General features: G+C 41.0%; 5 protein-coding genes and 2 long non-coding RNA genes across 15 annotated transcripts; 2 read left to right on the top strand and 5 right to left on the bottom strand.

Moving 5' to 3' along the window:
• Positions 1-3187: 3187 nt before the first annotated feature.
• REPS2 (RALBP1 associated Eps domain containing 2) lies at positions 3188-79180 on the bottom strand. The gene is made up of 20 exons (XM_079972682.1): positions 74816-79180; positions 51246-51369; positions 50206-50354; positions 48870-48996; positions 47110-47207; positions 45976-46114; positions 44466-44529; positions 43522-43664; positions 42207-42298; positions 41258-41329; positions 40255-40324; positions 39487-39561; positions 37745-37787; positions 35356-35492; positions 24032-24093; positions 22946-23023; positions 10872-10955; positions 8463-8608; positions 5817-5922; positions 3188-4541 (listed from the first exon to the last, which is right to left on the bottom strand). Exons 1-20 carry the CDS (start codon positions 75050-75052, stop codon positions 4473-4475), a joined length of 2115 nt encoding a protein of 704 aa, XP_079828808.1. The 5' UTR covers positions 75053-79180; the 3' UTR covers positions 3188-4472.
• A 3019-nt stretch (positions 79181-82199) lies between these two features.
• On the bottom strand, positions 82200-103922 carry TXLNG (taxilin gamma). 3 transcript variants are annotated; one of them, XM_079972783.1, is made up of 10 exons: positions 103744-103922; positions 98764-98908; positions 97399-97490; positions 95623-95793; positions 92795-92989; positions 90984-91103; positions 89243-89317; positions 87415-87507; positions 86412-86507; positions 82200-85604 (listed from the first exon to the last, which is right to left on the bottom strand). In XM_079972783.1, exons 1-10 carry the CDS (start codon positions 103876-103878, stop codon positions 85278-85280), a joined length of 1449 nt encoding a protein of 482 aa, XP_079828909.1. In that variant the 5' UTR covers positions 103879-103922; the 3' UTR covers positions 82200-85277. The 3 variants fall into 3 exon arrangements, with proteins under 3 accessions (XP_079828909.1, XP_079828907.1, XP_079828908.1); XM_079972781.1 differs by having other exon boundaries at positions 98593-98908; XM_079972782.1 differs by lacking the exon at positions 103744-103922 and adding an exon at positions 99522-99652 and having other exon boundaries at positions 98593-98908.
• A 201-nt stretch (positions 103923-104123) lies between these two features.
• CTPS2 (CTP synthase 2) lies at positions 104124-173181 on the top strand. 6 transcript variants are annotated; one of them, XM_079972718.1, is made up of 19 exons: positions 104124-104240; positions 120376-120581; positions 123630-123800; positions 124876-124976; positions 125348-125464; positions 126063-126146; positions 127277-127357; positions 129627-129778; positions 130543-130675; positions 132434-132522; positions 133673-133767; positions 137324-137386; positions 137762-137805; positions 158251-158347; positions 162148-162203; positions 164146-164242; positions 167378-167522; positions 171313-171418; positions 171646-173181. In XM_079972718.1, exons 1-18 carry the CDS (start codon positions 104173-104175, stop codon positions 171380-171382), a joined length of 1869 nt encoding a protein of 622 aa, XP_079828844.1. In that variant the 5' UTR covers positions 104124-104172; the 3' UTR covers positions 171383-171418; positions 171646-173181. The 6 variants fall into 6 exon arrangements, with proteins under 6 accessions (XP_079828844.1, XP_079828843.1, XP_079828848.1 ...); XM_079972717.1 differs by having other exon boundaries at positions 171658-173181; XM_079972719.1 differs by lacking the exon at positions 104124-104240 and adding an exon at positions 118722-118954 and having other exon boundaries at positions 171658-173181.
• SYAP1 (synapse associated protein 1) lies at positions 105275-116663 on the bottom strand. Of its 2 annotated transcripts, none has more exons than XM_079972953.1 (9): positions 116287-116663; positions 114204-114322; positions 112159-112225; positions 111585-111658; positions 111148-111287; positions 110307-110449; positions 108790-108848; positions 107596-107740; positions 105275-106681 (listed from the first exon to the last, which is right to left on the bottom strand). In XM_079972953.1, the coding sequence occupies exons 1-9, from the start codon at positions 116501-116503 to the stop codon at positions 106554-106556; spliced, it is 1092 nt and encodes a 363-aa protein (XP_079829079.1). In that variant the 5' UTR covers positions 116504-116663; the 3' UTR covers positions 105275-106553. The 2 variants fall into 2 exon arrangements, with proteins under 2 accessions (XP_079829079.1, XP_079829080.1); XM_079972954.1 differs by lacking the exon at positions 116287-116663 and adding an exon at positions 115147-115180.
• Positions 139076-143700, bottom strand: LOC307214321. The gene is made up of 3 exons (XR_013837909.1): positions 143558-143700; positions 143021-143168; positions 139076-139390 (listed from the first exon to the last, which is right to left on the bottom strand). It is a non-coding gene; the product is annotated as an uncharacterized lncRNA (long non-coding RNA).
• S100G (S100 calcium binding protein G) lies at positions 152135-156390 on the bottom strand. The gene is made up of 3 exons (XM_079973197.1): positions 156135-156390; positions 153581-153724; positions 152135-152655 (listed from the first exon to the last, which is right to left on the bottom strand). The coding sequence occupies exons 2-3, from the start codon at positions 153710-153712 to the stop codon at positions 152554-152556; spliced, it is 234 nt and encodes a 77-aa protein (XP_079829323.1). The 5' UTR covers positions 153713-153724; positions 156135-156390; the 3' UTR covers positions 152135-152553.
• A 3284-nt stretch (positions 173182-176465) lies between the features above and the next one.
• LOC307215358 lies at positions 176466-177230 on the top strand. The gene is made up of 2 exons (XR_013838482.1): positions 176466-176744; positions 176793-177230. It is a non-coding gene; the product is annotated as an uncharacterized lncRNA (long non-coding RNA).
• Positions 177231-266120: the final 88890 nt, after the last annotated feature.

The raw sequence follows: 266120 nt of genomic DNA on the forward strand, positions 1-266120 counted from the left end.
CAGAACAGTCCGATATAGAGATTAATTGCTGTATTGTGCATTTCCCAAATTTAATTAGTTTACAGTGGCAACAAAGCTATAAGAGCAAGGAGAGTTCACACTGAACTAATCTGGCGCAATTCTTCCTCAAACACTATTTATACTTTTATAGAATAATCTTCCTACTGAAGGTAAATGGACTGATGAGAGTCCGTTTTGGAGTAATGTGATTATTAAGGTTCTACCATTAACATCTGAAGGATGTAAATTCTGGATCTTATACAGAAAAGTTATGCAATAAGTACTATTGCCTTCCAATGTGAATAAGATAGTATCCAAAACAATATCTGATCGTGCCATTCTAGTTATCTGAAATATTTGCAAATACTGTAGTAGAAATAATCCACCCAAGAAGTGTTTCAAAATGTAATTTTTAAAACTAAAAATTGAATGCTAAAATCAGGATTCCAAAACATGTAGGAGACAATCATAGGAATATTTAAGGCGTCATAAAAGTTAACACTGTAAAATACTTGCCATTAGAATCTAATTTAATATTAAAACCAGACAACAAGAAAATTTATAATATTTAAACAACTTCCATTTTTTTCATCCAGCTGTTTACTCTAGCAATTGAGTAGGATACCTGAAATAATCTCCCAATAAGAGTAACTAATGAGACGACAGTAGCTGATTACCACCAAAAATGGAAGGGGTGGCTTCCAACCTCATTTTCTCACTGGTACTATCATTTTGCAGAGGATTATCATTTAGTTAAGAAACTAACGGTTTGATTCTTTTATACGTAAGGATCCCTGTTTCAACCAATGTTTTATAAATACTAGCAAAGATGTTTTATTTCTTGTTAACTTTAAGTATATTTGCATTGATGGCATTCATATTGTGCAGCTATTTTAAATTTTAAAGTAAACTGCAAGTAAATTATTTTCCTTTAATGTGTACACACTGTACAGCTGAGAAACCATTATAACCCAGTCTTTAAAGTTCTATTGTCATGCTGCATAGCATACTTCAATATCAAAATAGAAGGGTGGAGAAGCTAGCAAACTAGCCTGAAATCTGTCAGCATATGCTAAAACGTTTATAGGCAGCTTCCTAATACTAAGTCAGACCATCAAGCTCAGTTCTCTCTAAACTGGCAGCAGATCTCCAAAGTTTTATTTGCACACGGAGATGCCAGGAATTGAGCACGGGGCATTTTGCATAAACTGCAAGTGCTCTATCACTGAGCTGCAGCTGAGAATCTGTAGAAATGACTAAGATTTTTACTATTCATTTAAGTTATTTATATACTGCTTAATCACCAAGGTTTCTAAGTGGTATACATGAAGAATTTTGTTTTATGAAAACCAGAGCACAATGTATTGGAGCATATTCTTGTCTGTCTAGTTCTGGGATAGAGAATCTGCGCTGGCTGCCCTTGCCCCTTTCAGCTAGCATGGCCAATGGTTTAGTGATGATGCAGTACAACATCATCTGGGAGGGCCACCCTGGTCTGGGTGAAGTGGGCAGGGTTTTCTGTCGCCTGACATTATGCTTACTTTGCAAGGCTATGGAATATTTTCAGTGAATGGTGTGGGTCATATAATGCAGGAAGAGCCCTACCAGATCACAGCAACAGGCCATATAATTCCATATCCTATTTTTAATAGTAGCCAGGTAGGTCTGTGCAAAGCCCACAAAAAGGCCTCAACACAGTAGTCCTCTCCTTTTATTTTGAACCCAAATAACTGGTGCTCTCTGCCACACTGTCAGGAGAGGCTCCACATTGGTGCAATGGCCTAATAGCTGTTGATAGTCCTCTGCTCCAGGAATTTATCAAATCCTCTTTTAAAGAGATCCAGGCTAGAGGACATCATCACATCTCGTAGATGATGCAGTGAGTGTGTTATGTTAAGGGATGACTTTCAGAAACATGAAACTTAAGGGAGGAAAACGAAGTTACATAAATTTACAGTGGTAAAAATATTTCCCTACCTGCAGCTTCCCCCAAAAGATCACTCTCCCCGTTGCCAGTGCAATTCTAGAATGCAATTCAAGGAATACTTTCTATTAAAATTCAGTCTGGACAAGATTATATATGCTTATGAATGTGTACTGCCAAAGAGTCTTACTAGGTTAACAGGACTTCCTTGGAGTGAAGTGTATTAACTGAGTAGGATAGACGACCAAAACAATAATTGCCATAAGGAAACAAGATCCATTTATCCGAAATGGAGGAGAAACAGATATGTGAAATTCATTGATAACATCAACTCACCAGAATACAAAACAAATATAATTCTACCAAAAAAAAAACAAATAAGTGGAATTTTACCAAGACACATACAGTTAGCCAATGGATATTGCCCACTGCTAAGATATAATAAGCAGAACAAGTTAAGAAATAAGCAAAAACATCTAATTGCCAAAAGCAACGAATCTCTAAATTTTGCATTTAATTTTTTTCATCATTTGATAATAAGTTACCGTAAATACAAAAGGTGTAATATGAACAGACATGAGGCACAGTTCACAAATCCTATTGTGCTGACATACCATTGCTCCAGCATGTCTCGGCCTTGCATAGCATACAACTGTGAGTAAGTCTGCCCTGTATGAACTATGGCACATTCCTTGTACTTATCCATTCCAAGACATGTGGGTTTCATGCTGCAGCAGTAAGAAAAACTCACATAAATACTAGTGCCAAGGCACCCACAAGTCAGTTCAGGCAGACCACACACACCAAACCCCATGAACTAACACTACAGGGAGTTATATAACCCACACTGCCACATAGTCTGAGGGCAATACAGTACCCATCAATGCTGTTGAAATGATTGGAGTAGCTGGAAAGATTCCCAGTCGGGGAACATACCTCCATTCCTTCAACACCAGGTTTGGACCAATGGCAACTACTGGGGTATGCACTGCTATTTTGGGGGGGCCAAATAAAAAGGCAAATTGGGATGATGTGGGGGACTCCTCTACTCCCTGAGTCGAAGCAGGGTGTAATTCCCACCCCTTCAGTTTGATCAGGGCACCAACAAAGCCACAGAGCCTCTTTGTTTCTGTGCCAGTACAACTCTATCTTTTCCTGTATATCTCTATGCTTCTCTCGGTCCATGGGCTTTGCAAGAAGTGAAGGGGTTGAAAATGTTGTCTGCAAAGCACAGCATTGGGTATTTTTTTTTTTACAAATATATATATATATATATATAAGTAAAACATTTCATTTTAGGGTTTTTTTTAAGTGTACTTTGCTCTGCTTTAATAAGAACAAAATCAACAACCCAGAGCTCTTTAGAACTCTGCAAGCAGCATTCTAGGCTCAACATTGTAAAGTATATTAGAGACCTGTGCAGGTCTACTGGGAGGCCTATAAAGCCTGTTGGAGGTCACAAACAACCGTCAGGAGAAAGGCTGATGTGAAGCTGCGAAGGTTTTTTCTAATGTACATGCTAGTATATGCACCATTTGGCAACCTCTTAATTATTTTAAGGTAAGAAAAAGACAAGATCCCCTGGGGTTATGGAGAAAAGTACATTCTTTTTACTTCCCCACAAAAAGCACCTGGAATTTGTCTGCAATTTGGCAGGCCTAATTCACTCTGGAGGCACTTCCGTGCCTATAAACTTAATCCACTCTGTCCAAAAGGGAAACATTTTACCTGTTTTTAGATTCCCCATTATAGTGAATGGGGAACACAGACTTTCATTTTATACTGACTGGCTCAGGAGCCAAACTGCAGATTGTAGTGAAGAAGTACACAGTGTGATTCAGCCATGGTTCAGAATTTTGAAAACAGCAACACAGATAACAGATATCTTGGGACCTGTGCACAAACTCCAAGCAACTACTGCAGAGCGGCTGAGATGCAGGCTTCAGGAAACAGGCAGGGAGTCAACACCCAATGGTAGTTTGTAGAAGGAGATGTGTGTGGGTTGCAAAACCACAGTGGGTTGCAAAAGCACACTAGTGTTGCATCCAGAAATGGTCAGTAATCAGAGGGTTGATTTTTTAAAAAAAAAAACAGATAATGTACATAAGGAATACAGAGCTTCTTGAATGCTGCTTTCATTTATTCTAAAACTAGAAAGACTTTAAAGATCACAGATATGTAAAAAGTGATAATCCAGGATGAATGTAAATATAAGCAAATTTTCTAGACATATATACTATTTAAATATCCCACCCCAATGCATATAAATCAAGAATTATTGGAATAAATAAGTGTTAACAGTAAGAGAGAGATGGAATTTGACTGAGGCATTCTTGAAGGGTCGGTGGGAAAACAAGTTCAATTTCATAGGCATAAGGTTTGACATTCAGATTGTGTACCTTCTTCATCTGCAAGGTAAACTGGTGCAAGAAATGCAAAAGAAATATGGCAGTCACTTTTTCCAAATGATGTTGCCTTAGTGAAAAAAGCTTCTGCCAATATATTGTGCGGTTAAAGGTACTTGAAGCAAAAATTCTGTTACAGAATTTCATAAGACAGTGACAGGTCGGAGCTGCTCCAACTGAGTTTCCAGTGCAGTTCGTTCTTTGTGAACCTCCTAGACAATGCAAACAAACAAACAAACAAACAAACAAACAACAATCAGAATATAGCCCTTAAAGGCCTAAACGCATAAAAACAATATTGTCTTATGATGCAGACTTATAAAGTCCACTTTTGCAATCACTCCATAATTAATATACTTATAGCACTCACGCCCAAGTAAACCGATGTTACAACACTACAGACTTTACACTCAATTAGTGGCTTGGGTGCAGCAGTATTGCCTAAATGTCCCACTGACATTCCCCTATGCCCTGAATGCAGGGCCTGGAATCAGTTTAAATCTGGGTGCTTAAGGAATTAAACACAACAGTGTAATAAAGTACACAAAGCTTCCAGAAGATGGCTTATTTGAGATGCCACAAACATTAGGCTAGCTCTCGTCAACTGATTTGCCCAACATTATTCCGAACTCTGTTATAATACTAATGACTACAGCCAGCTGTAATGAGTTCAAGGGGCCACACCTCTACACAAGCAATCTTGGAGCAATGGCTATGAGAGACATCTAGTTAGTCAATCACTTGCCTTATTTTACTAACCACCATTAATTTGAATCTTTTTTCTTTCAACTCATACAAATATAAAATTCACTGACTGGAATATATTAGGCCAAGCACCTAACTGAGAACATTTTGTCACCACTTGGCAGAAAAGCCAGAACTATCTTTTCTGTTCCAAGATTACAAAGAAGGTGGAATGGGTGGGGAGGAGAAAGCTGGCTCCAGAGTTCTACAGCAGATTTCTACTCACAAATGGGGCAGTCTGGGATACTGGCTTCCCTTTCCCTCTGCAGTCCCCTAAAAATCTGATCTAGATGGTTGAGGGGGAACCCTGGAGCAGCATGGGGCTGCAGCGGAATGGTGGAGGGATTGGCTAAAATCTGTACTCTAGCTTCTGCTGGATCCAAGCTCCTTCCATTTGTGAAAGGGTGCTTTTGGGTCTAACTCGCAGCCCCTACAGTTTAGAGTGCAAGTGATCCTGCTGCTCTCATATTTCAAGATGGGAGAGAGGGTATTTGCCTCAGCAAGGTGCACACACTTTGGTTTGCTTCCTGTATTTAACAGTGTTGTTGTTGTTTAGTCGTTTAGTCGTATCCGACTCTTCGTGACTCCATGGACCAGAGCACGCCAGGCACTCCTGTCTTCCACTGCCTCCCGCAGTTTGGTCAGACTCATGCTGGTAGCTATTTAACAGTGTAGACAGAGGCATATGACATAGGCTTCAGAGAGCTTCATGGCACGTCTAACCATAGAAGTGTGCTCCTTACCTTCAGCTGTTGCTGGAGTTCACTGTTCAACCGAGCTAGGACCACGTTCGCTTCTTTATTTTTACGGATAGCTGTCTGAATAGCTTTCTTCTGTTTTGAAGACTGCCTGCCAGAGAGTAAAGACAAACCACTTTCAGAAAATGTATCACAGGGCCTTCCTGCTGTTTGGTAAAAAGGGATGCATTATGATACTTACACCTGAGACTAATTAAAATCAAAATGAGGTGGGGGGGGAGGAAATGCATTACAAAAGAGAGTTGCTATGCAGAAATAAATATTTATGAAATCAGGACATTCAATAAGAGATCCTGATCTTGTGGAAATCAGAAATGGAAGGAAGAAATTGTAGAGAATTGTAGAGTTGGAAGGGACCCTGAGGATCATCTAGTAAAACCCGCTGCGATGCAAGGATATGCAGCGGTACCATACGGGGATCGAACCCGCAACCTTGACGTTATCAGCACCGTACTGTAACCAACTGGCTATCCAGGCATTTTAATAGCCCTATCTGTAGGCCAGAATTCATTTACTATGTTAACCTGGCTCAATTTCCTCCTTAAAGCTTATTTCCCTATATACCACTGAACTAAGATCAGCTCAAATGGAGGGATTTCCAGTCTAACATTGCCAGCTTCATGGACAATTGCCCTCCTACCACATGACCTGACATGGACAATGGCACACTTTTATGGATCAACACAGCTGTTCCCTATATATTAAGGGGGAAACTCACCTTAATAGGTCTAAAGACAGCACCTGTGTTTAACTTTCAGTACCGTCAGTCATAAATGCGTTTTTCTGTTTAGTATAAGGAATGAGAAATATATTTTAAAATGTAAGAAGAGCCCTGTTGGATCAGATCAAAGGTCCATCTGGTCCAGCACTCTATCCCCACAGCTGCCAGTTAGATCAAAGAATCTAGTTCAACCTCCTGCAATGCAGGAATCTCAACTAAAGCATCCATGACAGGTGGTCATCCAACCTCTGCTTAAAAACCTCCAAGGAAGGAGAGCCCACAACCTCCCGAGGGAGTCCGTTCCACCGTTGAACAGCTCTTACTAGAAGCATCTTATTAGATGTTTGTGGGAAACCTAGAAGCAGGACCCTACTTTTCAAAGTACAATAATCTATTTGAAGTCCTCTGCTACTCGTGCTCACCAGAAATAAATAGCCATCATGACTACTGATATCATCTTTGATTTTTAAAAAGCAAGTTTTTTGTTTTTGTTTTACTAGCATATCTACACCTACTAGTATTTCCCTTATGGAAACCTTATTAAGAACATTTGAATACTGATATGTTTGCTGCCCCCTTTTATTAGTTAATATTTTCATGGTTTTTTTTCCACCTGAGCGATAGAGGTAGTTTGCATGTTACAAAGCAGTAGTAAAAGCATAAATAAAACTCATTTGTACTCCCCTGCTTCTTTGCAGCATGCAAGAGACCAAAGTTATGATGTCACAAGGTAAAACAGAATTTCCAGCATGAGTCTTTAGATTTTGTACATCCATCTGTTCTCCTTTTTTTTAAGTGAATATGTTAGCAATTTTCATCTTGAGAGAAAACCAAGAAACTGGAAACATGGGGGAAATATAGGCTAGATAAGCAGAATTGTTCCTGAGAGAAGCCTTTTATGATTTTCTGCAAGGTGTTAGCAGCTCTTAAATGACAACATGATCAAAGGCAGATACATTTGTTTTAAAAACAGCACAAAGTCCATGTGAAAAAAGTAGAGTTAGCTTTCCCACTCTCTAAAAAGAGAGGTGACAATTTGATCTTTGGAAGAGAATCCCAATGATTTTTTCAGAAAGTCTTCCCCGTGCTTCTTCACTGCCCTCCACCACATCCTTCAACACTCTAGCTGAGGAAAACAAAAATATGCTTATTTGACTGATAAGTAAACTTCAGTCATTTACTGTTCTCAAAATAGGACTAATTTGTTATGCCAGCAGCAAATGCATCTGTTTTGAAAGAGTCAATTAGGCTCTACAAACAACACTAATACTTTCAGATCACTTAAAAACTCTTAGGAAGAGTTCCAGCCTTCCACATTACTTGCCAGAAATGCATACTTCAGAAGGGTGTGACTTTATACCACCACTTTTCAGGTACTATATGGGATTAGAAAACTTTTTTAAAAAAATAAAAATTGGCTGCATGGATTCAGTGGCCAGGTAGTTATTCCTTCATTGTACTGGTTCCAAAACACATTTCAACAGCCCTCAAAATCATGGAACCAGAACACTAGAACAGGTATCAAAGTTCATCTATTCAGTCTCTTGCCATACACCAGGATTTTCCGCCTACATCTCTCCATAGATTAACTGTCCTTTTCCAGATTCCCACCCCTGCCCACCCCTAATCCACAGAAGAGTATTTCAGAAGGCTAGATGTCTTTTTCAGCGAGTCTGCATGCTCTAAGTACTAAGAAAAAACAAGTGAGTTGCATAAGCTGTGTCAGCATCTGGTGGTTGTGAATTGCCCAAACAAAATTATTTTCAAACTTCACATCTGGAAGACAGTAGAAGGAAGTGCAGCTCACTTGCACTTTTTCCACATTACTTTTTTTTTTTAGAATGCTTTATATCCCTCCATGTTGCCATAAAGCCCTCTCCCCAATTTCTCATAAAAGTCAGCCTTTTTACTTTGGGATTGTATGGTGGGATTTGATGGCAGGCAAGGAAGGGGCTACACTTTTCGTGGGGGAAAGTTCCTGGTTCTCTAGCGTCTGGCTTTCAGGCCGGAATTTCCTGCGAATCGGTTTTGATGGTGGTTGAGTAAGCAACACCTCCTGTGGGGGGAAAAAGAGAGCAAGGATTAAAATAACTATTGATGATTCATTAGGAAAACAACAAAGCCACCAGAATCTCATTAACATTTTTTTCGGACCCAAACGGTATTGTTTACTTTGGCTCTGTCTATCCTCATTCCCTAGACCAATTTAATTTATCTCTGTTATGGCATCATCTCTTAGGAACTAGTATCTTCATACCTGGAGTTCCTCAGGAATTAAAAGAAACCAAAAAATCAGTGCAGCTTGAAAGGTTCCATTCACTATGTTGATTCAAAATGGCATCCAAACTGTATCTAAACATACATACAGCTCCTTGGTTTCCGGAACCATCATGCAAAATTTAGCTGCAATTGGTGCAGTTCTGAAAATTTCAGTCTGCCATCTAGATTCAAAATGGCAGCTAATTGTAGCCATAATACACACAAACAACAACAACAACCCATCCTGCTTTTTGATCTCAGAAACCAGCATGTAAAATCTGGCTACAATATCTTAAAGAGTTGTCCAAACTATAGCAAACAGATAAACAACTTTCCATAATATATGGAAGTTTCCTGGGCAAATCCATTGCTAAGAATAAGAGTTGCCTAACTTCATAATTATGCTCTTAATTTTTGTTTATTTCAGTAGGACCACCACAATGAAGATTCTTCTGAATCAGTTTATTTTGGACCAAGACAATATTCCAAATGCAAACTGGAAAATTACATCAGAAGTAGTCACTAAGAGATTTTAAAAAGAGTGGTGGTAGAATGCATGGAAAGGAAAATTTGCATTATGAACCCATAAATTAACACATTCAATGGAAACATAGTTGATGACATAAAAACCCTAACTTTGTAAGTTGAAATTTAACTACTGTATTTTCTATATCAGTATATAGTGTAAACTGATACAGTATTTATGCATTGACAGTATATACAGTAGCCCATGCATTGACAACTAAAACAGACTTAGAGCTGGAAGAGAAGAAAAAAATACACCTTACAGTATAACATTGCGTATTTTCAGCTGATCAGGTTTTTATATGGTCAATCTGCATTGGTTGCCAATTTTCTGTATGTACTCCGGGTGCAATTCTCTGCCACTTTTGTGGCAACGATACCTCATTTTTCAAGCACTGGATGCACTTATATACCTGAGAGAACATTGTTATTTCTTCAGATAACTCTTACCTATTGCCGTTGCTACAAGGAAGGTGCCTTGATATTGCTATAGCACCCATAGGATACTACTTGAAATATGAATGGTCTCAGGCTACACATCACTTCCTTTTCCTCTATGCATGTATTTATGCTGTTGTGTGAATTTATTGCTACCTATCACCCACTTTTCTGAAGCAATCAATAAAGCAAGAACTATGATCCCAGCCGGAATCTTACTTCCTTCTTTCCTTCTCCTCTTCCAGTCCCTGCCTCTACCTTCACTCAGCACCAACTGTCAGAAAGCTAGTGTTCAGCCAGTTTCCAAAATATGTGGTGGGAAAGTCTGAATAACTTAGTACTCCAGTTAACCCCCCCTTTCCTTACAGCCCCCTTCCCTTTGTTCTAGTAAACCCCTCCCTTTAGGAAACAGAACCGTAGGAACCTCAGTCTTCAGCTCTCGTCAGCCCCTCTCTAACCAGTACTGTTCCAACTTGCTTCAGTTTTCATGGGATTCTTCCTGGGATACATTGCTCCAGCCTTACAGCCTCACTCCCCTATGTCCTTATCCTGACTACCTTTGTCACATTCCATTTCTCTTATCTGTGTTTCAGATTTAGCTAGGAATGTGAAGGAACACACAGCTGCCTGCTCCCTCTTTTAAGTTGCTCATATTTTTCCATTACTTTGAGAAGAACCCAAGATGCCTCGCTTAAGAAATGCAGAGTGTGGGGTTCAAGGGAACCAAAAAAAAGGCTGGCCTCCATTCAGCTTGCACCTTTTGCCTCCTGGGAAATGAAAACAATCCATAGCTTGTTTTCATGGAGGCACTGCGGACCACCACAACCATGTTTTCTCCCAAAGAACCATAGTATCCAGTAACCTTCTATGTGCAAAGCATGAACTTTACATATAAAAAGGACTCTATCAGTTTGTCTGTGGTAGGAAAAATATACAAGTTGCACTCATGTGGTGCCACAATAGATTGCTCCTTGTAGAAAAGTGCTGCTAGTGCTATTTCTTAGTGTCCTGATCTTCAAGAGAAGTCAGTACGTGGAACTATTTATCACCTTTAAGGGTTTGAAATGAAAAGAGAAAACTATATGCCTTGACCTTACCTTTTTTGCTGGGCTGCCTTCTTCAACTTGTGATGAGGACCTGTTCATTGGCAAATGCATTTCAATCTGAGATTCTTGTTCCATCTGTAACAATAGACAAGACACTGTAACACCAAAATTGCTAGCAGCTACCCATCAATCAAAACTAGTTTTCAACACTTGGTCACACTCCAGTGTGACCAACAAAAGACATACGAGCAGGCTTTGATTTTTAGAGGCTGGGAAGCTGGTTTAGCTGCTGCTGCAGTGATGTCTGTGAATGAACCCCATTCTCCTACAGAAGTTAATGGCTGCCATTCACTCTAATGAGAAAAACAAAAGTGTGCTACATTTGTGAGCATTATTACAGTACAAGTGAAATAAAATCTGCTCCCTATCCCTGACACTAGGTGGCCTGCTTTCCACCAACAAGAGATTCAGAGGTGCCTTGCCCCCAGCCAAGGATCCAGAAAACATACAAGTCCTACCCTCAACTGCAGTATACATAGTCGTACTGCTAACATACAGTATAATGAAAACAGATGCGATTCACCTAGCACTGCAGCTACACCACCTCCAGTCCTTTTAATGCTGTAGTCCTTACCTGGCAGCAAGCTCCACTGAACATAATGAGAGTTACATCTGAGTAAACATGCACCATAAAACAGTTTTCAGAGATCACAGAGTCTGAGGAGCAGCAGTGCTTGGTGAAAACAAACCCAGATTAGGAAATTAGTACAGCAATTTTAAATATGCGAGAGCATGGCGAAGGATCACATATGTGGTTTCCTCCGCTTAATACAATAAAAAACTTTCTTTACTTCCAGCAACAGTTTAATTTCTGACATGTGGTCTCCATTGGCTACATGGAAAGCAACGTTATGGAACTGTGCAATGGGACTTATTTCCAACTAATCCAAGAGAGTTTTAGGATTGCAACGCTAACACACAACAACAATTATATAATCAAATTATGTAATGAGGAACATTCTAAGGGGGAAAACAATGGTGTCTTATTTATATTAAAACAAATAGCTAGTTTTTAAGATCCTGCCCCTGACAAACATTCATCATGTAGCAAATGAAAATAAAGTTAAACTGAAACCAGCTAACCAATTTGATAGTCCTCTTTATGCAAAGACATAGTTTTAGCGAATCAATGAAGTGGCAGTTTATGAAGCCTGACAGCTTCCTGGAAACGCTTATTGGTGTACATAAGTAATGTAATATCTGCCTGCACTTATTTTACACACACTAAAATTTGGCATTTCTAACTTCTGCAACAATAAATGACCCAACTGCATACAGTGGAACCTCAGCTGTCGAATGTAATCCGTTCCAGAAGACCATTCAACTTCTGAAATGTTCAACAATCGAGGCGCAATTGCCAGTCAGCAAATTCATTTGAACAAAGGAAGAAACGCGTCTCAGAAGCCGTTCGACTTCCGAGGCACGTTCAAAATGGAAGCATTCACTTACAGGTTGTTGGCGTTTGGGTTCCGAATTGTTCGGCTTCCGAAACATTCAACAATCGATGTTCCACTGTATATTCAAGTTGCCATGTGAAGGTGCCAACTGGCTACAGTCAACTGTATCTGGCTCTGGACAAGTGCCTAGGTGGGAGGCCTTATTGGAACCCCCCCCCCCAAACAATGTACACTACCTTGGGTGCCATGATGGAAGAAATGTGGAATATAAATGTAAGAAAACGTATGAAAGTTAAAAATTAAATAAAACCAGTGACATTGACTATATTGTATCTCTGATTATAACACAGTAGTAGCTTGGAAAAGATTGCTGGCAGACAATGGAAGCTTACTCTCCTTTAGCAAGGTATACAAATGCAATTAAAATATACATCCAGGGCTGAGCCATGGAACTGATAACAGAGGCAAAATTAAACTCCAGCTTTGTCCAACTTTTCTGAAGAACCTGACATTTTCTAAGCACCTGGGATGAAAAGTCACTTTGCTTCTGACATTTAATTTGTGTGCCTGTGTATGCATATGCAGAGAGTCATAATCTTTGAGTCAAATCAAAGGATCCAGAATTCAGAACGTTGTAGATGCATGAAATGCATAGGCATACCAGGGGATTGGTGAAACTGGACCTTGTCAGGGGCGCAGGCTGCATGCACAAAAATTACCCCAGAGATGAGGGGCTCATTAGTTAATAAACTAGGTAATAACTTTCCCATGTTTACAAGGTTTTGTACTCTTATATTTGATTTGTTTTATTTCATCTACAGAAAATCACTGTTTAACCAGTCTAACATCAACGAAAAGAGAGACCGTTTAAAGAGGAGTAGGAATCAATGCGGCTTTTTGCTCCTTCCTTGGGTATGTGGGCTCCAGCAGATGAAATGGCTCAGTACCAAATTAAGGGGCAGAAGAGATGAAGAAAGCAGCAGAAGCACCAAATCTATAGGCCCAAATTTGGGGAGTGGGTGGAGGGTGACATTCAGTCCACAGGGAAGGGCAAGCAGCAGCAGCAGCAGCAGCTACTGTGGCTGGTGGAGCTGCAAAGCTGCCTTGCCCCTCCATCGAAAGAAGCCACCACCAGTGATGAGCAGGCAGGTCAAAGAGGGATGTCAGCTGAGCGCTCCCAAGCAAGGCCTCCCGGAGCATTGTGAGGCTTGGGCTCCCTCCCTGTACAATTCAGGGAGCAGCCTCAAACTCTCAGTTATTTTGCCCCTACAGATGACCAGTTTATTGAACATTCATTCTGATTTGCTTGCACAAAGCTCACACGTTAGATTACATCCGGCCATTATTGTGCTTTTAGATGACTGTGAGCATTTGCTCTGCATTCTTCCTGATTTGCTTATAGGGTGTTTAGATGGCTTCTCATTACTCATTCTTTCATCCCACACTTGTCAATGCATTTCCCTGACACTTTCCAAACTGCAAAGAATCCATATTCTTTTTTTCTTTTTTTTAAGTGGATTGGTTGTGCTAAAGTGACAGAATCCACTGTTAACTGCCCCTGTTGAGAGTCTGCCTACGTGGCACTATTCCTTCGGTCTTCTCAGTACAACCCTGAGATAAGAAAATGTCATTTGAAACACAATAAGCCTGCTCTTCTTTTCTGGCGGCCTTTATTTGTCTTGCCCTCTCTGGTGTTCACATCAGCCTCAGCACAGCGTATCTCTTGTTGGCATCTGTCTGTTTCAGGAGACAATGAAGGAGTGCACCTTTGGGGTTGGAGAGTTACAGCACTTGCTGTGGCTGTAGAGAGTGATACAGGAAATACATGTTTTGTTGCAGCTGGGGCAGATGAAGGTGCCTGGATGTGCAGTTTTAGATGCACCATTGCTTTTTTTCTCTCTGTGCTCATGCCAGTGGTCATTCCTCCTCTGGTCACTGCTGCAGATACACAACCTGACTGTCTCCAGGTACTGCAGTCTTCTGCAAGGGATTCCCACATGGCGGGGTTGATATTACCAGCCTGCATGTCTCATTTGCAGGGCGTCAACTGTCTATGTACAAACATGATCAGTATATCTAAATCTCCAGAGGCATACCTAGAGTCCCTTGTACCAGCAACGCACCGCTGCTATTGCAGCAAGATCAAACACAGGAGAAGTGATGGGGGTGGCACCGATATAACTCCTTGCCAAGGCCACCAGGGACCTGAGGTACACCTCTGATGAAATCTAGATAAATCTAGATTCAGTGGGCACCCTCTGTGCCAGCTTTTAAATGCCTGCTGAAAACTTCTCTATTCTGCCAGGAGACAGTTAGGAGTATATTCCCCACAATGGTCTACTGATGTTTGTTTTTTAATTCATTTTTGCTTTTTACTTGTTTTTTACTTTTTGTGATTTTATTGGTTTTATGTTTTTAAATTGCTGTAAACTGCTAATATATTTTTATGATACGGCAGTTTATAAATACTTTTATACATCATAAATAGATGAATGAAATCCACACAACCTGTCATTATATTCCTGGCTGCCCAAGTGCTGTATTCATTAGAACCATGATAAACTTCTTCCCCACATAAGAAGAACCCTACTGTATCGGACCAAAGGCTGATCAAGTCCTACAGCCTGTTCCCCAGTGGCCAACCAGGTGTTTCTGGAAAGTCCACAAGATAACATGAAAGCAATTAGCAATTTCCTGATGTTTTCTCCCCAGAACTGGCATTCAGAAGCATACTGCCTTAGTTACTAGAAGATGCATATATAACCTTCATGATGGGTAGACATCAATAGCCTCATCCTCTGCTGGCTTGTCTAATTTCCTTCCAAACACATATAAACTGGTGGCTGGTCACCATATCTTGGCAGCAAATCCCATAATTTAACTATGTGCCATGTGAATAAGTACCTCATAGAGACTGTCTTCACATCAGAAAAAGTATTGTGTGACATGGTCCCAATTTTGTAATATATTAGGAAAAGAGAAAAGTCAACAGTGCGGATGCTAAATATATCTGTAGCTCTAGATCACAGAATTATATAAAACCATTGTTTGTTCCACATTAAAGTTGGACAATAAGATGGTTCTGACAGAGATCGTGATGATTTAAGAACAGGATTAAGATACGTCCACCCATTTCACAATCTGTTAAAGGAACATAGTGTCTAAGTTTCCCTTCTACTTTTTCTTTTTGGCTGCTGCTACATATACAGATATGCTACTACTACTGTGAGCTTCCTGTACTCCCAACTGCATTATTTGCCAAACAAGGATAAAATATATTTTCTCTGGGAAGCTTCAACAAGAGCAGGAAGCCAGCTATGCATTCTGCTGTGTGTGTTGTGTGTAAATTCCCAAACTGTAATGGGTGCTAAAGTCCTATTACATGTGGACTATCAAGATCAGATGCAGAGAATGAGTGCACCAGCTCCATTAAAAAAAGCATCATGCCGACATGCCCCGTATGCATCTGATTAGAGAGAAACAAAGCAGTATGTAACAGCTCTGCACCAACATTGTACAGGCACCACAGCTGTATTCCTTCATGATACAGAACATGTGAGTCAGCTGTTCATTCAGTGATGAATCCATTGTGCAGTGTAAACTGAATGCATAATCGGCACGTTGTGGTTATGTAGTAGTGCAGATACATCCTCAGGGCAGCTCAACACTGTACATTTAAAGCATATTCAATGCACAGTTAAAGCACAAATAAATCTGGGAAGTGTAGTCTGTTAAGGATGCTAGAAATTATATCTCTGTGAAGGGGAAACTACAGGCTCCAGGATTCTTTGGGGGAAGTTGTGTGCTTTAAATCCATTAACATACCTTAAATGTCTAGTGCAGGGGTCGGCAACCTTTTTCAGCTGTGGGCCAGTCCACTGTCCCTCAGACCTTGTGGGGGGCTGGACTATATTTTTTTTTGGGGGGGGATGAACAAATTCCTATTCCCCACAAATAACCCAGAGATGCATTTTAAATAAAAGGACACATTCTACTCATGTAAAAACACGCTGATTCCCGGACCGTCCACAGGCCAGATTGAGAAGGCGACTGGGCCGCATCCGGCTCCTGGGCCTTAGGTTTCCTAACCCTGGCCTAGTGTGAATCTGCCCAAAGATAAATCATGGTACACGTAAAATATGAAAGGATGGCATTCAATTACTACATCCTGTCAGCATAAGGATTTCCACTTCTGCAATGGGACCCACCCCCCGTGTGTGCCCTGCACCCCTCAAACAGATTTCACTTTGCGAGAAATCTTTGTGCCACTGGAACTTTCATATAGCACAGCACTGAGTTTGGCTGATTAACTGAGAACCACCAATAATAGTGTTAGAGAATGCAATGGAGGCAAGTTATCTCACTCAAAATAAAGGTTTAAAAAAGAAGAAGAAAGGAAAATGGGATAAATGGTTCTAAAAAGTTATATTCCCCAGAGTTGCATTAGTTTCTGCCTCCAGATTCTGGCCAAGTTTAACAAGCTAACACTTTGCAGCTGCACACCTAGCACTCCTCCCCCCATTTCTATCTGTCCATCTTATTTGCTTTCAGCTAGTTGTTCGCCTCAGTGGGACTTCTAAAAAGCGCTCAGAACTTACGTAACACTGTTTCCTGAAAAGAACACAGTGTGACATGCAATTTAAAGGGCATCTGAAAGTGTCACTGCACTCATTACATAAAACTGAAAAAGCTGCTGAATGAAAAATTATAACTGCTCTCCTAATTAAAATACTATTTGAATAGTTGTAAAATATCAATTATTCCATAAATATATTCTACCTATAAGGCAGCAGTACTGTCATCCAACTCATTTCCTGAGATTTCATAGTGAATTGTTCAATTTTTTCTATCTCCATCAAATTCAAGTGTCTCCGTTTAAAGGTCCCTCCTTCTCAATCTCATATTCTAAATGAGACTAGAGTTATGCTACGAGACTTGAGGCTGTGTCAACCCCCCCCCCCCCCGTTACCTTAATCCTGGCTGACACTGAGGAAGCTGTACAAAAAGAAACATAAATATATCACCAGGCAAGGGAGTGGAGTGCTTGCCAGTAGAAAAACAAGCGGCAACATTAAATGATAGCTTTTATGGACTCCTTGCAGTTTTGACATCAAAATAATTGATGAGGCAGCATTTCTTACTGTTTTCTGGCTTTTTCTGTGCCATTGAGATAGGACAGGAACAACAATTAACCTTGGGTTTTTCCTTCTGGGCTAGTACAGTACTATGTGCTACCACAGAATCCAAGGACTGATAGGGACCAGCATAATCACTAGGCTAATATTGAAGGTATCAGCCTCCAGGCATTAAAATCATATCCACAGTGATATATTTTTTTTTATACCCCCACCAAACATTTCACAGACTTACATTTCCCAACCTTGATTACAAGGGGGTGGGGGTCTTTTCCAAAGATGCCCAATCAAGTTCATGGAACAACCTAGGAAAAACCAAGTTTCTGTTTAGGGGGGTAGCAAGGAGCACCAGGCTGTGAGCACCCTATTCCATTGTGGGATGCTCAACTCAAAATCTATACTACACTCAAGCTGCATGGAGAGGTCTGGTGCAACATAAATATATAAATATTATTTCAAGTAAGAAAATAACCAGGTATGAATATGAGGTTGACAGTCTAACTGGTTGTCATATCCTTAAAGTGCCACCTAGTGGAAACTGTCACAATAGTTCAATAAGAGTGAAACACACACTCACAAGGTCACTTGCTTGGCAAAAGCTGGCAGTTTCAAACATCTACAGGTGAAACACGTGAATTTAGTTACCGGTAACTCTGGAGCACATGTATGAGAGCATGAACTTAACTGAACTTTCTAGTTACTCTGACACCTTTCTTATCCACCACTATCTGGCAGCTGAAATGAAAATATGTAGATGCACCTGTGTTGTGCTAGGTAAAACAAAAACAAAAACAAAAACAGGCTCACAGCACAATAGATTTATGTTCACATGAAGATGAACATCAGATTCAACTTCTAATGTGCTTTACTTGTTCTGCTGCCACTGAGAGCGGCTTTATGAATGAACTAAATTCACCTATGTGGTCACCATGATTGGGCATGGCTTCCCAGTCTGTATGCAGCATAAATCAGCTTGCATGTGTAATGCAAATCCGTAGGAGAATCAAAATGAATTCTTCCCACAACTGAATTTAGTTGTGTACAACCCTAAAGAGCGATTCATATGACCATCTCTTTATGTACACTTTCTTCCTATGACTTTATTTTTCAGGTTGGCTACACACATAGGCATGTTTTTCCTAAACAAACATAAAAGAAGGGGAAAAAACCAGTCCATGTATACCATACCCACCATGCATGAAAACTGAGCAATCATCTTTTTCTCTGCATATACAGGCAACTCCCCATTTGCGTGGGGTTGCAATCTGGGTCATTGCGTGCATCAGCTGTCATGCATAAGCCCATGCTGTCCCCTTCCAAAACAGAAAATGACACACACGTCAGCGTTCATGTATCAATTGGACACACCATTGCATTAAGAATGGTTTATTTTCCCTTTAAAGTGTTGCTAATTTTAGGTCCTTAAATCTGTTTTTCCATCTCTTCCTCAGAAGCAGCTAGACTTTTTCGGTTCAATTTGTGAACCTACTATTTAGCACAGTGAAACATCAGATTCTTTCTTGCAGCTTGTTGTAGAAGCTGAAAGTGATAGCATAGGAAGAAAACCTATAGGGATGCAAATGCAACAAGCTGCCAAAATCTTGCTGAGCCAACTGCTTTTGCAGCCCTCTGCAATCCTCAAATTTTGATAAGCTGCTCTTTAAAAAAAGAAAAAAGAAGAAGCTGTCTGAGAGTCAGTGATAAGGTTTAGGGCAAAGGAAGTAACATATATAAATCACAAGAGTGCTCAGCGCTTTTAGAAGCAATGAATAGGACCTTGATGGAAATATTACCAATCTTTCATACTCCAGCTTCACAAAGCCAGATTAAAGTAAGATAGAAGGCGGTATGTGTACTCTTCTATGGCTGTATTAATAGGTTCATTGGTGTGGGTTTTTTGGTGGTTTTTTAAAAATACATATAATACAGAACGAAAGTATTATTATTATTTTTTGCAGTACCAGAATTCCTTAGGAAATATTTCATGTATTCAGCCAACAAGCTCTGTAGTACACAGAACTTCCTCTGCCTTTAAACCTATTTTATCATGCCACTGAGTATTTATGTTATTTTATAGAATAAATAAAATGAAATGGTATCAAGACTTGCACTTTAAATCCAACTGAATTGTACTCAGGTGATGGAGGATAGCATAAGTAATGCTATATAGCAATTTCTATCATTTCATTAAGGCAATGATTGCAATTAATATCAAATGTGCTGTTGACTAGAGCAAGCCCACAAATGTTATGGAAGGTAAGCTTCTCTTACACTCTGTAAGGTGCCATGCATACTGACGGCGATATATACAAAATAATACTATAATTTTTTTGTTATTAATTATATATCCATATATTGTTGGACACAGATAAGGGATTTGGCTGTCTGTTGAAGCATTTAAACAGTGCCTGCACCTATGCTCAACCAGTTTATTTGTAAATAAACTTACTTACTGCAAATACCAGAAGCTTCAAGTGAACTCCCTAAAAAGGTAGCTAAAATCAGTTAAGCACTGTGCCCCTCAAACTTTTCACCACTCTGGGAAGTTGGGGTGTACATAACATTACTGTTTTTTCTTATTATCTTGTGTTGTTAGCTGCTTTGGACTGTTTAACAGTTGTTAAGGAAACAACTGTTTTCCCTCTCAATAAACAATAAACAACCATTCCAGCTTGATACATAGACTATTTTCATTTTCTCTTTCTTTCTTTCTTTCTTTCTTTCTTTCTTTCTTTCTTTCTTTCTTTCTTTTTCCTGCCTTCCTTTCCCTTCCTTCTCTTTCTCTGTATCTACAGATATACACACACATGCATGCATGTACATATAGCAGACAAATACAGAATGCAGCTGCACTAGATAAGTGGTGCTTCACACACACACACACACACACACACACAGACACACCCCCGATGTCCCCAGTCCAAGAGATGACACCTGACTCCTGCTAGCACAACAAATGCTTAAGACATGAATAACTTTGCTAAGCAATACTCCTTGACACACTACAAACACCATCTCTGACATCATTACTGACACCCAATACACAATTCATATTTGTGCAGATATAGTACTTTTTCAAAAGGTTTCCTTGTGTGTGCATGCAAGAGAGTGAGAATGCTGTGCATATATATCCTCTGCAGCACAAAAGCCCTCATGTAGCCCTTTTGTAAGAAAAAATAAATGTGAGGCTACAATGTGACCTTTGCAGTAATGTCTTGCCAATATATGAACACTTTCCTTTTCCTTTGAAGGGCATATAAACCCTTTTCATAGCACCAGAATCTATACCCCCTGTGGGTTTTAAAAGAAGAATGATTTCCTATTCTACATGACATAATGTCAGAACTGTTGTGGGCAGATGATGAATAAAGCAGAGCGTTGCAAGTACTTTGGGTAGCAAAAATAAACCACTTCCTTAATTGAATGGCAAATATTACAAGGCTATAATATATGTGTATAGTCCCCTCCTTCTTTTGCAGGACTCTGAAGTTTCAAGATCTCTAGCATATGTTAGATTTATTCCACCTGAGTGTACCAGAGATGCAACTGAAGCTCATACTCCATCAACTCTGCTCAGACTCCACACTACTCACTGGGATACAAATTTGAACCCTGGACATAAGCAGCTCCAAGAAAACTATGTGCTAGACCTATACACTTCAGGGAGAGGGAGAATTCAACTTTAGGGACATCCGAATCTTGCCTTTCCACAGATAAATGGTTCATGTTGCGCAGAGATGCCACTTTCCTTGTCACTTTACTCTTGCCTGTCTTCTTCTTTGTTACCTAGGATTGCCCAATCAGTCTGAGGTGGGAAACTTGTGGTTGTTGTAACGGTGGTGACTCAGCAAATCTCTCTCTTACCTTGGAGTATTCCTTCTGTCCGGCCTCAGCCTCAACCTAATTGCCTTCTGTCTCAGGTGCCCTTTTGCCTCAGGCAGTCAAGTCTTTGACTATGTTGCCCCAAGAAGCCATTGGGGTTTGAGGCTGCTCCATACTTTTGCTCAGGTTTGTTTGACTTTGTGGTGCCTTAACAGGAGTGGATTGCCCTAGCTAGATCTCTTCCTTTGTCTCCTCTTCCCCATTCCCCTGCCTCTTTTCCATGTTTGTTGTTTTCTTCACGTTAGGAAGGAACCTCAAAGAGCGAAACCAGTGTAATGTTCTCCAGGTTTCTCTACAGAGCAGTGGTTCTCAAACTTTTTTCTCTGGGCCACACTTTCAGAATAAAAATATGCTCATGCCAGACCAATCTTTTATTGATAAGAAATACATTGGAAAACAAAAACAAACAACTCCTAAAAGTGCTTGTTATATAAGCTGTTGGTGCATGAAGGTGAATTTGGGTAGCCTGTGCATAATCTTGCAATAATTAACCATCTTGCCATTCTGTAACATTTATACTTGGCACTTCAAGCTACAAAACCATTTTACATATTGACCACCATTATGAACATTATATCTATATACATAAACAAACCAACTTATCTGAACCCAAATTGGGACTCAGTGGTTCTTGGTATTTCCCCACAAGTAATCGAACTGAAGAGAGGTACAGCGCAATGGCCCCCATGCTGTGCAACAAGCATCAGATTAAAGATCTCAAATATCATGCCTATATGGTTGCATGAGTTAACGCATTAATAAAATGCAAATAAGGACGCTTGTAAAATTGGTAGCAGCTGATTCATCCATTACAGATTGGCCCTGATATGTGCAAATAATTGCTCATTCAACTGTTCTATTTGTGTGAGCAATCGGCTGCCCAAGAAGCATGTGGGCATGGAGGATGCCAACAGAACCCTTTGATAGCAGGAAAGCTGCCACACAGGATGGTGTCCCAAATCTCTAGCATAACCCACATTTCTCTCAGCCACCTAATCTAAATTTGGAGTCTTTGAAAGAAAATGCTGCTCAACTACTGCATTCATATAAAAAGAGTGTGGTAATTCTTTGTAACCAAGTGATTGGAAGGAAAATATTTATTTATTTTGCACTGGTCTAGAAAACTAGTTACACACATACACATACCCCAATCACATAAAATTACATAATGCCAAGATTCTGCTTCTCTTTGAATCTTTTCCATCACCCCACTCCTCTGAAAACAAATCTCTTTCACTTCTAGTTATGTATGTTCTTTTCAGCCAAGGGCCCCATTAAGTAATGTAACCCATATGCTTCTAACAACTCCAGTTGCTCTACTTGAGCAACAGCAAAGTTAAATTACAATCTCCAACTAGTATGTATAATATTTTGACCACTTTAAGGCAGGTTTTTATTGCAAGACATATAAGGTGAGAGAAAGGAATGGTGCTTAACCACAGCCAAAATACCAGGATTATGTTTGTAATTTTTTTTGTAAAAAAAGATTGCATTATTTGATACAGAATGTTAATCTCTCCCAAACTGCAAGTGTATAGGGAATAAGTGTTTAACAGGCAACAGTGCTTATATTTTTTTAAAGGAGGAATCTTACCGTTGTTAGCCCAATTCGTACCCAAATCAATTCTACGCTTACAATTTAAAGGTGTACCTGTTCTTGAAGCCTGAAGTCTATGTAGCTTGATTTGAGTTGAGCATTTGTTTCAGCATTTGTGCCAGGATGAGAAACCTGCAGCACAGGACAAACTTTTAGTTGTGATATATTAGGTGGCAAGAATGTCCAGAATAATATTAATTAATTAGAGAAAATCTAGCCAACTCCACATCATATGATCCCAGGGTGGTTTATGACACAATAAAAAAAGTAAAACACTAGAATGAATCCAATTTGCCACAACTTATAAAAACAGGCAAAAATACAACATATCCTTAAGCATCATGGTCACCTCACTTGTGAGTGATGGAATTCTGAATGCAGTTTTAAGGCAGAAAATGGAGCTAAAATGATAAAACTAGAGAACTAGAACTTGCAGATCAAAAATCTACTCCGCAAAGTGAACAACTTGTACTACATTATATCACATTCAAAAGAACCTGCACAAGTTTATCACTGAGTTGATCTAAATCCCAAACTCCATACACACTACAAAACAAAATCCGGGTCAAGTAAGCCAAGAAGCTACTCTGAAGCCTGCTGTGATGCCATGTCTGCTTTCTGCAGGGATCAGCTGAGCTACTACTTGGTTGTGCAGGTGATCCAACAGGCTTGATATTACCATCTATCATTTGACAGGGGATAACTCCAAGCCTGCTTTCTGGAGGAACAGGCTGTATGACTGAATTCTTTGGCTGCACAGCTGATTCCTGAAGAAAGCAGGTACCGAGTTGCCACCTACTTGGGTGGTGACTCAAAGCCCACTGTCGTTTCCTATGCCCTGCTTCCCAACAAGCTAGCTCTGACACTGACTGCAAGCCTCTCATGCATAATTGGGGATGTACTTTAAGGCTCCTGGTTATTCACTGGCAGCTGTGTCTCTACCTGCCTCACACCTGGCATCATGTATGATGTCAGTGTGCAGCAGGCGGGATGGTTTGGGGGAAATGGTCCCAAGGCCCAAATTGAGACCTGTGCCAGGAAACATTGCTCTTTGCCTTTCTGGAGACTCTGCCAATGGCCACTGCTCCTTTTAAAGACAACACTAAGCCCAATATTCTCATGCTGAAATTTTATACGTACCTGTGTTACAAAAGGCCGAGGAGGTAGAGCAGGTGGTGGCGGTGGTAGCCAACCCGCCCGAACTGCAGAAACAAAAACACAAAACAGAAGGAGATAAACAAATGAATGAACGCAAGCTAGAACTAAACAAATCTATTAGCACTATTTGATTTTCTAAAAACTCAGATCAATTTAAGAAAACACACTTCAAGTGAACCTATCACCACTATCTTCTATGACCTCACAGAGACATCTCTATTCAGAATAAACATGACAAATACCGTCAATGCCGATGCAATTAACAAATTTCAGTGAAAAATACAGAGCTCGGTACATGAGAGTTAAACTCCCCTTGAGTTTTCTGTTCTTTGTCACAAACACTCTTGCCTTTAAAAAGTGAAGCAATATTCTAACATGGACATTAGAGAGCATTCAAAATAAAATGTGATGATGTGAAAAAGTGGAGTTGTACAGAAAACATCTGTGCATGGAATTAGATGTTCTGGCACTTGGATGAGCTAGTTGTAGCTTTTAAATATTTTTGGCAGAAGCTGAAGAGGGAAGAGACCAAACAAGTCAGTTTAGGGCTTTATGGTAACATAATATAATTCAGTCTTCTACTCTGAGCCAGAAATCTGAGATGCTAACACCCATGATGGGACCATCTATTATACTTCCCAATCTGGCTTCAGTTAAATCCATAAACCTTTAGAGGCCAGAACTGCAGAGAAGACGAGGCTTTGTGAAGCAATTATAATGACACATAGATTATACGTACACATGAAGCACGACTGAAGAATCTCTTGATAGTTAACCTTCTAGCAACCCCTTATAACTGCTGATCCTTTTTAGCAAACACAATTTGAAAAGATACTTAGCAACCTCTTTTGTGTTTGTTATTTGGACATTTAAAATTCTAGCACTAAAGTCACACCACGAGAATGCTACATAGATAAATGTATCCTAAGCTATGTATCTTATTGCACATGCATTTTTTTAAGTATACCAAATCTTAACCATGTTCTCATTTTTAAACTTATTTGGGCAGGAATATTTATAAAGCATATGGGAATAATAGAGACTTATGCATTTTAAGATTTATAGGAAAATAGTGAATGCTGGCCAAGGGTATGTGTAACAAACAAAGAAAGGGAATAAATGGGAATATTGAAGTCTGTTAATGTCTGGTGACATGCTGAAACCCAAACACCAAGGTAGTGAGCTATTAGAATTCAGGTAACGTTAACCATACAACCCACAAACACATCTGTAGGATGAAAAAAAGTCAAACTGCAGTCATCAAATGTAAGAAAAAACATGTATTATGTTAATGATATTTTCCCTTCCCCATTTAGCCAGTTTTTATTTTAATTTATCTAAAATATTTATATCTCACTTTTCCACATGTGTGTTTAAGGCCACTCATGTTTTTGGAGTGAAAAATCATATGAATGTTCAAACCAAAGGTTATGGCGAGAAATGTGTTCTCTGCTTAACATTACGGAAAAGAACAGTCCAGCTGGATCAGGCCAAATGCCCATCCAGTCCAACATCCTTTTCTCACAGCTTGATACCTATGAAAAGCCTGCACACAGGCTTCAATTAATGTATATATAGGAATCATTTTTCTGTTTAGCATTCCCATGACATTACCTTAATACTAGAATTTTAAATGTTGAAACAACAAACACTAGAATTTAAATGTTGCAACAGCAAATGCTAGAATTTTAAATGTTGAAACAACAAACACAAAAGGTTACTCAGTTCTGAAAGAGACTTCAGAATGGCATCATTCATTCATTTCATATACCACCCTCTGTCTGTAGATCTCAAGGCAGTTCACAGCATAAAAATACAAGATAAAAACACAAAATGCATAATAAAAACAAAACAAGCCAATAACCCCCTCCTCCTCCCACAAACACAATTAAAAGTATGTAAGATGTTAGTCAACCAAAAAGGCCTGGTTGAAGAGGAAGATTTTCACGTGGCACCTAAAGGTGTATCATGAAGGTGCAGATGAACTGCCAGGCAAACTCAATACTTGTTCAAGCTCAAGGGTATCACATCGGCCAGTTTTAAGTACAGTGGCACCTCCAGTTACAAATGCCTCAGGTTACAAACGCTTCAGGTTACAAACTCCTCTAACTTGTAAGAGTTACCTTGAGTTGAGAACTTTGCCCCAGGATGAGAATGGAAATTGTGTGCTGCCAGCGCAGCAGCAGCAAGAGGCCCCATTAGCGAAAGCACACCTCTAGTTAAGAACAGTTTCAGGTTAAGAACATACCTCCAGAACGAATTCAATTTGTAACTAGAGGTACCACTGTACATAAAACATTTAACTTGTTTCTGCAGAACATCAACCTAGGTACAACTTAGAATTTTCCAAGTGCACTACGAGGCAACCTTAGACGTCTCCAGTTAAAATAAACTCAGTCACTGATTCTTAGGGAATGGTCAGTGAGGTTTAGATTTCAACATTTGCAACTTTGTGCTACAAAGTTTGGATTGCTTTTCATATGAAAAGAGGCATTTTTGTAGCATTTCCAGCTTGAGAGACCGACATAACCATGCAATTAGCAATTGGATGGATAGCTTCTTAATAGTAAATAACTTGCTTACTTATCCCAATGAAAGTATCAAATGTGACTGCCCTAATTCAGGGTTTCTTGTATAAGATTTTTAAATTAAACTGATGGCTATGCAAGAAAGTAGATTTGCCCCTGAATTTCACTTCTGTGTTTCTTGTATCCCTTAAAGTGCATCCTTAGACCCCTACTAAATAGTTCCTCCCCCCCCCCCCCCCGGGTTGCAAGGGTTGTACATATTTGGGAATGACTGTTTTCACATTTTAATCTTTCCTCTATAGGAAAGCCTTTCCGATAATTCTTCACACTATTATCCAATTACTCCTGATACCAATTCCCCAGCGATAAAACCATTTTCTTACACATCACCACCCTTCTCTGCTGGAAAACCTTATTCCCACCCTTCTCTACACGCAGGTGGAACTGACAGCCACTAAGGAAAGCCTTTTAAATTTCAAGGCCAGCCTGATGTCGGTGGTGATGTTTATTTCTTTCAAAAGGTTGTGTGTGTGTTCCTCCTCATGCATGCTGAGGATTCCACAGATTAGTACTTTTATTAATACTTGTTTTATCTTTTGATGCTGCCTTTCATTTTGTATTGTGCATATTTTACAATTGTCAGTTGCTTTGAGATATTTTCTGCAGAAAGTGGAGGATAAATACAATAAATAATAATGCAGGGTACAGGACAGCAGCCCCTCCACAGGGACTCCTCTCCAGAGGATATCTGCCAGATATCTGCACAGGCCTAGCCCAGGTGCATGTTGCCAGGACAGAAGTGTGTGACCCTAATCATCATGTGAACCTTCTTCATGTATGTAATGTATGAAAAAGGGTCTTATATGCATCAGATATTCATTACAGACACCATGGGAAAACAGGCGTGATCAGCCTTCTCTTTGTAGCACCTTTGTATTTAATTTGTCAACTGGGAAAATTATTTGTTTATTAAATTTGTATCCCACCCTTTCTCCCAAAGGAGCCCAGGGTGGCAAACACAAAAGTGATAAAACAACAAATAAAAATAAAGAACAATTTAAGGACATATATAAAGCACTTAAAAAACGTGCAGCCACCAATCACATAACAGGGCACAATGATCAGAGCTGTGGAGAATGTCAGAAGAGCTCAGTAGGGGAAGCAGCATCACTATGGTCTCCTCTTACTTTATCACAGAAACAAAATTGTATTGGGTATACATATAGTTGTGGGTTATACCTGTATTTGGCTGGTGATTGGGAAGAAATGGGTGTGCTAAGAAAAAAAATCCAGCATATATTGTGCACATAGCTGGAGGTGAAAGGTAACTCTTTAAACAGCAACATAGAAACCCTGCCAATCTTGAATTAGCCAATCCCCAAATTCTTCTAGGTTGCATAAAGAGTGGAGTGGCAGAATATTTGATTAAAATAATAAAACTGGGTTCTAGTCCTGGAAAAGTTGGAGGCTACAGCATATGCAACCTGGGTATATATTGCAGTCATATCATGTTATCCTTACAGCTAGACAAAAAGTCAAAGGATGTATCACACATCAGATATCTCTTACACAGAGTTTCCAGAGTAGACTTGAGTCCATGGAAATGTAAGTAATAATGATATGGGTTAGTCTTTAGGTGACACAAGATTATTTGTTGCAAAACAGACATTCCTGTGCTGGAATTCACAAAGCCCATGTGTAGAGGAACATTTGGTCCTCCAGATGTTGCTGAACTACAACTCCCATCATCCCTGGCCATTATCCCACAGTTGCTGGGACTGATGGGAGTAATCACGAGTGTGTGTTAAGTCTGTGTTCATAAAATGTATATAGGTCAGGAAGTTCCCCAGATCTTCCTAGTGTGCATATATAGACTGAAAGTGAAGCAACATCACAAATGAATCCATCATGTTGCAATCTAAAAACAGGTTTCATAATCAGTCCTGCATTCTTTCAGTGAAGGTGCTCTGAAATGCATTTAGCAGCACCTAAATGAGAAACTAGTTACTTTGAACTATGTGTTGCCAATAATCCATAGTTTTTCTTTATATCTTGAATTCAATTTCTTCTGAAAACTCCATTTTTGACCACAACAGGATTACAAAAAATCTTTATTTGCTGTCCTTTTATTAAACTTGCTGTAAAGCCACTGCAAATATTTATTGTGTGTTCATGTCCTGACCCTTAACACTGCCATCTGTGGGGTCAGGTAAATCCCCAAGGAGAAATAGCAAATTGTATTAAAAGGAATTAATAAACTGGGGCTTCTTCCAAGCAAGGGTTTCATGTGCCGTATCTTTTCAGCACCGCCAAAGGTACAGAATGCAGTTCATTTCAGAACATTAAGTTGTTTCTCTCACAACAGGATATATATATATATATATATATATATATATATATATATATATGTGCTACATCTTGTTCAGCTTAGGAAAATATGCTGTATCTGGGCATTCAGCATTCTAGGCAAGCAAAATGCTCAGACCAGGCATGTTTGACCCAGTTTCCTGCTTTTTTTTAATCCTAAAATTCTAACTTAAGCTATTCATGAAATATTCATAAAATCCTGCTGTTTCAGAATATCTCTGACCTGTTTGAAAGTAGTATGCTTATGTGAGCACTATTCCCAGGCACAATCCAGAGTTCTTAGAACAGAGCATCAGCAAAAATCTCTTCCGAAGCAGGACAGCAGTGTGTGTGTGTGTGTGTGTGTGTATGAGTCAGAGAGAAAGAAAGCAAATATGCACATGCATGTGAATGTATTTCTATATATTATAATATATATGCAGTAGACAAGCAAGTATAGTGGCATGCTAGATTTGTCACTGTTGGGTTCTGCTTGTTAGAGACAGTAATGGCATGTGTGCATGCATTTAGGAACTGAACTCATTCTCAACTGAATAAAATATGAAAGTCAAACTCTAAAAATATTCAGAACAGAGGCTATGGCTTTCAATTTTTATGCAAATGAAAATACATCCCAAACAATGCAGATTGTACATTTTGTTTTATGGAGAAACTACTGTATTAGAGGAAGGGACGCAGGTGGCGCTGTGGGTAAAAGCCTCAGCGCCTAGGACTTGCCAATCGAAAGGTCGGCGGTTCGAATCCCCGCGGCGGGGTGCGCTCCTGTTGCTCGGTCCCAGCGCCTGCCAACCTAGCAGTTTGAAAGCACCCTCGGGTGCAAGTAGATAAATAGGGACCGCTTACTAGCGGGAAGGTAAACGGCGTTCCGTGTGCTGCGCTGGCTTGCCAGATGCAGCTTGTCACGCTGGCCACGTGATCCGGAAGTGTCTGCGGACAGCGCTGGCCCCCGGCCTCTTAAGCGAGATGGGCGCGCAACCCTAGAGTCTGTCAAGACTGGCCCGTACGGGCAGGGGTACCTTTACCTTTACTGTATTAGAACTCTTGCTTATTTATGCTCACTTGGGGCCACTTCCATGTGGATATCAAAGACGGGTATGTAATCCAGCGGCTTAAGTTCCACAAAAAAGATGTAATAAGCATAACAGACATTTCTGTTTCTATGAGAAGTGCCATGGAAGTAGGTGGACATCTTGAAGCATGCTAAATTTCTGGAAATGCTTGCTACATTTTTATGTAACTTTAGGGCTCTGTAGTCTAAGTGTAGTTAGCAATAAAAATTCCACAGTGCAGTATATAATCATCTTAAGTCCAAAGTGCTTTATATAAAGAACAGGAGGGGGAGAAGGGTCAAAAATGGAAAGAGCAATGGCGCAACACACCTGCAGCTGGTGCTAGAAAGTACTGATTCATAATTTCTATAAACAAGTTAAGATCTTCCTTTGATCTTACATAAATGCACACACTTAGAAACAATTCAGTTCAGCACTACACACAGAGAGAAGAGAGCACATCACAGCACATCCTGCCAATATAATCTAAACCCCATGGCCTTCATATCAAGATTGTGGAAAATAGATATTCAACAACAACCCAGAAATTGAGTCTGTTTTTTAAAATTATTATTTTTTGCATTGGGGGCTGTGAAGATCTCCAGGGGATTCCCTTAAAGGGACATGACTTCCCCTTTAATAAGTTCCCAATGCAACTCTACAGGGCAACTCAGTAGTACAGCCCATGACAGGGAGCCGCTGTTATCACCAAGGCCTAATGAAGAGCTCTTGGAGCTCATGGGCTTCAATAGCCCTGAGAGGATAAAGGCTGGCTTGCTGGAGAAGGAAAGAGAGAGCCAGAGACCCAAGGAATCTCCATCTCTTGGCTTCTTCCCCTGGCAGCAGGGAGGTACAGGGGGCACTGATAAGAGGCTTCCCTTACCACTCCAAGCTGGGGAGAGGATACTGTGAGACTGGGATACTGTGTGACCTTAGAATGCCCTAAGAAAATGCCAGCATAACTGCTGGAGCTACCATTGTTCAAATATAATAATAATAATAATAATAATAATAATAATAATAATAGTAATAATAATTTATTATTTATACCCAACAAAAGATTAAAAATACATTAAAACATCAGTCATTTAAAACTTCCCTAAACAGGGCTGCCTTCAGATGTTCTTCTAAAAGTCAGATAGTTGTTTATTTCTCAACATCTGCTGGGAGGGCGTTCCACAGGGCGAGTGTCACTACCGAGAAGGCCCTCTGCCTGCTTCCCTGTAACTTCGCTTCTCGCAGTGAGGGAACCGCCAGAAGGCCCTCGGCGCTGGACCTCAATGTCCGGGCTGAATGATGGGGGCCGCGACTGTTTAGGGCTTTAAAGGTCAGCACCAACATTTTGAATTGTGCTCAGAAATGTACGGGGAGACATTGTAAGAAAGCCAAAGAGTATTGGGAGATGATATACTCAGAATTAAAAAAGATGTTAAGGGGCTCGTTTCCCAAGAAACCAGAGATGTTCTTATTGAGTATAGTAGAGGGGGAAATACCCAAGAAAGTACTTAGTCTTTTCCTTTATGTAATAACAGCAGTGAGAATAATTTATGCCCCAAAGTGGAAGGACAAAAATAGATTGGAAGAACAAGCTAATAGGATACGCAGAGCTAGCAATGTTGACTGAAAAGATAATAAATCAGGATGAGTCCAATATAAAAGAAGCGTGGGAATACTTTTGGGAATATTTAAAGAAATATAACAATCAGATAAACTTCCAAGTGGGATTAGATATATGAGCAGCAGTTAAAAATAAGCAGAAGATGGGTGGCAATTAAGGAGATGCAGCTTAACAGGGACTAAATAAGACCCCACAGAGGGATGTGTGTGGAAGTCAAGTGTGTGGAATGTAAGATTAACGATGGCAATTGTATAATTGATGTACTAAGATATGTAAAATACATACCGTATCTTTCCGTCTATAAGATATCCCCCATGTATAAGACGCCCCTATTTTGGGGGACTCAGATTAAGAAAATGGGAGGAGATGTATAAGACGCTCCCTAATTTTTGACTTTTTTAAAGGGGAAAGACCTAGTCTTATACACAGAAAAATATGGTAATTATTAGTATTTTTTTTTAAAAAAAGCTTGCATTTCCCTGTCTTGTTTTCAATGGTGGCTCACATTTGAGCATATTCCTCCATGGACCAAGAAGCATTCAATGTGTCACTCCTTCAGGGGCTCTGCTAGGAAAGGGGCTATTAGATGAATATTAAAACCCAATATCTGCATGGAAACTTCCTGCAACGACCTTGGATTCTCGTGTTTATTATTTAATCTACACTTCTAGTACGTGAAATTACAAACTCCTTAATACTTGTTTAAATCAGGTCAATTTGAAAGGACACAATCTTTGTTAAAATTCCAGTATGCCAAGATTATCACTGAGGTACCCTTTCAATTTTGAATTACCCCTTCTGATTGGGAAAAAACTGGTAAGGCAAAATATTTTGCTTCTCTTTCATCAATGCCAGTCTATAAGTAAGTATTCTACTGTTTAAAGCTCTGCTTTACTATTTTCTTCAAGCATCCAGCTCCAAATACATAGTTTGTGACTGTGTTAAAAATTAATTACCTAGCTCCAGATTCTGAAGCAGGAGTGTACGGCTCTACTCATTTACTCAGGACTTGTACAAGTTCTTCAGGGGGAAAGGTGCCCTTTCATCCACAGCCTGCTGTCATAAAGCAACTTGAATAGAATAGTGCATTTAACATGAATAGGAATTCATGATTTACAGGTGGAACCTTTGTATGACTTTTCCCTGTAATTACAGAAGGCTAAGGAGAAACCCCAGATGCCTACTCAGTTCCTATTTCACATGCATTTGTGGGTTTTCTGAATAATACAACCCTAAATGCAGAGCTATATGACAGAAGACTACATGGCAATGTGTATAGGATCTAAATGCTCTGATTCTGCTTATATTTTACACAACCCATTTAATTTATGTGGCTTCATCACAGTTTGATGAAGACTTAAATTATACTAAGCATGCATAGCTGGCAGAAGATTGTACCAGTATCTTAAATTTAAGCAATACCTTAAGTGTTCTGTGGGTGGGCTTTGTTGGTTTTTATCCAGCCATATAAAACTTGAAAGACTAGTCTGAGTTGCCACCTTTCTTAATTTAATGTACTGATCAGACTATTAAACACAGCATGATTAAAAGGAACACAGCATAGGAAATGCAGCATGAGGCAAATTGCTGGCACACACCAGCTCTTCTGTTAAGGAATTAAGCAGCCATTTGCACAGTCTGTAGCAGAAGGAGCAGTACAAAGCTGGCCAGGTGGAAGAAGTCCTGGAACCAGAAATGTTCAGTATGCAAAGCAGAGACACAGAAGGCAGCATGATGAATTGTTGAGAGATGCTTTTTTGGGTCACTGCATCATAATGAAAACATATCACAGTGCTGCGGTCTCCACTATTACCAAAGATAGTTGGATGTGTATGCATCTATAAAATTATATATGCAAACATATAAATACACACACCAAACCTTTTGGATCATTTAGTCCAACCCCCTGAAATGAAGGAATTGTTCACCCAACATGGGGCTCAAACCCACAACCCTGAGAGTCTCATGCTCTACTGGCTGAGTTATCCCTTAGGCAATATTTGTATGTATGTATAAGAAGAGACATACATTTAATAAATTAATAAATAAATCTCCATCAATGGATAGTAAGCAAACAATGAAAAAGAACCCCTCCGAAACAAAAATTGTATGATTGGTTTTTCAGATGATTACAAATGGACAAAATCTCCATACGATGGAGGCACAGATTTTTTTCCTAGCCAAAGTCACCACCAACTTTGCAAAATGATGGCACTGCTGAGGTGAGAGCAAGCTTAAAGACATAAATGATGACAGTTTTGCCAGGCATCTAAAGTGGCAGCTTTGGCTTCACCTGAAGTTTGACAGTCATTTGAAAAAATGTTTAATTTAAAAAACCCAAGCAGCTGCCATGTGCTGTTTTCCAAGAGGAATATGCAAATAGCTAAGTAGTAATATATTAAACTTGGTCCATAAGCTACAGAATTTGCTTTATTTTTAACATAAAACTATCCTATTAGTTTTGAACCAAAGGAAGAGTCCCTCTTACTCATGAGCTTTAAACTGTGCTAACATGCAGTTGCGTTTTCTTAAGCCATATCTGGCATTGCACAACTGTCATATATAGTATTGCAGCCTATCAATTATCTGATAAATATATGCAAAAACCTAGGGTGTATCAAACACCAGTAAGACCATAATATTTGGCTAGCATGCTGCATATAATCCAGGAGGAGGAAATTTGACAAACTTGTCTGTTTACTAGAAGTTCTCTGGAAGCACTGGACATTTCAGAGCAAGGTTATATGCAGGAATGCACTGTTCAACCAGTAAACATGAAGGGCTAAAGACTGGTTCACCAATGCAAGTACATGGCTTCATTTCCCATTTTTTGTAAACTGCTTTGAGGGTTTTTACAATCAAGCAGTTTATAACTTTTATAAACTTTTATATATCCATCCCTGACAGATGACTCCTCACCTGAGAAGAATCTGCCTTAGGGTGATTTAGAGCCCACAGAAGCTCAGGAATGGCTCACAACAACAGTCAAGGAAGAAAAAGGGGGGCCTTTGGGTGAGACTGGCAGGCATACCACCCCCCAGAAAGGAAGCTCAGCTTCTGAAGCAGAGACAGAACCATCCCTGAAATCCTGGGAATGATGGCACCTCAAGAGGCAGACCAAGACCCGCACAGTCAAGTAGAATGCTTGAGTGCAGAAGAAGACTCCTCGTAAGCTGTGACTTAGGACTCCTCCTTATGAGAAGGATTCTCTGCTGATCTGCTACTGGAACTACATCTTGCTACTAGCACTGGGTCTTGTATCTGATCCTTGGCCTTGGCTTACCTGCACCTTGGAATGCCCCTCGACTTGCCTCTTGCCTGAGCCCTTGTTGGAACCTCTGATTGCCTGGAATTGGACTTTGGGCTGCCTGTTGCTGCTGTCTATGCCCACAACAGCCTTGGTTGTTTGGAAGATCCCCTGGGACACGACTGGGCAGGACACATTTCCTCATGACTCCCGGAAGAAGAGTAAGTCCAGCAACTCAACTGAGAGGCACTTTCAACTCGCACTGACAGTGAGTGAAAAGGAAGTTCTATCTGTGCCGACCCATTGAATATTCAAATTGTCATGTGATGTTGCAACATCAAGAAATGAAGGTGCATACGTGAAGCAGCTGTAAGTGCCTGTGCAAATAACTGGGAAATTGTTTGGCATGTAACTACTACAGTTGCCTTTAAAGCCTATTGCAGTATTAACAACCATTAACCAGCAGAGGCCGTATATAAAGGGTTGCGAAACTTTACCTTGTGTGTTTTGCTGGAACATCCTATTGAGATCTAAGGAGGATGCTCTGGAATGTGATTTCTGTGGCCTTGGTGGAGGAGTTGGTGGTTCTCCCCCCTTTTTCATCGCATCTTCTATAGATGTGCTTGAATAAGATCTTGGGTAAAAAAGACAAGATTAAAAGGGGAAAGCTACTGGGGTTTTTATGCCTACTGCAAAGGTTGTAAAAAGCAAACACTGGAAGAATGTATTCATTAAATATGACATACCCCCTGACTTTATGTTTAGGGACGGTGCTTTACAGCCACATGGTGGAGCCAGCTTGAGTCCACTCCACAATAATATTTAATGTGAACTGTGTGTTTCATACAGACAGAATTCTGATTCGTATTAAGCATTATTGTGGTGTTAGTGGAAAGGATGTAATTACCTACCATGTGAAACTTCTCTACCATATGAGGATTGTAACACCTCCGTCAAACACACATAAGTCATAGTACTGTGCCAGGATGTTCTTTGGGTAGAACTAGGATAAACTGCCTCATAGTTATCTGATGACTTGGCTCCTCGCCTTTAGCTATTATCGGCAGCAATCACACTTAAATGCACTTTATTTAAGGATAATATATGGTAAACCTATATATGGATGGAAATGTGTACATAAAACATCGGAAACAGGTCATTCCAGGGATTACATACTGAAGGCTTTTGAATATGGTACAGGCAGGTGTACACAACACATATAGTGTGTGCAATTCTTTATAGTAGGGAGTCTTACGTATAACTGACATTCTAAATACTGTGGCTTTTAGAGATGGGTAGTTTTTGAAAACTCCTTAGTTGTATATATTACATTGCGAGACCAAGGCATGGAATGCTGCAGAGCTAGACTTTTTTGTTTTTAACCTAAGGGCCACATTCCCTCATGAACAAACTTCTGGGGCCTTAATCCTAGGCTGGGCCAGACGCAAAAAGTGAGGAGCAACTGTTGTGACTCTTACCTTTGTACAACAGGCCCATGCAAGGGGGTAGGGGAGCAACTGGGTACCCTTGCCCTGGGCCTTGGAGGCCAAAGCAAAAAAATTAGGGACAGGCTGGGGGTTTTGTTTGAGTTTATTATTTATTAAATTTGTATACCGCCCTACACACAGGTCTCAGGGCGGTTCACAAGATAAAATCACAATATATAAACACAAAATACATAATCAAAATAACCCCCAAAGCACATTTTAAAAGGGCAATAAAATTATAACTTTATTCCAACAAGACTCTTGTCCCAGGCCTCTGATAAGCTCTGCACAAGCCTGATAGGCTACACTGAAGCTCTGCAAGTATCAAAGGTTTCTACACTACCTCTACTCACACGCAAGTATCCTCCATTCAGTTAAGAATGTAACAGCCTGTTGGATTAGGCCAAAGTTCTATCTACTCCAGCAAAAGGTCCTCACAGTGGCCAACCACTGCAAGCAGAACCTGAGCACAACAACGATCTCTCATCCACATGCACCTTGGGCAACTTTCCTAGCAACTGAGTGGTTGCAAATGAGGCACAGGGAAGTCTTGGGGATGTGCAGAACTCTACACATAGGTCTTTGGATCTAAGCCAATAACTGTTTTCAGTGCTGACTAGAATATAGTTGATGTTTGTGACCGTTTCATTAAAAATGGAAACAAAACACTAAGATCATTATGAATTTTCATGAGGGTTCTTAAACACTGCAGAGTTACACATGCTTAAACTTCTGTTTTAGGCATGCCTAAATCTGAGTTTTGGCCACATGACCTGGAAGCTGTACGCCGGCTCCCTCGGCCAATAAAGCGAGATGAGAGTTGTGACCCAGAGTCGGTCACAACTGCACCTAATGGTCAGGGGTCCCTTTACCTTTAAATCTGAGTTAGATTTAGGCATCATTGTGAGCCTTTACCCTTTATTTACATCTACTTTGCTCAATTCAAACCATTTCACTTCATCTAGATAAATTCCCCTACCTGTAGCTGTCTTTTTCACTGCCAAGGGATTCAGATGGATTTCCTGAACGTTTTCTAACAGGAATTTCCATTATTTTGCTCTGCACGATTAAAAAATCCATCTCTTCAATTTTAGTTCACTCTCCCATCATATGCGAATAGTTTATACATATTATGAGATTAAGCATACAAATGCACTAGCTATCACTTGTAGTTCTTACTTTTACCCTGCCAAGAATTGCTAACTGGTTTATGATTCATAGCAAGGAAGCCTCCATTTTTTATATAATGATAGTCTTTTTTCCTTTGCAAGGGGGGAGGGGAAATCATCAAGTTATTTTCACACCTGGATGCATAGACTGCGAACCTGTAGAAGGCAGCAGGCAAGAACAGGTGCACACAGAAAGAAATGAATTATTCTTTGTTCTTGCTTTTGCTTACCTGGATCTTGGTCTTGCTTTAAGTGTGTTAGATTCCTGAGCAACTGTAACAAAGGATCACTTGTTAGGAATATTTTCAGGAAGTCAGATTGCCTAATTATCAGTGATGCTTCAAGATGAATCACTGTAAACATGTGCTGCCTATGAACAGCGCTACTGAGCACTTGAATATAAGGCAGTTCACATTTTTAAAAAATCCTTGACTGTATTCTGAGGTCTGAACAAGCAGACTGCATTTGAACAATCACCTCTCAGTGTATTAAGATGAGATATGAACAAGCTTTGTGCTCCTGCATGTGAGCTAAGAAACAAGAAGGGAAGATTTTGGTTAATCCAAACTGGAAACCTCTGCTTACTGACTTCCAAACAAGCCAAGTTACTAAGCCATGGTAAAAAGTTGGCTTGCTAACCTGACTTGTTTGGAAGTCAGTAACCTTAGGTTCCCTGGTTCAGACATAATGAGAAACTATACTCTATTTATTTAGCAAAATGTATATACCACTTACTGGACAGAAAACCTGTTTGTTTGTTTGTTTGTTTGTTTGACACCCATCTGACTGGGTTTTCCCAGCCACTCTGAATGGACAGTTTGTTCCTGGCCCAATAAAACCATCATTTATTGAACTAAGATTTTTATGTCTGCACTGGGCCATTAGCAGTATGACACATGAACCTCTCATGTTACAGCAATAATCTACAAATTGGCCTGTGCAGCTATATTCTATACATTATTACACTGCTGCACCTGTTACAAGTTTTCATTGTATAACCACATAAAATTGCAGCCATGGGAGGAGAACTTGAAGATGGTTCAATTGGCCATGACAAGCAATGATCTATTGATTGTTCGAAAAACAAAGAACATGGAAAACTTACAGAAGAGGAAGATACCTAAGATATACTATTTCTTCCTGAGATGCTAACTTTTTATATATAGAGTGGTTTGGTTTTAACATGTAGGACCATTCAGACATATACATCTGCTTTCAAGTGGTACATTTTTCTGTATGTTTATATGAACTATAAGAAGGCAATATTATACTAAACGAAAGTGACAGTTAATAACGTTCAGGAAGAGAAGTAGATTTTACTAAGTGGCTCATCACTTTAGATCATGTGTAAGTTCAGGACTTTTTGCATAAGGAAAATGGGATAGTTATTAATCATTAATGACAATCCTCTTATGTTGGAGACAGAACTTCAGCAACAGGTGCTCAGCGACCCAATTTTGCTAGGTGTGTTTTGGATTATTTCTTTTTTGAAACATTTTTAAAAATGTAATAAGAGAGGTTTTATAGAGAGATCAAAGTAAAGTATATCTTTTTCTAACAACATGAGAAAAAACAAGTGCTATTAAATTCTAATGATTATGCATAAGATTGAAGTTTAAATGTAACAAGGAATAAGCTTCTTTTCATTTTTCTTCCTTCATTCACTAGACCAACAAATACACAAGTCTTACAAAAGCTTCTCTAATACTTCACACAGTGAAGAGGAAAAATATTCCAAGGTAGAGCCAATTAGTTATAACAGGCAGACAGCTATGTATGCACAAGATTCTGGTCAATACTTTATATATACTGGAAACCCATGAAGCCATTTTCTTTATACTGCCAATAGCTAATAACCCAATAATAAATATATTTTATGCTGAAACAAGCATAAATGCACCAATGTAAGTAAACTTAGAGATTCCACATTAAAACAAACCTGCTTCTGTGTTATATAGGAATTTTTCCATACCTGTTTTGACAGCCAAGTGCTGAGATGCTTTGACTTCCTTCTGTATTGTCTGGGAAGAAGCACTAACTTTCAGACCTTTAGTAAAAACAAAAACCGGAATGTTACTTGTTATTAATTATTCCACATAGGAAAAAAGGTTATTCCAGTTACCACTTCTAACTCTTATTTGTCCCTATAAATGTCCTTGTCACACACTAAGAAGAATTCAGCTCACACAGAGAGTTATCAGGGCTATCTAAGACCAATGCTGAAGTTACATAATATAGATAAGCTTCAAGATACATTTAACTTCAATAATGTTTGTTATTTCCTGCATAGACTTCCCAACAGTAAACTACCCTTATGAGTTTTTAGTTGAGATGTAAACCATTGGAAGCCCCGGATAAAGTATGCAGAAGCTTAGGAAAAACATTTAGTAGCTAAATGGATAAGAATAGTACATATATCATGCATAACTTTACCAGAGCTTAGCCTTAGTTCTTATAACATTACTATAATGTTGTTCCACAGATGGTTGTGTGAGAAATCAATACTGTCTGAGGCAGTTATGCAGAAGCATCAATCTTGATTACGAAATACAAGCACTGAGCTTTTTCAGTAGGTAAGAGGACGGGGGGGGGGGGGGAGCCCTCATTGACAGGAGCCACATGCCTTGCCAAAGATGCCCAGTTTCGTTTCGTTTCGTTTTCCTAACCAGGAGGAACTGTATAAATTATCCATTTCCAGCTGAAACCTAATTAATTAAAAGACAGCAGATTGCTATTGTACCTTGTTTGTTATCATTAACTGTGTCCTGTGTCAGGGCAACTTTATCAGACATCTCTTCAAGTGAAGTCTCCTTATAAAAGAGAGGAAAAGTAAGCTTGTAATTTAAAAAAGAAAAAGAAATAGAGAAGGGCAACCTGCAAATCATTTTAGAGGTTACAGGCTGACAGAAACCTGTAGGTCTGGAGAGACCTCAGGAGAAGATCTTAGAAGAAGAGTACAATCAGGACAAATTTAATTTCCTATATTATATAATCCAGTTTTGAAGCTAAACTATGTGTCACAAAGCAAGCTGGTGGGTTGAATTTGAAAGGAAGTGAAACAGCAAAGGAATTGTTTCACAAATGTGATATAAACTGCAATTCTACATACAGTTATTCAGTAGTAAGTTCCATTGTGTTCAGTGACTTATTTACAAGAAACTGTGTTCCATATTGCAGTCAAAGTCTTATTTTCTTCTTTTACTACATCTAACACAGTACACTGCAGCAAGAGTTCTGTCCACAGTGAAAACCTGAAACTTATGCTTGTAACCCAACAATCACATGATGACTGCCTTGTAATCACAATCAGCCTGTTGGTTCATCTCATATTTCAATCATTTTTCAGGGTCATGTGAACAGGTCCTATTGTATGAGAATTGTCCAAATGCAATTTGTTAACAGGTTATAGTTCCAGCATTGTATTTGCCAGGAAATTATCTAATGAAGTAAGCTCTCTTTCTCCTACTATTCCACAGTCATCTTTTTAAAATGCACATGCAGTAATACTTTTCCAGCAAGGATACCAAAGGGTATATAAGTAAAATCAAAACTGAGGGAGGTTACTGTTTTTTTCTGTTTGTTCGTTTGTTTTTGGTGTGCTATATCTTTTGTGTTTTCATTTTGTACTTTTATGCTGTAAATTGTGGATCTTTGGATGAAGGGCTGTTTATAAATTTAATTAATAAATAAATGCAATTCTACACAGCGACTAATGCAATAAATATAAAGAAATGGTCACCAACTGGGTCAGTGGAAGTTGCCTCAAAGAGAATCAATGGTTCCGAGTTGCTTGGATCTTCGCGAACAGTTTCAAGCTGGTTATTTTTAAAATTGAGGGATAAAATAAATGAGAGAGAGAAGCATAGATCATCCTCTGTAGTGTGAAAAAGCACATCAGTATAAATTCTAAGACTAGAAGCTTTCACAAACAGTTATATAGCAGTGACAATTGAATAATTCTTGTTCAGTTTTGAAAGAAACTTTTAACAACAAATCTATTGCTGAAGCCAGGCAACCAAAGTTTCCCAGTCTCGTATTTATTGTAGCTTATAGTGAGAAATTGTTTCTAGAGTAAGAATAAAATTATGTGTGGGCAGGCCATATATAGGTGGTATAAAGAATTGAAACATGGCCTCATACTAGAATTGAAGCTCCACCCTCATACTGAAGCTCAACCAGGTTGGGCATTGCCTGTGCGAATATTGGGGGCTCATTGGCAGCTCCATACTACTGGCTGTACAAAGTCTGGCACTGACCTTGTCTTTCTGGGTTTCTCCTTGTTATCTGTACTATCACTCAACACATTCTACAGCTGATCCCAGATGTGAGGAACCTTTGGCCCTCATCTCTGGTCATCAAATATGCTTGCTTTGGCTGATGGTAGTTGTAGTTCAGCAACATCTGGAGCACCAAAGGTTGCCCACACTACACGTTTCTCTATAACCACTTACAGTCCATTATGCATAGAAGGTCTAGCCAGGAGCACAGAGAGTAACCTGCTAAAAGTAAACTAAGCATGGAGTGTTGATTATCCAACGGTTAAATCAGTCTCATACAGGATACAAAGTCTCTCTCTCTCTCAACCGTTTGTTTTAAAAATTTAAAATTAAAGTTAAATTTAATTTAAAAGAAGTGACAAGCAAAACAGAGGTGCGTTTTTAAAAAACACACCAGCAGGTGAGTTTTTCTTACTTCAGTCCTACTGAAGTCCCTTGTTTGTTGACTTGCTGCCAATGATTCTGAATAAGAATTCAAGACACGATCACTTTTAGGCTGAAGAGGAGCTAAATCGAAGAAAAAGATAGAAAAACAAATAAGTCCTTGCATTAACCTTTATGTGAACTGTGAACACTTTCTGTGAACTGCACCACTGTATTAACGTTCTTCCTTAATATATTGTGTACTATTATCTGACAAGTACTTTTTATTTTAAAATGCTCTTTTATTCTATTCCAGGGCTATGGACATGCCATTTTTATGGAGGAAAAACTATTGATTTTTATTTGGGGCCACTGGGGGACCTGTGGTCCTCTGGATGTTTCTGAGCTCCAACTCCTAATATCCACTGGTCACACTTGCTGGGGCTGATGGGAGTTGGAGTCCAACAACTTTTGGAGGGCCACAGATTTCTTCACCCCACTATGTGCTGCTGGGGGGACAACTCCACTAAAGTTAGTTTCATATTCTAGGGTTCCCGGTTTGTTGTTATGTGCAAATAAAGGACTGTGTTCTTAGAACAAACTTTGGATGTTTAAACAGTGCCATTTCATAACTCACTGATTAGTTTTGAAATTGACTGGGAAATCTGGTTTCTATGTAATGCCAGAAATATTGGAAACTGAAAATAACTTTCTTCTCTCTCTGTCTCCCCGCCCCCCCTTTAGTTTTCCATTAGTATCTGCTGCTCTGGGCCTTAACTGGAGTCCAAGGGTTACACACATGTGAAGGTGGTGGATAGTTTGTGTTAAGGACTCTGAGTGAGAGGCAGGGAAGGGAAGACTTCCCAGGGTGAGAGCTGGGAGGGTCCACCACTTTCTGTGTGAGACAAGGGTTAAGAGCTACCTTCAAGAGAGGACTCTGCGTTTTATCTTCTCTGTCTCTGGTTTTGTTTGTGTTTAGAATAGTTTCTTTTCTCTTATTACATTATGAAAAAGTTTTAATAAAATTTTATTTCAAAAAAGAAAGAAAGAAATTAATTCTGGTGAAGATATCCTCCTTGTAGTGTAAGAGGAGGAGTGAGATGAGTGCTATGTTCATACACATAGCACTAAACCATGGTTTAGTGCACAATCATCAATGCATATCATCAATGTGTTAGTCAAGCCAAGCACATCTTTTATGCTGGTGTTAATTCTGCTAAGCTGGTTCCTTCAGCTCTGTCATTTAGATGCAATTTAGAGCCCATCTTTTCCCAGAATTGTACCTCAAAATAGACATTGGTTAAAATGCCATTTTAATCCACAGATTATTATTTTTTTAAAAAACCCCACAAATACTAAAGCTTCACCTGCTTGAAAACAGTCAGGCAGCAGAGTCTCTGGCAAGGTGTCCGGCAAAAGATAACCATTTTTCCGAGCAACAACAAGGTGAAAGGCGGCACAAAACTCTGGTAATGTCAGTGCTCCATCACAGTCTACATCACTTAGCTCCCTGTGAATAAGATAGCTGAGTGCATTATTGAAATAAAAATCTTTGTTTGCATGCACAATATATATAATTGTGGGGAACACTGTTTTTGAGTTATATATTTGTTTTATTTTGACATTTAAGATGTTTTTCTTTAAAATTTATTTCATTAAACCATTGTAATTTTTCTTTAATACATTCCTTTTCTGAATATTTTAATGTCTCTCTCTCTCTCTCTCTCTATATATATATATATATATGCCAATGCTCCTCCTTACAAGTTTAGAAATTTAATAGGATTCATATAAAACTGAAGTTGCAATGGGCCATATGCAATGTCAGCTAGATAGATTTCTTTAAAAAAAACAACAGGGTAAGGCCTCATTAGTAAAGTGTTGATGAATTATGCAGCAGTACTTTTTAGATAAGTTAGGTATTAATTAGGTTTCAACTGATAAGCACAGCTAGAACTGAAGCTTATGATGTTATCTTAACTATTCTGAATGTATGTTTATCTGAATCTATTTCACAAAAATATCTGTTGAATTATTGTGCTAATTATGTTCTTTAAGATATTCTTCTAGTGTGCATTGCTGTTCAAATCTCTCTAGTCCTGCTGAGAAGGGACAGTATCTCTACAAAGATAACAAGCATAAAATAAAGATCAACATACACCCTGCTGTGCCTGGACCTCAAAGTGATTTTGATGGGGGCAATTACTGTGATTTCTTTAGAGATAAATTGTAAGAAGTATGAAGAACTTTCAGCCACAGTAGTTTCTCTCACACACAATAAAATTAATCTGAATTACAAAACAGTACTTACCATATGTGCGAAAGCTCAGGGATTGGCAGCTTAGATTTTGTGAAGAAGTTCTTAGCCACAGAGCCTGTCAACAGAAATGGCTTGTCAAACAGTGAAATAATAAGCTACTGAACAACACATTTTCCAAAGCATTTCAATATAAAGAAATTACTCAAGAGTACTGTTTACTATGCAATGCTATTTAACACTAGACATGTTTGTTTGAAATATTTTGCTCCAATATCACTATTCTAATCAGAAGACATGAACATGTTGTTGGAGGAACTGGACATGGAGGAAGGGGTTAATTTCTTTTATAGGCGCAGATCACTTCATGTATGAGATAAAGCCAACATGAGAAATCTCATCTGCATGTGTGACTGGGGTTGCTTTTTTAGGTTTGTAAAATCCTGTTAAGTTTAAATTCTGGCCAAGGGTGAGAGGCATAATACAGTTTCAAATCTTCTGGAATATTCCAGAAATGCAACAACATGCCTAAAGAAAATCTCTTGGAATGGGACTAATCTTTAAAATTAATAGCACAGCACAAAAGCTCAGCTTCTTATTCAGCTGATATTTTTTGCTCTAAATTGAACTAAATTGCTCAGAATTGGGAGTGCTCAAACCACAATTTCCTAGTTCCAGCATCACAACGAACTGATTTTTTTTAAAAACAGGAAATATGCAATAAAATCAGGTGTGTGAAGTAGGGATGGAAAGGGAAACCCCTCAAGGGTGGGTTGTTGGAATGAAAATGCAATGTCTGAAACACATGCAAGGAGGGGAGGACAGGACGGAGACATGCACATACACACACAGAGAGAGAGAGAGAGAGAGAGAGAGAGAGACAGACAGACAGACAGACAGACAGACAGACTGCTGTTACTACTTGCTCATCCCTCAAGTTGCAACTTGTTTTTCTTGCCAGAAAAAAAGAAGACAAGACATAATTGTCTACTTCAGAGACAGCTTCGGAAATGGCCTAGAGATGCATGGTCACTATATTACTGTTTTCATGCAAGGAGATAAACTCCCTGAAGAAATTACAAGTTTAATGTGATGTGTAAAGTCCCAACTGAGTATTTTTTTTTAATCACAACTACATTTATAAGACATAATTAAAATGCAAGTTAGTCTAATAAGGCTACAATAGTGAATAATTTTAAACTCTTATTAAATAAAAACATACAAGGAGTAAAAAACCAAATGGCAATTGTACCATAACATATCTCATGTGAAAACATTCTTCACCTATGATTGAATCTCTTCTACTGAACGCAGTGGAATTTATAGCATTTAACTTTGTCTGGAACATGCACAGTATATTGTTAAAATATTTTTTTAAAAACAAACAAGAACACAGTAACTCACTTGTGACATTAAAAAACGGAAATAAGGGTCTATGCGCGTTACCATACATACAACACACCCAAAACACTTATAAAAAAATCCAAGAGGCTTGCACTTAGCCTGTGTCAGTTCCTTGCCCTTTTACTCTAGCCTTCCTTGCTGTGTATACAATGAACATTACCTGAAATGAAAGAGGTCAGGTCAGGTTGTAGGGACTTGAACTGATTGGTGTAATATTCTCGTTGCTCCTCAGTTATTCTCCAGGGGTCATCTGAGTAATTACTACTGCCGTCCTGTGGTTCTCTCTCTACTGAAAGAGACTTCAGGGGGAGAAAGGGCAAAGCATCATTTTGAAAGGTAGAGAAAATGCTGAGATGTCAGAAGTTTCAAAGTATTGAAGTTGCTTTGTTCTTACTGTGTAGTTCTTTTTAAAAGAAATGGATGGGGGAGGCCTGATTTCAATAACAGTCCTGTTGGGTTTACAATAAATGCCTTTATTCATAGGACTATAGGAAATCTTACATACATCAAACTAAATCTGTATGAATATAAACATTGGACTGACTCGAATGAAACACCAAACAATGGTTCAGTATTATGAGAATTAGCCTAGTTGTGCCTTGGATTCATGTGGTTCTGCCCTCTTCATTCAGCACAATCATAAGGAGACTGGATGCTTTTGCTTCCATTTTTGATTAGGAACAGCTTGCCTTGAACCCAAGAAACTGTGATTAATCATAAGTATGGTTGTTGAAATCAGACTTCTTCAAACTCATTAAATTCTAGTCCCATCAATACAATATGAAACTCAATCCATATATGGATTTCAATGCTGTATTTCATTAGTAAGAAGTCCTCACTTTACCTTTGATACATTGAAGTCACACATAAAAAACAGAATCTAGAGTTCACACATTTCATTGTGAGTTTGTTTCAACTGAGCCCCTTCTCTACCTTAAATACTTTCTAGGAGTCAAATTATTCTTTTCCCACAGGGAAAAAATGGCGCTGCCCATTATATTATAATATTGTGTATCCATTTGACTGATTTTATCATACGCTGCATGTGCCTTGAGAAAGGCAGCTAACAGGATGGCGAAACAAAGTACTGAAAGTTTAGTTTTACATCCATATTAGCCTGTGGTAGTTTTCTAGTGAATACCACAGTTTGAGCTATAGGGTAGATCTGTTTGTGGCGACATTCAAGATTATTTCAAACATTATTGATCATAAAATCATGTTGATTCTCAATAATTATTTCAAGCAACATTGCTGTTTTCATTTTAAACATCTTACATCCTAAGTAGTTCATTACCCGAATGAGAGATGAATGTGGTGGAACTGATTTAGACCCATAATTCCCTGCAGTTGGTCCATCTTGTTGGACAGCAGTATGTCTAACTTCGTATGAACCTATGGAAGATTAAGGGGAAAATAAAAACTGAATACTTGCTCTGAATACTTGCTAATGTTGTGCAAAATCAAAGATGACAAAACATATATCATCCTTCGGTCTCAAAAAAATAAAATAAAAACACAATCACACCTCCTATGAAAGGTCACTTTATCACCCAAATCCTTCACTTATGTTAAAGCCTGATTCTCAAAATGCTACTGCTCATGCTGTTGACTACTGACCAAATACTCACTTAACGTGTTGAAAGGTGATTTTTTTAATCCACACTAAAAGCATAACATCTGACTTTTTGCCTAAGTATCCTATTGCAAAGAAGGAAGCAAGTGCTCTTTCATGAGACATGCTAACATCAAGAAAAACATAAATTAACAAGGATTCATTGATGGCAGCATAAGAGTTTGATTCAAAACAACTAAATTCAGTGTTAGCCAAGAGTAAACACTGGTATTTGCCAACTAGGGAGAACTACACACCATTTTGGAGGCATCTTTCACTGAAACCACTAAAGCTTGCATCCAAATATTGATTCTGAACATTCAACAGTCTGTTATGTCTTATGCAAGTAAAGAATGAGACCTAGAATTTAAACGGAACTGTAGTTCATTAAATAACTTAAAACTGGAAACCTCTTGAATGGAATGGGCCCTTCAAGAGGAACAGGGCATTGAAAAGAATAGAAGTTCTGCTCATGGAAGGGGACTCTGGCTGATTTTCAGCCATTTCTGCTTTCCTCTCCACCCCACAGCCCAGAAAAGGTTTTGTAGTGGCTGAGATGCTGCTGGGGAGGGGATGTAGGGTTGTTACCTGCTGCCCATTCTTCAGGATCTGGATCCACCTTCCAGCCACTTATCTGGATTCTAGCTTGAATTCTACCAAGCTTTATCAAGACACCAACAAAAATAGGCAGAACAACTGGTGTGCATGTATGCAGAATCCATGACAGAGCAAGTGTCACATCTAATGCTGTGCCAGCCGGCTGAGGCCAAGTTACGAGGTGTGTGTGATGTGCCTCCGCACTTCTATTTCTTCTTCTTTTTTTAAAAAAAATCCGCATTCCACTGGAAGGCCATTACTACACCCGTAGTACTACATTACTACACTACTACACTACATAGACTGCACTCAGTGGTGAAGTTGTTCTCAATTCTATCCACCATAAGTTTTAAATGGGTTGATTTACTAAAGTATATAAAGAAACTGGCACATCCTTCCTCCCAATCCCTCCTCCTCCCTGAGATTTCTCATTACCTGTACTTAGGTAAGTATAAATCCCTTATTCATTTGGATGTTCACATAGTGTACCGTATCCTATATTTATCTTAACAGATTTACCCAAAGTTGTCCATGTGTTGCCAGCAGGACATTCATTATTTAACTTTTGAATAAATTCAATAAAGTACTGCTTTTGTTCAACAAAATCTATGGCTACAATAACCCCCACCACACCCTACATTGAAAAAGGTTGAGAATATAAATCTGTAAACAGATGCTTGTTCTAATTTAAACTGATTCTCAGGAAGAGGAAGACAAGACCGAATAATGAGAAAGCACACAAATCAAGTCAGTTTCTTTTAAAAGAGATGTAATTAATTTATGAAATTGTTGGGCTGCTTCCGTGCTTTTATGATTTGATTACTCCAAAGCAGACCTCATCTTACCTCCATGCTGCTGCTCAAGCCCACTTCTCAGGACACCATACCCATAACTCAAGGGAATCCTCTGGTAGGTTGATGGAGAAGCAGGAGGTGAATCAATGGGAGACATAGGGGGAGACTTTGCTTCTTGCTTCAAAATAATTTTTTAGAAAAGAATAAGGACTTTGAATGCTGGCTGTTCCATAGTCAAAGTGATTTCATCTAACCACAGTAGAATATTAAATTGTAAAAATAAATAAATATGCCCACATAAATCCTCCTCTGCAATTTTTGATATTGCTGAACACTCAAAATTTCATGTCAATATCTGAGATTCATTGTTACATGATTTCATGATCTGATATTTGACAGATGACCTACAACAGTATGATCATATCTGACTGTACTTGACACTTGACATGGAACAGTATTTATTACCTGATATGACTTGATAGCCAATAGGGCCTATCTATCAAGTGAAAAACTACTGACTATCAAAGAATGTCAGTTTCAAGCAGAGATAAAACTTTGAAATCATTAGTTTTTTAATTTGAAATTTGAGTGTATTGGACAGTCTCCTGTTTGGTTTTTGTTATCATATGAAATAAATTAACAAATACCACATAGGAGACTTTCTGAAGTACTTGTTTAAAATTTAAAATCTAAATTTTGATGATTTCAAAGTCTTCTTTCTTGTCTGTCTGAAATTGGCACATCACATATTCACTCTTGCCCAGTTCATAGTTCAAGAAAGCACAGGGATGACCATTAGCAAAATTAATGTGTTGAAAGACCTCAGCGTGGAAAGGTGTTGATACAGCTAGCCTACTTTTTATTTTTTATAAAAAAACCAATGGCCTGCTTTTTATCCATTAAAGGAGCTGGCAAAAATGGGATCAAGTGCTCTGTTCTGACTTCCCTTAGCCCTCATATGAGTAAGATATAAAAGGGGGTCGGGGGCGGAATACAGGGCAAGTAGTAACTTTCAATGGCAAATTTGCTAGGTGGCTACAGCTTTTGTGTCACTGTATTCCACTGGCCTTATAAGCAATTGGCAAAACACATACATTGGACCTGGAAGAAAAGTCTGTAGCATTGACATTCCATAGAATAAATTGTATTCCTTTCTAATGGCTGAGCAATTTCACTTTTTCGTCTCCATTAACACATCTGGACCATTAAATACTATCTGCAGTTCAAAGAGGCAGCAATCAATTGTAAAAGCCAAATAATCATGCTGATAAATAATAGTGTACTTTAATGAGAAATCTCAACAGTCAGTGTGTATAGAAAATAAAAATAATCTAGTGCCTTATAGTTAGTTGTGCACCAAAATTTCTACTTTGCAAAGGGCCTTTACCTGCTTTTCTCCTCCATCCAATCTTCTGAAGCAATTTTTTTCAAGTGTTGCATGTGGAATTTGAAATTTAGTTCCATGAGCTTCTGCTGGATGACTGTACCTTACATCACTATCAGTTTTCAGTGCCATAAATCGAGGCAAGGGCAATTCTTAAATAAATATCAGAAATAAAGACAAAATAAAATTTCATGGAACTATGTATATTGAAACAAAGCTCCCCACCACAAAGTCAATTTAACACTAAGCAGTGTTAAAAGAGAACAGAATTCCTATCCAAAAGTATACTCAGCCTCATTGACTGACCAGGAAACGTCTCTCACAATATAAGAATTTCTAATGGAGTACTTGTACATGATATATAAAAATGAAATTTGGTATACATGGCGATTCAGTGAGTAGAAAAGTGCAAAAGAGTGGACATTTTTGCATTTAGCAACTTAACGGAGGATTTCATGTTTGCCTAGAGACTGGTTTGTGGAGTACTACAACCCTTGTTGCCATGAAAAGGATTCTCCCTAGTAAGTGTGAGTAAATATGCATAGGGCTGCACTGTTAATCATGAAGTTAATCTATCTAGTGCAGGTATAACTCTCAGCAAGGTTAATGAAAACTATTGTTTGCAATCCTTTTCAAAGCATGGCTTTACAGCTGGGATAATAGTCCATATTTAAGCATAGTCTAGATATATGAGCATAACACTTAACAGTGGTTAAGTATAGGAGAACAGCTTTAAAATCATGTAGCATTTTCCCATTCATTATACAATACATCCTACACATTCACTGAATTTACACATTTTGTAATTTATAGTTACCATCTCAAATGGGGTTTTGGAATAAACACCAAGGAAGACAACTAGGGTTTGTAGTTCAGGGAAGTTTTTAATGTGTGACATCTTAGTGTATTTTTTGTCTTTGTGAAAGCCGCCCAGAGTGGCTGGGGAAACCCAGCCAGATGGGTGGGGTACAAATAAATTATTATTATTATTATTATTATTATTATTATTATTATTATTATTATTATTATTAGAAAACAGTTACCATTCTGAATGCTTTCGATCCGTACTGGGAGGCCAGACTGCGCAGCAGCGATTAGCTTCAGAGCAGCATAAAACTGAGCACGCCCAAAATAGCCAACACGTTTAGCACCACACAATTCTGTAATCTGAAAGGAGAGAAAGGGGTGAAGGGTGATGGGAGACAGAGTTCAAATAATTAAAACACTTAATGCTTTCAATGTAAAAATTAGTTAGAGATGAAACTGTAAAGATGCAAACTACTGAAGAAAAGCTGGAATTGTGTTTGCAAAGAAACAAACTTCTGGTGCAGGCATCTGACCTACATTTGACACCCCAAAAGGCTAACATTCCATTGCAGAGGCAGTTTCCCCATATCCTCCCATTCACCCATTACAAATATACCTTCCCTGACTAGAGACTGTGCTACACATAATCTATCTTCACACAACTTGGCTCTTTTGCCCATCGTTAGGGGGAACAGTAATCCTTGTGTGGAATACCTGAATATTGTATATAACCAGTGGGAAGCATGTAGAAAAGTTTCTTCTTTTTAAGGAAGAAAAACAGATGTTGAGCTACAGAAATTTCCCTCTCACTCAATTTAGTCAGGAAGACAATGTTTCCTCAAGAACAGGAAAAAATGTTTCATTAGATGATTTCAAAAAAAATACTGTCCCCCAGTATTAGGAGTCCTTTGACTGTCAAAATAGTGGGTCCAATCGTCAAGAAAGAGGTTTCTGCATGTGCTGTTGAGGGAAATGAGGGACAGATGGGGCTCATCAACCTGGGAAGGTAGCTCATCTAGGAAAAGTAAAACTCTGATGCCACTGCCTTTTGGCTACACTCATTAGTGAGAAAAGCTTCAGGAGTAAACCTTGAGGTACAACCCATACCTGTTGCCTTGTGCAACATTTTTAGGAAAAGAAAATGCTAAGGAGCAAACCCTGCACAAATCCAGAGTGGAGTCCCTAAGACAGTTGGATGGTGCCTTGTACGCTTCCTTCCAGCAACTCCTGCGGCCAAGCTGGTGCTAAATGTATTTCTCTGATTTCCTTTGGACAGCATCAGTGAGGCTGAAGGGGGGTATTGTCACCTGAGCAGCCCAGGACAAACATCCATATACACTGTCCAGGCTTCCACCATGGAGAGATCACTTTGGCGCTGCAAACACAGCAAAAATTAACATGGGATGCTGTCGAAGCGACTCCTCTTGAAGGAAGGGAACCTTTGGAAACAACCCATTATCTTCTAAAGCAGGGATTGCCAACATGGTGCATGTGGGTGCAATGATGACCTCTATGCCACTCGCCCCACTCACTATCTCGTTGGTCATGAGGTGTTATGGGGTGGTTACTTTTTTCTACTGTTAGAAGAGTTGACACTCTTTCCCACTTCCTTTTCCAGATCTATGCACTTTTCAAAGCTCAGATTAATTCTACTGGACAACACTTTTACCCTGATCCCTTGGGAAAGCAAAGTGTGTTTGTGCATGCACTTTATTTTTGTTTGTCTTGATGGGGGCAGGGCAACCTCTGTTCTGTCAAGTGCACAACTAGCAGCACCATAAAGGGGAACAGCTCCTCCTTAGATTCTTCAAGATTCCACCATTCAAAATTCATCAGAGTAAAAGCTGATGAATTCTGCCAATCCTAGCCAGATCAGACTGGCTAATCACGTAGGTGAGAGGAGCAAAAGCAACCATTTCCTGACATTATCGTTCTCAGTTTCTTTTAATAATAGTTTTTCATCAATTACAAGACAACTTAAAAACTCACTCTAATTTTTATTATACAGTCTCATGACTTAAAAAGTTAACACCTCCAACAGAATTTTTGCTATATCATCACTTTGCCATAAAGACTTCTAACCTTGCTGAGCGCAATAGAGCAACAACAGCTGTGGTGAAAAGATATAATCACAGAACAGGATAAATGCTTATATTTTTATAAAATAAAAAGGGTGTATGATCTCTACTCTAAAAGGCCAACATCTGATAAATACTTTCAGAAATGCAGTAAAACTTTTCCTGTTTGAGCTGGCAATCAACACTAATACAAAAACACATATCCAATTTTACTCTAATTGGGTATTGTGCTTTATTTTTAACTGTTACCCTTCCTGAGCACAGAAACAGAACTAAAACATTTTCAGGTGTGTCATAACTAGTTTCATCGTGGAATTTGTGGACCACTATGGAGAACAATCTTGTACAAGCTTTGACGCCTGTTGCTGTTGTCCTGTTTTTCGCTTGCTAGGAAACAAATGACAGAGTGAATTTGTTCACATCCAAAATGTTTTTGGCTTCTGCAGTATTTTTTTTTTTTTAAGCATGTACTAATCCTGTCACAAGTAGCAGAGTACTTCATTAACAAATGTACTTGGGATTTGGTAAGCAAGTTAAAGCATTCTTAAAACAACTACTTTGAAGAGAGAGAAAAAGCTAGTGGTCTTTTTCTTTAAGTTTTACAACTGCCAGTGTAAACACTCCTGCGATAAATAGTCCAAAGTGCTTTGTCCCAAAACACAAGGTTCCAATTCTGGTGCATCAGTCAAATTATTAACTTGACAATTCCAAGTGGGTTGACTGCTTTAAGGTCCCAAACAGAAAACAGGATGTGTTGCTGGGCTCTTGTGAGCCATTCTTTTTCATCTCACTAACCCTGCTTCAGCTACAACCTTGTCGAAAATAAACTCTGAAAATATTGTCACCTTTACATCTACAGAACTACTTGAGTGGCAGGTCAACAGAAACTGATGGGCTATTACTGCCTATATACACTAGTCTTGGAGGATTCTCTTTCTCTGCTAGGCCACTCTGGTGAGTCCAATCCAGAACCCTTCCTTTTCCCTCTAGAGCAGGGGTAGTCAACCTTTTTATATCTACCGCCCACTAATGCATCTTTCTGGATGGTAAAATTTCCTTACCGCCCACCAGTGCTCAATGGAAGGATTCAGCTTGTGCCGTAGAACCCCCTACCGCCCACCTAGAATCCTGAAACGCCCAGTAGTGGGTGGTAGGGACCAGGTTGACAGCCCCTGCTCTAGAGCTAGAGACACTTGGGGTGGGGAGATTGTTCAGGAATGTACAACATCAGAATGGAAGTGCTGGGCTGGCATGAGAAATAACTAGATCACAGATATGCTCTGAAAAAATCTTTCTATCAACCCTCAGGACCTTCTAAAAACAATATAAGAGCATTAGTCGAATCCTCTGCTGAGAACAGCATACATTTCAGATTGCTGCTGGAGATTAATGTGGTGTGATAATACCATGATACACATCTCATGGTATTTTCTACTAGAAAATATTTCAGACACATCATTTTCAAGTGGTAAAATATTTCCACTCTGACAGCATTTGAGTATTTTATTTTGACACCTAAGGGATTACTGTAGTCCTTTTTTAATGTATTTATATTTTTGTGCCAGTGTTATTCTTTCTGATGTGATACTGCATTTCATTGTTTGATTTGTGTTGTGCACCACCTAGAGGACTAGATAATTAATAAATGTAAACAAATGAAATATCACTGATAAGAGAAAGTGAGAACAGCTTAAAAAAAAGAAAAGCATTTGAAGCATCAGCTCACTAGGCAACTTTCACCACCACAGCCTGAAATTACACTGCATCCACAACAAGAGTGGTGAGTATCCTGTGGCCCTCCAGAGGTTGTTAAGACCCCAACTCCCATTATCCCTATCCATTTGCTACTGGGAATCCAATAATTTCTAGAGGGCCACAGGCCATCCACCCCTATCCTATAGTCTCCCAACCCCCAATAAATGTTCATACTGGTATCTGACTACACTGAACCACTTAACATCCTAGGAAAATGCACACTGTAAATGTCTAGAATTTAACATGATCTTAGAATGCAGGCTTGTGAATTTATCTTCCTGAGATAAACAAGAGGCTAACATGCAACCAGAAACTGTAATTAGGAGAGATTCAGCTGAGCTTGCTCTATTACTAGCCCAAGCCCAAGGGAGTGAAAGGAAGAGAAAGAAACTCTTGTTTTGGGAAAAACATTGTTAAGGCATCCTCCTCAATTTTCCTGTTTCATTTTTGTATTTGGCCAAGTAGCTCCTTCCTGTCTAACTTCTAAGAACACACCAAATATAAAGTAGATATTACATATATGTTCTTCAGATACATTTTGGTGTAGGATTGTAGGAAATGGAAACCAATGTACACATGAGAAGCAGCTTTTGGATAAGAAATAGCTTCTCTGTTGTTGTTGTTGTTGTTAGTTACCACTACTAGCTGGTGATTTGGCTGGGTTTGCTTTTAAAAGAAAAAAACACTCAGCCTTAACCTAAGGCTAATTGCATTTTTATAGACACAAACATTTAACTATATAACAGCACAATGTCAACATGTCAACTCACAATAACTTCCGTTGATTTCAGTGAGGCTTAGACTGCATAAGCATTACTAGATTAAAACACAGCTAGGTTGCTCTTTTTTCAATTTGGATCCATGCTGGTTTGGAAAAACACATCAAAGTAAAGCATTTCATTTTTTTTAAAAAGGAAACAGGATAGATGTAGATTGTGGTTAACGTTGTGTGTACACAACTTCATGAACCTGTGGTGGGAGTGCACTGGATGCAGAGTAAACAGGAGTGTGTGCACAGTATTAGCCATATAAATAGGTATAGTACTGCAGCCTAAGTGCTGACTGAACAGGACTGACTCACAAGTCACAGAACATATTAGCTCAAATGTCTTTGTGAAGCAGACATCCTCATCCCATTTCTCATCATGGCACAGTATCCAAGCAAATCTCCCCACTCCTGCTGACTGAAGTTTATGTGGGAGGAAAAGACAACAATATTCTTACTCTTTCGTATTTTCAAGGCATCCACTCAAGGAAATACTCATCAATACCTATCAAGTAAACGGAATGGGTGATAATATTTATGATCATAGGGGTCCAGTGCTTAGGTATTGCGTCCGATAAATGTATATATTTCAATCTGCATTCGATGTTGTTTCTTTATTTCCACCCCCACTAATTTCCCCTTACTCCACAGGATCTTGATAGGCTGTCTGGGGGCTAAGTGTTCTTTAAAATGGAGGGTGGGAATCTAGAAATGCAGTAGAAATAAGATATAGGTTTTTCAGAGCACATTTATGAGCCCTGTGGCTTAGTAAGAGCATGTTTTAAGTTGAGGATGAAAAGATACGTCATTAGCACACACTACAGTGGTACCTCAGGCTACGAACAACCTAGCCAACGAACTTTTTGGATTACGAACACTTCAAAATCGGAAATGAGTGTTCCGGTCTGCGTATTTATTTATTTTTTGGATTGCAAACGTACTCCGTTTGGGGCTGCACTTCCGCTTGCTCCGCTCCCTCAGCACGCTCCGCTCTCCCAGCCTCGAGAGGTGCACCTTCCCCCGCCGGGCACAAAGCACCAGCTTGGGAGCGAGCGTGGAGCTCAGCCTGGCAGCAGCGGTGAATGAGGGAGCCGCCTCCAGCCCAGAGCAGGGCACCACAAGCCCCACACTTCACCTACTGCTTCCTCCAGATCGCCCCGCTCCCCGCTCACTCTTTCCATAGCTATCTTCCCACTGGCAGAGCGATCCCCGACTCTCAGCAGAACAGAGGCGAGGAGAGGAGAGGCAAGCAGCGGTTGGCGCCAGCAAGGATGGCCCTCCAAGCGGCTGCCTCGCTCTCTGCTTCTGGGTCTCTCTGCCGTGGAAGCGCTGATTGCAGGCAAACGGAATGGCAGGCGTGAGGCTCTTTGGGCTCCCTGGCTCCGGCTGCCTGAGGCGGGTGAAGCAGGGTTCTCTCCTGCCTCCATCGCAGCCTGACGGAGAGAGAGATCGGGGAGGGCAAGCCTGACTGACCCTGGAGACAGGTGGAAAGGTGACCATGGGATGCGCAGGACGGCGTGAGCCGGATGCTGGTGCTGCCGCTGTGTCTCCGGACAGCGCTGGCCCCTGGCCTCTTAAGTGAGATGGGCGCACAACCCCAGAGTATGTCAAGACTGGCCCGTACGGGCAGGGGTACCTTTACCTTTTTACCTCTGGTTACATACTTAATTCATTCCGGAGGTCCGTTTTTAACCTGAAACTGTTCTTAACTTGAAGCACCACTTTAGCTAATGGGGCCTCCTGCTGTTGCTGCGCCACCGGAGCACGATTTCTATTCTCATCCTGAAGCAAAGTTCTTAACCCGAGGTACTATTTCTGGGTTAGCGGAGTCTGTAACCTGAAGCGTATGTAACCTGAAGCGTATGTAACCCGAGATACCACTGTACTGGATAGTAGATTGCAGCCTGGTCTAATGCTTTCGTTTTATGGATCAATGGCCTTGTTAGATAGTAAAATTCATGTTAAAATGTTTTAGGGGTTGTTTTTCATCATCTGGAACGGATTAATCCATTTTCCATTACTTTCTATGGGAAAGCACACCTTGGTTTAAGAACGCCTTGGTTTAAGAACACTTTGGTTTAAGAACAGACTTCCTGAACGGATTAAGTTTGTAAACCAAGGTACCACTGTACACTGCATTTGTTTAAAATCCCTCTTTCACAGGAAGGAGCAAGTCCAAAGACTCCATCCATGAGTAACTTTAACAGAGAATAGCCTGACAAACAGGTTGGGACATGATACATAGAAATATTTTAACTATGAGACTTGTTCCACCTGTTACTCCACATTTATGATGCTGTGTGACAAATCTTGAATACATTTTTTAAAGCTCTTCAATTTTTGCATGCATACACAAAACCAATTGTCAGATGAGAAATTGTTTTTTTAAATGTTTTTGCTTAATGAGTAACTTTGTCATTTATGAAGTACCCAGGTCTCATATGCATTTTTTTTTTTAAGTCAGCAACACTACAAACTGAGATATATGAATCATCAAAGTTATTAATTTAGCTGTTGTGTCCCCTTGGCTGCTGAAAGACCCCAAACAGTTCTGGGTACAACTATTCCCATACTGCTGGGCAGAAATACCTCAGCCGAATACCTTTTCAAAAGTATCCCATGCTCCTCACCCAAAGTCAGGAAATAAAATGGGAGGAACTATCTGCCCGCATCCCAAGACATATGTAGATTAAGTAAAGATCAGATCTTAGTAATGCAGTAGTTTATTTCCCACTGTAATAATGGTGCAAATTATAGAAGTGAAGTAATTGATATTGAACACACTGCTGCACTTTGAAAAGCTATTTGCAAGAATACTCCCTCACAAGCTATCTCCAATATCAACCTGCCCATGCTTTAAAATCAGCAGATGAGGCCCTCCTGGTGGTCCCCATGTAGGATGAGGTACATGGTGAATGTGCCAGGAAAACTGTGTTTTTTTTAAGTGGGTATAAGATTTGGGCCAGACTTTATATAAATTATTCTCAAAAATAAGTGTTTTAACTAAATTTTGAAATTTTGGAATAGAACGGATAGAAAATGAAGTGAATTATTTAAGTCCCAATCTCCTTCTAAAAGCAGAACTTGCAAAAGTGGAATGCCAACATTTCTTATCTTCCTTGTCTTGAGTGCATATAATTAGGAGAAGAAGAGAAGAAGAGTTTGGATTTGATATCCTGCCTTTCACTCCCTTTAAGGAGTCTCAAAGCGGCTAACATTCTCCTTTCCCTTCCTCCCCCACAACAAACACTCTGTGAGGTGAGTGGGGCTGAGAGACTTCAAAGAAGTGTGACTGGCCCAAGGTCACCCAGGAGCTGCATGTGGAGGAGCGGAGATGCGAACCCGGTTCCCCAGATTACGAGACTACCGCTCTTAACCACTACACCACACTGGCTCTCCATAATTTTAAAATCTTTAATTAGTAAATGGAATAGACAAGATGGCAGGAAAGCAGGGACAAGAGAGTCTGATCTTCTCTAGCAAAGATAAGAGTTCCTCACACATACAGTATGCCCCTCTAGATTTAATAGAATTCAACAGAACTGGATTTAATAGAACTTGTTACAGGATGATTCCAAGGTCTCCTTAAAGATTAAACCATTTGTGTGCAGCCTCATCAAAATGTGTCAAGATTTGTGAATCTCTGGTGATGCTGTGAGCTTTCCTGTTTTCCTTTTTATCTTCTTCTGCTGGCTTCATGATGAAGCATTTTTATATCTAATTGTTTTAACTTCTATTGTAAGCTGCACAGAGAACTTGTGCTAATGGGCAGCATATAAATGTACTTTAAAAAATAATTTAGTTATTTATTTGGGCCAAACCACATAACTTAAATACAACTCTTTAAGGTGAGTCAAGTTGCCTACTACTGGTTCTGCAGCAATGAAAAACACTGAAAAGCAAAAACTCCCTTATGTTTAAAATCACATTATATGATGTTAAGACCAAAGCTAGCAGATGTTAGCCTTTTTCACATTGTTTATAATTTATTCAGTATCAAGGTGTGTTATGCTTCAGCTCTTCTTAATTTTAAAATCCTGTTGGGTCTATTTGTGAAATGCTGCATTTTAGAGAGCTCAAAACCTTTGGTTCCAAAAGGACACTACAATGCAGGGGGTGAGGGAGAAGGAAAACATCCTATCCAACACAATGCATATCTCCCTCACATTTTCAGAGAAAACACACAGACACACAGTGCAACCCAGTTGGCTTCATTTTGGTCAGAAAGTCAAGAGCAAGAATGAATTTGCACCCCAGAAGACCTTATACCACCGCGAAAGTGCATTGGGAACATTTCCAAACCAAACTGACCTCAAAAACTTTGACACCATGCAGAGGAAATTGATTTTCTACAAAAGCTATGAAAAGGATTAGTCTCAGATTTAGGCCAGTAAGAGATTTATATTCCATTTGGGCCCAGATATATAACATGATGCAGAAATGAGGGCAGTATGGAGGAATATTTTCAATAGCTTTCAGCATATAAGAAATTAAACTCTTGAGAGCAGAGATTTATAAAATAAAATTGGTAATATAAAGCACAACAATATTATTGGGGCTTTCCTTTATAGTTATTCCTTTAAACATAACATGAAAATGTAATTTTCACAACCACAGTCCAATCTGCAGCTACAGAAAGCAACCTTTTCACAGGTGAGTTATATCATCCAATTAGTTTTTCAAAGTGACTGAGAAACTTCCACCCTTCAAAAATAAAGAGAATGGATTGGTACTCCATTCCATCATGGATGATTCCATTTCAGTGCACAATATCTCCAACTTTTTCTTTTTCTTTTACTATAGTTCTTTTAAACTTGGCCTATAATAATAAAGTCAGGAGTATTGCTTCTGGATGGCAGCCAAGGTTGGCTTTAGGGGCAAGCAGCATGTGACTACAGGAGAGAACGGCTGGAAACAGCCACGATCCTTTCCTCAATTGGGAAGAAAAACAAACCTGGAAACACTTACCAGATGTTCCATTGTTTTGTTGGAAATATGTGACATATTACAAGTTAAAATGTGAATAGGTTGAAGCCAAAGGATAGCATTATTTATTTTAAAATGTGAGGCGCTATACAGTACCTGGATATTGAGCACATATTTCTAAAGTTATGCAGCAACATCTTTTATATACTGTAACAATGAAGACAGACATAATATTTTAAGTCATGGTAGAGATTGCCCTGGAAACACATTCATTATTTTATCTTGGAGTAAGCTCTGTAGATAAATGTTTCGGCACATTTCCAAAGGGTTGTAGAAAAGTCAACTGAATATTGGCTAGCAACAGTATCAGCACACTGCCCTACAATTCCTGACCAGCTTTAATAACTGATTTTAAAAGAGTTTTATTTTAGTTTAGTAATATGAAGAATGAACTTACATGCTACTTTAACATGGCTTCTTGACAGGACCATCACCCACATGAAACAGGGAGATGCAAGACTAACAAGCTAAGCCAATGCATTGATTTAAAAAAAAAATAAATGTATGTAAGCTTAGGCATTTGATTGGTCCCCAAAAAATATTTTGATTACTCGACCAATAAAAATAATAGTCAGTTATTTTCTAAACATTCATACTGTAAAAACTAATAAGATAATCAAACACAAGTTTCATAATTATGCCAACTACAAAACAAAACAAATTAACTGTTGTTATGAAACAGTGGATTAGATCCAAAAATGACTTTCCAGTAGTGGAAAGGGATTTGATCCAGTGGAGACTCTGGCAAATGTCAGAAAGGAAGGGCAACATAATCCAAGAGCCTAGGACTGCAGATGCAGCCACAGGATTATCTCTTTATGGAAGGATGGCCAGACAATCAGATAGACAAGAGACTTCATCTGTTGTGGGTTGTCACCAGGAAATGACACAAAACATTGCAGCAACTCGGAAGGATAAGTAGAACTAATGTCTTCACAGCCCAGAAAGAATCACATTTTCTCCGCCCTGTCAGTAGGTCTTCTGTATTCACTCCAAAGTTACAGACAGAGAACAGTTGCTCCAGAAGGTAAATGTAATGATGTTATTTTGGAAAGTTATCCGTCCTGCAATAATCCTACAAAACGTTGTAACTTGTATAAGTATACAAGATACAGAGAAATAAGACTATAGTGTGGTGGTGTTTTTAAATCCCAAGTAATACCTGTACTACTTCCAACAATTTTAATGCAACTGATTTGTCTACCTTTGATATACAATTTTAATCTCAAAAATAAAAATTTGTGCTCCTCAAACAGATAAAGAGGGGGGGGGTTGTACGTGTGTGTGTGTGTGTGTGTGTGTGTGTGTGTGTACATACCCCTAACCATAGGGAAAACATAATTAACATTTAGTGGTCAGTGACTCTAATATAACTTGATTACCATATTTTTCGCCCTATAGGACGTACCAGCCCATAGGACGCACCTAGTTTTTTGGGGGGGAAATCAAGGGGGGGATTATTTCCCCCCGCCCCCCAGGTTTGCATTCGTCCCATAGGACGCACACACATTCCCCCTTCATTTTTGTAGGGGAAAATGTGTGTCCTGTAGGGCGAAAATACGGTATGTGTGTAAAGTCTTCTCAAGTATATACACATATATACGTATTCATTATTTAAATGGTCGTGGGTTAAAGCCTCAGCGCCTAGGGCTTGCTGATCGAAAGGTCGGCGGTTCGAATCCCTGCGGCGGGGTGAGCTCCCGCTGCTCGGTCCCAGCGCCTGCCAACCTAGCAGTTCGAAAGCACCTCCGGGTGCAAGTAGATAAATAGGGACCGCTTACCAGCGGGAAGGTAAACGGCGTTTCCGTGTGCGGCTCTGGCTCGCCAGAGCAGCGATGTCACGCTGGCCACGTGACCCGGAAGTGTCTCCGGACAGCGCTGGCCCCTGGCCTCTTAAGTGAGATGGGCGCACAACCCCAGAGTCTGTCAAGACTGGCCCGTACGGGCAGGGGTACCTTTACCTTTACCTTTACATCCTCGGTTTACTAGGATACATGAGAAATTTGGATTGTAGAAATATCTAATTTCTTTTGTGGCAGTACGTGAATCATAGTTACTCCTTAACCTTTTAGACATATAAACCCAATGAATAAAAAGTAAATAATACTTACGCCCTCTACATCTGTGTATGCAACAAACATTTGTAGAAGCAAAAGTCACTTGCTAGGTTTAATGCTGGGTCACTTATCAGGCCCATAAAGGCTAAATGAGCTTGCCTTGCATTACATCAGATCAGTTAAGAGCGCTGTGATTCTGGCAGGACTCCAAGCAACCTTTCCTTGTTGTTTATTTAACCCAGTGAAGAGGAAAATATACTGGTTCCTTTCAGATGTCACACGAGTTAATAGGAATGTGCCATGGGGCCACAGATTTCCTCCCTTCTCAATTCTGGTTCCCTTCTCTTTCCTGGCTTGCCTAACCATCGTTTGCTTACTTCAAACATAGCTGCAAACTATAGTTAAGACTGTCTCCAAATCATAGTTTTGATTTTAATTAAGATATGGTCAAAAGTTTGGCCACAGTTTCAGTTGTTGGGGAGCGGGTTGTTTTCACGCTGTGAAAAACAATAGATTTTGTTTATTTTTATTCTTTACTGCAAATTGTAAGACACTAGTCCTGAAAACGTGTGCTCCGCAACTACAGAGTACTTACTGTGAGATGGCAACAACTTTATCAGGGAGTCAGCTTGTGTGGCCAAGCCCCAGGCTGCTTTCTAAAGAATGAAAAGACCCTTTAGAATATAGAAGTCTGTTATACATATATAGTTCGTCTAAAATGCTGTAATCTGTTTAGCCTATATGTTTAGTCTATATATTATCGTAGTGCTCTAAAACTGTCATCATGAGCCAATAAAATGGTAGGAGTCATCCATTCAGTTGCAAGCATTTTGCAGGGTACAGCCGCAGATAAAGAACTTCCCTTACCAACCTGATACACATTTTTAGTCAATTAGGATAGATGACTTTATGATAAAGGCTGCTAGCAAAGAGCCAAATCAAAGGGAAATGGATCTTTACAGCACAAAATAAGACTAGAGGGGCTGAGCACAGCAAGGGTAAGGATGAGAAACAGCTGCACATCAGGCATGGCCAGCCCAATACATTTTGGCACCTGAGATGAACCATGTACCCTCGCCTAGCTGCCAGGGAAAAAGAGCTGAGTGAGGCTCTACAGTAGGAACAAGGCGGGAATAAAGATCTACATCAGGATCTGCTGCCCCTGTGGATCATGCTGCCTGAGGCAGTTGTCTCACCATGCCTTATGGGTGGGGTGGGCCATGTCATGGGAGGCCCTGACTCCCATAGAAAAGGGGGAAATGTAATGATTAGCTTAGCTGAGAGGATATCAGGTCATGGCTGTGAGAAAAAGAGGAATATCCATTTGGTTTGGTGACTACAAAGCAAGAAGAGTTAAAGAAGAACTGTCAAGTACAGGAATTTGAAAATCCAATGGAAAAGAATATATTTTAATGTTTCTCTGCAGGGGATGCGTGAACTGACTATTGAAAAGTTCTGTCTGTGCTATGTGACCTGTGATGCTCATTGAATCATATAAGTTACTGCTTGATGCTGTAGTCATCAAGGGAAGAACCACCCTTAATGGCAAAATGCCAGTCTTGAAAATAAATACTGCTGGTCACTCTTTCAGAGACGGATAATCTCACTAACCAAGTAAATAGCAACTTCTGTGTAACTGCAAAGGGACTGAACTATATTACTCATGCTGACCATTCCAACTTTAGGATCTTAGTTGGTAGAGCATGAGACTCTTAATCTCAGGGTTGTGGGTTCAGGCCTCGCCTTGGGTAAAAGATTCCTGTATTGCAGGGGGCTGGACTAGAAGACTCTCATGATCTCTTCCAACTCTAGGATTCTATAATTCTTCAAGTGTGCTGTAAATATGACATCTCTAGGTCTTAGTTTGTCAGAATTACCAGAAACTGTGTTTTGTGTGCAAGCTTGCCTATGGTTCAAGTGAAAATGTGCTTCTGCATATACAGTATGCAGAAAATCTCTTAGGGTCAAACCAGAGGTTTCATTTGTTGCATGAAAGCAACTACCATGCTTTTAACAAAGTAAACGGGAACACCTGTGCGGAAGCAGGACTGTAGTGTGTGGGAAATGAGTTAATACTGTACTTCTTCCCACCATGGTTCCAACAAACTCCCCTTCCCAGCTACTATTAGCACTATGATTTTATGAAAATGGGGCACGGAGGGAATGATAATTTAATCTCGCTCCCAGAAGCTACGTATTTGAGTTAAAAATAACAATATTATTTCACTTTACACAACCAAAATGCCTAAATGAACGAAACCTGAAAAGGAGACTCTGAGTTTGCATATTACTTAGTATACCCTATGAAAGTACTTCTCTTTTCCTAAGAACATGCAAGATGACTACTCTTCACGAAATAAAGCTCTTTCCTCAAATTTTTCCCCCACATTGAAAAAAGTTTCATACTTGTGCTTAATTAACTGGCAGCACAACCCTATCCTCAACTCATGCTGGCTGGCCAAATCCCAGTGGAGCCCAAAGATATGCCAGCATCAGGGAGACGACATAGCACCACACTTATAATGGCACAAGTGCAATGCTTACACAAACCCTAAAAGCAGGCAGCAACAGAGCCACAGTGGAGAAGGAATTGAATTTAGTCACAATCCTATGCTCACCTACAGATGGGTTTGACCACTGGTGACTATAACACAGCGTTGCCATATTTTAAAAAGCTTTTTGGGCAAAGTTGTTGAGCTTTTCCTTAGGAAAATTGGCAAAATCAACACTGCTGACATTGGTTGCCATACAGATTTTCCTGCGCATTTAGCTGATTTCCACCCAGACACTCTTTTCGGATACAATATTTCAGGTATGTCCGAGAAATTCCAGACATATGGCAATCCTATATAACATTATGTCATCAAAAGAGGTAGTAGAAGTTAAAAACAGTGCCATTATAGTGCAGAGACAAGAGTCATGGTTCAGATAAGGGCCATGCCCAGTCTAATCTGCAAATGCCAGAGACTGAATCTGGAGCCTTCTGCGTGGAAAGGAGGTGCTCTACTACTTAAAGTTGTTTTTTTTTAAAAAAAAAAATCTAATCTGCAATGTAGCAAATATAGACTTGGATATCATGAATATTTCCAATGTAGTTTTCAACACTTAAGCTGCTGACCACCTCTGTCATGACACACCTGCTTCCATCTGTTTGTGAACAACTAGATTGGAAATAATTAACTGGACAAGAAACTCAAGCTTTCAAAATGCTATAGCAGCTCACATTCAAGACTGACTTAAGAAAAGTGCGAGCGAAAGATCAAAAGATTGTGAGGGCAAAACTGAAAAATTTGAGAGACTGGTTTAAAAATATTTTAAATGAGAGCCAGAATTGCAAAACCTCAAAGCATATTCTGCCCTTTATGTTCTTATATGGCTTATTTCTCAATATAAATTGAATCTTCAATGCTCTGTCATATGTGCACTTGAGCTGAAAAACTATGAATTGAAGGGAAAATCCAGCCACTTGCTACAACAGATTACTGCTGCTAAAAGATATTGCTCTCAATATGGAGTGGGCCAGCTCTAAGTGAGGCACTGCATAGAAAATCTGGAGCTACTTAGGAAGAACAAGGGTTTTCGTGAACCCATCACCAATTTTTTTCCTTCTGAACAGCCAGTTACCATTCCAGGACAGACTGTGCTTTAAGTCCCTCTCCTACATTCCAGAAAATACTTTGCCCTGATTTTCATTTTGATCTTTGTGGAGTTTTGCCCCAGATTTTTTGTTCTGCACTTACCATCCTTATCAACCCCCAGATGTACAATATTTGCCAGCGGTTCCATTGAATAGGGTAAAACCTTATTGGAGCATACCGACATTAAACAAAACCAGAACACACACACTCACAGGTGGGCAAGCAGAATTACATTCATAGTTTTTGGAACAGAGCCTAGTTGCTGTTGCTATTCCTTCCACCTTTCTGCTACCATCTGTAAATATAAGCAGATGCCATTTTCTGGGGGCCACGTCAGCATTTTTCACAGATATGAACAAACATTGTGGCCCACTGCAGATGCTTTCAATGCTCATGTGATTAATGACTGTGATTGGACAAAGGCACAAATTCTATGTTCCAGCACCACCACGTGGGGCAGGGAAAGCATGCCCCCTTGCAATTTGCACAATTACAAGAGCTCAAAAACAGGTCCTTACAACTGCAACACTGTGTGCCTATTGACATTGTGAAGACATTATATCATACAGTTTAATTTATGCCCTTGCATATAGGTCTGTGTAGTTCATGATAAAAACAAGTTACATAATTGAACCCTGGGATATTTGAAAATTAAAAAATAAAAATTTAAAAAACATTGTCCTTAATAAAACACTTTCCTATGCATGAATAAAAGCTCTTTACTCTAAACATGGGGGAGTTTATGTTTATAAAAACAACAAGTACCATATTCTTTAAAAAAAATTAAATTTATATACCGCCCCTCATTCGAAGCTCTCAGTGTGGTTCACAAGATAGATAGCTAAAACTAAAGCAAAACATAACAATAACCCGCTCTCCCACAAACACATTTAAAAGGCTGTAGAATATTAATCAGCCAAAGGCCTGGTGCGCTACTTGAGGTTTAGTTTAGAATTATGTCTGAGCCTGGACTCATGGATTATCTTCCCCAGACCAAAAGCAAACTTTGATTACACCTTGTGGTTTGCCTTGACAAACAACAAGTTCAGGTTCAAATGCAATGCTAAGCCAAACTATCATTTAGCCCTTGGGTAGCACAGCACAGAAGGACAAAGGAGAAGTGCAGTGGCTGTGATCTTCATACGATTGCCCATTTGGCTTAGTGCGACAGGTAATCTGGGTCATGGAGTATGAATACAGAAAGCTGCCTTACCCAGAATCAACCTAGGCCATCTAGTACAGCATTGTTTAATTCTGAAAGAAAGTCAAAACTCCAAGGTCTTAGACAAGGATCTTTATCTGTCATGCTACTGGGAAACTGATAATCTGGGGCATCAAGGATTTGAGGTCTACTATTTGGCAATGGTCCTTCCCTTTGTTCAGCAAGATCACAAAGCAAAATCAGCCCCTGCATCCATTTCTCACAATATTATCAAGATGTTGGACTAGGTGTTGGACTATAAAACAATATCAAATGTTGGAAAAGGCATCTCTATCCACTGTATTAAGCCAATAGTTATTCACTATACAACATGCTGTATCCCCACAGAAAATAATGGTATAGGAGCATTTTCCATGACAACACTGTACAGTTTGGAATAAGGAAAATACCAGCAAACATCCCATCACAGCAATAACTATTCTGAGAATCTAGCATCAATTAGCAACCCAGTATTTCAAACATAGGGTTATAGCCAATGTTAGTCCTCCTCATAATAAAGCCTTTGAAACTGATGAACATAGCAATTCCAATTGCTCCTCCAAAGAAAACCTGGTTGGATATGATCCATTATTTTTACTTCTTGTTCCCCATATGAAGATTTTAAAAATTATTAATGTCTTTGCTAGAATAGTTTCAGCAGATGTTTCATAACACTGCAAACACAAAATTTGGGTAGGAATTATGCACGTGTCCTTCCAAGGCTATATTCCTGGATTATAGTATGACAACAGCAGATACACTACTTACTTGGAGTCCCTTTAAAGTCAGGTCACACATGATTGGCCATAAAAGAAAGTGATGTTGCTACAACAACAGTAGCCACCTATTGAGCAGCAATTTCGTATCAGCATCTCATTAAGTTCCAACAAGCATAAACCTGATAGTATCAAGTTGATGCAGGTGACAGACTTGTTCCACAGGTATACAGCTTTACAAAAATTCATAGTTCAGGTTTCCTGGAGAGGTTCCATCAGATCAAATTAGGTTAGCATTCCATCTAAAACACTACCTTCAGATGCTTCAGATGAAATTCTGAGACATGTACTGTGGGCGATAATAAAATAATGTATTTGCGATGTGCATTTTCTCCAGCATTCAGATCTGAATACTGTCTGGCTAAAAATGGTCTGTAGTAATTTTGCATTTCTAATTATAGCTACTAGCTATTAACTCATTGCTGCATGAGATTAATCACGTCCTAAACTTGTAAGTGTGATGTAACCTCATGGTAGACATTTGGACTTTTAGTTCAATATTGCTTCTTCCATAGAGCTTTGAGATAGCAACTTGATAAAATTAAAACCACTTTCATAGTGGTATTCAAAGCAATATAAAGCCTATTTCCTGTGGGTGTTATGCCTATGTGAAAAACAGGAATTCAGTTTTAAAATATGCTTGTATCAGATTTGTAAATAGACATACAGGAAGTACAGTAGATACATAATCTAATTTCACCTTTCCTGAACTGTACACCACCCACAAACAGATGGATTCTATGTGAAGCACAATTCCTTCACCCATCAATTTTTCCATACACGTTTGGGAATGGCCTTTTTTCACAGCTAACCTCACCTTCCTTAACTTTATTTATGTATGTATGTATGCATGTATGTATGTATGTATTTAGTATACCGCCCTATATCCGCAGGTCTCAGGGAAGTTCACAGGATAAAATCACAACATAAAAACACAGAATACATAATCAAAATAAAAACAAGAACAACCCAATCACACACAACCCAATTTTTTTTAAGGGCACTGAATGTCAGGAATTGAACGTCAGAAAAGTATGTCTTTGTACATTATTAGCAGATGTTTCCTTCCTTGGTTCATCTCTTTTTCTGTGAATGTGGATATCTCCAAAACTTCCATTTCCTTCCTCCATCTCCTTGCCCTTCTGTTTTCCAGTGAAATTGGCAAGGTCAAGAGAAAAACCTTGATTTTTATTTCTTATCACAGCACCATTGCACTTTTTTTAAAAGAAAAAGAAAAGCCGGCCATGTTTCCATAAAATTGACAAAACCTTCCCCCTAAACTTGTTAACCTCACTGAAGATTGGAGTGGCAATGGTGAAGGAAATGAAAGAAAAATCTAATGCAGAAAGATGCACATTATCAGAGTTACAGCCAAGGTTTTTTTTTTCAGGCAGAGGTCACCAGAGCTCAGCTCCAGTACCTCTCAGGTAGACACCATTTCCATTCTAAGAGAACAAGGGAGAAGTTCACGGTGAGCTCCAGGACCTCTTTTCCCAGAAAAATAGCATGGTTACAGCCACATAGTGACAGTAATCCTGCACTGTAAACTTACCAAAATCTTACAGTGTTCTGATGACAAAACATTGAAAGACCACCCGGCAAGACAACAGCAGAGACTTCAAACTAGATTACGTATTACCATAGTCTCTCAAAGATCACCTGTACTCCAAAATTAAGCCAGGGCATCTAAACATAGGTATCCTGCATGCAAATTTCAAACAGCTCTAAGATTTCTTCAGATGCTAGGTACTAATGAGGAAACATTTTAACACTCAGTAACTTCAACTGACAGATTTATTTCAAAATACATAAGCTATCTATTAAATGCAGTTGAAAGTCTTTTCCTGAAATGGGTGCTTCCTCCTGCCATCAGCAGCAAAGCTAACATACAAAATTGTCACCTCATATTCCTAGCACATTTTTAAAGCATTTATTTCCTAATGGTTAAAAAAGAAAGTTTTGTTTGTCTTAGAGCAAACTGATAAAAAGAAATGTTGAATAATGAAATCATATATAGCAGTTCATATGATTACCACATAAATTAACACACACACCCGAATTCTGTGGTATCAATGAATTACTTAATGCTATAGCTGAGCATTTTAAGCATAACTTATAAAATTAAGAACAAAAAACAGAAGACTGTAATGTTCTACACAGAAAAATAAAAACCTGAAAAGCTTTCTTATCACAAATATGTTTTTAAAGATGCATAAAAAGAACCTAATATGTTGCTGAGAAAGCCCAAGATGGTACTGTATTACACTAAGCAATGAACTACTACTAATTCACAAAAAGCCAAATACAACACAACCCAACACAACACAACACAATACTCCATGTTGGTCTATAAGGAAAAAATCTAACATCAACTGTCAGGCAATCTACACTATTAACAAAATAGTGGGCAAGCTTTCAAGTTTTTCAGAGCTATTCATCAGGCTGGATGTTTGGATGTTAAGCAAAGTGGTATGGCTGTGTGCATGAGAGAAAAGAAACCAGTTTGAAGTTGAAGCTACAAAGTCTGCATTTTTAGTCAAAGTCATATGATGGAGTGTAAGAGGAGATAGCAGGCTTAAAGGGATTAGTCTCTACCAGGTGCTATGCAGGCTTCAAATTACACCTATGAAACAGACGGTAGCTGATCCCCCATTTTTAATAATATAACATCCAGCAGCTCTGCCTCCAGCTTTAAGTGAAACAGACAGGTTCCTTGTTAGGTTGAGAACTCAAGCAAAACAAAGAACAAAAAATGGCAGTTTCTATATTACCAAAGCTGGAGCTTAACTTTATGTTGAGTACTAAGTAATAGGAGTCATTATTACCCAAACTGGGTAACGTTACCTACTGACTGTAGAATGCTACCCTCAAATACTCTACAAAATCACCCAACCAACAGAGACCAGCCTTGCTGTTCAGTTCCATAAGCACTGCTTTCATCAGGGCTAGCACAAGGATTCAGGGGGCCATCTGCATGTCCTGCTGATGCCTGCTGTCCGTCCCCTCTATAGGTCTATAGATAGGGTTTTAAGGATTATAATGTACCTCAAATGCAGGGCATTGCATTTGAGATACATTATGATAGTGGGCAGCCAACCACAGATGGAACCCAAGCTTCACTCATTCATAGCTGCTGGCCACTGAAACAGTTATGTAGGGGCCCAGTGGTGAAAGGAGTGATGACATGGCTTGCACAGGCTGGTAAGGAAGTCTTCTGAGCACCTAGAGCCCTTGGCCAGTACCTGACCTTGCTGACTACTGGTGCCAGGTCTAGCTTTGTGCTCTAGCTGCCTGAACTGCTACAACCTTTAAAAGGTAAAGGTAAAGGTACCCCTGCCCATACGGGCCAGTCTTGACAGACTCTGGGGTTGTGCGCCCATCTCACTTAAGAGGCCAGGGGCCAGCGCTGTCCGGAGACACTTCCGGGTCACGTGGCCAGCGTGACATCGCTGCTCTGGCCAGAGCCAGAGCCAGAGCCAGAGCCGCACACGGAAACGCCGTTTACCTTCCCGCTGGTAAGCGGTCCCTATTTATCTACTTGCACCCGGAGGTGCTTTCGAACTGCTAGGTTGGCAGGCGCTGGGACCGAGCAGCGGGAGCGCACCCGCCGCAGGGATTCGAACCGCCGACCTTTCGATCGGCAAGTCCTAGGCGCTGAGGCTTTAACCCACAGCGCCACCTGCTACAACCTTTAGGACTCATCTAACCTGGAGAACATTTGAGGCTTGAATTACAATAGTATTCAGTGTTCATCCAACTTTTACAAGTCTGCATACCTCAAATTTGACCTGCTTCCATCTGCACTACTAGAAGGATCATTACAATGTAAGGGTGACAACTTTTCCCCATAATGACATTCCTTCTTATCTCTCATTTTTTAAAAAGGACTTAGGACAAGCACTGTGCATTTTTGCAAGTGTCAAAAACTAATGAAGATTTTATGTACGGCTAGTTCAAACCATATTCTTTACCTAGGTCTGAGAAAGATTTTTTTAAATCTACCACTTCTGTATAGATAACATCAAGCAACAATGCAAGAACCAAAACTGGCATGTTCAAAGATAAGCTTTTCTTTACATCATAAACCACAGGAAGAGGTTTGCAAAGGAAAAATGTATTTCTGTGCACTGGATCAGGGCCACTATTCGCTCTCCTGAAAGGTGATTAGCACAATGCAGAGGAACAATGTTTGGTGGAATAATTTATAGATAACATTTTACGCAAATGATATCTCAGAATGACATCTCAAAAACTTAACACAGAACCACTTGAAAGAGTAACAAGTGCCCATATTGGTACAGCAGCAAGCAACAAACAACAGACAGTTTCTAGGGAAACAGGGGACAATTATTAGTGCCTTTAAGGCCTGGCTAGCTTTACCTGCATCCCAACCTAGATTTTAAAATACTTCTTGCTATATGATTTACAACAAGTGTTTTGAAGTTATATTCTTATATATGAACTACAGTCTGTGTGTTTCTCTACCTTTTCACATACTATTAGAAGCTTTGTGATAATGAATCAATACTGCATGGTTCCACAGGCAAAAAACAATAAAACCCCAGGGAGGTTGGTGCCCAAATTGTTGCAGATATGCAATCAGTTTAAAATACAGTTGTGTCTATTGAAATGGGTAGAAATGTAGATCCAGTTGAGAAATATCATTAATAAATCTGGGGGTATATCAGCCTTTCCAACCCCCACCCCTATCCCCAAGAACATTCTGTTCTAATCCACTAACAAAAATGAGAACAGGAACATATGACTATGTCCGGATCTGCACAGTATGGGCGCAGAAGGCAGCTGCTGTGGGGTGGGGGTGGGGTAGAGAACTATAGAATCCATTAACTGGCTTTTGTGTAAACTTTACTCTTTGGCTACAATCCTGAACTTACTTGATCAGAAATAAAACCAACTTCAATCAATAGAAGTTGTCTGTGTATGACTGATGCCAGAAGAACACTGTCTGTTGCATCCACTTTTTTATTTTATTTTTTTGATGTCTACTTATCCTCTTGGTTCAGTGGATTGGGAATGGGGAAATGAAATGCTGTTTGGGCACATTCCTTTTCTTCCTTTGACAGTTCTAATTATTTCCAAGTTAGGTTACAGTGGGCTGGAGGTCTCAAAATGTGGAAACAGCAGTGGATGTACAGTTCTCTACTGAATTTGGTGTTCTTTGAATCAAGCAAACAACTTGATTCTCAAAGGCAACTAAAAACTCAACTTCTTCTACTCTTGTAACTGGAGTGGTATGCATGAGTAACGTTTCATTTGTATCCCAAAGGATCTCAACCTTTAATTCATCCCAAAATAACACAAATGCATACCACAAGTGTCTATCTTCCACTACTAGCAAAAATATTAGCCCCTTGAAGGTGAAATAGCATCTATTGTTAGTGCAATATTTTTAAATTAATATTTAAAGTAACGATGTTAAACTCAGGAGCAAAATTTTCAGAGGCTACTACTTGCCAAAAAATATTTTTTTAAAAAAAAGCAACAGGAAATGTCTATTATATAAAGACAGCTGCAACATTTTTGCAGCTGGTAGAGGAGGAGGTATATATCAAACAATAACAAACTGTGTGCCTTTACAGCTGCAAGTTACTACAGTTTTCATTTGTTTTCACCTCCCTTTGTAGACTTGCAGAGGAAATAAAGGATGTGGGATGATGAGACAGCATAAAACTAAGGCTCCCTTCCATTGCAATCTACAATCTGACTCCCAGTGTGAAAAATTAGGAGTTACAATACATGTGAACTACATGACGGAATGAACAGCATTCTGGAATCAAACACCAAGTACCAATAGGTGCATTAGGTAACAAAATTCAAAAACAATTCGGAAGTGAGATAGGAGCTGTAATGAGATCTACTCTTGTGTGGGTTTTATTAGGATTACTTCTTGCAAAGATCAAACCAAGAATCTGTATACAGGGCAATGGGAACTAATGGGTGAATTTGCTTATTCTGTCCTCAAGATGTTCTTGAGTATAAAATAAACAGCAGTTCACTTTTACAAGCTAACAGCACCCATATTTTCTACAACTCTGTACTGAAAAGGTTTGTCTACCTATACTCTGCAATCTGACAGGAGCCACAGTTTAAACACCACTCCCTGTACTCAAAGCATGTGTGCACCTTACTAACGAAAGGAGACAGAAGAAACAGAACAAGAGCGTACAAAACACCAAAACAAAAAAAAAAAAAAACGTTGACACAGAGAAAGACAACAGAAATGTGTTCTTGCACCACATATCAAGGTTTGCAAAGGGGGTGCAGGAAAGAAGATCGCCTTCTTTTCCAAAACCGCACAACTGGACTCGTCATGAGGCTGGGGGCACATCAGACAGGCGAATCACACAACCTCGTGGGAGAAAGTCACAGCATCTCTCTATTTTTAGGCACAACCAGAGTGCAACTCTCCGACCTGGGGGAAAAAACCTCACCCGCTAATAGTTAGGATGAAGGCACTCTGCACATGCCCAGAAGACACTCTGCACGTGTGTGTGTGAGAGTGTTTGCGCGCCCCTCCTACTACTTTACCTGATGAAGCGTCTCGGCAGGCAGCTGCGACGCCCGGAACAACTCCGCCACTTTGCTCCCTTCGGCGGCGGCGGCGGCGGCGGCGGCTGGGGTCGCTCCCGCCGGTCCCCCCGCCTCGGGCGCAGCTTGGCCGCCGCCGCCGCAAAGCGAGAACAGCTCGGAGTAGCCCTGCTGCTCGCTCGCAGCCAGGAAGAGCGCCGCGGCTCCGGCGGCGGCTGCCGCTGCTCCAGGCTCCATGGCAGCGGGGAATCAGGCAGGGGGCGGCGCGACTCCCGAGGCCGGGAGAGAAACTCCTGGCGGCGGGCGAGAGGGGCGAGCGAGGAGCCTCTGCAGCAGCCCCGGCTGAACCTCGTCCTCCGTCCGGCGGCGGCGGCCTCCCCCGCCGCCGCCTCCTCCTCCCCAGTGCGGAGCGGAGCTGCCTCTGCAGTGCTGCCCGAGGGGGGAGGCGGAGGAGGAGGAGGCGGCGGCGGGAGACGGAGAGAAGCTTTCTTCTTCTTCGCGCCTTCTTCTTCTGCTTCCCTCAGAGGTTTTCCTCAGAAAGCCGAGAGCGGGAAGCAGCGGCGGCGGCGGCGGCAGCTGCTCGGGAAAGGGAAGGGGAGGGAAGGGGAAGAAAAAAAGCTTCCTCAGGGCACGTGCCCAAAACGGCGTTCCCGCTCCGCAGCCTCCACCTCCACACGCCGGGCTGGAGCAGGAGGCAACCGCCGCCGACGCCGCCTCCGTGGGGTGAGGGGGGTGAGAGCCACACTCTGAGGAGAAACGCTAGACGCCCACATGGCCACCTCAGGGACGGGCTTGCTTGACCCTGACGCCCTGCTCTTCGAAGAATGGCGCAGTAGGGCTGCGCATCTGAGCATGTGCAGAGAGCCCTCCCCCCCCCCATGAAAAAAGCAGCCCCACAGCGTTTAAATCTCTCTGGCATCTGGGCACCAAGGTGTGCCCAGCAGAGGCCACCTGGGGTTAGCTGTGGACTTTCCTCTCACCTGAAGACTTAACTCGAAGCCCAGTTCAGAGGGTGGGTGCAGGTGACCGTGGGGTAAAAGTCTTAGCAAAATGGATACTTCTTGGCCAGTGCTGTTTTTCTAGGGGGAGAAAGGGGGTGCCGGAACTCACCAGGGACACCTCTCTCTTAGAATAGCAATGGCACCCACTTGAGAGGTTATGGAACTGAGTTCCGGTGAGTACCCCTGAAAAAGCCCTGGTCTTGGCAAGGGTGCCCATTTGAATGAAATATTGGGGGGGGGGGTCCAAAGAGACCCCACGTCGCATAATCGATCACAAGATGCGGCGCACGCACACCATTTGAATGGCAATGCCTATCTATTTGGGGTGGGCACCCCCTCACATATTTTATTGGGAAGACCAGAGGGATATCAGCCCCCAGGAGTTTGGTCTTGGAGAACAACATGGTTTTCCAGAAGTAGTGCAAAAACCCTTGTGCTCAAGCTTTTATTTTGGTGGGCCAGGGAAAGGTGACCAACAGGGCAAGAAGATTTTGCAGTTAACATAACTACCTCAGGTACTTGGAGTGGGATATAAATAGACATGCAGTTTAAAACTGGTTTGATGACATTGGGTTGCTTTGAGTTTTTGGCTTGCTTTGAAAACTGCTTTAGAGAACCCTATCTTTAGAAAAGTGATTATTAAATAAATAACAGGGAAGAGAGAATGGCCTGCAGTGAAGTTTTCAGACAAACACCTGCTGTCTTCTCGGTTAAAACCTACTATGCTCCTGTTTGCCTTTTAAAAACAACCTGCTGGGTGTGCAGTGCATTCCACTGCAAAGATGGCAGATTTGCAGGGATAGACCATTTTCCCAGTATGTTATGTTATTTTGCCTTTACTACACGTAGACCTCAAATAACCCACCCTACTGACATAAGAAACCATTCAAGTTTAACAGATGGAGGATTATATTTTAATAGGAATTGTTTCTTGAACTACAGAAGAGTTATTAACAGACAGAAATAAAATGAAACATATTTTAATACTTGTTTATGCTTCGATTCTCCACATACCTGACAATCAGAATGGAGATGAGAAGAAAAAAGAAGATGTAAGGAGAAACAGTGTTTGGGTTAGTTTCAATGGTATAGAAAACTGAGGAAATGTTTAAGTTGATATTGCATCCTTTTATTAACCTTCTGTTGCAGGCATTTGTGCCTTAGGCCAAATGAAAACATACACAGCCAACTGCATATTTAAGTATGGCCACAGCTGTAGAAAGTTAAATATGTGCTTATGGCTCGAACCTCAGCTAATAAATGTGCATAAAAACAAAATAATCAGTCTTATTTGGCAATGAATCACATTTGGTGGAATACTATCATGCATAAATTAAACAGTTCTATCAGACCTTTCTTTAAGATCATAGTTGAGCAAATGTGTGAACCAGTATTGCCACCACACATGAATTTGAACAAGTTAATTTTTAGCTAGCCGTTCATCACCAAATTAGATCCTAAACAATCCAGAAACTATTCAGTCCAATTTCACAAAATGTAAGACTGGTAAATATGTCAATAATGATTGACAGGAAGTTGATAAACTCAGCACTCATATTAGCGATTTTGTTCCTTGTTAAATTGTCAGCTAATGTAAAGTCAATTTTAAAAACATTTTCTACTGTACTTTTCAGTGTTTTACATTTATTCTAACCACAACCTTTCTCAAGGCCACCACATATGTTCTATGAAGATACAAGCCTCGATTTAGTCAACAGGTTGTCATCCACTGCAGCATATTAGTCACCAGTTTTGAAATTGTCATACTTCGTCACCAGCAGTTAGTTGCCTTTCCAAATTACCCATTTCCAAATTATTACAACTATGACCATCAATTTCACATTTATAATAAAAATGAGTTTATTTCAAGTTTTAGATGACTTACGCTGAATAATGAAATGGCAAGGTAATATGCTATGCCAAGTATATTCAATGGCTTTGTTATTTTCTGCAATAATTCCTGCAGTTTCACACAGTGGAAATGGCATGATCTCAATCCCATACATTCACATTGTCCAAGCACATATTAGAAAAGGGGTACTATCCTAAGTTTCTTTTATAGGTCTATAAAAAGGTAAATAGTTAAGCAGGGGCAGGTACAGCAAAGACACCTGGTAATCCAGGCACAACAAAATCTAGGTTTGCAAGTAAAGCTCAATACAAATAGAAAATATGCAAGCAGTTCCTATGCAAATATTCATCCAAGGAGCATGTGAGTTTTATACTGGATTAGAGCCATATTGGTCCTGCTGATGTTAACAGAATGTCTTTATGGCTGCTTTATACAATTACTAGGAGGATAGCACACCAGTATATGGCAGCTGTGAATAATATGAATTCCATTTTTGTATCGTTAAGGAAGGAATCAAACAAACAAACATACAACTGCTAATATGCTATTACAGAAAATCTGGAAAGAGACTACACTTAGAATATTTTGTTCAGTTCTGGTCTCCACATCTCAAGAAGGATATTGTAGAGCTGGAACCCGTGCATTAAGGTCAACCAAAATGATCAAGGGGCTGTAGCAACTCCCTTACAAGGAATGGCTTTTGATCTTCCCGTAATCTTGAGTGTGCATGTCAAGATTATTTAGAGTGTTACTTAACACCTGTTTTTTCCTTTCATTGAAAAGGATACCGCCAGAAGGCCACCCAAGCTGTGTTTTATTTTAGTGGGTGTTCTGCAATTGCCTCTCCCAACTCTTACATTCAAGATGAATAGTTAAATGTCTTCTAAAGCTAAACAAAAACAGCTAGAAGTAGATGTAAAACTCAGGATGTGAAAGAGGGAGCAAAGACTTTGATTTAAAAATGTATTGCCTCCTGTAAGGATTTGTGAACACAAAAAGCAAACAAACTATTGAAGCTCTATCTAACCTTACTTTGCAAGCAATAAATATGTCATGGCAGAAATAATTTCCAGGGAACCAGATCTTGCAGAATATTTGACTTTGGAACAGCACCAGCCGATAAAGCAGCCGTACACAAATTCTTAAATTATTTAAACCACTTGGCTTCATTTCCATATTACCCTAGTCAAGTTTGAAAGGGAGGTTGGGAGCAGCAGTTCATATAACTTAAAAGTCTATACAGTAGTTGGTTCTGGATGGACAGCTTCCTGAGTGAAAGTGATTATAGCATCAACTGCCTTTGTTAATTCTTGGTGAATTTCCTGATGTGTAAGTGAATAATGCAAAGAATGTTACTGCATCTCTGGGAGGACACCTGACCCTTGCTTCCAAGGACGACCTATTATGAAGATATGAAAAACAATAAAAACAAGGAGGCAGGCTAAGGTACATTATGCCTCATTATGGTTCAAAGTATGCTTGGAATTTACTATACTTCTCATATATAAGAATTTAATAAGTAAACAGTGCCTGAGAACAAGAGACATTCCTTCATATTTGCTCCATTCTTCAAATCCCTTTCTGAATGGTCAGTGATATATATTTATGTAAGGCATAAAGCAGTTAATGAGCCTTGTGGAGCTTGTTTCACAACCTTCATGCTCTGCTCTAACATGGAAAGAGTGTGGATTTATTTTATCATATGTGTAAATCGGGTGGGAAACCTACAGCCCATGGGCCAATGTTGGCCTACCAGTGGATCCAATGCAGCCAGTGAGGCCATTTCCCCCAAACCTTGTCCATTGGCTGACATCACTGGGCAATTTGGTTGATGGGTGGAGTTCAATTCTGTGTTGGCTGCTCCTGCTGGTTCTGCAAAAGGAACTGGCATGTGCAGTCAAAGCAGCAGGATTTAACGCCTACTCACCAGCTGAAATATAACAACTGAATGCCCTCATATTTGTGCATACTATACCTAAATACTGATCAACATGCAGGCAAAGCAGAAGGAAGAAACTTTGTATATTTAAAGTTCTTCAGACAGTAATGTAAACCTGATAGCATTCTTCTCGCCTGAGACTTTAATACTGAGGTTTTCTGCCCCTTGAGAACCACTGAATATAAATCCACAAAAGGAGACTTTTCAAGTAGAGAAGTCATTTTTTAAAACAACCACCCAATTATTAAAAATGTCTCTCTAAAATATAGGTTATTAGTTAACAAATGTAATGTCTTTTTTAAAACGTGGCAATTTTTTTCTAGTGCTTTCAGTTCTATTAGAATGGCATTTTGAGAAAATAATTGAAGAAACAAAAGATAATGAATTAATCCAGTACAAAAAGAAACTTGTTTTTGTGCAATAGATTTGTTCATTTTAAAGAACTAGAGGAAACTGATGGATTAACAATAGAGATTAACAAAATTTAGCATTATAATCCTGGTTCAAGGGTACTTGAACTGCCCAATTCGTCTTCACTTAGCAAAACACTTATAGCAGAGCTAGGGAAATAGCTGAAATGCCTTCAAGTAAGAATATTTCGGATTCCAAAGCACCAGCAAGCTACTGAGTTAACTGACTGTTCTCCCATGCTCAACTCCTGTGCCTGGGGAAAAGACATAGGATCAAACCCATTTCCCCCTACGTAGCATAATTCTCTGGTCAGCCAGATCATCTATTTCAAGGTGTCAGCTTTGAACTTTGTATGTCAAAGAAAGCTTGGAGTCTAGCAAGCTAGAAATCCCCAAAGGGGCAACCTTCCCCACATAATCATTGTGGGTAATTTAACCATTTTGTACTAGCAGCATGCTATCATCCCCTTGATCAAAATGCTCAGGGAGATCTTGAAATGAAGAATGAAATTAAGGAAACACCCAAAAGAGGAGATATTAGAGTAATGGGTGAATTCAACTACCCTACATATGGCTTTAAGAGGATTAGACAAATTCATGGAGGTGAGGGCTATTGATGGCTACTCCGCAGTTGGAGGCAGTAATATCAGTTGCTACCACAGGAAGCTGGAGTGCTTTTGTGCTCAAATTCTGCTTGCAAACTTCCGACAGGCCTCTGGTCGGCCACTGTGAGAACAGGATGCTTGGCTAGATGGGTCATTGTCCTGATCCAGCAGCCTCTTATGTTTTTAACTATGAAAACCCAGTGCGTAGACCCCACAAGCCCAGAGAGATTACCTCGCACCTTTCATCATGAAAGGAAAACAGAAGACAACACACTTGACACTTTCTGGGTTTTCAATTGACGGAAGACACTATTTGCTAATGTTTCCATAGTCACCTTTGACTGGATTTAACTTTCCAGGGGTCATTTATCTTTACCTTACCATAGAATTTACCTTTTTTTCCCTTGAACTAGAACAATGTGAAGCAAGGTCATGCTTCTTGTGGAAGAGCTGTCCCTAACTGTCAAGACTTTGTAGCTCTTTCATGACACAGAATCTTAAGAGTTGTAAGGGACCCAAGGGTCATCTAGTCCAACCCCCAGCACTGCAGGAATCTTAGCTAAAACATCCATGACAGATGGCCATCCAACCTCTGCTTCCACTGCTGAACAGCTCTTACGGTCAGGAAGTTTTTTTCGAACATTTAGTCAGAAACTTGAAGCCATTGTTTCGAGTTCAGCCCTCCAGAGCAGGAGAAAACAAACATGTTCCCTCTTCCATGTGACAGCCCTTGGGATATTTGAAGATGGCTATCATATCTCCTCTCAGGCATGCCTAACAGTAGTGTGATTGGGATGCTTTCTCATAAGGTCACTTAGCAAAACAGGTATTTCCAAACCACCAGCTGCACATTAATGTAGAGAGAGAGAAATATTTTATTTTTCGTAATCGTGGAAAAAGCACCTGGCACAACTTGTGGGGGGGGGGGCCTGCAAAAATACACATTAGGCACCTTAATACGAAGACTGTTTGGTTCATTAAATCAAATTGCTCCCTGTAAAGGACAGAGGGAAAACTATTGGGCAAAATACTGCTTGTTCACACTGTAGCCAGTGACAGCGAGTGGTAAAACAAAAATGAATGTTAGAATGACATCTTGACACTTTCTATCCTTAACTTCTTCCTTTTCGATTTATAAAAAGAGAATTTTGCTTCAATTTATTAGTTGAGATGGAAGAAATAGTACAGACCACAAGTTTGATAGATAAAGGGATTGTTGTCCTCAGTTTTGTGTAAGACCCATAATAGGTGCTCGTTAAGACTCTGCCTTTTGCCACTAGATGGTGCTGGTAAACTCTTTTGATGCACTACTGACGGAAATTGAATGGAGTTTTCCCATCCCATTATTAAAGGAAAGTTTAAGACAGCTATGGTGTTTTAACATTTAGATACACTAATGGAAGGGCTTTGTTTTCAATTCTGAATCCTTAGGATAGCTATGGAAGTGCAAAACTGCATGTTTACAGTTCACTTAATAATACGTACAGTGAACACCACATATCTATGGACAAGACCTACAGCCAGAAAAGTGAAATTTAGTTGAGAACTCTAAAAAAAATAAGACACATAGCCTAGTATATTAAGCACACATATTTACTTAATTTATACAGAACTGAGTAGATAAAATTTCAGTTTCACATTAGTGAAAAATCTCTACAAAATGTTCTTGAAAAGCAAAAACAAGACTGGCTATTTTATTCAGCATTTCTTTTTCATGAAAGCAGGTATGGGTTGTAAAAATAAAGCAGAGTGTTCAGCACAAACTAAATATCTGCATCACTTTTCACAGTTATTTCCATCTACAGTCTGAAGAGGTAGATTTTCTGCAACACCTGAGAACTGAACGGTAACATAACCAGGTGTAATAGAGAGAGAATGGATTGGAAAGATACAGCCCCCAAGCATGTATGCAAATACACTTAAGAATTACAAATGAAAAAGAGTGTTGGCTTTGAGGGTCCTGTGTGAGAATAGTTGAAGATTCTAGGGCTTAATCGGCAGATTAACTGTGCATTTGAACCACTGGTTATGCAATAGGAAAAACAGTGCACTCCCCCCCCACACACTGTACGCATCATTGCAAAAGGTATAAAGAGATGGACGGTACAAGCAACAGCCTTAAATTTAGCACATGATTACTGGAATTTGCACATTAAAGCAGCTGCCAGTGGTAAGCATGGGTTGTACAGGGGGAAGTACACTGGAAAAAAGCTGGAGAACAGCAGTGCAATTCCAGATCAGACAAGGACTGGGCTTATCCCATGCTGGCCCTCTCACTGGTTAATGTATGGAATGTCATAAGATTTCAGGAAGCAAAATTTAGTTCTACACTTAGAAAAGACAGGAACCAGAAAGAATACTCAATGCAATTCAATAACTTTTAAGTATTAGTGGCCACAATCCTTAGGGTGTTTTTAGCTATAACGTGGAAGCAATTTTTAATGCACCGGGACCCAAAGTCTACTCTTCTCTAAAGAGAGCAAATGTTACACCAATCCTGGCTACAGGCAAGGCAACCACATACATTGGGTTGGTGGGGTGGGATGGTTCAGATACACTGCAGTTCGGTCCTTCAAAATTGCATTCAGTTTCAAATTACTTACTATGACATCTTTGCTTACACATATATGCTTTAAAGTATTGGACAAGGTTTTCTGTTTTGTTTTTTAAAGGAAACATCAGAAAATTTCTCTCCAGAATCAATTACAATCAAATGGTTATGACGGACAAAGCTCATTCTACCCTTCCTCACTATAAAACCTCCCACCAGCTTTGCTTTCTTTTACTGTACTTGAAATGCATACCAAAAAAGAAAAGAAAAAACTGCAAATGCACCTTATAAGGAATATTAACTGGCCAGTTTCCAAATTTGGTCACTGCAGATTTGATTTTGCTCAATGGTATTAGGTAACATTCAGTAGGTGTGATCCAACCTTTATTTCCTTTCAAGACATCTATCTCCATTCTGTACATTTCATCAGGAAAAGGGTAGTACATAGCAACATAGCCTGAACATTCAAGTAATCTGCAACTCAGAGAGAATGGGTAGGCAAGGAGAGAACCTGCCAACAATTATGTGCTTGAGTCAGAAATCCCTTAAAAATGAAAACCAAATTAAATACCAGAAATAGGAGTATTTGTATTTTTCAAAACAACCAGCAACTAGAAAGCTACTAACTGCAAGGCAGAGTTCAACAGCATCTTCTGACCTAGTAGCACTCTGCCTAACATTAACAAAGAAAACACTATTGGTCCCTGTCTTTTAAATAAATAAAAGAAACACAAGTCCAAATTATGGGGGTATCTGGGCTTTTCCAGATCAATCTACATTCACAACACTAACCACAAACGCAACAGAAATAAAGTGGAGCCTCGCTTGCTGTATATTAGTTAACTGATGTGCCAAATCTACCAGGTAACCTATAGATACCAGAAGGCACTTTTGCTTACAGGTGTGTTTTAATCTAGTCATACATTTTTATTTTACAAAAAGCAATAGTTGAGAAAACAGATCAGAGTATTCCCCCCTCCATCCCTAGACGACAAACTGTATTATCTATACTCTGACCTATCCTTGTTAAATAGGCAAGTAAGTTTTCATGGGAACATGTTTCCAGTCAAATATGTGCATTATGGTCTGCTGTACTGTCTATTAAAGGGACCAACAGATGGAGTGTTATTGGTCATTACACCCATTTTCAGTGATGAACACCTTTGTAGCTGTTCATTATTTCATGCTAATTAGGCACCAAACCTAGTGAAGAAATAATGGCAGAAAAAAGTACTTTTGCCTAGCACCCACAAACCAAAAACCCATTGCATTTTGTTTTATCAGACAAGCCACAACTACACACATGCATTTGTAGGCAGTAGGTTTTAACTATTAAGGTTTTATCTCCAGGATGACGCAAAAGTGTGCTCAAAATGCATCTGAGTTTTGGTCAGTGGTTAATTGGACAAACTTTTGAGCGGCTGTTTTCTTCCCTTGTTTCTTCACTTTTAACAGGTCAGGCAACAGTCACTCCGTCTATGAATTGACTGTGCAGGACAATCCTGAGAAATATATGAGTTGTACACCCTGTTTTCCAGTTGCAAAATTATATAGATTTCAAAGCTGTAGGCAAGACTGCAGCTACACTAAACCCTGTAAGAGTTTTTAGTTTTGTTCATATATGAATCCAGTAATGAGCTTCCACTGGCCATCACATCTCCAATTATAGTTCACTGTAGTATTTGGTCATTACAATTCAATACTAAGCCTTAATTCACTTAATAGAAGCAACGATTCCCTCCCCCTCCCCCAAACCCGAGTCTGTGACACTCTGGCCACAGTTGTTCCCCTGACATGATGTTAAATCTGTACACGAGTCTTAGATGACATGGTGATGTGTGCTATGGGGTCAGAAGGAAGGAATCTGCATGCATCCTTTATGAGTTCTGTTTTAAAAAACGAGGCAGATGTGCAACAGTTGTGGAAAATTTATAGATAAGCTATTCAATAGCCGCTACGCAGCTTCCTGTACCAGGCAAGTTCTGTTCTAAGAAAATACAGATATGGTAGAAAAAGTAAGAAAATTTTCACCACAAAACTAATAGTTACCACCACCAGTTAAAGTTATACACAAAATATATCTCTCAATACAGTGTTTACACTTTTAGTCAACAAAATCTGCAGTAGGAATGGAAGCCAGGCAAACAGTTTTTTCAGAGCCTTCATTTGCCACTGATGATTCAGGATCTGGCTGAATTCCTTCTTGCGCTCCATTGGCAGAACTCCCCAGTTCCTCATGCGAATTGAGTGTGCATGACTGCAACACATGCACAGCTAGATCAACATCTGTTTCTCTTAAAGAAACCTGTTCCTTAAGAACTTCCACCTTCTCATTCAGCTCATTCCTTTCTGTTTGAAGAGCCCTGCACAGCTTTTCCAAACGCTCCAGTTTTATTTGGAAGCCTTTGTATTCTTTGTCCTTCACTGTTTTCTGCAGAAAACAAGCAAGAGATTGCACATGATGACATTTGTGTGACCCGTATCTGATGATTCCTCTTGTTGCTGTGAATGCTGTAATATTATCTGCTCTTTTTATTTTAGAATTGCATGCTTGATTGGTTTTCATTTATATATTGTTGTACCCTGCATTACAATGAAGAACATGCTAGAAATACTTGAAATGTTCAGAAACAAGATAATAAATTATATGTTTAGAAACATTAAGCAGGGCCCTCCCTTGTTTACCCAGAAGATACTAATAAAAGTGATTTGTATAAAAATAACTGGTAACTATTTCACAAGAGAAAAAGAAAGACAACAGGCAGTACAGAACAAAGAGCTTCTGCTAGTGCAAGGACTTTTGGCTGTGAATCAGAACTTCGCCTTCCGCTGTGCACCCCCTAAATCTGTTCTGGGGTCCCACCAACCCTTTGGAGCAGATTTGGGAAGGGTGCAGGGGTTACATAAGGAAGGCAAGTTAAACTGCACTAGTGAAATCACTTAGCAGCATACACTGCCCAATGTATTTAGAATATGATTGAAGACATCTATTCAAAATAAATTTGTTCACTAAGACAGCTAAGTTATTTGTATGGATCATGACATCAACAAGCTAATCCACAGACATAAAAAAATCTAAAGTCTTTCTCAGCCGCTTTTGTATAGTCTGCTTTCCAATGACGGGTTGGAGACCTGGTGGTTTTGATTCAACTTCACATTCTACAAAGCTATACAAAACAGGCTACCTGCATAATATATAAGGCACATTGGATTTTTAATCATGAAACTTAATACTCACTTCTTCAGCCATTTGCAAGAGAGCTTTGTTGTTGTTTTCCCATTTTGTGCGCCAAACTATTATTTCTTTTTCCAGTTTTTTTATCTTCTTGGTCATCTGAAACGTTAAAGTTATTGATTTCTTTTAAGCAAAAACATTTCACTACTTAAAACCAGGATGACTAGTCTTTTGGTGATCACTAACTCCCAATGAGCCTCAGCCAGCTGGTGCCTGCGGCCTAAGATTGGCCAATCCTACCTTTTAATTCTCAGTGCCTCTTTATTCTCAAGTCACTCAAGCTCACTGTTTAAAATGAGATGTTAAATTGAAAAAAGACATTACAGGAGGAATTCAACACAGTGCTAAGGTGAATGTTCCATCAGTAGGAGGATTTTCCCTTGTGCAATGGAACTTTCTCCCCTCTCCTCCCCCAGTGCTCCCTAAATGTTTCATTTAAAGGTTTTTGTTTTTGTTTTAAGTGCACTATACTATCTCCCACAAGAAAAGCAAACCAAGATCACTCAGTTATTGGCATTTTAGTAATTAAAATAATTAATAACTTTTAACGGTGATGATTTCAATAATTAAGATGCGCACAGGCTAGCTAGGTCTCTTTCACAGTGCAATTCTCTATCTCTTTTATCAGAAGTTAAGTTTCACTGAGTTCAATGGGACTTACTCCTGGGTGAATGTATATAGGATTCAGCGACTGGGAGGGTGGACCGTAGCAAGAGTCTATGGCAGGTGGAACCAACTCATTCTAGTTTTGTGTCTATCCGCCTCCCTGCTGCACTCCACGAGGGCAAAACTGAGGCTAAGGTGGAGGATTCTGACAGGAAATGCCAACCCTGGAGGCAGGCAGGTAGCTGGGAGCTGGATAAGGGGAGAGTAAGGTTGGTGGGACACTGTCCCATTCACCCTAATGGACCAGCCTCCACTGAAAAGGCTGCAGTCTTACTACGATCTCCCCACTGTAGATGAATGAATGAGGCACATAAAAAAGTAATACATGTAAATAAAGTACCTTTTCCATCTCTTGCCTGAATGTTGTGAAAAGTTCGTTGCTCTTTGCCATTGTTGTCTGGAATTCTTCAAATTTATCCATGTAGAGAGAAAGCTGAAGGAGACAATGCTTAAGTCCTCTATACACGTGCAATATTTAGAGTTACACAAAAAATGCAGTAGCCACACACTGGAAATTCCACTATTTGGTAAACAGTGAAATATGTGATTTCAAAAGACTGAACTTCACTTATGTGACATCTAAGTATGAGGTGGCTTTCAAAGCAGAACAGCATGCTAAAGGAGTTAAAAATAATGAGAATAAAGGATTCTTTGTTTTGCTGGGTTGTAGTCAACTAGGTCCTACTCATGAGTAGTCCCACTGAAGTGAACTGCTTTGAGCCCATTTCCCCCTCTGAAGAACTTTTATCTAAGCTTTATTCACTCAAGTTTTAAACTCAACCACCACCTATGCACATGCCCTAGGAAAAATCTTGCAAACTAGCCATTCGTTCTCCCACTCCTCTCTTAGAACCAACAGATTAAAGATGCAATGTTGCACACAGGTACCTGGGAGAAAGTTGCACTGAACTTAATGGTGCTTTCTCCTGAGTAGACGTGTGTAGGATTGCACTGCAGGATACCTAACCCATATTAAAGTAATACAAATTCTTTTATTTGCAAAGTATGCAACAATGACGCAAAACCTGAGGTGAAAGGGAAAGTACTACAGGAATAACAAGTTCGTGAGTGGTTGGGCTGTCAAGGGTGAACATATCTCATCAGACCTCCACAAAACGTGAACTGTAAATCCATTACAAACCTTTCAGGACACCACACAAGACATGTTTTTGCCAAAATCATTCTAGAAACTAAATTCCCAATTGAACTGCTTATTTGTGCCGCTATTGACCAAGATCTATTTTACTTTAAGCTGCAGAATAAGGCATAGAAGAAAAAAGCCAAGCCACTGGGTGCACAAAAATGGTTTTAATATGGTTAAGTCATTGCCAATATTATAGGTTAGTATGCAATTTGTTTCAGCACTGAGTTTCTCAGGGGTACTTTCCCATGCACTATTAGTAAGCATTGGAAAAATGAAGTAAATCCAGAGCATTTAGATTTAGGCAGGGCACTACCAAACCAAGAACCAAGGCATTAGAACTTTTTGCCACAAGGTAGAACTTTTCCACGTGGAATCATGCAGTGGAGGTTCATATTAAAATATATTCTTGTTAGTGGGATCATCATACACTAGGAAAGTCTGATTTTTGAGACTTACCTAGCATGACATAAGAGCAGCCACTTAAAGTGATAAACCCACTCACAAGAATGGTTTCACAAGTACCTGCATTATGGCCCAAAAACAGCCACCTTGGGGAAAAATAATAGTCCTGTGAATTTGCCAGAGACCAGCCAAAACGTACCCAGCACCATCAGAACATAAAATGACCTAATATACTGTTTTATATCAATAACAATAATAATGGGCTCAAGCTAGTGCAAGGATTTCCCCTTGTGCAACAGAACTACTCTGGCTCATCTCATGTGCCCCTCCCCAAATCTAGCCGGAAAAGCTGAGGGGGGAACCAGAACAGATTTAGGGGGCTAAGTGAGCAGGAAGCTACTCATTATCTCAAGAGTTCACCAATCTTCCAAGGGGGGTGGAATTTCCCAACTGTTTTATCTTCCCTTTCCCAGGGGCTTCTTGTGGGTTTCCAACTTGTTTCACTGATTTGCTAGTTTCTGAAAATGTTTTAGAAATTCTAAGAGAACAAATAATTTTCTCAATTAAGTTTGTAACTAAGTGATTAACAGCCTTAATGCAGCAAATGTTTAAATTAGTTTACCTGCTGTTTTAATTGAGCTTCTTGCTGTTTCATCTGTTCACACTTGTGTCTAGACTCAGTAGCCTCTTTTAGCAGCTGAAGAGGAAGAAAAATTGTATTGTCTCTACATTACCTTTATACCAAAGAAAGCACATCATCTACATTTTGCTAAGCCTTTATTCTTCCTATTTTATGTAAGAGATTTTAAACAAAGTTATTTATTGGAAGAAGATGAAGAAACTTACCAGCCGGCATTCAAATTTAGTCATTTTTTCAAAGTGACTTAGAACAAATGTATTTGTTTTCTTAAGGTCAATTATAGTGGTGATACATGAGAGAGACCAATTTACAAATAAATTCAAAAATGTGAACATATTTAGCCAGTCTTACTGTATTTGGTTTTGTTTAGCAGTTCCTATTAACACTACTGCAGATTTCCACTCCTATGTAGGATATAGTATCACTGGTTACTATATCCTAACTACTGGAGATTCTACAACACTACTGCAAATTCTTCTCTGCAAAGGCAAAGGTTTGGTTTTGAATGAACATCACTGGAAAGATGTTCTGAGTTTAAGTGCACTGAAGAATTTAATGCACCATGGATCACACAATGTAATGATCTGGTGTTCGGCAACATACTTTAATTGTTCACTAAAAATACACAGCTTTTGTTGAGTAACTGCAGAATATCTGTTCAAAATATTTTGAATGTATGGAATTATAAATATGTTAATCTAAATATTTTCTTGTAGCAGTTTTTTTTAATGCTCTCATAAAACTGCTAGGCATCCCAGCCATCAAGAGTTAACACATCTGTATTTCTTCCGAGCAGAAGAAAAAATAATGGCATGTAGAAATGCATTACAGTGGTACCTTGGGTTACATATGCTTCAGGTTACATACACTTCAGGTTACAGACTCTGCTAACCCAGAAATAGTACCTCGGGTTAGGAACTTTGCTTCAGGATGAGAACAAAAAATGTGCTCTGGCGGCATGGTGGCAGCGGGAGGCCCCATTAGCTAAAGTGGTCTTCAGGTTAAGAACAGTTTCAGGTTAAGAACGGACCTCCGGAACAAATTAAGTAGTTAACCCGAGGTACCACTGTACTAAGCTGCTAAGAGGTAATGAGACCAGCAAGAAACCTGAAAGAGCATTTCCACCCTCATCATTCAGCCCGGAAAGATCCAGCACTGAGGGCCTTCTGGCAGTTCCCCCACTGCAAGAAGTGAAGCTACAGGGAACTAGGCAGAGGGCCTTCTCGGTAGTGGTGCCCACCCTGTGGAATGCCCTCCCATCAGATGTTAAGGAGATGAGTAATTATATAACATTTAGGAAACATCTGAAGGCAGCCCTGCACAGGGAAGCTTTTTAAGGTTTAAGGTCTTACTGTGTTTTTATATGTGCTGGAGGCTGCCCAGAGTGGCTGGGGCAACCCAGTCAGATGGGTGGGGTACAAATACATGCATACATAATTTTTATTATTTATATATTATACATTTTAGTGCTACAAATTTACTCCATGCCAGTGAACTGTGTAGAAGTTGCCAAACTGCCCATTCTAGAGGACTTATGACCTATACAGATTACTGATAAGTTTGCTAACATACAGTAAGCACGAGACAGAACATTCAAATGGAGCAGTTTACCATTTGTTCTAGTTATAGTTTCAGACCTAAAACACACTACTGTACCAAGTTACTACCCAGAGGGAAAATTTAGGCATATCCAAATACTTTTCATGCAATCAGAAATACTTACAAACTCCCTCTCTCTCTGATGCTTCTCTTCTGCTTCTTTTATTAGCTGAGTTGTCTGCTGAAGCTTGGCATCCACCAGCTGCTGTTGCAGTTCTTTATGCTTGAAGACTTTGTCCATGTGCTAGAAGAAAGATTGAATGTTGGTACCATCAACACCTAGTATACCTTTTCAAAAGATTCAAAACTGAATTTGCATTTCAGACCTTTTTTAAAAAAAAACTTTAAAGTTACTCTCATGTTCATCATGGCTCTTACCTGGTTTAACTAACTGGCCACCACCACATATGGAAAGCCATGCTTAACCTGGAAATACGTGCTAGCAGTTTCGACACCATCAAGAAACCCTTGAAATGGAGTGACCACCACCAACATATGACTGACGAAACACATGCAGGCTGCAATCCTATGCACACTTAGTAACCCCGCTTAACAGAGTAGGCTTACTTCTGAGTAAACATGCACAGGATTACACCATTAAGCAACAGGTGCTGCACATACACCCCACAAACATAAATTCTTATTCTAACACAGAATATAGTAATCTGCGACACTTCAAAAACAAGTAAGCAGAAGTGGGCTTGAGGAAATGTTTAATAGCTTGACTTATAGTAGAGGCTTTTTTATTTTATTAAGGAGCAGGATCAAAGACTGAGAAGTGCAGCCATCGAGATGAAACGTAAAAAACCAGAAGCTGATTTCAAACAATATTGTTTAGCAGCATTAACTCTGTAAAACACACTACACAGTGGATTATTCAATACTAAATAGAACAAACAGTAACTGAAGTTTGGAGAGGGTGGGAAAGAAAATAAAAATTATTATTATTATGCCATTCAGAGTTTATATTTAGTTAACTGGTGCAATTTAAAGAGTGTGGAATTTCAGTAAGAGAGTCTTATGGATCCCCGAAGGAATGCAACAGCATTTTTAAAATGTAAAATGGAGAACATCTATATGTGTTCACTCTTAAGGTAACTCTTGGACTGGTACTTTCTCTCAACCCAATTTACCATGTGTACCACCCCCTTGCTTCCAGGAGGAAGGGCAGGAAAAGAAGAGAGGGTTTGATTTAGAGCTGCACCGAGCAAAACATGGGACAATACTATGGAAGAAAGCAACATTTGTGAATTCTTCCTTCCCCTGATACCTGCTGAAAATCTGACTGGAGGGCAGGGTAATGGACCCTCCATCACAGAGTAAGAGATGACATGGGGTGCTGCAGGTGGAGTCAGTGAAAATAATGGCCCTCCTTGTTCCTTCAGCAGAGCTTCCACTGGAGCTCTGCCCTCTCTGTAAATTGAAGGAACTATTCCATTTGCTGAAAGGCAACTGTGGATACAACCCAGAGTGTCTGAAAGAGCCAGAACCTGTGGCCTTCCAGATATTGCTGGACTGCAACTCTCATCAGCCCCAGTCAGCATGACCAAGGGACAGGGATTATAGAGTCAAGAGCACAGGTGGAGGACCACAGGTTCCCCACATGGCTATACAGAAACATTGTATAGATCAAACATTTGCTCCTAAGTTGAGGTAAGCAGAATTTGTATTCCTTTCTGTATTTCTTTATAGTGTGCAAGTACTGCCTCTTATGAAGTCAAGCTTTAAACGGCATCTCCTTCCTTCTACGTGTAACCTATAATTACTTTGTCAAATGCATTTCCTGCAGTCAGAAGCCACTGCATCACATTCGAACCTAAGAGTAAATATGTTCATGTGAGATAATTTATCATCAAGCTGTAATATTCCAAAATGAAATGCTATTGAATAACAAAGCAATGTCTAGAACAGCAAAGGACTAATAAATGCACTTACTTCTTCTCGCAGTGTATATTGTTCTACAAGTTTCTTCAACTTCTCTCCTAATTCAATATTTTCCTGGCGAAGCTTTGCATTGTGTATGCCATGCTGTTCCAGCTGTGCCTGAATTTCATTTAGTGTGATCTGGAAGTGGGCAGTTGCTTCTTTACGTCTCTCTTCCTCTTCACGGGCTTGTTGCATGTTCTCTTCCTTTTACCAAGAGAGATTAAAGCAACATGTTTTTACTAATTATTTTGGACAACAATAAAAAATAAATAAATCAGGACAATGTCATATTAATGGTTTAGTCCCTTGGAATGGATGCTAGCTTCCACTTCTCTGGAACAATTTGCCCATAAGACACATGAACATGCACTGTTTTGCTCTCCAACCAGTATACAGAAGCTTCTCAGTAGGTTTTGTTGCTCTTGAACAGGAGAAGTGGTGGCTATGAGCTTGAATCAGCAAAAGAAAGCAGCTTATAAATAAATTCTTTTCCACATACCAGCAGCTACTAGTACCAGACAATTATTGTCACTTCATTTGCAAAATAGGCTGGTTTCTACTGAAGCAAGCAAGTCTATATTTTGGGGAAACAAGGAGCTATCAATTGTTTTCCACAGCAGGGCCTTTGCTGTTGTGCTTCCACACCTCTGCCTCATGAGAATCAATAGTCACCACAAGATCTACACCAACACCCAGCATGAGGTCTAACTTGCTGTTCTTGCTCCTGCCTTAAATATGCAGACAAGCTCCTGCCTCCACTGAAGTACATTGAAGTACAAGCGCACAGTATGCAAAATAACTCTTTTATCTAAAACCAGGCTGGTCAAACTTTGTGACTGACGGGTCTAGTAGGACACCCTAATTTTAACTTCTACTTAACTACAACTATCAACAAAAGTGAGTAGTAGCACATTTCTATGAATTAAGAGCTGATCTAACTGAAGAATCAGGTTGTTTTTTCCAGAACAGTTGCACGTCACTACAGCTACTTCCCAAAGTGCTAACATTATCATAGCTTTATCTTCAGGATGGAATAAGGGATAGAAATACTGGAAGGAAATTCAAAACTCTTATCAAAAATGTATAATCAACTATTAGAATGGGATACTAAGGACGAGGAAATAAAAGAAGTTATGGTGAAATGGGTGATAGATCTGGGATATAATTTGGAATACGATAGTTGGATTAAGCTCTGGAATAAAGATATGAAGTTCACTGCTTGTGTTGCCTTAAGAGAAAACATGGAAAAAATGATGTACAGATGGTACATCACCCCTGTAAAATTAGGAAAAATCTATAAGAATGGAGATAAAATGTGCTGGAGGTGTAAAAACAAGGAAGGTAGTTTTTACCACATGTGGTGGACTTGTGAAAAAATCAAGAACTTCTGGGAGCTCATTTATAATGAACTGAAAAAAATGTTTAAATATACTTTTGTTTAAAAACCTGAAAATTTTCTTCTGGGAATGATTGGCAATGAAATTAAGAAAGAGGACCAGACATTATTCCAGTATGCAACAACAGCTGCTAGAATTTTAATCGCCCAAAATTGGAAATCAACCAATATCCCAACAGTAAGAGATTGGCAAAGTAAATTATTTGAATAATTCAGAATTGGCAAAATTAACACAAAAAATTAGAGACCAGAAAGAAACAAAGTTTATTAAAGAATGGAATAAATTCATAACCTATATTGAAGTAGATTTAAAAAATCCAAAGATCACAGTAGGCTTTAATATAACCCTTCGACATACAAAAGTTTTAAAGAAAAACTGTAATGCAGCAGGAGGCACCAGCAGATCTCCTTAAATGGGGCTGAGGCTTCTTTGTTACTTAGAGAACTAATCTCCCCAAAGGATGCTAGGGAGTGTCAGGGATAGTCAAAAACTGATTTCCAGAGCTGGGAACAGGGAGGGAGGGGTTCGCTCTTGTTAAGTTTTTTGATGGTGTGAGAACAGTCTTTAATATCCTGAGAACGTTGGGAGGTGGTGAACCCCCCCCACACAGCTGCATTCCTCAGTTGTGGAGGATAGTGCTGGGAACCTTCTTTGATGTTTGACATTGTTTTTAGAAAGTGAGGCATTGGGAGGGGGTAGCTAATGGATGATCTGCACGTAGCCAGTCTTGGAAGCCACACAGGCTATCTATAAAATTGGACAGTTTGGGCAGGTTTTTTTGAAGCTCATGCATGGACTGATCGGCTGCAGGGCCGTGCAGACTGAGGCTACCTGGGGGAGTCGCTTTGCCGCTTCTTGAAGGCTTCCAAGTGGCAGATTGAAGTGCTTGCTTGGTATGTATATATTGCTTGCTGTTTTGGAATAAAATCTTTAAATCTTCTCACTCACTTGTGTATTTTGTATTGCTTCTGAATCTCATTATAAAAACAAGCTTGCCTTTGGCATGACTATACCCCATACCACCCTTCTGTATGCTGCTTAATCATCTCAAGTGCTCTTACTACTACATCCTTGTCCCACTGTACTTGAAATAATTCATTGCATCCAATATGGGTTTAGAGCTGGACACAAACTGAGAGAAGCCCACCTTCTTTCTAGCCTCTTATCCCTGGGTTCCAGTGTAAAATGTATTAACAACCTTGTTCGGAGACACATTTCCAGGGAATAACCAGCAGTCAACTTCTAGAGGATTGAGCATCTTTGCTGTAACATAGCATCAAGGAATAAACTAAACTGGTGCTCAACAGACTGTGTTTCCATCCACTCCCAATTGTTTTCCATTTTGCTATACTATTGTTTATATATTCCAGCAGCCACCCTATTTTTAGACAACCATATTGCTCTCAGAATCAGCTTCATGAACTATCTTATCAAACTGACCTTTAAAGTTTTATTATGGCGTTGAAGCTCACGACAGAGAGATTCCAGTTTGCTGCGTGCTAGAATGGCCTTGCTGTGCTCACTCTGCAAATGGACCTTCTCTTTCACAACCTGTGCTTGTTTCTTCTGCAACATCTTCATTTGCCTTTGAACATTTCGGCTCTCCTCCAACTAAATGAGAAAAAGAAGAGGTTAAAAATGCAACCCCAACCTATTCTTTGCCATTACCCTTTAGAACTGAAGTGGTTTTCTGTACCTACTGTCTCCAACGGATTGCATTAGTTTTTAATCAATCCGATACAGAACCAGAACCTCACAATCACAACTTGTTACAGAATCATAAAATTGTATAAATTGAAGGGATCCTGAGGATCATCTAGTCCAACTCCCCGCAATGCAGGAATATGCAACTGTCCCATATAGGGATCAAACCTGCAACCTTGGAGTTATCAGCACCACACACTAATCAACTGAGCTATCCACTTGGATTATCTATGTTTCATTTCACTATAAATGAGCATAATCAAATCCAGGTAAGATTGAGGACTGCTAGGGCCTCTTATCCAGAGTGGAGAGATCTATGTTAAAGAAGAGGGTCAACACCTCCCCGTTATTTTAGTTTGCAATCTTTGCTACCCTTGTAGTATAACTGGAAGCTTGGAGTGTGGTGATGGCCAGGTGTCCTTACCCCCACCAACTCAGCCACCACACAATGCATACACCTATAACCATTATGCCTGTTTACTTCGCAACGAGCTTCAGAACAGGATTCACAGTGCTAGTTTCTTTCAGAATCTTGTGACTTTGGAATCTACAATCCTTTCTTCTTTCCACATTGTCCTTCCATGAATTAAGGCAAATTTCTCAGCAAATCTTTTAGAACTTTTTGTCTGACAAGACAGTAAGTGCACATAGACAACCTCTCATATGTTGACCTTCATCTATAGAATTTTCTACTCAAGATTTGTTACATTTTAAACATTTTCTGAATTGAATACACAGCAGATCTGGGGTGTGTGCAGGGGGAAGGAGAAGAAGGGGAAGACCTGTTGCATAAGTAGAAGTCCAGTCTGCTATCACGCGGACATGCTGGATACAACCCAGGAACTAGGGGCATGATCCCACATAAACAGAAATTGCATACACTCTTTTCTCGAAGAATTATCCATTGTGCATGCGAGAGGTAGCAGGCAATCTTGCAGTCAACAATACAGCTGAATGATAGCTGGTGTCTCGACTAAAAATACCTAGCCAAAACACATGTAAAAACCATTTCCTCTGTATCTATACATATTCCAATTACAGCTTGGATGTGGAACCTATGACTGTCCAGTTGCTGCTGAAATATTGCTTCTGAGTCACAGGTTTCCCACCCCTGAATTAGGGCGTCTTTGAATGAAGTAGCAATAGGGGCAACAGAAAGTATAGTTCTGCTTCCTCACCTTTATCAAAACCAAATAATGTCTTAACATGTAACCAGGAGCTTAAAAAGTTCCCACACTTTTGAGAGGACAGTGCCAAATAACATACATTAAAAAATATTTTTTCCATGATCCCGTTATAATAAGCTTTAACCAGGGTGATATTAAGCAGTATAGAAACAGTGCAAATAACAACATTAAGATGTTTAATTGTTCTTGACATTTGACATTTCAATCTGTTTCTATTGGTTGTTCAAAGGAATGAAACTCCAATGCTAAGACACCTATGCATGTTTACAAAGTTAATTTGCAACTACAGAGAAAGCACGTGACTTTAATTGTAGTACATAATTACCAGATCAGCATATTTCTTGCAGAGTGCAGCCAACTTTTCTTCTGGAGTAGCAAGAGTATTTAAAGCTTGCATCAATAAGAGTACTTCTTTCCCTACAGACCAAGAATAAAAGTATTTTAGAAGTATTACCAGAACATTTTGTGCTCTGAGTAACATATGTTGATAGTAGAAAATGGAACATTTATAATTATACCTAGAAAATGCAAAGTATTAGGCAATTATCAACAAAAAAAGCAACAAGAACTTTGGTACAATACAAGGCCAGATTACTGAAAAAGGACTTAAGAAGTTTGATACAGTAGGAATACTGGACATTTCTTAGGATCTCTACTTCAAAGACAAAGTGATGAAACAGAGCAAGGCATTCTTCAAAGTACCATAAAAAAAACATAAGAAGAGCCTTGCTGTATCAGGCAAAAGGCATATCTGGACCAGGATCCTATTCTCACATTGCGAACCAGAGGCCTATGGGAAGCCCGCAAGCAGGACTTGCTACAACGGCGATTTCCCCACTTCCGATTCCCAGCATACTACCTCCAGTACTGAAGGTAGAACATAGCTTTATTCTCCAGTTATCAGAATGTCTCATCGTTTTCTAAAATTAGATTTGATAAAGCAAAGGGGGGGAAAGCAAAGAACAAGGCAGTAGAAGAACCTTCTGTTGGGTGTCCTAATCCCCGATCAGCACTGTGAGAGGGAGTTAGGCTTGAGGGGAAGTGTCTCTCTGCCAGGTTCTGCTCGGGGGGGGGGGGGGGGGCGGGCGGGGGGGAGGTACTCCACTAGCACAGAGGCCTCCACTGTGACTACCAAAAGCACAGGATGTTGAAAAGCTATTGCTGACACAAACTACCATAGGGTTCCAAAACAGGGGAAAGATCAGGGACAGGGATGTATCCACCTGATCCTAAGCCAGTCATTTTATTAGAGAAGGGCCTGATCTGAGCATGTCTCCTGCACCAGACTAGAGCTGCCACAACAAAGACTCCCTCTCCCCTCATACACATCTTCTTCGGTCCTAACTGGCAGGGCTATGGAAGAGGATCCACTGCTTCACACCACCTTAGCCCCTTTTGATTGCTTTGCTAAGTATGTTATCAAGAAATGTAAACAAGCGTTCTATTTTTTCAATGCTGGACAACCTAACTTCAAAAGTCAATGTTCAATTATTTATCCTGGTTCAGCACTGTCGTATACCTAAGGTTTTCTCTTTGCCCTTCTCACTTTCTGGGTCTTGCTGGCCATCAGGTGGGTCAGTACGAGTCTCTTCTCTTCCAGGGGTCTCCTCTCGCAATTCCTGAGGGCAGAATGCTGCTCCCAACACATTTCTGTTTCTGGGAATAAAATCCTCTGCCTCCTCCAACGCACCTGCATTTTCCGCACCATCACAATTTGTATCTGAATGTTGCAACATTGTATTCAGCGCAGCGCACTTGCTGTTCCTCAGCTGCCGGTCCGGGCTGCTCCTTCCAAATTTACAGTTTTGCGGTTCTTCCTCAGTAAGCAGCATATGCTTTGAAAGGGAGAGAAAAGAGCTCAGGTTACCCAGGCGGAAAAGACCCATTTGTATTTCGTCCTGAGATTAACACACGCATTGACAAAACCCCATATACAGTGGTACCTCGGGTTAAGTACTTAATTCGTTCTGGAGGTCCGTTCTTAACCTGAAGACCACTTTAGTTAATGGGGCCTCCTACTGCTGCCGCACCGCCACGATTTCTGTTCTCATCCTGAAGCAAAGTTCTTAACGTGAGGTACTATTTCTGGGTTAGCGGAGTCTGTAACCTCAAGCATATGTAACCCGAGGTACCACTGTACTGTATTACGTGTTTTTTGTTTTTTACAAATGAAATAGCAGCAGGCTAGGGATGCCAGAGCAAACCCTTCTAGTTAACCGCGCCTCGGTACAATCCCTCGCGGTACAGTCCACTTCTCCTGAAAAGAGCTGAGGATTGTGCGGGGCAGAAAGAGCGCGGCGGAGGATGCTACCCGCCACCCGAGAAGGTCCCTGACAAGCGAGGACCGGGAAGGGACGGCGCCGAGAGACGGGGGTCGACGACTACCGGCGCCTTTTGTCCCGAGGCGCGGCTGTTGCTCAGCTGAGCGCGCGGCGGGAAGCGGTTTACCTGCTCCGCCATCCGCCTCGTCCACCACCACCGAGGACCCGAGGAACCTGCGAAGCCGGAAGCTGGCTGGCGCAGGGGCTAGAAGGGCGCCAAGGGGAGGAGGAGGGATTTCCGCTCCCTGCTGCTTAAATACCCGGCTATTGCCGGAGCTCCGTCGCGTGCGCCCCCGTGGGCGGGGCTTGGGCGCGCACGCGGGAGAAAGGACGTCAAAGCGGCATCTGCGGCGCCGGCTGCCGGCGAGGAAAGCGCAGGCCAAGCGGGGGCTGCTTAGGGGACAATGGAGTTCCATCCCCAAATGGGAGGGCAGCCCAGGTTGTTGTTTTTTTTAAATGTGCACACACCCGCTCTCTCAGTGCCATGGGGAATTTCGAAACAAAAATTAGTTGCACGTTTATTTGAAGTTTATTTAAAAGGAAGCCTGATGCCGGGTTTGTTTTTTGGAAAGAGGCTTTCTTAATAGCTATCGGAATGTCCCGCAGGGGAAATGAATGTAACAACTGTTCAAACCCGACGGCTCAATTACTCTGCAGTTTAAAAACCCTATAACAAATCAGCAATATGCAGTTTCAGCATTTGAAAGATTCCATCAGCACGCTCGATGGTATGAATTGATTTGCGGGTAAGGAGAGAGATGCATGGTTAACTGGGCTCCAGCTTTAGGAAATAAGCTACGGATTAGGTTGGGAAAGTTTATGGAATATTGGCCACAATTTTTATTGAAATAGGGTCATGAAGGGAAATTAAAGTAATGAAAATATATGATGCTCTATTTAGAAAGGAAAAAGCTATTAACTTAGCCTATTGGAATCTTCGGTAAAGACTGGCAAAAAAAAAGGGGGGGGAATGAAAATAGCATGGGGGGAATGGGATATGATGTTATTAAGTACCTCTCTTTTCCTGACAAACTGTTGCTGCACAGGGAAAAAAAGGACAAGGAATCAACATTTTGTGACAGCAGCAAGATTTCTATATGCAAAATATTGGAGACTTCTGAGCATATCATCTTAAACAGAAAAGGTCATGTGGGAATTTTAATCTATAGTTAAATGACCTAATTAAGGGTCAAAAGAACAAATGGAGTAAGCTTGCTAAAATGTGGTCATTCTTTAATTTTTGTACAGTAAAATCAATCTACAGCAAATGCACAATTATTGTTTCAATGTTATATTTATTTTGTTTTACCTAACAATATAGAGTTTGGTTATGGATTATATAGTCATTATTTGTATATTTATCCTGATGTAATTTTGCTTCCAATCCATATTTAAAAGCTATCTAACAAACTACGTATTCATACATCAAGAATAAAGGGCAAACTATTAAAAAGGTAGGGTCTGAGCCATCGTGTTCCATCTGTATAACAAAATTTCCCCCTTCTTTTCTCTGCAGCTGGGGGGTGGGGTCCTCTCTACAGAAGATTTTGGGTGTGTGCAAGGAGAGGAAGGGGAAGTCTCATTGCATGACTGGAACTCTGCTTGTTGTAGGGTTAGATACAAAGTCCGTAAGAATTCAGAATTGATAGTTAACAAACCTGCATTTATATTTGGCCACTACATATGCATTGTAACTTGCTCAGCAAGAGGAACTATGGATATGTAGCAATTCAGCTATGAAAAAGTCAGCCCTTCCATTCATCACATGTTCTCTACAGCAATGTGGATTTTCTGAAAATTTTTGAATATGCCTTGGAAAATTCAGTTTGCATCAGAAAAAATTCTGATGTCCTAGAGAGCGATCTAATTTGCCTTGTTAATTTTACTTGTATTTAATAAGCAATTTTTTTTGAAAACTATAATATATTATTAAATATATTTGCAACCGAGAACTCAGAGCTAGTTGGTAGTTATGTCTTAGATTAGGAGCAAAAGCAAAATTTATACCATACTGGAGATCATGACTGTGCTAAGATACAAACTTTGACTATGCTAAATAATGCTGGCTCTACAGGCTAGGGGCCTGTGGAAAGATATTCTAGGTAGGAGAATGATATGAAGCATGTGATTTAATGCTAAGACTGCAGCATTGGCATCAAACTGTTACAAACAGTTGCTTTTCAAAGCATGTTTTAAATACTCCCCTACTCAGCAACTGAGCAAACAGTATACAAACAACCCCTGATTTGCGCAGGGCTTGTGTTCTGCATCATCGTGCATGTTGGTAGACCGCGCAGAAGCCTGACCTGCTATCTTCTGGGTTTGAAAACAGCACACTTGCTTTGAGCACACACAAAATTGTCATCCCCTGTACTTCTAAACTGCAGTGACATTTACACATATTTTTAAAGCAATTATATTAAACTATAGCTCTTCACGCAAAAGCATGGTCTCTCAAATTATTTATGGTCTGCAGTAATCTATGTTAGATGTTACCAAGATATTCCTGTCCATTATGGAAGTTCCTTATGAATATATTTCACAACAGAATAGCTAGTCCAGAACATACCTGTTGTCTGGTAAGAACAGGAAGAATCATCTTTAAAAACTTCACAGAATTCTTATGTGCTTAAGGACACACATTAAATTTTTTGTTTTTGACATTTTAAAGTTTGAAATTTTGCAGCCTGCTCCCATAGGAATCTACCTTTTGAGACCTTGGATGTCTCTATGTGCCGCTACCTTCTGAACTAAGGTGGGTGCCTACAAGAGACAAGAGCCTTTCTTTTGAACTTTTCCAACCTTCCTTGAGTTTTAAGAATCAGTTAAAATTTTGCTTTTAACCATTTGGTGAGATTTGAAATGGCTGTTGTTACTAAAGCTCACTGTCTAGTCAGATTTAATATTAATAAATTATTATTCTGCATCACAATCTACTTAAAAGTCCTACTGAATTCAATGTGGTTAACTCCCCTCTAACTAGGGCGAGGACTGCAGTCTTGCTTTATTATCTGTTGCTTTTATTATATGTTGTAAGCTCCCTGTTCAGTATGCAGGATTAATTCATTTTACATAAGCAGAATACTGGGAGAAGTAAAAGGTGTCTTTCCCTTTCCCATATTTTGCACACTTCACATCTCAGATACGTAGCAAAATATAGCCAAACACCCTTTTTCACATGTTACATTTTAGTGGTATTTACCACCCCACATAAGCAAAATTTTCTTCCAATAGTACATAATAGATAACCAAGCAAGTACTCGTCTTTTTTGTTCACTGTAACAAGTGTCCCGCTGTCCTTGGACAAACTTGATTAACAACCAGTCTTCTAACTCTAAGATTTGCTTTGGCATCAAACCCCCATCTGCTCTTTTAGGCTCTGGATCAGGAAAGGCTTCCTTGGCTGCCGCACAGGGGACTCTTGAGTGACAGTGTCCAAGCCAGCATATTCCCACTTGCCTTTCATGAAGGACATGTTGTATGGATGGCTTTCTTGCCCACTGCTTGGTGAGGTGCTCAAACCAACACACACATCCCAGCCTTTTTTTCCCAATAGGGAAAAAATTCATAGGGGTTTTTAGTGTTGCTTTTGGACAAAGCTGTTTCAATGCCTTTGTCCATCCTTATTACCTTTCTATACTGACCTAGGGCCTCCACAGTTGCTGCTGGGCACCAGCGTGTGAGAGGGAAGCAAAAACAACTATCAGCATTTTTGGTTTGGCTAAAAGAGGCTGAGAGGCAACCAGTGCATGCTCACATATAAACTCGCAATCCTTCCTTCTGAACAGGTGTTTGTTAGCAAGGCCTGGGAGATCCGTATGGCAAACCCATATCGATATGATTTTGTTGTATCTGACTCCCATCCCTCGCCAGAAAGGAGGGCTGGAAAATATTAATATCACCTTGCTCACAAAAGCCTATTAAGAGACATTTCTTCCTGCTGCTGCTGCAGTCGTTACGACTTTGTGCGGCTACGCGAGAACGGCCTGCCGGCCTGCCTGCCCTTTGGCGGGGAAGCCATAACGCCCCGGGAGAAAGAGAAACGCAAGAACCGGATTAGCTGAGCTGCCGTTTACCAAGCGGCCGCCACGGGCAGCCCAGCTTCGGTTCCTGCGCCCTGAAACGTACTTGAAGCCCTCACCTCCCCAAGGGCCTCTGCCCCGAGTCGCCCCACACCCAAGAAGAGGAGGCGCGCGCGGCGCTCCTGGGAGCACCGTGTCCCGCTTCCTCAGGGAGCCCTTCGAGAAGCCCCTTGCCGTTTCCACTGCGCCACGGGGCAGCAGCGGCAGGGGCCGCGTGGAGAGCAGGTGCCCCTGGCCCGGGCAACGGAGAACGGTCAGGGCTCTTACCTCAGAGCCGCCTCCTGACGCCCGCGCCGCCGCCGCCGCCTCCTGCCCCTCTCGCTGCTCCTGTGCAGGACTCGGTCCGGTCTCCACAGCGCGGCTGCCGTCGACACACGCTAGCTCAGCTCTGCGCGCCGCCATAGTGTGACGGTAATACCCAAACAAGCCGGCCTACGCCGGAAGCGCCTCCCCTCAGCCAATCACCGGCCACCCTTTCCCGTGTCATGTGACGCAGAAGAGACGCCACCGCTTGGGCCCGGCTGAAGAGGCGAGTGAGGGAGCGAGCCAAGGACTCGCTCGAGAGGCGGCCGTGAGAGCAGCTTCGGACTACAACTCCCAGCATGCCCTCTCGCTTTCCCTCCGCCCGCATTGCTTCGCGGGAGTTGTAGTCCAAGGCGCGCTTCCTTCTCTCGCTGGTAGCGGCGGGGTGCGCACATGTCCGCTGCAGGATGCCTTCCGCTCCTGAGGCGCTTTCTCAGCAAAGCGCCCCACTCCAGGCTCGGGTGAGTCCACTCCATTTTCAGGAGTTGTTTTGTAATCCTGGACAGACATTCCGACGTTTCCTGAAGCTGCTAAACGTGGAATGCTGGCGGGTGAAACCCTGGTCTCTCAAGGGGTGGGGCAATTCAGTGTGAACACAGTACCGCGAAACAGCCTCATTAGCACTGCTTTATCCAGGAAGAAATGTACTTCGCATTAAAGGAGTAGCATCAGCAAAGAGGAGGCCTGGAGACTTATTTTTAAGATCACGGTTTCACTTCCACACTTTTAGAACAGTATGCAACTAAGTTAGAATAGATCCCGGAAATTAATGGACCCATTATAATGGTCCATTATTTTCAGTGGATCTACTCCAGGTAAGAGTAATTATGTATACACCCCTAGTGCCCATCTAATTTAAGCACAGTGTAGTAAGTGAACACTAACTTCAGTCCAGGATACTGTTTATACATCTAAAATAAACAAGGTTTATTGAAAGCAGGCATACAGGGACGTCAAATCCTTGTATGTATTCCTGTGTGTAAATCACACCCCTAGTAGTTTCGGTAAGGGAGAAGAATAATACAACCTATAAGACATCCTACAAGACAAGTTAAGACTAAGCTTGGCTATACCTGCTAAAGGAAAAGCCCCCACCCCCATCCCAAGCCTAGTTTTGCAACCAGTGTGCCCTTTAAAGGAAAAACGTAATTAATCTAATCTGGCAGTGTGTAACAGAAAACTCAAGTCTGCATAGAAACATCTCTTAATAAATATTTTTGGACTTTTAACATTTTTTACATTTTCAAAAAAAATAGGGTGTCTATTTTTAAAATTGACAACACCGATTACCACCTCAGATAAATTCTCTTCTAATGCACAGTATCTACTTCATTTTATATGTTTCCATTTTGTATTAGCCTTCTAATATAGCAGTAGTGTATTACACTATATACATTAGCATAATGAACTTCAGAAGTGCATACTTTACACAAAGTCAAATAACTTGCTCATGTATTACAGAGAACCAAGCTATTTCCTGTAGGAAAACAACAGCTTATTTATGATTCTGTGAAATCTTTATTTGGGAATTAGTAAGAAAAGATGTCTCGTGAATTCTTTACATCTGGACATCAAGCAAAGTTAACATTATGCTTTAGCAACCATCATTTCAGTTACTAGTAACCAGTTTATTCTCCAGCAGTTTGCTCAAAAAATCAAGTTCCTAGTACTTTACATTTTAAACAAAGGCAATAGAAGTCAATTACTGACCCAAAGTTAGATGCGTAGTCTCCTGCAACACTGCTAAATATAACATATTACCTTCCATTCAGTTCTGACCCCTTTACCCAGCTGTAGTGTTGTCTTGTCAGTCTAGGATGGCAGTCATATTTTGACTTCTGATTATTCACACTACAGTGTTCCTCCCACACCTTAATAAACATTTAACACTTATGAGTATAGCACTACTCAACCACACCCACAGGCCAAGCCTGAATTTCTTGCTACACTTTGGTTCTACTTTTTAACCTATGCTTCACTCTAAAGTATATTATACATTTTAGCAATTAAATGAAGAGATACTTTTATCCTAAACAGAAGAACTGAACCGTTTTTCTTCTAAAACGCCCTATTATTCTTGGAGTGAAAAAATCCCAATAAAGTAAGTGAACCCTGAGCCAGTTGATGTGCCATTTATGTATATCTTGAGCGGTCATTGTTTTATCTGTCTAGTGACTAAAGTGAGGATAATTGAATCACTGAATTTTTGATTCGCCACACCATATCATCACTCTAAACCTTCACCGCTTTTGATGTCCAGGTGCCAAGGTTCTGCTAAGATAAAAAAAGCTATAGACAAAGCCTGATAACACTTTCTAAGAGAACATATGGTATTAAGGGACTAATACCTAGATGTATTATGAACTTATATTTATAAATGAGCCAAAGGGATCAAAATACTAACATGACTTCCTATTACTTGTAGGAATATGGTTGGAAGTTTTCAATTTTTACCCCAGTACAGAAAGCAGCTCACAAATTATTTTTAAAATTCACTTCCGATTATCCAGTTAACATTTTCCAGCAACTTTTGTTGTTTCATTAACTTTTAAAACTTGCCTCACATGCCACTGGATGATTAACAGTACTTTCAAAGAACTGTTTTTACACCCGATTACATATCACCTGGAGTCCGTTCTTTCTTTCTTTCTTTCTTTCTTTCTTTCTTTCTTTCTTTCTTTCACAAAGAGCAATTTTATGCCTTAGAAAAGTCTCTGAAGCAAGTATAAAAATGGGTTCACATCAGTTTCCAAAAAAACATTTATGCAAAGTGGTTAATTTTCTCCTTGTAGCATTTCCTCTATTTCTTTGTCCCAGTTATCATCTCGTTTTTCTGACTCTGCAACTACTTCATATTCCTGAAGTTCTTGTTGTAGTTCCCTTTCCCAGTCTGCAGTTTCTTCTAAAAACAAAACATACATGTCACAGGACTGAATAAATATTGCACTATTTTAGTACTAATTTTGCTAATAAGGACTAGTCTATCCACACAACAAAATGTTTTGTACCAGTTCAAACTGCAAGTAAGGGGAAATCACAATTGTTTAAATACTTATCTACTTTGACAATTTACACTCTCTTCTCTTTGGCATTCACATTTCCAAGCTTTCTTAAGCATGAACGTGTAGAAAACAAACCTGTACATCAAGAAATTACTGCTATATTTTTTACTAAAATGTCTTCCAAATGCTATGCATTTGGGAATTGCTGGTGTCCAAGATTATCTAATCACATGCAAGGCATGCCAATTGAAAGAATACTCTGGAAGGGCCAGAGCTGAGCACATACAGAAATAAAACCCTTACTTGGAAGTAAGTTGTATAAAAAAGCTGTTCCCAAATTAGTGACATCTAGATTTCCTTTTCAACACTGTTCTCTTCCTTGGGATATGCACTTCCTATAAACCTAGACATCCAAGTACTCTAAATCTGCAAAACCAGTTTCCTGCACATACTGCTTCAGCCACAGTCCAGGAAATAAAGGATACTGCTGTTAACAATTATGGTAAGATAATTCAAGACTTCAGAATGCAGGGAAGATGAGCAGTGTTAAGAACAGGACACATTTCTAGCTTTGCTTATTATAAACCACCCTGTGAGCTTTGGATAAAGGGTGGTATAGAAACTAAATAAATAAATAAATAAATAAAATAAGCAAATAAAGGCACAAATCTTACTATTTCAGATAGCCTATCCTCTTTGGGTAAGGGGATATTTCTAAAGCTATTTTTGATTCAAATATGGAATATATTTACAAATTTAATATACCCATAATGAGAGGGAGCAGAATTTGCAAAAAGTTGTTGTTGTTTTTTACCTTCTACTATAGTTGTTTCCTTGCTCTTGTCAAGTACAAGTTGTTCAATCTCTTTCCTCAAATCTTCCCGATTCAAGCTGCATGCATCAAAAGCGTCACTCACAAATTCTGATACACCTGGGCTAGTTGAAATTTCTTCTTCCTCCTTAAATTGGAGATGAGAAAGGAAGGAAATCCTTAGTCACAGGAGATGGTGAAGGAATTTAAAAGTGTGTATATATATATATATATAAATAAATATCGTGGGCATTTCTCCTTAATGTTATGCACCATTTTCCTATAGTGAAAGGGAAAACAATGAGGTCACATGCACAGAATCTCTACACAGAACAAAGGCCTAATAGGAATTTGTAAAATAGCTTATCTTCATGAGAATCACCATGGCAGGTAGAAAGGATAGACAAAGTCATTTTGCCCTCATTTTCCTTCTGTATTACTTTCTTAGGAGATATGCAATGCAGCAGAAAGTCAGATGCGGAGAATCTCTGGCCCTCCACATGTTACTAAGCTACAACTCCATCAGTTCCAGCAGACATTGTCAGGGATAGTGGGAGCGGTTGTTGGCATCCATCTGTCTCAAGAGACAATGGAGTGTGACTCTGGGGATGAAGTCAAACCATTAGTAGCACTGAAGTGACCTCCCCAGGGTGCAAGCCTGGGCAGTGTGCTTGAAGGTCCTGCAACATCTGGAGGGTCAAAGGTCCCTCATACCTGGTGCTGGCTAACATTACAAAAACAGGTACCTTTGTTTTCCAGCTGGAAAGTTCAGCACAGAGCTATGCCCTTGCACTATTCCTTTCCACTATCCCATCCCACATCTGGCATTAATGGTATAAATAAAATACTTGAATCAACCATAGTAAAGTGCAAAGTTTCCCAAAGAGAGGAAGTGCTGTGATACAGGGTTGGGGAAGGGAAAATTGCACTTTAGCTGCTCAGCTAGAACTTGCCAATCATAGGCAATCACTTGATTAAAAGGGTGACCTCCTTCGCGCAGGATTCTGAAGGTCCTCAAACAGCCACCATTTTAAACCTTGTTTCAGCCAAATTCTTGATTCCTCCAGTACATTTGTTTAAGGGCTTTTTGTGAAGCAATTTTGGAGTTGGCCAAACTAACATGCACCTAAAAAACGTAAAGTATAAAAAACGGTTATGCTGTAAATACACATATTAATCTTAAATGGAGAATGTTACCTCTTGAGGCTTTAGCTGAGATTTGATCGCTACGGGTGGTGTCTTTGGTCGTACAGTTTCTAGGAAAAAGACAGAAAGGATAGAATTTAGAAGAGCATTTAAAGCTCAAGTTGTGGCTGAGTGAACAGTGACTCAAACATAACAAGCCAAGTACAATACACTCACACACTTCCTCCCCTTCCTCTCTCTTTTCACACCAAGGATATTTAAAGCTTCTGGTTCTGATTGGTAACAAGCTGCAGCTTCCCTTTAAAGGTAAAGGTAAAGGTACCCCTGCCCGTACGGGCCAGTCTTGACAGACTCTGGGGTTGTGCGCCCATCTCACTTAAGAGGCCAGGGGCCAGCGCTGTCCGGAGACACTTCCGGGTCACGTGGCCAGCGTGACATCGCTGCTCTGGCCAGAGCCAGAGACGCACACGGAAACGCCGTTTACCTTCCCGCTGGTAAGCGGTCCCTATTTATCTACTTGCACCCGGAGGTGCTTTCGAACTGCTAGGTTGGCAGGCGCTGGGACCGAGCAGCGGGAGCGCACCCCGCCGCAGGGATTCGAACCGCCGACCTTTTGATCGGCAAGCCCTAGGCGCTGAGGCTTTAACCCACAGCGCCACCTGCGTCCCACGCAGCTTCCCTTTATGAATAGGTAAAATTGTGGCTTGTACAAGCCATGTTATCCAGTTTGATTTTCTGGTTTGTTAACTATGGTTGAACAAAATGTAGTCTGAAGGTTTTTGGCCACAGTTTGCAATGTCTTTGCTTTCTTTTTTGTGGAGTGAAAGAGAAAGTGTGTGTGTGTGTACAAATTCTGTGCTTGCTGCAGCTTATATGCATATGCATGGCTTATTCACATGTCTGATTCCACAATTCTTGACTGGCCTTGATAGCTGAAATGGATTTTGTCGTTGCCAGGAGCTACCCATCTCCTTGTCCCTGGCCTTATACTGTGCTATAATGTGAGATTAGAGATAATACTCTGCTTCCACCTCAGGCTCCAAATTTGGAGCCTTGGTAGTTTGACCTTGTGCTTTCAAGGCACTCCTTGTGTTTCAGTGCAATGGCCAAACCGCTCTATCTTCCCCCTAGCCTTAGAGCTAAGGAAGGAACAATGATAATCCGCACCCCCATGTTCAGCTCCTGAGGTAAAAGGCTAGGGCTTCATCCCCACCAAAAGGCAGCAGCACAAGCTTTCATGAAGAGCAAAACTTTCTACATGAAACTATTTTTAATTCTTAACAGAGAAAGTAATATAACTGAATATTGTGAAGAAATTGAACTATAGTCCTGAACTTGTGCTTATATTGTGGAAATATGTATCTTAGATTTCTCTTCCTCAATAAGAATATCTGTGGAACTGTAACAGAACTATTTTGCTTGTTCTCAAATTTTTGAAGGCTAATAATTTATGAAACTTCTACCATAAGAAATGTTTAAAAAGTGACGGAGGGAGAAAGTCTGGAATGTGCATTTGTCAGGCAGGTGAGAAAGGAGTCGCCACCCAACATAGTGAAACAAATCTCTACCTGCTAGCTGTCTGTCCTCTTGGCTGCCATTCTGTTCTTTCCTCACGGCTTGCTGTTGTGCAGCCAGTGCTGTAAGCTGTGCAGACTGCTTAATCAGGGAGACACGGTAAAAGTAATTCCTCCAAAACACATCTTCTTTTACACTGGAGACAACAAAATATATGGTTTTGATAACTACGCTATATAAATATAACATGAAACATGCATGCAAGGTGGGAGTTTACTGTATGCATAGTGGAGGGATGAGTGGAGCAGGAGAGTTGCTTCGGTTTCTTCCCTGCAAAGCAGTTCGGAAGAGCCGTAGGACCTTCCAGAACAGTATGAGAGATGGCATGGAAAAAGGGGGAATTGACAAAAATCACTCTTCCTACTTTTCCATTGGAAGCCTCTGCTGGATTGGAGTTTGCAGGTGGGCATATCTGGATCCAACCTGATGGCTACAAACCTACATGTATTTGGCCAGGAATAATTCCCATTGGACTAAATGGAACTTGCTTTTGAGTAGTTATGCATAAGGTTGTGCTATGAGCTTGCACTAAACTATTACTAGCTCTGACAAAGATAAAATAAAATTCCTCAGAGGTAGGCATAACAGTATTTGGCAAGTTAGGTTTCCAAAAAAACAAACAAACAAAAGCCCCACTGAGAAATAATTTAATGTTCAGGTTTAGACTGTGACTTAAATTTCAGAATAGAATACCATGAACTATTTATTGTCACATTTTAATGTACAAATGGAAACACAATATTAGTAAATATTGCAAGTTACACAAAGCTATTATTTTTACTCAGACTTAAAAAATTGTTCAACAGCTTATGAAAATATAGGGAGATCACTCACTGCTTTGGAACAAGATCAAATCTCATTCTGTTCAGAAGTTCATCTTCTTGGAGCATTACCAATGCCACTGGATACATCTGATCAAAGTCAAAATTAAATTGAACCCCAGCTGGTGGGTCACGCAGGAAGTTTCTTCGGTCCTTTGCAAAAAATAATAATAAATCTATCTGTCAATGGTGAAAAAGTTATGTTTCTGTTTCCAAAGAGCACTTGTCAATAATTACATTGAAAAGTAACTTATAGCATAAGCAGCTCTGCCAGATACATGGGGAAACATTTTTCAATAAAAGAAGTCTTTATATCATCAATTAACATGATCTCACTAAATCCCATCAACAGTTTTATTATTCAACACATTGATGCCTCAAAAGTCCTGTTTTAGGTAGGCAAAAAGGAGGAGGAAGAACCTTAAACAGAAAGAACACAACACTACTTACTGCTGATAATGCCAGTATTTGTTGCTGAATTGTTTCTTCTTCATTGCTGTCTACCCAAGGAGGCACAGCTGCTTCTGTAAGGAAAGGGGAGCATATGTATATTGCATTCAGTAGTAGAAGACATGTGAACTACAGGCATTTTTGATTGAAAAAGGCCTCTTGCCAAGATCTGTGTGATAAGTGTTCCCAACTAAATTTCATTTTAGCTGAGGGAATTAGGATGCTTCAGGTGTCCCCTGGCAGTGTGTGTGCATGGGTCTGCTACCACAGAGATCTCTGCTGTGCTATCTGAAAGCATAGGGGAATGCATGCTACTACTGCCAGTGTTCTCACTGGCAGAAAGAAATCACTGTTAAGGCTCCGAAATAGGACGCTGCAGTGGTAGGACAGGACCTGTGATGGACCCACTAGATCCAAAGCTGGTTCATTTCCAAAAGAAGGACCCAATCTAGATACCTGTGCTGTGCCGGCCTGCAACAAAACCCAAAACCTTTACACCCTGGCTAGATGCAGCATGGATTCCATTGCCCTGTGTCTTCCCAGCCCTGGTTAAGATTAACCTGTTATACATTACCTGATTTTTTTGTTTGCTGCTGTTGAACAAATTTTTTCTGCTCCTTCTGAAAATCTCCTATAATTGTCTATAAGAAAAAACAAAGTTATATATAGAACAACAATTAATTTGCCAGATTACTTGGGTTCTCACTGTTGCCAACAACCTATTTACATGTAAAACTGGAATCTATTTGTATTGCCCAAAGTCAACCAAATTCCTATCTGTAACATGTATATATCAGATTCCAATAGTACACCCAAATACTTACACATTGTATAGTGATTTGAAACTGCCTTCAATACAAAGGTTTAGATCCAGACTATGCACAGATGTAACTCCATCCATGCAGCCCTCTTCTGGAGGAAGGTTGGGGAGGCTATTTTCATATATTTGCCCTGCTGCCACCTGGAAATCTCGTCCAAAGGACTGGAGTATGTCCTGGTACAGCAAGGGAGATGGCATAGAGGGCTGTAGGGGGAATTGGCAAAAGAGTCTCTACCCTTCTTTCTTCAGAAGGAACCTCCACTGGATCTTGATCTCTTGCTTTCATGAAAGGAGTTCTTCCATTCATGAAAGGTGGGTCTGGAGCCAACCTAAAGAACTTCAGGCTGAGTACTGGGATGCCTCCACATACCTTCCTCTCTTAACCTGTCAGACTCTGCCCCTTTTCTTCTACCAGCATAATTATTTGTTATGATATAGGCATGAGAGGAGAGAAATAACCAATAGTATCCCATAAACTTTTTTTATTAAAAAAAACACCCTTAAAAAATGTGCAGAGTGTGTGCGCAAGCTGTGATTGAACCAACTGGGAATTTTCTGTTGTCTCTGACAAAAACTGCTAGAAGACCCAATGCAGTTCTTCTTCCAATCTTCTGAGCTAGCATAGGGACACCTACAGTGGTCAGTATGCAGGCTCATGTGTAACAGGTTTCAGAAACAAATAATAGTTTGAGGGCAGGTTTAACTGATTGCACAGAAGAGAAACATTATCAGATCTCTTTTGTTAATCTTTATATTTCTTTAAAATGTTTGCACAAAGAAACTTGCATAATGTCAACTGTAGCTTTCAAATATAATACTCAAACCATTTATCTCTGTTTAATAAGCTGGGACACCTTTTGCTCTTTTACACAGTTCCTTCCTGGTGTGAGGAAACCTACCAGTTTCCCATTTTGTCCACAGCAGGAAGCAATGGCTGCCACATTTTGAATAGGCCAGGATATTAAAACATAGCTTAATATGTTTAATTTTAAACATAGTTTAATATCCTAAGTTTCTTGGAATCCTAGAAACTTCCTAGTTTGGATGAAATGAGAAGCTATAGTTGATTAGAGGCCTTCTGGTTTGATTGTTTGTGCTAAAAAGGAGCTGTGTCATTGGGAAAAGGTTCACTGACATTTTGGTTTAACAAGTCAATGATAGTCAGATCTGGGTCTGTCATGTCATATTTGCTGGAAATGACTACTCTTATTTCTAATAAAACATCATGGAGAACCTTAACTGCTACCGCTGTGTGTAGTTTTAAAAACACAACACATCAAAGGTTCTCATTCTAGACTGGTGTTTCAAGATTTGGTGCCTGCAGACTGTACATTATAGTGTCAACAAGTTTCTAATTGCTTTCAGTCCCGCATACTACCTTTGATAAACACAAACTGTGAAAAGGCAGCATAAATATCAAATATTGGCCTAATGCATAATATTTTTTGCAACACAAATTGATATATTTCTTGTAAACTGCTTACAATTGTTCCAGGATATTTCCTGTATGTGCTTGGTTTGCCTGAATTATATTACTGCATTATTAAGTATAAAAATTTAAACGAGTGGTACTGATTAATTAATGTGTTTAAAATATTCCTAAATTACCGGTAGCTCAATGAAGTTTTTATTAGCTACTGATCTGGCTTACATTTCAGTTTTTCTTCCTTGAGTACAGTGCTTGATGAAAACACTTTATTGGCACTAAAACCCATCATGTCAATAGCCTTAAATATAAGTAGAATATGCAAGATCAGATACCAAATTTATTAACAAATTATTTACAGCAGAAAAGTTACCTTGTCAATTATATTTTCTATTTTTCCTTCTTCTACAGACTTCTTTATAGTTTGTGCCGTTTCAGCAACTGACTCAGATATCTTTTTTGTGGCAGTAGTGGCAAAACTGAAGAGATAACCTTTTGGAAATAAGACAATTAACTTTTTCTTTATTACAAAGTCTTTAAGATATGCTGCATAATAACCTACTAGGGCCTTACAGAGTCAAGTTATTCACTTCTTCCAATTCCTAGAATGAATAAAGAACTGAACCAATTCTGTTGTCCAATGTGCAGGCCTTGAGGCATTTTTGGCAGCCCCCAGCAACAATTCACACCCCCACACACCCCCTTGCCTTGTGCTGCCTCACCAAAGCCAGGTGAGGGATGAGCTTTGGTAAGGTGGTGTGAGGGCTCTGACAGGGTACTAGAGCCCTCCCCTCTCCTTCCCAAAGCCTGGTACCTTGCTTTTGGTACCTTCTGACTTTGATCTTTCAAATTTCAGCAGTGCCCTCTGCAAGGCCAAAATTTGGCGCCCCCAGTCTTTAATTTTGCTCAGTTCACTACATCATAGTTGCAATACTCTGCAGTGCCCCCTAGGCTCAGTGCCAAATGCAGCTGAACTTGTCATGCTGCCCTAAATCCACCTTTGGCCTCACCCAGCTTTGGGAATGCAGCACGAGGGGTTTGGGGGGTGTCAATTTTTTTGCCTCCCTCCCCACGTGATAAGGCAATGTGTGGCCTGTGGATTCCGTTTCGAAGTACTCTTGCAGCCACTTGACATGAAAAGTTGGGCCACCCTGTCCTAGAAAATCACATGATATTGATGCACAGGCCACATTAATTTCCCTCTACCTATTTTGTGTGTGTGTGTGTGTATGGCAGATGTGAGGAATTCTGGACTGAGCATTTTGCACAGTGGGAGAGAGCAATGTGTATTATGTAAAAATTTAAGGTAACAGTACCTTTTCCAAGATGCTGCATTTGAAGCTGCACTACAAGTACACAGCAATAGAAAAGGAATCCATTATGAAGACAATCTGTTTTGCAGACATAAAAAGCTAACATTTATCTGTATCACTGATAACGTAATGCCTTATTTTAGCTGGATTTGTTGTTACATTAGGAAAAATCTAACTACTCTGGAATTAGTGCTTTATTGCTTACTATCCATTCCTCAGTTGTAATTTAAAGTCAATTGTGGTAGTTTCTATTAAATTCAAAGCAAATAATGACAATTTAGTAAAGCTCAAAATGTTGATAGAGAAATCTAGTTATGTTCAGAGAAGTCACATGCTACTTTTAATAAATCAAGCGGTATCATTATTGCAAATTGGAAAGGACCAACAGGGCTTGCATAAAGATACAGTACTGTTATTTCCCTTTAATAACACATCCAAAGACCATAATTTTGAAGTGTTCCTATTTTTAAAGAGTCATACCCCACGAAAACATTAGGCACAAAGCTGACATCCCAGTGTTTTTGTTAATGTCACTTATGTTCCGTTACAGTTCCATACATCTTAAAACTTATCTGTTTTAATGAAATATCCACGGCATGGCATTTCTTTAACCTTTTCTAGTGTCCCTGAAAGAGGTGAGTGATTTGCGTTTTTCCTGTGCTTAAAAGATGCAACTCTTTAGGAGATGCTGGGGTGCTCACTGAAGGAGAAGCAATAATTTCAAGGGGAAGTTTGCTCAGAAATAAGGCCCGCAGAAGTGGGTGAAGCTTACTCCCCGATTACTTGCACATACGACTACTTAGCTGCAACCCACAATCCATACTAACAGAAGCCGATGCAACTTCCACGGAGTTAAACAGGCTACAGGCTGCTGCTTTGAAAGCCGCACTTAGGTTGGCAGTAATCCCTAGTGAGCACACTCCTGCGAAGCTCCACGCTGCGCAAGTGCACGTCCAGGGGGGCTTAACTCCAAGCAACTGCGAAGAGGGTACCTGAGCAGGTGGCTTGCTACATTAATAGGGCGGCTGTGGGGGTTTAGTTATATGAGCTGGGCCAGTTTGAAGGGATGCTTTGGGAGTCTGGACGGGAGGAAGAAAGGCCTTTGGGGAAAGGGCGTTAAAGGGGAGCAAGGGAGACACTCACTGCCCAGCCCCTTCGCCTGGTTCAGAAGCGGGTCCGAGTCCCTCTGCAGCTCCACCTGCTCCGGGCTCCGCACTGCCGCGTCCCCTCCAGTCCCCTCTTCTCTTTCCTCGGCAGCAGCAGCAGCAGCAGCAGCTCCGGCTTCCCCTTCGAGGAGAGGCGGCTTCTCTTCCTCACCTTCCCGGCTCATGCCGAACCAGCCGCTCAGGCCGCGTAGCATCCTGACTAAGTGGCGAAACGCCGCCCCCTTCGAGCAGGTCGCCTACTAATGCAGCGCCAAAGCCCCGCACTCCCCACCCCTTCAACCGTTTCCAACGACTTCACGGGAACGGCGCCCCTTCCTTAGAGCAAGGCAACGTTGTTTGTTTCCGGAAAAGGGTGCTCGGCTACTTCCGAGTTACGTCACCCCGACGCGTCACCGCGGGCACCGACGCTCTAGGCTTCCTCTCCACGCCTCCAAATGGCTTTGGCTGGGTATAGTTTTATTGTCGATCCCGCTCGTGTGCGTTTGTTCGAAAGAGCTCCTTCCTTCGACAATGTTAAGATTGTTTCTTCAAAAAGAAATTTTTGAGACGTGATCTGTTTATACCTTGCATTTAGTAATGTTGTAGTGGAAGTCCCCCCTCCCCCGCCAGCCTTAAATGCAATACAGTATCTTTAGGCGAGCCTACGAAGAACCAGGCTGCAGCACCAGAAAGAATGAGGCTAGCCTGCGCTTAACGTGGGCACAGCACAGGGGAATTTAAAGGTAAAAAAGGTAAAGGTACCCCTGCCCGTACGGGCCAGTCTTGACAGACTCTGGGGTTGTGCGCCCATCTCACTTAAGAGGCCAGGGGCCAGCGCTGTCCAAACAAACATGCAGAGGATTGCACTGAAGGGAACTGTAGCCCACAAAAGTGTGCATCATAAATACGTAATGGTGCAACACTACGCTTGTCTTCTCAGGATGCCCCACTTAGTTCAATGGGACTTGTTCACAGGTGTGCATTGGTCTGCTGCCTTATTAGACTTTCAGCTATTACAACTCTCTTTTGCTTTTTTTTTTACTGCAGCAGATTCCCTTCTGAAGGTTTTCAGCAGTGATTACTAGTCATCCTACATTAATTGTGGTTTAATAAATTGAACTTCAGTTCCCATCCTGAACACTGTTAAGGAGCACTATTGCTAAAGGGACTAGTCAAGGCTGTCACACTAGAGTTTTGTGCCAAAAAAGGAGTAATTATAATAGAGCAAATAATGAAAAGCACAAATGAATAATTAGGTCCCAGAGATTGTCCAAAGAGATCTCAGGATAAACTAGCACATGATACAGCCATCTCTTCAGTCCCGTAGATTTAAAAGGAGAATCAAATGCATGCTAGTAAAGCTGCAATCTATGTGCATATTCTAGGGAATAGCTCCTAGTAAACTTGTTCTTGGCCATATAAAACATGCAGGATTGTGTTGTGACCCTATAGCTTGGTACTAAGCATATTAACAGTGCCCCCAAGGCTATTGGATGGGTGGCTGAGGGGAACTTTAGCTGTCCCGGTTGCTGGACTCCCACTCCCATATTTCCCATTGGCCAATGCTGACTGATGCTGATGGAGTCAAACAGTATCTGAATGGCCACAGGTTCCTACATCTGTCTCAAGGTAATAACTGAGTGGCTGAATATTCAAAAATCATATATTTGTCTTTAGTGTAGGCCAAGGGACAATATTATAAAGCAGACATCTGCTATGGATTCCTAGGTCTTTGCAAATCATTCAGCCTCTTTCGTAAAAATGGGCCTTAATACACTTCTATTCCACTCCTGCTTCTTCCCTGGTGAGGAGTGGGCACCATTTTGTCATTTGCCTCATGTGCCAAAATGTATTGAGCTGGCCGTACGTATTGATTTTGTGGGCCAAAAAACTCTGACACAGATGGCAGGCAGCCTGTGGCACTGGTACTCCATAAGTTGCAGGAGCAGCTGAAGAAGGTCTTGGGGACCTGGTTATGGTGCAAAGCCAGCCCTCCTCCTTCCTTGCTGCCTACCTGTCGCCTCAGTCACCCACAGAAGTGATTCTCGCGTCACTCTGCATGCGAACAGTGCACAAATCTGCCCTGTGGGCAAATCTGGTGGCTCCCATGCATGATAGAAAGCGAGTGTCATTATTAACAGGTTACAGGTAGGTAGCCATGCTAGTCTGCCATAGTCGAAACAAAATAAAAATAAAATAAAATAAAAATATTCCTTCCAGTAGCACCTTAGAGACCAACTAAGTTAGTTCTTGGTATGAGCTTCCGTGTGCACACACACTTCTTCAGATACACTGAAACAGAAGTCACCAGACCCTTCTATATAGTGAGAGGGTGGGGAGGGGTATTACTCAGAAGGGTGGTGGGAATGGGTGGCGGCGAACGGCGCTGCCTCTGTGCGCGTGCAGAGCGCATTCCGCCTCATTCCTTCTGGGGTTAAGAAGGCAGGACTTCTGCGCCTCAGGGACCCGTTTTCCTTTTCTGAAGGAAAAAAACCACGGCGGCTGGGCTTGAGAGTTTTGAGCCCCCCCCCCTCTAGCGGCCGCTGGGGATAGGGCTCCTGCGAAAGCGGCCGTCTCCTTGCAACCAGCCGGCGGGGAGGGGGCGGCGACGGCCGGGGAACTTGGCTGCGACGGCGACGCCGCTTCTAGGACTGCGCCGGGCGCAGGTAAGCGGCCTCTCGGGCCTCCCCGCCAGGGCGAGCGCGCTGGCTCTCCTGAACGACCACGGGAGGCCCCCGCGTCACCCGAGGGCCCCCGCGGCGGCGGCGGCGGCAGGAGGAGCAGCGCCGGCCAAGTCCCTCTCCCGCCCCCCGGGTCGCAGCGGGCGCCCCATCCCGCGGCCATGGCGGCTGGCTCCTGGGGGGTTGGTTCCTAGAGCAGGCAAAGCAAAGCTTCGGGCCTCCTCCTTGCTTGGATCCCTCCTCTCCGCGACGGCGATAACAGGTGCAGGATTCGGGTTCAGTTCCACACTCAAATTCCCGGGAAGAGAGATTCTTTTAATACGCCACACTTTATAATAGAGTCCCTTCCAGAGCGAGATTATTTATTGATGGTTTTTATTGTTCCGCGGTTCGCCCTCCAAACAACCCTGTGAGGTAGCTTGACCTGGGAGATGGTGACTGGCCCAGCCGTTGCTGTGCCCCAACAGTACAACCGCTGCACTATGATACATGGTTGTTCAGCTTTGGCGCTTTTTAAAAAAGTGCACTGCTGCGCCACAAAACAAGTATTTATTTGTTAATAAATAATTCGTTGCAAGGGTGGTTAATTAAGACTGTGGAAGGACCCATCTGGAGGGCCTCATCCCTGGCATTGGCAGCTGTTCCCTAGGATGCCAGATAAGTGTTTTTCCCAGAGATGCCAGGGATTAGACCTGAGACCTTCTGCAAGCAAAGCATATGCTCCACCACTGTCCATTTAGCTCAGTATTTTGCCTTTTGCAATGCCTCATGTACAAGAACAAGAGTACTGAGCTGTGAGTGGACCCTTTGGAGTTCCTTGTTCTGGGAGCCAGCCATACCTTCTTTTAGAATTCTCCATTCTGTTGCTCCCAATCAAGTTTAGCAATCTGTGGCCCCTCACCATACGTAGTCCTCATTGAACTGTTATGTTTCACCCCACCACTTTAACATTTATTGTTTAAAAGATTTTTTCCTACTATTGTAAGCTTTGAGGCACCCTCTCTCTTCTTTTTCATTAGCCCAGTTTTGGCTACATAGCTGTCATTAACTTAGCACATAAATTTGTTGATTGTTGATATGATTCCTGTCATTAGGAATACAGTGGTACTTCAGGTTAAGAACTTAATTCATTCTGGAGGTCCATTCTTAACCTGAAATTGTTAAGTCTGCCTTGTTGCTGGTGATGTTGAAGGTCCTGTCTTTAGAAATTTATCTGTCCTTCCTTGAACCTATTTATATTGCTGTCTGCTGGTGTCAGTGAAGAATTTTAGAACATAAATTTCACAGGGAGTTCCATGAAAAGCATGAAAAATACTTTTCCATATTGAAAATAGCTCCAGCTTTTCTTCTTTTTATAGGGAAATTCATAGTATTTCATAAGTTGACTTTTAACTCTTCATTTTTAGATTTCAAGCTCAAGTACCACAGTGTATCCATAATTATCCCATGAAGTACATCCTGGTAACTGGTGGTGTCATCTCAGGCATTGGTAAAGGAATTATTGCAAGCAGCATAGGCACCATCTTGAAATCATGCGGGCTACGAGTTACTGCAATAAAAATAGATCCTTACATTAACATAGATGCTGGAACCTTCTCGCCATATGAACATGGTACGAGTGACACAAACTTCTTTTCCCTGCAAATTTGGTTGTATTCCTTTTTATTGAGAAATTGATCTCTTTTTCTTTTTTGGAATATGAAGCTGTGAAATGTCCAATATATAGATACTTCAGTATTGTATTTATGCATGACTGTATAAACAGAAGTCATGCTGAGTTCAATGAGGCTCCCAAAACTGCAATCCAATGCACATTTAACTACGAGTAAATCTCATTGAACTCGGTAGGACTTATGTCTCAGTAAAGACACTTATCTTGCATTTCTCTCAGTCAACTTCCCAGTGTAATATCTACTTTAACATGTGTTAATCTTGTGTAGGATTGGTTCACATTTGTTAGGATCTAGTTCTTCTCCTGCCAGTCCTCCTACATCATTACCCATCTTCTGTCCTTATGCACTGGGTTTTTTCTGAAACATCTGAACTGTGTATAGAGATTTCTGAATTGGATTTGGTCTCTGCAGAGTTTCTTGACTCATGACATGTGAGAATTAGGGGAAGGGGGAGGCGTTGCTCTTGCTTTGATTATCCCTAGTAACCTCTGATCCAGCCTAAGCCTGCATAACTTTTGATGTTGATGTAAACTAGTTATATATTGTCATAAATTTGGGGGGAGAGGAGAGATCCCCCTAAACCCATGAAATTAATGAATGTCAGAATCTAGTTAATATTTGTACTACTGAAGGGAAGATTCCAGGCCAGTGGAAAAATACAGGCTAAGCTTCCTTTCCAAGTAACCTCCAAAGAGGTTAACATGACAAAAGGTGTTGATGACCCACATCCAAGAGGAATCCTTGGGCTTGGGCAGACAGGAGTTAGATGACAGGGAGGGGGCAGGTTGTACTCACAGGAAAATGTTCCTGTAGAAAACTAGGTTTGGAATAGCAGATGGATGAGGAGGAGTTATTTGGGAAAGAGGTGTGCTGGGAAGAAGGAGAGCAAAGGCAGATCCATCTTGGTAGACTGGCTGAACAAAGGCTGGGAGAGATGCCTTGGAGTCCAGTGTTGCAGTGCTGTGGGGAACAAACCCCTCTTGAGATGACCACGCTGTAAGATCTGAACTCCCTCCATCCAAATTCAGGTATAAATATGTGAATAAATCATATGCTGCCACATCTTGATTCTCAACAGAAACACAAACCTGTGGTGAGCACCTGGAACCCCCTGTAATCTTGCTACCACTCAGCAGAGTTTGGGGGTTGGCGTGCCACCTATGTAACAATATAAACGGAGGAGTTAGATTTAAAGCACCAGAATGGTGTGCGGTTTGGTGATTCTGAACCTTGGCCTCACTCACCCCCAGTGACTTTTTCTTTCAGACAGGATCACTTTTACTATTTGAGCCTGTTTGGAGGAAAGGTCTCCCAGGGTTTGATGAACTTTGGGAGTAGCTGATGGGGAAAGTTCAATATCCCCCACCCATGTGTTCCTTTTGCATTATAAATCAAGTGTTTTCCACTATTGAGGCCGGTCCATATTTGAAGACAGGTCTATCACAATCATGTGTAATTTGGGCCTCTGTTTTCTATGTGGTTCTAATCAGGTTTACTAGAATAACTGGGACTTGTGAACTAATATAATCTTGCTGATAAAAGAAAAGGTATTACGGTAACTTGCAGACAGAGGTTACAAGGACATAGCTACTAAGACGGAACGACTAATTTGTAGGATTTTTATTCTCATACATAACAGGGTAATTAATTTGAGATTTATTGTTAAGAATCTCAACAGCATAGAATCACTCAAAAGAGCTGGCTGTAAAATGTGATGCATTTTATATTAGACCTAATGTAGTAGGTGAATTTTTAACAGTAGCCTTTGGCACTGACATCTGTGACATACGATTTCTGGTAGAGGTAGCTGACCATGGTAATGCAGATCATGGAATATATTTTATGACTTAAGTAATTATTTTTATTTTGTAAGAGATGATGCAAAAGGGACGCAGGTGGCGTTGTGGGTTAAAGCCTCAGCGCCTAGGGCTTGCCGATCGAAAGGTCGGCGGTTCGAATCCCTGCGGCGGGGTGCGCTCCCGCTGCTCGGTCCCAGCGCCTGCCAACCTAGCAGTTCGAAAGCACCTCCGGGTGCAAGTAGATAAATAGGGACCGCTTACCAGCGGGAAGGTAAACGGCGTTTCCGTGTGCAGCTCTGGCTCGCCAGAGCAGCGATGTCACGCTGGCCACGTGACCCGGAAGTGTCTCCGGACAGCGCTGGCCCCTGGCCTCTTAAGTGAGATGGGCGCACAACCCCAGAGTCTGTCAAGACTGGCCCGTACGGGCAGGGGTACCTTTACCTTTAAGAGATGATGCAAGGTGGCCTTTCTGCTGAGCTAATCATTCTTTTTGTGTTAGTTAATTTCTCCTTGACCCAAGCATACAAGAAGAAAATGTGTCAGGGCATTAAGGATATATGATAGGCCCAGAACAGAAAAACAGTGTGGGGAAATGGAAATCCCTTTTCAGCCTCATTCTAATATATAATGAATGTTCATGTAATTTCATGGATTTGGATATTTTTACCAAATGATTTCCCCCCCATGATTTTACTAAAATAGGTGGAGTCTGTCCCCCCTCCACCCCGAAATGGTATTAAGATTTCTCCAAGTTGTTTACAATGCATCTGCTAGTGGAAATTAGTTTTGTTTTTAGCTTATTTTTAACCATTATACATTGCCTTTCTTCTACTAAGAAATTACCTCCGTTCAACATCAATACTTTTGAAATATGTACTGTGTCTCCTAAAAGTAACTTTTTAAATGTTTTTTTATGTTTTATTTTATGTTTTTGTGCTTCTTGTTACTTTTGTATTGACTTTGATTTTTTTTAAAAAAATTTTTTAACGTACTTAGAGCAGACCTTTACTTCTCTGCACACTGAAACTAGTAAAAGCTCCTGGTTCACAAACATAAAAGGCATATTATTTAATTTGGACATATAGAATGGATGTACTTGAAATATATGTTTGTGCATAACATTGTGAGATTGAAGAATAAAAATGTATGTTTCACCAAAATATGTAAAAGCATGATTTGTTTCTTTAGGTGAAGTTTTTGTTCTAAACGATGGTGGAGAAGTTGACCTTGACTTGGGAAACTATGAACGATTCTTGGATATTAACCTTTACAAGGATAACAACATCACCACTGGAAAGATCTATCAGCATGTCATCAATAAAGAAAGGCATGGAGATTACATGGGGAAAACAGTTCAAGGTGCTTTATTATATTTCTATTCTGCCCTCCCTTCCTCCCTCTATCGTCATCCCAATTTATCTTGTTGACAACAACCCCTGGGTGTTAGATTAGACTGAGAGATTGTGATTTGGCCAAGGCCACCCAGTGATCTTTGAGCAGAGGTTTGATCATAGGACTTTCAAATCCAAAGTCTTCAGTCATCTTCATATGGATTAGTTTAGTGTCTCATAACCAAAGTGTGGTATAATTGCCAAAAGTTTTTAAAAAATTCTTTATTTATTAGCTTAGTGTTCAAAACACACACCTAATGTATTTGACTGATGAAATAATCTTTGCAGGGCTGGCATCCCACTGTTGCCATATTTGTCTCTGCAATACTGTTTTCTTATTTAAATGCATAACCTTTCCTGGATGCCAAGTAGAAATAAAACTGTTCAAAATGTTGAAAGCAAATGACGACGACGTATGTACAGTATTTACAGAGGCATGTTTTTAAAATCTTATGCAGAAGTGTTCAAACCCACTTTACCAGTGTTTCTAATAGTATAAATGATATTTATTAAGATTTTCCAATTACAACAAAATAAAAAAACAAAACATCCAATTTTAAAATCTTTTTCCCAATAACATCTTTTCAGGACTTCTAATAGTATAAAACCAGCCCAAATTTTGTGAGTTCCAACATTTCACTAGCTGATACTGTGGGATTTCTCATTCCTTTTCTCCCTCCTGAATCACCCTGTTAGCTTTCCCCCAGGTTGCATCAGATAGTCCCCCAACCCTCTAAGCATATTGTTTCCTCCCTCCTAAAGAGGAAATCATGTTTGTGCAAGAAGTAGTCTGTCGCACAAGTGGGACACTCCTCCTAGATATCATCCATTGCATTTGTACTTTATTTTCACTTCATTTATTCTTTTTTACTTTGGAGTTTTTGAGGGACCTTTTCAGATTCATATATGAAAGGAATTTGCTATAGCTTTAAATGCTATCTTTTTATTCTAATTTAATTGGATTGCATCTGATTTTTACTTGGAACAGAGTTGTATCTTGTCATGCATTTTTCGCCTTTTCTAGCATTTGGTTTGCCTTGCAGTTGTCCCACATATTACTGATGCTGTTCAAGAATGGGTAATGAATCAGGCAAAGGTTCCTGTGGATGCTGATAAGAAAGAACCACAGATATGTGTAATTGAGGTAAGTAAGAAATTATGTGAAATAGTGGATAAAGACAGTGTTTGTTTTATTATGTGAATGCAGAGTGTTTTTCCTCATTGGTTTTATTCTGTCATTCTAAAGCTACTTTGAATAACTGCAAGGAAATAATTATTAAACAATCATTATTTATTGCTATTACATACGTGGGTAGCATTACAGAAGCAGTTGTCATATCAGTCAGTAGCCACCACTCATTGACCTATGTTATTTTTGGCACTCTGCATAGGATGGTAGTTCTTTCCTTTTTTTAAAAAAGCAACACTAAACTAAAATTGAAGCATAAAGAGGTGATAGAAGTCAATTTCCTTTCATGTTGCTCAAACTAGTTGACTATAGATATTCCTTTTCAGCTGGGTGGAACTATTGGAGATATTGAAGGAATGCCTTTTGTAGAAGCTTTCCGACAATTTCAGTTTAAGGCCAAAAGAGAGAACTTCTGCAATATCCATGTCAGCCTTGTACCACAAGTAAGTCATTTTCATACTCTATTGTGCATTATTGTTTTACACATCTAAATTTTTTTGGGAAATATTCATATAGGTTACTTTTAAGGACCGTGAACAACGAGCAAATTACATTAACTTGGTGATAGATGCGCTGATACCTGTTCCTCTTATTCTCACCCTAGGTTTGGTTGCGAAAAATATAGTATCTTTTGGGGAAGGTTTGAGAAGCTAAACATTTATTTCAGCTGATGAAATAGAATAAAACCTAAACATTTTAGATGGATGGCACTGAGCCTTATAACAGATTTTAAGCAATCATTTAATATAAAATAATCCATTAGCTGTAGACACGTTACTCTGTTTGAAGATATGCTTTATGAAGTCTGGGAGACTGTATGACTCCTTTTTAGAGAAGTCCAACATGAGTCTGTGGCTTCATACTAATGAGACAAAGTAGTGTACAACTCCTACTGTGGAAGTTTGTGCTCAGGCAACCATAGAACAAATCATTAAAGCAGAGAAATAGCTACTTTAGTGGCTTCCGTGCATATTAATATAGTTGCCTATCAGATTTTAATTTTGCAATGGCAGTCAGTGGCACAGAACATTTATTTTTCAGCCTAATGCTACCGGAGAACAGAAAACAAAGCCTACTCAGAATAGTGTCCGGGCTTTAAGAGGGCTTGGCCTTTCTCCTGACTTGGTGAGTTTGATAAAATTTTACAATATCATGTTAGAAAGGAAGGCCAGTATAAAGGTAGCAATATAACTCAGGCAGCAGGAGTGACTGGTTGGGGGGGGCAGGCATACGACATACCTAGTCTCTCTTCAGCATCGTCACTGCACTTATCAAGAGGTGGTTTGTGAGAGACGGCAGGGAAGTTGGCACAGTGGTGGATCCAATCCACCAGCTGCTCCTGTCATGTTTGAGTAGGAATGTGTTCAATAAAATCATGAAAATGTGTTCAGAATCCAAATACTTTGTTAAATACAGCAATGTATTCTTTGATGGAACAGGTAATATGCTAATGGAATGTTAAGCTAGGTGTCCAGTTGATCACACAACTTTATGTTTCTTTCTGTGCCTGTTTGGTTTTCCACCTATTACACTTCACACTTAATTCTGGGGAAGTTAAGTACCTTAAACAGACATGCATGTAAGTTTTCTACTTGAAGGGCTTGCCTTAAATCTTTGGCTGTGCATATTGGTTCGGATCTGGACTTCACTCCCTTAGGCGTGTTTTGTGAGTAGAGTTCCACTAGGGGGTAATTCTTGTCCTGGAATGGTGTGGTGTGAGCAGGCAACATTTGCCGATTTACTCATCGCTCTGCAGCCCCAGCAACACCTCACAGCACGTCTCCATCCACAAAATATTTCCATCGGATAGAAAGAGCTTTTCCACATGTGGAAGGCAAATTCTGGATCCACTCTGCTTTGCTTATTTGTTAGTCAGTGAACCCTCTCCTCTCCAAAAAAAGAGAACATGTATTATTGAATGTTCTCTGGCAAAAGTACAAGACATGCAAGCGAGGCCCCAGTATATAGACGTTTAACATGTCCATTTATTTCAATCAGAAAAGCTCTTAACATGGAGGCGATTTGTGTATCCCCTCCTCATGCAGAGCTCATTGTAGGGCAGAAAAAGAAACTTATAATCATTTAGATAAGATGCTGTTGTTTGACTGTAAGTTGTTCAATGGGAGTGTGTTTTTTCTTCCATAGAAAACAGGACATTTAAATATTATGTTAATTATTTAAATAAATAAAAAGAAGGAAGATGTTGGTCTTTTCACAATTTGTGCTGCTTATCTGTAGATTTGTATTTTGGACAGATAGTCTGCAGAAGTACTAAACCTATAGAAATGGCTGTGAAGGAAAAGATTTCCATGTTTTGCCATGTGGAACCTGAACAGGTTGGTAAGGTCTTTAACAGTCACAGTTGTTCTAATGTCTGCAATCATTTTCTAGGTGTTTTATTTTTTAGTTCATGTGACCGAGTATGTGGGACGTTGGAGGCAGGTTGCGGGGGACAAACAGCAGCTCATTGAGATAATCAAAAAGCAAATAGTTATTTTCAGGATTCCTTTATTCTGTAATTTATAATAGTTTATGCATTATGCTACATACAGTAATATAGGCTACAAACCAAGCTCTATTTGTTTGGGAGTAATCCTCCTTGAATTCAGCGTGATTTACGGAAGCTGTACACCGGCTCCCTCGGCCAATAAAGCGAGATGAGCGCTGCAACCCCAGAGTCGGTCACGACTGGATCTAATGGTCAGGGGTCCCTTTACCTTTATCTTAACCCAGATGAGGCAGTGGGCATTCTGAACCAGTGCTTGGGTTTGCTAAGGAGCTTATTGAAGCGAACAAACAGACCCATGCCAGGCAAAACAGAGGTGATTGTGCTGTTCATCACTAGGACAATCAACTTACCATATTTTTCACCCCATAGGACGCACTGGCCCATAGGACGCACCTAGTTTTTTTGGGGGAAAATAAAGGCAAAAAAAATTATCCCCCCCCCCAGGTGCTCTGCGCTAATCCTGAAGCTTGGGGCGTGCGGAGCTCAGCGTGCCCCAAGCTTCTGACTGCCGGCAAGGTCTCCGCTAGCCCTGGGAGAGCTGGGTCTCCCACGGCTAGTGGATAGCTTCCTGAAGCCTGGAGAGCGAGAGGGGTCGGTGCGCACCGACCCCCCTCGCTCTCCAGGCTTCAGCGAAAGCCTGCATTCACCCCATAGGATGCACACACATTTCCCCTTCATTTTTGGAGGGGAAAAAGTGCGTCCTATAGGGCGAAAAATACGGTATTCAGAAATCAGACTCCCATTACATCCCAGCAGAGGTCAGTGTTGCATTCTTAAACAAGCCTGCAGATTAAAATTTTACTATCCAAAGTTGTCTAACCATGAAATGAAAACAGATTCATGAGCTCCCTCCTGCCCCACCAGTGCAATTGTTTGTTTAGAGGCTGATAACTCAAAAGGAAGAGGTGACATAATAGAAGTTTATAAACTTATGCATAGCACGGAGAAAGTGGAAAGAAAAGTTTTTCTCCCTCCCTCTCTTTTAACACCAGCACTCACTCTCCTAAGAGGCAAAGGTGGCTTTAAAAGAGGATTAGACAAATCCATAGAGGAGAGGGTTATCAGTGGCTACTAGCCATCGTGACCATGCTCTACCTCCTCAGATGGAGGCAGCAATGTGTCTCAGTACCACTTGCTGGAAATTGCAGGAAGGAAGAGTGCTCTTGTGTTCATGCTCTGCTTCCTGGTTTCCCACAGGCATCTGGTTGGCTACTGTGAGAATAGGATGCTGGACTAGACAGGCCATTGGCCTGATCCAGCAGGCCCTTTATAATTTTGATAGAAAATTATGCCTTCTCAATGCAAGTTAAAATACTGGACCCATCAGATTTTTTTTCCAATTTGGGTTTGCAGGAAGTGCAGTTGTTTAGCTTTAAAAATAATAATGCATACTGGACGGCCAGTATAGTACAAGCTTATTTGTGGTGCAGTGTTATACATGAGCACTCAGAAACCTGGGGTCCAGAACAATCACAAGCTTTGTGGTGTAGTGATTAAGAGCAATAGACTCGCAATCTGGTGAACCAGGTTCGATTCCCCGCTCCTCCACATGCAGCTGATGGGTGGCCTTGGGCTAGTCACACTTCTCTGAAGTCTCTCAGCCCCACTCACCCCACAGAGTGTTTGCTGTGGGGGAGGGAGGGAAAGGAGAATGTTAGCCGCTTTGAGACTCCTTCGGGTAGTGATAAAGCAGGATATCAAATCCAAACTCTTCTTCTTCTTCTTTTTTAACAAAGAACAAATATTAGTTCCAGCTTGCATTAGTTCAATGCAACGTGCAGCACCTGTGAGCTCGTCTCCTCGCATTGGCTTTGCTTGGTGTGATGTGTGAATCAGGCCTTTGTGTTTAGATTATCTGTGTGTATGTTGCACTAGGCACCATAGCAGAAGAGCCATGTATCAGATTCATTTGGGGCACTTTTTAATGAATTAATTGAACTGATTAAGTAATTAAAATGATTACCAGCTAGCTTTAAAGTATTTTCTTCCTTTTTAGCAAGTTTTTTTAATAGCTATATGATTGTATATGATTTGTATGGATGTATCTTTCAATTTTAAGTTTCACATATCAGTAATTTAAATTTTATGTTTCATAGGTAATATTCATCCATGATGTTTCTTCCACTTACCGAGTGCCTCTTCTGCTGGAAGAGCAAGGGATAATTAAATATTTTAAAGAGAGGCTGAATTTGCCAATTGATGACCAGCCAAGTGATCTTCTTTTCAAATGGAAGAAAATGGCAGATAGGTACTGTTCTTCTGTTGTTTCTTTTTCTTCTTCTTCTTTTTACTTTGCACTTGCAAATCTATTTGCTACAGTGTAGTGAATAACTCAATATGCAAGCATAATTTTTAGGGTCTGTTTGTTTTGTGATGACTGTAGCAAGACAGTAGTTATAGTATGCTCCCAGGGCTAATATATAATCCTGGGAAATAGCTTAGTAAGTATGAGGGAAAGATCTTTGCTGATTTCTACTTCTTAGAACTTTAGATTCCTGCTGGATCAGGTCAAAGGCCCATTAGGTAATCATCCTGTTCTCACAGGGGCCAACCAGATGCCTGGATGAAGCCCATGAGCAAAACCAGAGAGCAACAGCACCCTCCCCACTTGCTATTACCAGCAACTATTGAATCAGTCAGGCTCTGCATGAGAATTATTTCCATACCATCATCAATAATCACGTGTTGGATCTCTTTGTTCTGTCTTTCTTTCCTTTCCCCTGAATTCATAGGAATCAGTTTTAATGATAGTCCAAAATCTCCCATTTGAGACAGAGCACTTTGCCCTGCTTATTGGCTGGAGCCTAGTTGTAATAGAGGTCTTAGCAGTATGAATTTACAGTACTTCCGATTATGTTTTTCCATGGTTTTTTTTTAAAACACCATATGTAAGAAATAGCTATTTAGACCAAAGTTAATTCAAGTTTATAAGTGGTTCAGTGATAAGAAAAAATGTTTCCTCCCCCCTTCCTTGTGGAAATTTGCACATTGATTGATCTTTTATATTGTCAGGTATGAAAGGATGTTGAAGACCTGTTCTGTAGCTCTGGTTGGCAAGTATACAAAGCTGAGTGATTGCTATACCTCTGTTTTCAAGGCCCTAGAACATTCAGCCCTAGCAATTAACCACAGACTCAATTTAATGGTGAGGACTTACCGTATTTTCCCATGTATAAGACGACCCCCCTTTTTTTAAAACCCAAGACTTAAGAAGTATTAAGTCTCCCTAGGCAGCTGTGCACACTTCCTATGTTTCTCCAATGCTGCCCGCCAAGCAAAGGGGTGGGGCAAGCCCAGGATGCACTTTCCTTGCAGTGCTCCAGTTGCTGCCCTTAACCTTGCATGGTTTGCGGCATTGCGCTACCCAGCACCCATGTGTGTGCGAGAGAGAGTGGCACGTGCATCTGGGGAGGGGGGAAGGAGGAGGAGGAGGCGACACTTGCGGGGAGCTGTGCCTGCCTCCCAGGTGGAAACATGTCTTTGGTGGCGGAAGCTTTCACTGCAGCTGGGAAGATCAAGGAAATCTTGGTCTCTGTGTTGCTGAAAGAGAGAGACTGTATTTTTCCGTGTATAAGACAATCTAACATAATTTAGCAAAAAAAATCATCTTATACATGTAAAAATATGGTAAATTGCTTCCGTTCCTTGCATTCTCCTTCCTTATTTAATAGCTAGGCTTTCACTTCAATATTGCTTAGAAATAAAGGATAAGTTGATTATAACTTAATGGGCATAGAACTATGGAGTGACTTGAACATGATGTTTATTTTGAAAAATGATACAGTAATTCCCTTAACTGGATTTGTTCATTATGAAGGGAATTGCATACATTTAACAAATACTAACATGGATATTTGTTGACTTCATTAAGCCTATTTGCAGCACTAAGTACTAAGGCATTGATTTAACGTATGACTAGGAATATCCATTTACACTTAAAATTTTTCAAGTGGCTAATCTACTTTAGGTGTAAGTGTTCTGTGGACTGTGGTTTTAACTCTGCACTCCAGTGTTCCCCAGGAGAGCATTTCAGTATTTAATAGGAAACATCAGATCTCACTTTCCAAAGCAGTAAAGAGAGTTCAGAGGAAAGAGGGGAATATGCAGTATTGGATGACACCTCCCCATAGAAACATCCATGGCCTATAGCTGCAGTGTCAGTAGTGTCAATGGGATGTGTGCCATGCGAGGACCAGAGGAAGATTTGGATCCAAAAGATCCAGCAACTTCTCAATCCCCCACCGCAGCCCCAAACAAGGAGATCAAACTATGCCAGCCTTGGAGCACTTATGTGAAGTATTGATAGCAGCAAGCTTCTGTATTTTACAGGCTTTCTTTGGCTGCATGTGCCTGGCACATAACCTAAGCAGGATCTCACCCCCACTCATCAGCTAATTGCTATTGGGAACAGGCACCTGCAACCAATGCAAAATGGAACCCTGCCTTCCCTCCCCCAGCTGATGTCATGGGTGATATCAGCTGATTGATAGGTGGACATGGTTTGGGGGGAAATGGCTTCACAGGCCAAACTGGACCCCCTAATGGTTCAAGCTTGTCCTCCAGGCTGAAAGTTCCCCCACACTTGCCTTTCCATCATTTGGAAAAACAAAAAACGTAAAATAACTGCTTCAGGCATTTTCTATCAGAAAGTTAGTTGTAGTGATACAATATAGTTTTGTAGCATAGCAAAGCTTTCATGTTGTTTAAATTACAGCAATCCTAGTCATCTATGGGAAATAGTATGTACCATTCTGAGGCGATGGTATTTTTCATGTATTCAGTTTTCCCCTCACTGGAAATGCCTATAGTTTTTTCCTTAGTTATAGAGTATGAAGATCATTATATGAAAATAATTGTATTGTCTTACACATGAATGTGAGTGTGTATGTGTTTTCTTAATTAGTATATAGATTCAACAGACCTTGAAAATAATACAGAGGTTGAGAATCCAGTGAAATTCCACCAAGCCTGGCAAAAACTATGCAAAGCAGAGTAAGTGATGGTCTAGTTCTTAACCTCAAATAATTTTAAAAGTTTCCAGTTCCAATACCTTGTTTTTTTATAATGTCAAGTGCTTGCTTTTGTTAGTTTATTCCTTTGCAAATATATTGTACAAAGACACTTAGATTTGTTAAAAACTCACATTAGACCTTAAGCCAGGGCTTTCCAAACTTTTCATGTTGGTGACACACTTTTTAGACACACATCATTTCACAACACAGTTATTCAGTTTTACCAGCAAACTGAAGATTAAACTAACCCCTTTCCAGCCCTGGGAGGAGCACAGGGAGTGTTCACGCAATATACCTACACACTGCAGCTGACACACTAGCATGCCGCGACACACAGTTTGGAAAGCTCTGCCTTAAGCATTGGGATACCTCTATTTAGAGCTTAGGCATGCTGAACTGATACTGTGATTGTGAACATGTTAATTTAAAGCAAAGCTTTCTGCAAAACTTACACTTTGTTCTGAGACTCTTAATAGGCACATAAAATGCCATGTAGACATGGAATTTTAAAACTGAACACTTGACAAATGTAATCTTGATGGGTTGTTAAGGGATAACAAGAAGGATGACTTAAACTGACTGCAAATGCCTTGTGTTTTAGAATATGCCTAGTCTAGTTTGTTTTGCACAAATTTGTCAAATGTCATAAATTAAAATAAAACAAATGTGATTTAAAGTGTATATTTTCATTAAAATATAGTGGAAGCCTTTCTGAATGCTTCCACTATTTCAAGTTTACATTTCAAAGCACTGGCTAGGATTCATAATGTGTGTACACTGTACACTTAGGCATTTTGGTCTGTAATTTGTGACTTGAAACTGGAGTAACTTGAACAATCTGGTGAATGTTTATAGAGATCTACAGTATTTGAAGCAGAACTGATTTGCTGTATGGTGATTATGATGTATTTGTACTGTCCAGTTTTCATGATGTGAATTTAGTTGTATCATAGCCGTATTACTCTTGGATCAGAAATCTGAACAAGCTGAAAGCTTTTGTGCACAGTGAGGTCTTGCTGCTGTTCCTGTACATACATGTCACCCCCCCCCCCCCCAAGTAATATGTTAAACTAACTCGCCATTCTATCTTCTCATCTGCTTCTGTGTTTGCATTTTGCATTTTATTCCAGTTGTATATTAGTTCCTGGAGGTTTTGGACATAGGGGAACAGAGGGAAAACTTCAAGCCATTTCATGGGCAAGAAAAAAGAAAAAGCCTTTTCTTGGTAAGACTTCAACGTCAGGAGTGGGCCAACTTGTGCAGTCTCATATTTATAAACTAGAATCCATCTGCTTTACTGACGTGATTTTGATTTTCAAAACATAAGTGTCCATTCAGAGACTATTATTAATTAAGGCATGACTAATCTGTGATCAGGGGACGCAGGTGGCGCTGTGGGTTAAAGCCTCAGCGCCTAGGACTTGCCGATTGAAAGGTCGGCGGTTTGAATCCCTGCGGCGGGGTGCGCTCCCGCTGCTCGGTCCCAGCGCCTGCCAACCTAGCAGTTCGAAAGCACCTCCGGGTGCAAGTAGATAAATAGGGACTGCTTACCAGCGGGAAGGTAAACGGCGTTTCCGTGTGCGGCTCTGGCTCGCCAGAGCAGCGATGTCACGCTGGCCACGTGACCCGGAAGTGTCTCCGGACAGCGCTGGCCCCTGGCCTCTTAAGTGAGATGGGCGCACAACCCCAGAGTCTGTCAAGACTGGCCCGTACGGGCAGGGGTACCTTTACCTTTACCTTTAATCTGTGATCAGTTGGCCTGAATATGCACTTCTTAGCGAAGTGCCCTACTAATTGATATCAAGGCTCACCTAGTTCAGCATTTTAATTTTTTGCAAAAATCACAGCAGCACTAGGGATCTACTGGAAATCAGCTCACCCTACCTTCTGCCCAGTGTTCAAAACTCCCATTGTTCTAGGCACATTTTGTAACAGGGAATTTCATTAGTGCCAGCAGTTTCTGAGCTCTAAGGCGCAGTACTGCGCCTAAGATTTCAGATTAAAACTGCAGAATGGAAGGAAAGGAGGGCCTTTTTCTGCCTCCCCACTTCCAGCTACTCTCTGAAAACTGGAGAAGAGACCCTCTTAAGAATATTAGGGGGGTGGGCAGGGGAAGGACTAGACCATGTGAAAAATGAACATAATATCTTAGTGGCAGTTCATTCACTTTCAGCTTTGTATTCTTGTTATAAAAAAGCGCACCTAGACATTCTGTTGTTGCGCCCATAACCTAGGATTAAGGTGCCATTTAGCTCCTAGCTTTCATATTTCAGTTTCTAACACTGCTTCAGTTTCTAACACTTCCATTTCTTACTGAATGATTTTGACATGCAGCATGTTTACTCAGAAGTATATTGTACTGAGTTCAAGAAGACTTACACCCTCATAAGTGTGCATAGGGTTCTAGCTATAAGGTTAAACTAGAGAAGATGAAACCATACTGGAGGACAATTTAGACCAGGAAAACAAACAGTGCATGGGAGGAGGGTTAAATTTCCCTTTCTATTTTTATGGCCCCAATCCAAGTCTGTCATGGTTTCATTTATTCAACTTTTTATAACATTGAGGCTATGTGATTGTGTATGACCTATTGTCTATTCTGATTTTGCCCTCAGTGTTTAAAGTAAAACTAAATTTTGCTGGAAAAAAGCAAAAAAAGAGAAACTAAAAAAGCTTTCTAGTTCTAAGATAGGTCCATATATCCATTTCATTGGAGTATACAGTTATAGGTTTGTTCCCATTTAAATCTCTTTAGCGGGAGTAAATTAGGACTGGTCAGTTTTGATCTAGCAGGCATAATGAATCCTGTTGGGATTGTATTAAACAGTGAAAAACCTAATCTTTCAAATTAAATCCAAATCAAATGCTTAGCCCAATAGTTGCAAAGATAATTCTGAATTTTTATAAGGGCAAAAATGTCCACTATAGTCATTAGTGCCTGAAAAAGATGCTCACACAGTTTAGGAAGTCTGTAAATTGGGCTAAACATTTCAGGAATATAAGAATTTAATTGGTCTCTTGTGAAAAAAACACATCATTAGTTTTGCATACTGGATTTGAAGTATTGCATACATAAATTTGAAACTGAGGTTTGTTTTTATTATAATATGTTGCTACAATGTTGAGTGAGTGGGAAAGAAATTGGTTTGGATTGTGTTTGGAAACAATTTTATGCTGTTTTATAACATGTAAGAATTTCTATGGAATCAGTACCTGAGAGTTTCTATTAAGGTTTGATTTAAATGATGTACAAATACATATATTGTAGAAACTGCTCATGTGGAAGTTGCATTTTCTGAATATCCATAGTAGTTGGTCAGATATGGACCCTGGATTTTAATATTCCTGAATCTGAGCTCTAGGCAGCGAATAGAGACAAATAATCAGCAAGGTATAGGGCAGGCTTCCTCAACCTCTGCCCTCCAGATGTTTTGAGACTACAATTCCCATCTTCCCTGACCACTGGTCCTGCTAGCTAGGAATCATGGGAGTTGTAGGCCAAAAACATCTGGAGGGCCAGGGTTGAGGAAGCCTGGTATAGGGGAAATGAGAGAAAGGAATTTAGGATGTCAGCAGGCCAAGTAAATAGAGGGAGGAAATGTATGGAACATCAGTGTTTGGCCTGTGCATGTCCCCCCCCTTTCCCCCCCTAAATAGCAGTTGTGAGGTGAGGGGATCCAGATTGGGACTATGGGAAGGAAGAGGGGTACAAAGGCTTAACATTCCCTTCCTCCAGGCCATGGTTCCAATCTGCATGCCCCATAGCTGCCATTTAGCTAAGAAAAAGCAAGCATGCAATGGCCAATCACATTATTAACATCACATCTGGTTTGTACCTGAAAGGAGACAGAATAATGGGTGAAGTGTTAGAAGCAAATGGGGCATATGAGGGAAAGGAAGAGAGCATTATCATAATATGTGAGGAAGCGAGGGAAGAGAAGAATGAAGAGTGGAGGAGGAGGAGGAGTTTGGATTTGATATCCCGCCTTTCACTCCCCTTCAGGAGTCTCAAAGCGGCTAACATTCTCCTTTCCCTTCCTCCCCCACAACAAACACTCTGTGAGGTGAGTGAGACTAAGAGACTTCAGAGATGTGTGACTGGCCCAAGATCACCCAGCAGCTGCATGTGGAGGAGCAGAGACGCGAACCCGGTTCACCAGATTACGAGTCTACCTCTCTTAACCACTACACCACACTGGGGCAGTATAATACTTAATAGGGGAAGAAGTAGGGAGAAGGGGAAAGAGGTATAGGATGTTGATGGTTCTGGATCAAGCAGGAGCCGAAAGGAAAATGAGAATATGGTCCGAGAGATAGGAGAGAAAAACGGAATCTTATGTCAAAGTCTGGGGTTGTAGCTTGAGGCAGTTTTTGCACCACTAATGAACATATAGGTACTTACCTATAGCAGGCCCTTCCAGTAAGATTTTCATTGATTAATCTTTTGCAAATCCTGTGACTGTTTTGTGCTGGCAAGTTGAGGGTGACCTGCCAAGGCTGTACTAGAAAATCAAACTTATAGGGTTCTGGCATTGCCAGGAAGAATTGTTCCCTCCACCCCAAACTACTCTGAATTTAAATAGTGGTTAGTGAGAAGTGATACGTTGCAGCAGTTAATGGAAAAATCTTTTGGCAAACACATTTGATTTCATTTTTATATTAAATCCCACTTTCCCATAATAGAGTTCTCAAAAGCCAATAAATATGAACTGAGTCATGGCCTAGAATATAAAAAGTTTGAGTTTTTGTGCTCATTCATTCTTTTTTCCTGTTTCTTCTAGGGGTTTGCTTGGGGATGCAGCTGGCAGTAGTGGAGTTTGCAAGAAACTGTCTAAACTGGCAAGGTGCGTTACCTTCTATGAAAATTGTTCATTTAAAGCAGGGATGGGTGACATTTGCTAGCCAATGGGCTAGATCTCCCTGCCATGCCAATTTGACAGGTGGAAAAAATTTGTCATTTCCTGACCCTCATTTTCATTCTTCTGCTGTGGATGTACTCCTTATATTGGCCTTTAGCTTATCTTTATTTCTTGAAACAAGGACAAGTGAAGTGCTGTAATTTTGAACATATGTCTCTCTGTGGATATTAAAATTCATATGATCCCCCCAAACGTTTTGCTGATATGTGTGCCAAAAATCTCTCCTTCAAAATGACAAAGGTGCTATATTTTGTTTAACCATCTTTAACATTTTAAAATGTAGTTGCTCTTTTTCTGCAGATGCAAATTCTACAGAATTTAACCCAAACACAAAGAATCCTGTTGTAAGTATTGAATTTCCCCTTATGGTTTTTATAGATCTTTTGTGCTGGCTACTTAACAATTGTGTCAGTCATAGTGGCATTAAGAGAGGCTGAGAGTTTGTTCCTCTATAGCAGGGGGTGGGAAATCTGTGGCGCTCTAAATATTGCTAAATATTACTAGACTTCCATCTCTTCCAACCAGCACCAACCTGCCCAAATGTTGAGGGATTTTGGAAGTTGTAGTTCAGAGGGACACATGTTCCTCATATCTTCTTCATATCCAAAGAAATAATTGCACATTTGTTAATATACCATTTTGTATGTTCTGGTGCTCAGCTCCAACAGAGAAAACATTTTTGGCACTTTGCCCTGATGATCTCTGGTCTCAGTTAATGAGACTTTCCATTAGACAAATTTAATGGGATATCACCATTGCAATTGATCAAACTGTAAAGAGGTTGCATAACAGAGGTCATAGAGCAAATAAGTGAATCATTTGCAAATTGCTGATTGGTTTTGGATAAATCTGTTTAAAAATATCATTATCTTGAGGATTAGTAAATGAAGAAGTAATAACAGTACTAATTTTAGCAGTTGCACGTGGTCAGAATAATTACGGAATTACTTTAATGTCAAAAACACCCTAACCATTATCATGCATTGATCAAGAGTTGACTAGTGTTCTGTATAGGATAATAGAGCCCATATTAAAGAATATGTCTCTGGTTGGACTTTTTAGATAGCTTTTGCCAAGCTCCCAGACTCTAAAAAGCCTTTGCATTAGGAGATGTACTCCTATTTTTAGGGTTCAAAAGCCAGCTAAAAAACAAGAACCAGAAGTTATGAATAACAGAGAATTTTACAGTGGAGAGTTGTAAACAGCCGGCTAGTAAAATCAGGATTATTTGGTGGTGGTTGGTGCCCATTGGTGCATTCCATAGGATGGAAGGCAGAGGGACCAACAGCTGGTGGAGCCAGAACCAGCGACCGACAGACCCAGTCCTAGACTGGTTGTAAGCAAAATGACAGATGGGTGGCTGAGGGCAGACTGAGCTGGTGGGGCAGTGCTCCTTAGAGCCATAGCAGAGAAAGCTCATATAAAATGTCAGCTCAGTGTAATGCAACAATGAAAAGGGCAAAGTTTTTAGGAAAGGGACTAGATATATGTAAAAAGAAGTATTAACATTAGACTTCGTCCAGTTGCATATGCTTTGTGTAAACCCTTTAAATCTACTGGTCAAGATTGTGCATGGTTTTACCAGTCATCATACATGCATGGTTTGAAAGCAAATAAAGTAAATAAAGTAGATTTTTATTCAATGACATCCATCGTTCCACAATGATTAGATTTAATTTTAGAGAGATTCTTTGTACAAATATAATTGTAAATGTCCATAATAGGTTGGTTTGGGGATCTTGGAAGTACTTTCTGTCTGTCGTCTCTTCATTGGATGCCTTAGGAGAGCAAACCGGTTATTCCAGCCAAATTAGACAATCCTGCCAAACTGCCTAACTTGCTCATCAATGCCTTGAAGTCATTAAAGTTGATTTTTCCATCTTTATCCAAGTCCGCGTATTTGGATATATCGTTGAGAGACATTGAACCCTGTAAGTTTTATTTGGGTGGTGGTAAGGGAGTGGAAAAGAAAGCAAAATAGTTTTATATACAATAACTTTCAGAATAGTGAGTTACAGAACATATTTAAGCTGAATTCTTTCCTTGAAACATGGTTATCTATACACAATAATTTTGAGCAAGCCTTTTAATTTCCTTATAGGTGGTGTACAATTTTATCAGGGTATATGTTGGGTACACCTATGAACAATTCTGGAACACTGTTTTTCCCCCCATCAGCCCTGTTCTGTGTTCCTCTTCCAAGTTAGAAACGGATACAATATTCCTTGCCATTCTCTCAGGAGTTAGAGGCTACATTTGGTTTGGGAAAACAGGATGTGGGACCAGGTGTAAAAAAGTAGATCTGCCCTGTCCCTTACTTGGCCTGAGTGAATGGTCTCATTGATGGGTGATGGAGAACTGGGAGAGTGGGGTTAGAAAAGAACCGTAATTCCCCTTCACATCCAACGTAACAGGCTTTTATTGGTTTCAAACACTGCCTTTCAAAATAAAAATATATAAATACAATTTTTTATATTTATAAATATTTTCCCAAAGCATAATAGAAATATAAAATGAAAATATATCAAAACAGATACCTAAATCATAATTTAAATACTGAAACAGAAGTTTATAAAACAAACATTGAAATACTCCGCTAACCAATATATGCAAAAGCCATTAATTATAATTGTAAGTTTTTTAACTGTTTTCAAAGTTGTTTCTCAAATAGTTGTGACTCGCCCCATGACCTTAGCGTTGAAGGGTGGGTAACAACTTAAAATACCAACGAAAACAATAATAATTGACTCTAGCATCACACCAAGATATGTAGCTTGAGTAAAGGGACGTTAAGAAGTGGGGCAGATAGGATCTGGCTTAGTTCACAAGGGCTCTCAGTGAATTAACTGAGTACCATTCACATCTGTGGAAAAAAGACAAAGCACTGTACTTGGAGCAGTTAAGCTAGAAAGCTAAACCACTGAACTTTTGTTACGGTGCAAAATCTGCTCTGCTCTTGACACTTAGTGGCTCAGCCTCTGTGGTCATTGCATACTCTCCCTCTAGCAGTCCTCTTGTACTGAACAGTCTACAGAAAGGTATAATAGGCCAGGAAGGCAAACCTAACTTGCTGTGCCTTTAACATCACAGCCAAAGTATGCTTTGGTCCTGCCCAAACCTGCCTTTAATTTAGGGAAACGGCAAGGCAAATCTGATGACATAAGATTGACATGAGACCCATATTAGTAGGCCTCCATTAGCCTGTGGATGGGATTTTGTTATTGTTATAGAAACCAGACATGGCGTCTCTGTGCCCAGCCGCTTTTGTTCCAGGCCACAACCAGGATCACAGCACTGCCATTCACTGAACAAGTGCTTCCCAAGAACATTCAGCAACTATTTTTAATCCCAGGCTCCTGCCACGTAGGCTGCTAGTGGGAAAAGCAAGAGTAGATCTGTGGACAAAGAACAATCTCTTGGCTGTTGCTGGGAGGTGTGAAGGAACTTTGCATTCAAGTGAATGGCATGACCATGCTGCTGTGCGCCTTGTGAGAGAGGGTTGGGACTTCTGCTCACATGGGGCACAAAGATTGCACTACTCTCAGTAGCTGTACCAGGCACGCTAACAAAAATAAGATACATTTGCAGATAGCTCAGTCTACTTTTGCAGAGCATATTAGCATTTTAAGCATTTACTTTTGCACTGCTTTTTAAAAAGTGCAGCTGCACCCTTTTTCTCATACTTTGTTTTATTAGCACGCTATGTGGTTGTTTGAGAGAGCGCATTTATCTCTTAGTATTTTAGCTTTTGTGCTAGCAAATGCTGTTTGTGAATGTGACCTGTGGTGCACATTCTTTTTGTGGCATTCTTATCTACTGGGTATTATTATTTCTTTTAATATTTCTATCACTCACATTAAGCTGAAAGACAGTGATTTCCCACCTAAGTGGGTATCTGAACATGTATTTCTTCATTGTACAAAACAAGCATTCTAGCCACTAGATTGTACTGATCCTAACAGCTCTGGTGAGTTACATTTTTTAGCTGCGATTTTCCCTTAATGTATATTCCCACTGTCCTTGCTGAACTCATCTTTTGTTCCAAAACTATTATAAAAATTACTTTTATGTACAATTTATCCCAAATATTAGCTTTCACTAAATACCTAAATGAAACACTTACATTTTAGCAAGGAGCATATATTTTTTTAAGTACCTATTAATTGTGCATAGTTTTCTCTAGATTTCATTTTGCACAGAAATGGATAGACTAGACCAGGCTTCCTCAAACTCGCCCTCCAGATGTTTTTGAGACTACAATTCCCATCATCCCTGACCACTGGTCCTGCTAGCTAGGGATCATGGGACTTGTAGGCCAGAAACATCTGGAGGGCCGAGCTTGAGGAAGCCTGGACTAGACTCTTTGTTTCAGAGGGCACTGGAATGCTTATTATGATCTTAAACAGAACTTAAGCAAATTTCCTAACATTTACTCTATACACACGTATTAACCCATTCTTGTTTGGGCCTGTCCTGACAGAGTCTTGTTTATATCCATTGAACACTTTGGGGATCTGGTTTTTTTTAAAAAAAATATTCCTGCTGGAGGCTACCATATTAAAAACTGGATGCTACCATATTAAAAGAGAAAGAAAAATTTGAGGGCTTTATATTGTTGGCATGTTCAGTAAGTTCACTAGGTAATTCTTAGAGCACCCTTCTGTTGTTCTAAGTCCTGACTTTGACATCTTTCCATTGTGGTTCTCAATTTATAATTTCGCCACCTATTCTGTAATCCAGTGACGCTCTTTATGTAAGTAACTTAGAGAGGACTCTCACCTCAAAAACCAACAACTAACTTCAGCTAAAATAATAATTTTGTTTTCAAAATTTGATATTACAATCAACTTCCTTTTATCTAGCTACTTAAGGTTCTAGCAGTAACTAAAATTTCACCATAACACGTTCATAGATTGCCCAGTGTTTTGTATAATCAGACCCATATATTTGTCTGAAGAAACCCTTAAAATGTTAATTAAAATGTTTGAAAAACATTTTGATGGAGAGATTTCAATGTTTGAAAACATGATTTCATCTAAATTAAAACTTTTCAAGTGCGATCAACAAAAACAATCTAAATATGGCAAATGTTTTTCTGAACAATATTTTCAGCATGTAAAGTAAAGACAAACATTCAAGCATCAGTGTACTAGATTTCTTTTTGCCTTGTTACCTTTTGTAAAACATGCTTTTCTTAGGATCAGATTATCCTACTTTTCTCAGGTTGCCTAACAGCTACAAATAATCATTATAGAAGCAGTTCACCAAAGTAAAGTCTCTACTAATTTCATTCAGAATTGGATAGGAAGCTACACAAATTATTACAGTGAATGGAAGCTGTTCTCTATCTTACTGAATCATTCCCACATTGCTGTCCCTCCCCATCCCTCCCTTGCTGTCCAGTCATGTTTTAAACTCTTCAGAGCTTCGTTGGACTATGTCCCTTGTTTGTCCTTTAGTGAATTGGATTTGTTTGGAAAATACCACAAATTAGATACAGGCTTCGGTAAAAATTAATGTTATCTAGTTTAATTGGCAGTGCAATTTGGAAAGACTTACCAAAACATTCGAGAAGTGGCTCTGAATCAAACTTTTAAGTCCGTCCATGGAAAGCAGATGCTTGCTACCTTCTTTCATAGCATACTGAGTGAAGAGACTTAAGAGTTGGTCGCTATTAAATTCTGCCATATTTTTGTATATTCGAAAGCTGTAAAAGAGCAAACAAAGTTAACATATTTTGAAGTTTGTAGAGGGGAAATACATTGATTTAATACGACAGCTACATAGGTATGTGGAAAATGTAGTTTTATATAGCAATTACAATGAAGCCATTTTCTCTTAAATTGCTAATTCTGCTCATACAACATTAATTGCAAGCTAACTGACATCATATGTGAAACTTCTGACATGTAAGAAGCTGCGGTATTTTCTCCTGTGGAAAAACTTTATCATGTTTTCCTGAAATATATTTTTCTTGGAAAGATAAAAACACATTTTTCTTTATACACTGTGATGCAATGCATTCTGAAAGTAGTAGAATTGAGGACATTCATAGAAGACATCCAAAAAGACATAGAATAAATAAATCATATTTACCTAATACTCCAAAAGCAGAGGCTCTGCAAATGCAATGTGAGAAGCTCAGAGCTGAGGCATCCTTTTATGTCTCTCCCGCTCCACCCTGTTATGCCTCTCACTCCGCCCTGATTATGAAATTTGTCTTTGCTGACAGATGTTGGATGTGTTACATACTTTTAACATTCAAGTTTATTTTTTTAAAGAAGAAAATATGGTAATTGGATTCACCCTGCCGGTGTATTGTAGAAGCTTTGTTTTTTCCCCTTTTCAGAGATGTTTTTGGGATAAGGAATAAGCTGGATATTGCTAGAACTTTGTTATATTTTTAACAGCAGCCCACGCTTTTGTCAGATCTATATAGAATCTTTTTAACCAGGCACATTGCAGTATTACAAGTTTTTCCTGATTCCCCTCATTCATACTTGTAATACATCTGTGGTGTAAGTAGGAAATGCCACAGCATGCCCTGGCCCATGCCAGCTTTGGAAGGCCCATGTCTGATAGTTAAGTTTATATCGATAAAAGAAGCACTTACAGCAACTTACACAGCGCATATGCACAAACATGCCTCTAGCCACCAAGCAACTGTCCCCTCACAGATATGCTCCCTTCAGCGCAGTTGCAGCAACAGTGAGACCCCGCCCCTCTGCTTATATTCCCTCACCTGGTGGGTTGCACACCAACGACCTGAGACGACTTCTGCATGGAACTTGTTGCTGCTCTTCTTCCTTCAAGCCCCTCCTGGTTCTCAGACACAGTGGGACAGGGGAAGGTGGGGAGTCTCTCGACCCATCTGTCGCTTGAACAGCCTCTTCTTCTGCCACATCCTGCACACCTTCACCTCCGACTCTCCCTCCTCCCCATGCCCTGGCTCCTACTTGCAGGTGGCATCAACCCCCATGTCACTGGTCCCCTCTCCGGGGTCACTCCCTCGGTCCCCTGCCTCCGCCACACACGCTTCAGAGCCCTGCCAGTCCCTGACATAGCAATGCACTTAGCATAGCTTCATACCAGATAGCACACCTGTAGCCCTTGAAAACATCTATCCTTTCAAAGGAATTAAGTAACGTAGAAGAAGGGTTTTTTTCTTCCGCTGCTCTGCCTATATTTAGTTTTCAAACAGATTTACTGAGGGAACAAGAGTTTCAAGCAGAGAGAGAGAGAGAGAAAGAAAGAAAAAGAGAACGAGTTATAAAATGACTATTAAGTCATCCTGATTTTACCACAATTCCATGTAGTTTTGGCATTTTAGCAGGATGTTAGAAACTAATAAGATATTTAGACAAATGGTTTTCAGAAGAGGTAGGTAATACAGGTAGGTGGCAGCTACCTGTAGTTTGTAAAATAATATTTTAAGCAAAGTATACTGACTTCATTGGCCGGTAGTAGTATATCAAATTTCAAATCTGAATTCAGGGCAAACTAAGCTGATACTTTTAATGAATTCTCTATATCACTGGTTCCCAATTAGCTATTTACTGAGGACCCCCTATATTTCAAAGGCCAAGCCACAGACCCCCTACTTTTGAAAAATTTTATAGCTCCATGGTAGTTACCTCTGCAGAGCAATTTTTTGAACAAAATATGGGGTAGCCCCTAATAAGCAAAGGATTTTAGGTATATTAAAAAACAGACTAGGGCTGAGCGATACCTGGTTTTCAACATTGTGATATATCAGCAGCTAAACATCACAACATTCCGATACATCATGATGTCTGAAAAGGAAGATCAGGCATGGGGATGAGGGAAGGAACGGTCACAGAGATCTGTTAAGAGAGTCAAGTAAGTATTTGTGAGGGAGTGGGGTGGGTGCCACTGCTGGTCTGCTTTAGGTTACTGCATTAACTGCACCTTATTAGTGATGATGTTTTAAATCTTCAGAACGACACACCTGTTTGTTGTGACAATGAAGAACACTGCTACTGTTGTATTGTTGGCTGCATAGCACTGATTTGTTACCATGATGATGCCTGCTGCCATTTACTCCCTGTTTATCTCCTCTACATCTAAACACCCCCACATTTCTCATAGGGTGTATGCTATATAAACTGGGTGTGTACATTGAATCTAGGCAGCTTAATGATTGGCCTAGGGCCCTAGGATATTTCATTCTGAAGTTATTGCTGGCCTAGAAGGAATATGGTCCTTTCCATCATTCCATTTCTGATATCTCCTGATAATAAGATCTAAGAAAACTTATTAATCTTCAGTTATAAACTGTTATTCATCTTGTGCATTTCTGTACCCCCATCTGTGGTATTGATAAATGTATTTACAACAGAACAAATCTTTGCTAACGAATTTATTTGCTTATTCTCAAAGCCTGCTCCAAAGGTAGTATGATGCTGAGAGACATGATGTTGTTTGACAGGGTTAAAGGAAAGGCAACAGCTGCAGGAGACTCAGGAAGTGGGGCTTCTAATGCAAACAGGCAGAAGTATTGCATGTTTGGATGAAGGCATGCCAAGAGAAGTAATCACTATATAAAAGCTAGTTCCTAAGTTCCATCCTGCTCTGCCAAACTCAGACGGGTCCAACATTCATACTGTTTCACTACAAAATGTCATTTCTTCCTGTTATCAACTATAAAATCTACCTACAGTATACATTAAACTGGGAAAAACAGAAATTTATTTTGCAATTTTGGCAGTTTATGTATTGGTGGGGGGTGGGGATGAAATCACATGTACATGATCCGTAATGGTGTCCGTTTCCTAATCGTAAAGGTGATTCAATAATGTATGGAAGGGATGCTGTGGATTGTTTTAGGGATCCAGGTTGGAGATCCTGTCTCAGATGTAGCTACAGCTCTTTCTTCTCCAAATTTGGTGGATACCTTTTGGTTCGTGCAAGTTGAGGATGTTGACATAATTCTTGGAAAAGTGTGGTCAACTACATTCTTGCCTATCCTGGCTTACAACAGCACTTTAGGACTGAATTGCTTGGTGATAAATATCCCATTTAGTAAGTATCCCATTAGAAAAAGGAACAGATTTTTAAAATTAACAATCAGTCTCCAATACACCATTCTTAGACAACATATCTGAGTGTGTTGTGGTATTTCGCCTTGTAAAATCTGGTTTTGTTTTGTTCAGGTAATTGGGAATGGCAGTGAATAAATGTGGCATTTGGTTCTAGTTTTTTTCTTTCTTTTTTTTTAAAAAAGAATAAAATTTACTGGTTTATTCCATAGGACAGAGTTTAATTGGGCCAGTGCCAGAATATAGCACAGAAGCTTTCACCTACTTTTCATGAAATATCTGACCTCAGAGCCCTCCAGTTCTGTGCCTTCAGTGAACATTTCTTATAGGAATTCTATAAATGAGCATGAAAATGGTGGATGTGATTGGCACCATATCTTGTAATGATTGCAGTTCTGTAGTTGGTTACCATGACACCATGATTTCTGGAATGAACATAATATTTAAGATTAAATATGGCACACAGTAATAGTAGATGTATAATACTAAGTCTCACTAAGAGTAGACCCCTGGAAATCTGTACTTAGGTTATTGATTTCAGTCATTTATTCTGAATATAACTCATGCTGGATATCACCCATAGTAAACAGTTTAAGACAATCAGATTTGTACTCATGATAAGAGATACCTAGTTTAGATATCCAGAGCACTGGCAGATATAGTAGAACATAACTTCATGTCCTGCCCATGTATTTCTGTTCTTAAGCACCACTCCCAACTCTTTCCATTCCATGTATGTGTCATGATGTACAATGAAGGTGTGCCTGCATCTCTAGATTCAGATGGCCTATTAGGAAAGAATCAGCAAAGTTCAAATTTTGAGGTGCACAGCATCCTTGCATTCAACAAAGGCTCCAGACACCAGTGACTAACATCATACTGCAGCTTCTATTGGTGCTCTTTTAAGCCTGGAACAATTAATCTATGGCGGCAGTCCTAAACTGGAGTAAGCCCCAGGGAACTTACTGGGGTGTGCTTTTGACTAGACATAGTTGGGATTGTGTTGTAATTGTCCCATGTGTCCTGTGAGTCAGCAGATGCTTGGATCTTAGAATGAAACCACCTATCCCTTCCTTAATTGTTTGTGGTTAATCAACTAATTATCTGTTGGCTGGAATGTCCACACTTAATTTGTGGTCTGTAGCAATTTATTTTAAACATAGGGTAATTCATATATCCCTTGGAATATGTAATTGTATAAACTTCTAGCAGGTCAAAGGACAAGAATGTAATGGGCTGGCCAAGTCAGGGTGACAAGGACCGTAGGGAGGGTTCTAGTGGGTTGTGGGACCCTTTGCTAGGAGTGAGGGAATCTTTAAACAAATATCCCAGTGAGGGAAATCTGGGGTAGGGGGTTCCACATCCATTCTTTATACAACATGGGATGGGAAACTTCCGGCCTGTGGGCTCACAAGAAGGTCCTAATCTGGGCCCACAAGAAGGTCCAGTTTGGCCCACAAGGCCATCTCCCTCAAATCATGCCCCACTGAACAACAGGTGACATTACTGGTGATGTTAGCTTATGGGGTGGGAACTTTTTGGAAAGTCTGCCCCATCCTGTTCTCTTCAGCTTCTAAAAAAGGATCTGTGTATGACAGGCTTTTTTTTTTTTTTAAAAAAGGTCTGCTTTCTTTTTTATTTTCTTCATTGTTGTGTGATGGAGCAGTCGCTGCCAGAACCAATGTGTGCTCTATGCCTTGCAGAGTGAGTGGTAAACTGGCAGGTCCAGACCAGTGCTGTATCATTAATAAAAAACCACTCAATAGCCTGCTGCAGGAGATTTACAAAGTGCTTTGAAGATAAATTTGTTAAGTTGCAGCTTGTGGTTTCAACATCAGTTGTTGCAGACGGAAGATGTGGACTACATGCCCTCTCAATCTCTGCTCATCACGGCTTATAAAGTCTAGAAGTAAGTGACTGACTCGATGGGTGCAGGGAATGGTTAATGTCTCATTGCGAAAGGGAGTCATTGAAAGAGGCAGTGGTGCAGCCCTGCTTGAAAAAGTCCTCCCAGGATCCAGAGGTCTAAGAAAACTACCACCTAGTCTCTGATATTTTCTTCTTGGGCAAGATACCCTAGTGATACAGGTATGCCTTGAGGAAGCAGTTTATCTAGACCTGGCTCAATATGGTTTCAAGTACAGATTTAGCACTAAAGCAGCCTTGGTCCCCCTGGTTGATGGCCTTTATTGGAAGACAAATGGAGTGGGAGTTGGTTCCGTGTAGCTTTTCCTTGACCTCTCAGTGGTTTTTGACACGGTTGACCATGAAGTCCTTCTGGAATTACTCTGGAAGATGGTACTCGGAGGCACTGTACTGTGGCGGTTCTGCTCCTACCTGCAGTGCTATTTGTACTAAGAGACTGTTGCTCAGCTCCGTGGCTTTTGAGCTGTAAGGGTACTGTAAGGTTCCATTCAGTCTTCTATGCTGCTCAACATCTATACAAAATCACTGTGAGTTACCATCTGAGAATTTGGAGCACAGTGCACAGCTCTTATCTCTTCATTCCATCTGAATTAGGAGAAGCTGTGAAGGTGTTGGACCAGCATCTGGAAACCATGATGGGCTGGAAGAGGGATAATCAGTTGAAGCTGAATCTTGATATGATGACGATACTGTGCCTGGGCATATTTTGGGAGTACTCCTGGATTCCAGCTTGTCACTGGAGTCCTAAGAGGCTTCTGTGACTTTAAGTGCTTATGTCCATCTTAGGCTGGCTTGTCGTTTGTGGACTGGGATAGCCAATGTTAGAAACTGAGATATGAAAGCTAGGAGCTAAGTGGAACCTTAATCTTAGGTTATGGGCGCAACAACAGAATGTGTAGGTGCGCTTTTTTATAACAAGAATACAAAGCTGAAAGTGAATGAACTGCCGCATTATCAGTAAAAAGACAATTAAGGAAAAGGCTAACAATTGGTAATTAACATTAACAAGTACTGTACAGAATAACTTGCCTCACCTTAATGCCAGCCATTAGAGTCACTGCCACTGAACCAGCAAGCTGCATCCAGACACACATAGGTGCCGAATCAACGATTCTCATCCATCAGACCAAAGTCTGCTTGGGGGCCATCAGACCAAAGTCAGAGACCATTTTTATACTAAAGTACCTAGATACAGAAGGGTAGATTTTACTTGGCCAATCGGGCCTTGAGGCATATTTCCAGTACAAGAAGGTGCATGTGCTTGTTCGCCACACAGCCACTCAGCTGATTTCTCCACAGTCATGGTGACATTCACACCATCTTGTGTCAGACGCTCACAGACGGCATGAAGCACCGTTTAATTGAATTTTTTCCTCACTGAAAACTGTATCCAGTAAAGTCTGAATAAAAGCCACTTTCAAATGGGCTAGAAAGGGGGGGGGGATTTCTTTACACCGTTCATGTGTCATATCCACATGCAACTGGAAGGAAAGTTTACAAAATGTTTTTGTGGCAAGAAATAAGTCAGTTGAATACAGCCTAAAATTAAATACATCTTAGGGTGTGGTTTCCAAAAGCTTGCTCTCTGAAGTCTGATAAGGATGGATAAAGTTAAGGTAAAGTAAAGGTACCCCTGCCCGTACGGGCCAGTCTTGCCAGACTCTGGGGTTGTGCGCCCATCTCACTTAAGAGGCCAGGGGCCAGCGCTGTCCAGAGACACTTCCGGGTCACGTGGCCAGCGTGACATCGCTGCTCTGGCGAGCCAGAGTCACACACGGAAACGCCGTTTACCTTCCCGCTGGTAAGCGGTCCCTATTTATCTACTTGCACCCGGAGGTGCTTTCGAACTGCTAGGTTGGCAGGCACTGGGACCGAGCAGCGGGAGCGCACCCCGCCGCAGGGATTCGAACCGCCGACCTTTCGATCGGCAAGTCCTAGGCGCTGAAGCTTTAACCCACAGCGCCACCTGCGTCCCTGCGCCACCTGCGTCCCTATGGATAAAGTTGCCATCCTTTAACTGCCAAGAATGGAAAAGGTCCAAATAACCCTTAGGGGCAAAAAGGGTGTGTGCTGCAGATAACTCTAAGAAGATATATAATTAAAATAGTGTATATCGTTTTGAGTTCAGTATGAATCTTTGGGCTGGCACATGTACGACATTTTATCATTTTGCTATGCTAAGAGGTTTTGCTGCTGCATCTACACAATCATTAAAATAATTCAGTTACAGATATGCAAATACCCAGTTGATCGTATCTAAAGCGTAATGTGAGATCCTATAGATATTGCTCTGAGGTAAAGTGCATTATATAAACCCTGGGGTAATGATGCATAAACACATAAACACATCAGAAATAATAGGAAAATGTATAAACAGTTTTGAATATAATGCTTGTAGAAAGTTATCTCCCCTGAAGATAACCTTGTGATAGTATATAACAATAATGGCAGTCACTTTAATTCGGATCCATTTGTAAAAGCAAATTTTCTGTCAGGCTCCAGCAGAGGGAGATATCAGAAATTTGCTTCCTCTTCATGCCTTTTTCGTTTTGAGTTGTGCCTTTTAGAATATAAGATTAGGGGAAGAGAGTACCTGTGTTTATTGATCTTATATAAGCTGTTCTCATAGTCTTTTTGGCTAAAGAGCAGATTAAAAATACTCCTGGTGAGGAAGTGCATAAGGATGCTCATTCAAGTCCTCTTGAAGTGGCTGGCTGCATCTTTCGATTAATTAACTAGTTGTTACGTGTAACTAGTGTTTCATAAACAGCAAATGTAGGTCATCAGAGTGTGTTGAAGTGGAAAACATCAGATTGTGTGTGTGTGTGTGCATTGTTCGTAGTAAGCCTGGAAAGAGCCAAGATTTAGGGTATCACAAAGTACGGCTCACATCCTAATTGGGATTGTTGAAACAGAAAAGTGAGTTGGAGTTCCTCCAGGCCCAGTTACCTCTGGCTGGAGATATATTCGTACAGAAAGAAGATGAGCACAGGAACACAAAGGAAGAAGTGGCACGTTGGAGGGGCTGGTGTTGCACAAGAGGATTGTAAGAAATGAGCAGGAATGTGAGAGTAGGCAATGGGTGCACCTAGTAAGGTTTCTAGATTGGTATACAGATGGTTAACTGGGAAATTATTGGGGAAAACGGATATGAGTTAAATTTGCTGGAGAATATATTGATAGGGAATTTTTCATTCGCCAGGACAAATACAGTGGTACCTCTGGTTACGTACTTAATTCGTTCCGGAGGTCCGTTCTTAACCTGAAACTGTTCTTAACCTGAAGCACCACTTTAGCTAATGGGGCCTCCTGCTGCGGCTGCGCCACCGGAGCACAATTTCTGTTCTCATCCTGAAGCAAAGTTCTTAACCCGAGGTACTATTTCTGGGTAAGCGGAGTCTGTAACCTGAAGCGTATGTAACCTGAAGCATATGTAACCCGAGGTACCACTGTAGATATAAGTGGCATGTTATAAAGCAGCATGAGATAGAATTCAAGTGAACCAATGTCGTCCTTATCCAATGAACCAAATATTTCATTGATTCCAATAAATGTATGGGCATGTATTAAATATGGATGGAATGTGTCAGGTTTCAGAAACTTCAAAAACTCATCTTTCAATTCTTTTCCTTTTCCTTTGATAATGGAATCCACTTTTCACAATCCTTCTTTTTAACTCAACTTATGTATTGCTTACTCTCACATTACACTATACTACAGTAGAGGAAGTGATTGTAATCAACCCAAGTGAGATGTGTGAGGTGTCGGCTTTTGTATCACTTCTCCTCCTGTCATCACCCCAACCACACCCTGTGGAGCAAATTGTTCTTTTTAGCTCAAGTTGTTCTGCTCTTGCACAGCTACCATTCAGTTCAACAGCCTTACTGAAAGAAATATCCTGTTACGACTGTACCCATAATGTAATGATAGCTTAGAGAATAAAGCAGTTCACATTTATTGACATGTTTTTATTGTCATAATTTTGTTCTCATGCCTCAGAAAGAAACCAGTCTGTTACTTTAGGGTTTCGTCCTTTATAATTTTGTTTTGCTTTCTTTCTAGAAATTGCAGTGCTCTTTCATATTCTTGTAGGGCGTACTATTGGCTTCACCCCATTAGTTTGGCCATCACAGCCTCAAATTCTTCAAAACTGACTTCTCCATCATTATTTTTGTCCATCTCTTTGAATATGGCATCAGTAGTAGAAGCCTGTGATTTTAATACAAAACAAGAAGGTCAAATCAATGGATGTCACCTTAGTGACAATAATTTTGCTATTTTCTCTCTACTTTGAGATTTGCTGTCTCTGTGAAGCAGTCCCTGGCTTATACTTACTCAAGTCACTGTGTGGTTCATTTTTAAAGTTTCTTAGCTTACCATGTGATATTTGGCTTTCCCAGTTGTTTAACAATGAGGCTCTATATAGATTGTAATCCTACACACACTCACTTAGACTAAGTCATACTCAGAGTAGAGCTGCTAAAATCGATGGACGTAAGTTAGCAACCTAGTGGCTCTGTTCTGAATATAACTTTTAAGATACAGCCCATAATTTCCAATGTAAGAACTAAGTGCTTTAAGGACTGGAATGCCAGTCGTTAAATATTTTACTATAAATAAGATACTAAAACTGAAAATTAAAGCACTGGTGCTACAATTACAAGCAAATTTCTTAAATGTAATGGTCAGTTTTCCTCCTGCCGTGGAGGACACCTACTGACATGCTGCTCATCTAAACTTCATCCCAGCATTTATTGTCTCTCTGTTTCTGTGATGGGTTGCTTACATTGTTAGTCCTGCTCAGAGTAGACCCATTGATAGCAATGAGCATGCCTAATATCATTAATTTCAGTGGGTCTAGTCTAACTTATGTGCCAATGAACCTCCAGCAAGCTATCTCAGGCATTGTGGAGTAAATATATATACATTAAATAAAACAATGTACAGTACATTATGGGACTATGAGCGCATGCCTCATTAGGAAAAAGGGCTTCATTCTTTTAAATTCTGCGCTTCTGCAGTCTTGCTCTCTTCACCCCCAGTTAAATATTTGGCAAATATTACTTCTGTAATTGCTTTTGGACATTTCCACACACTTTCATATGCTGCCTCAATGAAACAATTATGGACTTGCCTTTGGTACATTTGGAAATTCCTTCTCAATTAATTCTTTCAGTTCACATTGGGAGAGTTGATTAGGATCACCCCCTTTTGAAGCATACTTGGCAAAAACCTTTCTCAGTTCTTCAGTAGATGTCTTGGCCATTTTATAGAACTCCTGAAAAGGTAATGTTCCAATGTGCTCAAATTAGAAATAAAGAAAAGAACACACAAGTAGAATAAGCTAACAAAAAATCACCACAAAAGAGGATAGAAATATGCAAATCACTTGATTATTATTTATATTTCACTCTTCTATGAAAAACTAAACAAAGTGACTTACAAATAAAAACAAAACCAAAAGGTAACAAAAGCAGTCATAACAGTCAATCAGGATTATTTAAAAAACAGTGCAAATAACTTTGTTTAAAACTGTTATCTGCAACAGTTTTCTGTACACGTTGCAGCTTCTGTTTTTCAGTCTTCCACAATTGCAGCTACAGGGCAAATTCATATATTTAAACCCATTACCTTATCCTGATCAAATTGCATGTCCATTGATGGCCCCACACATTTCTGTTTGCAATTTGTATGCAGCCTACTGACTACCTGAACAGATTTATTGCAGCAGAAAATATATGGGTTTCCCCCCCACATTTATTCAAAAGTTACAATACAGCTTTGTCCACTGTCATAATATCACAGAATGATCACTTCATTCTTCAGTCCCACATCTCTGTCATGTTGGCTCACTAAATACCCTCAGTAGGAACCCAAATACAGTGGTGCCCCGCAAGACGAATGCCTCGCAAGACGGAAAACCCGCTAGACGAAAGGGTTTTCCGTTTTGGAGGCGCTTCGCAAAACCAATTTCCCTACGGGCTTGCTTCGCAAGACGAAAATGTCTTGCGAGTTCCCGCGGGTTTCCCCCCGCTTTTTTCGCCCTTTTCCTAAGCCGCTAAGCCGCTTATCAGCTGATCCACTGATAAGCCGCTTAACAGCTGATCGCTAAACCGCTAATAGCGCTAATCCGCTAAGCTGTCAGTGGGCTTGCTTCGCAAGACGAAAAAACCGCTAGACGAAGAGAATCGCGGAATGGTACAGTGGAGGCACCACTGTACCAATCTGGTTTATTAGACATTTTCAATCAATATATCCCGTCCACAGACACGTCTGCAATGCTGTTGGCATTAAAATACCCAATTCTTCAGTGTTTTATGATGAAGACTACCTACAGCTGCACCAGTATGAAGCAAAAGCAATAGAGTAATGTATTTGAATTTACATGTTACATACTCAGGATGAATGCAAGGAGAAGCAACATTTTGAACATAGTTTTTATCTAGAACAGTACAGTGGTGCCCCGCAAGACGAATGCCTCGCAAGACGAAAAACTCACTAGACGAAAGAGTTTTCCGTTTTTGAGTTGTTCTGCAAGACGAAATTCCCTATGGGCTTGCTTCGCAAGACAAAACGTCTTGCGAGTTCTTGCGAGTTTGTTTCCTTTTTCTTAAAGCCGCTAAGCCGCTAATAGCCGTGCTTCGCAAGACGAAAAAACCGCAAGACGAAGAGACTCGCGGAACGGATTAATTTCATCTTGCGAGGCACCACTGTATTAGAAAGATTGGGAAGCAAGTGATCAACACAGAAAACAGGCAAGCAGCAGATAAAATATGGCATGATATATGGCATGAAGAAATAAAAGTTAGAAAAACTGAATTTCCTGATATCCCGGCTTTGTGCCTGCCACTTTGTGGAGGCAAAAAAACCCCACCTGGTGATACCCACTCACTCTACAATTTCTAGGTTCATTTCCTTGGAAGCACACCCTGCCCATTTCAAATTACTTCCAATTAAGTGTGTTTTAGGAATACTAACTTGGAACTTCATCTTTTGCAAAGTTCAGTTCCCTGATCCAGCAAGGGAATGGGCTATTCCTTGTTGGTGGGGATGTGCAATCCTAATTCTATTGAACGGTTTAAGAAAGGTGCTTCCATAGCCACTGTCTCACATTGTTAATTCTAACAATAACATTCTTGTAGCATGATTATAATAGGATTTGAGCCATTGCATTTAAGCAACTGAACTCTGTGGAGGATTAGTGCTAGGGCATACTTCGTGGTTTTTCAATTCATGCCCCTCAGAAGGGGCCTTTGGGGGGGGGTGAATATTGCGCACGCACCCCCCCCCTTTATAGGGAGGTTGCTACAGGTTGAAAAAAATTACACAGCTTTTCATATGGCATTCCCACAATGCAATACTATATAGTAGAATTGCATGACAATACTTGCTGTTTTGTTAGCAATGGCATCTCTAAATAATAAGTTATACCATACTGCCAATAGTAAAGCAATTTAAATATGGATATCAAATGATTTCAGAACTAGTTGCAAGTGCCAGTTCTAAATTGTGCTGCAGGCTGAAAATGGGGCTTGCTTTTCAGACTGACCAGATGAGTTTTAAAATGGATAAGAAGTTACAACTCGGTGTCATGCAGGGTAGTAGCCCAAGTCTGAGTAAACTACAGCTTCCAGGGCAATTATTTAAAACAAGCATAGATTATCACATGAAATTCAGATCTTACTTACCTTGCTCTGCAAACCGAAAACCCCCTGAAATTGTCAAGGCAGCTTTAAAAGACGCAGTTTGAGACTGGCATTCTTATAGTCATCTGAGGCAGGAGTGTCAACCTGATTGTGAAATGTTTGTGTTGTTTGTTGCTATTAACAATAATAATTAATAGTTTAAGTTTGTTTGTACTTCTTTCCCATGTCTTTGTTTCAAAATTCCTAATTATATTTCTGCAAGAAAGAACTCCCTTTGACTAGGGTTGCCACCTTTGTTCTGGCAAAATACAGGACGGGGAGGGGAGGGGCAGTTGGGGCTGATTCCCGCCCCCCGCCCCCCATCTAGTGCTGATGTGACTTCAGAGCAATCTTGCAATGTACTGCAGCCTAACAGGATGGCCCCTGGAATTTGACACAGAAAATGCCCTTTCCCACACAGCCACCTCCCAAACCTCTGAGGACAGTGGACCTAGCAAGAGAGTCCCTCTGTACACCTGTAGATATTTCAGATATTTGTGACCCGAGTTGTTTAGGGCTTTAGTGTGAGCACAGTGAATTGGGCCTGGAAACAAACTGGGATCCAGTGCAACTCTTTAAAAAGGTGATAAGAGTTCTATATGGAATCTCAGCAAGTAATCTGGCAAATTGAAATTTCTGGGTTGTCTTCCAGGGCAGCCCCATGTAGAATATTGTGGTCAAATCATTTCTGTGTATAAGTTAGCATTAGTGAAGGGTTTGTTATCATTTTGGTGCTAAGCAGGTTTTTTCCACTAGGCTAACTTTTCCACTAGACTAACTTTTCACTAACTTTTCACTCTTTTAAGCTTTTAAGTTTTTATTCATGTGAGTTTTATCTACCATTATTTTAGAGTTGTCTATATTTTTACAGTTTTTAAGCTATCCTTGTCATGCTGATCGCAGGTGGCGCTGTGGGTTAAAGCCTCAGCGCCTAGGGCTTGCCGATCGAAAGGTCGGCGGTTCGAATCCCTGCGGCGGGGTGCACTCCCGCTGCTCGGTCCCAGCGCCTGCCAACCTAGCAGTTCGAAAGCACCTCCGGGTGCAAGTAGATAAATAGGGACCGCTTACCAGCGGGAAGGTAAACGGCGTTTCCGTGTGCGGCTCTGGCTTGCCAGAGCAGCGATGTCACGCTGGCCACGTGACCCGGAAGTGTCTCCGGACAGCGCTGGCCCCTGGCCTCTTGAGTGAGATTGGCGCACAACCCCAGAGTCTGTCAAGACTGGCCCGTACGGGCAGGGGTACCTTTACCTTTTACCTTTGTCATGCTGATAGGCCACTGAAGGACAGGAATACATTTCAGGGGGCAGGAAGGATATTGGCTACAGATGCTTTGAGCTTCCAAGCTAAGAAACAAAAGTAGATTTTTCTTCTTTTCAGCATTATTCTTATCAGATTATGTCTTTAGTGTTGTATCAGCTGCTTGCTGTTATGAAACATCTAATACTGTTTTCATAAGAGTGAATGGTGTTTTCTTTGTGTTGAATTGATCCTCAACCATATTTGACAGAAATTTCATTAGTTCTTATATACCCTTTGTGTGTACATGGGAAGTGGAAGAGTAAAATCACCATATGATGATAAACTAAAATCTCGATTGGGCAAAAATCTTTTAGTCTCTTTTATTCTAAGTTTCAGTCTTAGCAAAATACTTAAATATGTTAATTTAAATTTAAATCAATGTAAATATTATTTGAAATCACTTGGTCAACTCACCTAACACAGTGTTGTGGTCTTTGGGTTTTTTTTAAAAGTTTGATTCTCCCTTTCTGCTTAAGTTTAACTGGGTCAAGCCCACTTTTTTCTGGGAAAGGATTTCTAAAATGCAAAAGATCCACATAGTAAATACACTGGGCGCTACACCTTCATTAGAGCAAAGCACACCCATTATACTGTCAGTAGCTGTAACATAAAGATAAGAGCTAATGTTGAAACTCTTCCCTGACCCTCAACATCTCAGTTTCAGTGGTAGTATCATCTGTGGGTTGAACCTATTTTTATTGTATACAATGTTGCTGTACTAGAAACATGGGAAGATTTATGGGCATGCAAGGTGGTGACCCAAGTGCTTTGTATAGCATAGAAATAATGTAAACCAAAGTAAATATTTTTCTTCGTTAAGGTCATTGACATGCCTGAACACAATCCTGGAGACATGGGAGGAACAATGAGACTAGGGGAAAGGAAAACTATCTTTAATACAAAGGACTCTATCTTAAGTAAGTCTTAAGTTCTTTGGCAGATGTATTTGCTTCTGTGATATATATATATATATATATATATTAAAAAACCCATATCTGTATGTAAAAATAATACATATTCATATAATGTTTGCGGGCCTTAAGTGTAATAATGGTTTGATTCAGTACATTTTCTTAATATTTAGTTATGATCATGGAAAAATAAGGGACCTAATGTGTATCATCCAAAAAAGTAGCAAGTAGCCATATTCCCTTTTCTTCAGAAGTCCTGCTTTTTAACATACGGCACAGTCTTTATGGTTTAATAAGACCAACTAAAATTTGTTGACCTGTTCAGATTTCCGAAAAGTGTGCTTCCCTTGTAAAGCATAAATCAAACGCCCCCTTCTTTTTCGAAGTATCAAGCTGAGTAGCAGCTACACATGTCTCTTCATTATGTAGAGGAGGACAGGCGAAAAAAGACCATTAGAAAACCATAAGAAAGCACAAAGCACCTCGTTTCCCCCCCTTTCCTTTCACGGCTGTAGTAGTTGTTGTTGTTGTTTAGTCGTGTCCGACTCTTCGTGACCCCATGGACCAGAGCATGCCAGGCACTCCTGTCTTCCACTGCCTCCCACAATTTGGTCAAACTCATGCTGGTAGCTTCGAGAACACTGTCCAACCATCTCGTCCTCTGTCGTTCCCTTCTCCTTGTGCCCTCAATCTTTCCCAACATCAGGGTCTTTTCCAGGGAGTCTTCTCTTCTCATGAGGTAACCAAAGTATTGGAGCCTCAGCTTCAGGATCTGTCCTTCCAGTGAGCACTCAGGGCTGATTTCCTTAAGTATGGATAGATTTGATCTTCTTGCAGTCCATGGGACTCTCAAGAGTCTCCTCCTTATGAGGAACGGCTAAGGGAGCTGGGCATGTTTAGCCTGGAGAAGAGGAGGTTAAGGGGTGATATGATAGCCATGTTCAAATATATAAAAGGATGTCACATAGAGGAGGGAGAAAGGTTGTTTTCTGCTGCTCCAGAGAAGCGGACACGGAGCAATGGTTCCAAACTACAAGAAAGAAGATTCCACCTAAACATTAGGAAGAACTTCCTGACAGTAAGAGCTGTTCGACAGTGGAATTTGCTGCCAAGGAGTGTGGTGGAGTCTCCTTCTTTGGAGGTCTTTAAGCAGAGGCTTGACAACCATATGTCAGGAGTGCTCTGATGGTGTTTCCTGCTTGGCAGGGGGTTGGACTCGATGGCCCTTGTGGTCTCTTCCAACTCTATGATTCTATTCTATGATTCCAGCACCATAATACTACGGCTGTAGTAAGGATCCTCAAATTTCAGAAAACAATTCAAATACCTTCAGAAAACCAGTCCCGGTTCTTTCGGTTGTTGATTGATTACAGCCTATTTGCATATGAAGCTTCGGGAGTGCCTCTTGATTAAAACCAATTATCCAGATTAAGGAGAAACCTTCCGCAAAGTAACAGAGGCTAGTCCACGATGGGGGCACACTCCCAGATCGCTCCTGTTCTGCCTTCCAAGTTGGCAGACACGGGATTGCACAACACTGGGATGCAGTGGACTTCCCAGACCCCACTGGAAAACACCAGGAGGATTTATGCCTCATGGCCTCCTTTTCCACTGCCTGAAATTCTTTGAAGCCCCTGGAAGGGCTATGGAGAACAACTGCTATTGAATTGTGGGCATGGCTGGAAACCTGTACTTCACATTCTAAGTTGTGCACTAGCCAAGCACAGCCTGCCTACAATCTATCCTTTATTATTGTTGCATATTTGTTCTGACTTTTCCACCCCAGGTTGAAAAAGAGTACATTCACATGAAAACTGGCTTTAAAAAAAATCCATCAGAATTGTGGTTGAATAAATATCAAACATAGGCTGTGTTGCATTTTTCAACATTCAAATTCCAAAAAATGAGGGGTGCTAAAAAGTTGTAACATGACTTAGGCATTCAGAGAGTATTTTGGTTACATTTATATAGTTAGGTAAGTTTAATGTGTGTAAAAATGCATACAAATAATTTAAAATGATTGCCAAGCACTTGAAGTTGTATTATTATTATTATTATTATTATTATTATTATTATGATGCATTACCTGACACTTTCAGGTGGTAAAATTAAAATTCTTTGCTTTTATGGAAGCAGTTCATGTGCTCCTTCATCAGCCATAGATTACCAAGCTAAACGTTATCCAATCACAAAATTAATAGCAGATTTGAATTTCTCATACCCAAAAACATATTTTAGGACCCCTCATTGAAGAAATTAGCAAAAATTAAGTCTTGCCTGCTAAAATAACACACTGTAACACACATGCCACTGAAGATAAGATCTTGTCAAATAACAAACCTATTAAGCTATTCATTTTCATGTAAGCTGTATAATTTCGCCTTTAGGCAGTATTGTTTTTGACAAGTAGTTCTATAAGCATAATCATAATACTTTGAATTTATAATTAAAACACTGGTATTAATTAGGAAGACATTGTTAAGGAGGCATTTAACTCATAACATGAGGAGTGTAATCTCTCAGCCCTCCTGGAAGAGGCACTTATAGTTTCTGTGAGAGATGGAAGCTTCAGATTCCTTTCCTGTTTGTAAATAACTGGATTGGGGGGGGGGGAGACGGGACTAACTTGGAAAAAAAGACAGAAATTGCATGACTGTGTGATCATTTGTTTACTAACAGATTGGTGGTTGTGGAGTCAGTGAAATACCCTCCTGCTTTTGTTGACCTGGGGCATATGCTTGTTTTAGATATATCAGTTTTCTAGCTCCTTTATTCATGATCTTATTATTGTAAGGAAGCTTTGCTTCAAGGCAAAGGAAGAGTTTTGGATCAGTGCAGTACGAGTGCCTCATTCACTTTCTCTGAGACTGGCTGGCCATCTCCATGGGAGGGTTTGTGACTTCCTTATGACTTTCCTTTCTCGTGGCCCCTCATGTCATCCTATCCCTCTGTCCCAGGGACCCTGGATCTGTGAACTTCTGGAAAGTGAGGTTGACCCCTGAACTCTCATGCCATTTCACTTTTTAAAATAGTAGTCGTTGTAGTGGGTAATACTTTAAGATGGATGGGCAAGCTTAGTATCAGAACATCTGCCTTATTCGCTGAAGGTCCCAGGTTCTGGGAAGCCACTGCTAGTCACTGATGATGGCGCTGAGCTAGATGGACCAATGGTCTGACTCTGTATAAGGCAACTTCCTATATTCCTGGCCATTCTTTCTGCTGAATTTCACAAGCATCCAAGATAGCTGCAAAGAAACTATATTCCAGTTTAGGCTTTGCCACAAAAAAGGAAGTACAGAAAATAATATGAGCTGCAGAACAAGGGACATGACATAGAATTTGACATGAGGTCTCTTGAAGCTGCACTTCTAATCCCCGTCTGACATGTCTTTTAGATACATGCTTCACCATCTTCAAAAAGATGTATTTTTGAAGTATTTCTCTTTTATTCCAGTCCTCCTTCCCAAATTTCTTAAACTCTACATATAACCCCAATCTGCTTTTTGTCCTTGTTTGTTGTGTATGTTATAAGATGCAGGAAGTGTCTAGTTGCCTCTGGCAAGGTCCGCATGTAGTCCGGGGAGATAGGGAGCCCTAAAGTTTCTTTTAAAATTCTAATGATCTTCCTTGCTTATCTTTTAGATATGTTCAACATTGTCCTGCCACATTACATGGCTAGACTGCATCTATTTGAATATCTGTGTTCTTTTATACGTAATTGATTGAAAAAATATTAGATTATACACAAAAATGTTATTTTTACTTGTAACAGTAAAGCAGAAGTAACCCTTTAAATGTATTTGTAGGGAAACTTTATGGTGACGAAGTTTTTGTGGAAGAACGGCACAGGCATCGCTATGAGGTAAGTAACTGCTAATGTAATTTTGCTGTCTATCAGCCATGCTGAATTTGGAGTCAAGGCAATGTTCATTCCATCAGGTTTTCATAGTAAGGCCATGAGAACTATTACCTAAGCCTGTATAATACAGACAAATGTCGGCTTTAAAGGGGTGTGGTGGAAGTGTATTTTATCAGCATTTCTCTTCTCTGGAATGGAAAGTCTTCATAGAATCTGCATAATAAGTCTAAACAATAAAGTCTTATGGACTACTGCTTGAGGTGAGGCACCACATACCCATTCAACAAGGAAAGTCCCAAACCTTACTGCAGATAAACTCAGTGCAAGGTGGTGTTTCCTTCTATGTGCTGTTCCTTAAATATGGAGGAGGGGATAAAATCCTTCACATAGGGGTACAATCCCAAAAGAAGCTAAAGAAACACTTGTCAGCCACAGTGAGGCTTTATGAAGCAGAGTCCACTGGAAACAGAGTTGCAGAAAAGAGTCCAGGGTCATTCAGGCCCTGAGTTTATCACATCAGTATTGATACTCAGAGCCACCTGAAATTAGGGGTTTGAAGGTTTGAGAAGAGGCACCCAGATAGGCACTCTAAAAAACTTAAGCAGAATGTCTACCAGCAAAACTAATGATAATGCACAAAGGAAACTCGGAGAAAGGGAATCATGGAGGACGGAGGGGAGACTCAGGTGGGAATCAGGAGATTCCGGACACTCAGTTCAGAGATACATTTTATAAAGTGCCTCTTCAAAAGGACACATGAAAACTCAGGACTCTCCATAACCAATCAACAGCATTGCTTCGAATAGATGAGGAACTGAGGAAGATTAAGCAACACGGTTTCAGGAAGTCCCATGCTATTATATGGAGAGTAGCTGCCACTGATCTGGTGCCCACCAGAGGTATTGAACTGTAACCACCATCATTCCAGACCGTTAGCCATGCTGTCTGAATCTGATGGAAGTTGTAGTCCAAAAGAACTGGAGTTTGGAGAAGGATGGCAGAGGGGGTGGACACTGCCTTGTCTCTTTTAATAGGGTTAGATGGGAAATTTTCAAGTGTACTTTGACTCAGCTTGCTAGATCTTTTCCAGACTAGCTAACGTTTGCAGACAAAAGTAAGCCTTTGAGTCAAGCTGCTTCTGAGAGGACGCATAGAACAATAGCAGAATACCGCTCTCTGGCAACAAAGGACTTAAATACAGTTTTTTCTGATTCTGTTTGTTTTGTTACTAGGCTACACAATAGTATACAGGCAAAGACAGCTTTCTTTCTTTCTATCCGTTGTACTTCTTGACATTGAGTGTTTTTTCTCTCTTCCAGAAAGGATAAATGAGTATTTCCTTTAAAACTGATTCCCATATTTTGTAATGCCTGCAAATTGCAACATATGCTGATTGCTGTTATGAAATCCATTGTCTCAGGTCAAGGTGCTGTGATTGAACCAGGATTTGGTAATCATTAGTGCCTTTCAGGATTCCTTCCATTCCTGTTCAGCTGGATATCCAAATTGAGCAAATGCTATTCAGGAAACCCTATATGAAGTTTCACCATTTCAAACCTGGTTTCAAATGGTGGTTTGGAGACAGCTTTCGGCCATAGCTTTCCTGATGTGGAAGTCAGGCCAAACCATGTTTGAGCAAAGGGGTATCTATACACAAGGGGAAGAAGGGGGAGTGCAAGTGTGTGTGGCACTCACAAATACCAAACGGTGGTTTGAACATTATGTCTGAAACAGTCTTATCATGTTATTATTAGTCCTGAAAGCTTTCTTTCATTAGAACCATCTAAAAAGATATGTTTCAGCAAGAGAGAGATTATTGTAGCACAATAACCATCTATATGCATTGCCAATACTGATTCATATGTGGACGCACATCTTCACCAGTATTGCAGTTTTCATCTTAAAAGTATGTTTATCTTCTCTCTTTTGCTTTGCTCTTTCAAAGGTGAACCCTGAGTTGACTCACTTCTTTGAAGATAAAGGTTTGAGATTTGTTGGCCATGATACTGAAGGGAAAAGGATGGAGGTCATTGAGCTGAATGGTAAGGGCTTTGGTTTTTAGCTGCAGCATTCTCATATATAGGAAATGGAGGGTTCACTGGAGAGGACTTTTATCCACAGTTCTCATTCGGTCTTCTGTTAAAAAGAAGGAAAGCAGATTTCAGTTATTCCAGGAAGCCACATTTGTGAAGAGGGAATTACACTGTTTTGGGCTATAACTACTCTATTTTCAAGTAGCAGTTGGTCAAATGGTAGGATACATGAACCTGTAGAAAGAAAGTATGCTTCTTAGTTAAAAACAACAACAACAAAAAACAGCCAGGCAGCCTAATTTCGGAGGATATGTGCCACAGTCTGTTTTGCTCTAAGGGAAAATGGGCTGGAAAGAGGTACAGAAGATGCCTTGGGTTTTATATAGCCCAGACACATCAGCAGACACCCAAAAAAATGGCTGATTGCTTTCTTATGGCACATTTTGTGGAGACACAATCATTGTTTTAGCAAGTACTCAGCTTTAAATGTTCCTGCAGATGTTACAAGTCTAAATTGTTCTTAAGGAAAATGTTCTTAAGGATAGACCACTCACAAAATGTCCTGCTTATTTATTTGAAATGTCTATATATTCGTTTTTTCAAACCAAACTCCAAAGTGACTAATCACCAGTATGCATATAGATTGACTTACAGCCATTTAGTCATGGCTATTTATACTTTAAAGGTGTTGCTGCCCAATAAGGTATGTTTACAACATATTTTTATCTACTGCTAACCACAAAGTTTGAAATCTCTGCTTTACAGCAGACAGTGTAAAAGTCTTGAATTCCAGGCACTGACATTTGTCAATACTTCACATTTAGGAATATACATATCCTTTGTCACAAATGTATGATACTGATATTAAAAACTGAATTATTGCAGAGATACTAGCTGTCTGTAAAAACAAAAATGTAAATTTACCTGATTATGAAAGCCTGAAGCCTATAATGATTAAATTTGGCTCCAGGATGTGACAGAAAGAATTATTTCTATAGTCTCATGCTGATATGGCACAAAACGTAGGTTGTCCTTTTGGAGGTATTTCAAAACCTATAAGAAAAAACTGTCTAAGTGCATTTGTTTTATTTCTGCTATATTGCTTCTGATATACATACTGAAAATAGTTCTGCACAGATATTGATAAAATATGACAGTGTTGTTAAACACTGCTGCTATGAAAGAAATAACATAAGCAATGCTATATATATTTTTTTCCTTTGTCACATTCATATCAAATCATATCATCACATACAACTTTGCTCATACCGAGCATCGACTCCCCCCCTCCCACTCCCTGACTTTCTTAAGCAATCACAATCCTCTTTGCATTTCTAGATCACCCTGTTTACCTTCTTACTATTCTTTAAAAAAAATTATTTAGTATTTGTAAATCAGTTTCAAAAATTATCATTACAAAATATTTTAAATCAAACCTGCAAATGTTCTCCAATTTTCTCAGTGTTCTTTCATATATTGTATAAATTTACTCCAGTCCTTTTCAAACAGTTCGTCATGCTGGTTTCAGATTCTCCCTGTCAGTTTTGCCAGTTCTGCGTGTTCAATCATTTTTATCTGCCATTCTTCCAAAGTAGGAAGTTCCTGCTGTTTCCATTTCTGGGCTAAAAGTGTCCTTGCAGCCGTGGTAGCATACATAAACATATTTAAGTCTACTTTTTGAATTTCTTCTCCCACAATAGAAAAGCCTCCGGTTTTTTAATAAAAGTATATTTAAAGATCTTTTTCATTTCATTGTATATCATATCCCAGTAGGCTTTACTACACATCCACCACATATGGAAGAAATTCCCTTCCTTCTACTTGCATTTCCAACATGCTTTATCTTGAGTTCTATACATTTTAGCAAGTTTAAAGGTAAAGGTAAAGGTACCCCTGCCCGTACGGGCCAGTCTTGACAGACTCTGGGGTTGTGCGCCCATCTCACTTAAGAGGCCAGGGGCCAGCGCTGTCCGGAGACACTTCCGGGTCACGTGGCCAGCGTGATTATCTACTTGCACCCGGAGGTGCTTTCGAACTGCTAGGTTGGCAGGCGCTGGGACTGAGCAGCGGGAGCGCACCCCGCCGCAGGGATTCGAACCGCCAACCTTTCGATCGGCAAGTCCTAGGCGCTGAGGCTTTAACCCACAGCGCCACCTGCGTCCCTTTTAGCAAGTTTAGTCGGCATCAAATGCCATCTATACATCATCTTCATTAAATTTTCCTTAAAGCAAGCAATGCAATCCTTAATGGTTTTCCAGAATCTGTTTTGGGTGGCAAGGCAAGACTTTTCATTCGTAGCAGAAAACAAATCAGCTAAGCAAAGAAATACAGTTGCTTTGCCACTAATAGGCAAAGTATGCAAGTTTTGATATGCTTGATGGGTGGGGTGGAATGTTTATTCTACCGACTGAATCATCTTTCCCCTATGGCAAGTGTTTTTCAACACTGAGAGGCCTGTGTTGAAAGCAAAAAGTAGCTAATTGCAAAAAAGGGGGCTGAAGGTTCACTTCCACTATTGTTACCTCTCCAGCCTCACAGCACTGATAAACTAAGTGGAAAGCATTTCAAAGGAGGAAGATAATTGGGTGGAAGGAAGAACTAAATGGAATATGGTGGTGGGAGGGTGTGGCTGGCTGAACAGAAACATAGACCACATTGCAACATTTTGTTGCATATCCCACTTATACTTGCCTATATTGCAGTAAGATTTATAACAAGATACTTTCTGTGATGTTCTTTGAACCGTAAAGCTATCTAAAATTTACAGACATTAGCATTTATATTTTAAATGCCAACTGCAGTGGTACCTCAGGTTAAGTACTTAATTCGTTCCGGAGGTCTGTACTTAAACTTAAATTGTTCTTAACCTGAAGACCACTCTAGCTAATGGGGCCTGCTGCTGCTGCCGCGCCGCCGGAGCACGATTTCTGTTCTCATCCTGAAGCAAAGTTCTTAACCTGAAGCACTATTTCTGGGTTAGTGGTGTCTGTAACCTGAAGCGTATGTAACCTGAAGTGTATGTAACCCAAGGTACCACTGTAATATAAGTCACTGCAATTTAAATAGTTTGTAATATTATTAGTGTTATATGTTTGCCTTTTAACTTTTTTTTTTTTTTTACTTTTCTCTGTGATTTATCCGTAGATCACCCGTATTTCATTGGTGTCCAGTTCCACCCAGAGTTTTCCTCAAGGCCTATGAAGCCTTCGCCTGCCTACCTTGGCCTTTTGCTTGCTGCAACAGGGTCTCTCAGTGCCTACTTGCAACGTGGATGTAAATTGTCTCCTAGGTAACTTTGGTTTTTATTTGGTTTCGTGTGATGGATGCTTCATAAAAAGCCTTCATGATTGATGTGCAATTCCAGAAAAGCAAAGTTACTTTTGAAGTGTTTATTATTAGTTATTATGTGTACTAGAAAAGTTCTGAATAATGATTAGTTTTAAAAGGTCATTTGATGAGTTGATATATTGCTTTTTCTATGAGAGCCAAATAAACGTAGAGGTTGAGAAACCCACCCCTTAATCCCAGGCAATTAATTAAGTCATGATTATCTGCAGGGAACAAAAGCTGATTATCATAAAAGATTTCTGGATTTCTAACTTACCTTTTTTATTTATGGAAGTTTTGCAGGAAACAATTACTTGGATTCAAAGATCTCACTAAATAAGTAAAATATACTTCCCTGGAGATGGGGAGACGGGGTGTTACTGACCAAACACAGAGGAAGAGGGACCCTCTAGAGCAGACCTTTCCAAACTTTTCCTGTTGGTCACACACTTTTTAAACATGCATCATTTTGCGACACAGTAATTCAGTAATTCAGTTTTACTAGCAAACCAGGGGTTAAACTAAACCCTTTCCAGCCCTGGGAGGAGCGCAATGTGTGTTCATACAACACACCTACAGACTGCAGGCAACACACTAATGTATTGCGACACACAGTTTGAATAGCTCTGCCCTGGAGTGAGGGTTTGGGGCTGCAGACAGTGGAAGGAGAAGATTGGCAACACCGCCACCCCTTATGAGAGCAAGTACCTTTTTTCATACAAAATCCTTAGATTATTAGGATTATTTATAATTTACACCCTTAACTGAAATAATAACAATTTGTAACAACTTATAATCACGTTTGGGACGCTGGTGGCGCTGCCACAGAGCCTAGGACTTGCCGATCAGAAGGTCAGCAGTTTGAATCCCCGCAACGGGTTGAGTTCCTGTTTCTCAGTCCCTGCTCCTGCCAACCTAGCAGATCGAAAGCACGTCAAAGTGCAAGTAGATAAATAGGTACTGCTCCGGCGGGAAGGAAAACGGCATTTCTGTGCGCTGCTCTGGTTCGCCAGAAGTGGCCTAGTCATGCTGGCCACATAACCCTGAAGCTGTACGCCGGCTCCCTCGGCCAATAAAGCGAAACCCCAGAGTCGGTCACGACTGGACCTAATGGTCAGGGGTCCCTTTTTATAATTATGTTCAGTCTAGAGCCATCTCTAAACAATACTGTGTTTTGTATTATTAATTTGTAACAGCGATAGTAAATTGTAACAGACTTCCAAAATGCCGTGCTTTTTATTTCCATACAGAAATTGGTTGCTTTCAGCTGATAATGTTATATCTGTACCAAGAAATAAAAGAAGAGAAATGGCTTTTGTATAATAAGAGATAAAATATATGTTCTTGAATTAATTCTTGAAATTACATATTAACCGTGCTATTAACTTCTAAGTAAGTGTGTTTAGGATTGCAGCCTAAAATACCTCGACATGCTTTTTCACGTGCTAAAATTACGTGCCCCACCCCCTTCTCCTCCCTTTCCAAAGCAGGAAGAGACAAACCAAAGTATTGGCTCAGTGTTATGTACAGAACGGTTCTTGTGGCTTGTTTCTCTCTGGGCACACTGCAAGAAGAAGCCAAGACCAAATGTTTTGTTCTTCTCATGGTTTGTTTTCTCCCAGGTTTGGAAAGGGTGTGCAACCGTAGTTTAACTTGGTATGATGTGTGAACCAGGTCATCGTATTTTAATACCTTTTAAATTTTTCGTGCAATATGCAAAACTGTTTCATAATACCATGTTCTATTCCATGCTTCCTTGGGTACATTCAGAAGAAAGTAAGTACCGCAGCAGTAAGTACAAGATCTGTGTCTCTGACCATGTTGTTACTCGTGCTTTAAAATCAGTGACTAGCAAAACACCCCTCATTACAACAGAAGCTAGTACCAATCGCTCCTCTCTAATGGAGTGCCCATCAGCAGGCACTCTGCTTCCCAGGGTCAGGGGGAAGCTGAATCTCAACTGAATCCCTGAGAACAGTGCTATGTTTCCCAACCTCCGAAAAGAACTGCATGGCTGCTATTCTTGTCTTGAATATCATAAAAGCAAACTGCTGCTTTCAAGGACACCTTTCAGCTGAGACTTAAACCTTCTCCTATCATTGACATGGGATGCGGATGGCGCTGTGGGTTAAACCACAGAGCCTAGGACTTGCTGATCAGAAGATTGGTGGTTCGAATCCCCACGAGGGGGTGAGCTCCTGTTGCTCGGTCCCTGCTCCTGCCAACCTAGCAGTTCAAAAGCACATCGAAGTGCAAGTAGATAAATAGGTATCGCTCTGGCGGGAAGGTAAATGGCATTTCCGTGCGCTGCTCTGGTTTGCCAGAAGCGGCTTAGTCATGCTGGCCACATGACCCAGAAGCTGTACGTAGGCTCCCTCAGCCAATAAAGTGAGATGAGCGCCACAACCCCAGAGTCGGCCATGACTGGACCTAATGGTCAGGGGTCCCTTTACCTTTACCTTATCCTTGACATTGTTGAGGATGGGTTGGGATGATAGAGATGTTACTGAGACTGGGTGGAATGATAGGAGTGTTCCCCCCATGGTCTCCTTAATCACTTTTCTTCACTTAGAAAGCAGTCAGAGCACAGAGAAGGTTTGTTGTTGTTTTGTAATCAGGTGTGGAGGGAGCTGATAACCATGGGGTGCCTGGGTGCCCAACAACACAGGGCTGGAGAACCCAGCCCGAATAAGAGCTTGTTGAACAATCCACTTCCTCGCGGTTACAGAAATCTTGGTGATCCCTATGTATCAAAGCAATAGAAGTTCTTGTTCAGAAATGGAGAGTCAATGGATTCATTCAGTCACCTGTATACAACCAGAAGACAGTTGAGTAATGGTTTCTGAATGCACCCCCAAAGCATCATCAGCAGTCATGGGCAATTGCAACTCTGCCTTCAGATGGAACTCAATACCGAATGCTGTACTGAGGCTTTTAATGCTTACCAGAACAGCTGCTTAAATCAAACAAGGGTTGCAAGTAGCACCCATGAAATACAATAGTTTATAAGAGGGACCACAATATTTTACTCTACCATTCTACTGATATAAGAAGATAGACTCAGTTTTGAAAGTTAGAAATATGGCTTGAATGATAACAGGTTTTCGTTAAACAAATGTTTGCATCTAGTGACATTCAAGGATGTTTTACAAACTATGTAGCATATGAAACCTGAAAGAGACTACTGCCCTTCAAAAAAGTATGAAATATGTAATCATTTTTTTCCTAATTTGGAACTCTTGGCTAAAATAAGGCTGGATTCAGATGACCACACTGTTTATGAGTGTTGCATGTTGATTGTGACTGACACACAATTGCTGAACCATGTCAAGTGTTTATCACCCGGTGACTCATCACAAAATAGATTTCTCATCTGCTTAGTGCAGCTAAGATGCTATCAGCAGGAAGAAAGCTCTCATATGTTGTGATTACTACTTTGTTAATCATCCCGAGGGAATGAGCAGCCAAAGTTAAACAGTTTTTAAGGTTTACTGATTTCCATAAGGAAGAGCATTTAATATGTGTTTAATTCTTCCACCGAAACTAATGGGATTTGAAAATGCTTTATATTGATTGCTATTGTACTAATAGAGATTAAGAGTTGAAGGAGAAGAAATACAGTTCTTATTCATTCTCAGGACAGCCATGGGCAGGATTCCTGCATTGCAGGGGGTTGGACTAGATGACCGTCGGGGTCCCTTCCTAGTGTGCAGTTCTATGATTCTGTGATTCATTCGTTCATTTCCGTTCAGTGACAGCTATGGTGACCTTAGTGACGACAGTTTTCCAGAAAAAGAATATCCCGAATCAGAAAGAGGCTGAACATTATTCCGAAGAGGAAGAGCATGGAAGAAACAGGTAAACTAGATCCATAGTGGGAGATTCCCCCCCCCCAAAAAAAAAACCTCAAATACCAGCTTTAGAGTTGACAACATTTTCTTCCCATTTGCTTCAAGGTCAAATGGTTCAGTTATTTATTTATGGGCTTGCTTATAGAGATATTAATTGCTCATGTAGAAAAGGTGGTTGCATATTAGTAATTCTTTTTCATGTTTCTCTTTCTTTCTTTCTTTCTTTCTTTCCAATATAAAAAAAAGAAGTGGAAGAAAAGGCATAATTGAAAAGATCATTCCAAGCAGGGGGAAACCTATTACATTTTAAAACCATCAGAGAAGACTAACATCACACAGCTGCTTTCCATATATCTTGTGAAGATCCCCCTGTGTTCCAGACAATGCTTCTGCTGACCCAGAGAAAAAAATCAATTCCATTTAAGCATTATAGCTCTTTTAAAATTGCATAAAGGACTGTCTTACTCTGTCTCATGTTTTCAGGTAAATGTTAGCTTTGTGCTAATTTTTGATGACTGGAAGGTATGGGAATATTTTGAATACATTTCTAAACCATTTGAAATTTCAGAATCCCTTAATAGCGTTGCTTATCAAATTAAAAAATGAAACTGTCCAATATACATAAATGTGATCAGTACAGATTTGTTTTACGTCTGTTTCCTTCATATTGTTATTCGATTGACAGATGCCCCTGATGCATTATAACCCTGTCTAATTTCTTAAGTGATGCTGATTTATTTCTATATAGAAATAAAATCTTGGTCTCCACCATTGTACACGATGATTGTCCTTCGACAGAAGTAATGTAGAAAGTACTTGCTGCACAGTACCAATCTAATAAATAATAGAGCAGAAGCTTGTGATGCTACAGATACATAAAATCTGACTACATTAATGAAAAATAATTGGGTTCATCAAACATTTAAGATAACAGATTGGGGAGTAATAGTTAGAGACAAGCCCATATCTTAGTTTCTATATCTGTGGCATACACATGTTAGGGAGTTGGTTGTGAACATGGATTTAATCCTAATTCCTTGTTTTGGTCTCCCAGCAGAGACTAGTTTGTGCCATGCCATCTGTTTGGGGATGCTCTAATTTGTGGAATATTCAAACAGCTACTAGGGACACGGAGACAGAGATATGTTTCTCTTTGGGCCCCAGAGAGGTTCGGAGACTGGTAACTTCCAGATACATTTATTTTAGTTAGAACCCTTTTCAGTATGTCTGCTGCAGTAGAGTAGCAGTGTCACTATTGCAGCAGCAAAGGATTGCTTTTTGCACTGCTTTTGAGAGCCCTTTTGAGGTGAGTGGAGATATGTCCAGACACGAGCTAGCTTGATGGCATGCCTATTATTATTATTCTTAGAGGAAGAAAGGGAATAAGAAGCTGTGTGTTTTAATATCCTATGTCACTATGGGAAAGTGCCCTGTTATTCAAGTGCTGTATGTTTTTAAAGCGATTTTCCCTCCAAATAAAATTCTGTACTTTAAGATGATATTTTACTACCTGCATTAGAAAAGCATTAGTTTCCTAATGTTCAGGCCAGCGTAATATGTGAAGAGAAAACTGCGAAAAGTAACTTTGTTCCTGTATTTTTTTAATGCATAGATAAATGCTTTGGAAAATTTTATGAGAGTTGATGCTGCTAGATGACTGAGTCTCAGTTATCATACATTGATCGTTGCCATCTAAAGCATGTTAGATTTTCTTAAAAATTTCCTGTAAGTTTAAACTGAATTTTGAAATGTATTAAAATGTTAAATGAAGATATGTCTATTATTTTATATTGCATTCAGTCAATTGAGCATGAAACTCTTAATTTCAGGGTTGTGGGTTCGAGCCCAAGTCCTTCATGGCAGGGATTGGGTTAGCTTAGCCTCATGGTCCCTTCCAACTTTACAATTCTGTTATTCTATTGGCCTAGTGAATTTGGCTAAAAGTTTCATGGATTTTAAAAAGAAAGTATAGCTCACATTTCTGTTCATGCCCTCTTTCCTTCTGCTGGCTAGATTATGGCAAATAGCATTTTCTGACGATTCAGCTGTGGGCTACAAAATAAGCAGGGTTAGGGTGCACACTCTTGTCATGTTTTTATAATTCACACTTCATACATGAGGACTAAAAACTGACTATATAAGAAAATGTAGGGGCCTAAACATACAGATGGCATCCAGGTTTATATTTGGTTTTTATCTAACCCAGATGAATGGGACACGGGTGGTGCTGTGGGTTAAACCGCAGAGCATAGTGCTTGCCGATCAGAAGGTCAGCGGTTTGAATCCCCGCAACGGGGTGACCTCCTGTTGCTCGGTCCCAGCTCCTGCCAACCTAGTAGTTCGAAAGCACGTCAAAGTGCAAGTAGATAAATAGGTACTGCTCTGGCGGGAAGGTAAACGGCGTTTCTGTGCGCTGCTCTGGTTCGCCAGAAGCGGCTTAGTCATGCTGGCCACATGACCCGGAAGCTGTATGCCGGCTCCCTCGGCCAATAAAGCGAGATGAGCGTCGCAACCCCAGAGTCGGTCACAACTGGACCTAATGGTCAGGAGTCCCTTTACCTTTATCTTAACCCAGATGAGGCAGTGGGCATTCTGAACCAGTGCTTGGGTTTGCTAAGGAGCTTATTGAAGCGAACAAACAGACCCATGCCAGGCAAAACAGAGTTGCTGTCATTGGATGATGCTTCTGTCCACTTGGGTTCAGTCTGCATTGGATAGAGTTGTACTCCCCCTAAAGGGAAGGCTTGTTATTTGCAGGTGCTTTTAGATCCAGCACTGTCACTTGAGGCTCAGGTGGCGGCAGTAGCAAGGAGTGCCTTTTAGCAGCTTCACCTGATCCATCAACTATCACCCTACCTGTACAGATAGTCTCATGGCAGTTACCTGTTAATCTCCCAGTTGGATTACTACAATGTATTAGATGTAAACCTGCTTTGAAAACAGTTGATCCCAAACAGGGTAGCCAGCATAATTGGTGAGGACTGGTAAATGATTATTACCAGTCCTTTGGGATCAACTGTTTTCAAAGCAGGCTTACATCTAATCACGTTACAACAGGAGCTCATAATCTGCACTAGTTTCCTGTCCATTTCTGGGCCCAGTTCAATATGCTGGTTTTGACCTTTTGGAGACTTAAACAGCATGGGGCCAGGCTACCTGAAAATTGCTTTTCCCATATATAATGACCCAGACCCTGAGATCATTCTTGGAGGCTCTTTTCCAGGTCCCCCCCCCCCACCTAGTGAAGTATGGTGGGTGGCTACTAAGGAGACGACCTTTTCAGTGGTGGCACCTCTGTTCCCAGAAACTCACCTATTTTAGGTGGTATGCTTTATGGCAATTTTAATTGGGTTTCTGCATCATCATCACCATCATCATTAGGGTTTTTAATTGTAAATTGTATTTTTCTTTTAATGTCTATGTAAACTACCCAAAGAATTTGCTTGGATGTGCTGTACAAAAACATAATAAATACATTAAATAAAAATAAATATTTTTGGACCTACCATAACCAGCCTCCAAGGACAGGTACAATCATGTCGATGCTGATAGTTACTTCACTTCTGTACTGATGGGAAGATGTACAATGAAGCATATAGATTATGAATAAGACTAGGAGTTTTGAAATGGAGACAGCTAATTTGAATAAACCAGATATTAACTTTTTATCTGTAATTATTTATTATGTAAAAATAATTTATTATGAGAAAAATGTGCTGCAAAAAAAAAAATGTTGATAAGTTCTTCTAAGTTAGTCATGCTGGCCACATGACCCGGAGAAGCTGTCTATGGACAAACACCGGAGATGAAAGCGGAGATAAGCTCTGCACCCCATAGTTAAATTTGACTGAACTTAACCGTCCAAGGGTCCTTTACCTTTACCTTCACCTAGGTTAAAAAATAATAAAGAGGGGCCACCAGGGGGCGCATTGGAAGATGGCCGACAATAACATCTCTCCGACCCACACGAGGTAATTAAGAGGCTGCTATGGGAAGTATGCAGTCTTCCTGCCCCCCCCCAAGGAGATGGGGGGGCTGCCTTGCCAGCGGTGTCCATAATTCACCCCCGGATTGGAAAGAAGGGGTGCGGACACTTGGCACCAGCCCTTGTGTGAAGTCGGCTCTTCCCGGACGCTGTCTCCAATCAGCGCACTGGTTGTTTTAGCTCGAAACATATAATTGGAAATATATAATTGGAAGGAAGCTAAAGCACATACATCAAGTGAAGATTGGGAGTTAAGACTGCTGATTAATGGATCTCTGGGAGCGGAGTGATGGGTGGGACAAATAAATCAAGTGATGAATCGCCATTAAAAGACTGGTATGTTTGGTGCGAAACGGAAAGGGGGGTGGAGGAAAAAGCTTTTCTTTGCCTTATGTGAGTATTAATAACCCTCCACCCCAGAAAGAAGAATCGTTGCAATTTATTAATCACAAACAGGAATTCAAGAACTGTGTGGAGTGAATTATCGATCAAAGAGAGGACTGGTAAACATCAGAGAACGGAGGAAAATTTTATGACGCAGTTTCAAATGGCGTCTCGCTGAGACAGGCTTGCCTAAGAAGGAGGGGGCAGGAGGACCACGGTCATTGGAATGTGAATGCTTAAAGGAATGAGATCTAGACCTTGGCAGAGCCCTCTGAGATATGTCTGGCAAGCCTGGGAAAATCAAGGGAGAGACCGAGGGAAAGTCTCTTTACGGAGGTGTGGAAATGGCGACTGTCCTTATGATTTTTGGAGAGTGTAAAACCCACACAGAGGATGTTTGTTTTTAACCTGCTTGTGAAGATTATCAGAGATTGCAAAGAAAGGAATATATGATAACAACAAGAATATGAGGAAAGTAACAAAGAGACTATCTGGACAGAACTGGATAGAACTGTTTAATTAAAGCAGCAACATGAGTGATGTTTGGTCCCCTTTCGGAGCTTGATGTATGGGTACCCCCAACAAAAATTTAAAAATTTGGCTGTATAATTTGGAACTAATGTGATTTGGAAATAATGTGATTTGATTGGCCTGTTAATAAAAATTATATTAAAAAAATAATAATAAAGAAAAAACAAAACCATTATTTAGTAAACTATTGACGAGGCCTTAGATGTTGAATCTAAATGAGTTTCTAAGAAGATCAGGGTATGATCCTCAGATCCTTGGTATGTCACCAATTTTAGGAGCATGGGAAACTGCTTTATATTGAGTCCGACCATTAGTCTATTTAATTCAGTATGCACTGATTGGCAGTGGCTGTCCAGGGTTTCAGAGGGACTGTGACAGAATGAGTCTTGCTGCCATTAAAGCACAGTGGAGCAGCAGAGAAGCCGCCCTGATTGTGCTGACTTACTATTCTGTTGTGGCCCTTTGGTCATGAGCAGGCCAGAAGGAGCGCAGCTAAATAGACTAATAAATCTTGCAGAAGTTGTTGAGGATTTTGGCTAATCTTTGCTTGCAGTAAATATTTGACTCCTAAACACTGGCTATAGAAAGTAGGTAAACGGGTTTTCTAGTCACACCTGCAGGTTTTTCAGATGCCTCTGAGCGCTGTTCGTAACTTTCCATGAAATAAATGACAAAAATCTCAACAGCTCTTTTATAACCATCCCTTGGGATTATTTTCTTTTAGGAATTGTTGTTGATCTCTCAGGGCGGTATTTAAATAAGCTTTGCTAGGAGTATATTTTTACAATCCACCTTATTTCCGTGATTTTAAGTAGCTGTAAACTGTTTTTAATATTGTGTTTTAATTGTTGGTAACCTGCCCTGGAACCTTAGCGTGAAGGGCTGGTAATAAATTGCGATAATAATAGACTCTCTGAAATGAATGGACCTAGCTTCATCATATTCATTAATTACAGTGGGTCTACTCTGAGTAAGACTTGGTTGAATCAGCTTTGCAGGGGGTTGGATTAGATGACCCTTGGGCCCTTACAACTGTACCATTCGGTGATTCAATGAAGACTACACAAAGAGTTAAAGCAAGGCGTGTGTTATTATGGTGGAATACTCTGTTCATATAATTTATATGGAAGGGCAGTAAAACAGGCCATCAAAACATATCCCATAAAATCTGAACTTCATGAGGGATACTTTATTCATCTGTGTACTTAGTTGTTTCTCACTGTTATTACAGTGGAGTTGGGATAAATTTGATGATTCCCCAGTGCTCCAAAGAACATGTGGAGAAGATGCAGCTATAAATTATTAGATCAATTAAAATATTTGCAGTGGAGGTTAGGAAAGCTTACTTATAGTTGTAGTTAGGTTACTTGCTTGAAAGCGAATCCAAGGCATCAATTATTTTGCATACGATGAGCAAGTTGAACAGTTGAGCAGGAAACAAAAGGCGGATTGACATTCCTGGGTTGCTTTCCTTTCTGTGATCTCTTTGCCCTTTTGAGATGATCAGTGCAAATGTGGGGCCGTTTTGCACCTCCATTTGCTTAATTGTTTTATTAAAACATATATCACCTGTTATGTGGGTACCTCAAGACCAGGCATAGGCAAACCCAGCCCTCCAGATGTTTTTGGACTACAACTCCCATCATCCCTAGCTAACAGGACCAGTGGTCAGGGATGATGGGAGTTGTAGTCCCAAAACATCTGAAGGGCCGAGTTTGTGCCTGTTCAAGACAGTGTACAACGATATGATAGAATAAAACATTTTTTAAAAATACTAAAATGAATCGACAAGACAGTAAAAATATAATGAGAGCTGGCATTTGCAGCCAGAAAAATCCATGAGAAACCAAAACACACATATAAATGCATTTTAAGCATGCACTGGAATTCCATAGTATAGTAGTTATCATGTCCGAGTTACATGCAGAAAATACTGGTTTCAAGCCCCAGTCAAACCAGTAAGGTATTTTGGGGGAAGAGCCATAGCGGTATTATTATTATTTATCCATGGAGCTGAAGGTGACATAGTTCTCCCACTCCTCATTTAACCTCCCCACAACAACCCTACGAGGTGGGTTAGGCTGAGAGGTAGTGATAGGCCCAAGACCACCCTGTGAGCTTCATGGCTGAGTGGGGAATCAAACCCTGGTCTCCCAGGTCCATCACTAACCGCTGTGCCACCGCAGGCTCCATACTGCTTTGCATATGATAGGTTCCAGGGGCATTCTCTGGCATCTCCAGGTGAGACTGGGAGAGACCCCTGTCTTTAACTCAAAACAGTTACTGCTGGGCAGTGTGGACAGTACTGAACTATAGAGATCAATGGTTTGACTCAGTATAATTGTATCACTGTTACACACAGAGACACGTTAAAAGATATACACCTGGTGCACTTTCTTCCTAAGATTAGTGCTGCATGAAGGGCCCCCTCCCCTTTCATGAAAGTCTTCACTTTCTGTAAAAGAGTGGAAGAACTTCAAAGGCGTTTTCTGGGAGTTACGTACACCTTACTAAATGTATGAAGTGCACAAGTGGATGTTGTTTCCTTTTCATGTTTCTTTTGAAGCTTAGTCACATAGTCCTCCTAAGAAGTATTGCCCAAATGTAAGCCTTTGCAAGAAGAGCTCTGTGCTGCACAGTGTTTCATGTTGCTTTTTAACTTTGAAGTTCCACTCGGCCACATATATAGTAGTACCTCAGGTTACAGACGCTTCAGGTTACAGACTCCGCTAACCCAGAAATAGTACTTTGGGTGAAGAACTTTGCTTCAGGATGAGAACAGAAATTGCGTGGTGGCAGCGGGAGGCCCCATTAACTAAAGTGGAACCTCAGGTTAAGAACAGTTTCAGGTTAAGAACGGACCTCCAGAACGAATTACGTTCTTAACCCGAGGTACCACTGTAATATGGCAAGCGCAATACCCCCCCCCCCATTTTTTTGACAAAGTTCTCCTGCGCTTTCTGGCAGATCAGTTTGATTCACTCCAATCCGCCTTAGAATTGCAGAAAAAGCTAGTGTTGGCAGAGGTAATATTCGCTCAGCATAGCACAACATTAGACTTCCTAGAAGCGGCCAAAATAGCTGAGATATATGCCAAGCCTCTGTCTCATACCTTTCCCTTAAAACCTTTCTGCAATTTATGTCTGCTTATATTTTCTGTGCCATAAATCCGATGGCAGGCCTTGTTTGGAAAATGTATTGGGCTCATTTGTTTGTTTGGATAACTTTGTAGCGCTCAATTAGTGGCGCCACTGCTTACTATATTTCCAATTACAGTTTCCTTGGTGCTGTTGCAGGTTTTTGTTGTCTGGTTTCGCTTTCTAATAAAGTCGCTTTATGGAACTGTTTGCGAGCATTCATACAGAATGAGATGGAAATCTGTGAATAGATTAGCATAATTTAGACCCATCTATTCAAGTTGCAAATGCAAGAAATCATTTGCAGGTTGATGAAGAGCAATTTTTATTGCGCAACACTATTCAAGTTGCAAATGCAAGAAATCATTTGCAGGTTGATGAAGAGCAATTTTTATTGTGCTTCTGTGCCTAGATTCCTCAACAAACAGTGTGTTGGGTGGCTTGTGCTGACAAAATTTCAGTGGTGTAAGTGTTTGAAGGAGAAGTCTCCTTCTCCCTGGGCTGCTGTTTCCTTGCAATCCCATTCTAACTGGTCGCCATATAGCACCATATAGCCTCCCAGTAGTTTCTTCAGTACAACATAATGGCCCTACGGGAGCAGTGTGCATTAAAGACATCTCCCAATTTACATGGGGATTACATTCTGAGGTGGGACGCAGGTGGCACTGTGGGTCAAACTACAGAGCCTAGGACTTGCCGATCCGAAGGTCGGCAGTTTGAATCCCCGTGACGGGGTGAGCTCCCGTTGCTCGGTCCCTGCTCCTGCCCACCTAGCAGTTCGAAAGCACGTCAAAGTGCAAGTAGATAAATAGGTACCGCTCCGGCGGAAAGGTAAACGGCGTTTCCGTACGCTGCTCTGGTTTGCCAGAAGCGTCTTAGTCATGCTGGCCACATGACCCGGAAGCTGTACGCCGGCTCCCTCGACCAATAAAGCAAGATGAGCACCGCAACCCCAGAGTCAGTCACAACTGGACCTAATGGTCAGGGGTCCCTTTACCTTTACCTTACATTCTGAGGTACCACATGTTTATGTGAAATTGTGTATATTTGAAACACCAATGGAAAAGCCTGCAAACACTTTCCAAACCTCTGGAAATCCTTGAAAAATCCAGCAGCTCTTACCAGACGCCAAACTCCACCACAATTGCTCCCTCCAAACATCCTTGCTCAAACTCCAGCTCTCTACAGGCCTCAATGGTCAGTGCAAGGGGGTCCATTGGTTGGTGTGTATGGTTGTGTGTCAGTTGGTCATTGCCTGCACTTTACTTAGTTCAAAATAGTGTAAGCCAACGCTGCTGTGTTTGGGAACTTTCCTGCCCTTTCTGCAAGGACTTCTGTCCCTCAAATTCTGCCCTGATGGTACCACTGGTTAGAAAATGAACTGAAGTTCATACCTCTTTGGAGAGCACAGTTCTCATATTGTCCTAGTGAACACCTGCCTGCAAGACTTCCACTGTTATTTGTACGCATCTTTTTACAAGGACCATCTCTATTAGTACCATTTTACTGTTAAGACCAGTGGTGGTAGTGGAAGAGTGTGATTTATCCAAGGCTTATTATGGCAGACGTTGAACAGGATTGCAAGGTTACTTTCAGATGAAGTTCCAACTCTACATCCTCTGGACCACAGAATCTTTGCCCCCATCTCTGTTACTACTTTTAAATCTTTTAAAAAGTCTTATGAGTGGTTCCAGTTTACTTTTTTTTTAAAAAAATCCCCTATACAGTTGTTGTTTAGTCGTTTAGTCGTGTCCGACTCTTCGTGACCCCATGGACCAGAGAACGCCAGGCACTCCTGTCCTCCACTGCCCCCCGCAGCCTGGCCAGACCCATGCCGGTAACCTCGAAAACACTATCCAACCATCTCGTCCTCTGTCGCCCCCTTCTCCTTGTGCCCTCCATCTTTCCCAATATCAGGGTCTTCTCCAGGGAGTCTTCTCTTCTCATGAGGTGGCCAAAGTACTGGAGCCTCAGCTTCACAATCTGTCCTTCCAGTGAGCACTCAGGGCTGATTTCCTTCAGAATGGAGAGGTTTGATCTTCTTGCAGTCCATGGGACTCTCAAGAGTCTCCTCCAGCACCATAATTCAAAAGCATCAATTCTTCGGCGATCAGCCTTCTTTATGGTCCAGCTCTCACTTCCATACATCACTACTGGGAAAACCATAGCTTTAACTATACGGACCTTTGTTGGCAAGGTGATGTCTCTACTTCTCAAGATGCTGTCTAGGCCTGTCATTGCCCTTCTCCCAAGAAGCAGGCGTCTTTTAATTTCGTGGCTGCTGTCACCATCTGCAGTGATCATGGAGCCCAAGAAAGTAAAATCTCTCACTGCCTCCATTTCTTCCCCTTCTATTTGCCAGGAGGTGATGGGACCAGTAGCCATGATCTTCGTTTTTTTGATGTTGAGCTTCAGACCATATTTTGCACTCTCCTCTTTCACCCTCAATAAAAGGTTCTTTAATTCCTCCTCACTTTCTGCCATCAAGGTTGTGTCATCTGCATATCTGAGGTTGTTGATATTTCTTCCGGCAATCTTAATTCCGGCTAGGGATTCATCCAGCCCAGCCTTTTGCAGGATGAATTCTGCATATAAGTTAAATAAGCAGGGAGACAAAATGCAGCCTTGTCGTACTCCTTTCCCAATTTTGAACCAGTCAGTTGTTCCATATCCAGTTCTAACTGTAGCTTCTTGTCCCACATAGAGATTTCTCAGGAGACAGATGAGGTGATCAGGCACTCCCATTTCTTTAAGAACTTGCCATAGTTTGCCATGGTCGACACAGTCAAAGGCTTTTGCATAGTCAATGAAGCAGAAGTAAATGTCTTTCTGGAACTCTCTAGCTTTCTCCATAATCCAGCGCATGTTTGCAATTTGGTCTCTGGTTCCTCTGCCTCTTCTAAATCCAGCTTGCACTTCTGGGAGTTCTCGGTCCACATACTGCTTGAGCCTTCCTTGTAGAATTTTAAGCATAACCTTGCTAGCGTGAGAAATTAGTGCAATTGTGTGATAGTTGGAGCATTCTTTGGCACTGCCCTTCTTTGGGATTGGGATGTAGACTGATCTTCTCCAATCTTCTGGCCACTGCTGAGTTTTCCAAACTTGCTGGCATATTGAGTGTAGCACCTTAACAGCATCATCTTTTAAAATTTTAAATAGTTCAGCTGGAATACCATCACTTCCACTGGCCTTGTTATTTGCAGTGCTTTCTAAGGCCCATTTGACTTCACTCTCCAGGATGTCTGGCTCAAGGTCAGCAACCACACTACCTGGGGTATATGAGACATCCGTTTCTTTCTGGTATAATTCCTCTGGTATAATTCCTTTCTTGCCACCTCTTCTTGATGTCTTCTGCTTCTGCTAGGTCCTTTCCACTTTTGTCCTTTATTATGGAAATCTTTGTACGAAATGTTCCTTTCATATCTCCAATTTTCTTGAACAGATCTCTGGTTCTTCCCATTCTATTGCTTTCCTCTATTTCTTTGCATTGCTTGTTTAAGAAGGTCTTCTTGTCTCTCCTTGCTATTCTTTGGAAATCTGCATTCAATTTCCTGTATGTTTCACGATCTCCCTTGCATTTTGCTTGCCTTCTCTCCCCCGCTATTTGTAAGGCCTCATTGGACAGCCACTTTGCTTTCTTGCATTTCCTTTTCATTGGGATGGTTTTCGTTGCTGCCTCCTGTATAATGTTACGAGCCTCCATCCATAGTTCTTCAGGCACTCTGTCCACCAAATCTAAATCCTTAAACCTGTTCCTCACTTCCACTGTGTATTCATAAGGGATTTGACTTAGATTGTATCTTACCGGCCCAGTGGTTTTTCCTACTTTCTTCAGTTTAAGCTTGAATTTTGCTATAAGAAGCTGATGATCTGAGCCACAGTCAGCTCCAGGTCTTGTTTTTGCTGACTGTATAGAGCTTCTCCATCTTTGGCTGCAGAGAATATAATCAATCTGATTTCGATGCTGCCCATCTGGTGATGTCCATGTGTAGAGTCGTCTCTTGTGTTGTTGGAAAAGCGTGTTTGTGATGACCAGCTTGTTCTCTTGACAGAACTCTATTAGCCTTTGCCCTGCTTCGTTTTGATCTCCAAGGCCAAACTTGCCAGTTGTTCCTTTTATCTCTTGACTCCCTACTTTAGCATTCCAATCCCCTATAATGAGAAGAACATCCTTCTTTGGTGTCACTTCTATAAGGTGTTGTAAGTCTTCATAGAACTGGTCAATTTCAGTTTCTTCAGCACCAGTAGTTGGTGCATAAACTTGGATTACTGTGATGTTAAAAGGTCTGCCTTGGATTCGTATCGAGATCATTCTATCATTTTTGAGATTGCATCCCAGTACAGCTTTTGGCACTCTTTTGTTGACTATGAGGGCCACTCCATTTCTTTTACGGGTTTCTTGCCCACAGTAGTAGATATGATGGTCATCTGAACTGAATTCACCCATTCCCGTCCATTTTAGTTCACTGATGCCCAGGATGTCAATATTTATTCTTGCCATCTCATTTTTGACCACCTCCAACTTACCCATGTTCATGGTTCTTACATTCCAGGTTCCTATGCAATATTTTTCTTTACAGCATTGGACTTTCCTTTCGCTTCCAGGCATATCCGCAACTGAGCGTCCTTTCGGCTTTGGCCCAGCCGCTTCATCAGCTCTGGATCTACTTGTACTTGCCCTCCGCTCTTCCCCAGTAGCATGTTGGACGCCTTCCGACCTGAGGGGCTCATCTTCCAGCGTCATAACTTTTATATGCCTGTTGTCTTTGTCCATGGAGTTTTCTTGGCAGGGATACTGGAGTGGCTTGCCGGTTCCTCCTCCAGGTGGATCACGTTTGGTCAAAACTCTCCACTATGTCCTGTTCATCTTGGGTGCCCTGCTCGGCATAGTTCATAGCTTCTCTGAGTTCTTCAAGCCCCTTCGCCACGGCAAGGCAGTGATCCATGAAGGGGATATACAGTTAGCACCTTTTAAATACAGCCGTGTTATTGAAAAATAATTTGTGTTCCTTCTGTGTGGATAAAATTCTTTTTAGAGTTTATGAGCTATTTTGATTGCGACGCCATCAATTAATAAAATTCACACATCTTAACACCAGTTTTGCACTAAGGTTCAAGTTTTCCTCATGGGCAAAATCCATTTGAGTAAAGCCAAGAAAGATAATGAAATTTTATGTTAGCAGCATTAAATACTTAATTGCCTTACAGCTGAGTATTCATAAGTGACCTGAAACAAACTGAACTGCATCAGAAAATTATATGCTGATGGAACAAAAAAATTAAATAAATATGGAAGTATAGGGTAGAAGAAAATGCCATTAACATTTCACCTAAATACTGTCATGACGCTATGCTAAAATACATCCTGAATTTGCATTTCTTTGTCATGATTAATAAATACATTAGTACAGTACTGTCAGTCCAAATCACATCCCTACATTCAGCCTCCTCCATGAAAGAATTAAACTGAAGAGGATAATACACATTTTACTATTTTACTATTTCATCCAAAACCCTAATTATGTGCTCCATTAGTATATTGATGTATAAATCCAAATTCTCACAGCATGAGAGAATTTCCAATTTTGTTGTTGTGTTCAGTATGTTCATTAAAAACTTCCAAAGGCAATCCATATAACAGTCATTTATAATGGGCATTTCTTGTTCAGTAATATGAACAGTATGTTCTAAACTATTCTAGTGCTGGTTCTTTAAAAATAAAAATGCAAAGTTTATAAATTCTTGCTCAATTTTGGTTTTTGAATTCCTGCCTCATCTGTACATATATCTTGCAGTGTTCGGATAACTATCCCAATAATACTTGGGAAAAGGTGAAATTTGGGCTTCATCTTCACCATCATTGAAACTATCCCATCCCTAGCTGGTTTTGGATTTTTCAGACATGGTGCCATGGCTTTGGAATGTACACTTGGCATCTACTTTACAATATTTGTGGTGCCAAGCTTTTTATTTACCCAGACATTTTAATTTCTATAATCCTTCTGTCTTCCTTTTTAATTTTGCTCCGCTGGTGTTGACTATGGTTGTTAGCAATGGTTTGTGTATATTGTATGGCATGTTTTTATTCTGACATTCATATCCTGTGTTTTTTCTCCAAGAACACCTGCTTCTCCCCCCCCCCATCTTTTCCTCACAATAGCCATGTGAGGTAGACCCAGCTGAGAGATAGTGACTGACCCAAGGTCACCCAGCGGACTACATGTCTGAGAGTGAGGGTTTGACCCCTGGTTTCCCATGTCCTAGTCCTATACTTCAACCACTAACATTGTTCTACACTACAGTGGTACCTCGGGCTAAGTACATAATTCGTTCCAGAGGTCCGTTCTTAACCTGAAACTGTTCTTAACCTGAAGCACCACTTTAGCTAATGGGGCCTCCTGCTGCCGCCGCCCCGCCGGAGCAAGATTTCTGTTCTCATCCTGAAGCAAAGTTCTTAACCTGAGGTACAGTGGTACCTCGGGTTACATACGCTTCAGGTTACATATGCTTCAGGTTACAGACTCCACTAACCCAGAAATAATATCTCAGGTTAAGAACTTTGCTTCAGGATGAGAACAGAAATTGTGCTCCGGCGGTGTGGCAGGAGGCCCCATTAGCTAAAGTGGTGCTTCAGGATTTGTGGCCCTGCAAAGGGGTTATTTTGTACTTGGAGCAGCACTTTGGTTTTTTGGATGGATTGTATGCAGTACAGAGCTTCTGCCACTAGATAGCGCCTACTCACAGTTTCTTTTCTCAGAGTGTTACTTACAAGCCCTGCGGAATCTCTGATTTCCCGCCCAAGTAAACCCTTTGGGCTCTGACACTCAACATAATCAAAATCTGGAAAACGGCAGAGATGACCACAAAGGGACGATCCTTTAAGTGTCATTGTTCAAGAGGAGGTGTAAAATCAGAGCTGAAATCAGATTTACCCCAAACGTGCAGCTGGAGGAGGATTTCCTTTTGAATATCTTTTCAGGATTTCCCATGGTTTGCACCTTCTCCCCCACAACCTGCGCAAGGAGTCCAAGCCTAAACGTATCAACTATATAGCCATCAATCAGATTGTTTACATGCTGAATAAGACCATTAAATGGTACTGCTATAAAATACTTGCTTCACTGCCAAAAACAATAATAGCCTTTTTAAAAAATGGTATGGCACAATGCCCACTTCAAATTGAAATCACATGCCTCACAGGACAAAAGTGCTTTGAAAAGCCATATCTAAATTCAAGTGGTCATTCTTCTTGGAAAGGTTGTTGTGAGTTGCCAATACTCTTCCCAGCATTGCTGGGAATTTGGGTACACTGGGTCGTCCCCCCAGTAGTCTTGCAATGTTGCAGCACCCAACAGCCTGATCCTTCTTATTTTTAGCCTTCATTTTAGTACAGGGATAGCCTAACTTTTGTTGCCTATGCTCTGGTAATCTCTAGGTTAGATTACTGCAGCACATTATACATGGGATTGCTTCTGAAGATACAGTGGTGCCTCGCAAGACGAAAAGAATCCGTTCCGCGATTCTCTTCGTCTAGCGGTTTTTTCGTCTTGCAAAGCAAGCCCATTGACGGCTTAGCGGATTAGCGCTATTAGCGGTTTAGCGGCTTTTAGCGGCTTTTAGCAGCTTATCTGCTTAGCGGATAAGCGGATAAGCAGCTTAGCGGCTTAGAAAAAGGGGGGGAAGGGGAAAAAAACGCAGGAACTTGCAAGACATTTTCACCTTGCGAAGCAAGCCCATAGGAAATTCGTTTTGCGAAGCACCTCCAAAACGGAAAACTCTTTCGTCTAGCGAGTTTTCCGTCTTGCGAGGCATTCGTCTTGCGGGGCACCACTGTAGTTTGGAAACTTCAGCTGGTGGAGAATTTTGTGGCCAAGTTGCTCACTGGTGCAAGACAGGTTGAGCATATTAGAGCAATCCTGTCCCAACTGCAGTGGTTGCCAGTTTCTGGGCCCAAATCAAAGTGCTGCTTTTGACCTATAAAGCCTTAAATGGCTTAGGACCACCATACCTCAAGGACCAATTCTCCCCATATGAACTGACCCAGACCCAGCAATCATCATCTGAGGCCCTTTCTCATGTGCCTCCTCTGTGAGAGGTCTGGAAGACGGGAACATGAGAACAGGCCTTTTCTGTACTGGCTCTTTGTTTCTGGAATGCTCTCCCCAGGAGGCTCACCTGAGACCTTCATTATGTAGCTTTAGGTGCTAAGTAAAAACATTCCTCTTCTGCCAAGCCTTTGATTAATTAAATAATCTATGGCAGGTATGTCCAAAGTCTGTTTTGGGAGCCTAATCTGGCCCACCAGTCGGTTTAATCCGGCCCCTGTGGCAATTTATTTCCTGGGGTAAATTCCCCCCCAAAACTCAATAAAATCCTTAAAAAGCTCAACGACTTCAATTCTAAAAAAAGGTCAATATCTTTGGTCGGCCTTCACGCATGTTCACTTCATCAAATCTGGCCCTCTTTGAAAAAAGTTTGGGCACCCCTGATCTATGGCCTTTTAAACGCAGGGGGGCGCGCTATTGTTTTGTTTGTTACTATGTTATGTACTTTTGTGTTTTTATATTATAAACTGCCCTGTGATCCTTGGATAAAGGATCTTTGGATTATTATTATTATTTAAAGATACAGAAATACATGAATTCTTAAATAGTAACAATGGTTCATCCTTTTAGCCAGGTATGAGTGAAAGATTTTTGTTTTTTTGTTGTTTTTGTTGTTTTGCATAAAATGTATTTTAAAAGTGTCATTTCTAAAACCTTGTACACCTTGTTCTCTTTCTTGTTTTCTTTCTGCTTTTACTTTTTCTCTGTCGTGCAATTTTTATGACCCATTCCTACATCATCCTTCTCATAATGCTTATTTACAAAGATCTCTGTGGCTCTTTGGATAATAGAATCTATTTTTGATTCTCCCAAACCTACTGTACAGTTAGATTTTTAACAAGGTGGACTATTGGAAATGAGCCTTAGTTTATACCATATTTCTGCCTCTACTTCTAGTGTGTAAAATGCCTTCTTTCACCGCTCTGCGTCGCACCATAGTTCTTCCAATGAATTACTAAGGCTTCAGGGGCGGAATATTATTTTAGTTGACAGAAACATCAATACGAATATGGAAGACCAATGGCATTGTACAAATAATATTGGCTGCTTTGGGACTTTGATAGCACAGAACCTGATATTTCAGCCATTCCTATGGCAACACAAAGCAAACCACAATAACCCCACTGCAGGAAAAAACAAACTATATATGTTGCAGAACACAATTATGATTGTATTTGTGCAAGTTAATTTGTTGGAATTGTGCAATGTAGTGGCCAAGGGCTTGTTGTGGTAGGAGCAAATATATGCAAAATAACTAAGAGAGCACTCTACTGCTAGAGTAGCACTTGTTAAGGATAGTGTGTGGGACCTAAGAAATTAAAAAAACCCACACACAACTAACCTTATTCAAAGGGACTTGGAAATGCTTTTCTCCTCAAAGTACCTGCTGTGCCATGTAATGACAAAACGAGGCTTAATATATTTAATGAGATATCCAGAATCAATAGCTTTGCAAGGATGGTGCCCTTAATAATGATTCCTCCCCCTTTCTTAGTTGAGTAAGCAGCCTTTTGCTTTTGACAACTCCAGCTGTGAGAAGTGAAGTGTCACACATTAGTGGCACATCTTGCCTAAGAATGCTAAATATTTCAGGGCAATCAATTAGCAGTCAATTAGCCTGAAGTGAACAACTCCAGTATAATGTTTTGCCTTCAAAGCTCTCTAAAAAATTAGTGTACAACCTGCAAAGTTGGGAAATAATCATTATGTCACAAGTTTTCAAGCTGTTTATTCTGGGGAACCAGACTGCTCATGTTTGGGCTGATTCATACTGAGACGTGTACACATGGAAACTCAAGGCACTGGATCCAGATGTAACATTTTGTGAAAGGAGGAGCTCCTTGAATTTCTGGAAAGAGCTCCGAATGTACCATTTCAATAGTGGTGTTTCTTGTGCACAGTTGAATGAATGGCTTCAGCTGCACAGGGGACATCCTTATATGCCAATGGGACAGCATTGGGATTCCAAGTATAATATAGTTCGTTGGGAGTATTGACTTTAAATGACCTACATTTCAAAGTATAGACACACCAACCCTAAGTGGTTTTCATTATCTTACATAGTGAATCTTTCTCGGCACAGAAGGCAAGTGAATGGACCAGAAGCACCACTTCTGAAAGCCTGGGGGCAGGCAGGTGGAAATAGCTCCCCCTTCCTTATAGATTAGACCACACATGATTACTATATCTATGTTTATCAATGTAACCGCAACAAATACTCTTAAATACTCTTAAAATCCACTGCCTTCTAACAATTCAATATTGACTATATCCAAGAGTAGGCCTTTGAGCCCTAACCTTGCTCTCACCCACCTGTACCTGTAATGGCATTCCTACAGCAGACATTGCAGACAGAAAGACGTATTATGGGTGGAGACTCGCTAGGGCTAAGACAAAGGATCCTCTGTCAGTATAAAGGCTTTGTCACAGACTTGGTGGAGAGGGTTCTTTTACTACTAAGTAAGCACAAGTAGAGGACGCGGGTGGCGCTGTGGGTTAAATCACAGAGCCTAGGACTTGCTGATAAGAAGGTTGGTGGTTTGAATCTCTGCGACGGGGTGAGCTCCCGTTGTTTAGTCCCTGCTCCTGCCCACCTAGCAGTTCGAAAGCACGTCAAAGTGCAAGTAGATAAATAGGTACCGCTCTGGCGGGAAAGTAAAGGGCGTTTCCGTCCACTCCTCTGGTTCACCAGAAGCGGCTTAGTCATCCTGGCCACATGACCCGGAAGCTGTACGCTGGCTCCCTCGGCCAATAAAGCGAGATGAGCGCCGCAACCCCAGAGTTGGCCACGACTGAACCTAATGGTCAGGGGTCCCTTTACCTTTACTTTAAGCACAAGTAGACCTCAGGCATTTGGTGTGCTGGACAGGGTCTTTGAGTCGGAGGGCACAAGCATCAGTCACATACTAGGACATGGTCACTTTCCATTTGAGCACTGTTGGTAATTATTCTTTTACTGTTTAGCTGAGGCACTCAAGTGCAACTCTCAAAATAAGTTGCTACCTTTTAACGCTCCTTTTCAATCACTTAATAAAATAAAATAAACTCCACATTTTGACGCTGGAAGCACTTATTGTGACTGAGCAACCTTTTGGCTTTTAATGGTTTGTTTGTACTGGATGAAAACAGAAATGGAAATACTCAAAGGGCTCCAGATGAAAATGAAAATGTATGAGGGGGGTTGGATTAAAATAGAGATGTATTCCAAGCACGTTTCTTTGGCCGTTCAGGGAAAATATGGGGACAGATGATTTTGGCTTGCAATATCTCCAACGCTGCCAAGTCAAAATAAGTTCTACTGGTTTATATTCCAAACTATAAACCACCAACTCCAATTTATATTCAATAGTGCTGTAAAATGCAGTATTTGCATGATAACTCTCTGGAATGTCATACTGTGGTGAGAAAAAAAGGATGGGTGTAGTTTTATTTCTCAAAATATAAACAGCATGTCGGACCTAAATGAGGAAACAGGCAAGGAGTAGAGGCTAACATTTCAGGAAAATGTTGGGGTTCAGAATGACCTACCTACTTAACTCCAATTCCACAAGAAAGGGTTGACATGTGGGCATGGCTGGTGGACTTATCGTGCTGCCAGGGGACCCTGGCAGCAGAGAGCAGCATGTAGGCAATGTGTAGGCAGCAGAGAGCAGCATGACAGCTGACCATGGGTGGGAGGTGGACAGGCTGAAGAGAGGCCTGCTGTTTTCCTCTCTTAGCCTGGGGCCTAAAACAAGGGAGAGGGGAAGCTTGAGATCTCGGGGGGGGGGGCAGATCAGAAACATGTTACAGTTTTCCATATAGAAGATACGTTGTGTGTACATAGAGGCTCACAGTTCTATGTGTCAGCATCGCCTTTGAACCAGTGTCACCAACTGGACTCATGCTCTTCAACCCCGACTGGGCTAGGCGAGCTGGGTAGCACTTCCAGAGACCACCAGGTCAAAGTGCTGTGGACTCACAGCTTAAAGTTGTGAGCACCGGATTCACTTCCACAATACAGTTGTCGCACAGCAGAGTATAGCAGAGTCTGGCAGTGTATACATGACTCGGAGAGCAGCTCTGTAGAATATCTTCTTTTATTCTATAACTACAACTATGATACAAAACTATATACAGAGCTAAATAGGTCTAAGCATAAATGAATGCTACACTGAGTGTCTGCAGCTGCTCTTAGCAGCAACCTTATCTCTACACACGATCTCTAACACTCAGTCTTTCTCTCTCTCCGACACACTGACTGACTGACTGACTTGGTGCTGGAGCTGAATAAGTAGAAAGCAGAACACTGCTCCTCCTCTCTGGAGAATCAGCAGACTCGTCGGGAGATTTTTGGATATGGGAGGGGTGAAATCTCCTCACTATGAGTGTCTACCTACAGTCTGAAATGGCCCAGCCCTGGCACAGCTTTATCACCTGACTGAGAACCAAAGAGGACACCTCTAGAACAAAAACATGGCATTTTTGAGAGCAGATGATGTTTGGCTCTCTTCGCTACAAAATTTAGGCCAGCGATATTCCAACATAGCCTGTGAAATCACTTTCAAAGTCCATAGGATTTAGAACCATAGGATTCATCAGATTTATGAATCACTTCAATTAGGATAGTGTTCCTGTGGGGTTTTTTATTATTATTTCTGCCCATTAGCTGTCACATATGGAAGTTAGGTCACCTCTGCGTGCATTTTTTATTACACAGGGTAGAGAGTAGCTTAGATTACAATTCTATACACGGTTTGGCTACTTAAATCCCATTGAAAGCCAGTGGGATGTAAGCAGCCTAATTGCTCGCAAAATTGCAGCTGAAGAAACAAAGGTATGGGGAAGGGCAGAAGTTTAGTGATAGATAATCTGCCTTGCACCCAGAAGGTCCCATGTTCAGTTCCCAGCATCTCCAGATATGTTTGGGAATGTTCCTTTCCTGAAATTCTGGAGAGTTGCTGCCAGTCAGTGTAGACAATAGTGAACTAGGTAAGGTAAAGGTAAAGGACCCCTGGACAGTTAAGTCCAGTCAAAGGCAACTCTGGAGTGCAGCGCTCATCTTGATTTTCAGGCTGAGGGAGCCAGTGTTTGTCCACAGACAGCTTTCCAGGTCATGTGGCCAGCAGGTCTAAACTGCTACTGGCACATGGAGGACCGTGACGAGTGCCAGAGCACACGAAAACACCATTTACCTTCTCACCACAGCAGTACCTATTTATTTACTTGCACTGGTATGCTTTCAAACTGCTAGGTTGGCAGGAGCTGGGACAGAGAAACGGGAGCTCACCCTGTTGTGGTGATTCGAACCGCCAACCTTCCAATTGGCAAGCCCAAGAGGCTTAGTGGTTTAGACCACAGGGCCACTCACATCCCTACTGAGCTAGATAGACCAATGGTTTGACACAGTATGTGAGAGCTTTCTGGGTTCTTCCTGTACTTTAACCACTAACATTGTTCTACACTACAGTGGTACCTCAGATTAAGTACTTAATTCGTTCCTGAGGTCCATTCTTAACCTGAAACTGTTCTTAACCTGAAGCACCACTTTAGCTAATGGGGCCTCCCGCTGCCGCCGCGCCGCCGGAGCATAATTTCTGTTCTCATCCTGAAGCAAAGTTCTTAACCTGAGGTACAGTGGTACCTCGCGTTACATACGCTTCAGGTTACAGATGCTTCAGGTTACAGACTCCGCTAACCCAGAAATAGTACCTCGGGTTAAGAACTTTGCTTCAGGATGAGAACAGAAATCGTGCTCTGGCGGCACGGTGGCAGTGGGAGGCCCCATTAACTAAAGTGGTGCTTCAGGTTAAGAACGGACCTCCGGAACGAATTAAGTACTTAACCTGAGGTACCACTGTACAATTTGTGTCCTGTAATGATGGAGAAATTACTATTCAATGTGGTGAAAAAAATCAAAGCTGTACTGGATATGCTAGTCTGCAGCTTCCCTTTATGGGTATTTAAATACTAAATGCTTATAAAATTGCACAGTTCCTGCATGCAGTGCCTAACATGGGAACTTGAAATTGTGGTGTCACTAAGGATAAAGTTTTTAATGGCCACTTCCCGTAATTTGTTCATTAGTTAGATACCTAATTTGAGGGTTTTTAATTATCACAGTAAATGGCGATATGTTATGATTCCCCCCCCCCAATTTAGCGCTAATAGTGTAGATTTATCAAATTTGTTTTTGGGTAGTATTCCCCCCCCACACACACACACAAATAAAAGTGGTTGGTATTACTATGTTTAGTATAAAATTTCTGTCCTCCTTCATGTTATAGATGGGCAGAATAAAAATACTGACATGTATGCATAAGCATTCATTTTAGCTCTGTTTACAGCCCTCCCAAAAAAACCAAAACCAATTTGCTCTGCACACATTACTTCTGTGTAGGTCACAGCATGAAGATCTGCCATGGTCAGGTAAGCCATATTTTGGCATTTCCAGAAAGGCCTGAAAAGTGGAATTCTCTCCTATGAGAGCCCACCAGCTTTGATAGCTTTAAAGAAGGGTTAGATAAATTCATGGTAGATAAAGCTATCAATGGCTGCCAGCCCTCATGGATATGTTCTCCCTCCACAGTCAGAGGCAGCCATGCTTCTGAATACCATTGCTGGAAACCACATATGGGGCGAGTGTTGCGGCTGTTGCCCATGTGCTGCTTGCAGGCTTTCCATAGGCATCCGGTTGGCGACTGTGAGAACAGGAAGCTGGACTAGACTGTGAGAACAGGAAGCTGGACTAGACATACAGTGGTACCTCAGGTTACAGACGCTTCAGGTTACAGACTCCACTAACCCAGAAATAGTACCTTGGGTTAAGAACTTTACCTCTGGATGAGAACAGAAATCGTGCGGCGGCAGTGGGAGGTCCCATTAGCTAAAGTGGTACCTCAGTTTAAGAACAGTTTCAGGTTAAGAACGGACCTCCAGAACGAATTAAGTACTTAACCAGAGGTACCACTGTATTTGCAATGGACTCACGGACAGTTTGCTTTCAGCCTCAGTTTCTCATTTGTAAAATGAGGATAATGGTGACCTATTGTGAGCATAAACAAACTAATAAATGCATATAATCCATATAACCATTGCTTTTTTCCCTGGGGGTACACTGGTGTACTCAGTACCGGCACCTTTATTTATTTTTTACAAGAAAAGCACTGGTTAAAAGTGTGGCACTTACTGAAGCAACTCCATGATGAGTACCAACACCGTTATTTTCTAGAAGAAAAGCACTGTGTATGACCCCATACTTTGAGATCTGCAGATGGAATCTTCATAGCTAGATTATTATTTTTTTTGGGGGGGGGTGATAGTTCTGTGTTGTTTCCACTCTGGAACTCCTTGCCAAGAAAGATTCCGCAAAGCCCTATATTTTATACAGCTTTTACTGCCAGCTTAAGGGAAAGTGGTGGTTCATTATTGGTGACCTTAACCTGGAGTGTGGAGAACTGGATCCCTACGTGGTTTCCCTTTTAGCTAATTGTTAGGACAGTCATTTATACATGAAATATCTTCATAACAAAGGCAGCTTAATTATTAATTTCAGTAGCTTGCCAGGGGTTATTATGCATTAGCAATTACTTACAAGCAAGACTGCTAACGATATTACATATCATATGTAATTTCTCAGCAAAGTATTTGAAGCAATCAACCGAAGTCATAATTTTTACTCACAACAGTTTCTGCATACTGATAAGTATTTCTCGCCACAGATACTGCTGATGAAATCCAGGGTTTGGTGCTCTGTTTCTGAGCTAATCAAATGAAAAGTATGTGATAGGTCTGGGCAATTTTGTTACCTTTACACAAGAGCCCCTTCCCGCAACGCTTGAGGTTTGAGTTGGTGTGAAATCACCCTTGGAAGGTCATTTTTTGGTAGTATTTTCCTGGTGAATGCCATGGAGGCTCTTAAATGTTTCCAGTCAGGCAGCAGATTTATTTATTTATTTGGAGGGATTTATATGCTGCCTTTCAGCAAAAGGCTCCCAGATGTACACTTGAAAACAGTACAAATAGATGAAACAAACATACAAACTAAAAAAGCAGCAAACCAAAGGCAGATAATAAAACCCAACAGAAGGTGTAACACACTAAAACCAGCTTCTGGATATACCAAAATGCCTGGATAAACAACAACAACAACAACAACAACAATTAACAGCAGTCGTCGTCAGCTTCATCTGGCATGGAAATGTCATCAGTATTGGTGCCAGGAGTTCACTTCTTCTGTGGAAGCATTTAAGCACAAGGTGCAACAATTAAGAAGACCCCTTCTCAAGTCCTTGCCCACCTGTCTGACAGAAGGCCTCTTCTCATGAATGCAAGGTACAGGTAGGCTCATGTGATTGAAGCAGACATGGCTGAGGGGAGGTGCTGAGCCCCAGGGTCCCTCTAGGCATCCTTTTTATTGCATGTTGATTCTGATTTGTGCTCATGATGCAGTTGGGATGGTCTTATGTCACCCCACCTTGAATACAATTTGCACCTGGTAAGTCCTGCTGCTTCATGTCCTGTCGGTGCATACCCTATAACTTCCTGCTGAAATCCCCTAATTTTTCACCCACTAATCTTCTAGGGTTGTTTTGTCCCACTTTCGTTGTGCAGAATAAATCCACCAGTCTGGAGGGGCCTCTAGTTTGTGGCTGTAAGAAGCAGGTAATACTTTCATTGAAGACATTGTGGTCATATTTTTATTTTTATTTATTAAATTTCTATACCACTCTTCAACTGAAGCTCACAGGGTAGTTTACAATATAAAGACAAAAAAAAAATCATACCATAATAACAAACAAAAACAACAACCCCTCCCCCAGTTTAAAAGCCCATAGATCGTTTAGTTAGCCAAAAACTTGGTACTTACAGGCAAAGGTAACCAATGAGCCAGGCAAGCCTCCCTGGGGAGAGCTTTCCACAAATGGAAAGTGGTCCAAACAGAGGCCATTCTCAGGTTGCCACCCTCTGGACCTCTTGCAGAGGAGGCACACAAAGAAAAGCTTTTTCTAGAAGTGTTCTGTTTGTAGAAATACACTTCATAATTTATGGAGGCTACCTTGCATGGTACACTAGTCAACAGTACAGTGGTACTCAGGTTAAGAACTTAATTCGTTCTGGAGGTCCGTTTTTAACCTGAAACTGTTCTTAACCTGAAGCACCACTTTAGCTAATGGGGCCTCCCGCTGCCACCACGCCACTGCCGCACGATATCTGTTCTCATCCTGAAGCAAAGTTCTTAACCCGAGGTACTATTTCTGGATTAGCGGAGTCTGTAACCTGAAGCATCTGTAACCCGAGGTACCACTGTATTAGGGGAAACAGTAAATTGACAACATGCCTTAAACTCATACTGGTTCCTTATATTCATGGACCAAAGAACATGGAGCCATTTCTGTCACGTACTGAATTTGAAACCGTATTGCACATCCTGCCTGCAGTCAGCTATGAATTTGATTTATTCATACACAGTGCATTTCTAAGAGGAGAGGTACTCCTGGAATTGAGGTTTTTCTAGAAGCCATTCCTTCTAACTTCAGGTTGGCAAAGTTGCCTTGCATGTGTCACTGATGCTGAATTAACAGGAGTGCCTCTCACTTCTGGTTCCCCTTCATCTTCCCTACCTCTCGGTGCTGATGTGTGAAGAGAGATTGCAAGTTGAGTGAAAAAGTGGAAGAAACGTAGAGCTGACTTTGGGCTCTGTAAGCATCACAGGCTGCTTTCCTGGAGATTTGATGTGGAAGCAGTCAGTAAAGGTAAACGTAAAGGGACCCCTGACCATCAGGTCAGTCATAACCGACTCTGGGGTTGTGGTGCTCATCTCGCTTTATTGGCTGAGGGAGCCGGCGTACAGCTTCCGGGTCATGTGGCCAGCAAACCAGAGCAGCGCACGGAAACACTGTTTACCTTTCCGCCGGAGAGGTACCTATTTATCTACTTGCACTTTGATGTGCTTTCAAACTGCTAGGCTGGCAGGAGCTGGGACCGAGCAACGGGAGCTCACCCCATCGCGGGGATTTGAACTGCCGACCTTCTGATCGGCAAGTCCTAAGCTCCGTGGTTTAACCCACAGCGCCACCCGCGTCCTGGAAGCAGTCAGTAGTCACTGGCTATCTTTCAGATAGTTTAAGCTACATCTCCACTCAATCTGTACATTGAGTAACCAACCAACCGGCCCATGAACATGTAATCAAACACCCATATGTCTATAGTGAACTCCTTCAGGTGGAAACCAAACTTGGATCAAATGCTGCATCCCCAGAAATTCCTGGTGCTCAGACAAGTGGGGTGAGTATACCAGTGTGCTTTTTGCCTTCCAGGTACCACCTAGTATTCTCATTCATCCACATTTATCAGCCATAAACGAAGAATCACATGGCAAGTAACCATGTGCTAAATGTAAGATGTAGCTGAGTCCTTTGTATCAGGCAAATTCATTCCATTTCCCATTTGAGTCCAGGTAGCTGCTGAGTATTGTGATTAGTCTTAAAACAGCAACTGGGGGATGCATTAAGAAGTATCCTAGCCCTTTGTCCCTGGCCTATAACACACAAGACAAACATTCAGCAACGTTGAGCATTTTAACACAGTGGTGAACCTACATTTTGGGGGGCCTGAATCTTGAACTGTTATGGGGCCTCCCTTCACAACCAGCAACAAGGGTTGTTCCACGATAGAGCACCACATTTTTTAAAACTACTACATCTCAGATTTTGATTAAAATCATCTCATAGGTCAAAGTCACTGGTGTGAATCAATATTTCCTATGCCTTATAGTTTTCAAGTTATGGGAGGGATGCAGTTTAGGCGAATGTTATATACATACATGAATAAAGGTGCAGACAGTTCAACTCTTTTTACACAAGTCTATGTATAACACACAAACCAAGGACTTCTCCTTTCACTACTGTGTAACAGAGCAGTTTGTTATTTTAACACTGCATTTAACACTAGAAACCCGAAATATTTCAGTGTTGACTGTGATCCGTGTTTGCCGTGGAGTCAAACACCAACACAACTGTCAGGATGAACTGCAGAACTGACTATAATGGCCAAAGCATTTGAATAGGAATCTGTAACAATAATTCACAGGAGCAGAATGAAGGCAGAAAGCAGTATTGATGAGTTGCCTGCAGTTAGAAAAGATAACGACTCTCACATTGAAACGAAATGGGCAATATTAAACACAATCTTCTCAAGGTACGCAGAGGGTGCTTGCTGTACCAGTAAATAGTTGCTTGCTGTACCAGCAAATAATGTCTCTGTGGAGAAATGTTTTCCGGGGGCAAATGCCTGTCTAGACTGGTGAAAAGAAACTATATGCCAGTTGTTATAGTGAAAGCTGAATTTTGAGTTAAAGTCAACTTCAAGAAGCCATGCACTGATTCCTTCGGATTAGTGAAATAGCAGGAGATGTTCCCTGCCATGAATGCAAATTCATTCTAACCACTGGAGCCAAACTTTTGGGCTTATTCAGCTATTGACGTTCTTCCCCTGCCATGTGCTTACATTCCGACCACCTGTGTCAGCTGCTGCCCATTGGAACTGGCAGAGCAGAAGGGAGGGAGACCGACAATTTGTGGAGGCAGAGCCAACCACTTCTAGTTTGTCCCCATCCTTCTCCTTGCTCAGTTGTGCAATGGTGACACTGAGGCTAAGAAAAAGGAAGCTGGCAGCCAGTGCCCTACCCTGCTTCATCTGGTGTATTGATTTATTGATACTGCTATTTTGTTGCTTTCATTATTGTTTTATTGCTCTGTCTATATTTTTAACTATATCTTTATTGATTTAAAATAAATACATTTATGAGAAAACAGACGAACAAACAACTAAACAAACATACAACCAAGCAAACAAATAATAGAAGAATCAAATGAACAACCACAATATAAGAAACAAGATTAACATAACTAACATCATTTATACTCATGGTACTGAAAGCAATTATAAAACTTATAGAGGGGGAAAAATTAAAAATGACTTCCAATTAATCTCACTGCACTTTGTCTATCCATTACCTTATACCACACAGTTACATATTTCTTATACAGTTTCTTTTTACCTCCCTACGAACTTATATTTATACAATACAAGGATCAGTTTAATTCTGCCAAGATGTTTCCTTTTCTACCATAGTTTTCTAAGTATTCTTTAAAGATTCTCCAATCCTTATAGACTTTTTGTTTTGGTTGGCCTCTTACCCTTCCTGTCGCCTTTGCTAGCTGCAGATATTCTACCATTTGGATTTGCCAGTCTGCTGTGTTGGGTATTGTTGTATTTTTCCAATTTCTTGCTACTAAAATTCTGGCCGCAGTTATCCCGTACGTGAACAATGTTCTTTTCGATTTCCCTATTTCTTTTGGCAAGGCTCTTAATAAAAATATTTCTGGCCTTTTTTTGAATGTAAATTTAAATAATTTTTTTAAGTTCTTCATATATATTATTCCAAAATACACAAATGTCTGCACATTTCCAACACATATGCAAATAAGACCCAATTTCTTTGTTACATCTCCAATATATTGGTGATCTGTTCTTATACATTTTAGCAAGTTTTTCTGGAGTTTGGCGCCATCTGTACATCATCTTCATTGTGTTTTCCCTGGGATTGTAACAGGCCATGAATTTTATATCTTCCCACCATAATTTTTCCCATTGTTCCATGTAAATATTATAACCCAGGTCTTGCGCCAATCTCACCATTACGGCTTTCACTTGTTCTTCCTTTACCTCCCATTCTAATAGGAGGTCTTATAACCGCGAGATATATTTTCCTTTAAGTAAAGGTAAAGGTACCCCTGATCATTAGGTCTAGTCGTGACCGACTCTGGGGTTGTGACGCTCATCTTGCTTTATTGGCCGAGGGAGCCAGTGTACAGCTTCCAGGTCATGTGGCCAGCATGACTAAGCCGCTTCTGGCGAACCAGAGCAGCACACAGAAACGCCGTTTACCTTCCCGCCGGAGCGGTACCTATTTATCTACTTGCACTCTGATGTCCTTTTGAACTGCTAGGTTGGCAGGAGTATTTTCCTTTACTTTGTACCAATCCTTTTTCAAGTTTTGATGTTTCTTTTGCCAGTCCTGCTTTCTTATCAATGATTAATCTTTGATGTATTTGAAAATATTGCAGCCAGTCTGTTAAATGCCTTAATTTCTTCTTCTTTTTTCAGTATAGGTTCATCCTGTTGTCCTTCTAATAACAATTGGTATGTGGCCCATTCCCCTTCCATATTCTTTTTCTTAACTGCCTGTGCTTCTGTAGGTGAGGTCCACACGGGGATCTTGGGTTCTAGTATTCCTTTATATTTTGACCAGATCTTATATATAATGATTTCCTTATTAAATGATTCAGAAAGCCCCTGTGGACCTTTACCTTCTCATATATTAAATAGGCATGCCACCCATACCGATTATAATATCCCTCCAAATCTAATACATCAAAATCCCTTAATGTTATCCAATCTTTAAGCCATAGTAGTCCTGCAGCTGCATGGTATAACTCTAGATCAGGGAGCGCAAAGCCTCCTCTCTCTTTTTTATCTATTAACAGTTGGTATTTTATTCTCGGGTTTTTTTCCCATTCCATATGAATTTTGCCATATCTTTCTTCCACTCTTGGAAACATTTCATCCCCCCCAATATCGGTATACCGGTAGTTTGAAATAGAAGAATCATTTTGGGGAGTATGTTCATCTTGACCACCAAGATTCTGCCCCAGAGAGAGAGGTGTAGCTTACTCCAAGTTTCCATATTTTTCTTTCTATTTTTTTTTAAAAAAACCATATATAGATTATGCTGCTATTTGTTTGCAGTAGAAAGGCAAGATGAAAATGTCATAATAAATAAAATAAAATAAAATAAAATCCCATTACACTCCTAGCTGGTACTTCACAAAGAAACCCATCTGTCTTTACACTCTTAAAGGTAAAGGTAAAGGTACCCCTGCCCGTACGGGCCAGTCTTGACAGACTCTGGGGTTGTGCGCCCATCTCACTTAAGAGGCCAGGGGCCAGCGCTGTCCGGAGACACTTCCGGGTCACGTGGCCAGCGTGACATCGCTGCTCTGGCCAGAGCCGCACACGGAAACGCCGTTTACCTTCCCGCTGGTAAGCGGTCCCTATTTATCTACTTGCACCCGGAGGTGCTTTTGAACTGCTAGGTTGGCAGGCGCTGGGACCGAGCAGCGGGAGCGCACCCCGCCGCAGGGATTCGAACCGCCGACCTTTCGATCAGCAAGCCCTAGGCGCTGAGGCTTTAACCCACAGCGCCACCTGCGTCCCCCCTCTTAGAAAGCTACAATACATGATATGATTTTTAACGAAAATTGAATCAGAGAGATTGTGATCCATCTGTCTTACCCTTCAACTTCCCCCTTCTGCGCAGCATGTCTGCAAATCAGACGTTGTCTGTTACGAAAGGGAAGCAATTTGCGCAGGGCCAAAGTGCAAATTCATATCCTAATATTGTTAGCTGCACAAATCACATGGGTGATCGTATTATTTCTTTGTTTACACATGAAGACATGAAACTGCGATGGAGGTTACCCATCTGTCCCCCTCTGTCTATCTTGCTCTTCTTTCCTTCTCCAGTTCTCCGTTCTGACCTCTGAAAACTGAGGGAAGCAACTGTTGTCCCCTATGTGATCTGCAAAATAAGCCCCACGTGAGATGTGGACTACAGTGGTAACTTGGGTTACAGACAGTTCAGGTTACAGGCTCCGCTAACCCGGAAGTAGTAGCTCGGGTTGAGAACTTTACCTCAGGATGAGAACGGAAATCACGCGGCGGCGGCAGCAGCTGCAGCAGGAGGCCCCATTAGCTAAAGTGGTACCTCAGGTTAAGAACAGTTTCAGGTTAAGAACAGACCTCTGGAACGAATTAAGTTTGTAACCAGAGGTACCACTGTATCTCTCTACTGCCTTTAATTACAGTTTTGATTTCATATGCGGTGAGGTAAAAAATGGTGAGTTGGCCAAAGCCCGACTGTGAATAGACAGCAGAGCAGAGAAGCATTTGCTTGCAAAAAGTGTGATGGGAATGATTAAATAAATCAAGTTCTAATAATGCTTTATGCGCCAAGTATCTCTGTTTTCCAGGGTCTGTCCCAAGAGACTAATGACTCACTGTCTCTGCCTGTGCTGTGCAGTCTTGAGAGATTTGGGGCATTACTTTTTAAAAGCTTCCATCTTCCTCTCCCACAGCGACTTGTCCAGATTAATGAATATACTGCTAAGCAGGTTTGACTTGCAGCTTCTGCACACAGAATCCTATCTGGTCCACTGTGAAGCTAAACATTGTATTAAACATTTCAGAGTTTGTAAGAAGTTAACTATTGGTATCCATTTATTAGTTTATCAGCTGCAGCGATTAACTAAGTTTTGGAAATAATAACCTTTACAAAAAAGAAAGGGTGGGGGGGAGGCAGAACTTCCAGTCAGATTGCAAAGGGTTGGGAATGGAGAAGAAATTGTCTATTTCTTGTTCCTTCCCCAGTTAAGGGTCAGCAAATTCATCCTGCAAGCCAAAACTGCTCCTACCGATCCAACAGAGTTGCCATGTGTCTGCAGATCACAGTCCTCTGTCGGAAAGGTTGCTCAAAAGACAGCGCTTCATCTGAAGGGCTACCTGGGCCAAGACCAGTTTAAAGATAAAGAACCATAAGGCAGAAGAGCAGAGGCCTTGGAGCTGCCCCCAAACAGATATCACCTGTACAGCAAAGGGATCAGGCACACAGGTTGCCCTGTGTCAGTCTTCCCCTGCTGGTGAGAGGTATTGTATTTATATTTACACTATACTATTTCTTTCTGAATTTGCACCAATACATAAGGTAAAAGGTAAAGGTAAAGGTACCCCTGCCCGTACGGGCCAGTCTTGACAGACTCTGGGGTTGTGCGCCCATCTCACTTAAGAGGCTGAGGGCCAGCGCTGTCCAGAGACACTTCCGGGTCACGTGGCCAGCGTGACATCGCTGCTCTGGCGAGCCAGAGCCGCACACGGAAACGCCGTTTACCTTCCCGCTAGTAAGCGGTCCCTATTTATCTACTTGCACCCGGGGGTGCTTTCGAACTGCTAGGTTGGCAGGCGCTGGGACCGAGCAGCGGGAGTGCACCCCGCCGCGGGGATTCGAACTGCCGACCTTTCGATCGGCAAACCCTAGGCGCTGAGGCTTTTACCCACAGCGCCACCCGCGTCACCAATACATACAAATCAGCAAATGCACATTTTCTGCAAAACTGTGTCTTCTTTTGTTCCCTTTTATGGTGACGTGCAACTGCTGGTAACCCTATTGGCTAAGTGTAGAAATGACACATCATGTTTCTACACTAGAAACACTCGAGCAAGAGATGATGATGATGCTGAAGAGTTTGGATTTGTTATCCTGCTTTATCACTACCCGAAGGAGTCTCAAAGCGGCTAACATTCTCCTTTCCCTTCCTCCCCCACAACAAACACTCTGTGAGGTGAGTGGGGCTGAGAGACTTCAGAAAAGTGTAACTAGCCCAAGGTCACCCAGCAGCTGCATGTGGAGGAGCAGAGACACAAACCCGGTTCCCCAGATTAGTAGTCCACCGCTCTTAACCACTACACCACACTATAAACCAGGGCAGATAAATATGGAACAAAGTGGAAGAAATTGTGAGAACACAGCGGGCTAGCTGCTGTGTGGATTATGAGCGAGACACTACTGTAACAAGAGAACAGCATTTAAGAATGTAAAAATGAGAACCTAAACTGGCATATCTCTCCATCCCTAACCTGCAATGTGCTAAAGAGATTCCAGTCCAGATCTTTTGAGGACTGGTTCAAGTTTTTGCATGTCTTTTCAAAGCTAACTTAAAAAATACAAATATAGATAAGAAAAGCAAACCTATGTGACTCCTTAATTGTATAAACTTCCCCTTTCCCTGTTCAGTTGTATTCTCCCAATTTTAGCAGATCAAATGTGTGAGAGTTAATTTGTCTTGACAAAGGTGTAATGTCATATTGCAACCCAGAAAAAACAGGAAGATGGAGCCAGAAATAAAAGGTTTGATATTTGGATAATTCCTACTTTTTGCCCATGTGAACATAGTGGTTATTTACTGCTAGAATCTTTCCTTCTTGAACTTGATGTTTGTAAAAGGAAAGATGTACTTCAGCTGTAAACTGGTTGTCATAACAATACCATAGCAGCTAGATCCCTTGATAAATGGCACTTAACTCATTGCAAATGATCTGGATGAAGAAAGGAAATAGGCTAAGCATCTTATAAGGATATGCTTAGCATATCCTTAGCAAACTTGAATTCCTATAAGTCTTTAGTGGAGTAAACTTCAGAATTTGAGTCCTGCCCATTCAAACCTCTTAAGAGTTTTTTTTAAGTGGGGATAGTGAAAACCCAATAGGGTGAAGTTTATTCTAGTACCAAACCCTGTATGTGGTTCTAAAATCTTTACTGATGCAACTGTACATGTTACATTTCCCTATTCAGATGTGGGTGAAATAAAGGGAAAATCTAGCTTTTATTGCTGTAATCGTGAGCAATTTTAGTTCCCCACCCCACCCCTACTCATATCAATTGGATTTTTCTTCTCCATTTAATATGTTTAGGAACAAGGTGCCAGAATGTATGCTGACATGCAAGTTTTTTTTTTAATTCAGTCAGGAGAAAGGAATCCCCTTATTGCCTGCTTGCTAAACCTTGATTAAAAGAAACAGCAATTTGTTGCACAGTCTAAATTGGCCCCTAGAAACATGATTAAGCTGATGTAGAGACAGTTAGGGGGAAATGCTTTCACATATCTTTTCCGCATTTCATGCATTATGGAATACGTCAGCTGGATTGTGATGTTTTTTGACAATGGTTCACTCAACTTATGAATCAGCAGAACCAGCATCAGGAATGGATTTAATTATAATCTGATTCCTGAATCCCACCTAGGAACTGGCTCCAGTTGAGAAGTTGTTTTTTTTTAAGGGGAGCAATTAAAAAAACCCACACTTATACTGCCACTTATTCTTCTTCTCAGTTTATGCTTTCTTCAGCCTTCCATAACTAGCTACTCTAGAGGTCTTTTGGACAACAATTTCCATTCAGCCATAGCCAGCAAGGCTAAGGATCAGGGATGGTAGAAGCTGGGGGTCCAGCAACATTTGGAGGGTACTAGGTTGAGGCAATGGCGTAGTGTGGGTTGCCAGCACCCATGGCCACACAAAGAGGGTGAGTGGCTGGGAGGGAGGGAAATGGACAGAGTGCACATGTGCATTCAACTGCCTAATGGCATCCACATCTCCCAAGAGACTGCAGCCACAGAGATGAGAAAAGTAGATTTGTTCCCTTGTCTGGAAGTCACTTCCTGGTTCAAAGTCACTTCCGCTTTCAATGGATCCCAACAATGGAAGCATGCAGTTGTACCGAGGCAGCACCAGGTGTTGAAATTTTGAGCCCCTGCCCCAATTTTGTTCTATGCTACTGGGTTGAGGTACAGCCCTCATTTTCAGTGCTACTTTCTGAGCCCCACTCAAAGTATGGAGAAAACAGGGAGTATGCAGGTTGGGGAGAGGAGAGAGAGAGAGAGAGAGAGAGAGAGAGAGAGAGAGAGAGAGAGTTAAACTTTATTATCGCTGCAGCTGCTTAGGATTGGGATCAATAAACACTATTACCAATTTAAAAGATAGCTTCAATTAACACAGGAACAGAATTTTTAAAAAGCTTTACTACTTTTTTTAAAAAAATAAAAATATTTAAACAATGCAGGAATGAAATTCCCTTCGATCTTGGATTTCAATTCAATGAAGGAAAAAAATCAGGTTGACATTTAGAAAAAAATAAACAAATGAATAGCAAACTGAACAAATCTGATTTGGAATTTAATAAAGCTGTGCCAAATGTCACTTGTCTGAGTAGCAGCTACCCTTCCAGATGTCAATATTTAGGGTCAAAAGTTGAGAATGACATACGCCAGCTATTCACCTCAGCTTTTCTGAATGGGTGTGAAAGGGTCTGAACTTTACTTTAAAACATCAGTCAGCAGCATGCTATTTATTTGTCCCCCACATGTTTTCTCATAGGAAACATATTTAACTTGCTTTGTCAGAAACAAAACTATCTAATGTTTACATGACTTGTCTGCAAGCTGCATATTGAACAGCAGAGCACAGTTTGCTGCAAAATGAGAGGGAAACAGGGCTGACTCAAGACATTTTGTTGCCTGAGGCAAAGGTCAAGATGGTACCCTCCCCCAAGGCACATACAGAAGCCAGTTGGAGTGCTAGTTGAATCTTACTCCAATACTGGTGAAAGGACATTGCACTTGAGGGCAGAAGGTTAGTGTTGGATGTACAGGGCAGGCTACACAGCCTGCATCTCAGCATCTGCCGCCTGAGGCAGCTGCCTCACTCTGCATCAAAGTAGGGCCTGCCCTGGAGGAAAAGCCAGTGCAGCCATTAGAGTGAAACTTGGAGGGAGCGGAGGCAGCTGTTCAGCCTCAGGAGAGTGAACCCAAAGGAGAGCTGTTCCTCTTCCAAGTCCTAAGCATGTTGGGTCAGTGTATTTTCTGAGCTCAGCGGGCTTTTCACTGGTTGGCAAACTGCATAGCAGAATTTGCACAGGTGTCAATCTCAATGTTTCACTTCACATATTGTTTCAGAATATGCAAATTCAACAAGTTCGCTTTTAAATGTGACCTGAATTGAATTTCTCCCCCATCCACAGTTATAGCTTTTCCCAAATCCTAGTGTTTCCTTGCAGAGCTACAATTCCCAGCACCCTTAAGAAACTACGGTTCTCAGCATTCTTCGAGGGAAGCCTTGCCTACTGAAGTGGTATAAGAGGGCTATACATGGATTGGATGGACGTGACCCACATAATCTTTTGGTTTGCTGTGCTGCGTCTCTTAAGTCTCGGGGAAACAACTTCATTAGGTTAACCTTACAATTTAATTTTCTCTTTTGATGGGATCTCAGTCCCTGTAGAATCTTGAGCCTAGATGTCTGTGCTGTCGATATCCTGACTGCATTTTAGCTCATTACAGGGCTGATTTGTACATTGTGTTCACACATGTCCCATGATATTTGCTGTCTGTGTGCTGAAAACAGGTACTTGATGAACTTGATGAGCTGCCCCTCTGCTCTTCTGCCTGTGCCAGAAATAAAGGCTTGGCAAACCACAGATATAGTTCCATGGGTATAGGTGTAAATCCAACAAATTGGAACAATGTGTATAAAATGTGAATTGCACAGTGGTGTTTGAATATCATCAACTTCAGTTACCCCATTGTAAGCCTATGGAAGGATGTGCTTTATATGGTTTTTCATAGACCTTTTTTTTTTGGGGGGGGGCATTTAAGAAACCAGCAGCAGGAGCCTAAAAGTGCAGATATCAAAGTTAACAGGAAACCTCCTGCTCTGGAAATATTACTGCAGATTGTATGGCCATGCACTTCTAGGCTTCTGCCAAATAGGCGTGGAAGCAGTTGTGGGAGACCTTTGTTAGTAAAGGTAAAGGGACCCCTGACTGTTAGGTCCAGTCGCGGACGACTCTGGAGTTGCGGCGCTCATCTTGCTTTACTGGCCGAGGGAACTGGCGTACAGCTTCCGGGTCATGTGACCAGCATGATTAAGCCGCTTCTGGTGAACCAGAGCAGCACACAGAAACACCGTTTACCTTCCCGCCGGAGTGGTACCTATTTATCTATTTGCACTTTGACGTGCTTCCGAACTGCTGGGTTGGCAGGAGCAGGGACCGAACAACGGGAGCTCACCCCGTCATGGGGATTTGAACCACCGACCTTCTGATTGGCAAGCCCTAGGCTCTGTGGTTTAACCCACAGCACCACCCGCGTCCTCCAGATGTTATTGAACTATAAAGCCATCATCCCTGCCATTGGTCACACTTGCTCAGGCTGATGGAAGCTGGAGTTCTACAACATCTGGGCGAAGCTCAGCTTCCTTTCCACCCTGAACCTAAAGAAGAGGAATTGACTTTGCAAACCAGAAAGAAAGTATGAAATAAGAAGGTGCCTGGCAGAGTTTAAACACTTGCTATTAATTTTGAAAAATTACCAAGAATCTGATGGTAAGGAGATCCTAGAAAAGCTGCTGAGGCAAGGATGCTGCTGAGGTTTCCCAAGAGTAAGCCATGCAAGGTTCAAGGCTGTATCTGCTGGCCAGGTGCGTCCAGGAAATGTGGTGTGTATTGTAACGCAGTGACAAGGGGATCAGGCCCCAGAGCCATGTCGCTTGGCCTCTCGGCCAGCCAGGTGCCCCTCCTGGAAGCCCCAGGCAACACTGGGGCAACCCTGTTTAGAGAAGTTTTTAATGTTTGGTGTTTTATCGTGTTTTTAATATTCTGTTGGGAGCTGCCCAGAGTGGCTGGGGAAATCCAGCCAGATGGGAGGGGTATGTATAAATAAATAAATAAGTAGTAGTAGTAGTAGTAGTAATAGTAATGGCGAACACCAACTTCCTGGGTCAGGACGTCACCAGCACTCTATGGATCAGCATTGATGACTACACACTTGAGGTGGTAGATAGTTTTGTCTGCCTCCATCAGTGCTAAGCTGGACAAGTGTATTGGCAAGGCAGCTATAGCAATGGCTTGCCGCTCCCAAAAGGGATGGGGAAATGTGATGCTAATGTCCAATACCAAGATGAGGGTCTACAAAGCTTGGGTGTTGAGCATGCTGCTTTACGGAAGTGATCTGTGGGCAACTTACAGCCACCAGGAGTGATGCCTCAATGCCATCCACATGCACTACCTCAGGAAGATTTTGGGCACCGCATGGCAGGACAGTCTCAAGCAAAGATGTGTTCTCCCGAGCCCACATTCCAATCATGTACACACTCCTGTCTCAATGATGTCTACACTGGCTTGGTCATGTCCACGGAATGGAAGATGGCAGGATCCCCAGGGATGTGCTCTGTGGGAACCTGACTTCAAGCATGATGCCATCTCATGAGAATGTGAGGTCCAGGGCTAGCTACAGGCTTAACATGGTACTGGCAGAATGGGTAAAGACACTTGGTTATGAGGCAAAATCAAAATGACTCTGGTGTTGTGTAGAAAAGGGTAAAAGTTGGGCTTGGATACTTTTGTTACCTCACCCTGGCATAGTTGATTTTTACCAGAAGTAAAATAAGACCTTTAATGATGAATTCATATCAAGGAATTCTAGAGTTTATTGTTTACTGTTAATTATTGCATTCCTCAAGCTTTTCCCAGAGTTTACAAGAATAATTAAAATCCAATGTCCTTAGTTAAAATTAATATAGGCTTAGGTAACAATTAAAGAATAATAATGACTTTGTTGGGTTACAATACAACAATACAACAAGACACTATAACCTTTTTTAGATGGCCAATATGTTCATTAAGGCTTGATTAACTGCTCCTCCTTGTAACATTGTCTGTCTCTTTACATTAAGCACCAGTAATTAGCTTAAGCAAACCCTCAAAACGATTTGTCTTCTCCACACGATTAATGGCACTAACTTTCTCAAATGTTTTACGAAAACAGCAGCTACTGCAAAATGTGGCAGCTTGACTGTTCACTGAGGTAAAATATTGGCATCGTATTGCATTTACAGTGCTGCATTGGCTGCCCGTTTGGGCTGCAAAGTCCTGTATAACTTGGGATCAAGATACCTAAATGTCCCATCCATTCTATATTCAACTGATCACTGCACTCTGTATGAGAGGGCATCATCCTGCAGGCACTACCCTATCTGGAGGCCCATTCTGCACAGTGTCTGTACTTATCCTGCCTGCTATGCAGTGGGAGGGAGTTCCAAGCAGGCATTGCCGCCTTCATCTTTTTGGAGCCTGCTGAAATCTTCTCTCTTTCAACAAATCTTTTAAAGGAGACTTTGATCCCAGTTGGTGTCTGTATTGGATAGGAATTGATTTTATGTGTGTGTTGTTTTAAATTGTTTTCACATATGCAGTTGTTTCTGATTGTTTATATAAGTATTAACTGTTTTATTTTTAAATTTTCATTTTTTGCTCCTCACTAGAAAAGTAAAATTGCTTTTTTTAATATACTGCAATTGTATTACTTTTATTTGGTTGCCATTCTTTGGCTTTCCTAGATGAATAACTTAAAACATTCTCAGCAGCGCACAACAGATTTAATGTTGTTGTTGTTGTTTAGTCGTTTAGTCGTGTCCGACTCTTCGTGACCCCATGGACCAGAGAACGCCAGGCACTCCTGTCCTCCACTGCCCCCCGCAGCTTGGTCAGACTCATGCTGGTAACCTCGAAAACACTATCCAACCATCTCGTCCTCTGTCGCCCCCTTCTCCTTGTGCCCTCCATCTTTCCCAACATCAGGGTCTTCTCCAGGGAGTCTTCTCTTCTCATGAGGTGGCCAAAGTACTGGAGCCTCAGCTTCACAATCTGTCCTTCCAGTGAGCACTCAGGGCTGATTTCCTTCAGAATGGAGAGGTTTGATCTTCTTGCAGTCCATGGGACTCTCAAGAGTCTCCTCCAGCACCATAATTCAAAAGCATCAATTCTTCGGCGATCAGCCTTCTTTATGGTCCAGCTCTCACTTCCATACATCACTACTGGGAAAACCATAGCTTTAACTATACGGACCTTTGTTGGCAAGGTGATGTCTCTACTTCTCAAGATGCTGTCTAGGCCTGTCATTGCCCTTCTCCCAAGAAGCAGGCGTCTTTTAATTTCGTGGCTGCTGTCACCATCTGCAGTGATCATGGAGCCCAAGAAAGTAAAATCTCTCACTGCCTCCATTTCTTCCCCTTCTATTTGCCAGGAGGTGATGGGACCAGTAGCCATGATCTTCGTTTTTTTGATGTTGAGCTTCAGACCATATTTTGCACTCTCCTCTTTCACCCTCAATAAAAGGTTCTTTAATTCCTCCTCACTTTCTGCCATCAAGGTTGTGTCATCTGCATATCTGAGGTTGTTGATATTTCTTCCGGCAATCTTAATTCCGGCTAGGGATTCATCCAGCCCAGCCTTTCGCATGATGAATTCTGCATATAAGTTAAATAAGCAGGGAGACAAAATGCAGCCTTGTCGTACTCCTTTCCCAATTTTGAACCAGTCAGTTGTTCCATATCCAGTTCTAACTGTAGCTTCTTGTCCCACATAGAGATTTCTCAGGAGACAGATGAGGTGATCAGGCACTCCCATTTCTTTAAGAACTTGCCATAGTTTGCCATGGTCGACACAGTCAAAGGCTTTTGCATAGTCAATGAAGCAGAAGTAAATGTCTTTCTGGAACTCTCTAGCTTTCTCCATAATCCAGCGCATGTTTGCAATTTGGTCTCTGGTTCCTCTGCCTCTTCTAAATCCAGCTTGCACTTCTGGGAGTTCTCGGTCCACATACTGCTTGAGCCTTCCTTGTAGAATTTTAAGCATAACCTTGCTAGCGTGAGAAATTAGTGCAATTGTGTGATAGTTGGAGCATTCTTTGGCACTGCCCTTCTTTGGGATTGGGATGTAGACTGATCTTCTCCAATCTTCTGGCCACTGCTGAGTTTTCCAAACTTGCTGGCATATTGAGTGTAGCACCTTAACAGCATCATCTTTTAAAATTTTAAATAGTTCAGCTGGAATACCATCACTTCCACTGGCCTTGTTATTTGCAGTGCTTTCTAAGGCCCATTTGACTTCACTCTCCAGGATGTCTGGCTCAAGGTCAGCAACCACACTACCTGGGGTATATGAGACATCCGTTTCTTTCTGGTATAATTCCTCTGGTATAATTCCTTTCTTGCCACCTCTTCTTGATGTCTTCTGCTTCTGCTAGGTCCTTTCCACTTTTGTCCTTTATTATGGAAATCTTTGTACGAAATGTTCCTTTCATATCTCCAATTTTCTTGAACAGATCTCTGGTTCTTCCCATTCTATTGCTTTCCTCTATTTCTTTGCATTGCTTGTTTAAGAAGGTCTTCTTGTCTCTCCTTGCTATTCTTTGGAAATCTGCATTCAATTTCCTGTATGTTTCACGATCTCCCTTGCATTTTGCTTGCCTTCTCTCCCCCGCTATTTGTAAGGCCTCATTGGACAGCCACTTTGCTTTCTTGCATTTCCTTTTCATTGGGATGGTTTTCGTTGCTGCCTCCTGTATAATGTTACGAGCCTCCATCCATAGTTCTTCAGGCACTCTGTCCACCAAATCTAAATCCTTAAACCTGTTCCTCACTTCCACTGTGTATTCATAAGGGATTTGACTTAGATTGTATCTTACCAGCCCAGTGGTTTTTCCTACTTTCTTCAGTTTAAGCTTGAATTTTGCTATAAGAAGCTGATGATCTGAGCCACAGTCATCTCCAGGTCTTGTTTTTGCTGACTGTATAGAGCTTCTCCATCTTTGGCTGCAGAGAATATAATCAATCTGATTTCGATGCTGCCCATCTGGTGATGTCCATGTGTAGAGTCGTCTCTTGTGTTGTTGGAAAAGCGTGTTTGTGATGACCAGCTTGTTCTCTTGACAGAACTCTATTAGCCTTTGCCCTGCTTCGTTTTGATCTCCAAGGCCAAACTTGCCAGTTGTTCCTTTTATCTCTTGACTCCCTACTTTAGCATTCCAATCCCCTATAATGAGAAGAACATCCTTCTTTGGTGTCACTTCTATAAGGTGTTGTAAGTCTTCATAGAATTGGTCAATTTCGGTTTCTTCAGCACCAGTAGTTGGTGCATAAACTTGGATTACTGTGATGTTAAAAGGTCTGCCTTGGATTCGTATCGAGATCATTCTATCATTTTTGAGATTGCATCCCAGTACAGCTTTTGCCACTCTTTTGTTGACTATGAGGGCCACTCCATTTCTTTTACGGGTTTCTTGCCCACAGTAGTAGATATGATGGTCATCCGAACTGAATTCACCCATTCCCGTCCATTTTAGTTCACTGATGGCCAGGATGTCAATATTTATTCTTGCCATCTCATTTTTGACAACCTCCAACTTACCCATGTTCATGGTTCTTACATTCCAGGTTCCTATGCAATATTTTTCTTTACAGCATTGGACTTTCCTTTCGCTTCCAGGCATATCCGCAACTGAGCGTCCTTTCGGCTTTGGCCCAGCCGCTTCATCAGCTCTGGATCTACTTGTACTTGCCCTCCGCTCTTCCCCAGTAGCATGTTGGACGCCTTCCGACCTGAGGGGCTCATCTTCCAGCGTCATAATTTACAGATTTAATACTCTGTGTTAATACATACCCTAAACACCACTATACCTTTCTACAAAATTGTTATTCAGTATTTAATTATATTTAATATGGAAATATTTCTATTTCCATTATAGTTTTAACTGTTTTGATATATGCTATTGTTCTGTTTGTTTTTCTATTGTAAATTGCTTGGGGATGCCTTGTGGGAAGAAAACAATAAATGAAATAAATAAACCCACAGAAATTAACGGAATAGGGTTTATTGACTTCAGTATGACGAACAAGGGATAGCAGCCAAAGTCATAAATATATCAAACACATTGCATAATTCATATTTCATATTTATGTTAGCAAACTAACAAAATGCTGAAGCCCTGCTAGTACAACTTCATTCTATGCATAGGACAGGGCTTCCTCTTCCTCTCCTGTCTCCTCTAGACTGCTGCACACCCTTAACAACAGCTCCAGAGGGTTGTGGGACCTTCTGGAATAGATTTGGGTGTTAGGTGCAGGAGGAGAAGAAATAGAAGTTCCATTGTACAAGCAGAACACTGCATGCAGACCTATACAATCCCAAGTCACAACTTGTTTTTGTGATGTTGGTCGTTAAGTGTGAGCCTGTTTTCATAGAAAGCATTTCACAGTCCAGCACAGACATTTGCCTTCCTTTTCAGTCAGGTCATATTTATTTCTTTACAATGAATGAATGAATGAATGAATAACTAACTAACTAAATAAATAAATAAATAAACAAACAAACGCCTAAACTTATTCTTAAAACATTTAAACATGGAATTATACAATTTGATATTTTATATACAGATGAAAGCTAACTTTCTGTTCCAAACCAAACTATTGCAGATTTGATGAAACAGAAAAGGAAATCCCTCCTTCTCTTGTTTAATCTGGAAAAAAACAGAGTGAAAGAGATCTTGAATTTTTCTGTTTTAGCATTGCCTTCAGGGATTAAATTTCTTCTGCTCCTTTCCATGCAAAGCCCAGGAAACATCACTGAGACACTGCTGAGAAGACAGAAACAAAATTTCAAAAGCAATTTTCATATATCCGATTCTGTTTCAAAAAGGGAAATGCGTCAGGGATGGTGATTTTCTCTCTCTGATGGGCTGTATTCTGCCCTGCAGCCAGCCTGTTCCTTACCTTCTTCATGCATTTATGCAGAAGGTTTTGCCTGAGTCTTCTGTGCTCTGGGAATATTGAGTATCCCGTTAAATCTTATTGCAATTTAATTTCTCTGCTGGAATGCAGAGCACTTCTTTTGAACGTCACTTAGAAGGCACAGCCTGATGACTGCATAGAATCCAAGTAAGAAACTGGGAGCAGCAATTGGGGGGTAAAATCCAGCAAGCATTTCTGTGGTGAACAGCTGTCTGTCTTGTCAATGGGGAACCCCACATGCCCCCCCCCCAGTTTCCAGGATTGGTGGCAAGAAGGGGATATGACAGGACCTTGTCCCTTCTGGTCTCTCTCATTTCATATAGGGCCAGCCCTACCTTTGAGAGAGTGGCTTATTTTGAAGGCCATGAAAGGGAAGCAAATTGTTAGTTAGTTATTATTATTGCATTTTTTTAAAATACCAGGAAAAGTGTTTTCTGCATCAGGTGCCAAAATCATTGGACTAGCCAGTCCTGGTACCTCACCACCTCAGGCAGCAAAATGTCCAGAGCCTGCCCTGTAAAGATATGTCAAGACACACCATTGAAACTTAAGACACCAGTCTAAATGTTAGGTGAGTTGCTCACCATTACTGAAATCTAGCATTGGCCAGAAGGACAGATCCTGAAGCTGAGGCTCCAATACTTTGGCAACATCATGAGAAGAGAAGACTCCCTGGAAAAGACCCTGATGCTGGGAAAGATTGAGGGCACAAGGAGAAGAGGATGACAGAGGACAAGATGGTTGGACAGTGTTCTCGAAGCTACCAGCATGAGTTTGACCAAACTGCAGGAGGCAGTGGAAGACAGAAGTGCCTGGCGTGCTCTGGTCCATGGGGTCACGAAGAGTCGGACACGACTAAATGATTAAACAACAACAACAAAAGCACTGGCCATCTTAATTATTAATATCGTCATTATAGTGAGACGTTTATTTCAAATGCCCTGCCTTTTGACTGTCTCATCTTTAAAATGGAGGACACTGGATTAAAAAAAAAATAGATGGCAGATGTTTTACTAATGATTTATCAAAAATCAAACACCGCTTGGTTGTAACAAAACCTCTATAAACGGTTCATTAAAAAAATATTTAATAGCTCAATAAAAACAGTTAGAAACAAATTTAAAGAACAACTGAAACCGCTTTGAGGTTTTCTCTGCAATCAAGTGGTACATAAATTTTACAAAATAAAATAAGTAAGTAAATAAAAGTCAGCAGTGAACGAAAAGGAGATGAAGGGGTAAGATCTCACCAGGACAAAGGGACAAGTTAACCCCTTTCCTTCACTGTGACTCCGAAAGCAACCCTTATCTTCCATGGGCAAGGCTATCATTCACTCCTATGAGAAAAGTGCTTCTCCATTCTTTTGTCCATCCCTGATACTGAGTGATTCAGCCTTTGCTGAAGGGATCCAGAAAGAGGCATTGATTGGGTCCTTCCTATATTTGGGACCCCTGTCTCCTGCCTCTTCATATGTCATAAGGATGGAGATCTTACCCGTTCACGACAGAAATTGGACAGGCAGCCACACAGCAGCACACACAGCCCCATGTGACTCTGACGTAACTCATACCTTTATGGCTATACTGCCAGATTTATATTTGTATTAAATTTATTAAAGTAGCACACTGTTCTCTGCCTGCTGCCTTCCTAGCTAAAGTACAGAGATTCACGGAAAACAAAGTTAAAGCAATGGAAAATCAAAGTCGTGGCCTCCTTGGTGGATCTCACAGAACACTCCTCGGGGCTACAAGCTTTCCTTTCTTCTAGTGTTATTTAATTAGCTAGTTAAATAGTTCAAAGTCTCTGCTGAAAGGATCATTTCCAGCAAAGAACAGCCAAAACTATAGGCTTTAGGGGACTGTGAGCCAACAAGTGACAATGGCTTTTGCTTGTGTTGGTGAAAACCTGACTCTGGGCATGTTTCCTAAGCATGGAAAGAAACCCAAATGCACAGTACCATCCCCTCCAACATTTCTCTGATGAAAACAGGGATGCCCATCTGACTGGGTTGCCCCAGGCCCTCTCGGCAGCTTCCAACATATATAAAAATATAACAAAATATCAAACTTTGAAAAACTTTCCTGTATAGGCCTGCCTTCAGATATCTTCTAAAGGTTGCATAGTTACCTATCTCCTTGGCTTGAGGGTTACATAACTCCATAACCTCCAGCATTTATCCAATGAATAAAGGAACCTCCTACAATCACCTCCAATATTTCTCTGATGAAAATAAGGATGTCCTAAGGATATTCCGAGAATGAGATGGTTGGACAGTATTCTCAAAGCTATGAACATGAGTTTGACCAAACTGCGGGAGGCAGTGGAAGACAGGAGTGCCTGGCATGCTCTGGTCCAGGGGGTCACAAAGAGTCGGACACGACTAAACAACAAAGGATATTAAAGAATATTCTGGGATCAAATCAAAACAGGGATGGCTTGTGTAAATTCGGGGCTGTCCCAGGAAAACAGAGACACTTGGAGGCTCTGCAGTACATGCAAATGTGAATGTGGTGAAGCCCAGCTACCTTCCTCCGATTGTGAGTAAAGCAACAGTGCCTGCAAAAAGATACCTCTCAACCTGTTGGGGGGGTGATAAACAAAAAGGAAACCTTTCTGACGCTGATTTCTGCATCAGGTGCCAAAATCATTGGACTAGCACCCCTAGTGTTTGGCTAACCCCCCCCCCCCCGATTCCACAGCTGAATTCTCTTCCACAGGCAAGGCAACTGTATCATGGAAGGAGGATGAACCTGTTAGAATTCCTGATCTATGATTGCAGTCATGGGATTTTTGTCTATCACATGACGGTATATGTTTTGACTCCACAGAGTGGGAAGTGACGGAAACAGGATGTTTGTGTTACTGTGTTTTGTGAAGTGGGACTATTGTCCTTTGTTCTTTTTCTCTTTGCTGTCTGATACTAGAAAGAGAGAGGGAGCCATGTTGCAGTGCTCCGTGTGTGTTTATATGTAAATAAAGTAGATTAGCCAAAGTGCTGAGTTGCTGAGGTCTGTTACGCAACTGTGCAAACTCTGCGGATCCCTAAGTGTGCCGGTGTCGGTTGGGATTGGTCACTGTGATGTTTGGGCTGAAGAAAGCTTTTGAAGCTCCCGAACGATTGACCAGGAGAGAGGGAACATGCCAGTTGGGCATGTGTCTGCCAGGGTCCTACTCGAGTGTAGGCTGAACTCCTGACAGTACCTGTGTCCCTCAGCCTCAGCCCCACCCATGTCATCCTCCTGTTCCACCTCCTCGTCCACCTCTGCCTGCTACTCCACTCCTGAGCCCAGCAATGCCTTGGAACTCGCGACATAAACACTTACATTAAGACATGAACAATACATAATGAATTTATTAGCTAATAAACCTGTTTGCAGACTTGCATTTGTGCTTGTATCAGCTGAATTAAAAATTCTAACTGCAACTTAGCTGGCAGCCAGATCCTGATCAAATAACAACAGTGAGATAGGAAGGTAATTGCTGTCATTGAAGACCCTTTCAGGACTAAATTATGCTAGTTTTCTGTAATGTACCTATCTCTATTCTGTTTGTATTAGATGGTGGTGTGGCTCCCATTTCCAGGCCTCCTGCACATCTCTGCCATCATCCTTAGTTTTCCTTGCCTCTGTTGTTTTAAATTGCTGCTCTGTAGTTAAGAAATCAGACAGGCTTCCTGCTTTCTTTTTCTCCTAGCCCCCCCCCTTAATTTCGTTTGGCACCTTGCTATTACAGAAACTTGGATTTATTTCTTGCACTGACATTGCTACCCTAATATTATTGCCTTATGCACCATCAACTCTCTCCCACTCCCTCTATGCCCCATGATGCATGTATAAAGTGATATTTGTAGCTTCCAGTCTGTCACTGTTTTGCAGGAGGAATTCAATCATACACTCGCCTCTGCACAATTAGAGTAGATTAAAACACCCTGAAGCTTTTGCACAACAAACCTATTTCAAAGAAACACACCAATTGTTTTTTGCAGGAGCAAGGAAGTGTGGGATACCGACTGATGGAAATTGTACAACTTCTGCTCAAACCAATCAGAAGGCTCAATAAACAGTGAGCATCCTGATCAATTGCTTATGAAATTTTCTTACAATGAAGCAGTAAGTTTTGTTTCAATAAATAAACATTATGTAAACTCATTTATGAACAATAGCACAGAGTTTAGCATTCAAACCAGATCCTTGGGGGATCCCACTACTTACTTTCCTGCATTACAAGTGCTGTATGTTTACTCCTAGCCCCCGGAATCCGAACACACTGTATATTTATACTTCCAAAAAACTTTTGACAAGGACATGCACCCAAAACTGTTTAATGCTCTTGTCATAGCATAAGATAGGCCATCTGATTGATCAGTAATTAGTTGAAGAACAATAAACAAAGGACAGAAGCAGAGAATTCTGCAGCATTCAGGGGTCACAGGGTGAGCAGATTATTGGCCAAGTCTACAGATGCCACCCAAACATTCAAGATGTTGGTCTGCAAAAAGCCTCTCCACAAGCCAAGTGAATAGGCAACAAAATGGCAAATCCTCCCTTTAAAAAAATGGTGGTATATGTTAGAAAAACACTGGGGCCAAATTTGAATAGTAGGGTATCTGACATCTGGTGGGTGGGGCTTTTGTGTTGTTCTCCGGAATCAGCCCCTCCCTTCATGTGTTCAGTTAGGTTCAGTTAAAGAGACCAACTGTCATTCTCACCTCATGATGTTGTTTTCGTTTCTTCAGTTTACAATTTTCTTTATTATTGAAGCTTTGTTTGACATATATGTGAGTCGCTTACTTTGCTGAAAGGAAAGATATTCTGCTGAAGAATGGTGGAATATCCTCAATTTAGGTGAGTGAGAAGATATTCCCAGTCTGACAGGAGGATTGTTTTTTCAATCACCCCACCCTTCACAACAGCATGTTGGCTCTCTTCCAGTGCATTGGTCAAGAAAAGTTGCATATTTTGTCAAAAGACCAGCCATTTCCCCTGGATAGTGAATTCTATCCAGACACAGTGCCTTTTTGATTATTTTGTCTGTTTCCCCTAGACTTTAATTGTGTCACCTCTATTTGACCTTATTCAGATGCACTTCCTGAAGACGTGGCACAGGCATCATGGGTATTGATCTGTCTGATATCTTCCATGGGGAAAACGGAATTCATTTTTCCTCTCTCACATTTTCTTTCCTGTTTGTAGTGTTTGCCTATTTGCCTGGTCAGAATAGGAAAGTGTTGTGTGTTATCTCTCTTTTTTGCCATGGACTTGTGTGGTGAGAAGGCTGGAAAGAAGCACTTGCCTTTGGGGAAGGGGAAGGTGAAAAGCAGGAATGACAGCTTTAGCTGCAGAGACAGGGGAAGAGACAGATGATTGAACTATTGTACTGAGAAGCAACATGACAGTGATAGATGGAATATGAGAAACCATGAAGAGAGAAGGATCACAGCTGATGGCAAGCTTTCAATAGAGCGAACAGCGGCATCTGATTGTACTTTTGAGATGCAGGGGATGTGGTCAACAAACAGGATTGGAAGCTAGCAGTTAATTAGCTTTTTGCCACTGTAACTGAATTAGTATCCAAGTGGAAATCTAATGAAGTCTCATTTGAAAACTGAATTAGGAGAATATAGAGCACTCTACATTTTAGCAAAGCTTTACATCTAGTAAAACCGCCCACTGCTTTGCACAGTGGTGGGGAACTATCCTCTTCTCCAAGGGCCATATTCTCTGGGGAGGAAAGTCTGTCAGGTGCTGAATGCCAAACAGTGGGCTGGATGCTGCAGCAGGTGGTGGGTGGGGACAGAACCACCATCTTCTATCACTAGTCCCATCCGCACCATACATTTTAAGCATTCTGCATTTATAGAACTATGGCCCTTGCCCAAATGAAGTATCATTTGTTTTTAGCTTTACAAATCTCTAGATAATATATAGAGATATAATAATTTCTAGATAATATATTGCTTTGCAGACAGGTTCTGGCACCTCTTTTTCTAGAAAAACAGCACTGTATGTAGATATCTGATCAAGATAACCACATCCTTTCGGCATGGCTTAATCTTGTGCCTAATTGTTTCAGAATTCTCCCACTGTTCATTTACATCATGATACTAAGTAGCATCAGTCTGCCAACTCAACAAAGTTGACAAGATAAATAGGCCTCCACAGCATCTTAGTTTTAGAGAGGCCATCTGTCTTGGCAACTTTCAGCATCATTGGGTAATATAAGTAACATGTACATTTGATGGTCAGAGAAAGTACAGCACATTCCTTTCCTACCTCAGCCTCTGGAAAACATCACCAGAGCAATGCTGTTCTTAGCAGAAAATGAAAAAAAAGTGTGATCACTCTCCCAGAATTCAACAGGAAAGCCTGGACAACAATGCTGAGGGAGTGCTAAATTATCCGAAGCAATTTAGGAAGGTGTCAAACTCAGCAGCAGAGGATGTGATTTGCATTCGGAGTGTTTCAAGCCTAGGGACCTCTGCCTAAGGCTTTAGAAGACTGCTGCCAGTCTTATTGAGTGGTGCTGGGTAAGTGGTGTGACTTGGTTTAAGGTCGTTTCATATGGCCAGTGTGATGAATGGATCCAGATATTCCAAGAGTTCTCTGTCATAGCCAGAGATTACACATCCAGATGAGTTTTATTGTATTGGCCCCACAAACACATTGCATTTTACTGAGGATGTAATACATGCTGCCTTTGGGTAATACTCAACCAAGTTTGAGTTAGAGCAGACCCAGTAAAATTTGAGTAGATTCATTGTTTTGTTTTTAATGGACCTAAGGTATTCATCTCCATTAATTTCATATGGATCTGCTCTGAGTATGATTAACACTGCTTACAGCTCCTTGATTTCAATCACAGTATAGCACATTCCTTCTCACTCTGAAATATATTTCCAGGGAGATGATGTTTGTACCGTAAGTGATAAGGTGTGCTACTCATATGACAAGCCATCTGTCTAACAAGCATATAATTTTTACACATACACTCTGTGTAACAGCACCCCTGTTGGGATGCAACAGGTGTCCACTATCTGTAGTTTTAGGAAATAATTAAAAACGTGAGTTTTTGTGTGTGTTTCAACAGACTTTTCCAGACTTTTCCAGGCATTAGGTATTCATTTTAGGGTTTTTAAAAACCTACACTTGGTTGTTCTTGTCCGGTTTTTAAATTAATTTTAGCTATTTTATGTCTGTAAAGTGGCTTGCAAGCCAAATAATAACAACAAGCTATCTGCCTCAAGGTTCTTAAAGGGTTGTGTTTAACATAGCCATCTATGGGTCTACACGTCCAACTGAAAGCAAACAGAGATTAAACTGAATTCAAAGATAATTTTCAGAAAGGAAGGGGGAAGAGGAGATGTCGCTAGCAGTTTGCTTACAATCTGAGCTCATGGAAACTGAGAGAAGAGACCAATATGGTGGCAACTTCCGACCTCTGCACAACTAAAATGAAAAGCTACTTCCTTCCTCTATTCTGAACTTAAGCTAATGTTTATATGGTCACAAGGATATAAGAGTGTAGTGAGGCATAAAAATTGCACCCCTTTTGGAATCCATCACATAAAGTGGGATGATTCATGTTGTTAGTGATAAGGCCATACCCTCACAAAAATAATTCAGGGATGAAAACAGGGGCACTTGTGTATTTAGAGGACCTAGTATCTAAATAATCTCTACTCCCTTCCTACACACTGCTGAACATCCGTGGAGGCAATAAATCATTTACAGTATATTCTTATTTAATTGTCCAATATCTTTCAAAACCATCTGTCATGCAACATCAAGCTTGATGATTGTAGCGGCAGATTAATATTTCCAGAAGGATAAGCACCAAGTGTTATGTTATTACAATGATCCTTTGAACAATTTTTAAACAGGTCCAGTTCTAATTATTTTGTGGGAGGGAGAAGATCTTGTAGATGTCCGCTGATGCAAATCCACAACCAGGAAGCTTTTTTAAAAAACAACAACAACACACCATATCAAGGATAATTGCTTGGTTATTTAATATATATTTTAGGCTGCCTTCTGGCATCAAAATTTTCTCAAGGCAGTTTGGAATGCCCCTTCCGACCTTCAGGAGGAGGGGGGGTTGTGGGATCACGACCCCGCCCACACTCTGCGAGGCTGGCGTCAGCCTCGCAGGAGACAGGGATTCACCCAATTAGCATACCCTGTGGCGCCAGCCAATTGGCTGGCGGCAGGGGCGGGCCTTCCTAGGGCCACTTAAGGTCAGGGCAGCCCCTGGCTCACCCCTTTTCTTCCCTGGAGACGTCGCAGTTTGCAGTTTGCAGTTTGGGTTTCCCTCAGCTGCTGGACCACGTGGAGTTATCTCAGAAGAGGCTGGCCGGCAGGGAAGTTTTTACCTTTTGTTATTCCTTTCTCCTCTAGGAGTGAGGGCTGCTTAATTTGCCTTTATTGCGCTGCTCTCTTCATAATTGGGTACTTTGGCTGAATTTTAATTGATTGGGGTGCCTGGGGGGGTGACTACATTGCCATTCGTCGTTAATTCTGCTGGTGCGTTGCTGTTTGTGTGTGGGTTTATTGTTCCCGTGGTCAGCAGAGGTGCTTCAGAATTTCCTCATCCTTCTTCCTTTTGCTTCTCCCCCTCTCTCCCCATGGTTTGAATGCTCTTTAATCAGCTGATTTTACACGGTCTCCGTTCTGCCCCCCCTTGTTTCTCCCCTCTCCCCAGCTAATTTAAACAGTCTCCATTCTGGCCCTTCGTTTCTCCCCTCTCCCCGGCCAGCCCTCACGTTTCCCGCATATCAGCTGTTCCTGCTTGTGGGAGATCTTATCTGCCTTGCCTGGAGCGTTCCTGCCTTGCTTCTTTGTTGCCTTTGTTCTTGAGCTGCAGGGCACCTCGTGGAATATGCTGTAGCTTCACAGAAAAAGCTCCCTTTCTTTTACAGGGAATTTTCAGCATTCGCTGCTGGTGTTGCTTCATTTCTAAACTGCTTGATTTTCAGGAGTTGTTATCTCTATTTTTGTGGGGCTTTTCTCCTTCTGGGGGGTTTCCCCTTTGCGCTCCAGTCCAGCTGCTGCAGTTTAACACGGGAGCTGTAATTGAGCTAAAATCACTGTGTGTGTGTGTTTGTGTGCTTTCCTTCCAGCATCTCTTTCACGTCTACAGTTTTACAGGAAGCTCTGTGTGTTTTGGTGCAAGTTCCCTGCCCTCAGGAGCTTGCCTTGCCTGCTGCTGCATGCCCCCTTCAGAAGAATTTATTCAGCTTTGTGGAGCTTTTTCTGGAAGAAAGGCCAGAGGACACAGCGCACCCATCCAATCAGGTTTTTGCTGTTGGGGCTTCATGCTTTAGCTAGGGGTTTGTGCAGGGGAGCGTGGTGCAATTAGGTGGATGGCAGCTGCGGGAGGAGAGCGGGCTGCATTTGGTGCCGGTTGTGTTTCATTTTCCTGCTGGGGTGAGGGGGCAGAATTTCTTCTCAAATAATCATTTCAGCAGCATTCTTGAGGGGGTGAGTTCTACAGGCTGTTTTATTTTCGCGCGGAAGTTTAGACTTGGAAAGCATCGGAAGCAGCTGTGCCGTTGCCGGGCAACCACCGTGCCCCTGCCGCCATTTCATCCACCCACATTGCCTTCCGGGCGGTTGCCATTTTACTATAGGCACTCCACGTGGGAAGTAATTTTAAAAACCCTACCTTTTAAGCCTAACCGGCGGAAAAACCAGGGAAATAATTAATGTTCATAAGGGGTACGTGGGGAATGCCTGCAGGTTTTGCTCTTGCGGTTGTGGAATTTTTCAGTGTTAAAGGGCTAGCGTTAAGTGTTTCCGCACATGTTCCTTGCCGCTAGGCAGTGGGAACGCATTACGGCCGCCATTTTGATTGCCCACGTGGCCTTGCGGCGGCGGCCATTTTAGGAGAGGCAAAACCACGTGGGATCTACTTTTTGAGTGCCCCTCACTTTCTATTTGGTTTTAAATTCAAAAGCAATATAAACAATATAAACAAAGGAAATAAACACAAGCTATATAAACAAAGGATGATAGCGCAACTATTAATAGAGCCTAGCTTAAATATGAGCATGCAAGGGGCTGCAGGGAGCCCCTCCTCTTGGTGCATAAGCTTGCATAGAGCTGGCTACAGCGTCTCTGGCTAGGCTAATCTTAGAATTAATATCCTCTAATTAATTTGACTGCTTTTGTTTATACTTACACTCTCGAGAATTTCATTCTGGGAATTTAGGAAACACATTTAAATCAAATTGAAGCATTAGTGCATAGTATATTGGAATTCAAATTATTTCATTCAGCTTGCGGTGCTCTGTGGAGCTGTGTCATTTACTCTCTGCCTAGGCTTTAATTTTATAATTTGGTATAGTCAATTCATAGTTATAAGGAAAAGAGATCCAGGTTTTACATCATTTGATTTATTAAAGGGTTTCTTCGCCTGCAATCTCTTGCGAGCTTTGCATACAGGTTATAGGGAATCTAAAGCAAATAGCTCATGCCTCTTTTACGTTCATCTCTTTCTGGTATTTCATCAGTTAGTTTATAAGTATATATTTAATCTGGCAATTTTAAATCATTTGGTTGATTTTGATAATAGTGCTTAAGGGCTTTTGGGAGCTTTGCTTTGCTTATAGGTTTGTTGCATAAGTCAACTTATCATCTTTCACTGCTGTATTGCTGGGTTACAATGTATAATTCTACCTCTAGCTTGCTGCATAGCTGCTGACATTATCAAAGGTGCTCTTCTGTTTATTATAGACTCAGTATTCCTCTAAATACATTGCTTGAGGTGTGGGCTGGTATTTTGGTTTGCTATCCAGTGCAGATAATAATGAGCTACGGTGATATTGTTTGCAGCCAAATACAATTTGTTGGAGATTAGTTAGGCATCTTTGATTCCTTTAAACTCACCAGTGCGGACAATACTGAACTACTGTGATATTGCTCGCACCTCACCCATATAATCCAAGCTAGTTGGCGTTGATTTTACTGAACCAGGCTAATTAAGGGTATCAAACTATGTCTGCTCAAAATGCCGCTATATCTGGGGTGGCACAAGGGAACCAGGAGGGGTCCCAGGCTTTGTAATGCCTGCTGTATCGGGGGGGGGGGGCATAAGGGAACCAAGAGGGGCCTCAGGCCTTCGTAGTGCCTAGTAACCCACATACTTTGGCACAGTTTTTCAATGCTCTTAGACATTTTATAGGCAATATAGGCCCGCAGGCCAGGTGGCAGCGGCACCTCTTGCGCTCACCCAAGAATGCATCCCGGATACGCCACCTACGTTGTGGACCGCCCTGGTACCTCCGCGGCCACCGCAGCAGTGCTGAGAGCAGCCAATGATTCAACAGTGAGTCCTGTGTCCAAGATGGGTTAGGGTAGCCTCCTGTGCCCTGCAACCCACAGGCCTAGTCAGTGTTTCCTCTGCTTTGGAAACCTTTTACCAACAATTCAGGCCCATGGTCACTACGGCCTCTTCCGAAATAGTGAGGAGCTCCTTTGCACTTTGGCCTCCTTATTTAGGGTTCCACATTCGGGTAGCAATCCATTTATGCATCCTCACACATAATTACAGTCTACGTGTCCCTGGGTTTCCAATGACAGATCCTCGGGAGGTAGGGCTCATGCTTACAATTATAACCTTTCTGCCTCTCAGTATACCCCAGACTTTCCCAGTATTCCACAGGGAATGCTGTGGAAGGGAGAAAGAAGTCTAAGTAAGAAGAAGCATTCGGCCAAGAAGAGCAAAAGAAGTAAGCCTTCTGATGCCGAGGACGATTCAGAAAAGCTTCCTGCTGCCCACCACCTGCTGTGTTCCGAGCGACCAGAATTACTGGATGGAGCATATGGGTCCCTATGTGGGAAAAGGAAAGTCAGAAAATTTGAAGCCAAGCGAGTCCCTCACCATGAGGTTTGCTGGGAGTACAACACGGGTGTGTGCCAAGGGCCAAATTGTAAGTATGTGCATGAATGTGAGAAGTGCCTAGGTAACCACCCAGCGTCTTCGTGTTTTAAAGGTAAACAGCCTTTTCCAGGCAGCAGGGGGCATTTCCATCAGGGGTCTTGAAAAGCTCACAGACCCGCCAAAAAGAACAGCCAGAAACTGGTATTAATTTGGCCCTTGACTGGCATGTTCTCTTCTGTTGAGCCCTCACCTCTTAGAACCCTTCTCGATAGATACCCTAAAAATAGAGGCAGCAAAGAGTTTCTCTTATGGCCTCAGGATCCTCATTTCATTACCCCCTAACTCGGGGAACCCCCCCCCCAAACCAAAGAATCAGTTCGGGAAGTGTCCCGTCTAAACAATTATCGCACTCCTAGAGTGGCAAACCTGTCCCGGACCTTTGACCTTTAGTGCTTAGAAATAAACATCTACTTCTCTAACAAATTTACCCCTGGGGTTAACAAGGGCATCACGGATGCACAGGTGCAGCGAATTGCCACAGCCATTCCGGGAGCACCTTTGGAGCCTTGGGAACATGATGTCCTGAAGGGAGTATTAGCTTCAGGAGCCAAGCCCACGCTTAGATCTTTTAAAAGGGCTTGGGTGGACTTTATGGAGTTTCAAGGCAAACTTATAAATAATAATAATAAAATATGAGAATGATAATAATAATAATGACAATAATAATAATAGTAAAAAACAAAAAAACAAACAAAAAAAAACCAAAAAAAAAAAACCAAAAACCAAAAACCTACGCTTGACACACCTCAAGGTAAATTAAAAAAATCCTAAGCTTCACACGCCTCCTACCAAGGCTGAAGCTCTGCAATACTTGGTACATTGGAGAGTGCTGGGTCGTGCAGCAAAGACTCTTAAACATCCAGTAGGCGGCAATCTCTTTTTTCTGTAAGGTTGTTTAATCCAGAGACCCTGGTGTGGCCTTCTTAGTGTGAAGGGCACTGTGGGGCTGGCGCAGGCCGCAGCCTCCTAAAAGTGATGGTAGAAGGCCCTTAACTTATGACATTCTATGCTAATTCATAAATAAATAAATAAATGTAAAATAATAATAATAATAATAATAATAATAATAAACCATAAAAAAAAAAAAAACAAGAAGGAAGAAAATTAAGAAGTATCTGTTGGTCCGAGGACAAGGCCCAGTTATTTACAGCTGCATACTCCATTGCCTTTGGCGCTATGCGCAGTGGCGAAGTGGTTTGTAAGGGCCAACCAGATTCCATTGCCCGAGGTAGTTTGAGAGACCTGACCTTGTTCAGATCCAATTTAGTCCTGCATGTCCAATGTTCCAAAACCGATCAGCAGTAAAGGACACTAAACAATTCATGTACATGGGACCAACCGTCTCAGGTCCATTCCTCGAACATTGGGATGGCTCCGGCCTTGCACGGCATCAGTCCATGCACGTTATGCGAAGGGCGATTGCTGCCTGAGGTTTACCCTCAGCTAAATTCACGGTTAACTCCTTTCGGATTGGGGCCGCCACCACAGCAGTGCATTTTGGACTCTCATCTGAAAGGATGAAGGACTTGGGGGCAGTGGAAGTCTGATGCATTAAGGGAAGTCTGATGCATATAAAGGATATATTCATAAGACCTTGTGATTGTTCACAGTATACCTGACCTGGCTTTGTTACCTTCTTTTGCTTTCAGGTGACGTTGTGATGCATATTTGGAGTATAGGCCCTGCACCGTCCACTGGGATATAAACCATGCCGCTAATGGGGACCTAGGGTGCAGGAGCTACGAGGGCGCGCATCTGGATAATCAGGCACAGCATGGTGCATTGGGCCAGGGTCCGCGCCATCAATTCCGGTCTCGGGCCGCACCTTAGCTACATAAATATATCTTGGATCTCTCGAAGGAGAATGCGCTGGGCCAAAAAAATGTTGCCCGCTATTAGGGCCAGAGAGGCGGCGGAGGGGCCCCCAGATGCTTTAGATATCCAATTAGGCGAAAAGTGTTAGCTTACAGAAAGGCAGTCGACTTGATGTGGCATATCTTTAGTGACTTGGAGGAACTTAAGGCCTCTTACCCAAACGTCACTACTAGTTTATTTGGGGCCTCGTGGATGGAGAGGCGGGTTTGGAGAGATTGCAGGTGCCCGATAGCCATAAACAGGGCTAGGAAAGCCTGGCATTGGGCGGTGGTGCGTAGAGTGGCAGCCCTGGGTGGGAGTGGCATTGAGGGCCCACCCAGTGGCATGGTCATCCAGCTGAGCGAGAACGACTTGGCGTATAGGAAAGGGGTGGACTTGATATGGAACATTATCAATGACTTGGAATTGTTGAGGGCATCCCATGAAAACATTACAATAATCTGGTCATCTTTGCTGGAAAGGCGATGTTGGAAAGGGATGCAGAAAAACCCGTGGCTGTGAACAAAGCTAGGAGGATTGTGGAGCGCACGGTGGCTCGTAGAGTGGCCGCATGGGGCGGTCGGGTCATTCAGCACCCATGCATACGGTTTGACAAGGAAATGCTTTATCACTGGGATGGCGTGCATACGGTTTGACAAGGAAATGCTTTATCACTGGGATGGCGTGCATCTATCTGATGCTGGCAATGCTATTTGGTTGGCAGATAATTTTCAAGACGTTAGGGATTGGTTACAGGTCTGAGGGTATTGGCGGCGAGCCGGCTTGCGGCTCAGTGGCGGTAGGCATTGGCCGGGGTATTATCATGCAGATGAGGTTGGGGGGGAGGAACGCCATCACCTCCCCCAATGCTTGAAGGGTAGTTCGTTAAAGGACTCCGAGGGGCGACGCCTCGTCCGAAACCTACGGAGGCTAGGGCCTAAAGCGCGCCCCCGAGCGGTAACCCCTTGGGGAGCGCCCAGGGATATGCATCTCGGGTGGCTCCCCCTGTTGGTGTTTAACCCTTCCCGGTCAGACCGGATAGTCGGTTAGGGCCAATGCCTAAAGCCAATACCCTTCTTTCCTGTAATCAATAAAGTTGTGGCCATTTTTCGCCCATTAACCTAAAACTCTGTGTCCGTTGTCTTCATTTATTCCACCTGTGGGGGGGAGGGAATAGCCACACAATGCCCCTTCCGACCTTCAGGAGGAGGGGGGGTTGTGGGATCACGACCCCGCCCACACTCTGCGAGGCTGGCGTCAGCCTCGCAGGAGACAGGGATTCACCCAATTAGCATACCCTGTGGCGCCAGCCAATTGGCTGGCGGCAGGGGCGGGCCTTCCTAGGGCCACTTAAGGTCAGGGCAGCCCCTGGCTCACCCCCTTTCTTCCCTGGAGACGTCGCAGTTTCCCACCCACCCGCCCTTTAGGTTTTGCCACTGACCTTGCTATGGGCTTCGGCTGGTCGCCGCAAGGGGCCTGGTAGGAGTTTTTCCATTTGGCTAATTGGCTGGTTTTGTGAGCCACTTGGTTTTTTCGCCTACCTCGTAGCAAATCGTCACAACTCCCTCGGTTTTGGCGGTAGGCATTGGCCGGGGTATTATCATGCAGATGAGGTTGGGGGGGAGGAACGCCATCACCTCCCCCAATGCTTGAAGGGTAGTTCGTTAAAGGACTCCGAGGGGCGACGCCTCGTCCGAAACCTACGGAGGCTAGGGCCTAAAGCGCGCCCCCGAGCGGTAACCCCTTGGGGAGCGCCCAGGGATATGCATCTCGGGTGGCTCCCCCTGTTGGTGTTTAACCCTTCCCGGTCAGACCGGATAGTCGGTTAGGGCCAATGCCTAAAGCCAATACCCTTCTTTCCTGTAATCAATAAAGTTGTGGCCATTTTTCGCCCATTAACCTAAAACTCTGTGTCCGTTGTCTTCATTTATTCCACCTGTGGGGGGGAGGGAATAGCCACACAACATATAAAGCCACACGATGATAAAGTTATTAAGGAATTACTTGCTTGCCTTGAGCATCCAAAGCAGTATAGCACACATGCCCCAAATCAGCACTGAGCAACCTGAAAAAAACAGAATGGGATCCACAAAGTCACCTTTAATCAGTTTTCCTTAATTCATAAATATACCCCAACACCCACCATTCCATCCTCATAGAGGTTTCATATTAACAGAAGTAAATGCCCTGGCAAGGTCTTCCTAAAAATGCTCCAAAAATCTAAGCAAGAAGCAGATGCTCCCATGTGTGTTAACAACTGCCCCTGCCCCTAGAGCCTTAATTGAAGAAGTGCATCTCTTGCTGCTTTAGCAGATTCAGGCAGGTAAGAAGTACCAGCATCCAAGCATCTTATTTCATGGAGAGGGTTGTTGTGCTCTGGTCCTGCTTTCCCCCTAGATATCTGGTTGGCCGCTGTGAATTACGGATGGGCAAATCTGTCAGTTTCTGTTTCTGTCAGTTCTTCATTTTCTCAGCCTTAAGCTCAGTTCTGCACATCAGTTTGTAATATTCTGGGTGTTTTTTTAACCCTCATGAGAATTCATAAGCATTTTAGTACAAATGTCTCCTAATATACACATTTCCATGCAATTTTCTCTCATACGTACATTTTTGCCAAGCAATTTCCCCATAGGTAACGAATTTATAAATGTTCTTTTCACTAATATATGCATTTGTAGGGACACTTTATCCTAGTAAGTGCATTTCTGTGCACATTTCTTGGCTGTAGTACTGTGCCGCAAAATGCAGGGGTGTGTGGGTTTCAAAGTAGCGCTGTGTTTTGGTTTCTGTATTGTTTGGGAAAGTGTGAGGTAGGTTCCTCTTTCACTGAATTTAATTTCTCCTTCACCACTGCTGTGATTACAAGAGATGGACCTTTGGTCTGATCTAGTATTACTTTTTCTATGTTTGTGATGAAAATAGTCGACCATAACAATCAGGGCTTTTGTGGGACAGTGTTCAACAAGAGTCAGGCTGCAGAAAAATGGGGTTGTCCCATGAAGATTGAGCTGATAAGAATGTATACAAAGTTAACAGTGGCATGGAATATTGTACAGTTTGGGAAATCCATGTGTATGCTTTCTATTCAAAATCAGCAACTGTGGTAACTGAAGAAATATTTGTTCACAAAGGGCTGTAACTCATAGCTGTCAACTTTTTCCTTTTCTTGCAAGGAATCCTATTCAGAATAAGGGAATTTCCCTTTAAAAAAGAGAAACGTTGACAGCTATGCTGTAACTGACTTAGGGCCCATCTACACCATATCTTTGGAGGAGTATCATACCACTTTAAACAGCCATAGCTTTCCCCCCAAAAAACCTGGGAACTGCATTTTTTTAAAGGTTCTGAGAGTGGCTAGGTGATTCTTATTTCCCTCAGAGCTACAATTCCCGGAGTGATTTATCAACCAGTCCCTCTTCCCAGGGAATTACCAAGGAGGGAAAACTCCAGTTTATGTGCTAGACTTTGCCTGTCAGACTTCCATACTGGACCCACCAGGCCATTCCCCCTAAACCATGGTGAAATGGACATTGACATGGCTATAAAGGAGCAGCAGCTCCTTTGCTGGAGCACACCTTCTTTGAATTTCACCAAGTGGTTTCCATGGAAACTGCTGCTAAAATGGAGGGCAAAAAACCTCTGTTTTACCAGCAGTTTCAATGCTTGGTGCTACAGGAGCAGAAAAGCCCCTGTGCTACAGTTCCCAAGTGCCCAACAACCAACTGGATGTTGGCTGCTTAGGCAGCACTGTGTGACAGAGCTTTGATGGATTGAAAGGACGATTTACCTGTCAGTCATCTTAGGTAATAATGACATTAGTGGGTTGTCGCACCCATCTTGTCAAAGGCCCTGGCCTGCTGGGCCGAAAAGCTTCCTCACTTGAGAAAGCACAAGCAAACTTAGTATCTATGACCCTACCCACAAATAGTGAAACTTGGTGCCAATCACTGTTGAATAAGGTGTAGCTGCACTCACACTTGAAAAAGCAATCTAAAGAACTGTTGCAAAGCTGGAAGTCAGGGTACAACATAGGACAGTGCAGAAGGGGCAGAAACTCAGCCAGTATGAGATTTTTCTGAGTTCTCAAACATGTGGGGAGTCTCCATAGGTACAGGAGGCCGCCCACTTCGAGCTGTATTTACATTTGACCCAAATGAGCATCTTAAGAAAATATTCTTCCTACCTGGAAAAATTCTTCCTACCTGGAAATCAAGTACTGGAAAAGCATATGTGTGATGCACAGTCACAATTAGAACACATTGAGAGTCCTATTGATTTCAGCCACAGAAAGTTAAGAATGCCCTTATTGTTCTCCCATGACTGAAATCAATTGTACTTAAATAGTCTGGATTGCATCCAATGACTGTGCAAGCTCTTTGTTCAAACTAACCCAGAACCGTCATTCTATCAACAAGGGCTTAAAAAAAGAAGCTGTTCATGGAAAAACACATATATAACAGGTAAACTAACCCCCCCCCCCAAATAAATCTATACAGAAGGGTTTTCATCTGCAAAAAGAAAAATAACATGTCTGGCAAAATTTGCTGCTAATTCACACTGTGGAGAAAATGGAAGGCAAGGCATGGAAGGCAAACAGCTTGAGGTGATAAACAAGGGCCTCCCCTCCTTCCTGCTTCTCACTTGAAGAATGATCAATTTGCCCTCTCTGCTGCTCCATTTTTGGACAACCAAAAATGGCTGTTAGTGGCAAAATTGTAGGACCACATCTAAATTCAAAGCAGCCATTTTGAACATGCTATTGTTTGTTCAGCTGAAAATACAGCAGCAGAAAATTGATGTTTTTTCTTTTCATTGCTTATCAAGATGACTCAACAACTTCAGATAAGAAGGTGCGTATAGTCAGTTCCCAAGCCTGCTTAGCATGTTCATATGACAACATCTATCCCCCGCCCTGTCTTTAGCGAACATATCCTATTTTGCCAAACAACAGTTCTCTGAAAGCACAGATAAGAAAGTTGTGCCTGGGGACCTAAAGCTATTTCTGACTAGCAACAGGTAGAAAAAGGCGGGCAGGGGTTGTTTAAATATCACTCTCACATAAATACAGTTTTCTGGTGATGTTTTGCAGATGTTTTCTGGGGCTATTGCAGGTTGCAGGTAGAGACCAGTTCATTTTTCTGGATACTTTTGTTCTACACACAACAGGGAGACAGATGTCAGGCCTATGAGGGAGATAATTGAACAGAAGGAGATGTGGGCTGGAACTCTCTTAGCCCTGTCAGTGCCAGTTCTGCAGAGACAGTCACAAGTGCTCAGTAAGAGCTTGTTCATAAGCTTAGTTGACCTGGTGGGGGAAATGGATTTTCATTCACGAGAGACATCTGACGAAAGAAGGCTAACTCCTGATGCTAATTCTACAATTTTCACCACATCAGTGAAAACAACAACAACAAAAACCACTTGCAATCACATTCAGAAAATTGGTGGTACAATGTAGAGCGGAAGAGAGCTTACAGGGCGAAGCAGTCGCCATGTGCAGCTGTCGAAAAAAGGCAGCACCAGCAGGAGCCAGAAGCAAAAGTTTACATCAGTGGTTTCCAAGAATACTAAATAAAGTGCTTGTTAGTTTATCAGGCTTTATTTTGAAGAATTGAACTACTGATACTGACAACAGCAAAAAAATTTGAGGGATAGTGTTTCTTCTGGCCTAAGAGGGAAATGGCTTCAGCTGGCTGGCTAAACCAGGTGAGGGTAGCCAATGGGTCTCAAATCCTTGGTGAGTAAGGGTCTTCCACTGTATGTGAAGACAGGCTTCGGCAGACTGAGCGGACAAGACTAATAGTGAGTCCAATAGTCAAGAAGTTTCTGCATGTGCTGTAGAAGTGAGGGGCAGAAGGTTGTCAGCCTGGGAAGGGAGGCCAACTAGGAGAAGGAAAACTCTGATCCTAAACCTCCTCTGCCTTGTGGGAGATATACGGGAGAAGAAAAGGCTATGAAACAAACTCTATGCGCCAGGGATGTCCAACTCCCAAGAGTTCAGATCAAAGTTGTTGAGCTTTTTTTGTAAGGAAAGGAATGTGTGGAAATTTAGTAAAGGAGAAAGGGGCAAAGGGGGGAAGTCGCTCACTAAAAAAACGCTAAGAGAACAAACAGCCTCACAGCGAAAATTCCGTCTCCCACTCTAGCGATCATGTGTGGATGGAGGATGGGGTGAGGCCAAAAGCTCTTATGCCACTTCAAAGGAAAAGGAGACCGCGATTGACTGGAGCCTCCATAGGATCGACCAGTAGATCCCGATCGACCTGCTGGACCTCCCTGCTCTACACAAATCCAGAGTGGCATTCCTAAAAAGGTTGGATGGTGCCCTGTCTTGCAGCCAAGCTGGAGCCAAAACTACTGCTCTGCTTTCCTTTGGAACACATAAGTGAGTCCAAGAAAGGGGTCTTGTTGTCTGGGCAGCGCCGGACCTTCATACACAGTGTCCAGGCTAGCACCTCATGGAGGTCAATTCGATGCTGTTAATGCAGCAGTTTGACTTCACCCGAGGCGCACTCCATTGTCTCTTGAGAAAGACGAATACCAACAGCCAACATCATGTTATGTAATCATACAGCATGGGTGGGGAGGGGAGGTTTAACCCTCCTCTCTTTAGCTATTATCCTGTCAACATTTGTCATGTGCTACAATTCGTGATAGAAAAAAAATCTTATTGGCACCAGTGGGATTCCCCTGCCCCCTAAACAGAGTGTGAGATCCTCCCCATCAGGATCTCAGTAGGGGAGGGAAGGACAATTTAAAAACAAAAATGAAAACCCCAAAACCCTGCTGTGGCTTTAACAGTTAAAACACAGAGGCAGCTAGTTCAGAATGAAACTTGTAAAAAGAGTCACCAACACCCACAACTGAGGTCAATCACTAATCAACAGTTCCTGCCTTAAGGCAACACTTACTTTGCTTGACAATTTAGCTAGTGCTGGGAAGGGTATCATGACCTGTAAAACACTTGAGTAAGCCACACTGGTACTGTGAAGCCCTGCCTTTATTAGATTGGGGATTTGGAAGAAATGATCTGTTTCAGAATATTTGTCTACTTGTCACGACCATGCTCCACCATGACAAACAGAGCTGCTGTGGAGAATGTTTGGAAGAGATAAATAGATTAAGGGGATTAGATGTTTACTTCTTCTTAGGTCAGAGAACCTACATATTTGTCTCTTATGGTTTTCCTAATCCCAAGATCTGAAAACTAGGGCTGAGCCAAAAACATCTTACAATCATTTCATTCTTGATTCTATGGGCCCTTCCAGACTGGGTTTCCTTTTTGTGTGGGTGCATTCTGTGCCATATTGTTGATACCATAACAGTGCCTTGCTGGTGGGTTTGTATTAGACTGTCCACACATCATTCCACTTTACTAGTTGATCCGCAATGCTTCCTCAGTGTCTGGAGGGACACACTTGGGCTATAGTGCAACAAAACTGGAACACCCTGTCTGCTGCAGAACACATGGCAGGTGTCACAGTTTGAAAGCTTGGAGCAGCCTGGAGTTACTCAGCCCCATGACCCATTCTGCCTCATTCAGCATTGCTTAAAAGGCAAAATAAATCTGTACTGCAGAAAAGTCTTCAATATTAGTTATAATAAGATAAATGTTACAAAATAACATGTTGATGCATTACAGGCAAGCAATGGGCTTCAGTTCTTTAAGTGGTTAAATAAACTTGCCTCTTTCTGGTCCCTCTAGCACACAAATTGGCTTCGCAGGTCTCATCTTTCCGTTGTGAGAGCTCTGCAGCCCCTCTTTTTGGTGCTGAATCATCAGGTAACTTATCTCACTGAAATGGAAAAACACGAGCCCCCTCTGACGCTTTTGCCAGAGTGGAACCTCTTGGCTAAGGTCAACTTCCCTTTACAGCATTTTAAATGCTATGCATTCAAAATCAGCATTTGATGTGCATTAAATGTAACTTTAACAACTTATCAACATGCATCTTGTGAACGGCCCCGAGACCTGTGAGTATAGGGTGGTATACAAATTTAAGAAATATAGTAATTATAATAACCATCCCAATACCACCATGAGAAGATATCATCCTGAATACATGATGTTGAAAAATTCCTCCAAGACTGGTCTCTTCCTTAGCAGCCTGGCCTATGCATTCCTAATTCATTTCCAGTGCAGCTTTTCCATGATCAAAGGTGAAGCAGGGAAATGCACAGCTTGGAGAAAGAGCTGAGGGAGGCCTGGTCTCTCAGACAGCAGGACAGGAGGCAGAAGCAGATGAATGTGATATGCCAGAGATGCAGTGAACAGGGATTTAAAGATGTTGCTGGGAAAGCTGTGGGGAGAGCACAGGACGCTGCCAGCTGGCACTGACTGATGCAGACTGAGAGCAACTTCTCTAAAGCAGGACTAGGAGAGAGCTGAAACTCTTACTATGCATGAAAACCTCACATGGTTGCTGGAAAGTGGGATCACATAGTATCTATTGAGCCCCATGTAAAAACTTTGTTGGGGTATTAAATCTGAACAGCAGAAGATATCCTAATAACTTCAGGCTAAAGTATTTCCCAGGCTCAAAGGAACACGCACCCTCTATGTGAACATAGGTTTCTCTTAATATAGACATTTTTGGCAAGCAACTTCCTCTAATATAATCCTTTCCCCCCATATATTATTTTCACTAATACATGCATTATGTACTCACTTTATCTAATGTACTTTGTACATTTTATTTTTTTTGGTTGGTAAATGCACTGCAGAATTTGGAGAAATGTGAACTTTGAGAGATAGCAGCATTTTAGTTTGTGCTTTAATTTGCACTTCCAGAACCGGCATGCAAACAAAAGTAATTTATCCCCTATTTGTATCAGACATAATGTTGTGACGGCATTGACAAAAATCAGATAACTATCCACTGCCACTGTAGATTCAACAGCAGTGTAAGCAGATGAGTCAGAGCCTGTGACGGCAAAGGAAAAGGAAAATAGCACAGGGAAGTACATCTCCAAAACAGTGTAGGAGGCAGTACATTCACCTAAAATGAGAGGGATAAGGCCAGCATACATTACTGTTCTGTCTTTTTTTGTATACAGCACTAAGCTGCCTCTAGGCTAGACTACTGCAAGGTGTGGGGGGGGGAGCTGCCTTTGAAGATTCATGTAAGCTTCCATTAGAACCAAATGCAGCAAGAAGATAACTCAGTGGGACAGTTCTACTGAATATATCTCACCAGTTCTTAAATGGCTTATTGAATGCCAGCTGGTTTCTGGATCCAAATCAAAGCATCCATATAAATTATAAATTATTGTGTACTTGGAAAGTTTGTGTAGCATGATGCATTTTTGGCTGACTTAGAAACTTGTCCATAAACTTGCTCTTGGTACAATGGGCAGCACACAAGACAGCTGGCAGTCAATGTAATGTTGCATCTACTTCATTGCCTCCCAAGTTGGATCCAGATCCTATTCAAGGTACTGTTTGTGACCTTTACCAAGCTCAGAAAATGGAGGGTTCTTCTCAAGAACTGTTGTTCATCTTAACAACAAAAAGAGTTTTCTCTTTTCAACCTGGACAAGTATTATGTTTGAGCTCTTGACATGCTTGCAATTCATTGCAGGCAATCCAGCCTTCATAAAGTTAATAAATCAGCAGGGATGGAGTAATTCATTGATCCTAAGAGCCTGTCCTCTTATTTTATTTCTGTGTGGCTACCCTCTGCTTCAAGATTGTGGCACCCAATGCATAAATTACTGGTGTAGAAGGGCAAATGTGTGTCCTTTACATGAATATTGTGTATAATGAGAGTGCCTTCTTCATTTACACGCCTCACACATAGGAGGAAACGACCAAAACCCAAAATGATTTAAAAACAAAAAAAGAGTTGTAAATCAGATGGTTAGAATACGAAAATCAATTGAAACTCAAATTTTAAACTGACACTTTACAGTGAAGTTTGTGCTGGTGTGGAACTCAGGTTAGCAAATGAAATTTCTGTCCTCCTGGTGGGTTTTGCTCCATAAACCTAATTTAACCACCCTCCCAAATTGGGTTTTGCCAAACAAATTTTATTGAGCTGGTTAAAAAACTTAGCTGTTCTGTCAGGGTTTGTTGGTCAAGGAAGAGTCCTAAGGGTATGGGTGGCGTCAGAATGGGGCAAACTGGAGGCAGCAGTGTCTCGAATAAAAAGATGTGGGTTACAGGTAGCAGAAGTCCCAAAGCTGAGGCAAGGCAGGGAGCTAGCCAGATGCAAGAACTGCAGGTTGCTTCTAAGGGGAAAACTTATTCTGACAAGTCCCTGAGCAGATCTGAACCCTAAGTAGCGAGGCAAGTGTCAAAAACTGCCTGAGTCTATTTCCCTTTAATGAGAGTTGGATCCTCTGGCCTAGGGTCTATTCACCCTGGCATTTTGTATTCTCTTGATATGCCTGCTAATCGGTCAAGGAATCTTCAGTGATTGGTGAGGCAGTTCTTTGGTTGTCTCAAGCTGATCTGCTTGGTTGGCTTGGGCTGACTCTGAGAGGTCTGGGTTGTTGATTCCTATTGGACAGGAGGATTTTTCTGTGCTGGACTTCATCATAGGCTCCATCCCAAATGGGGCTTCAGATCCCCAGAAGTTGGGTGAGCTCTGACCCTCATGTCTTTCAGGTCTGTATTAGCATTATTACCCAGGGATAATGTCCAGACTTGTGACATTCCTGTTCTGTATTGGTTGGGACATGACAGTAGGATATATTTCTGTTTGCTTTCTGTTTGCTGTTCATGCATAAATGTTGGGCTTTTGGCTTGATACTTTTGAGATAAGTTATCCCATAATTGTGCTCTAAGGAGCAACCCTGTAGATAAAAATTAGTATCAATCATAAAGCTTGGGTGGCATCAGGACCATCATCAGCTTAAGTAGTTCATATCTATTTCTAACACTGTTTAGATGTCTAGCTTCCTATAGGTGTAACCAGAGAAATATGAAAGACATATTTCTTATGACCCGTCCTACTTGTTAGTGATTCATAGATCATTGGCCCAATGCAGAGAGGTGTCTGTGCTTAAAGTTAATGATGCAAAACTGGAGAGCTTACTAATAAATATAATTGAGAATGAATGAGAAACTATTCAGACCCATTCTGGTTATACGTGAGTTATGGGATGTGTGGAAACATTTACATTAATTACATCACAGCCAATAACTTCATGGGGGTTTACCTTACAGCTAATGGTTCAGATTTAATTCACTATATCAAATCCATTAGGTGCATTGAATTCAAATGCACTGAAAAATTATTATGCCTTATAAGAACACATGAATTGAAAATGGTTGATCTTTCTAATGTACTGTTTCATTTACAAACAATTCCAGTCAGGGGAGGGAAACACAGGCCTCTGGACTGAATGTAGCCCTCTGGGTTTCACTATGGGTATTTATTTATTTATTTAGAGCTATTTCACAAGGGAATACCCCCAAACACCTCCTATCAAGGGGTAGTTTAACGAAGTATAGCATTACTTTAAAATGGACCAAAAAATCTACCTAATTAGGGCTGGTTTGCACCCTAATTTCTTGGGGGAAAGAGGTCCCATTTTTAACACATGTTAACTCTAAACAGCTCTAAAATGTGTATAAAAGGTATATTTGTCTCAATTCTATTTTTATATTCTGATTCTGTCAAGCATTTAAATTATTATTAAAACTGAATTTAAGGGATGCTGAGGAATGTGATACAAATTGTCTATTGGACCTTAATCTGATCTCTGGGAACTGAAAAGAGACAATGTAATTGGTGGTTATATTTGAAATGTGTGGTTAATGAAATGTTGAAGAACGTATTGGTCTTTTGTAATTGAAAAATCCTCAAATTAACTATTAAAAAAGCCAGAAAGTCACAAGGCTGCCTTTCACTTGTAGGAGGTCTCACAAGTAGGGCAGAGGTCTTAGTAATTCTCCTGCATGAGCTATATACCTAGGATGTGACCTGGCCTTTACATAGTACCATAAAAATATTATAGCTATTTGATTACAAAAAAGAGAGCGGTAATGAGAGACTTTGGAATATATAGCTTTAAACTTTGAGTATTTCAGTTCTCCAGGTTAGTGGATTAAATGTCAAGTACTTCAGGCATAATAGCATAATCGGGAATGAGCTGGAAGACATGTCACCTATTAGTGCTCCATGTACATGGCGATTTATTATGATTACACCTTCATTGCACAGAGGGGTGCTATAGGTGACTTTCTTCTTCTTCTTTTTAAAATATGATTAAAATTGCACATCACCACAGAATCTAATTTCCATGTAATGAAACCCTTGCATGACTGGTTGGATTTTTGGAAGATTGGATTCCCTAGCATCCTTTGAAACTGGACTGCTCTGAAAATCTTCCAAAATGGGGAAAACTGACAGAAAGTCTTAACTTTAAATGGAATGCTATTAAAAAAGAATTGAGATGTGGAGCATGCAATGCTTTCGCTGTGAACTTCTTTGTGAAATTCAAAACAAGAAAGTGATATATGGTGGCGGGATAACTGCTCCTTTTATCATCCAGACTGCACACCGTCTCATTCAGTTTTGGAATGAATTGGTTACGGTATGTGAAGGATGAGCTCCTCTACAGGAGACAGAGTGCTTGCATTACAAAATGGACTAAAAGCAGAGCTAAGTTAAATTCAGTTTGCTAGAATGGAAACCTCAAACTCGCTTTCATTGCCTGTATTCAGCTGTTGAAAGTAAGAAGTACTATTAAAGTAGAGTTCTTTTAGTTATGTGTGGGGTGCCTTACCCTCACCATCTGGGAGGTTGGGTGGCAACCTCTCAGGGACCCATTAGCTGTGATTTCTGCATTGCAGGAGATTGGACAATATGAGTGTTGGGGTCTTTTCCACTTCTACAATTCTATGATTCTTATAGCTTTGCACCCTGATTGACTGTTACCCTCACACGAACTGGCTACATAAGTGCTCCAGTCATGAGAAAGAGGTAACATTTCTAGACACTCTAAATGACTGCGCCCTAGAACAGTTGGTCATGGAACCAAAGGAAGGATAGTGATTTTGGGGGTATTCTTGAATTGTGCCCAGGACCTAGGGTACGATGTAAATGTTGTCAAGCCAATTGGGAACAGTGATCACAGCACTATTAAATTAAATATACATGCAAATGGCCAATTGTGAAGAAAATCCAACATGCTCACATTTGATTTCAAAAAAAGGACACTTCCCCAAATGAGGAGATTGGTCAAAATGAAGTCGAAAGGCAAAGCAAAGCAGGTCAATCCATTCAAAAATGCTTGGGAGTTGTTTCAAAACAGAATATTAGAGGCTCAATTGGATCAGGAAAGGTTATATTAGAGGCAAGAATACTTGCTTCAAAAAATTGAAGTCTTGTCCAAGAAGAGAATGAAAAGGAATGCCAAATTTGGCAAAAGAAGTGCAAGCAGACAGTGAAGGATGCTAAAAAAGAGAGAAAGTATAAAATCTGAGTTTCTTAAAAATGGGAAAGCTCTGTCAAGTGGTAGAGAAGGGAGAGGGAAGCTGTAGACTGCAAAATGTTGGATACAGCTCCCATCATTCATGACCGCTGGCCATACTGGCTGGGGCTGCAATTTTCTAAGGGGAGGTGGGAGTCAATTTAATTTCTCTATAGAAGATGAAGCAGAAGTTTCCACCTGTTTATGAACATTTGCAGTGTTTTCTTTTATTTTATTAGTAGAAGAGTTTGATGGGATATTTTATAAGCCTAAGCACACACTGTATCCAATATAGCTATAAATATATTGACAGCCACAATACAGGCATTTGATGAGACTTGGTTTCTGCCCAGCTAGCCGGATGGATAAATAATGATTCTCAGATACACATAAAACCTAATTTTCTTATTCTACAACCCAGGTTTATTCCAGCAAGACTTTGTCTTCATTACATACTGTAAAATGATGCCTTCAGGCTTTCTACTGGCCTGCTGAGATTGCTCAGATTTATTAGAGCAAAGTGAAAACATACATTAGAAATATGGAGTACAATGGCTTTTCCCCAAAGTTGTCAAGCAAGCATCTATCAGGGGAAATTATCCTTGGCCTGTGAGGGGGAAAATGTGTTGATTTCTACAGCTAAGCATTAATTCTTTATAGTAAGAGAGTGGTAAGGAACGATGATCTCTTAGAGAGGAAAAAAATATATGAGATATAGATGTTACTTTTTAAAAAAGTCTTATAATTACTATTTGTCATTCACAAAGTCTGTATTTTGGGAGACAATTGCCAGTTTCTTAAAATAGAACTTCTGGGACTCAAATCTGCTTGGATAACGTACTCTTTCACCTGGTTTAGTTTGAAATATCTGTAGGCAGCCCGTAGTTGCTCAACAAAGAGGGAAAGGCACTATGCACAAATATCAGAGCCAGTGTGGTGTAGTGGTCAAGAGCGGTAGTCTCATAATCTGGGGAACCGGGTTCACGTCTCCGCTCCTCCACATGCAGCTGCTGGGTGACCTTGGGCCAGTCACACTTCTTTGAAGTCTCTCAGCCCCACTCACCTCACAGAGTGCTTGTTGTGGGGGAGGAAGGGAAAGGAGAATCTTAGCCGCTTTGAGACTCTTTAAAGGGAGTGAAAGGCGGGATATCAAATCCAAACTCTTCTTCTTCTTCTTCTTCCTCTCATTATTATTAAGTCATATATTCAAGCAAGGGTGCCAACTTGAATAAAATATTGGGGGACCCAGGTAAGCCACACCCCAATAATTGATCACAAGACACAGTGCACACTCAACATCTGAATGGCAATGCCCATCAACTTTGGGGACACACAAACACACACCCTCAAATATTTTATTGAGTAGGTTAAGAGTTGGCTCCTATGAGTACAGCCTTCTTCATCTTCTTCTTCAGTCATCATCATCATCATCATCATCATCATCATCATCATCATCGTATTTTTATTGTACCCCACCTTTCCTCATACAGAACAGCATTCATAAAACACAGCACTGAAACAATATTAAAGCCACAAAGAGCAGATGACTATCATCAGTATTCAGGATGCTAGAACAGACAGCATTCTAATGAGATCATTTATAGTTTATTGGTTGTGGCATTGGTGCTTGAGCTGGAAAAACAGACTATAGTAACAATGATAATGGATAAAGCCATCTGTGATACAACAAAATAAAGATCTTCAATAGTGATAAGAAAAGAACGGACGCCTTATTGACCACTACTGTGTTTATTTGTACCCCTTGTACAACGTGGAAAATGTTAAGAAAATCTTACAGGAGCAATTGAGGGTTAAGCATCTAAAATGGAAAGAGAAGCGAGCAATACTTTCTAGAGAAGTAGTAGCAGTAGTAGTAGTAATATTTATACCCCACTGTGGCGTTTGCCCTCCTAGGTGTGTGACATCATATTGGGTTCATAAGGAAAGGGTTAACTAATTGTAAAATGCCTAACCAATAGGAACCCAAGGGGAGGAGTTAGAGTTGTTAAGAAGTCAGTCTGGAGTTAGAGAAGGGAGAGGGAGGATAAGTCTGTGGGTTGGGCTAGTTTGACATAAGAGAGTGAGAGAATATGTTAAGAGAAGTCAGTTAAACAGTTGGGTTAATCAGTTAGAAGGTATTAGGAAGGTATAGGCTGGTAAAGAAACTAAGGTTCAGAAACTGACAAGAAAAATTATCTGAAACCATAAACTTGTTAATGGTTATAAAATAAACTTGTTTATTTGGTTTAATGTTAACAACTGTCTGGACTCAGTGTGTACCTGAGAGAAATGGGTTGGTGGCAGCGGGGAAGCGATCACAGTGGTGGCACAGGGATCAATAGACCATCAAACGTCCGGGGACCCTGTGTGATCGCCACACCCACCCATCTGGCTGGGTTTCCCCAGCCACTCTAGGGAGCTTCCAACTACAAATTTCTAACATTGCACTGATGTTATGGTTTTGCAATGACATTATCACAGTTTGCTTTACCTTGTTACCTTCTTCATACCATCCCATTAAGTTCACAAATATTCAATTATGTTTCAATTGTGCTACATACCACTTTAGGAACTTTGGGATGGTATAGTTCTGCCTTCCCCAGCCTGGTGCCTCCAGATCTTTGGACTACAACTCCTGACACCTCTGAACTTTGGCTATGCTGGCTGGGGCTGATGGGAACTGTAGTCCAAAACAACTGGAGGGCATTCAGTTGGGGAAGGCTGGTGTAGCGCATGAGAAGCATTCTCTAACCTATATGCAATTCATCCTAAGCTTTGATGCAGTGCAAATGTTGGAGTTCCCATCCTTCTATTTAATTTGGCATGGCTTTCTCTAGACAGGTTAAAAATAAAGAATTGGTGTTTAATGGACTTTCTCTGGAAAACAGAGTGAGTGTTTTGCTTTTGCAATGTCTAACACAAATTATAATCAAAAGGATTTATGTAGACATATCATAGACTAGACCCTTTATTACTGGAACTATCAACACATTTCTCTTCTCAACTCACATAAAAAACAATTGCAGGTGTAGGAGTGCAAATGAAATGTTGAATAATGTTCCCTGAATGTGGACCCCTCTTGCTTCTGTGTAAACCTTCTCAATGGAATAGGCAGGACTTGTAGTTGAAGTGAATCATCCAATTTGGAATTGTTTGGCAACTGTCAGAAGTGGTTTGTAGTTGTTTGTGATGTTTACTGCTACTAGCTTAGCTACTGAACTATGCTCTTTCACTAGCAATTGGTATTTATCTTCCTGCATAAACAGGCTCATGGATAGCAGAGGAGAAATAGAGGTCTCAAAAACCATTCAAAGCAGAAGGAACAGTGCATGATCCATATGGTTTTGCTCATGTAATGAAATCATTTAACTTTCAATCAGCTCTTCACATTAAACCCTTTACTTCACATGCCTTACTGATTGTTTGCTTTTTGAAAAAGAAATCAAAACCCTAAAACTGTTATTTCAAAAGAGGATAATGTAACTGTGGATATTAGTTATATATTACTCCACTCCAGATATGCATTAGGTGTCAGACTCATATTAGATGTTAGATCAGGCAGCGGGTTGTCTGTAGGAGGAATAAACAGAATTTCAAGTTGCTTAGATAAGCATGATCTGAAAAATGTCGAGAGGCCTTTTGTTGCAAGGAGCCTTCCTTGATTTGTGTGAATGGTCACCTCTTTTTGGCTGAAGCATGGTGCCACACAAGCTGATTCTCTGACTGACCATCTTGAAGGTCACTCTGGATATTATGTAGAATTCTAGACAAAGAGCTGAAGGAAACCATATAGGTAATAGAGGAATTAACTCTTCGCAAAGCTGCAGAGATGACAAGGCATGTTGATCAAGAGTGATAAAAGGGAGCAAAGAGAACCTGGGAGTGACATGGATGAGATAACTTCATCTACACAAAATACTGGAAGTGTCATGTCCTTGAGCTCAGTTGGAGAAGGAGGAGGAGCAGCCAATCAGTTCCAGGGCTGCTGCACCACCAACTGGAGAATCAAACCAAGCTTCTGGTGCTGATGTTTCAGAGCTAACACAGCTGAAGCCTGGTGGTATGAGCCCATGGAGCCTGGTGGTCTCAAACTTATAGAACTTGAGCTGGAACCCTCATAGATGTCCCCCAAGCCTACCTTATCAGATGACCAAGTGCTTCCTATGCTACCATGCCTGCCTTATGGCACAGAAAGGTGAAGAAAGGCTTTTCTGAAGACCAAGAGCCACAGTCTTTAATCCAAAGCAGCTTAGGAAAGGTGGAAGAGATTTAGAAGGCCTCAGTTCACTTCTAGCCTTTCTCAGATCAAGTAGCTTCCTCAGAGCTGTCCATGGTGCTGCAGCAGTTAACCAGCCTTGCCCCGATGATTACCTGGTACAGACAGGTTAGAACAACAGCAGCCAGTTCACCTCTCATGTCACTGCAAAAGCAGAATAAAAGGCAAGAAAAAGCCCAGCAGTCCAACCATTTTTGGGTAGAATAGAAAATTACTGAACTAATCTGCAGACCACATCAAATGAGAACAAAATAAAATACATCTAGCCTCCACATGATTGTTGGAAAGTGTTCTCGAAGCTACAAACATGAGTCTGACCAAATTGCGGGAGGCAGTGGAAGACAGAAGTGCCTGGCGTGCTCTGGTCCATGGGGTCATGAAGAGTCGGACACGACTAAACAACAACAACAACAACAACAGCCTCCACATAAAAATAAAACTCCGCATAGAAATATACATGAAACAAAATGTTGTATTTGTTTTTCCTAGAACAATTAGAGATTGTCAAAATGGATTTTTATCCTTAAAGTTCAGCACCTCCATTACAGTTATCTAAAATATCCATCCATTTAGAAAGTACTCTGCAGAAAAAGATTCATCCTTTCAGACAGTGTGCAGAAGCTGTGGAAAATTTTGTAACTTTAGAGAGGTTTGCCCATCCCACATTGACCATAGAGACAGGGAAGGGAGCATTGGTAGTTGCACAGGGAGAGATGAGAAACATTACTTGTGTGAGCTTCCTTTAATTAGCCGATCTTAGAATCCAAGCCTATTTAACAGCCTACCTTCTCATACTGTCTCGGTATGTGGTACATATTCTCTTCCTATCCCCAAGGTATTTTAAGGAATGTTTGCTGCAATAAGCGCTGATTTTTTGATTGGATGTAATGGAACCTGTAATGCAGGGATGAGAAACCTGTGGCCTTCCAGATGTTGTTGGACTCCAACTCCCATGAGTCAGCAACATCTGGAGGGCCACAAGTTCCTTTTTTTTAAAATTGATTTTTATTCGTTTTTCAGACATATAGTAAAAACACAACAGAACAAACAAAAGAAAAACAAAAAACAAACAAGGCACACAAAACAATTAAACCCATGTAACTTCAAATTCGTCATTTCATACTCTTCTTTCTTTTGACTTCCCCATACCTCCCCATCCCTGCATCCTTGTTTAATGATTTTTTAGCAACCCTTAAGTCCATTGTCTTAATTCCCTTTCATAAAGTTTCCTTTAGTTTTTCAGTTACTGCTGCAATTCTTTACCTCCTACCCCCTGACATCTTAACATTCCTCAATTTTACAATTGTTTTTAAGATATATTTTAAATTTCTTCCAGTCCTCTTCCACTGTCTCTTTCCCCTGGTCACGGATTCTGCCCGTCATCTCGGCCAGTCCCATAAAGTCCATCACCTTTGTTTGCCATTCTTCCAGAGTAGGTAGTTCTTGCATCTTCCAATACTTTGCCAGTAGAATTCTTGCTGCTGTAGTGGCATACATAAAGAAAATCCTATCCTTCTTTAACACCAATTGGCCAACCATGCCCAAGAGAAAAGCCTCTGGTTTCTTAGGAAAAGTCCACCTAAGGACCTTCTTAATTTCATTATAGATCATTTCCCAGAAAGCTTTAACCTTTGGGCAGGTCCACCAAAGGTGGTAGAAGGTGCCTTCAGTCTTGGAGGGCCACAAGTTCCTCATCCATGCTGCAATGAATGTAAATGAGATTGCTGCCTGGTTCAGATGGCAATGCCTGTGTACATATATCATTTGTAAAGCAAAATTCTAGAGGGGACAAATATTTCCTTGTGACTCCTAAGCGACAGGAATGAGTTAATGTTTGAAAGCACAGGCTACCACCACTGAATCAAGCTATGTTTTAGTATGAACATCCTGTTCTTCCATCTGTATTGCTTTGTTAATTGCTGGTGCTGATGAAAGCAAGCAGCCCTTTGTGTATATTTGCTAAGCTGGAGACCTATTGAGACAGGCTGATAGCCTCAATAACCTTGGACAAATTAACTTTTTTAAGATTATTGAGTTGCAGTGCTTTTAAGTTGAAAGCAGAGTGTTTCCTAATTGAAAAGCATCAGTTTTCCTGTTTAATCGCAGCAGCAAGGGATCTTCTATAGCTTTTAACTTGAAGATGATCCAGTTTTCACTTTCAAGTGGTGTCAATTGGACACCTATAAAGAAAGTTAGAAAGCAAAACATGGAGACAATTTTCTTAAGTTTATTAGGCAGATATTGAGCTTCTGCTGTTGTTAAGACCACTTACTCATTGTTGCTAAGTAATCAGAAGGAATGTGAGGCATATCCAGTACATTACTTGGTGAAGAGATGTGCTGTCTTCTGGCATGGGCAACTTGCAGTGAAAGTATAGGAACAAATTAAATGATGTATTGTAACTTTAGCTGCTGTGAGCTGAACACAAATTAAAGAGAGTAAGCCTTTACAGTTATGGGTGTATTACTGGTGTGCAGCTCCTGATTTTGGTACTTTTGGAACCTTTACTTCTGCACAGTAAATCAACATTCAGAATGTTGCAACGTTTCCTCTATTTATTTCCTGAAAGATGGATTTAATATGAACTAAAAAGCTCATCTGGATGAACTTGAACTGAATGAGTTTGTTTTGTAAAAGGACAAACTGGAACAGGAACTAGTTATTTTTTCAAAATGATGAACTTGAACTTGTTCCTTTTTAAAATGAACTTTCCAAGTACAGTCGTACCTCAGAAGTTGAACAGAATCCATTCCAGAAGTCTGTTTGACTTCCAAAACATTCAGAAACCAAGGCGCAGTTTCCAATTGCCTGCAGGAAGCCATTCAGAAGCTGCAGAAGTCAGGTTGGCCATTTGCAGCGTTCGGGAACTGAAATGTTCGACTTGCAAGGCGTTCAGGACCCAAGGAGGTACAACTGTACTGCCTATTGACTTCTTCAATGAAAGATGCTGTTCCTAATGAATGAAAGGAAGGTGGAGGCCTAGAGCAGGTTCTCTGGAGAGAAGTAACTTTTTTCTTAATCTGTTGAGAATGGGAACTGGCACCTCCCAGAACTTTACAAGCATAGTTGGAACTTGGTCTCTGTACTGAGGAACTATGTGTGCTTTTCAAAAGATAAAACAGAACAAACATTCCTCATTTTAGAAAGGGGGAGAAAGTACATAAGAGCAGTGTAACGTGACATTTGTTGCAACACACAAGCTGCTTGGCAGACACTGGGATCCTATGCTAACAGGACACAAGCTATTTTCTAACTCAAGAGTATATCACACTGCAATTGCTTTGTGCTCAGACAGGAATGTATGCATGATAGTTTTTTTCCTGGTAATGGAATCCATTTCTCCTATAAAACCTATTTTCATCTGCAAACTCGCATTTCCATTTTAATAGAAAGCTTAGTAAGAATCCTTTATTTCTCTGAGAAAAGGTTAACAATGGGGCATACTGATCTAAATTATGTACCCTGTAATTAAATGACCATTGAATGTGTGGCATCAATTTAAATAACTATTTTGCTTGCAATTAGAAAACTGCCATGTGGGGAGGAGTGCAATATTAAAATGTTTGACCCTGACCGTGTAAACATAAAGGTAAAGGTAAAGGTACCCCTGCCCGTACGGGCCAGTCTTGACAGACTCTGGGGTTGTGCGCCCATCTCACTTAAGAGGCCAGGGGCCAGCGCTGTCCGGAGACACTTCCGGGTCACGTGGCCAGCGTGACATCGCTGCTCTGGCCAGAGTCAGAGCCAGAGCCAGAGCCGCACACGGAAACGCCGTTTACCTTCCCGCTGGTAAGCGGTCCCTATTTATCTACTTGCACCCGAAGGTGCTTTCGAACTGCTAGGTTGGCAGGCGCTGGGACCGAGCAGCGGGAGCGCACCCCGCCGCAGGGATTTGAACCGCCGACCTTTCGATTGGCAAGCCCTAGGCGCTGAGGCTTTAACCCACAGCGCCACCTGCGTCCCCCCGCCACCTGCGTCCCCCCGTGTAAACATAGCCACATATAATTTTGGTGCCACCGAGTCCTACATAAAATGAAGTTTATGGAACTACATTTGCATAGGTTCAAGACATTCACATTGATGTAAATGCATAACAGCGGCAGAATTGTGAAAGCCATTAAACCAAATCCTTTAATACCAAACAATTTCACAAAATGAATCCCAACTGCAGAAAAGCATTTCTACTGTTCCTCCCTATGTATTACTAGACTAAGAACGCACTTAAAGAATAATATAATTGCTTGTATTAAAGCCATCCCTTAAGCCATCCTTGGTATCTTCTTGGTCTGTTTTTGTTTGTTTGTTTGTTTGTTTGTTTGTTTTTGTTTTTTGCACTCCACAGTCATGGAGAGTAGCTAGCGAATTTACTGACAGAGATGCTCCATTCTGTTGATTCAAATGGCAGGCTGGAATGCCTACTCAGGTGTATTGGTCTGTTGCTTGAAATGTCAGAATTTTTCTCAGAAAAAAATATGTCTTCTGAGAAAGCTTGGCCCACCTCTAACCTAGGTATAATTGAGAGAAAGTCTTTTGGAAGCAAATTCAGCTCATCAAAATCACAGGATGGCAGCATAAACCTGCCTTGGGGCAACTATTGGGACTTTCCATTTTCCTCGAAAACTAAGGAAACTCTAGCCTGAACAAATGGTTAGGTAAAAGGTTTTCCCCTGCAAGCCTTTTCTAACAAGTTTTCAGGAACAGATACAAAAACAATTCAACACATAGTATGCACAATTAGCAGAACAATTAGGCAAATTAGGCTGCCCAGATATGAGGGACTGGGGTAAGGCAACTCTACCCACTGCCAAATAGTGTGGTAAGAATTTTGCTGCCCCCAGGGCCTGAGAGAGCATAATGCAGACAGCATCTATCCAAAGAAATTGGGGACAAATAAAAAATAAATGAATAGATTAATTAAAACTATACCTCCAAATATGTGCTTAAATATTGCATAGCTTGATTGGAACCATTGTGAGAGCTCTTTGGTAATTACATCACACTAACTGGTGCCCTGGTGACTGCTTAGCAAAAGAAATCAGAAAGGATAAATTAAGGCCCTAACTGGCAATAAACAAACATACCAATCTATTATTCAGGAACCTACATGACTGGGCAGGGGAAGCCCACAGGTACATCAACCAGCCTGAAATAGTAGGAAAGGGAGGGAATAAATATTTAACCACATTTTAAAAATCCAGACTTTGTAATTGTGCCAGATTTATTTAGATTTCTCTTAACTACCAGGCAGTATGGTACACTTTGTTCATAATTAGGCCTTCTAGAAACCTGGCCATGCTGACCATGCGCCCTACTTTAAAAGTACAATCCTCTATTTGAAATGATCTTCTATTTGAATGCCCCAATATAAAGACAAAGAGCCATGAGAGTCCATAAGAGAAAGTATTAGAAAGTTGTAGAAAGTATTCTATCCATATTTGTTAGGGTTTTGAAGTTTCCCATCAATACTTAGCATCTGTACAGCAGACTAAACAGGCACACAGATCACCAGACTACAGTTTGTTTTAATTGTAGTAATCATTTCTAAATTTGCATCTATACATATAAATTAGTGTATGCAATTTTTATGCAAATCCATGATATATTTTGTCCTCTTTTTTTGATGATGTATAAGCGGTCAGCCTAAACCTGGAATAATGGGAACACGCAAGAGGCTTTAGACTCTCTACACTCCCTGCCAGCTTAACACGTCCTTCAGGAAAAATGTCCAGACAGCTATCCTTAGCATACTCTGAACAACACATGAGCATGGTTGGGCCATCTCTCTTAGCATCAGTGATTTCCTTTTGTTCCTCTCAAATTTGTCCCTGGAGCTCGAGAGACCGTAGTCACTATTAACCCTCTCTAGTTGTCTGATCAGTTCATTCTTGCATTACTACTTCTATGCTACAGGATTATTAGGGAACTGTATAAGCCTCAACAGGTCTGGAGAGAGTAAGTAAGAGAGATGTCCCTTCTCCATACTGCTGCTTATTTTCACTTGTATGAGTCAGCTGAATCATTTAACCAAATGAGGATAAACAACAAAGACTAAGGGCTGTGCCACGCCCCACCACCACCCCCACAACACCACCCCTCACTTACCAGGCTTGTGGAAGTTCCACAAGATCCACAAGAACACGCCAGAAGCTGCTGCTGCTGCTACTACTGCTGCTGCTGTGCAACAGCAGCAACAGCAGCAGGGGCAGGAAGAGTGCCAGCAGGGGCCTTTTCATGTGGGATTCCACTGCTTGAGGGGGACTGCTTCACTCTGCCTCATGGGTAGGCTGGCCTTGGCAAAGCCCATTGCAAGCAAAACATCACCCAAGAAGATCAAATCCTTCTTTGCCCATTGTAATGTACAGTGGTACCTCGGGTTACATACGCTTCAGGTTACAGACTCCGCTAACCCAGAAATATTACCTCAGGTTAAGAACTTTGCTTCAGGATGAGAACAGAAATCGTGCTCCGGCAGCGCGGCAACAGCAGGAGGCCCCATTAGCTAAAGTGGTCTTCAGTTTAAGAACAGCTTCAGGTTAAGAACGGACCTCTGGAACAAATTAAGTACTTAACCCGAGGTACCACTGTATCCCTGAAGCATCTGTGACCAAATTCTTCCAGTTTCTGCCTTATTGCCTTGCCAAAACCACCACCACCATTATTATTATTAATTAAATTTCTATACTGCCCCACATCCAAGGATCGTAAGGCAGTTTACAATATAAAAACACAAAAATGCATAGCACAGTAAAAACAAAAACAATAACCAAAACAGTTTAATAGGCCATAGGTTGGCTAATTAAACAAAGACCTGGGAGAAGAGGAATGTTTTTGCCTGGCACCTAAAAATATGTAATGAAGGCATCAGGAGAATCTTTCTGGGGAGAGCATTCCACAAACAGGGAGCCATCACAGAAAAGGCCCGTTCTCGTGTTGCCACCCTCCAAATCTTTCATCATCATCATCATCATCATCATCATCATCATCATTTTATTGTTTATACCCCACCCATCTTGCTGGGTTTCCCAAGCCACTCTGGGTGGCTCCCACCAGAATAGTAAAAACATGATAAAACATCAAACGTTAAAAACTTTCCCAAAGAGGGCTGCCTTCAGATAGTTGTTTATTTCATTGACATCTGAAGGAGAAGGCACACAAATAAGGGTCTCAGTTGATGAGAGCAGGTTCCAGGTTGGTTCATATGGAGAAAGGTGGACCTTGAGGTATTGCGGTACTGAGCAACACCTATTTGTTCAGAGAAGTGGAGCCAAGCACTCAAGTGAAATCAAGTTAACAAGTCTATTTATATTTTGAACTGGAGCTGTCCATGATACCGTAAAAAGGAAAATAGAACCCTCAAGGTTATCACAAAATGGTCGCTCAGAGGCTTCCCCTAAGCTCCAATCATGAGAAAGTTTTGCAGGAGCACAACACCCACAGACGTCATAAAACTCTTATAATTGCCTCTGGAGCTGGTTTCCTTTTAAGATCAACCTCTCTGAGGAGTACAGTACAAAAGTGCTTGTCAACGTCAATCAGTGGTTTATTTTAAATTCATTTGTTTCAGGTAATGGTAGAATTTTTTCCACTTGAAATTTGAATTAACACCAAGATGGCACAAAGGAGATGAGAATGAAAGGAAACCCCTTGTGCTTAAGTTTATTGTTATCACCCTTTGCAATTAATTGGAAGCTATATCATTTCAAAGTCATAAAGCAGTAACAGGTGGAACATAACAATTTGCTTTAATTATCTCCAGTTTCTTGAAGAGTTGCATGTAATATGCATGATGCTGATATTGCCAGCAGATTTTATTATCATGTGGGTGGTGAAAGGCTATTAAATCCTTCAAGTTCTGTCTGCCAGAGCCACTGCAGCAGTATGAGTTTTCTACATATTCTGACTTAAACTGCTGCAAGTCAAGGTGACACTAGCCTTAAGTATGGGAGAATCAGCAGGGATGTTTTCTCTAATATAGTACATCATCATTCTCAATTTGATGTGGCTGACTGTTGACATCTATGGATCAGCTTAAGCTGAAGGCTATACATAACCTGAACTATTTTGCCTTCAGGCTGATGTGGAAAAGCTCTGTGTTGGCCACTGAGGCAGCATCAACCTTAGTAATTTGTCCACTTGTGAAATGAAAGGTCAAAATGACACATCATGCCTTGCACTTGGTTCAAGAAACAAGACACGCAGAGGTGGAAGTGGGGGGGGGGATATCCTCTGGAATCTGTGAAATTAGTGAAGCCTTTATTGCACCATTCATGCATGATAAGGTGGTTCCTGGAACAGAGACATTTCTGATGACATGCTGCGGAATGCGATGCAAACAGAGCTCTCAGACCACCTCACAGCAGTGGTTGTAATATGGTCACAAATGCTGTCTTCATATTCTGCCTTAATTTGATGCAAGCTGTCCTGCTTTGTCCGTCTAAAGATGTCTGCAAGCAATCATAAAGGATCTCCAGCAGGAGTGGCCAATGTGGTGTCCTCCAGATTTGTGGGATTCCAGCTCCCATCAGCCCCAGCCAGATGTTGCCTAAGAACGATGGTTGAAAAATATGGGAGTTGTAGTCTACAACATCTGGCAGGTGCCAGACTAGCTGCCCCTGCTCTTCAGAGAGTTGATGTTGTGTAGTGGTTAAGTCTGCGAGGTCAATGGGTAAAGATTCCATTAGGCAAACCACTAACTTTCCACTTCAACTCTCCTCCCACTCCAACTTATGATGTTTGTGTGTCAAATAACATGCACTTATCTTACAAGTATTTGTATAAGTTGCTGAAAGCAGTAATATTTGTGAAGTGCTTTGAAAACTTAACAATTGCCATAGGAATCCTAGCTATAATTATTGTTATTGCTGGGCTTCAGACTTTACAGTATCAAGGTCCTACATTTCTCAGGTCTAGAGGCTAAGCCATTTCTATGCTAATGCACACTAAGGTTGCATTTTTATATACACATATAAGAGAGAAGGATACATAGAGTTTCACCATGATATCTGCCCTAGTCATGACTAGGGAAGTAGGAGGGAGAATCTGCATACTTTACATTTCAAGGTGAACATAAGTCATACTTTCTGAAATACGTGAATCAAAATGTTTTGAAATTCACATTTTTCTGAATTTTGTTGTGCAGGCTTCCAGGCAATGTATACACTAGGGTCAAGTATGAAAATAACACACAAAAATGAATGATATTGGGGGAAACTGCTTTTCAAATATGTGTATAGCAAACACAATTGCCTGAGATTTATCCAGCATTATGTTGCCTTCCCTTTGTCAGGTATCTCGAGGTAAAGTTAACTATCCAATTTAACAGAGCTGCTAGGGGTGAGCATATGCTGCTTTGATCACTGAATTTCCTCCATATGCTAAAGAAATAAACTCCAGGTGGATAAAGCACCTGAAGCCATTAAAGACGCAGTGGCCATGTTTGTGTAAATGGATAATATAAATCAGATTTCACCTTCCTCCTCAAGGGCGTCAGTGGTTTTTAAAAGTTTGCGCTGCTTCACCCTTATATTTTAATCCTCTGGTGTGTGTCTTGTACTACTTTGCTGTTACAGGACCACATTCTCCTCAAAGTCATCCTACATCACAAGTGGAGGTGAAGTGAGGGCTTTAGCCACTCCTTTTGCCCACTTGCTTTCTGGATCCACTTCCTGTCCTCTCTTGCTCCTCAGTTATAAAGAATGAACCAACATCATTTTAAAGCAGGCTTTCTCAACCTCGGCCCTCCAGATGTTTTTGGCCTACAACTCCCATGATCCCTAGCTAGCAGGACCAGTGGTCAGGGATGATGGGAATTGTAGTCTCAAAACATCTGGAGGGCCGAGCCTGTTTTAAAGTATGTGTATGCTGGAAGCAGGGACATGGGTCATTTCCCTTGCATTGCAAACCATATAGTTTTGTTGCCCTGTTATAGCCATCTTGGTGCTGCTGATCACCTTTAAAAGTCTGGCTATTGTTCCTCTTTTATAAGCCTGTTGTTATTGTCCAAGGAGTTTTATTGGCAGGGATACTGGAGTGGCTTGTTGGTTCCTGCTCCAGGTGCTATTAACATGAGTTTGACCAAACTGTGGGAGGCAGTGGATGACAGGAGTGCCTGGCTTGCTCTGAACCATGGGGTCACAAAGAGTCAGACACGACTAAATGACTAAACAATAACAACATTGTTCATCTTGGTTTTGCTGATTTCGTAGCCCTTGTTCCTCCCTTTGCAGAGGCAGCAGAGAAAAATGTAATAAGGGATAAATGCTCATTTTTTGGTTTATATGGAGCAAGCTCAACTCACTTTCTTTTGAAGGTCTTAAAGGAAAGACTAGGGGAGTACAAATTTACTTGCATACATAATTTTGGTGTATATTTCAGTTTTGTGTCGATCCAGGGATTTAGGACAGTTGGTTGCATTTTCTGTATTTTGTATCATAAAATGTCACCCTGCACTGAGCTGGTGTAATGTAGTGGTTAGGGTATAGATTTGGGTGTGGAGAAACTGAGAAAAACAATTTGCAATGTTGAAAAAAACTGTAGGTAGGTGGGTGGGACCGGCAACATAATTTCCATATTTAGACTATATACATGAGGACAGCACTTCCTATCATACATTACTACTGAATTCATTCTTGGAGTGTGGATCGTTATGTAGCCAAAATGATGCCATGTTTGCACAAGATGGAGGAGCTGGGGGAACCCTAGGGTTCAAAAAAATCTTTGTACCCGAAGTACAAAAATTCTATAGGAAAAAGATTTGGAGGTGTCATGCATATCTCAGCCATCAACAGATGTTTAGAGGGAGTGGCCAAAGGCCCATCACAAATCCATCTATAGCTGCAGTCCTAACTATATTCCCCAGAAGTTAGTCCCATTGAATTTAGTTGGTTTATTCCTAGGTAAATGGGGTTAGGATTATAGCCTTGCTATTTTAGTTTTAAGATTACAGCATCCAGCAACCACTAACTTCTACACATAGAAAGTCAACAAACAACACAACAGACAAAAGACAATGCAATGAGGCCATTTTTTTGGGGGGGGGGAGGAAGCAGCAATCATACATTAACAATTATGAAAATAATATAGATTGCTAAGAAATTTTTAATCTATTTACATATAATGTGCACAACCTTTGATGTAGAGAACTAAAGTAAAAAGCATTCGTAGCAAGAATCCATGGTTTGATTGTGGACAGAAATACACAGAAATGTGTGGAGAGAAAGAAATGCACTTGATAGATGACTTTCAACTGATCCAACCAACATCTCTATATAGCAGTGCATGTGGTGCTGTCAGTGAAAGCATTTGTTACTAGAGCAACTTCCCTGCTTGAAGAGCTCACCATACAGCTGTGGTTTTAACGTTCTTTTAAACCACAGTGGCAGAACGACTGTTTGAATGACCTGACCAATGAAGCCTGAAAAGTTTATCGTCTATCTGTGTCATACGATTAGAGCTTAATAACACTGTGCAGTTTTCTTTTTTTCTTTTTGCTGTATTCAAAAGGCTCTACAGAGAACCTTGAACTTCTCTAGTGCAGAGATTTTTTTATCACTGTGTTCAAGCAAACCTGCTAAATGACCATAAGTAGAGTACTTGAAACTGGTACTTTTCTGAATATGTTGAACTTTCAGATATTACTACACTAGTAAAAGGTTTATTAAAACACTAGTGAAGTGTTTTGCTTCTATTAACAATACAACCTATTTCTCTAAAGAAGAAACATTTTACTTAGTTACTATACTATTAACCTCTTGTAGAACTTTTTATAATAGAGTTGCTTTTTAAAAGTTCTGCTTATTTGCAAAGGGTGGCAAAGATTCACACCATTTCTTACCCCAGTAATTGATGCAGTATTGAGGGACAGTTGAAACTTGGCCTAATGGGACTTAAGAGCAAATGGCTGCAGATTCAACAAATTTATTTGAAATCAGTTTATTAAGGGACAAACCACCCATACTCTAACAGCCTTTGAGAATGTTGTGGTGGAGGCAGGGGGTTATTCCTGGAACACGGTGTGTAAAATATACTCTGCTTCAGTGGAAAAATCTATGGGTCTTAAAGTTGCATGGGAAAAATATATAGGGAGAAAATGCCATTCAACCAGTGGAAATATATTTGGCAAACAAAGACAATTGAGTCCCAGTCTGCATATATTACAGAAAATTGATACATGTTGGTGGGGTGTGGATTCGATCCAGCTATTGTTGAACAGCTGCAACTTGTCAATCTGAATTAAAAATTTTGGTGGGAAGACCCAGCATACCCCATGACTGACTGTAACTGATGACGCAGCTGCTGCCCCCCTGGAAGAGGATCCTCACCGCCCCCCTCTGGCTTTCCCACGGCCATGTTGGGCTGCAGTCACTGCTGCTGTGGACAGTAGTACAGTGGTACCAGTGGTCTACTGGTTACAGACGCTTCAGGTTACATATGCTTCAGGTTACAGACTCCGCTAACCCAGAAATATTACCTCGGGTTAGGAACTTTGCTTCAGGTTGAGAACAGAAATCATGCTCTGGTGGAGCGGCAGCAGCGGGAGGCCCCATTAGCTAAAGTGGTGCTTCAGGTTAAGAACAGTTTCAGGTTAAGAACAGACCTCTGGAACGAATTAAGTACTTAACCCGAAGTACCACTGTAAGCGGTCTTTTCATCCTTGTAGTTCTACCCAGCATTGAGAAATCCATATTTTCCCAACTTCTCGCTTCCTATTTAATTTCCCTAAGACATGAAGAATATTTTTTTTGAATTTTGACACCCAAATACCATAAATATTTTAAACAAAAAGTAATACCCGTTTGTGTTCTTATCAAGTTCTGAGCACGGCAACTTAAATTAATGTAGAGGGATTCCAGTTTTTTTTTTTTTATTTATTTTAAAAATATACCTACCCCCTCTCCATAGTGATTAATTTCCACAATCATTTCTGGATCTTGTAGTATGAGAGCTATATCATCCACAAAGAGACTCGGCAGATGTTCTTTGCCACCTAGAGTATAAGCTTTTCTTTTTTTATTAGCTCTTAAGTGCAAAAGGCTCTAAGGACAATACAAACAGTGGGAAAGACAGAGGACATGCTGTGCTTTTTAACTTGTATAAATGACCTAGAGTTGCAGGTGAGGAATGAGGAATGTCAAGTATGTTGATGATACCAAATGGTTCTGAGTTGTTAAAACAAAATGGGATTAAGAAGAACTCTGAAACAATGACTCCAAACTGGGTGAATCAAAATTTATTTTAAAAATTGCCAGAAAACCCTTTTCGATTAATGTTCTTAAATAACTCCCATTTAATAGGCTCAGTTGTCTTCTTAAGTGCAGCCATTTCTGCTATGCAAGCAAGTGTTCAGTTTCAAAATGAAAAGTAAGCATAATCCCTGATTCTTGAATTCAGTGTCCCAGAAATCATGTTTTGGATCAAGAAAACCAAGGCTTGCCTAAGTGCCCCTTGTCTTTTTTTTTTATATATATATATAAATATTTATTAAATTTTTTTAAATACAAAATGCAAAAATGATAAACAGTATAACATGGATCATAACACATTTTTTCAAAACTTCTTTGGACTCCCTCACGTCTCCCACTTACATCATTATAACCTTTTTCCAGCAATTTATCATCTTGTTTACATTCTTAAATCTCGTTCAATTAATTTAATCTAATAATTCTCCAAAAATTTTATACTTTCCTCAATCTCACTTATCGTCAAATTCAAATCTAATTCAATGGTAGGCAGTTATTTATGATCTAGCATCCTTCTTAGTCTTCTGCCAAGTTACAATACTTTTGTAAATAAATCTTGAATTTCTTCCAGTCTTCTTCAACCCTCTCTTCTCCCAGGTCTCGAATTCTACCAGTCATCTCGGCCAGTTGCATATAGTCCATCAGCTGCATCTGCCACTCTTCCAGTGTGGGTAGATCTTGAGTTTTCCAACTCTTAGCGATAAGTATCCTTGCTGCCGTTGTTGCATACATAAAAAATGTTCGGTCCTTCTTTAACACCTTCTGGCCGACAATGCCCAGAAGGAAGGCCTCTGGTTTCTTAGTGAAGGTATACTTAAATACCTTTTTCAACTCATTATATATCATTTCCCAGAATGCCTTCACTCTAGGGCAAGTCCACCAGAGGTGAAAGAATGTTCCTTCATGTTCTTTACATTTCCAACATTTATTATCAGACAAATGGTATATTTTGGCAAGTTTAACTGGGGTCATGTACCATCTATATATCATTTTCATTACATTTTCCTTCAAAGCATTACATGCAGTGAAGTTCAGCCCTGTGGTCCACAACCTTTCCCAGTCCTCAAACAAGATATTATGCCCAATATCCTGAGCCCACTTTATCATAACCGATTTAACCATTTCGTCTTGTGTATTCCATTTCAACAGCAAGTTATACATTCTTGATAGTACCTTATTTTTTGGTTCTAACAATTCTGTTTCCAACTTCGATTTCTCCACCTGGAACCCTACCTTTTTGTCATTTTTAAAAACTTCTTTAATCTGAGCGTAATGTAACCAGTCTCGCACTTTATCATTCATTTTCTCCAAACTCTGCAATTTCCAATTGTCTCCTTCTTTTTCTAATATTTCCCAATATTTTGGCCATTTGGCCTCCATATTGGGTCTTTTTCGGGCCTTAGCTTCCAGAGGTGAAAGCCACCTCGGGGTTTTGTTTTCCAATAAGTCTTTGTATTTTGTCCAGACATTAAAAACTGCTTTCCTGACAATATGGTTCTTGAAGACCTTATTGATCTTAACCTTATCGTACCATAGGTATGCATGCCAACCAAAAGCATTGTTAAAACCTTCCAAGTCCAATACGTCAGTGTCTTCAAGAAGTAGCCAGTCTTTTAGCCAGCAAAAAGCTGCGGCTTCATAGTACAACTTTAAGTCCGGCAGGGCAAAGCCCCCTCTTTCTTTCGCATCAGTTAGTATCTTAAACTTAATTCTGGGCTTTTTGCCCTGCCAGACAAATTTAGATATATCTCTCTGCCACTTCCGGAAGCACTCTGTCTTGTCCACAATCTGCAATGTTTGAAACAAAAACAACATCTTTGGCAATACATTCATCTTAACAGCAGCAATTCGGCCTAACAAAGAAAGCTTCAATTTTGTCCAACTATCCAAGTCTCTCTTAATTTCAAACCAACATTTTTCGTAGTTATCCTTAAATAGACTCAGATTCTTTGCTGTTATGTTTACCCCTAGGTACTTTACTTTTTTAACCACAGTTAGTTCTGTTTCTCTCTGAAACTGTTCCGACTCTGTATCTGTCAGATTTTTCCCCAACACCTTAGTTTTCTGTTTATTTAGTTTAAATCCCGCCACCCGACCAAAATCTTGAATCAGTTGTAGTACTCTTTTTGTACTAGATTCTGGCTCCTGCAGGGTCAGAACTAGGTCATCTGCAAAGGCTTTAAGTTTATATTGTTTCGCTCCGACCTGAATCCCTTCCACCAACCGGTCCCCTCTAATCATATTCAAGAGCACCTCCAGAACTGATATAAATAACAAAGGGGAAATCGGGCAGCCTTGTCGTGTTCCTTTTTCAATTTTAAACTCTTCTGTAACCACATTGTTTACTATCAATTTAGCCTTTTGTTCTGAATATATTGCATCAATCCCATTCTCAAAACCCCGACCCACTCCCATTTCTTTTAAATTTCCCTTCATAAATTTCCAAGAGATATTATCAAATGCCTTCTCCGCATCTATAAAAATTAGCACTGCTTTTGTATTTATATCAGTTTGCAAAAGTTCCAAGATGTCAATAATGTTCCTTGTATTAGCAAACATGTGTCTACCTGGGAGAAAGCCTGCCTGGTCTTTATGAATTACTTCATTTAAAACTTTTTTAAGTCTACTTGCCAGGACATCTGCAAATATTTTGTAATCCACATTTAAAAGGGAGATGGGACGGTAGTTCTTAAGTTGTGTCTTTTCAGCTTCCGATTTTGGTATCAATGTGATGAAGGCTTCCTTCCACGATTCCGGCGCCCTCCTCCCCTCCATAATTTCATTGCTAACCTCCATCAGTGGTTGTATCAAGTGGTCTTTTAATGTCTTATAATACTTGGAGGTTAGCCCATCTGGCCCTGGAGATTTGCCCAGTTTCATGTTTTGAATGGCTTGTTCAATCTCTTGACGTGTTATTTTACTGTTCAGGAGAGATCTATTTTCTTGTGACAATTTTTTAAGTCCATTTTTCTCCAAAAATTGTTTAATCTCAACCTCTTGAGTATATACCCCTTGGGTATATAATTTTTTGAAGTATTTCTGGAAACACTTTCTGATCTCCGTGGGGTTCTGAATGTTTCTTCCTTCAATTTCCAAATTTGTAACTGTATTCAATTTTTGTCTCTTCTTCAACTGCCAAGCTAGCAGTTTCCCACATTTATTTGCCGATTCAAAAGTTTTTTGTTTCATTAATTTAATCTTCCACTCTATTTCCTGATTTATCAGTTTAGAATATTGTGCTTGATAGAGTTTGATTTCTCTCAAGATCGGCAGGGACTTCGGATTTGATCTTAACTTCTTCTCTAATTCTTTTATTTTCTCCAAAATCTTCTCTTTTCTATTGTTTTGTGTCCTCTTCCTTACAGCATTCTGTTGTATCAAGAACCCCCTCATCACAGCTTTACTTGCGTCCCAAATAATTCTTTTTTCCACCATAGTGTTCATATTTATCTCGAAATAGTCCTTCAATGCTTTCTGGGCCTTCTTAATAATCTCCTGATCTTTGAACAAATTGTCATTCATCTTCCATCTAAAGGAGCCAGTTGGTAATAGTATCATGTCCATTTTCAGTGCGTTATGGTCGGAGCAGGTTTTTGGGCAGATTTCCACCTTTCTGACCTTGGGTGCCAGACCTCTAGTTATCCATATTTGGTCGATTCTTGTCCAAGTCAGCTGGGCTTCAGAGAAGAATGTTCCTTCTTTTCCCAAGGGGTTCTTCGTTCTCCAAATGTCAATCCAATCCATATTGTCTGTCAGTTCAAAAAAGGTCTTTGGTAGTCTGCCATCTTTTGTAACATTCTGGCTTTGTGACTTATCCATGTTGGTTGATACGACCCCGTTCATGTCTCCCATCATGATGATGTTGTCATAATCCAGATAATCCTTGTCTTGTCAACCTGTCCTGAGTCTACTGGATCATATATTTGGTTTAAGTTATCCCCATCACAAGGTCCACGTCCTTGAATTTCTCTTAATTTTTTAAAAGGAGGAGAGAAAATCAAGTTGCTGGTTTTATTTGGTCAATATATCAAAGCAAAGGCAATTTTACATCCTCCCTAGTCACCCTTGATAAATACAGATCTACCTACCTGGGTCCCTACAGGCTTCTTTGCAATTAAAGGGGAAAGATTTTGCCAAAACGATTGCTGTTTCCCAGGATTTTTAATTAGCTGGAGTGGTATAATGGGAAACAAAGGATCAGTGCTTTAGCAATCTCTGTAAGTTATGTTTCTCGCAGAAATGTAATGCTGGGGAATCTTTTAAAAATAAATTTAAAACTCTGTCTCTTCTTAATTGAATCCTCTAATCCCGTAGCATTCATTGTTAAGTATTCAGTCATTATTGTGATCACACACACAGTACCTACTTATTTAATTTGTCAAAAACAGACTGCATTGCTTGCCCAAAGAAAAACACATAGTATATACTGATACTTCATTACACCTTTCATCAGTTCTTGGTGAAAGAGGACATCATAAGCCTAGATGTTTTTGACGTTGGGTCTCCCTTGCACTTAGTATAGTCTTTCATCTGCTCTCCTTGATTTACTTGAGCAGGATGTAATCTTCCAACTCTTCCTCCTCTCCTGGAACCTGATCAAGTAGACTAGTTCTTACCTGGTTTTAAGTGGAACTTTCTTAAATGAATGTATCTTGGGATCCAAGCCAACGTAGACAAACTGTTATAAAGCAGTACATAAATAAGTGTTGCTTCTGTCTAATTGGATTAGGCTTAGGTTTAAAATTAGCTCTTCATTCCAGTTTTCCTTTTGCTATCTGTTAGAAATGAATGCATAACCTGTTTATATATGTGTGTGTTCTTGGTCCTCAATGGATGCTTGAATTTGAACCAATGGGGTGTGGCTAAAAATTAAATATATTATTTCCCAGTGTCATGGCTCAAACAAATATTGCATCTTTCCACATCCTGTGACTAGGATTGCCTCAAAACAGGAAAAAAAAAATCAGTATATTTTCAGCTGTGAAATTTTTGAGGGATGCACAGAATTCCACATTGATTCCATGTTGAGTCTCTCATTGTGCCAGTTCACAGTAGATTTGCCCGACTATGCAGGGATGCCAACTTAAATAAAATATTGTGGGGGCCCAGGTAAGTCCTGGCCCACCACATAACTGATCACATGATGAATGGGAATGCCCATCAACTTTGAGAGGGCCCAGCCCCCTCAAATATTTTATTGTGGGGGGCCAAAGCCGCCATGGCCCTTAGGAGTTGGCACCTATGTGACTATGTCAGGAATGTGGTCAGGTCTAGAAGCTTCCATGCTACTGTTCTGACTCAGAATTTGCTTCTCTGCCAGGGAGTGATGGAAAACTCCATTTACTTTATGTATGTTAAGTTGTTAAATTCACATGAGCATACCCAATAAAAAAAGGTAGCAACACTAGGGAAGCACTAATTATTTCACCAGTATTCACTGGGCCTGTAGTCCTTTTGCATGCCTCATGTGCAAATGGCGAGAGACACAGAGAGATTTGTATGATGTTAATTAAAAATAAATGAGGTTTCGGTTTTGTGGAAGGTTAGTCAAGCTTCATGTTGGTAAAGTGCCTTAAGGATAGTAAGCCCAACATGACAAATCAGTTTTTCTCTCAGAAATCATTTAATACTGAAAGCAGAAGATTGGAAGTGGGGCAAAAGAGTTCAAGCTGATCACCGCATTCCTTTTATGCTGCCTTGAATCCAAGTAGAAAGTGATGTTCATATTTTTTTATGCTAATGTATTTGTGTCAGACATCTGAGTAATAAACTAGAAGAACTGAACATTCTCACTGGTGAAAAACACTTCAATATAGTACATGTCATTGGCACCAGGCAAGTTGATTACCATAACACAAAGAGACGCACAAAACATTCTGGTGGCATCTTAAAGAGTAACAGATTTGTTATGGCACTTAATGAACTAGAGCTCATTTCATAGGATGCATGAAGCGTTAGCCTCAGATACCTTCAAGTATCCTTCATGCTTTTGATGAAGTGCATTGTAATCCACAAAAGCTCATGCCACCACAATAGATCTAACTTTTAAGGTGCCATTAGACTTTTTTTACAGCAAACACAGTACAAATAGTGATCACTACTGGCAGCGGTGGAGCAAGCCGATCGGGCGTCTGGGGGAGTGTGCGTGCCCTGTGCCCAGGGGCGGGGCCAGCTGCCCATGGGGGCAGGGCGAGCAGGGTCAGGACGCTCCGTGGGGCCTCCAAGCAGTCTGCCTGCCTCCTCCCACTCAGCTGCCCTACAGCTGAGGGGGAGGCAGGGGGGCGGACCGTTTGGGGCAGTGTGGAGCCTGCCCAGAAAAGACGCATGGCTTGGACATGCTGCAGGCTCTGCGTTGAGTGCTGCCTGGCATTTTGTCACCCCCCCCTCAGTGGTGACAGCCAGGGTGCACCACCCCTACTGCACCCTCCCTCCGCCCCTGACTACTGGACTCTGTTTGGAAGGGGAGAGCAGACAAAATATAGTGCTGCTTCATGGACCATTTAACAGACATTAATAAAAAGTTTACTGCATCTCTCAGGTGATATAATATGTACATTCTTTCAC

The sequence above is a fragment of the Podarcis cretensis genome, assembly GCF_951804945.1.
Source record: "Podarcis cretensis genome assembly, chromosome: 4".
Taxonomy (NCBI): Eukaryota; Metazoa; Chordata; class Lepidosauria; order Squamata; family Lacertidae; genus Podarcis; species Podarcis cretensis.

Bases quoted from the DNA above. Each gene is read 5' to 3' on its own strand.
- TXLNG (XM_079972781.1), bottom strand. From the start codon at position 103,878: ATGGCGGCGCGCAGAGCTGAGCTAGCGTGTGTCGACGGCAGCCGCGCT. The intron at 95,794-97,398 runs GTAATTATGTAC...TTTCTCATTTAG, and splicing joins GCAAGAAATATGCTGATCTG to TTGGAGGAGAGCCGAAATGT. The intron at 85,605-86,411 runs GTGAGTATTAAG...TGTTTTCTGCAG, and splicing joins TCTTGCAAATGGCTGAAGAA to AAAACAGTGAAGGACAAAGA.
- CTPS2 (XM_079972718.1), top strand. From the start codon at position 104,173: ATGTCCGCTGCAGGATGCCTTCCGCTCCTGAGGCGCTTTCTCAGCAAA. The intron at 123,801-124,875 runs GTGCTTTATTAT...TTTGCCTTGCAG, and splicing joins CATGGGGAAAACAGTTCAAG to TTGTCCCACATATTACTGAT. The intron at 164,243-167,377 runs GTAAGGGCTTTG...ATTTATCCGTAG, and splicing joins GGAGGTCATTGAGCTGAATG to ATCACCCGTATTTCATTGGT.
- S100G (XM_079973197.1), bottom strand. From the start codon at position 153,712: ATGGCCAAGACATCTACTGAAGAACTGAGAAAGGTTTTTGCCAAGTAT. The intron at 152,656-153,580 runs GCAAGTCCATAA...TTAAAATCACAG, and splicing joins AATTTCCAAATGTACCAAAG to GCTTCTACTACTGATGCCAT.
- SYAP1 (XM_079972953.1), bottom strand. From the start codon at position 116,503: ATGCTACGCGGCCTGAGCGGCTGGTTCGGCATGAGCCGGGAAGGTGAG. The intron at 107,741-108,789 runs GTAACATTCTCC...CTCCAATTTAAG, and splicing joins CTCAGCTAAAGCCTCAAGAG to GAGGAAGAAGAAATTTCAAC. The intron at 106,682-107,595 runs GTAAAAAACAAC...TTTTGTTTTTAG, and splicing joins GGAAACAACTATAGTAGAAG to AAGAAACTGCAGACTGGGAA.
- REPS2 (XM_079972682.1), bottom strand. From the start codon at position 75,052: ATGGAGCCTGGAGCAGCGGCAGCCGCCGCCGGAGCCGCGGCGCTCTTC. The intron at 41,330-42,206 runs GTAAGAAAAACT...AAAAATAACCAG, and splicing joins GGGACTTCAGTAGGACTGAA to CTTGAAACTGTTCGCGAAGA. The intron at 37,788-39,486 runs GTATGGAAAAAT...CCTTTGTTACAG, and splicing joins GCACTTGGCTGTCAAAACAG to TTGCTCAGGAATCTAACACA.